This window comes from Symphalangus syndactylus, chromosome 11 (genome assembly GCF_028878055.3).
Source record: "Symphalangus syndactylus isolate Jambi chromosome 11, NHGRI_mSymSyn1-v2.1_pri, whole genome shotgun sequence".
Lineage (NCBI taxonomy): Eukaryota > Metazoa > Chordata > Mammalia > Primates > Hylobatidae > Symphalangus > Symphalangus syndactylus.
The window spans coordinates 12,529,131-12,817,488 of record NC_072433.2 but is presented as its reverse complement, the minus strand read 5'-3'; the positions used below and the strand labels follow the sequence as shown (position 1 = coordinate 12,817,488).

Below are 288,358 nucleotides of genomic sequence, written 5' to 3'. Positions count from 1 at the left end.
AAGGTCCTTGATTCTTAATCACGATGTTTTAATCATCATTCTTGTGAGATGGCATTTAGTAATCCCTGAATCTGGTTTATTTCTTTTCAACTTCCTAATTATTTTTTAGGACAGAGAACAGGAGCTCTCTAGATAGGAGAAACCAGATCTCTCTGGCCAAAACTGGTCTGGGAGAATAAGACTGTGCCTGGGTAGTTTCTGATGTCTAACTCTTACTTTCCATTTTAGATACTGAAGATAGCTTATTTCTGTTTTCTTTTACTTCCTTATTCTTTTCCTTAATCTCTTTTTCCTCTACTGTACTTTTTATTTAGCAAACTTTTGGATGAATAGCAATTTTTTTCCCCTCTGCATCCTTAAAAGGTTTGGTTTCTGGTTTGTTAATTTCCTTTTTTATTTTTTACTAGGTTGAGGAAATTCCCCTTTATTCTTAGTTTGCTGAGAGTCTTTAATCATAAAGGGATGTTAGGTTTGGTCAAATGCTTTTTCTGCATCTATTAATATAATCATATGATTTTTCTTCTTTAGCCTGCTAATGTGATGAATTGCCTTTATTGATTTTTCATCCTTTTGTATTCTTTAGGTGCAATATCCTCACTCTTCTTTATAAATTTATAACTTTTTTCTTTGTCAATTTTTTTTTCCTGAAGGGGATGAAAGAGACTTCTTACATTTTAGTGGCTTGCTGTCTTGTTGAATTATGAGTTTTCCTATCTCCTCATTCTTTCCTTTTTCTCCTTCACCAGTTTAAGATTATGTGTTGTTTTTTCATCTCACAGTGCCTTTCTTGGCCATATTTATATAACACATTATAAAGTTTATGTTTACTCTTAAAATTCATTCATTTAATTTATTTTGAAAAACACTGAGGACCTACTACGTGTCAGGCACAAAACAAACACTCATTCATCGTTTAGTGTGAGGCTCTACATGAGCTTAACATGTCTTGCTCAGAACCTAAATTTAAATTTGTGACTTTTATGTCAGCAATTGAGAAAGCGCTTTTGCCCTCGGTTACTTAAATAATAAAATGATCCCTATAGAGTTAAGAGCTCCTTTTTATGACCCCCTTTTTCCTAGCCCCGTCCCATAGCTTATTTACCAATTTATCAAGCATGGATTTCAGAACTGTGTTTTAATTATATTTAAAGGGAATGGGTGTGGAGATTGAAGGAAAAAAAGACCTGGTGATGAGATGCTTTCTCTCTAAGAGTCAAGATTAAAAACCTCCTAATTGGTCTTCATGCCTTCTGTTTCTTTTCACACCAGTCAGAGAGATTCCCCTAAAGCACAGTATTGATTTTTTTTTTAACAATTCAATGGTTTTTAGTATGTTCACAGAGTTGTGCAATCATCACCACAATCAATTTTAGAACATTTTCATCATGCGTACTCTTTAACCATGACCTCCCAATCTCCCCATTTCCCCACCCAGCCCTAGGCAACCACACATCTGCTTTTTGTCTCTCTAGATTTCCCTTTTCTGAACATTTCAGATAAATGGAATTATGTGCTATGTGGTCTTTTGTTACTGGCTTCTTTCCATTACCAAATGTTTTCAAGGGCCATCCATGATATAGCTTGTGTCTGTACTTCATTGTTTTTATGGCTAAATAAAATTTCGTTCTATGATCACCCCACATTTTGTGTACCCATTAATCAGTTGATGAATATTTGGCTTTTTCTACCTTTTGACTATTATGAATACTGCTGCTACGACCATTCATTTGCTAGTTTTTGTGTGGACATATCTTTTCATGTGTTTATCGGGTAGCTACTTTGTTGATAAACTTTGTTGATATACTTGAGTGTATACCTAGGAGTGGAATTGCCAGGTCATGTGGTAACTCTAACGTTTAACTTTTTGAGGAACTGTCAGACTGTTTTCCAAAATGGCTGCACCATTTTATATTCCTACCAGCAGTGCAGAAGGGCTCCAATTTTTCACATTCTTGGCAACATTTGTTATTGTCTGTCCTTTCTATTATAGCGAAACTAGTGGATGTAAAGTGGTATCTCTTATGGTTTTGATTTACATTTCCCTGGTGACTGTTGGTGTTGAGCATATTTTCATGCGCTATTGGTCATCTGTTTATCTTCTTTGGAGGTATACCTATTTAGATTCCATGCCCATTTTTAAATTGGGTAATTTGTATTTTGCTATTGACTAGAATATTATGTATTCTAGATAAAAGTCCCTTATTAGATATATGATTTGCAAATATTTTTTCTCATTCTGTTGTTTGTCCTTTCACTTTCTTGCTGGTGTCCTTTGAAGCATAGAAGTTTTTAATTCTGAGGATATCCAATTTATCTATTTTTTTCTTTGATTGCTTGTGCTTTGTTGTTATATCTAAGAAATCACTGCCAAATAAAGATCAGGAAGACTTACGCCTACATTTTCTTCTAAGAGTTTATAGTTTTAGCTCTTCCACTGAAATCTTTGCTCCATTTAAAGTTAGTTTTTGTATATGGTATAAGATAGTGGTCAAACTTCATACTTCTGAATGTGGATATCCAGTTGTCCCAGCACCATTTGTTGAAAATATTATTCTTTCCTCTATTGAATTGTTTTGGCAACGCTGTCAAAAAGCAATTTACTCTAAATGCGTGGGTTTATTTCTGGATTCTTAATTTTATTTCATTGATCTGTAGGTCTATCCTTATGCCAATACCATACTGTCTTGATTACTTGTAGCTTTATAGTAGGTTTTGAAATTGGGAAATATGAACCCTCCAACTTTGATCTTCTTTTTCTTTTTTTTAGAGACAGGTCTCACTCTGTCACCCAGAACAGAGTGCAGTGTCATGATCATGGCTCACCAAAGCCTCAAACTCCCGGGCTCAAGTGACCCTCCTGCCTCACCCTCCCTAGCAGCTGGAACTACAGATGCATGGCACTTCACCTGGATAATTTTTTAAACATTTTTTAGAGATGGGGGTTTTACTATATTGCTGAGGCTAGTCTCCAACTCCTGTCCCCAATCAATCCTCCTACCTCAGCCTCCCCAAGTGCAGGGGTTACAGTGTTCTTCTTTTTGAAAATTGTTTTGGCTATTCTGGGTCCTTTGAATTTCCATGTGAATTTTAGAATCAGCTTGTCAATTTCTACAAAGAAGCCAGCTGGGATTTTGATAGGGATTGCATGGAATTCACAGGTCAATTTAGTGAGTATTGACATTATAACAATATTAAGTCTTCTGATCCATGAACATGGAATGTGTTCCCATTTATTTAGATCTTTTTAACTTCTTTCAATGATTTGTGTAGTTTCTAGGTAAAAGTTTTGCACTTCTTTTGTTAAATTTATTCCTAAAAATTTTATTCTTTTTGATGCTATTGTAAGTAGGATCTCATTCTTAACTTCATATTTGGATTGTTCAGTGAAAGTGTATAGAAATACAATTGATTTTGCATATTAATCTTGTATTCAGCAACCCTTGCTGAACTCATTTATTCATTCTAATGGTTTTTTTGTACATGAGATCATGTCATCTCCAAATAGTGATAGCTTTCTTTCTTCCTTTCCAACTGATATTTCTTTTATTTCTTTCTTTTGCCTAATTGCTCTGGCTAGAACCCCCATACAATGTTGAATAGAGCTACTTAGAATGGACATCCTTCTCTTTGTTTTTTTTTTTTTTTTGAGACAGAGTCTCGCTGTGTCGCCCAGGTTGGAGCGCAGTGGCCTAATCTCGGCTCACTGCAAGCTCCGCCTCCCGGGTTCACGCCATTCTCCGGCCTCAGCCTCCCGAGTAGCTGGGACTACAGGCGCCTGCCACTACGCCCGGCTAATTTTTTTTTATTTTTAGTAGAAACGAGGTTTCACCATAGTCTCTATCTCCTGACCTCGTGATCCGCCCACCTCGGCCTCCCAAAGTGCTGGGATTACAGGCGTGAGCCACCACACCCGGCCTTTCTCTTTGTTTTTTAAGGACTAGAGTCTTTTTCTGTTGCCCAGGATGGAGTGCAGGAGTGTGATTATAGCTCACTACATCCTCAAACTCTTGGGTTCAATTGATCCTCTTGCCAGAGTCTCCCGAATAGCTAGGACTACAGGTGTGTGTGACCATACCCAGCTACTTTTAATTTTTTATAGAAAGGAGTCTCGCTATGTTGCCCAGGGGGATCTGAAACTCCTGGCTTTAAGCAATCCTTCCATCTCAGCCTCCCAAGGTTCTGGGATTACAGGTGTGATCCACTGTGCCCAGTCCTCCCTTTGTTCTTGATCTTGGGTGAAATCACTCAGTCTTTCACTATTAAGTGTGATAGTAGCTAAGGGTTTTTCTAGATGGTTTTTCAGGTTCAAGAAGTCCACTATTCCTAATTTGTTGAACTTTTTTTTAAATCATAAAAGACAGCTGGGTTCTTTTGTTTGTTTTTTTGTTTTGTTTTGTTTGTTTCTTTGTTGTTGTCATTGTTTTTTGAGATAGAGTCTCACTCTGTCGCCCAGACTGGAGTGCAGTGGAACAGTCTTGGCTCATTGCAACCTCTGCCTCCCAGATTCAAGCAATTCTCCTGCCTCAGCCTTCTGAGTAGCTGGGACTACTCAGCTAAAAAATTTAGCCACCATGCCTGGCTAATTTTTTTGTATTTTTAGTAGAGATGGGGTTTCACCATTTTAGCCAGGATGGTTTTGATCTCCTGACCTCATGATCTGCCTGCCTCAGCCTCCCAAAGTGCTGTGATTACAGGTGTGAGCCACCAAGCCCAGCCAAGAGTTGGTTTTTTCAAATGCTCTTTCGGCATCTATTGAGATGATTATGTGGTTATTTTTTATTCTATTGATATGATAACATTATTTCATTTTTTAATGTTAAACCAACCTTGCATTCCTGGAATTAAGTCCTAGTTGGTCATGGAGTATAATCCTTTTATAGGTTGCTGGATATGGTTTGCTAATTCTCTGTTGATGATTTTCATCTCTATATTCATAAGAAATACTGGTTTATAATTTCTTTTGAAGAATTCTTGTGTAATTGGTGTTAATTCTTCTGTAAGTGTTTGGTAAAATTCACCCAGTGAAGCCAGCAATGACTTTTTCATCTTCCTCTGTGAAACCCTTCAATGGTTACCAATCACCTAATGAATTCAATATAACATCCTATCATATGCATTCTCAGTAGTATGTCCTACTATTCCCAACTAATCTCCCACCTGCCACTTGTCCACAGCCTCTATCTCAACTCTTGCCTTGACCTATACTTCTCATACCCTTGTGTGTTTCACTAGGCAGACTGCTACTCCCCTCTTAAAGACATCTCAAGTCTACTTACACCTTGACACCATTTCTTGACTGTCTTGTTGAATTAGTTTAGATTTTCTTACAATATTCTGACCAGCTTCCCCTAATAACCATTTTTAAATCTCTCTATTGATCTTCACAGCATAGGATTTATAGAAAAGCCTTTATCATAGGCTTTGGGAACAAATTAATTGTAAAAAGCACCTTAATGGGAAAACGCCCATTCTAGTTAAATTGGGACCTGTCAGTTACTTTGCTAATGACATGTAACTATTAAACACTATATGGAATCCACTGTGAAGAGTATTTCTCTGTGAGTTCTTTTTCCAATGTCAGAATAATTAAAAAGAATTTTTGCTCGAGGAACTCATTATGAATGACTTCTCTGTGTTTCACCATATTTCTGAGGAAAAATTGTCTTAAAAATTGGATTCAGGACTGAGGGAGGTTCTGCATGCCTTTTTGCTGACTTTCCAAGTCTCAATGATCTTCACAGTAGAGAACATCAAAGATGCTAATGGCAGGGTCACAATAGTGGTTGTTTTCTAAAAACGATTCCTTCTTCCAATATTTAAAATAAAATTTTTAAATATTTTAAGGCTGACATTTAATTTTCTGTGAAGAAACTGTATTACCTTAGTAAACATAGCATTTAAAATATATAACATTGCTTTTCAAATATATATGAAGATTACATTTTCTTCATAGAGTTTTGAAATGTTTATGAAGAAATGAGAATTATATAGAACATGCTCAAAACCCTTTTATGCATTAGAATTTGTAACAAAGTGACTGCTATACTAACATATCTAATGGACATCTGTTTCCTAATTTTCATTAAGGTAAAATTTTTATTTTAGTGAGGGATGAATCAAGAAGAAAACTCTTTAAGACAATTATCAAGAAACACATTTCATAGATCTATGCTATTATGCAAATGTTGTGACTGGAGCCCATTACTTCAGCTGACTTTAACAATATTGCCAGTTTTATCTCAACATTAGCTAGGGAGGTATGTTAGTACTGCTTCTATTATTATTATCAATAAAAAATAGTAATAACTGCATTCATTTATTGTCACTGTGCATTAGGAATGATGCCAGGCACTTACACCTAGCTTACAACAAGCCAGCAAAGAAATTTGCTAGCATACTTACTATATGTTAGCAAGGATTAGGTTCAACTGCAAGTAATAGAAACCTAAAATAATAATGTCTTTAAAAATAATGAATTGTATTATCTTACATCAAAGTCCAGAGGTAGGCCTTCTAGGCCTGGCTTTATAGTTCTGCTCCACAAAGTCCTTAGGGACTGAAGCTCTTTCTCTCTTATAAATGCTCACTAGCTGCACTGCCAACAGCAAAGAAAGGGATAAGAGGAAGAGGGCAAAGGAAACGCACTGCTTTGCTTAGGAAGGTTTCTACTACATGATATTTCATTTAGAGTCCATTGGCCAGAAGGCAGTCATATAAACACGTGTAGGTGGGTGGCCATGTGCCAACTACAACTTTGAGGATCTAAAACGGAGAAAAGAATGATTAACCCATTTACGTTACTTGCCCAAAGTCACCTGCTTGATAAAAGAGAGAGGATTCAAAACTATATCTGTCTAGGTCTATCTTTGAGGGCAGAGCAAAGGGAATGGGAATAGTAATAATTTATTTTATAAACTTAGCACGTTGTCTTAAATATTGTTCCAGTTAGTTATTGCCATGAAATAAACCAAGCCCAATTTAAACAATAAACATTTATTTAGCTCAGCAAATCATTCCTGTGAATCTGGGCCAATCTTGGCAGATTTCTGCTTGGAGATTGGCAAGGGGTTGACTGGCCTAGGGCCTTGGCTGGGACAACTTGTCATTCCTCCACATGGTCTCTTGTCCTTCTTCAGGCCAGCCTGGGTTTGTTTTTATCACATCATCCATTTGAGAGAGGTCCACGAGAGAGAACAGGAGCATGAAAGGCTTCTTGAGGCATAGATTCATAAGTGGCTCAATGTCATTTCCACTGCACTACATTAGTCAAAATAAAAAACAAGACCAAACCAGATTCAAGGGCTGGGGAAATAGACTCCATTGCTTGACAAATTACAGTGTTACATTGCAAAGATCATGGGTACGGGGAGACCACCAATTGGGGCTATGAATGTAATCAATTTACCATAATACTAATAAAAGTTGTTGATTAGAATTGAAAATAGTAAGGATCATCTTCAACAAAAAAACCTGAATGTATTGTTTTTATTTAGTTGTGTTTTTCTTTTAAATTTTTTATTTTTCAAGACTGGGCCTTGCTCTGTTGCCCAGGCTGGAGTGCAGCTGCATGATCAAGGCTCACTGCAGGCTCAACTTCTGGGGCTCAGGCAATCCTCTTGTCTCAGTCTCCCAAGAAGCTGAGACCACAGGCACTTGCCACCATACCCAGCTAATTTTTTAAAAAATTTATTTATAGACATGGGGTCTCCCTGTGTTTCTCAGGCAGGACTCTTAACTCCTGGATTCTAGGAATCCTCCTGTCTTGGCCTCCCAAAGTGCTGGGATTACAAGCATGAGCCACCACACGCAGCCAAGTTTTTCTTCTTAGAGGAGCTCAAGTTCTACAATAGTTCTTCTCAGCCATCATGGACACATTCAGGAAATGAAACATAAACAGAGGTCCTTTGGTCTTGGAAGATTTTTTCTGCTAGATTGAATCTGTATTAAGACTAGGAAGGGATGGATATAGGGCCAGAGGAGTCTGTGGGTGAAGATTTTTATTGTCCTGAGAAACTGTAATTTGTCTGAGATTGCATTTTTCTTTGTGTTAAATCTTGATTTAAAATGTGTGGGGGCTGGGCGTGGTGGCTCATGCCTGTAATCCCAGCATTTTGGGAGGCTGAGGCAAGTGAATCACTTGAAGGCAGGAGTTTAAGACAATCCTGGCCAACATGGTGAAACCCTGTCTCTACTAAGACTACAAAAATTAGCCTGGCATGTTGGCATGTTCCTGTGGTCTCAACTACTCAAGAGGCTGAGGCATGAGAATCACTTGAACCTGGGAAGTGGAGGGTACAGTGAGCCAAGATTATGCCACTGCACTCCAGCCTGGGTGACAGAGTGAGACCCTGTCTGAAAAAAAAAAAGTATGTGGGTATTCTCAGGTTCTTAAGAGAAAAATAATGAAAAGAGAATAAGTTTTATTTTCTTCATTGTTTGGGCTAGTTTGTTCATTCACTAAACAAAAATGCATTGAGTCCGTGTCATGTGCTAAGTACCATGCTGGTCACTGAGATATAATAATAAGCAAAAATAGACATAGTTCTTATCCTTAAGGAGTTTACCACTGTGGGTTGGAGAAATGAGACATTAATTAAATACTCCCACAAATAAATGCTCCATGATGGCAAAATGCAAAAAGTGATGTAAAGGTATATGATGATATGAGACTTAGACTCTCCAAAACAAAGAGCTGGTCTGGTCTATGGCATCAAAGAAGGGTTTCTTAAAGAAAAAATCTTCAAGCTAAACTCTGAAGGATAAGTCAGAATTAAGGGGGTAGTGGTAGAGAATAGGGTTCCAAGCAAAGAAACAGTATCTGTAAAGGCACTTATGAAAGACTGCAAGGAAGCCACTTAGGACTGAAACACAGAGAGTGAGAGGAAGTGGTTTAGAGATGAGATCGGAGGGCTGGTGACTGTCAGATTACATGGGGGTGCTAGGCCATAGAAGAAACTTTTGTCATTATCCTCAAAAAACAACAGCCATAGCAAGTGACAGGAGCAGGTCTGTGAGTTTAAAAGATCCCTTTGGGGTTAGGCCCGAGATTGAATAACTAGAGACCAGTTAGGAGTCTACTGCAGTGTCCAGATAAAACTTGATAGCTTAGATGAGAGTGGTGATGAGGGAGAGGATGAAAAGCAGAACTATTCAGGAGATTTTTATGGTAAAATCAATAGGCCTCTGTAACATGTCAGTTACAGGAAGTAAAGAAAAGGAAGATGTAGTATGTTGAATCTCTTCACCCCTCCCTGCTTTCATATCACTGTCAAGGTCTTACTGTGGGTAGACTTTGGGCTTGACAATGTTGCCTGCTTCAGCCAATGACATAAATAGAAGTGTCGGTATGCCATTCCAAGCTTAGGATTTAAGAGACCTTGTGTGTTTGCACTTGTGCTCTTGAACCTCAGAAGCCATCATGAAAGTAACATTCCCAGACTGGCCTGCTAGTCCAAGAAGGATAAGTGACATGGGGCATAGAGTCACCCCTGAGACCTACAGTGAGCAGCAGACCCACTCTGGCTGCTGCAGTCTACAATAGAGTTGCCCAACTGAGCCCAGCCTGGATCTGCCAAATTCTAACTAACTTCTGCATACATGAGTGATTGTAAATGAATGTGGTTTTGTTGTTGTTGTTGTTTAGGGACAGTGTCTCACTCAGTTGCCCAGGCTGGAGGGCAGTGGCATAATCACAGCTCACTGCAGCCTCAACCTCTCAGGCTCAAGACATCCTCCCACCTCAGCCTTATGAGTAACTAGGACTACAGTTGCATGCCACCATGCCTGACTAATTTTTGTATTTTTTGTAGAGACAGGGTTTTGCTGTGTTGCCCAGGCTGGTCTTGAACTCCTGGGCTCAAGTGAGTCACCTGCCTTGGCCTTTCAAAGTGTCAGGATTACAGGTGTGAGCCACTGTGCCTGGCCGAATATAGTTTTAAATATCAGAATTTGGAGTTGTTTGTTACTCAGCAATAACTGACACCCAGATACGTAACCACTCAACAGGTTCATCCTGCCCACTGCCCAGATAGAGCTGATTCATCAAGACAAAGAAATTGCAATAGAGAAGCAGTTTAATATACATAGAGCCAGCTAAATAGTCAGACTAATAATAACAAATGGGTTGATTTTATTACTCAAATCAGATTCCCTGAAAATTTGGAGGCTAGAGTTTTTTCAAGATAGTTAGGTGGGCTAGGGCCTCGGGAATGGGTGCTGCTGATTGGTCAGGGATGCAATCACAGGGATTTAGAAAATGGTTCTTATGTGCTGAGTCCACTTCTGGGTGGGGGCTACAGGACTGGGTGAGTCTTAAGTCTTGGGTCTCAGTGGAGTCATCCAACCATCAGAAATGCAGAAGTCTGAAAAGACAGCTCAAACTTGATAGCTTAGATGAGAGTGGTGATGAGGGAGAGGCTCTATAATAGCGACATTATTCACAGGAGTAATAGGGGAAGTTACAAATCTTGTGATCTCCAGTACAATGGCTGGTAATTGTTTAAACCTACCTCTTAGCAGAATTCAGGCCCTTCTCTTAATCCTAAATTTGTGGCCTTTTATTAGTTTCATAATAATTATTATAAAAGGGCTATTATTATTTAAACTATAAACTAAATTTCTCCCATAGTTAGTTTGGCCCATGCCCAAAGATCTCTTTCCCTGTCATCATTTTCTCACTGTTGTGATTTATTTGTTTTTTTAGAGGCAGTCTTGCTCTGTTGCCCAGGCAGAATTGCAGTGGCATGACCTCAGCTCATTGCAGCCTCAACCTTCCAGGCTTAAGCAATCCTCCCATGTCAACCTCCCAAGTAGCTGGGCCTACGGGCACATGCCACCATGCCTGGCTAATTTTTAAAAAAAATTTTTGTAGTGACGGGATCTCACTCTGTTGCCCAGATTGGTCTCAAACTCCTGGGCTCAAACCACCCTCCCATTTTCGTCTCCCAAAGTGCTGGGATTACAGGCATGAGCCACTGTGCCTGGCTTCACTGTTATAATTTTTTGCAAAAGTGGGCACAGGGGCTCATGCCTGTAATCCGAGCACTTTGAGAGACCGAGATGGGAGGATCACATGAGCCTAGTCGTTTGAGACCAGCCTGAGCAACAGAGTGAGACCCTGTCTCTACAAAAAATATAAAAGACTAGCCAGGCGCAGTGTGCGAGCCTGTAGTCCCAGCTACTTGGGAGGCTGAGGTGGGAGGATCACCTGAGCCCAGGAGGTCGAGGCTGCAGTGAGCTGTGATCAAGCCACTGTACACCAGCCTGTGTGACAGAGTGAGACCCCATCTCAAAAATAATTTTTATATCAGTAACTATTGGAAAGTTTAAGTGTCGAGCCAAAAGAGCCACGATGAAGTTCTGATTTATTAAATTCCATTTGTGAAGTGTGTGTGTGTGTGTGTGTGTGTGTGTGTATGTGTATGAGAGAGAAACAGAGGGAGATTGAGACACACAGGAGGAGAGATGCAGAGAGCTGGTTGTGGTGGCTCATTCTTATAGCCCAACTGCTGGCTAGTTTGGTTTTCATTTAAAAGTTCTTCGACAGACATTTGACTGTTGCCCCTTTAGAATACAGTCTTTTATAATTTCCTCCATTTCCCCTACATGACTTCTGTCCATCTTTGGAGAAGCAAAATTATTCCTAATGGGTTTCTGATTTGTTCTTTGGAGCCCCACTTTTTAGTAAGCACACAAAAAGCTATTCATCCACATTGCTACCTTATACTAAACGTTCTTTGTTAACTTAAATTCTACAGGCTGGGCAGCATAAACATTCAAGAAAAAAAAATTAATTGTGCCACCAGCTCTAAGCATCTGGCACCAAATATTTCTTTAAGGTTTGTTTAAACAAGAAATGTTTTAAAAGAGAGACATTTTTCACGGTGATGATGGCCTTGACTACCGAGGGCACATATCTGAGCCCTGGTCTTTGCAGGGAGCCTGAAGGAGCCTGTCAGTGAAGCTTTCCTCCAGGGAAAAGCCAACAGAAAGGTTTCTTCACTTTGGAAGTTCTGCGTCTTTGAATTTTTCTAAGGATAGTTTCAACCTTTTCAAACTTAATGCATGTCAGTACTTGAGGAGAAGGTCAGAGAAAAGCAGCAGAAAGTGAAAATAATTTGCTTTAAGTACGCAGGCAGTGCTTCTGTGAAATCATGCTATTCAGAGACTTTCAATCAAGTGGATCCTAATTTTCTAGTTGCTTAAGTTATACTTTGAGATTCCCTAAAACAACTTCAGTATTGAGAATTGCTCTGGGCAGAGTTGGGGCCTGGGCATTATTTTCTCTGTGCACCCCCTGATTTTGACCAGTCTTTTTTTTTTTTTGTTTGTTTGTTTAGAAACAGGGGTCTCACTATGTTGTCCAGGCTGGTCTTGAACTCCTGGCCTCAAGCAATCCTCCCACCTCAGCCTCCCAAGTGCCGAGATTACAGGTGTATGCTACCATGTCCTGCTAATTTTTTTTTTTTTTGGAAGTTTCCTTTAACAGACTTTTATTCCATAAAATATATAACTGTAATTTGCTCGCTTATTATTTAGGAAACAATATATTTATTTACATCAGAGAAAATTCTATGCTTTCTTTGCTTTAAAACGGCTTCATTAAGTTATTTAATCTGCACAGTTGGATATGTTTTAACATATGTATACACCTGAGAAGCCATCTCCACAATTAACATAAATAATGTATCCATCACTCCCCAAAGTTTTCTGCTGCCCCAGTGGTAATCCCTCCCTCTTTTTTTAAAAAAAAATTTTTTTTTTATTATTATACTTTAGGTTTTAGGGTACATGTGCACAATGTGCAGGTTTGTTACGTATGTATCCATGTGCCATGTTGTTTTGCTGCACCCATTAACTTGTCGTTTAGCATTAGGTATATCTCCTAATGCTGTCCCTCCCTAATTTTTTTTTTTTTTTATTATTTTTTGTAGAGACAGGGTCTCACTATGTTGCCAGGGCTGGTCTTGAACTCCTGGGCTCAAGCAATCCTTCTGCCTCAGCTTCCCAGAGTGCTAGGATCACAGGCACCAGCCACTGCACCTGACCCATTTTCCCCATCTTGATTCCCCATTCTCTGCTTCTTCCCCTCCTGCTCAGACCTCTAGTTCATTCATACCTTGCTGCCAATCATTGCTCAGGTATTAATTCAATCTTGGAATTTAATATTATACTTCATATTTTGTACTGAAGCACAGAATTTTTTTTTTTTTGAGACAGAGTCTCACTGTGCTGACCAGGCTGGAGTGCAGTGGTGCGATCTCAGCTCACTGCATCCTCTGCCTCTCAGGTTCAAGTGATTCTCCTGCCTCAGCCTACCAGTAGCTGGGATTACAGGCACCTGTCACCACACTCCGCTAATTTTTATATTTTTAGTAGTGACCGGTTTTTGCCACGTTGGCCAGGCTGGTCCCGAACTCCAGAGCTCAGGTGATCCGCTCGCCTCTGCCTCCCAAAGTGCTGGGATTACAGGCATGAGCGCCTGTGCTGGCCATGAAGCAAGATAAACTTACAGGATGTTTAGAGCTAATAGGGTCATTCATTCATTCATGTATTCTTCACATACTTATGCTTTGAGCCAAGCATTTCCCCAGGCTCCCAAGTAGCTTCCGTTCCAGCAGAGAAGCCATGATAACCCAATCAAATAAATTCTGTGATGGAAGTGTAAGCAGAGTTTAGCAGCAGCACAGGCAGGGAATGTGTCCATCTGTATGGGCAGAGATGGTGAAGGCTTCCCAAAGCTGGCAGTGGGACGGCCATATTCAGAAATGAAGCCTAGGAATAATGTTTCCATCAGAGCAAGCAACGCCTGCAAAGACAGGGAGAAGCTGGGGCACGATTAATGGCCAAGTATTGCTGTAGGGTGCATTGTGAGCAGGGAAGCTCCTGCCCATGGCCCTGTCATGCTGGGACAACAAGGACCTTGAATACCATGCAAGGGAATTTCGATTTTAAACTGGAGTCAACGGAAAGAACATTGAAGATTTTTAAGCAGATCTTTTATGTTAGAAAGGTCACTCTGGTGGGTGGGGCATGGTGGCTCACACCTGTAATCCCAGCACTTTGGGAGGCCGAGGCAGGTGGATCACCTGAGGTCAGGAGTTCAAGACCAGCCTGGCCAACATGGTGACACTCCATCTCTACTAAAAAATACAAAATTAGCCAGGCGTGGTGGTGCATGCCTGTAATCCCAGCTACTCAGGAGGCTGAGGCAGGAGAATTGCTTGAAGCTGGAGGCAGAGGTTGCAGTGAGCCAAGATTCTGCCAATGCACTCCAGCCTGGGCGACAGAGCGATACTCCATCTTAAAATAAAAAAAAAAATAAAAAAAGATCATTGTGAAAATAAGGGGTGTGGATGGAATGGGAGGAGGAATCAGTGAGGTTCAAATCAGGGACATCTAGAGAGAGGCTGATACAATCAATAGTTCAGGCCACTGACGATGAAGGCCTGAGCTGGGGCAGTGGCTCTGGGCGTAAACAGGAGGAATGTTTAGAGCTGAAAGACTAACTGGAGCCAGGCACGGTGGCTCACGCCTGTAATCCCAGCACTTTGGGAGGCCGAAGTGGGCGGATCACTTGAGCTCAGGAGTTTGAGGCCAGCCTGGGCAACATGGTGAAACCCAGTCTCTACAAAAAATACAAAAATTAGCTGGGCATGGTGAAACACACCTGTAGTTCCAGCTACTTGGGAGGCTGAGATTGGAGAATCACTTGAGCACAGGAGATGGAGGTCACAGTGAGTTAAGATACTACAGCTGCACTCCAGCCTAGGCAATAGAGCTAGAACTTGTCTTTTAAAGAAAAAAAAAAAAAAAACTAACTGGGTGGAGAGAGGAAAGACTAAAAGACGAATCCAGGTTTCTTGGGCTTCGCTGATGGGATACGTGGTTGCAGCAATCACCTGTAGGACATCTGGATATTAACAGCGCCATTAAGGGCTGAGTTCACTTTTGTGCTCCTTGGGTCTGGACTGAAGACAGAGTAGTCCACGAGAAGGTCAAGGATAGAGTCATGGGGTGCCCCACATCGTAAGGGCATCATAAGAGGTTATTTTCTAGAATAGATTCCAGGTCCCACCTGAGATGATTCAGAAGGCCTCGGTGAAACCTAAGAATCCATGGTTATTGTTATTGTTTTTTTTATTTATATATTTATTTATTTGAGACAGAGTCTCACTCTGTCACCCAGGTTGAATGCAGTAGTGCAATCTCGACTCATTGCAACCTTTGACTCCTGGGCTCAGGTGATCCTCCCATCTCAGCCTCCCGAGTAGCTGGGACCACAGGTGCAGGCCACTACACTCAGCTGATTTTTCTATTTTCAGGAGAGACGGGGTTTTACCACGTTGCCCAAGCTGTTGACGAACTCCCGGGCTCAAGCGGTTCATCCACCTCTGCCTCCCAAAGTGCTGGGATTATAGGCCTGAGCCACCACACCTGGCTGGGAATCCATGTTTTAAAAAAATCTCTTCAGGGGCTCTGAGCAGCAACCGGAGCTGGGAGTCACAGGTCAGTCCCACCCTCTTCCATGACAGAGCTAGACCTGATTTCCTGCAGGGTGGAGAGACTTTCCAAAGGTCACAGAGCTCCCTAGAAGCTGAGTGAAGCTCAGACTCCTAGGCCACTGTCGTTTCTTCTCTGTGGGGCTCATTTCTCCACCAGATTCCTTGGTCTTATTTAGATTTTAAAGCCACTGATAAGGGTCTGCACTTCCCTCTTGTGTTTGTAACATGTGATCCGTTCTAATGCAAATTTGGCTGAGCAGTGGATTTGGTAGACTGAAAGAGATGTCCCTCACAAGCTCATGACACTGGTTTCTTAACAATTCTATATCGTACAGTGCCCTTAGTAAAGAGGAAATGTGTTCGCAGTGGCTCAGTCCTCATCATTCTGCCTAGCAGCTTTTGGCAGAATCTGGTCTTTGAACTAACATCTTCGTGTATAATCTGGACCATGGAATAGAAAAATGCCCGTACTTTTGTAAGAGATGCTGGGTGGGAGAAAAATTGGCTTAGAATCTATAAGTCTTCTTTGAGAATTTATGGTTGAATTTATGATGATGCAGAAATAAAAGGCAAGATCACTGTGTTTAGGAAAATGGATTAGGAAAATGGAATCTCATTGCTTCTGGGAGACAACTAGTGAATGCCAAGATTTCTCTCCAGTTCTTTCCTTGGGAGCAAACATCCCCTCGGAATTAGTCACATCCATGTGACTTGCTTTAGCTAACAAAATGTTGGCATAACAATGGGTATCGCTTTAAAAAATTTTTTTAGCTTTGTTTGTTGTTAACTTTAGCAACCCTATTAACTGAGCAATGGGTATCACTTCTACTTGTATTAAATATGTAAAAAACTTCTCCATTTTCCGTGAACCCTGAAGCCTTCTGCTGATTTCACACAGTGGTAGAACTTTTGTCAACCTGGGCCACCTGGACGCTGATGATCAGAACCCCTCCACCAATTGGTGTGGGAAATGTAGTGTGAATATGAAAAATAATCTGACTGGGCATGGTGGGTCACATCTGTAATCCCAGCACTTTGGGAGGCCAAGTGGGGAGGATTGCTTCAGTCCAGGATTTCAAGGCCAGCCTTGGAAACAAAGCAAGCCCCATCTCCAAAATACATATATAATTAAAAAATTAGCTGGGTGTGGTGGTGCACATATGTAGTCCCAGCTACTTGGAACGCTGAGGTGGGAGGATGGCTTGAACCCAGGAGGTGGAGGCTGCAATGAGTCGAGATTGCACCACTGCACTGCAGCCTGGGCAACAGTGAGACCCCTTCTCGAAAACAAAACAAAACAAAAAACGACCCCAGACTATTGTTCTAAGCCACTGAGATTTGCTGATTTGTTTACTGCAGCATATTTTAGCTTAATCTGACTAATGCACTGGTCAATAAGAAATACACATGCGAAACATAACACTAACCCTGAAATATCATAAAACTGGAAGATCTCAGGGGGCTAGAGTCATCAGAGAAGGCAATCCTAGTCAACTGGAATAATGGGACATAAACTGGATGGGGTTCAGTAGAGAAAAATTCAGGGTTATGCACTTGGAGTTGAAAAGTGAACATGTTGAAAGGCAAGGTGCCAACTACTCAAAGGCAGTTGGCTGGAAAATTGAAAGTATAGCTTTAGTGGACAGCCAGTTGACCGGGAAGAATTGTCACAATCCTGCAGCTCTGTTGATTGAAAAAAATGCAAGCAGAGAACTGTAGCAAATGAAAAGCATGTCTGTATCATGAGGTAATTGTTACATTGCTCTCAGTACTGTCCAGAGCTGTAACAGAGAGCTGGGGCTGGCTCCTGGCTCCATAGTTCAAAGGGAATTGAGAGAATGTGGAGAGTTCAGAGCTAAAGCAGAATAGTCATCCTGTGACCAGCAAACAAGGGCTAAAGGACCCAAGATTATTTAGCCTAGAGAGGAGATGCATCAGAGGTGAATTAAGAAGTGCCAGCATTGGACTTAAACTTCAGAAGAGTCATTGCGTGGAGGATGATGACTGTTTTTTCCCTCTGTTGCCAAGGACACAAAAAGAATGGGCTCATTAAAGTTAAACAAAAGGAAGAATTTCCTGATGCCTAGGGTTGTTTGACACCAAGATAGGGTTGGAGATTTTTCTTTGGAGGACTTTGCAAAATCAATGTTCTTTTGAATGCAGTAGATTGTCTGGCTCTTTCCTGAAGTAAAGGGAGGGAAGGCTAGCAGTCTCCTTTCTACCGTGACCAAGATGGCAGTGGATGATGTTCACTGTGGGACACACTCAATGTGCATGCTAAACTAATGTTTTGCACAACTCCCAGCATCCTACAGGCAGCTGTGTTCCTTTCCTTCTTCTCAAGAAAATATATTAGGAAACAAGAGCTACTTGTTGGTGATCAGGATAACCTCAACTCCTCTTTTTTAAAAAGGTAAATGTTCTGTAAATGTCAGTCTTTTAACTATTGCTTGTAAAAATAACTATATAACTTGTGATATAATCATTCAACATTTTTTTTTTTTTTTTTGAGATGGAGTCTCACTCTGTTGCCCAGGCTGGAGTGCAGTGGCACAATCTCAGCTCACTGCAACCTCTGCCTCCCGTGTTCAAGCAGTTCTCCTGCCTCAACCTCCTGAGTAGCCAGGATTACAGACGTGCACCACCATGCCCGACTAATTTTTGCATTTTTAGTAGAGACAGGGTTTCACCATGTTGCCCAGGCTGGTCTTGAACTCCTGACCTCAGGTGATCCTCCTACCTCGGCCTCCCAAAGTGCTGGGATTATAGGTGTAAGCCACTACACCCCGCCCCATTCAACATTTCTTTAACAAATAATTCTTGAGTGAGGGGTGTGTGTGTTTGTGTTGGGAGATGTGTAAGGCTGAACCAATTCCGAGTAATGAATGCTGTTATATGGGAAACGTGGCATGCCCTGAGACCCAGGAGAAGGGCTGATAAGCCTGTACCTAGAAGGCATGTGCCAGCTGAGATGCATAGGGTGAGTGGGAGAAAGTCGGCCAACAGGAGACAGAGCAGGAAGGCAGGTGGAGCTATGTGTGTGAGGCTTGGAGGCTGGAGGCATATGGAGAAATCAAGAAGTGGAAAGATCTCTGAATATAGATGCTGTCATCAGGGCAGAGTGGGAGTGGGTGACAGTAGGAGCCAGGGCTGCTATGTGGGAGGCAGAATACTTGGGGTCACATCGGTCATGTTAGGCTTGGATTTCATCCCAGGAGCATAGTGAGGCCATGGAAGTGTTGATGCAGGGGAAGGACCCTCTCAGGTTTATGTTTCAGAAAGATCATTCTGGCTGCATGTGGAAAATTTATTAGAGAGGCTTTGAAATTAATCTGGCCTAGGTTTAAATCTATGGTCCATGTTATTAGTTTTAAGATTTTCAAAAAATTACTTAATCTCACGCAATCTGTTTCCTCATCTGTAAAATAGGGATAATCATTAGTATGCCTTATCTGGCATGGTAGCTGTGAGAATAAGTATAAATATTGCATGTAAAGGGCCTGCAGAGTGTCTAATCCCCTGGTATGGGTGCCCAACAAACACTAGCTCCCTTCTCTGCCAATTTATAGTAAATCTGCTAGTGAGAAATGCACTTGCCACAGTACAGAATCAAATATTTTGTTTTTTCTTTTTCTTTTTTGAGATGGAGTCTCGCTCTGTTGCTAGGCTGGAGTGCAGTGGCACAATCTCGGCTCACTGCAACCTCCGCCTCCCAGGTTCAAGCGATTCTCGTGCCTCAGCGTCCCGAGTAGCTGGGACTACAGGTGTGCATACTTTGTTTTTTCAATCCACAGTGATGATTACATGGGTAGTTTCTACAGTCCTCTTAAAACTGTAGAGACCAGACTAGATTTTCCTTCAGTCCTTTAATCATCTTTGTGGTTTTTTGCAGAACCTTCTCCAATTTTTCAAAATTCCACTTCAATTGTGGAGAATTGTGGACCACAGCTAGATTGGTCACTGTAGAGAACTCATTATAATTAGCTCAACACTGTGCAGTTGCTTGGGCGGCTGACTCGGCCACGAAAACCCAGTCGGCCAGTCCCCGTCGACACATAGGTTGTGTTCCAGGAGTTCATTAGTAAGTTGGTTGTTTGGAACACAGAAAGGCTTTCCCCATAGAAACAGAATTATAGATGGTGGCTTGTTTCCCAGGCCAGTGCACAAAAATCTATTTAATGCACATGCAGCTGAACCAGGGCCAGTCCCTTAAGTCTTGGACTTGCCTGATCCCCAGTGGAGCCCCCAGTCTCATGGAGCCCTGAGAACCTCTGAGCCTCAAGCATCCAACCACAAGCCCTCTGAGAGAGGTGAGAATTGGGCTGACAATTTTAGAGTGAGAATCATTTGCAGCATGATTATGAAAAACACTTCTTTGGAGGACTTAACCTGCAATTGTGCTTACTATTATATAAGAAAGCAATCAAGTGACCCTATGATAAATACACCGACTATGTACTGGATATTGTACCTAAATCTACCTAAATTATCTTTAATTTTCACAGTACTCCTGTAAGAAAATGACTCTCTTTCTCAGTACTCCCATTTTGCCTGTGTCTTAAGGAGACTGTGGCCCAAGGTCAGGCAGATAGAAGGTGGCAGAACTGATGTTGGAGATCTGGCCTTCTGTCTCGCAAAGCTGAGACCTTTTCACTGCACAACACTGCCTCCCAGTGGACTGTGCTAAACACTGAACCTCGCATGGCTGAACCAACCACGTATACTCTGCGGGTGCACTTAACAAGTTCTTCATTCATACATCCAACAAAGAATCTTTGAGTGCTTCCAATGAGCGAGGCCTTGGGAACACAAAATCACATTAGACGTGGTGTTCTCACAGAGTGGTTGGGAAAAGGAATAAGTAAATCAACGATTGAAATCTATGAGATGAGAATGTGATTAAATTTTAAAAGAGAAAAGAGATAACATAGAAACCCAGCAGAGGGAGGTATTGGTCAGACAGACGAGGGTGGTGGTGGACCAGAAAGTCCCTGCGCTCCCCTAGCTTTCACCTCCTGTCCTCAGACTATACCATCCACCGTCTACCACACCTACTGATACGGTCATCAGTGAAGCTGAGCCCCTCACATCTCCTTTATTTTAGCTTTTAGCTTGCGGTAAGTCTCTCCGAAACCGTCTGGCTTGTTCCTGGTGATTTTAATATCCACGCTGATGACTGCTTCGGTACCCAGGCCTCTCAGCACCTTTAACTCCCCTTGTCATCTCCCCACCTCAGTCACTTACCTCAGTGGTCATTCTCTAGACCTGGTCACTGCCAAGAACTGCAACTCCTCTGCAATCTCAGTTTATCACCCCGTCCGCGGCACACGAAGGTGAGAGCGGCTGGAGGCTGCTAAACGCCCAGGAGGATGGGGCAGGTCCTCGGTGAAACCCCACCTTCCAGCCAAAAACACTGGACTACTGGTCCCAGACGACACCCGCGACTCAGGCTGAGAACTTCTGTTCCTTTTTGCCCCCGCCTTTCCTGATTAATTATTTCTAAATAATGCGTTTTAACCGATCAAGCGTTGCCTTTTCCAATACTACCTGTGACTTGCCCCTCCCCTGTTCTAAGCCCACAAAAAGCTCGTCACCCAGCCACGAGGGGAGGAGAAAACCATCCGACTAAGGGGTGGGCGACCACCCCCCAGAGTCCCCTCTCTGCTAATTGCTGTTACCTTGCTCAGTAAAATACTTCTCCGCCCTCTTCACCCTCCAATGTCCAACGTATCCTCATTCTTCTCAGGTGTGATACAAGAGCTTGGGAACCGCCGACCGCGGGTACAAGAGCTTGGGAACCACCGACCGCGGGTACAAGAGCTTGGGAACCACCGAATGCGGGTAGAAGCTGTAACACAGGTGAGCTGGGGCAAGCCAGCCTGGCTGAGCAGGGCGCGGGTGGGGCATCGCCGTCCGGAGGTCCCGGCTTGCAAAGTGACCGAGAAGAAAAATCCTGCGTCACAAGTTACAGTTGCGCTCGGTAGCTGTGGCTCATGCCTGTAATCCCAGCACTGTGGGAGGCTGAGGTGGGCAGATCTTGAGGTCAGCAGTTCGAGACCAGCCTGGCCAACATGATGAAACCCCAACTCTACTAAAAATAGAAAAATCAGCCGGGCGTGGTGGTGGGTGCCTGTAATCCCAGCTGCTTGGGAGGCTGAGGCAAGAGAATTGCTTGAACCTGAGAGGTGGAGGTTGCAGTGAGCTGAGATAGCACCACTGCACTCCAGTCTGGGTAACAGAGCAAGACTCCATCTGGGGGAAAAAAAAAAGTTCCAGTTGCTAGCATCTTCTGCATTTGTATTGCCAATCCTTCTAATTCTAGCCATTCTGGTGAGATTGTAGTTGTAATAACATTGAAATGTTGGTACGCATTTCTCTGATAAGGAAATAAAGTACTTTTATATACATTTATTAGACATTGGAATATCATTTTCGTGAAGTGTCTTGTTCATTTGCTCTGGGGTTGTCTGTCTTTATTGATTAATACAAGTTCTTTATATGATAAATATATTGCAAATAATTTCCTTTATTCTGTCACTTGCCCTCTTATTCTCGTCATTTTGATGAAAAGAAGTTTGCAATTTTGATGAAATCCAATTTATCAATCTTTTCCTCTGTGGTTAACATTGTTGTTAAAATCTCACATTTATTTAAGAAATATATTTTAAAATATATTTTAAGAAAATATATTTAAATATAAATTTGTATGTTACAATATATGTTTTATATTTTATATAAATATATTACATTTTAAAATATATTTCTATATATATTTAAGAAATCTTTTCCTACTTTGAGGTTATGAGGATAGTCAAAATTATCTTCTCGGTTTATTTTGTGGACTTTCACATTTATATCTATAAATATTTTGGAATCTGTTTTTCTTTCTGGTGTGAGGTACTAATCAAGTTTGTTAATTTTTTTTGTATTTGGAAATTGCCCCAGCTCTATTTATTGAAGAGATCATCCTTTTCCCATTTCTCTGTGTGTCACCTTTGTCATAAATCAAGAGTCCTTTATTGTCTGTTTCTGTGCTCGATTTTATAAAATTTATTGTTATAAGAATTTGTCCATTCCATCCAAATGTTCAAATGCATTGGCATAAAATAGTCCATAATATCCTTCTCTTGTCTTTTCAATGTCTGAATGATCTGTAGTGATGTTCTCTTTCTCATTCTTAACACTGGTAATCTGTGCCTCTTCTCTCTTTCAAAAATTATTCTCACTAGGGAGATACAAGTATTTTCAGAGAACCAGTTTTTGGCTTTTTCCATCTTTTTACTTTGTGTTTTTGTATTTTTATGTTGTAAACACAGAAAATTGAGCATGGGCTTATGTGCGTGTATCTATCTTTACCTAATAATGTAGCATCAAATTATACAGAGAAAAAATATGCTTGTCTATCCAGTCTGACAATCTTTGCCTTTAATTATAGCATTTTGCCCATTTACATTTCATTAATTAGTGATATTTGGGGGTGTAAATATACCTTCTTATTAAATGCACTGTCTTTTTTCTGCCTGCTCCATGTTATATTCCTTTCTTGCCCTTTTTCGGATTGATAAGATTTTTTACTATTTCATTTCCCCCTGTCCATTAGCTTGGAAATTGTATGCCTTTTAATTATTCTTTAGGTGGTACCCTAGGTCTCTAGGTAATTACCCTAATGAGTATAGCCTGCCTTTTTGACGTTACAAAGTCTAATAAGAATTGGTGTCTTTGCCTCTTTCCAGGGAGTGCAAGCACCTTAGAATATTTCTATTAATCTTCACCTAACCTTTATGCCATTGTTGTCAGCTATTTTCTCCCTGTATTTTAAATACCAACGTTACTATCTTTGTTTGCACAAATACAGAAGATGCTAGCAACTGGAACTTTTTTTTTTTTTTCCCCAGATGGAGTCTTGCTCTGTTACCCAGACTGGAGTGCAGTGGTGCTATCTCAGCTCACTGCAACCTCCACCTCCCAGGTTCAAACAATTTTTAAAATGCCTTTGTTTCACCTTTATTCTTGAAGGATATTTTTGCTGGATATGAAATTCTAGGTTGAGGGCCGGGCGCGGTGGCTCACGCTTGTAATCCCAGCACTTTGGCAGGCCGAGGCAGGCGGATCACCAGGTCAGGAGATCGAGACCACGGTGAAACCCCGTCTCTACTAAAAATCCAAAAAATTAACCGGGCATGGTGGCGGGCGCCTGTAGTCCCAGCTACTCGGAGAGGCTGAGGCAGGAGAATGGCGTGAACCCGGGAGGCGTGAGCCCAGATCGCGCCACTGCACTCCAGCCTGGGGGACAGAGCGAGACTCCATCTCAAAAAAAAAAAAAAAAAAAAATTCTAGGTTGAAATGGTTAGTTTGTTGATTGGTGTTTTTAGAATCTTAAAGATGTTATTCCAGTATATTTTGACTTCCATGACTTCTGCTAGAAATCAACTGTCAGTTTAATGTAGCTCCTTTGAATTTAAATTGTCTTTCTGGGGGGTTTATTTTAAGACAATCTCTCCTTTCTTCTAAGTTTTATTTATCTTGTTTTTCACTGTGATGTGCCTAAACATAGATCTCATTCTGTCTTTCTTCTTTCCTCCCTCCCTCCCTCCCTTCCTTCCTTCTTTTCTTTTTTTCTATTCTGTTTGGAACTTTTAGAGGTCCTTAAATGTGTAATTCATGTGTATTAAATGATTTCTAACGAAATTATCTATAGAAATATTGTTTGTCTCTCTTCACCCTATTCTCTCCTTTTGAGACTCTACACTTAAGCTAGTCCTTACTGAATTCTCTATGTCTCTTACCTTCTCATCTGTGTTTTCCATCTTCTTGTCTCTTTGTACCTCATTCCAGAAATTTCTTGTAGTCTATCTTCCAGGACACTAATTTCTCTTCAGTTGTTTTAATCTGCTGTTAAACTCAATCCATTGACTCCTTAATTTCAGTTATTGAGTTTTTCAGTTCTAAATTCCGTTTTTTAAAATCTCTGCCAAAATTCTCAACCTTTTATCTCTCTGAAGAGAGTACACATGGTTAAAGTCCGTGTCTAGAAACTCTAATATTTAAAGACCTCATGTGTCTGTCTATATTTTTCTTTTTCCTTTTTTTTTTTTGAGACAGAGTCTCACTCTGTCACTCAGGTTGGAGTGCAGTGGCATGATCTCACTGCAACCTCCACCTCCCAGGTTCAAGCAATTCCTGTGCCTCAGCCTTCTGAGTAGCTGAAATTACAGGTGTGTGCCACCACGCCTGGCTAATTTCTGTTTTTTTAGTAGAGATGGGGTTTCACCATGTTGGCCAGGCTGTTCTTGAACTCTTGACCTCAAGCCATCCACCCACCATGGCCTCCCAAAGTGCTGGGATTACAGGCGTGAGCTGCTGCACCTGGAGATGTTTGCATTTTCCTTTGTCTGTGCTGTGTTGTATTCCTATTGTCTTACCTCCTCATGTACATGGCTATTTTCTAATATGTGCCATACATACTTGCAAAATTGTTTTAGAAATAATTGAGAGAACTTGGGTAACAATTTCTTCCTTCTGAGAGGATTTACATTTGTAGTGCCTGGGGTCACATGCACCAAACCGAGGAGCTAAGATGATTAGAAATTAAACTGTAGTTCCCACCTATGCCCCACGTATTTCAGTTTATTAATTCTCCTTGAGTTCAGGTACAATGGCTCACACTTGTAATCCTAGCACTAAAGGAGGCTGAGGTGGGAGGATCACTTGAGGATAGGAGTTCAAGTCTGCAGTGAGCTGCAGTGAGCTATGGTTGTGCCACTGAACTCCAGCCTCAACAACAGAGCAAGACTCTGTCTCTCTCTAAAAAAAAAAAAAAATCCTTAGAAGAAGCTCTTTAGAATCTCAACCCAAAGTGAGAGGCTTTACTGGAGTTCCCTTTAGTGCACCTTCAATTCCTTTCCCTGTTTTCTCTGCCCCAAGAGACTGTGAAAGCACAGATCAGCCTCCTAGTCCCTCAACAGCCCCTTTGGAATGACCAACACTATCCTGGTTTACCTCCCTGGGCCACTGTACTTCCCTGGATCGTGGCCCAATAATTCTTCACTTTCTTGTTAGCTGTCCTCTACCTTAGAGCAGAGGATCATTATATTTTGTTTAGTTTGTCTGGTTGCCTTCAGGAGAGTGTTTATCTGAGACACTTAGTCTGCATTATCCTCTCTTACCGGAAGTAGAAGTCTCTGATATGTTTAGTTGCTGGTTGTCTCTTTCCTCATTACTCCTAGTTTTCTAATTTTTTAAAAAATAGTCTTCATTATTTATACTTCAAGATAAATGTTCAGTTACTTTATCAATTTAAAAATTTTAATTAGCAATGTGACTAGACTTATATGAAATCCAGAAATTAACTTGGGACAAACTGATCATTTTACAGCTTTTACATTCAGAAGCATGATGCATCTCACGATGTATTCACATTTTTTAAACAATCCTATTAACTGAATATTCACATTTTTAATGTCCTCATATAATTTTATAATTCCTTTGTATTGTTCCTGCACATTTTTAAGTATGTATGGTTCTATTTTTATTGTTTTACTATTATAAATGGGATCTTTTCTCCATTTTACTTTTAACAGTTTAATAGTGATTTAAAGGAAAATTATTAATGTTTACATCTTACTTATTTAAATAGTGACTTTATTAGTTTATCTTCTCTTCTTGATCATAAAAGCATTTAAGGCCAGAAGTTCACCTCTAAGTATAGCTTTATGGAATTTTATTTTTAGGATAAGAAAGGATTACTTTTTTTTCCAAATGTGAATTTTTATTAGTGTTTAATACAGTTTGGATTTGTGTCCCCGCCCAAGTCTCATGTCGAATTGTAATCACTAATGTTGGAGGATTGGATCATGGGGGCAGACTTCTCCCTTGCTGTTCTCATGATAGTGAGTGAGTTGTCATGAGGTCTGGTTATTTAAAAGTGTGTAGCACTTCCCCCTTCACTCTAGTCCTCCTTCTCTGACCATGTAAGATGTGCCTGCTTCCCCTTAGCCTTCTGCCATGATTGTAAGTTTCCTGAGGCCTCCCTAGCCATGCTTCCTGTGCAGCTTATGGAACTGTGAGTCAATTAAACCTCTTTTCTTTATAAATTACCCAGTCTTAGGTAGTTCTTTATAGCAATGTGAGAGATGACAGAAACAGAAAATTGGTATAGGGAAGTGGGGCATTGCTATAAAGATACCTGAAAATGTGGAAGCAGCTTTGGAACTGGGTAATGGACAGAGGTTGAAAAGGTTTGGAGAGCTCAGAAGAATATAGGAAAATAAGGGAAAATTTGGAACTTCTTAGAGACTTGTTACATTGTTGTGACCAAAATGCTGGTAGTGATATAGACAGTGAAGTCCAGCCTGAGGAGGTCTCAGATGGAGATGAGAAACTTATTGAGAACTGGAACCAAGCTCACTTTTGTTATGTGTGAACAAAGAGATAATCTGAAACTGAAACTTATATTTAAAAAGGAAGTGGAGCATAACAGTTTGGAAAATTTGCAGCCTGACCACGTGGTAACAAAACAAAAACCCATTTTCTGGGGAGGAATTCAAGCTGCCTGCAGAAATTTGCATACGTAAAGAAGAGTGGAATGTTAGTAGCCAAGACATTGGGGAAAATGCCTTGAAGACACTTCAGAAAACTTCATGGCATCTCCTTTCATCACAGACCTAGAAGCCTAGGAGGGAAGAATGGTTTTGTAGGCCAGGCCCAGGGCCCTGCTGCCCTGCGCAACCTGAGGACACTGCTCCCTGTGTCCCAGCTGCTCCTGCTCCAGCTCCAGCTGTGGCTAACAGGGCTCCAGGTATGTCTCAGGCAGCTGCTCCAGAGGGTACAAGCCATAAGCCTTGGTGGCTTCCATGTGATGTTAAGCCTGAGGGTGTGCAGAGTGCAGGAGTTGAGGCTTGGGAGCCTCCACCTAGATTTCAGAGGATGTATGGAGATACATGGATATCCAGGCAGAAGTCTGCTGCAGAAGCAGAGCCCTCATGGAGACCCTCTACTAGGGCAGTTCAGAGGGGAAATGTGGGGTTGGAGCCCCCACACAGAGTCCCCACTGAGGCACTGCCTAGTGGAGCTGTGAGAAGGGGGAAACCATCCTCCAGACCCCAGAATGGTAGATCCACCGACAGCTTGCACCATGCACTAGGAAAAGCTGCAGGCACTCAATGCCAGCCCATGAAAGCAGGCAAGGGGACTGTACATTGCAGAGACACAGGGATGGAGAAGCTCAAGGTCTTGGGAGCTCACTCCTTGCATCAGTGTTGCCTGGGTATGAGACATGGAGTCAAAGGAGATTATTTTGGAGCTTTAAGATTTAATGATTGCCGTGCTGGGTTTTGGACTTGCATGGGGCCTGTAGTCTCTTTGTTTAGGCTGATTTCTCCATTTTGGAGTGGTCATATTTAGCCAGTGCCTGTATCCCCACTATATCTTGGAAGTAACTAACTGGTTTTGATTTTACGGGCTCATGGGTGGAAGAAGCATACCTTATCTCAGATGATACATTTCAGTTAATGCTGAGATGAGTTAAGTCTTGGGGAACTGTTGGGAAGGGATGATTGTATTTTGAAAAAATGTGAGAAGGACATGAAATTTGGGAGGTCCCAGGGGTGAAATAATATGTTTTGGATATGCGTCCTCAGCCAAATCTCTTGTTGAATTGTAATACCCAGTGTTGGAGGAGGGGCCTGGTGGGAGGTGATTGGATCATGGGGGCAGACTTTTCCCTTGCTGTTCTTGTGATAGTGAATGAATTCTCATGAAGTCTGGTTGTTTAAAAGTGTGTAGCACTTCCCCCTTCACTCTAGTCCCCCTTCTCTGGCCATGTAAGATGTGCCTGCTTTTCCTTGGCCTTCTGCCATGATTGTAAGTTTCCTGAGGCCTCCCCAGCCATGCTTCCTGTAGAGCCTATGGAACTGCGAGTCAAATAAACCTTTTTCTTTTTTAAATAAATTACCCACCCTCCAGTAGTGCTGTATAGCAATGTGAGAATGAAAACAGGCTAGAACAGTTGTTGTAAATTAAATGTGTTTTATGAATTTTTAATTTTATTCTCTTTAATCAGATAATGTGGCCTTTTCAATTACTGCTGTTTTGATTTATTTCTTTTAGATTTTCTTTGCTCTAATAACTGATTATTTTTCAAAAAGATGTTCTTTGGACACATGTAAAGAAAGTATATGGTTCAAATTTCCTTACCTTCCTTATTTTTGTCTAGTTGATTTTGTACAGAGCTTGTGAAGGGGCTGTTACTATGTTACATGTCAATTGCATTTCTACAAATCCTTATTTTTATCTCCAAAGTTATTGCTTTATATATCTTTGGTACTGTATCATTTGATGAATAAATGCTTAATACTATTATAAATTCTCTATTGATTATATCTATTAGAAATATAAATAATTTGTACCTCATTGTATAAAGCAAATTATTGGAAAAGTAAACAAAATAATATAAGAAAAACACTTGGGGCTGGGTGTGGTGGCTCATGCCTATAATGCCAGCACTTTGGGAGGCTGAGGTGGGCAGAATACTTGAGCCCAGGAGTTCGAGACCAGTCTGTGCAATGTGGTGAAGCCCCATCTCTACAAAAAATACAAAATTTATCCAGGCATGGTCATGCACACCTGTTGTCTCTGCTACTTGGGAAGCTGAGGTAGGAGGATCACCTGCGCCCAGGAGGTCAAGGTTGCAGTAAGCCATGATTTTGCCACTGCACTCCAGCCTGAGTGACAAAGTGAGACTCTGTCTCAAAAAATAAAAAAGCCAATATATTTTCTAATTCTTTTAGTTTTTTTCATTTTGTGCAAGTTGTGTTCTCTTGTACACAGAAAGTCACTGAATGTTGTTTTTAAAATGTATTTTTATTAAAAAAATATACATCCAGGAAAGTACAGACATAAGTGTACAGCTGAATGATTTTTCACAAAGTGAACAAAGCTGTGAGCCAGCATTCGAATCAAGAATATCCTGGAAACTCTTCTCTTACTTCCTTCTAGTCACTAGCCTTTACAAGGGTAGCCACTTGTAAGAGCACAGATTAATTTTAAGTGATTTCTAATTTTAGATGAATGGATTCATTCTTGTACCTTGGTGTCTATGTTCTTTCATGCAACATTATTTTTGGGAGATTCATCCACATAGGTGGATGTCGCTGTAGTTTGCTCATTCTTATTGCTGAATAATATTCTACTTATTATTGATGCTCTTTTGGGTATTGTCTGATTTGGGGCTATCTCAAATGGGGCTGCCATGAACACTCATTGCGTGCATTTTGGCTAGCTTATATATGCATTTTTGTTCGGAACATACCTTGGGATGGAATTGCTAGGTCACAGAATATGCATATTTTTAGTTTTAGAAGACACTGTTAAACAACTTTACGAAGTGATTGTACCAATTTGCATTCCCACAAATCTTGCCTTTTAATAAGAGTTTTAAACTGTCATAATTGTTTTGAACACTGTCATGTGATTTTGTGGTTTTGTTTTGGTTTCTTTGCTGTTTTTAAAATTCAGTTCTCTTTTCAGTATAAACAGAACTTTGTTTTCACTTGCCTTTTGCAATAATTTGGAGGGTAGAAAATCTGGTTTTAGTTTTACTAATGGTTACTGTAAAGTAATTTGCAACCATTTTCATAAGTCTGTTTAATTATCAAAATCACAGTAAAAACAATTACTTTAACTAACTTTTCATGAAAGGCAAAGATTGCAGTACTTTTACTTTTGCACCCTTCCCTGATTCCTGTCTTCATAAAATTAATGTTGTGTTATAAATCCATCACTCAAAATTTAGCCTATCAGAGAGGGGGTAACATGTAGGTTTTGATACTGACTCATACTAAATTGATTAAATGGGATGATGCAATTGACTTTAAATGTTATTGTAAGAAAAGCTAAATGAAATATTGGTTGTGATTACTATGAGGATCTTGTTCATTGCATTACCAAGTCCTCCCAATAAGACATTGTTCGCAGATCTCAGAATTAGAAATCATGCTTTTCATGAGCATGTGGTTTGTTTTTATCTCATGAGCATGGATCATTTCCCCTTTTATCACATTAACTCCTAGGAAATTTACAATATATTTTTTCTATGTTGTTAATATCTTTGAAAACAGTTTTAGGCTGGGCGTAGTGGCTCACGCCTGTAATCCCAGCACTTTGGGAGGCCAAAGCAGGCAGATCACGAGGTCAGGAGATCGAGACCATCCTGGCTAACACGGAGATACCCCATCTCTACTAAAAATACAAAAAATTAGCTGGGTGTGGTGGTGTGCACCTGTAGTCCCAGCTACTCAGGAGGCTGAGGCAGGAGAATGGCAATGGCATGAACCCGGGAGGCAGAGCTTGCAGTGAGGCAAGATGGTGCCACTGCACTCTTGCCTGTGTGGCAGAGCGAGACTCTATCTCAAAAAAAAAAAAAAAAAAGAAAAAGAAAAAAAAAAAACAGTCTTAAACCTTTTTGGAAAATAAGATAAAGTATGAATCCATGTGATAAGGCAAAAATGTCTTCCATACCAATAGAGGTTATCTCCTGGGAAAAAAGAGAAATAGACTAGGAAGAGTAAACAGTGAAAATAAAACACATTAAGTGTATATTTAAAAGAAAGAAAATAAAGAACAACATAGTTAGGAGGCAAGATAGATCTTCCTAAGACACACATAAGACCTGGGAACTATAAAGAAATGATTGACAGATCTGACTCACAAATTTAAAACCTTTTCCTCAACAGAAGAAAAATGTACGGAACATATTTTGTACGAAGCACAAAAACCAGCAACAGACTGGGAGACATTATTTATTACAAATATTATAGACAAAAATGAATAACTCTAAAATATAACTAGCTCTAACAAATTAATAAGAAAAATACAATAAAAATGAGCAAGGGATATAAATGAACAATTCACTAAGAAGAAATTCAAGGGACCTTGTCTTAGTGCAGTTTGCTATAACAAATTATCGTAGACTTGGAAGCTTAAACAACATTTATTTCTCACAGTTCTAGAGACTGGGAAGTCCAAGATTGAGGACCCAGCAAATCTGGTGTCTGGTGCAGGTCTACTGCTTGGTTTGCAGATGGCACCTTCTCATTACATCCTTAGATGGTGGAGAGCAGAGAAAGAAATAGCAAGCTCGTTTGTGTCTTTTTATAAGGTCACTAATCCCATTCATGAGAGCTCCACCCTCATTACCTAATTATCTTCCAAAGTCCCCACTTCCAAATACCATCACATTGGGGTTTAGGATTTCAGTATATGAATTGGTGGTGGAAGTGGGAGGTGGGAGGAATACAAAATTCAGTTCGTAACAGATCTATAAACATATATTACTTAAGCTAGTAATTTAATAAATGCAAATGAAAGAGTTAAATTTTTCATCTGTTGGCATACATTCAAAAGATACATATGTCTGACTGATGCAGGTGAGGGAGAAAAGGGCAAGTATTGGTTATTAAAATAATACAGCAATTTGGAAAGATAAATACGTACTATATGAACCAGCAGTCCCATTTCTTGGGCTCTCTTCAAATATGTAAAAATGTATGAATATATACATGTATAGACACATATACCTATTGCAGCATTATTTGTAAGAATACAAATAATAGAAATGATTTAAATGATGATTTTGGTGGAATATCCATTAATGGAAAACCAAGCATCTAATAAGAAAAAATGGTATCTCTATACTGACCTGAAAAGATGTCCACAATTTATTATTAAGTGAAAAAAGCAAGTTGTAGATATGATCCAAGTTTTGGTAACAACCCCAACCCCCTGCGCACACTCCCACCCCCCCCAGCAAAAAAAATCTGTGTATAGTATGGATGTGTCTCTACAAGCAGATAATAGCTTTGGGAAGGAAACAGAATGGGGAACAGTGGTTTTCCCTGTGAGGGGGACTGGAGGGGCACAGTGGGAATGTTCTCTTTTCATTCCTTTATCATTCCATATCATTTCTTTGTCAAATGTGAGCATCTGGTCAGTCAGCTGTTACTTTCTTCGATGTGTTTTTCAGTAACCCTCAACACTCACTGGCCTCACAATCATTAAAGTAGAGAGAGGATTACTTTTTAGTGTTGGCAACCTCTTCCATTCTGGATCTGCTTCCGAATCTCCAACTGTGAGTGAGGTGGAGCACAAGTCCTTGGCCAGGAAGACGTTAGAGAGCTGTGGCCTTTTCCTAGAAAGAAGACAGATGTTTGCTCCTGAAATTAAGGGCAAGGTTTAATGCTAGGGTGCAATCTAGACCAATCATGGTCTATATTGTTGGGCAGCCTTCATTCTCCACTTCTTGCTGCAAATGGTCAGATAGCTAAGAGGGAGGGGTTGTTCTGGGAGGCGAATTAAGAAAGTTTCCGAAAGACTTGGGAAAGCATCATGTATCTCGCCTAGACATTCACTGCACCCTCACATACACCTATTAATGAGAAGCGTGATATTGTGCAAGCAACTGGGCCCCACCTTAGCAGAAATTAGAGTTAGGTGTTCATTTTTTTCTAGCTTTCTTTCTCTTGGTCTTTCTATCACTTTCTGTTTCTTGGTTAAAAAAAAATCATAATCCTTTCTCTGATTACTAAGAGAAAATCCTATATAACCTATGTCATTCCACAACAGGTAATTAAGTTCAGATTTCAAGATGAATTGTTGAATCAAATTCTGTGCACTAATGAAGGAAGTATTCTACAAGCTTCTGCTGATAGCAAGTATACTATAATTGTGCTACAAAACACATTTCTCAGAAAACCAAACAAAGGCAATAGGAAGGAATAGGCAAAGTTCATTTCTTCTTCATTTTTTTTTTCCCTATTGCCCAGTTCTCAGTTTTCATAAGGCCGTTTGAGAAAGGGCACAATTCTGGAGATTTGTGCTCTGCTTATTTGGACTCTCTTTTATGGTTCCCTTTCCTCACTTTACCTTTTCTATTATGGCTTGTGTTCACTCATGATACGAACAGTAATGTTGCCAACCAGCATTGCGAGAGCGTCACCGAATATGTGAGTTATCCTTTCTGGAACAAGTTATAACAAGATTCTAAAACACAACTGTAATTCTCAAAGGATTTAGTTAGTGCAGGTTCAGCCATACCAGGTGAGATACTTTGGATATTTGTCCCCTCCAAATCTCATGTTGAAATTTGATCCCCAGTGTTGAGGAGGGGCCTGGAGGGAGGTGTTTGGGTCATAGGGGAAGAATCCCTCATGAAAGCCTTGGTGCCTTTCTCGTGGGACTGAGTGGGTTCTCACTCTTAGTCTCCAAAAGGGCTGGTTGTTAAAAAGAACGTGGCACCTCCTTGTTTTTCTCTCTCGCCCCCTCTCATGCCATGTGACACACCGGCTCCCCTTGCCTTCTGACAGGAGTAAAAGCTTCCGGAGGCCCTCACCAGAAGCTGAGCATATTCCAGCACCATGCTTCCTGTACAGCCTGCAGAAAATTTTAAATTTTCTTTAAAAATTGCCCCATCTCAGGTGTTTTTTTATGGCAACACAAAACAGACTAATACACCTGGGAAGACTGAGATGCTGCATTTGAAGGGTTCTGGGTCTTTCTCCAAGGAACTGTTGGACTCCACTTGCTAAGTTTGTAGGGATACTAACAGCGGCAATGGGGTAACATTGCTAAAAATGGGACCCTAAATTCAGAACCTAACCTAACAAACCCTCAATAGAACAAGTTTCCTTCTTTTCTCTATGAGAAGGGAAGTGAGTTTGGCTAAGCAAAGATCAGGGTGGGATGGGTGGAGGCAGGAGAGAAGGAGACAAAGGGATGATGAGTGGATGGAATGAAATTTCTATGCCCTCAGAACTGCCAGGTCTCCGTGAAATGGAGCTGTGTCTGCAGTGGTGGTTGCAGTTTGCTCCCACAGTTTGTGCTTTTCTCTCTTCTACTCTCTCTCCCTTGGCCTGGTCATCCCCCTCTTTTTCCCTCCAGATTCATAGCTGGGGAGAAGGGCTTGCTCATGAAATATTGTGGCTGAGTTTTGCTGCTACAAGAAAGAACACATTTAGTTTCCAACTGAGCCTTTCTGGATATTTTTCAAGAAATTCAAGGAAAAAAGGAAAGAAAGAAAAGAGAATGTAAAAGAACAAGTGCTTCAGGTCTTAGTTTCTTAATTCCCCATAAAGAAATCTAGTCAGCTGAGGCTTCCTCAAGTGGCTGAGTAGCTTGGATTTTGCCTGAGCTAATTACGTATTGACATGTATGTGCCAAGATCTATGGGTGGGCGTAATACCAGAACACGGGAGATTCAAATTAACTATATTTTGTATTATTTTTCTGTGCTTTTTAATATCTAAAAGTTTAAATCAAATTCATGGATCCTTGAACAAAAGAGTAAACCAGCAAGGAAAATAAATGTACTTTCTAAAGTGCAAAATAAAAAGGAACATGCTGTTTGCTTTACATCATTTTATTAATTTGAGTTAGTTAACATTTACTGAAAACCCACTGGGTACAGGATGTAATAGACATGTAGAAAAATAAGAAAAGATACAGGAAGTATTTTTTTCTGACTGCAAAAATCCAACTAATTTAGTCTAAGGAAGACACCAACTAAAGACATGAGAACAGCTGAGAATACAAATAATGGAAACATGACAATGCCCACTAAGGACACTAAGGACACGTTAGTTTCTATTTATTTATTTATTTATTTATTTATTTATTTATGAGATAGAGTCTCGCTCTATCACCCAGGCTGGAGTGCAGTGGCGTGATCTCGGCTCACTGCAAACTCCGCCTCCTGGGTTCACGCCATTCTCCTGCCTCAGCCTCCCAAGTAGTTGGGACTACAGGCGTCTGCCACTACGCCCGGCTAATTTTTTGTATTTTTAGTAGAGACGGAGTTTCACCATGTTAGCCAGGATGGTCTCGATCTTCTGACCTCGGGACATGTTAGTTTCAATCACCTGTGAGTGTGGAAGGGCGGGCTCACTGAGTGTGCCCTCAGACCTTGGGAAGCCTGTTTGTTGCAATGAAGCATTCTACCTGGGGATGCTGTGGCACCTCTGGAAAAATCAGGCCAACAGCAGACCTCCCATCTCTTAGTCACTGTAGGAATATCCAAGCAGGTCAATGTGGTGACTTTGGAGGGTTGGTTCCTTACCAAAAAATACCTGCTTTTATTTTATTTTATTTTATTTTTGAAACAGGGTCTCACTCTGTTGCCAGGCTGGAGTGCAGTGGCATAATCACAGCTCATGGCAGCCTGGACCTCCCAGGCTCAAGTGATCCTGCTGCCTCAGCCTCTTGAGTAGCTGGGACTACAGGGGTGTCCCACTATGCCTGGCTAATTTTTAAATTTTTCTGTAAGATGAGGTCTCGCTATGTGCCCAGGCTTGTCTTAAACTCCTGGGCTCAAGCAATCCTCCTGCCCTGGCCTCCCAAAATGCTGGGATTACAGGTGTGAGCCACTGCACCCGCCCCTGATTTTATTTAATCAGAGATGGCCATTTGGGGATTTATGCCACATGATTTGTATCTACATAAGCTCAGGATTCTTGATCTGCCTGAAAGTTAGAAGAAGCAGGCATGGCACATGGCTATGAAGACATCATAGGTAGCACTCAGGCCGTCTGTTTGGCCAGCTTACCACTTTGTGGATTTCATGTGACAGCAAGTCTCCACTCTGGAACAAGGGTTTGTTGCCTGACTTTCCAGGGGAGTGTACTCGACTTTCCACAGCCTACTTTTCTGTGCTTCCTGCTCACAGAAATTGAGAGCACTGCTCAGGAATCTGCTCAAGAACTCTGTGTCTCTGGCCAGGCACAGCGGCTCGCGCCTGTAATCCCAGCACTTTGGGAGACCGAGATGGGCTGATCACTTGAGCTCATGAGTTCAAAACCATCCAGGGCAACGTGGCAAAACCTCGTCTCTACCGAAAAAAAAAATTAGCCGGGTGGGGTGGCATGTTCCTGTAGTCCCAGCTACTTGGGAGGCTGAGGTGGGAGGTTGGCTGGAGCCCAGGAAGCGAGGTTGCAGTGCCACTGCACTTCAGCCTGGGCGACAGAGACAGAGAACTCTGTGTTTTGCACGAGCAACGCTGCTGGGTGGCGCCAAGCTCCCTTCTGTCTTGTTGCGAGTATTCCTAGGCTCCTCAGGAAACTGTCGGGTTTACCCACTGTGTTTGTGAGTGATGTGCCTTCAAAGCCCACTTATGGCTCAGAACAGTGCATCCCAGACCACCTGTGGGGAGGGACTATTTTGTCTTCAATCTATCATGGATCAATATTTTTAAAAATACAATAAAATAACTAAAAAATGAAATAAAAAGTAATGGCATATAAATCACAAGCTCAATTCTTTTTACTAGATTCAAGAGACAAAAACTTACTCTGTCCAATTGCCATAAAAGTTGTAATTGCTTATTTTGTTCTGTACTTATCTCATTGCACAATTTCTACAGTTCGTAGAATGGAGCAGGAACTGGTCCCCTGACTATAGTTTAAGCACTGGCCTAAAAGATGATGAGCTTTGCATTAGTTTCAAAGTGGAAGCCCATCACCCAGATTGTTGGAAGTTTGAGGAGCAGAAACCCTTTCATTGATTCCATGTCGTCATTTGTTCTGACTCAAGTCAGAGCTAGAAAATTTGCAGTCAGTATTTGTCCCTGGAAGCCAGTTGCCATTCCTTTTTGCCTCCCAGCTGAGTTACAAGTTCCTCCTGCCCACTCCTATAGAACTATTTATGTATCCTCTTATCTCTTTTGCCAAGCTTCAAGGTCTCACTCAATACTGCTCAATACACGTGGGGAGGAGGAATGAAGGAACACTAGTTACATGTGCTGAAAAATAAGCAGACGCTTTACCCACTAGACTTATAAGTATTGCTGGGAATGTCTGAAGGAATTTTGGTTTCAACATTGTCTTCCCAGGAGAAAGACCTGCTGAAAAAATAAGAGAGAGGAAAAGATAAATATACTTGTATTAGTTTGTTTTCACACTGCTGATAAAGACATACCTGAGATTGGGTAATTTGTAAAGAAAAAGAGGTTTAATGGACTCACAATTCCACGTGGCTGGGGAGGCCTCACTATCATGGCAGAAGGCGAGGAGAAGCAATGGCACATCTTACATGGCAGCAGGTAAGAGGTGTGTGCAGGGAAACTGCCCTTTATAAAACCATCAGATCTCATGAGACTTATTCACCACCATGAGAACAGTATGGGGGAAACTTCACCCATGATTCAGTTTTCTCCCACTTCGTCCCTCCCACAACATGTGGGAACTATGGGAGCTACAATTCAAGATGAGATTTGGGTTGGGATTCAGCCAAACCATATCAATACTTTTTCACTAGATCCAGCACAGTAAAGGCCTGTAGGGCATGCTCATGATGGAAAGAAACTGTGAGATGAGGAGGATCTGGAGATGCCCTTCCATCAGGGAAAGGGTGCCAACTAGAGTCCCAGGCCTGGCTCTGAGCTTTGTCTTGCAGATCTGGTCTGCCTGCTTACCCTGCCTAATCACACTTTTATCATGGGTGGATGCCTCCCTTCTTCACCTGTCCAAGTTCTGCCTACCCAGGCCTTCTCTGTTTACATGCCACTTTCCCAGAGTGGCCTGCCGTCCCGTTCATCCTGCTCTCTCTTAAGCACTCTGCCTTTTCCTGCGATGGCACTTATAAGTTGTCATAATATTTTTATGCATAGCCACTTTTCTTTTATGCCATAGTTTAAGCTTCGTGAGAGCAGGGATTGTGCCTGTCTTATTCATTCCTATATATTCCATGCCCTGGCACAGTGTCTGGAATAAAGGCATTACATAGCTGTATTGGTGACAGTACTTGCCGTCATCTTTTGTTTTGCTTTTTTCTTCTTCCAATTCTTGCTTGTAACTTTTGTATTGAGTGAATTGGGTTTGACAGTGTGGGATCAAAGCCACTTTAGTTTCATTGTCCCTCCCAACCTACTCTATGGGCTACATCTTTTCCTTCCTGAGGATATAATCTCAGGCAGGTCCTATAGCTTGCAAGGACAGTTGTAGGCCATAAAAAGTCACTTTCAATGGCAAGAACTGACTTACATTAGTAACTAAGGCATGGCCAGTGAAATGATCAAAACTCCTGGGTCGGGGGCACAGGCTGTGGCAGTCTCCAGATGCAGCAGCTGCTGCACTCTGCATGGGTCCGCCCTGCCAGGCAGTAGGAGGGAAGGGTACCCTCTCTGGGGTCCTCTTTTCTCAGGTGCCCTGCTGCGGGCATTCCCAAGCTGTAGGCCTTTGTGAGCTCATCTGGCCATTGGGGATTCATCACCCCCTCTCCTGTGCGGCAGATTTGCATGAAACTCTGTCCTCAAAACTCATGCCTGCAGCGATGCCTGAAAGGTCCTGGCTCAGCTCCCAGTGAGGAGGAAGCAGTCCCTCCCCATCCCAGTGAGGGAAGTGCTGGGCATGTCCCAGTACCCCAGCGACCCTCCCCACACTTTTCCCATCCAGGTCTTCTACAGGCCAGAGTTGGTGTTTGTCAGTGCCAGGAAAACACTCGCAGTCTCTTCCCATGTGCTCGGAGGAGTCCAGCATCTGCTGCCCAAGGGGGACCAGACCAGACAAAGATCCACCCCAACCCCCAATCCTCTTGACCTTAGGTGCGTGAGAAAAATGCGTGAAAGTGAGGCAGAGGGAACCCCTTGGTGACACCTGTTGCTCTTTTTTACTGAGGGCACCCATGGCTTTCTAGGAAACAGATTTGATGAACTTTTCTTAGGCGTTGTATTTTTTCTTCTTTGCAACTTTTGGCACTGCCAACCATTCATTCCCTGAAGTCCTCTTGCTTAGGTTCTGTGACTTCTATCTTTTTTTTTTTAATGATTTGAGATGGAGTCTCACTCTTGTTGCCCAGGCTGGAGTGCAGTGGCGTGGTCCCAGCTCACTGCAACCTCCACCTCCCGGGTTCAAGCGTTTCTCCTGCCTCAGCCTCCTAAGTAGCTGAGATTACAGGCACCTGCCACCACACCTGGCTAATTTTTGTAGTTTTTTTAGTGGAGACGGGGTTTCGCCATGTGGGCCAGGCTGGTCTCAAACTCCTGACCTCAGGTGATCCTCCCGCCTTGGCCTCCCAAAGTGCTAAGATTACAGGTGTGAGCCACCACACCCAGCCACTTCTATCATTTCTTCACTGTCCTCACCCCCATCTCTTCCCACTCCTCTGTCAGGCCCCTCAAAGCCCTGTCTTCTAACTGCTCCTTATGTCAGCATCCTAACTTGTGGGCTCAGTCTCTTTCACTCCGTAATTAATAATTTCTTTCATGCATTGACTGATTCACTCATTTGTTCATCATCTCGCTGTGTACATGAAGCCCTGAAGCAAATTCTTTGAATTCAAACCTCAGCTTCGAGGTCATTTCCTAACGGGAGCCTTCTCTCAGCTCCAGAGTCTAGCTCAGTTTAGCCTTATCCCTGCGGCCACTGATACTCGGCGATCCTGGGACTTATCACCACCCTGGAACTTTCCCCACTGTTGTGGTTATTTTCTGAGACTCCCATACTAGACTCTGAGCCCTGGGAGACAGAGACTCTGTCCTAGCAATTTTTGTAGCCCCATAATACCCAGAAACATAGTCTATTGGTATTTATTGGATAAATTAAAATACTTTGGCCAGGCACGGTGGCTCACGCCTGTAATCCCAGCACTTTGGGAGGCTGAGCTAGGAGGATCTCTTGAGGCCAGGAGTTCAAGACCAGCCTGGGCAACATAGTAAGACTCTGGCTCTACAAAAGAAAAAAGAAAAAGAAAATGAAATACTTTGTAAGCTATTTTACTGAGCATGATTAATATTCTATAATTATATATAACCTTATCTCTAAATTGCAAAACTGCTTGGAAGAAAAAACACCGAAGATCAAATAACTGCTCCTCTCCTAAGGACAGGCTTGCATGGATGGAGAGGAGGGTCCCTTTCCTTTGTGCATCTTCTTTTTTTTTTCTTTTGAGATGGAGTCTCGCTTTGTCGCCCAGGCAGGAGTGCAGTGGCACGATCTCAGCTCACTGCAACTTCCACCTCCCAGGTTCAAGACAGTCTCCTGTCTCCCGAGTAGCTGGGATTACGGATGCCCACCACGATGCATGGCTAAATTTGCATTTTTTTAGTAGAGACAGGGTTTCGCCATGTTGGCCAGGCTGGTCTCAAATTCCTGATCTCAGGTTATCCATCTTGGGATTACAGGCGTGAGCCACCATGTTCGGCCTCTTTGTGCATCTTCTTTTTTTTTTTGAGATGGAGTCTCACTTTGTCACCCAGGCTGGAGTGCAGTGGCACAATCTCGGCTCACTGCAAGTTCCACCACCCAGGATCAAGTGATTCTCCTGTCTCAGCCTCCCAGGTAGCTGGGATTACAGTCACCCACTACCATGCCTGGCTAATTTTTGTATTTTTAGTAGAGATAGGGTTTCACCATGTTGGCCAGACTGGTCTTGAACTTCTGACCTCAGGTGATCTGCCCACTTCGGCCTCCCAAAGTGCTGGGATTACAGGAGTGAGCCACCAGGCCTGGCTTTTTTTTTTTTTTTTTTTTTTTTGAGACAGAGTCTTGCTCTGTTGCCCAAGCTGGAGTGCAGTGGCACAATCTTGGCTCACTGCAACTTCTGCCTCCCGGGTTCAAGCAATTCTCCTGTCTCAGCCTCCCGAGTAGCTGGGATTACAGGTGCCCACTACCACACCTGGCTAATTTTTGTATTTTTAGTAGAGACAGGGTTTCACCATGTTGGCCAGGCTGTTCTTGAACTCCGGACCTAGTGATCCACCTGCTGTGGCCTCCCAAAGTGCTGAGATTACAGGTGTGAGCCACAACGCCTGGCCTTTGTACATCTTCTAAGCAGCCTTGTCCTTGTTTTGCCAGACTGTGTGGTAGGACACAGTGAAGAACAGAGGCTCCACCACAGACGTGTGCAAAACTTGGCTTTGCCACTTACTAAGTCACTTGACCCCTCTGAGATTCAATTTCTATAAAACAGTGTTAATAGAATGATCCCCAACTATTCAAGGTATCCTTGTGGAGTTTATAAATGATGGGGGTAAAGCACATAAAATACCAACTGGGACTTATCCATCGATAAATATTAGCAGTTCATACTGAATTTCATGCAATCTAAGAATTCATCAGTGTCTTAGTCAACTTTGTGAAGCTATAACAGAATACCACAGGCTGGATAATTTATAATAGACAGAAATGTATTGGCTTATGGTTCTGGAAGCTGTAAAGCCCAAAATTGAAGGTCCAGCATCTGGCAGGGGCATTCTTGCTGTATAACTCCATGGCGTAAAGGCAAAGAGAGGGAGAGAGAGAGAGAGACAAAGAGAGAGAGGGAGAGAAAAATAGAGGTGTTCAACGTGTCTATTTATTATTTATTTATTTATATATTTATTTATTTATTTATTTATTTATTTTGAGACAGGGTCTCACTCTGTCACCCAGGCTGGAGTGCAGTGGCACAACCATGGCTCACTGAAGCCTCAACTTCCTGGGCTCAAGTCATCCTCCTGCCTCAGCCTCCTGAGTAGCTGGGACCACAAGCATGTGCCACCATGCCCTACTAATGTTTTTAATCTGTTGTAGAGATGGGGTTTCACCATGTTGCCCAGGCTAGTCTTGAACTCTGGGGCTCAAGCAGTCCTCCCACCTTGGCCTCCCAAAGTGCTGGGATTACAGGCATGAGCCACCATGCCTGACCTAACTTGTCCTTTCATCAGAAACCCACTCCCATATTAACATTAATGTATTTATATGGGCAGAGTCTTCATGGCCTAATCACCTCTTAAAGATCCCATCTCTTAATACTACTACAAAGGAAATTAAATTCCTACATGAGTTTAGGAAGAGACAAACATTTAAACCCTAACAATCAGGTTAAAAAAAAAAGTCTTTATGCTGTAGGCCACTAAGAGAAATTTGCTACTGAAAGACCCATTTTTATTTCAGAAATGCTAAAGTATGAAGAGAGCACATTAAGAAAAAAGAAAATACAGTATCCTTGTAGCGATGGTCTGAATGTTTGTATCACCATGCCCCCCAAATATATATGTTGAAATCCTACCCCCACAAGGTGATGATGGTGTTAGGAGTGGGACCTTTGAGAGGTGATTAGGTCATGAAGGCTCTGATCTCATGATTGGGATTAGTGTTTTTATGAGAGGTCCAGAGAGCTGCCTTGTCCTTTCTGCCATGTCCTTGCTGTCACAGCAAGAAAGCACCATTTATAGCCAGGCGTAGTGATGTGTGCCTGTAGGTCCAGCTCCTCAGGAGGCTGAGGTGGGAGGATCGCTTGAACCCGGGAGGTGGAGGTTGCAGTAAGCCTTGATCACACCACTGCACCCCTGCCTGGGGACAGAGTGAGATCCTGCCTCAAAATAAATAAATAAGATTGTGGAGGATAAAGACTTGGCTGTGGGAGGCTATTGTGGGGACTCTGAGGTAGGAGAGGTCCTGTGCTATATATAATACTAGGATGTATGAAAGGCAAGCATCCTTTCCCCATTTCGTTCATTTCAGAAGCAAGGTGCTGAACCCTGCTGCATGCAGGGGAAGATGAAGAGACACTGTAATTAATGTGAACCATCCTCTCAGGAACAGACATTTGCAGAACTAAAGGGGAGTCAGAGCATTTCTGGGTAGGAACTCATTAAAACTAAGCTTCTCTGAAATGAGAATCACTAAGTACAAAACATCCTATGCAACTGATAACTTGTTTTTTTAGGCAATTAAAAATATCAAGAAGAAATTAATTTCTAATACTTTTATTAATCCAATACTTTTAAGATCAAACTTTCATATAAATAAGCAAAGTTCTGGACCCACTTTTAACTTGTTCCCCCACTTTGGCCATTCCATCAGAGCAAACCATAGCAGCGTGCAGGTCTCCACTTTGGAACTGGAAATTGTGATATGTAAGAACACAGTTTTAGATGGAAGGGCAAATCCTGCATAAGGATCAGCTGACATAAAGATCAGCTGAAGTAACCAACTGAAAAAAAAAATCACAGGGCAAAAGTGTTTCTTTTAGTAGAGAAATTGGGACATTAGGCAAAAAAAAAAAAAAAAAAAAAGGAACAAATAAGGGCAGCTGGGTTGATGAGTATAGCGAATACAGCTGCTTTTACCTTTGGAGACTAAAGTGCTGACGTGGATGGAGCGTAAGTGGAAAATTAGGCTGGTGATTGCAGTAGCCCCTACTGAGTATTTACTCCACAGCAATATATAATGGGATATGATTGGCATTGCCTATTAAGAGATGCTGGACTGTAATCATAATGTTGATACTCATCAAAATACAGTAAAACAAGGACGGCAGTGATTACTTAAACCTGAAGTTACATTCTACAAGATGGCATTGCTTTTTAAAGTTCTTTATTCTGGCCTGGTGCAGGGGCTCAAATCTGTTATCCCAGCACTTTGGGAGGCAGAGGCAGGAGGATCACTTGAGTCCAGAAGTTCGAGACTAGCCTGGGCAACATAGGGACATCTACAAATTATTTGTATCTCTACAAATAGTTAAAAAATCAGCCAGGTGTGGTGGTGTGCACCTGTGGTCACAGCTACTTGGGAGGCTAAGGCAAGAGGATCACCTAAGCCCAGGAGGTTGAGACTGCAGTAAGCTGTGATCACACCACTGCACTCCAGCCTGGGAAACAGAGCGAGACCTGGTTTCACAACAAACAAACAAACAAACAAAAATTCCTTATTCTGTTTGATCCTTCATAAAAACAAAAAAAAAACCCACCACCACAGGTCATGCAAAATTAAGTTGCTATATAATAGCAGAAAAAGGTGAGCTTACTGTATAAAGGCCAATATTTAGAGATGTTTCGTAAATTGCAATGAAAATCACTGCAGAATATTATCTCTTCAGAAAGAGATTTCTTTTTGCTAACAATTATCTGCCCTTCTCCATCTCATTCCTTCGAACCAGTGTTTCTGCATTGAGACAGAGTTGACTCACCATATCAACAAATAAATGACTTCTAGGTTTCAACTAGGGCTTTCTGTTCCCAGAGAATGAGTGATGATTCTGCAGTTATGGAATTTCTCTTTGAAGATGAAATTGAACCCAGCCTCACATCTCTTTTGAATTTTTCAAAGCTTCCTACATGTATTAGGGTGTAGGAAAGCCACTGATACAGTTTCGGTATATGTCCCTTCCAAATCTTATGTTGAAATGTGATCTCCAATGTTGAAGATGGGGCCTACTGGGAGGTGTTTGAGTCATGGGGGTGGATCCCTTGTGAATGACTTTGTGCCCTTCCCAAAGTAATGAGTTCGTGTCAGATGTGGTTGTTACAGAGACTGGAAGTTTCCTCCTTTTTCTCTTGTTCCCCTTCTCACCATGTGACACATCTGCTTCCCCTTCACCTTCAACCAGGAGTAAAAGCTTCCTGAGGCCTTAGGAGAAGCTGAGCAAATGATGATGCTGTGCTTCTTGTAGAGCCTGCAGAACCATTAGCCAAATAAACCTGTTATCTTTATAAATTACCCAGCCCCAGGTGTTCCTTTATAGCAATGCAAAACAAATGGATACAACCACCAATCATTGTAACATATTCCTGGTAGTCTTCAAGGCCTTAATTCTACAGAATTGAATTTACTTTTTAAAAACCATACTTAATTTTTCATTTACTTAGTATATACAGTATAGATATTTTCCCTTCAGACCTAAGTGACAAATAACCTGTGTCACATTGTTTGTATGTTGTCATTCCTTTGAAATGGAAAAGGGCCACTATAGGTGATCCTGAGGTCACTAGTGACTTAGATGAAGTTGATTAAATTGCATTGATAATTAAATTATAGGCCAGGTGCTGTGACTCACACCTGTAATTCAGCACTTTGGGAGGCTGAGGCAGGTGGATTGCTTGAGCACAGGAGTTTGAGACCAGCCTGGGCAACGTGGTGAAACCCCATCTTTATAAAAAATACAAAAATTAGCTGGGCGTGGTGGTGTGCACCTGTAGTCCCAGCTACTCTGGAGGCCGACGTGAAAGGGTTGCTTGAGCCCAGGGGTGGAGGTTGCAGTGTGCTGAGATGGCGCCACTGCACTACAGCCTGAGCGACAGAGCTAGGTAAATTATAATTGTTCTCATAAGTAACTTTACTGTGTTTTCTTTCTTTTTTTTTTTTGAAATGGAGTTTCGTTCTTGTTGCCCAGGCTGGAGTGTAATGGCACAATCTCAGCTCACCACAACCTCTCCTCCCGGATTCAAGTGATTCTCCTGCCTCAGCCTCCTGAGTAGCTGGGATTATAGGCATGCACTACCATGCCCAGCTGATATTGTATTTTTGGTAGATACAGGGTTTCTCCATGTTGGTCAGGCTGGTCTCAAACTCCTGACCCCAGGTGATCCACCTGCCTTGGCCTCCCAAAGTGCTGAGATTACAGGCGTGAGCCACCACGCCCGGCCGTATTTTCTTATATTTGATATAAGAAGAAAAAAGGATTAGTTCAGAAGACAATCAGCAAGGACACAACAGAGTATGGACCTTAGTCTTCAGATTTCACTCTGTTTCACACATGACCCACACTTACATGTAGATGCCCCATGTACTGTCACATCCAGGCCTTCCAGCCCACTTGGAGAAATGTGAATTCTAGGACATTTTATGATATCAGTTCAAACTTCATGATAAACATTGTGTTGTAACGTTCTCATTTACCCAATGAAGTTTGATTCTTTACACTGGAAGGTTAGGCAACTCCAAGCAGCCAAAAATTCTCTAGAAGTTATTATACATCAGCTAAATGGAAATATGGCCTCATAAACCATAGATATCTGACTTTAAAAAGTCATTCCTTAGAAACCATACCTACAACTTGCTTTTATAATTATTATATAACAGGTATAAATGATTCAGTACAGACTTGGATGTTTGATTTATGAATGTTTGTGTTGGTGAAGCATGCCTGCACAGTCATCCAATGATTCAGTGTAACTTTGCTGGCTGTAATGTTGGCTTGAACATTTCATGCAACTTTATTGGCCCATCTGCTCCAGAGTAGAGTCATGGAACACTGTGCTTGCATTGCATGGCATGAATGCTGAACGGTGTTGTGAAACTTCAACATAAAACAGAAAAGTGGTAACAGCAGTGACAATTACTGCTGTGTTTGTCACAACCTTATGAGCTAGCAACTAGCATTTAATAAACATCAGGCATAGGGCTATGCATAGTTCATGTACATATCTTGTGGAATAGGTGTTATTACCACAGAAAACTGTGGTACAGACATTTAATCACACAGAGCTGGTCAGTGGAGGAGTCACAATTTGAACTCTGTTAGCCAGTCTTACCACTGTGTAACTATTCATAATAACTGAAATCAATAAGGCTATTTATCACTTGAGTTGATTGAAGTTCGGATCTTCAAAATATGACTGTTTTCTTCAGTAAACTTAAATTAGGTCAAAGTTAAGTTACTAATAGTCACAAAAGAGACTATAACATGGAACTAAGCTTCTTAAATTTTTTATTTGCTTGTTTTCAGGATACCCAAAATGTTTGATTTCAGCCTTGAACAACTACATTAATAATCTTTTCACTAAAGGTAATTAATCTAGATTAATTGAATAAATCAGCTTGAATTAAAGCTCATCAATGTGCAACATTTAGATACCTAGTACAATTTTTTTATAAAGCAAATCATGCTTAGATAAACACAGACCTGATTTGTCTTTGTAAATACTGGGTTCTCTGCTATTGGCACAATATGAAACTGAGCCGTGGAGGTGTGTTGCCTGCTGTAAATGGCTAATAGTTTTTAAAAGTGTTCAGTAACCAGATTAACAAAGCACTGTTATTATGAGTTTGTCCTTTTGCCTCTCATTTTATTCTAGTGGATTGGGCTGTGCAATGAGGGCTTTTCTAAAGCACCTAGAAGTTACAACCACATTCACTCTCCCCAGACCCTGGGTTTCTAATCTTAATTATTCCTCCCAACACTTGCTGATATCTATGTTGAAATTTTCTTTCTTTTTTTTTTTTTTTTTTTTGAGACGGAGTCTGGCTCTGTCGCCCAGGCTGGAGTGCAGTGGCGCAATCTCGGCTCACTGCAAGCTCCGCCTCCCTGGTTCACACCATTCCTCTGCCTCAGCCTCTCCAAGTAGCTGGACTTCAAACCTGTCTTGTGTTGAGGTTTTATAATAAATAATGCTTAACTGAATCACCTTCAACATCTAGGATGATCTTTTGGGGAAAACATCTGTTTCAGCATGATCCCCTAAGATTTTCTCCAGGGTTACTTTTAGAGCCACTTGTTTAAAGATTCAAACACGTGATCAGTGTCACTATTCATATTTGTTAAAAAGAACTTTTATTATTGTTCATATTTAGACAAATAGCAGAACCAATTTTCAATAAAAACATTTGTCAACACCATGGAGACACAGGATGTCACTGAACGATTTTGCTAAACATATCTATGCAAAAAATTTCTCTTTCCTATTTCCTCACCAACACAAGCTTGGCTTCAGGATTAGTTTTGAACTCAAGGACTTTGCAAGATTGCTTAAGTATAGAAGATTGTCATTAATACCTTTGCTTCAGAATAGTCCACCTAGACCACTCACAGTCATATTCTAAAATGCAAGCATCTTGGTAATGATAAAGCAAAAATCATTAGTAGAAATACAAAATGAAAATAGAAAAGGATTCAAAGCATATGACTACAGAAAATGATCAAACCATGAAGGAAGACAGCATGAGAGGAAGAAAGAAATGAAGTATTTCCAAAACAACTAACAAAATGGCAGGAGCACGTATTTACCTATCAGTAAGTACCATGAATATAAATTTAAATTCTCCAATAAAAAGACACAGTGACTGAATGGATAAAACAAAATAGAAAAACAAAAACAAAACAAGACCCAACTATAACCTACCTACAAGACACTAACTTTTAAGGAAACAAATAGACTGAAAGTGATGGAATGGGAAGAGATAGTTCATGCAAAGGAAACCCAGTGAGAGTAGGGATACTTTTGTTTTCCAAAAAAAACAAAGAGGAGAAATTAAAAAAAAATTTTTTTTGGACAGGGTCTCATTGTTGCCTAGATTGGACTGCAGTGGCAGATTATGACTCACTGCAGCCTGAAACTTTTGGGTTCAAGCAATCCTGCCATCTCAGCCTCAATCAGCCTCCCAAGTAGCTGGGACTTCAGGTGCATGCCACCATGCCTGGCTAAGATTTTACTGTTTTAGAGACTGGGGTCTTGCTATGTTTCCCAGGCTGGTCTCCATTCCTTGGCCTCAAGTGATCCTTCAGCCTTGGCCTCTCTAAGTGCTGGGATTACAGGCATAAGCCACTGCATGCAGCTGAGGAAGGCTATTTCAAAATAGACCTTAACTCAAAAACTATAAAAATAGACAAGGACATTATCCAATGATAAAAGGTCAATTCATGAAGAGGATATAACAATTGTAGATATATAAGCACCCAACATTAGAGCACCTAAACATATGACACAAATACTAAGGGACCTGAAAGGAGAGTAGATCACAATATAATAATAATAGGGGACTTCCATACCTCATTTCACAATGGATAGATCATCCAGATGGAAAGTTAATAAGGAAATACTGGACTTGAACAACACTTTGGACCAAATAGATCTAACAGACATATGCAGAACATTCCATATAACAGCAACAGATATACATTCTTCTCAAGTACATGAAACATTCTTCAAGATAAATTGTATTAGGGCACAAATCAAACCTTAGCAAATTTTGAAAGACTGAAATTATATCAAGTATTTTTTCTAACCATAATGGTATGAAACTAGAAATCAATGCCAGGAGTAATTTCAGAAAATTCACAAATGCGTGGAAATTAAATAACATGCTCCAAAATAATCATTAAGTCAATGAAGAAATTAAAATAGAAATTTATCTTCTTAATCCAGTCTATCGTTGTTGGACATTTGGATTGATTCCAACTCTTTGCTATTGTGAATTGTGCTGCAATAAACATACGTGTGCATGTGTCTTTATAGCAGCATGATTTATAGTCCTTTGGGTATATACCCAGTAGTGGGATGGCTGGGTCAAATGGTATTTCTAGTTCTAGCTCCCTGAGGAATCGCCACACTGACTTCCACAATGGTTGAACTAGTTTACAGTCCCACCAACAGTGTAAAAGTGTTCCTATTTCTCCACATCCTCTCCAGCACCTGTTGTTTCCTGATTTTTTAATGATGGCCATTCTAACTGGTGTGAGATGGTATCTCACTGTGGTTTTGATTTGCATTTCTCTGATGGCCAGTGATGATGAGCATTTCTTCATGTGTTTTTTGGCTGCATAAATGTCTTCTTTTGAGAAGTGTCTGTTCATGTCCTTTGCCCACTTTTTGATGGGGTTGTTTGTTTTTTTCTTGTAAATTTGTTTGAGTTCATTGTAGATTCTGGATATTAGCCCTTTGTCAGATGAGTAGGTTGCAAAAATTTTCTCCCATTCTGTAGGGAAAATGTGGCACATATACACCATGGAATACTATGCAGCCTTAAAAAATGATGAGTTCATGTCCTTTGTAGGGACATGGATGAAATTGGAAAACATCATTCTCAGTAAACTATTGCAAGGACAAAAAACCAAACACCGCATGTTCTCACTCATAGGTGGGAATTGAACAATGAGAACTCATGGACACAGGAAGGGGAACATCACACTCCGGGGACTGTTGTGGGGTTGGGGGAGCGGGGAGGGATAGCACTGGGAGATATGCCTAGTGCTAACTGACGAGTTAATGGGTGCAGGAAATCAACATGGCACATGGATGCATGTGTGGCAAACCTGCACATTGTGCGCATGTACCCTAAAACCTAAAGTATAATAATAAAAAAAAAATAAAAGAGAAATTAAAAAAAAATCTTGATCTTGAGACAATCAAAAATGGAAACAACATACAGAAACTTCTGTGATACAGCAAAAGCAGGTCTAAGAGTAAAGTTTACAGCAATAAATGCCTACATCAAAAAAGAAGATGGCTGTACACAGTGACTCATGCCTATAATCCCAGCACTTTGAGATGTTGAGGCGGGAGGATCACTTGGGCCTGGGAGTTTAAGATCAGCCTGGGCGACATAGGGAGACCCCATCTCTATAAAAATTTTTAAAAAGTTAGCTGAGTATGATGGCAAACACCTGTGGTCCCGGCTACTCAGGAGGTTGAGGTGGGAGATTCACTTGAGCCCAGGAGGTAGAGGCTGCAGTGAGCCATGATTGTACCACTGTACTTCAGCCTGGGTGACAGAGCAAGACCCTGTCTCCTAACAACAACAACAAATGCAAACAACCTAACATTACACCTGAATGAACTACCTAGAACAGGAAAAAACTGAGCCCAAAGTTAGCAGAAGGAGTGAAATAATAAAGAACAGAAATAAATAAAACAGATACTAAAAAATACAAAAGATCAATGAAGCAGAGGTGGTTTATTGAAAGGATAAAATTCACAAACCTTTAGGTAGACTAAGAGAAAAGAGAGAATACCCAAATAAATAATATCAGAAATGAAAGAGGAGACATTACAACTGATACCACAGAAATAAAAGATCATAGGAGACTACTGTGAACAATTAGATACCAATAAGTTAGGTAACTTAAAAGAAATGGATAAATTACTAGACATGTGCATCCTAAAAAGACTAAATCATATAGAAATAGAAAATGTGGACAGACCAACAATCAGTATGGAGAATGAATCAGTAACAAAAAGTCTCCTACAAAGAAAAGGCCAGGACCTTATGCCTTCACTGCTAAATTCTACAAAACATTTGAAGGACTAATACTAACTCTTGTCAAAGTTTTCCAAAAACAACAAAGAGGAGAAATTAAAAAAAAATTTTTTTTGGACAGGGTCTCATTGTTGCCTAGGTTGGACTGCAGTGGCAGATTATGACTCACTGCAGCCTGAAACTTTTGGGTTCAAGCAATCCTGCCACCTCAGCCTCAATCAGCCTCCCAAGTAGCTGGGACTTCAGGTGCATGCCACCATGCCTGGCTACGTTTTTACTGTTTTAGAGACTGGGTCTTGCTATGTTTCCCAGGCTGGTCTCCATTCCTTGGCCTCAAGTGATCCTTCAGCCTTGGCCTCCCTAAGTGCTGGGATTACAGGCATAAGCCACTGCATGCAGCTGAGGAAGGCTATTTCAAAAACATTTTTATGAGGCCAGAATTAACCTGATACCAAAGCCAGACAAGCACATTACAAGAGGGAATATTTCAAAACTAGCTTTATGAGGCCAGAATTACTTTGATACCAAAGCCAGACAAAGCACATTACAAAAAAAAAAAAAAAAAAAAAAAGAAAAGAAAATTGCAGGCCAATATCCTTGATGAACACAGAGGCAATAGCCCTCAACAAAATACTCGCAAACCAAATTCAACAACACATTAAAAAGATCATTATCATGATCATGTGGAATTTATCTCTGGCATGAAAGCATGGTTCAAGGTATGCTAATCAATAAATGTGATGCATCATATTAACAGAATGAAGAGCAAAAACCATACCATCACCTCATTACACACAGAAAAAGCATTTGCCAAAACTCAACATCTTTTCATAATAAAAACTGTCACCAAATTAGGTATAGAAGGAATGTGCCTCAACACAGTAAAGGCCATATATGAGGAGCCTACAGCTAATATTATACTCAATGGTGAAAAAATCAAAAGTTTCTCCTCTAAGATCTGGAACAAGACAAGAATGCCCATTCTCACCACTTCTATTCAATGTCGTATTGGAAGTCCTTGCCAGAGCAATTAGGCAAGAGAAAGAAAGAAATGGCATCCAAATAGGAAAGAAAGAAGTAAAATTGTCATTGTTTGTTGGCAACATGATCTTCAACAAACTATCCAAAAACGAAATCAACAGAATAATCTTTCGATAGCTACAAAAAATAAAACACATTTAGGACTAAATTTAATCAAGAAAGTGAAAAACCTGTACACTAAATGTTATAAAACACTAATGGAAAAATATTGAAGACAAATAAATGGAAAGATTTCCCATATTCATGGATTAGAATATGGTTTTTTTTTTTTTTTTTTTTGAGATGGAGTCTCACTCTGTTGCCCAGGCTAGAGTGCAGTGGGGCGATCTCACCTCACTGCAAGCTCTGCCTCCCGGGTTCACGCCATTCTCCTGCCTCAGCCTCCCAAGTAGCTGGGACTACAGGTGCCCGCCGCCACGTCCAGCTAATTTTTTGTATTTTTAGTAGAGATGGGGTTTCACCGTGTTAGCCAGGATGGTCTTGATCTCCTGACCTCATGATCTGCCTGCCTTGGCCTCCCAATGTGCTGGAATTACAGGCGTGAGCCACTGCGCCTGGCCAGATTAGAATATTGTTAAAATGTCCATACTGCCTGAAGCAATCTGCAGATTCAATGCAATCCCTATCAAACTTCCAATGTTGTCTTTCTTAGAAACATAAAAAACGATCCTCAAATACAAATGGAAACACAAAACACCCTGAATAACCAGGGCAGTTATGAGCAGAAAGAACAAAGCTGGAGGCATCACACTACCTGATTTCAAACTAGTATTTCCAACTATACTAAAAAGTGATGTACAGTCTGAGGAAGATGGCAGATGGGAGACAGAGCTAATGTGCAGCTACCACTTAAATGAACAGAACAGTGTGTGGCGACTCACGCCGTGAAGTTTTGCTCCAAGAACCACCCCTAAAATGTACAGGAAAACCAAAAGAAATCATAGATCCTTTGAAAGAAGTGGCACACCACTGCAAATTCCACGAGAGAGGCAAAAAACTGTGAGTTTCCAAAGCATGAGAGGGAGAAAACCTGCCTCTGGACAAACATCCCCCACTGGGGAATCTGAAAATCCAGATCATGGGAGAAGAATTTCACCTTATCCAGAGCTGATTTAGGGAGCCACGTGAAATGTAAAAGTAGAAGCAGCAGTGTGAAGAGTCTTGTAGGCACTCCCAGTCTCCAGCCAGAGCCCAGGGAAGCCATCCCTGACTATATCTCACAGGGACCGTCAGGGAAGGCAGCCAGTGGAATTACAGAGGGGTCACAGGGTCAAAGAAGCTTCCAACTGAAATTTGTAATAATTTTGACTGGACATGAATTTTCTTGAGCAGAATCCAAGGAGTGAATGGGAACTGCTACAGATACGAGTGAAGGAGCTGCCTCTGATTTTGGGGCAGATGGGGCAAGACCTGAAAGCTGCACTTCCTTTATCAGCAGGGAAGTTTACAGCATGGGACGAGGTCTGACAGGGGTAATGTGGGAGCGAGACTGGCCTAGCCAACTGCCTGGGAGTTAGGTGGGGCCTTTTGCTACCTGCTATCCCCAACTTTCTTGGTGAGCTATATGGCACAGCAGAGGCAGCCATAATCTCCTCTGGAATGTAACCCCATTGGCCTGAGAACTACTACCCATCCCCAACAGTGGCCATGGGAAGCCCCTCCCAAGGACAGTCTGAGCTCAGACTCACCTATCCTTGCCCCCATCTGATGGTATTTCTCTACCTGCCCTGGTAGCCAAACACAAAAGATATAAAGTCTTGGGAGCTTTTTATGGCCCCGCACATCACCTGAGAAACCAGAATACTTACCCTGGCCAACTTAAGGCAAGATTATATCTCCCTACTACTACTGAAGCTGGTGCTCCCTAGAAAATGCCATCTACTGGCTGGAGGCCAACAAACTCAGGCCATTACAGCAACTCATGACAGAATAACCCTCCTCCCAGGGAGCAGGGAGAAAACAACAGCTAATTGTACTGCCTGCAACATCCTGGCTAACCAGGTGTCCTGAGTCTGTCCATGTGACAACTTCACTGCTAGCATAACCAGCATTTGAGAAAGCCAGCATACTAAACATATCTACAACCAAAGACTCTCAGAGCCTACTTCACTCCCCTGCCACCTCCATCAGAGCAAGTGCTGGTATTCACAGCTGAAAGACCCAAAGATGGATCATATCACAGGACTCTTTGCAGACATTCTCCAGCACCGGCCTGGAGCCTGGTAGCCCTGCTGGGTGGCTAGACCCAGAAAAGCAATAACAATTACTGCAGTCAGGCTCTCAGGGAGCCCCATTCCTAGGGGATGGGGGAGAGCATCACATCATGGGGATAACCCTATTGGACAAAATAATCTGAAGTAGGCCTTGAGTTCCAGAGCTTTCCACTAAAATAGTCTACCCAAGTGAGAAGGAACCAGAAAAGTAATTCTGGTAATATGAAAAAACAGGGTTCTATAACATCCCCAGAAGATCACACTAGCTCATCAGCAATGGATCCAAACCAGGAAGAAATCTCAGAATTGCCAGATAAAGAATTCAGAAGATTGATTATTAAGCTACTCAAGGTAATACCAGAGAAAACTGAAAACTAAAAGAAATATAAAAAACAATACAGGATATGGATGAAAAAGTCTCCAGAGAAATAGATTTCATAAAGAAAATACAATCACAGCTTCAGGAAATGAAAGCCACATTTCATTATATGAGAAATATAAAATGCACTGGAAAGTTTCAACAATAGACTAGAACAAGTAGAAGAAAGAATTTCAGAGCTTGAAGACAAGGCTTTCAAATTAACCCAGTCAGACAAAGAAAAAGAAAAAAGAATTTTAAAAAAATGAATCAAGCCTCCAAGATATTTGGGATTATGTTAAATGGCCAAACCTAAGAATAATTGGTGTTCCTGAGGAAGAAGAGAAATCTAAAAGTTTGGAAAGCTTATTTGAGGCAATAATTGTGGAAAACTTTCCTGATCTTGCTAGAGATCTAGACATCCAAATACCAGAAGTTCAAAGAACACCTGAGAAGTTCATCACAAAAGTTCGTCACCTAGGCACATAGTCATCAGGTTATCTAAAGCCAAGACAAAGTCAATTCAACAAGAAGAACTAACTATCCTAAATATATATGCACGCAACACAGGACCACCCAGATTCATAAAGCAAGTCCTCAGTGACCTACAAAGAGACTTAAACTCCCACACAATAATAATGGGAGATTTTAACACCCCACTGTCAACATTAGACAGATCAACGAGACAGAGAGTTAACAAGGATACCCAGGAATTGAACTCAGCTCTGCACCAAGCGGACCTAATAGACATCTACAGAACTCTCCACCCCAAATCAACAGAATATACATTTTTTTCAGCACCACACCACACCTATTCCAAAATTGACCACATAGTTGGAAGTAAAGCTCTCCTCAGCAAATGTAAAAGAACAGAAATTATAACAAACTGTCTCTCAGACCACAGTGCAATCAAACTAGAACTCAGGATTAAGAAACTCACTCAAAACCGCTCAACTACATGGAAACTGAACAACCTGCTCCTGAATGACTACTGGGTACATAACGAAACGAAGACAGAAATAAAGATGTTCTTTGAAACCAACGAGAACAAAGACACAACATACCAGAATCTCTGGGACACATTCAAAGCAGTGTGTAGAGGGAAATTTATAGCACTAAATGCCCACTAGAGAAAGCAGGAAAGATCCAAAATTGACACCCTAACATCACAATTAAAAGAACTAGAAAAGCAAGAGCAAACACATTCAAAAGCTAGCAGAAGGCAAGAAATAACTAAAATCAGAGCAGAACTGAAGGAAATAGAGACACAAAAAACCCTTCAAAAAATTAATGAATCCAGGAGCTGGTTTTTTGAAAAGATCAACAAAATTGATAGACCACTAGCAAGACTAATAAAGAAGAGAAGAGAGAAGAATCAAATAGATGCAATAAAAAATGAAAAAGGGGATATCACCACCGATCCCACAGAAATACAATCTACCATCAGAGAATACTACAAACACCTCTGCGCAAATGAACTAGAAAATCTAGAAGAAATGGATAAATTCCTCGACAAATACACCCTCCCAAGACTAAACCAGGAAGAAGTTGAATCTCTGAATAGACCAATAACAGGTTCTGAAATTGTGGCAATAATCAATAGCTTACCAACCAAAAAGAGTCCAGGACCTGATGGATTCACAGCCGAATTCTACCAGAGGTACAAGGAGGAACTGGTACCATTCCTTCTGAAACTATTCCAATTGATAGAAAAAGAGGGAATCCTCCCTAACATATTTTATGAGGCCAGCATTGTCCTGATACCAAAGCCTGGCAGAGACACAACCAAAAAAGAGAATTTTGGACCAATATCCTTGATGAACATTGATGCAAAAATCCTCAATAAAATACTGGCAAACTGAATCCAGCAGCACATCAAAAAGCTTATCCACCATAATCAAGTGGGCTTCATCCCTGGGATGCAAGGCTGGTTCAACATACGCAAATCAATAAATGTAATCCAGCATATAAACAGAACCAAAGACAAAAACCACGATTATCTCAATAGATGCAGAAAAGGCCTTTGACAAAATTCAAAAACCTTCATGCTAAAAACTCTCAATAAATTAGGTATTGATGGGACGTATCTCAAAATAATAAGAGCTATCTATGACAAACCCACAGCCAATATCATACTGAATGGGCAAAAACTGGAAGCATTCCATTTTAAAACTGGCACAAGACAGGGATGCCCTCTCTCACCGCTCCTATTCAACATAGTGCTGGAAGTTCCGGCCAGGGCAATCAGGCAAGAGAAGGAAATAAAGGGTATTCAATTAGGAAAAGAGGAAGTCAAATTGTCCCTGTTTGCAAATGACATGATTGTATATTTAGAAAACCCCATTGTCTCAGCCCAAAATCTCCTTAAGCTGATAAGCAACTTCAGCAAAGTCTCAGGATACAGAATCAATGTACAAAAATCCAAGCATTCTTGTACACCAATCACAGACAAACAGACAGCCAAATCATGAGTGAACTCCCATTCACAATTGCTTCAAAGAGAATCCAATACCTAGGAATCCAACTTACAAGGGATGTGAAGGACCTCTTCAAGGAGAACTACAAACCACTGCTCAATGAAATAAAAGAGGATACAAACAAATGGAAGAACATTCCATGCTCATGGGTTGGAAGAATCAATATCGTGAAAATGGCCATACTGCCCAAGGTAATTTATCGATTCAATGTCATCCCCATCAAGCTACCAATGACTTTCTTCACAGAATTGGAAAAAACTACTTTAAAGTTCATATAGAACCAAAAAAGAGCCCGCATCGCCAAGTCAATCCTAAGCCAAAAGAACAAAGCTGGAGGCATCACGCTACCTGACTTCAAACTATACTACAAGGCTACAGTAACCAAAACAGCATGGTACTGGTACCACAACAGAGACATAGATCAATGGATCAGAACAGAGCCCTCAGAAATAATGCCGCATATCTACAACTATCTGATCTTTGACAAACCTGACAAAAACAAGCAATGGGAAAAGGATTCCCTATTTAATAAATGGTGCTGGGAAAACTGGCTAGCCATATGTAGAAAGCTGAAACTGGATCCCTTCCTTACACCTTATACAAAAATTAATTCAAGATGGATTAAAGACTGACATGTTAGACCTAAAACCATAAAAACCCTAGAAGAAAACCTAGGCAATACCATTCAGGACATAGGCATGGGCAAGGACTTCATGTCTAAAACACCAAAAGCAATGGCAACAAAAGCCAAAATTGACAAATGGGATCTCATTAAACTAAAGATCTTCTGCACAGCAAAAGAAACAACCATCAGAGTGAACAGGCAACCTACAAAATGGGAGAAAATTTTCGCAACTTACTCATCTGACAAAGGGCTAATATCCAGAATCTACAATGAACTCAAACAAATTTACAAGAAAAAAACAACCCCATCAAAAAGTGGGCGAAGGACATGAACAAACACTTCTCAAAAGAAGACATTTATGCAGCCAAAAAACACATGAAAAAATGCTCATCATCACTGGCCACCAGAGAAATACAAATCAAAACCACAATGAGATACCATCTCACACCAGTTAGAATGGCCATCATTAAAAAGTCAGGAAACAGGTGCTGGAGAGGATGTGGAGAAATAGGAACACTTTTACACTGTTGGTGGGACTGTAAACTAGTTCAACCATTGTGGAAGTCAGTGTGGTGATTCTTCAGGGATCTAGAACTAGAAATACCATTTGACCCAGCCATTCCATTACTGGGTATGTACCCAAAGGACTATAAATCATGCTGCTATAAAGACACATGCACACGTATGTTTATTGCAGCACTATTCACAATAGCAAAGAGTTGGAAGCAACCCAAATGTCCAACGATAGACTGGATTAAGAAAATGTGGCACATATACACCATGGAATACTATGCAGCCATAAAAAATGATGAGTTCATGTCCTTTGTAGGGACATGGATGAAACTGGACACCATCATTCTCAGTAAACTATCACAAGGACAAAAAACCAAACACCGCATGTTCTCACTCATAGGTGGGAATTAAACAATGAGAACACATGGACACAGGAAGGGGAACATCACACTCCGGGGACTGTTGTGGGGTGGGGGGAGGGGGGAGAGACAGCATTAGGAGATACACCTAATGCTAAATGACGAGTTAATGGGTGCAGCACACCAACATGGCACATGGATACATATGTAACAAACCTGCACATTGTGCACATGTACCCTAAAACTTAAAGTATAATAAAAAAAATGTAAATTAGTACAGCCATTAAGGAAAACTGAAGTTCTTCAAAAAACTAAAAATAGAATAATTACCATAGGATCCAGCAATCCCACTTCTGGGAATTCAACCCGAAGATTTGAAATCAGTGTGTCGAAGTGATGTTTGTAGCCCTGTGTTCACTGTAGCACTATATTTACAATAGCCAAGTTATGGAATCAACCTAATGTCTATCAGCAGATGAATGGCTAAAGAAAATGTGGAAAATGGGGTATATATACACAATGGAATACTATTCAGCCTTTAAAAAAGACATTCTGTCATTTGTGACGACGTGGATGAAACTGAAGAACATTATGCTAAGTGAAGTAAATCAGACACAGACAAATATGGCACATACTTATATATGGAATCTAAAACAAACTTACAGAATCAGAGTGTAGAATGATGGTTACAAAGGTTCGGGGCTGAGAGGAATGGGGGGATGATGGTCAAAGGGTGTAAAATATGGCAGAAGAAATTTTAGTTCTACTGCACAGCATGATAAATATAGTTAATAATAGCATTATACATTTCAAAACTAAATTTACATGTTCTCATCACAAAAAATGTTAAGTATTTGAGGTGATGGATGTTAACTAGCTTATTTATTCCATATTATACTCATAAATCATAACACCATTTTGTACCCCCACATACAATTATAAATTGTCAATTTACAGTTAAAAAAAAATGCAGGAGGCATTTTGTGGAGGGAAAGACTAAACCCCAGAGTAGCAAAGCAACTTTCATGGTCTCCCAGGGTTTCAGACAGAACCATAAGCCTTGTCCAGGTGTGGGTCCCTACAGGATTCCCATCATGCTTTGAAGCTCGACTTGAGTCCAGGTGATAATGACAGGCTCTGCAGGATCTGGAAGCCAGTACAGACTTTCCTCAGCACATTTGAGAGCAGGATGTAGGGCTCATAATTTATAATCATACTTGTGTGTATATGTAAGCCCTTGGTAACTACATGTCAAGGGTTTTTTTTTTCTTTCTTTGCCTAAACCCAGTGTATGCTGTAGAAAACAAAGTGCTATAGTAATTCGATGAACAGAAAATTCTACAGGCAAATAAGGTGGGAAACACTGCATATTATATCCAACATTCTTGGTGCACCAGGAAACACGTTTGCATATTAAGGACTGAATGGTCCCATAATAAAGAGACACCTTTAGGTTAGTTTAACCCAGTGATTCCCAGATTTATTTGGTTATGACCATCTATCCCCCCAGTAGTCCTCACCAATATTCTGTGGAACAAACCTGTTTATTTGCAGAACACAATTTTGAAAAGGGTTATTCTGAATGTCTATGAAGTGTTTTAAATATGGTACATTTTAATGAGGTTATATACCAAAATAGCCTAAACACCAACAATGACAGAAACATCCAGGATGCAACTTGTGAAAGTAAAAATTTTTATTTTGATTGATTGATTTCTCAATGTATAGTTCAGTATAATGCCAGTTTTTAATGGCCAAAATTTGGTTCCACTGAAAATCCATAATGCTACAGAGAGCTACTACTTTTTCCAGGAAGTAGGTAAACAGCTGGAAAGAAAAAGGACAATTTCCTAGCAGCATGGCAACTTAAACTGCAGATCTAATAGGTCTGCAACTTTTATACTAAAAATGGCACAAACAGCTGGTGACACAAGTGAGAAATGGGGAACAAGATGTGAACACTGAAAAGAACAATATATATACTGTAAATACAATGAATAAACCAAATATAGCTATAAGGATCTTAAAGGATGATTATAGAAAAGGGAACCAAATATTTTCCTCAAATGCTTTTTAGAGCCTTTCTGTAGAGATACAAATATATATATATATATTTATCCAAAAATATGTTTTATACAGATAAACGTTTCTCAATTAAAGATGGGACCAAAGCTATAGGTATAACATAAAGCACATTGTCTTTTGTAAGACTATTCATCCACCTGAATTTTCAATTTCTTTAAAGTTAGTGCATTAAATGTTTCCCAAATATAATTACCTGACAGTCTTTTTATAGATATAAATCAAGTATGCATTGTTTTAAAAGGGTTTGCAGGTTAAACTTTTCTAAGATGCTGTGCATATTAAACTTATTATGAGCCCCATTAAGAATCATTATTAATAAACATATCAAAAAGGGCTATATAAGTCAGATTTTCCTGTTCATAGTAAATATTTTCTTATTTCCAGTTTACAAGTATTGAAAATGCACAAGAAAGATTTTACTTCACAAGTACTTTTAAGAATATACTTTGATTTAATATGTATGTCAATAAAACTCCACGTTGTAACATTATGTTTTTGTTTTTAAAATAGGGATGTAATACTAATAACCACTACCTATAAAATAAAGCACACAATTGTTCTGGTGATGTTACAAATCTTTTTTTCCAGGTGTAAAGGCTACAAAAATTCCAAAAAATTAGAGCACACTGAAAACATATTAAAGTTTGACATCCAACTTTATAGTATTTCCATTTTACCCTGAAAGATAACTTAAAAAATATGGCCTTCTTAAGAACAGGCCACTCTGCTATTATAAAAAATTGGTGACAACAAGAAATTGTATCACTGATATGTGGAATTTTTGTAAGTAGTTTTCTCTCCAAATCATTAGAAAAATGTTCAAAAATAAAAACAAAATAAAATATGGTGGTGGTCCCTAAACTATTTTGAAGGCAGGTAGCTTAGTCTAAGCTAAAATATTTTTTTCACTCATAGCAATAATCCTCCCCTCAAATGTCCTTTAAAAAATGCATGAAACCGTACAATAGCAAAAATCAAAGAGCACAGACTGTATTTTCAAGAACAGAAAAATCTCTAATGCTGAAAGATATAGTAGAAAGCAGATTTCTTTGGGGACATTAATCAATTAGTTTATAATTCATTATGAAGATTTCTCTTTTCTATTCCGGGGAGAGTCTGCTACATTTGAAGTTAATGTTCCATTCACACCATTTTCTGCAAAAAGAAAAGAATCCATGTTACTCTCTTTTATAAATAAATGCAAGTTATAATCTTTATATGTAAAGATACCTTCAGAAAAGAAAATGTAAAATCCAATATACACTCAGGTGAAATTTATTTACCAGTATTTAACCAATCACAAAACCTGGTAACATTTTTAACACAATGAACTGAAAGTAGCAAATTAAAAGAAAACTATTAAAAGCAGAAAAAAGTGACAGGATAGAAAACTATAAAGTTACAAGAATTTAAAAATAGTATTCAAGAGAAATACCTTCTGTAGAAATAAAGAAACTTTTCACATTTGACAGCAAAGTCCTTGGGGATATTTGTTTACAATATACTAAAGTTGGTGTTTAGGATAATTCCTATGTGGAGGCGTGTATTATGGCCTTCTTTTTATTTATTTATGTTACTGTTGTTTTTTGAGACAGGGTCTCACTCTGTCATCAAGGCTGTGCAGTGGCACGGTCATGGCTCAATGCAGTCTTGATCTCCCGGGGACCAGTGATGCTCCCGGGGACCTCAGCCTCCCAAATAGCTGGGACTACAGGCATGTGCCACCACATCTGGCTAATGTAATGGCCTTCTTCAAGCTATGATGGAGTAACAAATGTGTGACTGACTCTCTCCAAAAATATAAAAGTTGCATACAGAAATGGATGTTTGAAGCGGGGGTAATGGCTTGCACCTATAATCACAGCACAAGTGGAATCCCAGCACAGATAATTCGCACATATTGAAACCTGTGAAATACAGACTGAGCATGGTGGCTCATGCCTGTAATCCCAGCACTTTGCGAGGTTGAGGTGGGTGGATCACCTGAGGTCAGGAGTTCAAGACCAGCCTGGCCAATGTGGTGAAACGCCATCTCTACTAAAAATACAAAAATTAGCTGGTAGTGGTGGTGGGTGCCTGTAATCCTGGCTACTTGGGAGGCAGGAGAATCACAGGAGAATCACATGAGCCCAGGAGGCGAAGGTTGCAGTGAGCCGAGATCGCGCCACTGCAGTCCAGCGTGGGCGACAGAGGTAGATTCCATCTAAAAAAAAACAACCACACAAAAAAAACCCAAAACAAAAAAAACAAACCTTGTGAAATACAGTTAAAGCAGTGTTGAAAGGAAAAGTTTACCCGTAACTGAATGTAATTCACAAGAGATACAAATCAATGCTCCAAAGATCCATCTCAAGAAGGTAAATCACAAACAAAACCGCAAATTAAACCCAATGAAAAGGAAAGAAGAATAGAAATCAATGATCCAGAAAAGAGACAACTAGGAAAATCAACACAAAAAGACAAATGTTGGTTTTGACTGATGGAAGGAAAGATAAAAGGCTTACATTAGTAACACACGAAATGAAAAACAGGAGTCACTCCTCATTTACAGGCGTTAACAGGATAACGAAAATCATATGAATAATTTTATGCCAATGTATTTGCAAATTTATATGAACTAGAAAAATTCCTTGAAAAACACTATTTACCAAAAGAGAAACGACTAAGAAACAGAAAATGTGAACAATAGTATTATCTTTTTTTTTCTTCTGAGACAGGGTCTCACTCTGTTATCCCGACTGGAGTCCAGCGACATGATCTCCACTCACTGCAACCTCCACTTCTCAGTGATGGCAGCAGCAGTCCGTATGGAGTGGCTACTGCCATGACATTGGCTGTAGTGTGGGAGGTGCAGCCAGGGCTGCATGCTCCACATAGCTAGCAGGAGCCCCATCCCTTTCAGAGTTGGAGTGGTGGGAGCCCCGCACTCCTGGGCACAGCGGCAGCCGCCCAGCCGTAGCTCTTGGGGGTCCGGGAAGCCCCACTACCTCTGCAGGCTTGGAAGTGCCTGCTCCCGCTGCCTGGCCACTCTGCTGCTCCTGGAGTCTGCTAGTTTTGGAGTGAAGGTGAGACTGACCCTGGGATTAGAGCAGCGCTGATATGCCTGCTCAGGGAGCCCCTGGATCTGGGCTTCTCTCTCTTTCTTGTCATCCGCAACGTGGCGAGCAGCGGGGCATGTTTCAGCCTTGTTTGTGCTATAGCCCTTTTAGTCCCGCCATTCAGCAGGTCCAAAGTTCCCAAGGCAGCTCCCTGCTCCCTTGGCCCTGTCAGGACTTTGGGTGCTGATGAGCATGAGAGGGAGGCCGAGGGGGGGCTGAGGGTAGCTTGGCGTGGGCCTGTAGGCACCCCTTGGCATGACCAGCCTAGGCACCATGGATGGCAGGTTGATGGCAGCAGGAGGCAGACGGGTTCCTGGGCAGAAAGGGGTGGGCCCCTGGTGAAGCCCCTGTCTTCAAACCAGGGACGGCCTGAAACCTGGGGGCCAGGCCACCAGTTCCATGGACTGGAGTGAGAACTTATAGTGCCTTTTCTGGGCCCGCCCATGGACGAATCAGCGTGCACTTCCTCCCGCCTGAAGCTCATAAAAATCCTGGACTCAGCCAGACTTGGGCAGACGATGAGACTGTGGATAGGAGCTAACCACTCTAGGTCTCTTGTCTGCTGAGGGCTGCACAGATAACGAGATGACCTGCCTGAGGAAAGGAGCTAACCACTTCAGGTCTCCTGAGAACTGTCCTGCCTCTCAATGAACCTCCTCTCTGCCTTGCCCACCCTCCAGTTGTCTGCATACCTCATTCTTCCTGGATGCAGGACAAGAACTTGGGACCCGCTGAATGGTGGGACTGAAAGGGCTATAGCACAAACAAGGTTGAAATATGCCCCCCTGCTCACCACGTTGTGGATGACAGGAAAGAGAGAAGAGCTGTGGTCCTTTGGGAAGCCCAGATCTAGGCGCTCCCTGAGCCAGGGCTGTGACACCCTCTTTGGGGTTCGGTGGTTCTGGCCATCTCCAAGCTCTGGAGATGCCACCACATTCCCCTTGTCCGGCCATGGGTGCCTGCAGCAGAAGCCGCATGCAGTACATCTGGTCCAGCTGCAGCCTCACACAGAGCCAGCACCTGTGCTGGTGCCTAGAGCTGCCTGCCGTGCGGCAGCAGCCTGTGTGTCTGGCTGTGCGCAGTGGCTAGACCTTGCGTGTGCTTGCCCACACACCCCCTGCTGCTCCACATCTGGCTCATGCTTGACAGGTGTGGGATCTGGGCCAGTAGCTTAAGCCAGGCACAGCCTGTCAGGCCAAGTGGGTGGAATGAGCCCAGCGGGTGCAAGCAATACTCAGGCAGAAGGCACTGCCAGCCACAAAGGTTTCCAGCTGGTGAAGTGACACCCCAAGGGTGACATCGGGATCATGGGATCCTCCCACCTCAGCCTCCCAAGTACTGGGACTACAGGCATGCACCACCATGCCTGGCTCATTTTTGTATTTTTTGTAAAGACGGAGTTTCGTCATGTTGCCCAGGCTGGTCTTGAACTCCTGGGCTCAAGTGATCCACCCATTTCAGCCTCCCAAAGTGCTGGGTGCCCAGCCAATTGGTTGAGACTGGTGGGCAGATCACTTGGGTACAGGAGTTCAAGACTATCCTGGGTGACATGGTGAAATCCCATCTCTACAAAAAACAAAAAAAGTAGTGGCATGGTGACATGGGCTTATAGCCCCAGCTACTCAGGAGGCTGAGGTGGGAGGATTGCCTGAGCCCACAAGGTTGAGGCTGCAGTGAGCCAAGATCGTGCCACTGCACTCCGGACTGGGCAACAGACCGAGACCCTGTTTCGAAATAAAAGAAGACTCTAGGTCAGAGGGCTTAGTTGGTGAACACTTCCAAACACTTAAATAAGAAATAATGCTGATATTACACAAAGGACAAATCTGCCCAACACTTTCTTTAAAGCCAGCACAACCTTGAGGTCAAAATCTGACATATTACAAAAAAGGGCTAATACAGGCTGATCTATTATTACATGAACAAAGATGCAAAAATCCTAATGAAATATTGAAAAAGGGAATTCAGTGAAAGTGATGTACAATGGTCTCCCCTTATTTGCAGTGTTGCTTTCCACGGTTTCAGTTACCCACAGTCAACCATGGTCTGAAAATAGGTGAGTACTGTATAATATTTTGAGAGAGAAAAATACCACATTCAATTAACTTTTGCCACAATATGCTGTTATATGTGACTAATTTATAAATAAAACTTTATCATAGCTATATTAGGAGAAAACATAGTATATACAGTCATGCATCACTTAACAGGCTATGTTTTAAGAAAGTGTTAGGCGATTTCGTCATTGTGTGAACATCATAGAATGTACTTCCACAAATCTAGATGGTAGAGCCTACCACACACCCAGGCTATATGGTATAGCCTATTGCTCCTAGGCTAAAAATCTGCACGGCATGTTAGTGTTTGGAATACTGTAGGCAACTGTAATACAGTGGTAACTATGTATCTAAACATATCTAAACATAGAAATGGTATTGGAGAAATACAGCATTATCTTATAGGACCAGTGTCATAAATGAGTCATGTATGCACATATGTTGTACAGCTGTTGACTGAAATGTCATTATTTAGCACGTAACTATATAGTTTGAAACTACCCCTGGTTTCAGGCATCCATTGGGGGTTTTGGAATGTATTCCCCCAGGGAGACTACTATATTATCACCAACTTGGATGCATCTTAGAAATGCAAAATTATTTTAACATTGATAGTCAATGTAGTCAATGCAATTCACAACATTAATAAAGAAAAACTCTATGACTAAATGTTGCAGAAAAAGCATTTCTTAACATTTCACAAGTCATGGACAAAAACTCTTAGTAAATGATGTATAGAAGAGAACTGAATAAAGGGCATCTACAAACCATTCTTAATAATGAAATACCAAAAGGTCTCCCTCTTATATGAGGAACAAGAGTATTCATTTCTTATATTCAATATTATGGTATAGTCCTAGCTAGTGTAATACAGGAAGAAAATGAAAAGGTATAATATGTATAGATGATATAACTATATTTTAGTGTAAACTTTAGAATAAGTGAATTAGGAAGATTTTTTTCAGTACATGGATAGTATCTTAAAGAAAACAAATGGCATTACTACGTAACAAACAGTTAAAATTGTTTTTTAAAAAGAGCACGTACATTAGCTTAAAAAAGAAAATATCTGAGAATAAATTTAATGAAAAATGTATGAGATCCCTATACAGAAACCTATAAAATATCTCCTTCAACAACTCTTCCATTGCTTCTTGGCATTTTGGCTAAGACCAAGTGAAGAACTCTTCCAAAAAACAGAAAAGGAAACAACACTCCTAGTTCATTCTGTGAAGCCAGTATTATCTTGATACTAAAACCGGACAACGATGTTGCAGGAAAAATATACACCAATTATCCTTTATGAACACAGACACAAAAAACCTCAACAAAATGCGTGCATACCAAATCCATCAAGAGATAAAAAGGATCATACACCATAACCAGGTGAAATTTATCCCAGGAATGTAACGTTGGTTTAACATCTGAAAATCAATCTAATCTATAATACCAACAGAAAAAAAAAATAACAAAACCCCACAAGGTTATCTCAAATAGATGCAGGAAAAAAAGCAATTGACAAAATCTAACAACCTTCCATGATAAAAACAAACTAGGAATCAAAGGGGAACTTCCTCAAACTGATAAAGGTCATTTATGAAAAACCCATAGCTAACACCATACTTAATGGTAAAAGACTGGATGGATACCTACCCCTAAGATCAAAAACAAGACAAGGATGTCTGCTCTCACCATTTCTATTCAACACTTGCTGTGGAGGTTCTGGGCAGGGCAATTTGGCAAGAAAATGCAATAGAAAGCATCCAGATTGCCCACCAAAGACAAAAAACAAAAAACAAAAAACCTATTTGAATAAATAAATTCAGCAAGGTTGCAGGAGACAAGATCAATATACAAAAGTGAATTGTATTTCATATACACTGGCAATGAAGAATCTGAAAATGGAATTAAGAAGATGGTTCTATTTTACAACAGCATCAAAAAGAATAAAATAGGATTAAATTTAACAAACTGCAAGATGTATACACTGATAAATATAATTGAAAGATATTAAAGATCTAAATAAGCAGACATTCATGTTCATACTCTGCAAAGCAACCTACAAATTGAAGGTAATCCATACCAAAACCCCAGCTGGCTTTTTTGCAGAAACTGACAAGCTCATTATAGAATTCATATTAAAATGGCTGGGCAAGGCGGCATGTGCCTGTAGTCCCAGCTACCTGGGAGGTTGAGATGGGAGAATCCCTTGAGCCTACAAGTTGAAGTCTAGCCTGGGCAACATAGCAAGATCCCGTCACTTAAATAAAAACTCATATGGAAATGTAAGAAACTCAGAATAACCAAAACATAAAAAAGAACAACAACATTGGGGACTCACATTACCTGCTTTCAAAACTTACTACAAAGCTACAGTAATCAAGATAGTGTGGTTCTGGCATAAGAATTGACATACATCAATAAATGCAATAGAATTCATGATTCAGAAATAAACTTTTCTTAAAAATGATTTTTGAAAAGGGTATCAAGACAGTTCATAGTGAAGGAGTCTTTTTAACAAATGGCACAGGGACAACTGAATATCAAGATGCTAAACTGAGTGTAAAATAGTATAACCACTTCAAAGAACAGTTTGGCAGTTCCCTCAAAATGTTAAACATAGTTACTGCATGACTCGTAAATCCCACTCCTATGTATGTACCCTAGAGAATGAAAACACATGTTCGAACCAAAATTTGCACCTAAATGTTCACAGCATCACTATTCATAATAGCCAAAAAGTAAAAGGCACTCAATATCCATCAAATGATGAATGGATAAACAAAATATGGTATATATCCATACAATAAGTTTCCATAAAATGGAATATTATTTGGCTATAAAAACAAATGAAATCTTTATATATGCTATGACATGGATGAACCTCAAAACATTATCCATTTGCAAAAGACCACATATCACATGGTTCTGTTTACATGAAATGTCCAGAAAAGGCCAATCCTTAGAGACAGAAAATAGATTAGAGGGTGCCAGAGCAGAATGAAGGTGGAAATGTGAAGTGATGCTAATGGGCATGGGGTTTCTTTTTGCAGTGATAAAAATATTCTGGAATTAGATAGTGGTTTGCACAATTTTGTGAACATACATTAAAAATGACTGAAATGTATACTTTAAAGGGTAAACTTTATGTGAATTACATCCCATTAAAGCTATTAAAAATATTACTTGGAGAAATTAAAGACAACCTAAATAAACAGAGGTATATATCATGTTAATGGGATGAAATAGTCAATTATCCCTAAATCGATCTACAGATTTGATGTTATTTCAACTTAATATCCCAGCAATTTTTGTGGAAATCGACCAGGTTGTACAATTTTTTTTTTTCTTTCTAAAGAGGCATATGTTGCTCAGGCTGGAGTGTAGTAGCTCTTCATAGGCATGATCATTGTGCACTGCAACCTTGAACTCCTGGATTCAAGTGATCCTCCTGCCTCAGCCTCCTGAATAGCTAGACTACAGGCACCCCCCACTGCACCCAGATAAAGTTGTACTAAAATGTATTAAGAAAATGCAAAGGGCCAAGACTTGCTGGGAAAAACTTGAAAAAAAAAAAAAACAACAAAAAGCAGGGCTGGAGGATGTAAATTATCAGCTATTAATACTTACAAAGGAGTAAACCAGAGTGGACATATTCTAAAAACTTCCTGTGTTACAGTTCTAGGCATAATACCACATACACACCGAAAAAATTAACTGTAATATCAATGCATTTTCAATTTTTGCAAAAACCATAAGGAAAGAAGAGGTTAAATGAAGGCTTTAAAGACAAAGAATCAAGCAATCAGAAGTTATAAAAAAAAAAAAGCTATTCCACTTGGGACAAATGGGCAGATGGGAAGAGGTTGTGAAGAGCTTTTTAAAATGTGAATAAGACGCTTGAAAACAAACTACCATCCTCTAGTTTAGTTATTCACTAAACCTGCCCATAAAGTTTGGTCTCAAGTAGCTCGAGTTAACCAAGCATGGAAAACTTGTTTTTTTTTTTTTTGAGACGGAGTCTGGCTCTGTCGCCCAGGCTGGAGTGCAGTGGCGCGATCTAGGCTCACTGCAAGCTCCGCCTCCCGGGTTCACGCCATTCTCCTGCCTCAGCCTCTCCGAGTAGCTGGGACTACAGGCGCCCGCCACCACGCCTGGCTAATTTTTTTGTATTTTTAGTAGAGATGGGGTTTCACCGTGGTCTCGATCTCCTGACCTCGTGATCCACCCGCCTCGGCCTCCCAAAGTGCTGGGATTACAAGCGTGAGCCACCGCGCCCGGCCGGAAAACTTGTTAAAGAGAAATTTGGTGGACAGCTTCTGAGAGGAGTAACTGAGTTTCCTCACCCAAGGGATCACCCAATTGTGGAATGCAGTAAGATTACTTTGCCTTTAATTTTGTTGATAAGCAGAATAGTATTTTCTTTATAAGACCTTAAAACTAATAAATAAGATCCCACAACAAATTTTTTAAAAGTTTTCTACTTCCATGAGTTTTTCATTGCTTACTGAATACAAACCTGTTCCTTTTTTAGAAGATCTGCCTTTAGTTACTGTTGGTTTCTTCTTCACAGCTGGTGCCTGAAAAGCAGAATGTTCCCTCCACCTCCGAAGCTGAAAGTTAATGAACTTCCACATCATGAATGCTTGAGTAATGCAAATGGAAGCCAGAACAGCGATTCTAAGAAATATTAAGAAATAAAAAGTTAGTGTATAAAAAACAATGCCACTGAATACATTCTATCTTCTTTCATAGTATTTAGTAGTAATTCCCACTCAGTTGAGAAAATTGTATTAATAATCATTGCATTAATAATTTATCCTAAAAGTTAAATGCTTTAGTACTTCACTTTAGATATGTAAAATAGCAACAGGTATGAAATAAAATCAAATAAGTATTTTCCCCAACCTCATATTCATCCTTTTATAGATGATTCAATGTAGAGAAACTGATTATATTATCTAGCTGTATAAAGTGAAAAAAATGTTAAATTGATTGTACCTAACAGCCAACACATTGAAGTTTCCAGTACTGAAATCCAGCTTCTGATTCTCTGCTCTTGCAAGGCCAAAACCAACAGTCAGTACTGAAAGAATTAAAGTCAGAAGTCTTCCCAAAACAAAAAGAACTGCCCACAGAGAAAATCTGCAAGAAAAAGGCCGTAAGTCAAATTCCTGAAATCTCAAAAACAAGATTCTATTAGAAATTAGATTCCCAAGTTGGGCGTGGTGGCAGATGCCTGTAATCCCAGCTACTTGGGAGGCTGAGGCAGGAGAATTGCTTGAAACCAGAAGGTGGAGGTCACAGTGAGCAGAGATCGCGCCACTGCCCTCCAGCCTGGGCAACAAGAGCGAAACTCCATCTCAAAAAAATAAATAAATAAATAAAAAAGAAACTAGATTCCTATTAAGTAAAGGCATATTAAAATAGCATTTCTTATTCTGCAAAAAAGAATTTTGTGTCAAATATCTGTGAAAGCCTATATACCACACTCAGAGATATATAACACATATTAGCCTATTTAAATTTCTAAAAAAATCCAGTAAATAAATGTTTAATTTTCTGTTTAGCTTATCTCTTTTCTTGTATAAGAACTATTAATGTTCCTCAGAACTACTAGTATTCAGAATAATTTTGGAAAATGCTGGACAAAACAAACCAAAAAAGCTGTGTTATAAAGAACAGGATGCCCAATTCTCATTTAAGAGTCCCAGTTTTACTTTTTTTAAGACAACTTTGCACTCTTTACAAGTTATACCTCTCCAATTCTGTTTTCAGTTCAATTTCACCATCAACATATTTTAGTTATCTATAAGGCTAATTATCTATTGTTTCATTTTCTTCTGAGAGTTCACTTCTCTCACTCCTCCAAAAGAAAAACCATGCAATAAACAAAGTAGAAGTTATAACAGAAAAGTAAACCCAAGAAGCCTTCAAAATTGCAAGATACAATACAGTATCTCTCTAGCTGAGAAAGCCTCCATTTTAGAGAGTAAAATACAAAGTCTGAATTGCTAAATAATTTCGTTTTATTTAAAGTGGCTACTAATCGCTTAAAAAGTTAATATAATGGCCAAAAGCATGGATCTTGGCAATGTTAGGCACTGACTTTAAATACCTACTACACGAGAAATAGAATGACTAAACAACTTACCCTTTCTGATACTTTTCATTGCTAAAATAAAACAGGCGGGAAATGTGGAAAAGAAATTCAACAAAATAATGTAGCACCAGAAGAACAAGTCCTAGATGATTCAAGCTGTTAAAAGAGCAAATTAAAAATGGGAATATTAATTATCAATTAAGACAGGTCAGCATACTATCTACCCAGCCTACTTACACACCCATGAAATATCCCAACTCACTTCAAAAGGTAAGCTCCAGCAATGTGGAAGAGGTAAAGACCAATGTAGACAAGCTGACGAGGAATATCTTCCTGCAAAAAAATACATTATAGATTAAAACATGCTAAAACATTTCCTTTCCTTTTTTTAAGAGGTGGGGTCTTGCTATGTTGCCCAGGCTGGTCTCAAACCCTTGGACTCAAGAGATCCCTCAACCTTGGCCTTCCAAAGGGTTAGGATTTCAGGCGTGACCCACTGTGTTTGGCTCATTACTGTTCTTTAAGAGTAAGTGAAAAATGTAGAAGTAGGAGATCTGAAAGCTATTCTGCCCCCACCCCACCCCAATCTCTCATACTCAATAAGGTATATAGCATTAGCAAGTCACTTAACCTCTGCTGGCTTCAGTTATTTCATCCATAAAATGTGAATACTTAGATTTGCTTCAATCAGATAAACTCAAAATCGCTTTTAGAGCTAAGATCTATGGCTCTTTTTTCTAATGAACATGTATTAAATGACACAATATTAATCATGGTTACATACTGACAATTTGATGTTCCTCTAATATTAAAATTGTTATGTTTATAGTAGTAGAGACACTTTTATTTACCTAAAATAGCATTCACATTTTCAGCTCATGCTTTAGTCCCTTGTCAGTCATTACAAGTTTAACATTTTTTATTCTCATTTATACTATTCCTTAATTGTGTATTGTTTTTCCTCAATTACTTTGCAAGCCCAAGTACCTAGATTTTATTTTTACTTCTTTTTTTCTCCCACAGTTATCTAGTTGAGCTGGTTATCTCAGCAACAGTATTTTTAGAAAACACAAGTCAAGACCCACTAGTGGGGCCAGGTGTGATGGTTCATGCCCGTAATCCCAGCACTCTGGGAGGCTGAGGTGGGAGGATCATCTGAGGCCAGGAGTTTGAGATCAACCTGGGCAACACAGCAAGACCCCGTCTCTACAAAAACTACAATTAGCTAGGCGTGGTGGTATGCAACTGTAGTCCCAGCTACTCAGGAGGCAAGACACGGGAGGAGCATCACTTGAACACAAGAGTTCGGGGCTACAGTAAGCTATGATCATGCCACTGTACTTCAGCTTGGGTGACAGAGCAAGACTCTGTCTCTTAAAAAAAGACCTACTAGTGGATCATAAAATCAATTTAGGGGTCACATCAGCATCTTTTAAAACATGAAATAAAACAGAAAATGTGGCCAGGCACCATGACTCACACTTGTCATCCCAGCACTTTGGGAGGCTGAGACAGGAGGATTGCTTGAAGCCAGGAGTTTGAGTCTAGCCTGGGCAACATAGAGAGACCCCATCTCTACAAAAACATGTTTTAAAAATTAGCCAGGCATGGTGGCATGTGCCTGTAGTCCTAGCTATTTGGGGAGCTGAGGCAGAAAGATTGCTTGAGCCCAGGAGTTCAAGGATGCAGTGAGCTAGGATTGTGACTGCACTCCAGCCTGGGCAGCGGAGCGAGACTCTGTCTCAAAAAGAAAAGAAAAAGAAAATGCTAGAGTATATAGCACATTGTATTATGAAAATTCTATTCCACATTTTACACACACACACACACACACACAATGAATTATGATGTAAAAAGTTTTTCATCTTTGGTTGCAGTAAAAATGTTTACAAAACACTGACAGTGATAAGCTCAACAGGCCAGCCTACTGACTGATAAAACGCCTATACCTCATTTCTAATTTCCTTTGTTGTAGCAGTTTTCTTCATATGTATATTTACAAGGATTATATTAGTCTAGTTAGTACTATTCATGTTCTACAGCTACTAATTAGAACAATGGAAATGGTGGGTTGCTGCTGGCAGGCTGAACTGTGTTCCTTTGCAGCCTCACTAAACTTATCTCTTGCATTTAGCACAGTTGAGTGCAGGTCCATTGGTCCTCCATTTCTCTGTTTCAGTACAGAGAGCTACTTCACCAAATATTTTGAGGAGTAGAGATTTTTTGAAGTCTAGTTTTGAAATGGAAAACCCTTCTCTAGTAAGAATGGCACAAAGATCAAGTGTTAGGTAGAACATAAGACAGTCTGAATATTACTATTTACAGTACTGTATTTTGGGACTCTTAGGAAAACTGATACCAAGTTTACAGTCATTCTTCCAACGGATGAGAGAAGTATCTCTGAAAATAGACAGTCTTAAGATCCTCTCTACATAATTTGTAAATTTCCAATGAAATATTTCAGCTTACAAAAGGAAGGAGAAAGGGTGTTGAGATAACATGCAACCACAAGGGAACCTCTCCTCTCCCATTACAATAATCTCAGAAAAGCTCACTTGTAGTATTATCAATGCAATCTGATGTACAATGCATGTAGAAGTGCCACTATATATATGTCAGTGTTTCCCAGTGTGGTGTGTACATTGGTACTGAACAAAATAACTGCAGACAGTACACAATGAAATACTTTAACTAAAATTTTAAATAAAGTGGTGGATCATGCCTGTAATAACAGCCCTTTGGGAGGCTGATGCAGGTGGATTTCTTGAGACCAGGAGTTCGAAACCAGCCTTGGCAACATGGCGAAACCCCATCTCTAAGAAAACACAAAAAATTAGCCAAGCATAGTGGTGCATGCCTGTACTTCCAGCCACTTGGGAGGCTGAAGTAGTAGGATTGCTTAAGTCTGGCAGGTTGAGGCTGCAGCTGCAGTGAGCCGTGATTGTGGCCACTGCACTCCAGCGTGGGTGATAGAGCAAGACCTTGTCTCAAAACAAAACAAAACAAAAACCCAAAATATTTTGTTATTTAATATACCTTAATAATTAATGTCAAAAGTATGAATTAGTAGTATGTGAATATGGTAAAGCAGGAAGGTGGCACATAAATGACTAGGTATAAAAAATATTGCCATATTCTTTCATATGTGTTACTCAATGCTCCAAATTTCAGAGGAGAAAACAGACCAAGAAAACCCTGAAAACTTATGAGGGAAGTGTTTTAGTTTTTAACTGCTGATTGAACTCATTTCGTTGTATAAAAACTTGGGTAAGGCAATGTAAAAAAAAACTAATTTGCTGGAAAAACTATAATGTAATGTTCACTACTTAAGAGGATTTTTTTTTTTTTAATTTAAAAGAAATCCAAGCAAGTTTTTAAAATTCGCAGTGGTCAATTAGCAGAGAACCTAAGCTGCCTACTCTTTTCTTCTCTGATAAGACTGAAAATACTATTATAAATTACAAACAAACTACATTTCAAAAAGCCATTCCATTTCTGATCTTTTGTCTTTAAATTTCAGCCCAATTAGGTGGAGTGCAGTTGTGCTTGACATTAGCTAAGGAAAAATCCATAGAGTTTCTTTCCTAAGTTCAGATTCGACTTTGTATCTTAGCCCCATACCTCCTTTTTAAAAAAGAGAAACATGGTCTCACTATGCTACTCAGGCTGCAGTGCAGTGGCTATTCACAGGTGCAATTACGGTGCACTGTAGCCTCCAACTCTAGGGCTCAAGTGATCCTGCTATCTCAGCCTCCTAACTGGGACCACAGGCACGCACCACTGTGCCCAGTAGCCATACCTTTCGGATAGTCAACCAAGTCAATAATAATAGAGGGTAAAATGCCATCACTAGGTTCTATCTTCACAACCATCAAATGCCTATGCAAAAGTTTTAAAAATAGTATCTACTGCTTTCAAAAAGATAGGATTATCAAGAAACCCTTTTCTAAGTAATGGTCCATTCAGCTTTGCACAAATTGACTAGTGTCTCTAAAGCAGTGTTTGTACACTCAAAGCTTACCACAGAAAAAGTAAATTAGTAAGAGAATGGGTAAATACTTGTGTCACTTACTAGCTGAGGGGTCTTAGGCAAGCTAATTAATCTTTCTGTATAATGGGGATAACAACAACAATAATACCAAAAAAAAAAAAAAAATACAGAGATGAGTAGAATACCACAAGGGGTGGTAGCAACTGTGGCTAACTTAACAAACACCCTAGATGTTTGTTAAAACACCCAAATGATTACAAAAAATACATGGAAGTAGGGGTAGTGTACCATGAGTTTTATTTTATTTTTTAGAGATGAGTCTCATTACATAGCCCAGGCTGGTCTCAAACTCCTGGAATCAAGCCATCCCCTTGCCTCAGCCTCCCCAGTAGCCAGGACTACAGGTGTGTTGCCACCATGCCTGGCTTACCATGATTTTTAAAATGATAAATTTTATCTAGAAAATGGCTACTTTTTAGGATCCCTGTGGTAGGCCAGCCTCCCTCAATGTTCTCCATTTCCTCTGGGGTTACAGCCCCGATGGCATGGTGTTCACATGTCTGAGGCCGACAACAAAGCCTTGCCTCGCACCAGCACAATGGTCTCTGGATGTACACATTTACATGGGTTGTGGGGGAAGGGAGAGAACAGAGAAGGCTGGGTGAAATCATAACAAATTCTAAAATCGTAAATAACTTCAAGTGCCATTTTCAGTTGTTATTCCAACATCTTTTTATTAAAAAATATAACATACTTCAACAAATGTATTTTTATAAAAAACACATTTCTTGACTACACTATACTGAAAAATAAACAAAGCTGAATATCACATATATGCCCCAAATATAAGGCAAAGATTTCCCCCCAAACCCCAGATGGTACATCTTATAATTAAATCTTTACAAAGCTCTGCATTATAGAGCTCTGTATTAATTATCTTGAACAAATAAATGTTTGCGTAAGACACATACACCCCAAAACTTCAATCAATGTCATTTTTAAAGGTTTATAAGGTCTAATGAAGGAACCAGTGAGACAGACGTAAAGATGACGTCATGATGTGGAAAAAATGTTATCAGATTAAAAAAAGTGCTTCTAGTGATGATGAATGACAGATACTAACATCAAAGTTGCATACGAAAAGTGTAATGTAACTTTCATGAAGTAGGAAGGGGGAAAATACTATTTTTAATACTTTATATGATATGGAATTATAGGTATGTATAATTATATGTATGTATAATTAAACTAAAATTGAATATTAGGAATAAAACATTTGGCTATTTCATGACTTCCCTAAAAGCTCATATATTCAAGCTGTCTAAGAAATATTTTGAATCTTCTCATGGGCAAAATGGAGAACTGTTTATATACACAGTAGATGTAATTTAAGTTTTCTCCTTGAAAGAAACTAAGTTATTTGTGACTAACACACCTCTTGAACTGCTACTAACAGCGCTCCTTTCTTTCCTATTTGTCTGTACGACTGGTTCAAAACAATCACTCTACTAGTTCCTTCCAGTAAAGAGTTCCAAAAATAGTTTTCAGAGAGTAAATTTTAAGAAACTGTTTAACACATATGCAGCTGCTACTTTCAAATTATGTTAATTACTTGAAACAGTTACTTTCAACTGTCACATGCAGGTGTTAAAAATAGTTTCAGTTAAGTTCTAAGTTATGCAAATTATTTCATAAAAATTAGATTGCATTTCTGGAGAAGTGCCATCTGGCAGGAACTGATAAGAAACGAGCTTCAGGAACTAAAATGAACAATTACTTGGAAATGTCCCTTCTTACTTACCATAGACAGTGAAGAAGATATAGACATGGATTAATAATGAAATCCAGAGGTATTTGTTCATGAGTATACAAACACCTTAAGAAGGCTTTAAATATCTGAGCCATGCTACTAAGACATCAAGAAACTATGATACTCTCAGTAGTGCTGTCCAATAGAACTTTCTGCAGTCATGGAAATGCTCCATATCTCCTCTGTTCAAAATGGTACATACTAGCCACAGTAGCTAATAAGCACTTGAAATGTGGCTACTGGGGCCAAAAAGGTCAATTTCGTTTTTGTTTTTGTTTTTTTAAGTTCATGTAGATGTGACTAGTAGTTAGCATTTTGGACAGTACAGCTCCACAATATCTATGATTCACATTAGGAGCTTACTAAACATGGAAGGGCTACTGGAATCTGGGCCTAACAATTTTATCTGAAGACAGTTCTAAGTCAAGGGTTTAAAAATAAAAGGTCTTCATCCTATTCCTTACAATCAATATAGCTGGAGAAACAATCTACTTTATAAAAGAAATCAGCATAAAAAGAACTTAAGTGCCAAAGCATATGGCCTTTAATTTGGTGCTGTTTTCTAATCCCAGCAGACAACATGAATGACGACAGATACACAGAATACAGACACAAAACAGTAGCAAATCAAGTGCCTAGTCCATGAATTATTTGTAGCACACATAAAAATAGTGTTTTATGGCTTCTGAGTAGGCAAAGATAAACTAATCACCAGACTGGCTGTCACACTTTTACTCCAGAAGGTTTCTCAAAGGGGATTTAAAAAAAAAAAAAAGAAATTTTAAATGCAGAAAAATGTAAACATATACACAACAGACAGAAAAGATTCTGACATACCCATAACTCAATCATTATTAATAAATGATTGAACTTGTTTCATCTATATCCCTCTTCACTTTCCTTCACCTGGTATTATTTTGAAGTAAAATCCCACACAGGATTTCATATATGAGAATTAAAAAAAAAAAAAACCTTCCAGAAAAAAGAGAAATGAAAGTACTTGATTAATTTATCTGAGGGAAGAGGTGTTCCAGGAAAAAGAAGTGATGTGCTGGGATTACGAAACTAGAGTCTATCAGTGTGCATGAGGCGTAAGGAGGAAGCAGAGGAAGGGTCCCCGGGAAAAGATGGTGGCGATGGGAGGAACTCTCAGGGCACAGTTGAGCAGCATTACTCTAGTTTAAAGTAATAGGGAGCCAATACAGCTTTCAGAGGAGAGAGGGTAAAGAAAATGACTTTTGTGATAGCATGGAAGCCTGCCTTCAGAAGCACTGAGGGTAAAAGTAGGAAGGAGGATTTTGCAGTGCTCCAGCAGTTTACTTATTTGTTCAAATAAAACAAACAAATATCCTTTCTACACACTAAAAAGGGAATGCTCTACCCATTTCAAGAGAGGCTTTGCTGGTGAATATTTATTTTACTTTTTTTTCCAATACTGAATTTTGCTTTAGGACTTACACACAGAACTGTTAGCTGTAATGTGACTGATCCTTTTTGGCTCACTTGTGAAATAATTTGCTAAGAATATCAGTAAGATAAAACAAATATTACATTCAAAAATTTGTTTAAATTTTAATTTACATTACCACTAATATAATTTTAAGACAAGCCATTAACATATCAAATGTAAAAAATGGTAAGCTAAAATACTGACTGAAGGTTTTTTTTTTTTTTTCAACAAATGCTTAAGGATTTTAGGCTTTGTGGAAAGGGGGTTGGTGGGACAATGATGGGGTAAGAGTTGAGGTAAGAAGAATGGAGGAAGGGCAAACGTAAGAAAATACTTAATTTTATTAAAATTTTTCAAAAAAAAAAAAGAAAAAAAACAAGACATTTTTAACACTACAAAATCCCAGCTTACTTTTTTGGTTTTCTGGAAGTAGAGTTCAGGAAAAGCATGAAGCCAGTAAGCCAGCTGTGATATGTAGAAAAACTTCATTTGAAATCTGTACAACACAAGAAAATGAAGAGTATCTTTTAAAGTATAATTTTTTTAAAAAACAGTAAACAAATACTGGAAATCAGTATATACTAAGTAACTACCTTTGCGTTATCATTCCATACAGTATCTGTGCACCTTTAAAACAACTCTTCAACAACCGCTTTCCCCCTCTCCCTGTGACAGTCCCACCATTGGACAAGACCCCTGGATTAAACAGCAGGCAAAGATATTATCTGCAGAAAGCTATTGACAAGTAAGCCAGTTGGGAGGAGTCAGAGCCGCTATTAGTTCATTAATACTGACTAGTATGTCATGTTAGCTACTGAAAACATAACCCACACGTCTATACAGTTTCATCAAGACAAAAAGTGGAAAAAGACTGACACAAAAGCAAAGGCTCATAGATTAATAATCACCTGAAACTGGAATAATCCCAATTTCAAATATCCTCTGTTTATTTTTTTTTTTCTTAGGCAAATATGGTAACTGTACCTGGTTGGAACATGGAGAAAGCCCCAAATAAATGGAGGCAGAACTAGGATTAAAGAGAGTCAGAATAAGGCACACAAGGGCTCTCCAGGAGCTGTATCATAATCAGTCTAGAACCAATACTCTCCTCTTGACATTATATCCCTCTAGCCCTTCTGCTTCCTCTTTATTCTCCCTTCTCCTTCTCCTCCAGAAGTCTAAAATAGAAAACACAAAGCCAACCTAATTTCTTGGTGGTGGGGGTGGAGAGAATACGGTCCCACATAAATACAATATTTACAAAGTTCGTTGAACTTTGTAAACTAATAAAACTTTAGAAATCAGAGTATGATTCAGTAGAGTGGGTATTACTGCTGGACTTAAAATACCCACAGTCAGGTTATTCCCTTTCCTTCATATCTTCTCCCTTCTCCAATTCTCACATCACAATGTATTTACTAAATACTGTCTAGGTCACAAGCACCCGCAATGTACCCGGCACAATGAAGGATATAAAATAGTTTTTACTGCTACCAAGGCACATATAGTCTTAGTGGGTATGGGCACAATACAAGACTTACAAAAATGAGACAATTATAGAACAATCAAAACAATATATAGACACTACATCAAATATCTACCAAAATGACAAATTTGGGGATACAAAAGACCAATACAGGCTAAAGTAGTAAGGAAAATTAATATAGAAAAGTTGTACTAAAGCTGAGCTCGAATAATGAATTATTCAGACGTCTTTGCAACCACTGAGCACTTTAACCTGGCAGCCCTGTACAGACTAGAGAAATAAAAAAGAAATAATCCCTAACCTCAAGAAGCTTATAATAGGAGAAAAAAAGGAAGATGTGAAAAGAGACAGGCAGTGGGGACAAAGAAAAGGAGCAAAAATATAGAGAAGATGGAGTCATAAAAAGGAGAAAGGATGAGTGAAAAGAAGGGAAAAGAAGCGAGTACCAAATTAAGATTATGTTAAAATCAGTTGTCTCACGCTTACAAAGATGTTGAAAAGATTAGAATAGAAACATTAAAAAAAGGTACACAGTGTTTTTTTTTTACGGCAGTGGGACTGTCAAAGACATATTTTCATCTATTTTATGCATTGCCTAAGGTCCTAAAGAGAATAACAAGAATGAATTCTGATTAATAGTGACATGACCATGGTCCTTAACAAAGAAAGGGCTGCTAAAAATGACTTACGTCATCAGGTTATGGGGATAAGCCCTCCATAAGATAGTTGGGTCTGAGATGTAGTTTTCCTAAGAAAGAAGATATAAAAATTAACTTGTGAGCATAATGCAAACTTCTTGGAAAATAAGACATTACTTTCATTTCTCAAACATTTACAGGTCCCCATATCAGGTTGCAAAGAGCCCACTAACGTCAAACTCCTTAGTTGTTTTAGTTATTTTCAATCTAATTTGAGTTGGTTACTTGAGCAAAATGAAAATCAAAGATATGAGATATGGAATCAGGTAAGAAATAATTCCTGGCCCTAAAAAATCTTTCAATCCCACAGAATAAAAATACACGTACACAAACAAACATAAAACCAACAATAAGAGGCACAACAGTGACCAAGAGAGAAGAATTTTGTCTTAGGTAATCAGAAGATTTCAGGAAAAGTTTGTAGCATCTGACAGGAGACAAAGGATCAGGGCGCTACCGAGTTTTATGGAATTACGTCAGTAAAATACCGCCCCAATTTTTTTCTTAGATAATCAGATCTACTCAGTGAGAATTATTGCATATGTAAGAAAAAAAAAAGATTAAAAAATAAATCTAAAGTGACTTTTGTAAGAGTATTTTCCCACAGAAGTATAACTTTTATGTTTTTTAAAAAAAATTTGTAATAGTTTTTAAACTAAAATTTACATATTACCTATAAAGTATTATTAAAGCAGCAGAGTAAAATGGAATGAGCAACGGAATAAGAAGCTGAGTTTTAGTCTACTTCCAACATGAAGTGCTTTACCCTGGAAAACTCACTGTTATTCATCTCTAATATAGTGATTAGAAAGAATTATGTGTCTGACAAACTCAAAAGTATGTAAACTATGGAACACCATATAAATTTAAGGGATTGTTATCACTAATATTAAAGCAAATACTGCCTTTCTTTTTCTCATTAGTTAGAGTGATACAACTAAAGGTTTTGATTGCCGTAACTGAAAAGTTATACAACATTTAAGAAGCTTGGAAAACACTGGGGCTGTTTTTAAAGGAGGAAATGACTGTGAACATTACAACTCATGTAACCTAGCACGAGTATCACTCACATCTTACGCTTTTTGCTGATACAGAGGTATCTGTAAACCACTATAAGATATAAAAGTAAGGCCGGGCTTGGTGGCTCAAGCCTGTAATCCCAGCACTTTGGGAGGCCGAGGCGGGTGGATCACGAGGTCAGGAGTTCGAGACCATCCTGGCCAACATGGTGAAACCTTGTCTCTACTAAAAATACAAAAATTAGCTGGGCGTGGTGGCGTGCGTCTGTAGTCCCAGCTATTTGGGAAGCTGAGGCAGGAGAATCACTTGAACCCGGGAGGTGGAGGCTGCAGTGAGCCGAGATCACGCCACTGCACTCCAGCCTGGCAACAGAGCGACTCTGTCTCAAAAAAAAAATAAAAATAAAAATAAAAGTAACACTCAGAGTGATTAAAAATGAATAAGCCTTTCTGAAACAGTAAACATAGTTTAGAATTTTTGCTGTACAAAAAAATACCTAAAACAGATTTATCACTGAAACTCTTAACTTATACTATTTCATTAGCAGAGTTACTAATCTTAGATAAGGAAGGAGAACAACAACCTAAGAGGACATACTTACAGAGATGAGAATGAATGTGCCCCAAACACAGGCAAAAAGGTAGAACGCACTAAGCTGACCAGATTCATTAAACTTGCTGTGTTTCGTTTTGGAGAAGTGCATTCGCCTGTTAATTTTCTAAAAATAAAAACAGCCATTAGTAATTAAGAATAAATTATAAATTATATTTAATATATGACTATCAGATTATGAAGAGCTAGTACTTTATAAATATAGATTTCTAAGGCTGCATACTTACATCCAACATATACTCTTGAATTACGGCATGAATAATTATCGCCACTAGCATGTAGAAGAAAACCGTAGCCAAATCTTTGATACCATAGCAATAAAGGGATGCTGATTCCGTAGCTTGTTCTTCTGAAGACCAAAAAGGACATAAATACACAAAAATATACACAAGGTTATAAAAACAGCATTAAGTACAACATAGTTATGGAAACAAAGAAGAATAACCTAATAAAAAAGTTCTATATGAACATCATAAATAACATGGTCTTGGACATCTTGAGTCTTAGAGGCGCAATGAAAATCAAGACTATCTAGAAATCTAAAGCTTTAGAAATTACTTACAAAGACTTGACACATGTTAGTCCCAGCCACCAAAGACCAAAAAACAGGGAAGAGGAGGCCACACTCAATAAACTGGTATTATCCCAGGGGTATAAATTAGGTTGATAAAGCTATACTTAGCCTATTGACCTATTTTTTTCAAAGGGCTTTTGAAACTTTCTACTTCTACTTTCTAACTACACACTAAATTATGATTCTGATGGAAAAGCTGATTTGACCTGTATTTGATTTAATTTTCATCTATAAGCAGCAGAGATAAAGGCAACTACTAAAGTTGTTTTTAATCCTTGCAATTGCTATAATTTTTCAAAACAAATCTTTATCAAATACTTGTGAATTGCTGACACTTATTCTCAAACTTTATGTTTATGGGGAACATATACACAAAAGAGCTTTATTCTTCTCTGGCATATTCAAATTTCAAAACAGTATTGTAGTTTTGAGTAACCTGATAACTAAATCACTAAATTAAATATTTACAAAACTATACATAACTGAACAAAAACCCAACTCAGAGGCTAGGCGCAGTGGCTCACCCCTATAATCCCAACACTTAGGGAGGCAAGAATTGCTTGGGGCCCAAATTCAAGACTGATCTAGGTAGTATAGTGAGACTCCATCTCTACAGTAAATTGAAAAATTAGCTGGGCGTGGTGGTGTGCCCTTGTAGTCCCAGCTACTTGGGAGGCTGACCCGGGAGGATCATTTGAGCCCAGAAGCTGGAGGCTGCAGTCAGCTATGATCATGCCACAGCACTCCTGCCTGGACAACACATTTGGCAAGACCCTGTCGTCTCTTAAAAACACACATATAAATAACAGCAACAACAACAAAAAACCCCAACTAAATGTGGTATACTACATTATCTTACATTCTAAATAAAAAGCTGTGCAGGTTTACTGCCTCAACCAAAAAATACCCCATCCCTCACCCATGCTAATTAATTATATCACTGTATTAAATTACAATCAACTTCCAAGAAACACCTAATTTTTACATAGATTAAGAAATACCATTTTTGAACTAAAACCTAATAGTGTGGATGCTATTACCGGATAATTGCTAGAGCTCACTAACACATTTTCTGGAATGAAAATAATTGTTAAAAGTAGAGCACCAGAAAAAGTGTAAATAATCTTAGAAGGATTGCTATTACAGGCCCAAAATAGAACTTACGGAAAAACCACATCTGCCGTTGTGCTTTTAGAAGTCTTGAATGAACAATGACATTTAAACAATTTAAAAATATCTTTTCTTATAATTTTCTTAGGAAAAAATCAGAAGGCAGAGAAAGCAAAACTATTTTATGGAATTTCAGGTCCATTCGCAAAAATACATAGTAAACAGAAAACATATATAGGGTAAAGTCAATCAAAAACATCAGATCTTGTATCACAAAATCATCAAAATAACATTCAGTCACATCATGGATGAGATCTCTGATGATTAATTAATGCAGGACCTAGCATTCATGAAAATTTCCAAATTCGTTCAACTGAACTTCTATTTACGTAGAAAATTCTTAGCGTAAATTACCTACCTGTTGCGGGGAGAGTGACATTGTACTGAAGAGTAACAAAAATGATAGAAGCTTTTGCCGTTATCTACAAAGAAGGAAAAACAAAGATCAAGTCAATTTGTGACCCTCTCCCAAATAACAGATCGGGGCAAAAACATTATAAAATCTGTCCCTAAATCGAAGCACCAAGGACCTCCCTGTTCCTGTGGAATCCTGACAGACACAATGGAAATTACTGATTGCCAAGGAGCTAATGTAACTCACCAGAGTACTCTTCTGTGGTTTAGGTAAGATTGTGTAATTCATCCTTAACTTTAAGATTTCAAAAGACCTTTTCTGCAGTTCCAGAAAACAGTTATTTGACAAATAATGATTCTCTACCCTAGCCCTATACAATGAATAAAAAGTTCCTATTAAGACAAATTTTAAGTGTAAATTAATAAAATAAAGAGAAGCACAGTTAGCATGAGAAAAGCAGATCAAATACAGGGTCTGTGGTGTGGGTGTGTTAGTATCCCACACACCTAGCCGACTTAAGTGGTCAATAATTGTTTAACTGACCTGACTACTGGTAAAAGTAAACTGGCCAGAGCAGAAAAATGGAATGCTTACCCAATCTTGACAGGCGCCAGGCAAAGTGCTAGGCAAAAAAGGACGAGATGAAGATGGATAAAATAATCCCTAATGACAAGGAGCTCTGTGGAGTGAAGGGTGCAGGTAAATAAACTGTTATAATACTGTAGAATAAGTGCCAACAGCTTGCACTGTGGGTACTTGGGATAAACAATGAGCTTTGTTGGTTTTTTTTCTGGGGTAGAATGAAATGAAGGAGCTGTGTTTTGCTGGAAAATAGGTGTTCCCTAGGTTCACAAAGGGGGATGAAGAGGACAGTACAGATAGAAGAAACAGAGCATGGCAAGATCAAGTAGCAGTGAACACAAGGCCAGGCATAGGACGCACATCAGGAAGTGTTAGAAAAGACTAGAAACATTATTGAGTGCTAGAAAGGACCCTGTTTTTTCAGCTAAGTAGTTTAGATTTCATTTTTGCACAACTGGAGAATTTTGAGGATGGGAAATTTCATGTATGCCTTTTAGAAGGATTGCTGTCTGTGACCTGCTAAGTGGTATCCCAGGCCCCTTCAGATCCATTCTCCACATTGCAACTAGAATGATTTTCTGATCATGTTACCACATCCCCCTCCCTACCTGCTAAAAATCCTTCACTAGATTCCCATCTTTCTAGGAGAATGTGACCATAGGACTCTATGGTCTGACTCCTCTCTCTGCCTCTGCAGCACCTTCTACCACAGGGTCTCTGCACATGCTGTTCTATCTAAAATACGGTTGGAAAATATTTCCCATCAGATCTCAGTTGCATTACACCTTTTCAGGGAAGTCTCCCTGTCTTCCTAGAGTAGGTCATTTCCTTTGTTAGATTATCTCAGAGAACTGTGTTCCTTTCCTTCAAAAGCATACTCTGGTTGATTATATTAATAATTTCTGTCTCGCCCATTAGAAAGTAAGCTCCATTAGAACTGGGACCATGCCTGTTTCCACTCATCACTATACTTCAGAGCCCAGCATGAGGCCTGGTACATATTAGGTAATTAATCAATATTGCTGAATAAATATCAGTTAAAGTACAAACCGGAGTGAGCATGCAGCCAAGAATGAAACTTCTGCAAGAGACCACATGAAAGATAATGAGACCTGAACTAAGACAGTGACTGTGGGATAGAGGAGGCACTCATAAGGCAAAATAAGGTCTGGTAAGCTAGAAGAAAAGAGTACAAGGTTATTTATTGATGCTTACAGCTGAGATTTCTGGGAGATGTGCAGTAAGGCAGCTAAAACCTAAGTCTAGAACTCAGTAGGGGGAACCTAGCTTAAATAAAGATTTGGGAGTCTCTTTCTACAGATAATGGCTGAAGCTGTGAAAATACATAAATCATATATGGAGAGTGCACCGTATTTGTAGAGAAGTAGGACAACATCAGACCCATGGAGAGAACAGGGAAAAAAGCAAAACTTCAAGTCACTGAAACTAAGAAAAAATGGTTAGAGAGACAGAAAAAGACATAAAGAGAGCTTGCAGTCCCAAAAGCCAAAGGGGAAACATTTCTAAAAGGTGTGGTTAATAAAGTCAGAGTTTCAAAGGAGATGTGGGAGGAAAGAGAACAATAGACTGGACAATTTAAGAAGTCATCAGTGGTCACAGCTTAAGTGATTCCAACTAGGTAGTGAGAGCAGGAGCTGCATCCCAGTGGATTGAAGAACACAGAGGCACAAAGTGGTATCCAGTAGATGCCAGGTCAAATTTTATGTTGTTTTTAGGAGAGACTGAGCTTGTGTGGGGGCAACAGTGAAGGTAACAGGGAAAAGGGAGAAGTTAAACACACAGGATAGAAAGAGAATAACGGATGGAGGCATATGGCAGGGAACAAAATTGTAAGGACTGAGTATTGCACTCTTGAACTACTTTTCCTCTTAGATGGGAAGAAGGCAGTAATGGATGGGACACATAACTTCAAAAGACAGGAAAATGAGGAAATCCGTGCTTGATAAATTTTTATTTTCCCTGTGTGAGAAAAAGCAATGTCACATATTAAGCATAATGGGGACGTGAATGATGACTATTTATATAGTTCCCATAGGGAAAGGAGATGGCCAGGGAAAGTAAAAAGATACCGGATGCGAATGTCTGAGGTTAGAAACCTTTGATTTGCAATATTATCTACCAGCATGAGTATGACTTTCTCCGGGAATTGAGAGGCATGGAAAAGGCCAATAGTGGAATAAAGACTGCAGGAAGAAAGGCAACACAGTGAGGGGACTAATACACTGGAGAAAGGGAAAGGGGGCCATGGCACCGCAAAAACCTGGACTAGGTAGAGAACTGACTTATGAGGACTAGAATGAGGGAGGTGAACAAAACGTAGGTTGTAGCTAAACTCTGTTATCCTGGAATTCAGGAAGTGGAAGAAGTCAGGCTTGCATGACAAACTGCAGGATACGGCCAGTAAACTGAGTGGCTGACCTGGGTTAGATATGAAGGTCTCTTGAGTAGAAAAGGGTACTAAGGCTACTCTATTAAAATTTGGGTCATTAACAAGGACTCAGAGCAGAACGATGACATAAGTCTCCAGGGCAACACTATTTTCATGTGATTATTTTTAGTAAAGGTGAGTGGTCACTACATTTCATTTAGTTTTGCTATCTTTGTTTAGATTTTTTAAATATATACATATAGTCTAAACAATATATATGTATATATACACACACACATACTCTGTTTTAAACACAAACACTCCACATCCCTGTTTCCAGTTTGTACTATGAAGTCACCACTGTCACACCTAAGAACACTTTGTTAAACAGTCCTTTACAGGCCAGGTGTGATGGCTCACGCCTGTAATCCCAGCACTTTGGGAGGCCGAGGTGGCTGGCTTACCTGAGGTCAGGAGTTCAAGACCAGCCTGGCCACCATGGTGAAACCTCATCTCTATTAAAAATACAAAAATTAGCTGGGCATCGTGGCGGGTGCCTGTAATCCCAGCTACTCAGGAGGCTGAGGCAGGAGAATTGCTTGAACCCAGGAGGCAGAGGGTACAGCGAGCCGAGATCACGCCATTGCACTCTAGCCTGGGTGATAGAGCGAGGCTCCGTCTCAGAAAGAGTCCTTTACAAACAACGAATGAGATTCTTCAAAGATAAATTTAGCATCAAATTCTAAAAGCAGCAAAAATTAGATTATCCTTTTAGCCAGGCTTCCAAATACAATTAAAATTTGACCTCCAGCTGGTTTAGCATGTGACATTAAGTAGAAGAAGAGGAAAATGTAAACTACACACTCCAAAAAGTTTCAAGTTTAAGCCCGCAGTCATGCTCCTAGCCATTTCCAGGCCTCCTAAGCCTCACACCCTGCTGCATTGCTGCAGTTAAACTCACACCACAATTAATTAGTAGTAAGATAAGTTAGTTTAGAATATAAATAGGCTACAGAAATATATAATGCACTCAAAAGTAAAAATACCTGAGTTTATGACAGTTTGAACATTTATAGTGCTGCTCTCCATTTACAAAAGTGGAAAAATGAAAAAAAAAAAGACTTATTCAGATGCATCTTAAATAGGTTACCAGAAACTGTAATGAATTACCTAATTCTATGCTGTACACAATGTCATCAATACAATAACATTTCTTTAATTCAGTGTCACTAGTTGGGGCTTGGTATCTTTCTTGTTATATAGACATGTTAACGACTTTGCACTTGTTTTAGAGGAAGATGTGAACAGTCACTACATGCACTGGATCCTTGAAAAGTAAAGACAATTCTGAATATCAAATTCCACTTCCAGTGGGGCTCAGTGGCACGTGCCTGTAGTCCCAGCCACTCAGGTGGCGAGAGGGGAGGATCACTTGAGCCCAGGAGGTCAAGTTCCAGCCAAGGCAACATAGCGAGACCCTGTCTCAAAAAAAAAAAGAGAGACCCCTTTGTAGTTCACGCTTATATGTTTCACGCTTGTATGTGAGATGGGTCTCTCCTTCAAACTTTGTTATGACCTGAACACCTTACCTGTCATAAAAAGTAAGAAAAAAAGGAAAGAAAAAGCAAAAAAAAAAAAAAAAAAAACCCAAACCTTGAAAACTGTTTCAAGATTGTTGAAATTGTAAATGTCCCCAAAATCTGTATGGCATAAGGAACTTGCAGATTTTGAATATCTTTCCTTTTGAATATATTCCCTTTTGAATATCTTTCCTTTATACACTCCTTAAAAGAAATACTTCTCTTGTGAACCCCTAATTCTTCACCCCTCCTCCACATCCTCACTTTCAGAAAGCTTCCCAAGCATCCCTACCATTTTTTGACCATTCAATTTTTCCTAACTCAAATATGAAGCCATTCATTGTATACTATGATTTGAATTATGTGGACAGATACTTACTGTAATAAAACTATGATTCCAAAATTTACAAGCAATTTTTGATTAACGTGAAGTTCCCTGGAAATTAAACTCTTACATTACTGCCAAACAGACTACTCTGTTAGCCTTTTCAGTATGTATAATCTCTTTAGATGCTAACTAAAGAGATTCCAGGCCCTTCTCTCACATAAAAATGCTTTCTATTTCCCAATTTTGGTGAGTTTTTAAAGAATAATAATAGCTACCACTTATTGCACGCCTCTTGCAAGCCAAGTATTGAACTAGGCATAATACATATTGGTTAATTTAATTGTCAGAGTAACCCAATAAGCCCCATTTTACAGATGAGGAAACTTCAGTTCTGAGCTGCCCTAGGTCACCCAGTTAGCAAGCTGCAGAGCCCTAACTTGAACATGAATCCCTTCAGCTCCAGAATCCACGTTTGTACAGTGTATCTGCATTGCTTCTTCATTTTGGCTAGTAATACAGTCTTTCTTTCTTTCTGAATTTCTTTGTCGATGTCACCATAAATCCTGTGACATTTCCTCAATGTATCTGCACAACAGGCTTAACAGTTCTGCAAAAAAATCAATTTCTCGATTATTCTAGCACAAGTACTGTAATTCTATAATTATGTTAACTTTGAGATTCAGCAGCAATTGTTTTAAAAGTCGAATAGCAAAACTAACCTAGTCTACACATTCCTATATCTAGATAACATGCTTTGAAATCCTAACACCTTAACATATGGTAAGAAAAAGGAAGAACTCGTACAAACTTCACTTTTGTGTATCACTTTAACGCTCACTTTTGAATTGACTTTAAAAACCTCTATTTCGTATTTTTGTCTATTTAGATTTTCAAATTTTATAAATTTATACAAAGGTGAAAATGCACTGTTAAAAAAAATCACTAACATGTGAGGCAAGGTATAGGTGGTGGACTTCCCTAGAAACACAGTAAGAGAATGTAAAATAGTTTATATAAAATCAAAGTTATACTATGTATCAGAATTTCTGATTTATATTTTATTTCATTCAAAGCACTGCAAATATACCTTGCAGGTCACAGTACCCCTAAAATATGTTTTTAAAGTCAGGAATTCTTACCATGTGGAGATGGTTTATGACAAGTTACAGAAAATTGAATATACTACATATATTAAAGTATTACTTTAAGATCAAAGCAGAAAGTATATGCAAGTATCAAATTCAGAAAGTGAATACAAATGTTTAACATTGGGTCTTTTTTTGAGACAGGGTCTTCTTGCTCTGTCCTTCAAGCTGGAGTGCAGTGGTGAAACCTTGGCTCACCGCAGCCTCCACCTCCTGGGCTCAAGTAATTATCCCACCTCAGCCTCCCAGCTGCGACCACAGGTGCGTGCTATCTATCACTCCTCGCTAATTTTTAAAAAATCATTTGTAGAGACAGGGTCTCCCTATGTTGCCTGGGCTGGTCTCGAACTCCTAGGGCTCCAGTGATTCTCCCGCCTTGGCCTCCCAAAGTGTTGGGATGTTTACAGGCGTGAGCCAGCGCACCAGGCCTAGCACTGTATTTACCTTCACACCGTATTATCTGATCTTTGCAAAAAATGGCTGTGAGGAGAATACTACAGGTGATATTATTTCCTTATAGCAGAAAAATTGAGGCTCAGACTTGGGTCACCCAGTAGGTAGGTGGCACAGCCCAGACTTAAAGCTTGAGAATGTTAGTTTCCTTCTACCTACCCTTTAACTATACCTGCTACCTCCTTACCAGTAGTTTCAAACATGCATGACATAATCAGGAGTAAATAATATCTGTATCTAGATCCAGAAAAGCCCATTTGATAGAGGCGAAAATAAGGTTAAAATATTATTTAATTTTAAAATAAAAAAAAAACAAATAGGCTCCATTAAAAAAATGTATTCACCTTCTGGTCACTGGTAATATCATTCCATTAGGTTTTCTCAAGGATTCTTAACGTCGCTCATATTTTTTTAAGCACTCCTATGTCCCAGGCACTATCCTAGACTCTGGAAATACAGACTCGTAAAAATACTACAAAATCTCTACTCTCACTTGTTACGTGCAGGAGAGAGGAGACAAAACAAGGCAGGAGCAAAATAATTTGTATATTTACTGAGACATAAGGGCTCCAGAGAAAAATTAAAAAGGGAAAAAAGCAAAGGAATGAGCGTGTGTATTGGGGAGCGAGGGGAAAAACGTAGGATGTTACTCGTTCACCTTGCAAAGTTTATCATCCACATTCAACAGCTGTTAAATAAGTCATCAAAATACTAGATATGTGGGAAGAGAATTTACACACTCCTGACATTCCCATCCTCTCCTACTTCAAGAAACAAAATTACTCGATTCCTTGGCACCGCTGTTCAGAACCTAGATTTATCCATCAGACCTTGTTTCTTTAAAGCATCAGGGCAAAAAGTTCGTTAACTGGTAATAATATCAGTTTAAAAGACAAAAATTAAAACAATCTGGCGCGCCTCCACTGTGCCGGTGCCCGGCGGCCACCGCCCTTCCAGTCGAAAGCAGATGCCCGACTCCGGTTTCTCGCTCACCCCAATCTCGGAGCTCCCCGGGGCCCCCCTGTCACTCGGGGCCTGTGGCCTCCAGGCCCGCACTCCTCAGACCCGGGGGCCGGGCCTCCGCCTTCTCCGGCCCTCGCGGGGCTGCCGCTCACCGCGGCCGAGGCTGGCAGTACCCCCAAGTCCGCCCACCCGCCCCGAGCCAGCTCGGCAGCTCAGGGGCCGCCCCCACCCGCCGGCCCCTCGCCGGCTGCCACGTAACCCTTCGCGGGAACCAGGAACTGCGCCGCGCAGCCGGCGGGAGGGGGCGGCGGCGGGTCAGGAAGGGGGCGACGCGGCGGTCCCCACCCCACTGCGGGCCGCGATGAGGCCCACCGGGACTTTGCATCCCCGGGCCAGCCGCCGGGGAGCTGCCGCCGGCGTTGGGCAGGGCATGGCAGGCCTGCACCTCAGGGACTGGGGGTCCGCACCTACCCCGGGCCCGAGCCCCCAGCGGTCCTGGGCGGAGAAGCCGGTGCTGGCATCTGGAGCCCGGGCCCGGACGGGGTGGCGGGGCAGGGGGTGGCGGGGCAGGCGGTTGAGACTCGGGGCGGGCTCACCTCAAACATGAGCCCCAGCAGGAAGACCATCGCCACACAGGAGACGATGTCCGCGTGATTCTGCAGGACGAATTCGTGGCTCAGTACCGGGGGACTCTTGGTGCTTTTCTTGCGAATCGCCATGGTGGGGCCTCCGCCCGCGCCTGCAGGTGCTCCGCCCCGGTTCCGCTCTTCCCAGCTGCTCACCGACTCACCGCCGCCGCCGCCTCCCCCTGGCTGCTCCTCACGGCCCCGCTGCAGCCGCTCGCTGGGGCTTCACTTCCCATCCCACAGCCAGTACGCAGCCGCCAGGCCGCCCGGGGAAAAAAAAAAAAAAAAAAACACCAGCCAGCCCGCAGCGGGGGCGAGCATGCGCACCACGGAGACGACGCTCCCTCGTGCCGCGGCCGCCTTCGCGAGCCCACAGCGCCCCCTGCGGACCGGAGGCCGCTGGCCCGCGGCCGGGCGAGTGTGCAGGAATGTGAGCGGTGCTTCCCTGCTTCGCGCCGGGCTTGGGTTTGGGAGTCGTTTGAGGGGCGAGCTTCCTGCGCCTGCTCAGCAGCCTGAGACCGCGGCCGGGTGCCCTCCCGCCCTCCTGGCCATCCAGGGATTGGGTGTCAGTGGCCTGCTGCACACTGTCACTTCTACAAGTGACTGCCACCGTCAGGATAATCTAAAACTACGAATACTACTTGACTCCACAAGGGTACGGTGTATTCTCCAGTTTAAGCATCTGCCTTAAAAATTACCTCAGAGTTAAGCACTCCTGGGGACTTATTTCTACTCTTTGTAAGTTTGGACTAACTTTAAAAAAAAAAAAAAAAGAGCTGACCCTATTCTGGTCTGCCTGTCCGTTCCCACCCTCATCCCCGTCCCCATCCCCAGCCCTATCCCCCACTGGCCTCAGACTGAAGACGAAGGGATCAGTCTGGGTTTACTGGCTTCACATATAGTTAAATTAACAACATGTTTTAGTAATCTAAGGGAGACAGTAAAAAAGTTAAAAAGGATCGTGGATTAAGACACGTCCTCCTCCTATCGTTTTGCCCAAACCTGGAGTCCTTTGTATTCTTTTTCCTGAAGAATTGCTCTCCTGTTTACTCATGAGCCAAATGTAGAAACCAAAGTCATGCTAGATGGAGCCCTTTCAGCGCCCTTCCACATGCAGTCATCACCAACCCGAGGCAGGCCTCTCACCCCGCTTCCCCACTACCACAGTCCGAGGGTACTTGCCTCTTGCCTACAATATTACAACTCTGGTGTAACCACTTAGTGGTTTAAGAATGTGGGTTGTTAAATCAGAAGTCTGCCACTTATTACTTGTATGATCATGGACAAGTTACTTAATCTCTATGGGACCCGATTTCCTCATTTTTAAAAATGTATTCATTTATGTACTTACTGAGGGTTGACTATGTCCTGGGCACTGGGGATACAGAAGTGAAATACAAATTAAATTATTCCTAGGGACTTATCATTCTACTGTGGGAGAGAATCTTTAAACAAGATTTCAAAAGTGAAACAGATGTTAAATTGAGTTGAGTATCCAGGAGAAAAATAAAACAAGGGGAATAGGAAAGTGTGAGGCACTTACACTTGCCTGAAGACCTGCAGGAGGTGAGGGAGCAAGCCCTGTGCATATCATCTATAAAGTGGGGATAACTATTGCTCATTTTAGTAATTAAATGAGATGATTAAAGGAAACTGCTCAGCGGGGAATTAGGGCTTTATAAATTTAGTCAGTGATTATTCTTTTCCTTCTTCTGGGCAATCACTAGTTTCATTTCCCTTCAGATCACCTTTCAACGTTTATACTAGAATGATGCTTCTACTGGCAGAAAGTTTTTCAGCGGGTTCCCTTTCCCTTCATGGAAAGCTAGCATGATGAAATAGCCCTTTCTGATTTGGTCCCTGCCTACCCCAGCAGACTGGAGCCCCGCATCTGCAGGTCATAATCTCTGTAGCAGCATTATTGACTACACACACTATACAGTTGCCTCTCCGTATCTGTGGGTGCCACATAACTGTGGATTCAACCAACCTGGAGTAAAAAATATTCAAGAAAAAAACTGCCTTTGTACTGAACATCTACAGACTTCCCCCCCCACGATTATTGCCTAAACAATATAGTACGGCCAACTATTTATTTAGCAGTTATGTTGTGTTAGATATTATAAATAATCTAGAAATGATTGGAGGTCTGTAGGAGGATTTAGGATATTCTTTACCAGAATATTGCATCATCTTATATAAGGCACCTGAGCATAGGTGGATTTTGGTATCCGCGAGGGTCCTGGAACCAATCCCCTGTGAAGACTGAGGGACGACTGTACATACCATGGCATGCTCTCTTCCCATGCTCTCCCCTGCCTTTGTGTGTGCTGCTGTCTCTGTCTGGAATGTTTTCACCTGTCCTCTCATAGACACAGCACGCTCCTGCTGTTCCTTCATGTCTCATTTACATATGACCTCTTCGAAAGCTTCACTGAATTCTGTGACCTAAGCAGTTTATCTTTTATGATTCAATTGCATTTTTGAAATAGTTTTATTGCAGTATAATTTATGTCATATAGTTCAGCTATTTGAGATATTCAATCCTGTGGTTTTTAGTATATTTACAAAGTTGTGTAACAATCACCATAATGTAACTTTAGAACATTCTTGTAATCTCTAAAAGAAATCTGATACACATTACCAGTAACTCTCCATTTCCCCTCATAGTCTTGGCAGCCCTTGGCAACAACTGATCTATTTTCTGCCTCTCTATATTTGCTTATTGTGGACATTTCTTTTTGTTCTTTCTTTGTTTCTTTTCTTTCTTTTTTTGAGATGGGGTCTTGCTCTGTTGCCTAGGCTGGTGTACAGTGGTGTGATCATAGCTCACTGCAACCTTGGACTCCTGGCCTCAAGAAATTCTCCCACCTCCCAAAGTGCTGGGATTACAGACGTGAGCCACCATGGCCAGCTTGGACATTACATGTAAATAGAATCATGATCTTTTGTGACTGACTTCTTTCACTGAAGATAATGTTTCCAAGGTTCATCCATGTTGTAACATGTATCAGTACTTCATTCCTTTTTATGGCCAAATAATATTCCATTGTATGGATATAGCGCATCTTATTCATCAGTTGAACGTTTGTGTACAAGTTTTTGTTTGAACTCAATTCCTTTGGGTATATACCTAGCAGTGGAATCGCTGATCATAAGGCAACTTTATGTTTGACCTTTTGAGGAACTCTCACACTAATTTCCAAAGTGAATGGCACCATTTCCCATCCTATTAGCGATGTGTAGAGGTTCCAATTTCTTCCCATCCTTGCCAATACTTTTATTTTCTGTCTTTTAATCTTATCTATCCTAGTGGGTATGAAGTAGTATCTCATTGTGATTTTGCTTTGCATTTCCGTGAGCACTAATGATGTTGACTACTAGCCTTATCAGGTGCTCAGAAGCCATTTGTATATCTTTTTTTGTAGAAATGTCTATTCAAATCCTTTGTCATTTCTAAGTTGGATTAATTTTTTTAAGTTTATTGAGTTGTAAGTGTTTAAAAATATCTATTCTATATGTCTATGTTGTTCTGTAATTTATTTTAAAAAATAAAAAATAGATTCTAGATCTTAGCAGATACATGATTTGAAAATATTTTCTTTCAGTCTTTTACTTTCTTGATGGTTTTCTTTGAAGCACAGAAGTTTTTAATTCAGTGAAGTCCAACTTATCTGTTTTCTCTTTAATCACTTGCTATTGTTGTCCTATATAAGAAATCAGTGCCTAACCCAAGATTCCAAAGATTTACTCCTGTGTTTTCTTCTAAGAGTTTTATAGTTTTAGCTCTTACACTTGGGTCTATGAGGACTCACTTGTATTTTGTACATAATTTCATTTTAGCAATAATCATACTATCTTCTATTGTTTGCAAGTCTGTCTTCCCACTAGACTGGTACTCCTCAGGAACTGGGAGTCATTTCATTTTTCCAGCTCCTACTACCTGGTGCTATACTGTCAAATATTTAGTGGTCAATATTTATTGAGGGAATGAAAAGAAAAAATACCTCACATAAATGAGAATAAAACCTTAAGATAGTTTAACCAAGAAACAAATATAAAAATGATATATGGCTCTACAAAGTTACTCATTTTAAATATATTTAAAGAAGACTTGCAATGCACCAAGCAAGTCCTGAGTTGTAGGATATAATTATTAACAAGACAGATTTAGTCTTTGTTCTTGAAACTCATACCTGGAATAGAAGACAGACAATAAACAATGACCAATGTGATGGATATTTACAAAGAGACAGTGCAAGGTGCAGTAGAAGTGTTCTAGGTCATTTGGAAATGAATTGCTCTACTAATGTCAGTTTTTAAACTGAAATTGGTCCTTTCAAACCTGAAATCTGGTGATTTTTCACTCCTTTGTGAGAAGACACATTGGTCTTCTTTCAGCTGCTGAAACCTATCATACTCTGGCCAGCCATAGGACTTGAGATGACCATTGGGTTTTTTTTTGTTGTTGTTGTTTGTTTGTTTGTTTTTGAGATGGAATCTCGCTCTGTTGCCCAGGCTGGAGTGCAGTGGCACGACCTCAGCTCACTGCAACCTCTGCCTCCCGGGTTCAAGTGATTCTCCTGCCTCAGCCTCCTGAGTAGCTGGGATTACAGGCATGTGACACCAGGCCTGGCTAATTTTTGTATTTTTAGTAGAGACGGGGTTTCACCATGTTGGTCAGGCTGGTCTCGAACTCCTGACCTCGTGATCCACTCACCTCAGCCTCCCAAAGTGCTGGGATTACAGGCATGAGCCATTGTGCCCAGCGACCACTGGGTTTGGTAAGATGGAGGTTGTGTGGTTATGTTAGTTTGGGTTGTCCAGGAAATAGATGCCAAGACAGAGTTAGAAGCATAAGAGACTTATTGGCAATAACATTTGTGAAAATTAAAGGGGAGGGGAGTTAACAGGGAAAGCCTTCAGACTGTAATGTAGATCTGATCCTTGTGAAAGGAAGGAAGAAGGATCAGGCAGGAAGAGCCGCAGACTGAGGTGCAACTGAGAAAGTTTTGGCCAGCCTTGTGTGTAGAGCTCCAGCACAGAGACTTCCCATTGAGGATTTACACACTGGATGGAGATGATGAGTTCTTGGACCACGACAGTGCCCTGTCATGCACTGTGGGCTCCTACTCTGCACTCTTGCCATCTTCCGCAGAAGGTCCTCGCTTCTGTCAGGAGACCTTCTCTCCACAAATCTCTCTTGGGTTTTGGTAATTATCCTTCTTGCTCCTTCAGGGACCCTATTGTTTATAGCCTTGGGGTACTGCACTATCATTTGTCGTTTCCTTACCTGAACCCACACGCTTGAAGAGAGTGCCTTTATACAAATTTCCCCAAATCACCCAATTTAAACATGCCATTTGCTTCTGCTAGGACCCTGACTCTTATGGAGTCACTAGTGACCTTTAAGACAGTATTTTCTTTGGAAATGGTAGCAACAAATGGCTGACTGGAGTGGGTTCAAGAGAGAATGGGAAATGGCAAGATGGAGGCATGAGTATAAGCAACTCATTTGAGGGGATTTCCCTGCAAGGGAAGGCAGAGTAATGGGCACGTGGTGAAGAGAGGTGTAGGGAAGGGTTTTGCTTTTCTTTTTGGATGAGCTATATTATGATGTATTTACATGCAGATGAGAATGATCTATAAGAAAGATTTATTCTACAGGAGTTGCTTGCAGAAGCAAAGTCCTTGAGCAGCTCAGAGTTGATGGCATGTAGTGTACAGCTGACCTCAGTGACAAGATAGGGTGCCCACAGCAACCAGATAGAGGGCAGAATTTAGGGGTAGGCTGATAATGGCAAGATGAAGTTGTCTGCTTCTGATTGCTTCTACTTTCTCGGTAAAATAGGAAACGAAATCAGGAGTGGAGATAGTGTGATGGCATTTGAGAAGAGAATGGAGGAAAACTGTGGAGGGTGAGTAGATTAAAGGGACGTAATCAGACAGCAGGGCCCACTTGATATTTGGGGCCATACATTTAAAGTGAGACTAGTAAGCAGAGCCACATAATTTTCTCCAGGCTATCTCCCTGTTTGGATACAGGTATGGAGAAGGCAGAGTTGGGCTTTGCCAGGCCAGTATGACAAAGGATGTGGAGGATGTGCAAGGGTGCGGGCAGGGGTGATGAAGTGAAGGCCATGAGGTGGTGGTCATGCTTGTTATACCATCACCCTCTGCCCTGAGAGTCCACCCTTTTCTGCTGTGAAAGGCAAGTGTCTGCAGACTGCAGTACTGGGGCTCCCTCACCCTTGACTTCCCACTGGAATGGGACTGGAAGTCTGTGGAAGACACTAGCCAAAAATCAGAGGGTTTGGGGACTTCTTTATACTCCCATCATCCCTCCTTGCCTTACTGTGGTTCCAACAGTGACTATGTTTGTTCTCCTGTGGCCACTGCCTGTGTCAGGTAGCTTTTCTGTTACTGTTTCAGCTCTAAGTGGGCTCCAGGGACCTCATTCTCTCCCCCGCCGCTTCAGGCTGTTGGTTGTAATAGCTTCCCATGCTCTTACTCCCCAGATACTTCACCATCCCTTGTTGGTTCATTCAACCGGCTACTCCTCTGTGAATAAGCCCTTCATTATACTCTCTCCAGCTAAATTCTTTTGAATGGCCCATCTTTTCCTTGCCAGTTCTCTGACAGAGACAGAGGACACAGAAATGGTGCTAGGGCCTCTGAATTGGAGGCACCTATGTGGCTGAATTGTTGTGGAGGGTAACTGGCTGAGGAGGAAGTGGTGAGAGAGTGGGATGCTGGAAATGATTTCAGAGGTTGTGCAGTCACTGGCAATGAGATGCACAGGGTAGAAAGGTGGGAGTGGGTAGCTGAGGTGAATGGAGGAGGAGAGCTTTGAGAGTGAGAAGTCAAGGCAGTAGGAGGCTAAGGGGCTCAGCACATGGATGCTAAATCACCAAGAATGACGGAAGGAGAAGAACGGAAAGGGAGCCAGTGAGGGAGCTGGGCTCTAACATCTGCTGCAAATGAGGAAGAGCCTGAGAGGCTGGCAGATGATTGCCACAGGAGGGTAGTGGGTGGTGTAGTTTCAGGGCATGGACTTCCAGAAAAGCTGGGGTTTTTGAGCAAGGGAGGAGAATTTTCTGTCAGCAGGGATGAGGACCATGAAAGACACCTACTCCACCCCTAGGCTCTGTGGTATGTGGTGCGTGGGAGGGAAGAAACAGCCACCTCTTGAGAAGGCTCTAGGGAAGCAGGTTTCAGTTTTCAGTTAGAGTTGCCTCCAAGTTTCTGAGCGAGAAGGTGAAGAAAACATTTAGAAAGAGGCAGAGGGTGTTGGGGATTTGGTAGATGGCACACCTGGAGCTTTGGGGGATACACTGGAAGAGTTTGGGGACTGGGAAGGGGCTTTTGGCTTAAGCAAAATAAAGGGATGAATATAGCTTTGTGGGTTGGAGATTGTGGTGATGATGGACAACAATGGAGGTTTGACTCTGGAAGTGACTAAGGTGGAAAGAGTTTTGAAGCATTATAGAATGATCCTGAGGTCTTTTAGGGGAATGTGGAGGTTTAATAATAATTTTAGCTTCTGTTTTAGGATTGGCCTCTTAAGTTTATAGTGAAAGGTGGCTGCCATTAAATTCTCCAAGGGTAGGTCATGGTGGTGGGGAAAGTGGTCCTACCAAGACACATGGGCTCTGGAGGCCTCCCTCAGCAGATTTTTTGTTTTGTTTTGTTTTAGAGACAGGGACCAGGCTGGTCTCAAAATCCTGGCCTCAAGCAATCCTCTTGCCTCGGCATCCCAAAGTGCTGGGATTATAGGGGTGAGCTACCCCACCAGGGACCCCTCAAGCAGATTGATTGCTTGTGTGTGTTCAGCTCTGGAGGCCACATTCCAAGTAAGTAAGACTTTGGCAAACATAGCATGGATCCTGAAATTCTCAGGATTCTTTTAATGACTGTAGGACAGAAGTCAGCTTATTTGGGATTAGGTCTATCCAGGAAAATTTGTGGTACAAGGTTGCTGTAATTATGAGAAATATAAAATAACAGAAATATGATCTTTGCCCTCAATGAGATTGTGTTTAGCTGGCCTTACAAGACATGTATAAGAATGAAAAACCTGTTCTGAGATGATGTGAAAGTAGGTACAAGAAATTACCTAATAGAAATAAGTTAGAACTAAAATGGGACTGTTTGATTTCAACCTCTCCTTGGGGACAAATTGATGAAAAGTAAGAAACGAATGTTTGTTACATGCTTATTAAATTCCAGGCATTTTGCTTTTACATATATCATTTGGTCTTCACATAAATCTTATAAAATAGGTGTTATTGTCTTTATTTAAAGACAGAGAAGCTGAGGCTCAGAGATGTTAAGTAATTTGCCCAAGGTCATAGGTCTAGGTATCTGTGTGCCTGCCAAATGCATTCTTTTTAATGTTTTTTGAGACAGGCCTCGCTATGTTGTCTAGGCTGGCCTTAAACCCTTGGGCTCAAGAGAACCTCCCAAGTAGCTGGAACTACAAGTGTGCACCACTGTGCAGCAAACAAACCCATTCTTGTCTCACATAAACAGTCCTGCAGGGTCTGTACTTGCCAGAAAGACTGTGACTCTTCAGAGAGCAGTAATTCTCAATCTTATCTCATTCCTGATCTATTCAAGAGACTAGTTGCTGCCTACGTAGAAACACAAAGCCCATGAAAAAGACCCCAACAGATCATTTTTCTGTTTACATGCTATTGTTATATCATTAACAGTGAGTTTAAAAATATAAACTTGTACTTATCTGGTGAGAAGGAAATTGTATTTTCATGAGGAAGCAAAACCACTTCATTAATATTTGGAAATTGTATGATTTCCTTGAGTATACACTTTGCTGCTGTGGAAACGAGAAAACAAATTTATAATACAGTGTTGCTACTAGTATGTAAGACTGGCAGGAGATGGCATGTCACATTTAGAGGTAGATCTGGCAATTTGGGGAGAGCTGGTTGGTAATGGCTATGAAGATTCTGTGACCCATCTGACCACTATCTAGGTGTCTCTCTAGGGGTAGAATGTAATCCTGTGACCTATAGAAGCTTAAGGAGCCTAAGCACAAAGTGGACTTTCTCACCCTATTTAACCAAGCACATCAGGGCCTGAGTAATACTTCTCTGATGAAAGAGAGCCCAGTTTCAGTAAGTGGTGAATGCAAAGTGAAAAATGGAAACAGGAAGTAGAGAGAATATTTTCAAGAAGTTTAACTTTGAAGGGGAGAAGAGAGCAGGTTGTGTAAATAAAGAAGAATAAGGGAGTCAAGGTAGGTTTTGCTTTTGTTTTTTGAGTGATGTCACAGTTGAGCGTGTTTATTAATAGACGGTAAGGAGGGAGAGATGAAGAGGCTGAAGACGGGGGAAGAGGTGGGCAAAATGATGGACAGAGGTTTCTAAAGTTTGGAATCCACTAGAACTTTACATAGGAAGGGACACTTCTTTTTACACCAAAAGGATGGAGGGAGGAGGAAAGGCTAGTAGAGACAGGGCAGTCACAGAATGACAGTGGATGTTCTTCCATGTGGATGGTGAACTCAGGAAGGGCACTGCAAGGAGAACTGTGAGCCAAGTTTATATTTTGAATTGTTAAAAATAAAAACTACAGGCAAAATACATTTAACAGAGTTTACTTGAACATTAAAGGATTCACGAAGTAGGCAGTACTCAAAACCAGAAGAGGTTCACAGAATTGTGTTTCAGCTGTGTGAGCAGCAGGCTTTTATAGGCTGAACAAGCAAAGAAATTACTTGGCCAGGCACAGTGGCTCACACCTGTAATCTCAGCACTCTGGGAGGCTGAGGTGGGCAGATCACCTGAGGTCAGGAGTTCAAGACCAGCCTGGCCAACATGGTGAAACCCCATCTCTATTAAAAATACAAAAATTAGCTGGGCGTGGTGGAGCACACCTGTAATCCCAGCTACTCAGGAGGCTGAGGCAGGAGAATCTCCTGAACCCAGGAGGCAGACGTTGAAGCTAACCGAGATTGTGTCACAGCACTCCAGCCTGGGTGACAGAGTGAGACTCTGTCTAAAAAAAAAAAAAAAAAGAAAAGGAATTACTTGATTGGGTCCAGCTAAACATTTCCCTTATTTGGGTACAATCTGATGGAAGTCTTTAGAGGTAAGTTGGTGGTTTGTGATTGGTTAAGCTTAAGTGTCCTTTTACTGTTTCTATTGAATTGGGTTTTAGTTTGTTTGTGTAGGAGCCTAAGGTGCTCATTGGCCTTATGGCTGCCCAATTACTTTTTTTTAAATTTTATTTATTTATTTTTGAGACAGAGTCTCGCTCTGTTGCCCAGGCTGGAGTGCAATGGTATGATCTCGGCTTACTGCAACCTCCGCCTCCTGGGTTCAAGCGATTCTCCTGCCTCAGTCACCCAAGTGGTTGGAATTACAGGTGCCCGCCACCGTGCCCAGCTAATTTTTGTATTTTTAGTAGAGACAGGGTTTTGCCATGTTGGTCAGGCTGGTCTCGAACTCCTGACCTCAGGTGATCCACACACCTCGGTCTCCTAAAGTGCTGGAATCACAGGTGTGAGCCAGCGCACCCAGCCAATTACTTATTTAAACAGAATGAATGAGTGGGGAGTAGCAGTAATAAGGGCCCAAGGAAATCTGTCAGCAGGAACAGGGATTTTTCAGGCATAGGGGGCACTGAATGGTTTAGAGAGGGAGAAGGCTATTAGCCCCACCTCAAGACATACAAAGTTTGACAGAGGAAAGATGTTCATTTAAGAGGGCTGAAGGGGATTGGTGTTTTGAGGGGAGAGCCTGGTATATAGTTAAAGCAACTGGTGAGAGGGAATGTTTGGTGCAGTGGCAGAAGTTGTAGGAAGTTTATTTATAATGGAATGAATTATATTAGTTATAACTCTTTTCGTTGCAAGTGACTGAAATGGGAATATAGTGAACCGAAAGTTAAGAGAGTCAAAAGAAAAGCTTCAGGAACCAGGGTGTATTGTGGATCTTAGGAAACAGAACCAGGCACTTGACTTCATTAGATTCTCTCTCTACCTTTTTCTCTCCTTTATTTTTCTTCTGTCTTCTGTTTCAGCTTGGCTTCACTTTTTCCTATTGTAAATGTAAAATTTATTTACATGGCAGAGAACATGGTCACTTGCCGGTTCTATCAGAACAATTCCAAGGAAAGACCTAAAGTAGGCTGGTTTAGGTTGCATGATCATTTCTGGTTCAATTATTGTGGCCCATCTTGGCCACATGCTTTTCCTTGTGGGTAGGGTGAGTTTAGTACCAGAAGGTGTGGAGGAACAAGTACTAGACAAGTAGAACCACCATGGGTGTCCTAGAGAACGTGGTATAAAGGATCTGGAGGTACAGGAACAGTGGGAGGTGGTTGGATCAGGGAGAAAAATCCAACTGTAATGTGCATGTTAGTGAATGAGAAGAATGGATGGAGTGACTTGTATTTGAGGCAATGGCCAAGGACTGTGGGGATATCTAGTAGGGTGATTTCTAAAATAATCTCAGCAATCACAGATAGGGGAAGGACTTCAGTTTGAATTTGTTGTACTTTCAAGAGGGTTCTAGTTCTTAGGAACAGACAGGAAAATGGTGACAGGTAATTGGTTCCTGGGAGGCTGGCATGTTCTGGAGACAGCAGCAGTTTCTGGGGATGCTTCACAAGGTTATTATGCACTGACATCTGCCATGGACCACCAAATAGAACATTTTCACCTGATCAGAATTAAACATTGACAACATCATTTTGTACAAAATGCCTTCCCCAAATTAGAAGGACTTATGCCTCAGGGAATTTGTGACTGATGGAACTGAATAGATATCTTGTAGCCATCAAAAACTGGCATGTGGCTCAGTGCCTAGTAGAACCCAGGTCTTGGGGTGATGGCCAAGGATTCTTTGGAGCTCCTTCCTTGCTTGCATCAGCCCATGTGTTCCAAGACAAAGCTTATGGCACAAATTAAAACTACAACGTATACAATTATTTGCAGTTCCCAAAGCACTTTTGATATACATTACTAATTTTAACTTTATGTAAACCGAGAATATAATGTTATCTCTGTTTCAAATGAGGAGATGGAGGCTCAGAAAAATAACTTACGGTTTTACAACTAAGTTTTAACTCCCAGGATGATGAATATGAATTTTAGCTTATAAAATTATGGTCAGATTATACTAAAGACTAAATATGATACTTTGTGGCAATTAATTGGTATAAGTCAAAGTGAAATAATCATAAGGGAATATGTGAATGTACTGTTAACAACATTAAAATAAAATTAATATTTATTGGATGCCAAGCACTATGCCTAACACTACAAACTACTCATTTAATAGTGACAACAACTCATTGAGTCAGACCCTATTACCATTCCTTTTCTACAGATGAAGACTGATTAGACAAATATTACTAAACTGTTAATACCACCACTATGATAAATGGAAACAGGAATAGGCTGCATACAGGGAAATCAACTAATAGTAGTTGATTTTAATTAGGAAATGAGCGCTAGGCTAGGGAAAGAAGAGAAAGGAATAAATCCTTGAGTCTGTCTAAGACAAATGATAGGTTTTCTCCCTGTGAAGCAAACCACTTTTATTTCTTAGGCCATTTATCCCTCCTTCTGAGTATCACTTATACCAATCAGCATTTTCTTTGGTTCTCGATCTGCCTTCAAACTACATCCTCAAATTGTAGCATAAATATTTCCCAGTTAAGTGAAGTGCAGCTAAAAAGAAACAAGGGTGACAAAGGACTAATTCAGCTTGGGACATGGGAGAATGGTAATGCCATTTACCCACATGGTGTGTAGGGAAAGGGAGGTAATCAGGAAGTTGTTCAGTAAGCTGAAAAGTTTGGTTTTGGATGCGCTGGGTTTCTTCACATGCATGTCTGATCTTTGGGAGACAGCCAAATAAAGGATCCCTACAGACAGCAAAAGATTCAGGCCTGGGGCTTTGGTGAGTGATTCAAGCTAATCACACATTTGGAAATTATTCAGCATGGTGGTAATGTTAACAACACCAAAATGGATTAGCTTGTTGAGGTGGTGAATAAAAAGAAAGAACAATGCATTTAGTCTTGGGGGTGTCCATATGAAAGAGGCTTAAGGGGAATCAGGAATTATGTATATGTCATTTTAATAGCAAATTTCAGAGTCTTTTTCAAATGATAAGTTTCCCATAGTCTCCACAAAACTGAATGAGGAAATTTTTAAAAGTCCATAATATTCTTTTACTCTATAATCCTAGTAACTGATTTATTTTAGGCTTAAATGCTATTTCAAGGAATGTGCTGGTCTAAGAGACAGTACTATTAGGTTATTTCCTCCCATTTTGAAATGTATTAAAAACGTACTAAATGAGCCAAGTAATATAATAGGGAAAGAAATAGAGAATAATTACATTAAATAACTGAATTCCAAGAATAATAGCTTCCAGGAAGCCAAGGCAAAAAGTGATCATGGCGAATTAACTAGATATTATCCCATGTAGAGTTTTGGAAACATGGCTAATTATCAGTATCACAAGGGCTGTCCCTCACCAGGAGAGTCCAGTGAATGGTCTTACAGCTGAGAAGCTGTGTTGTTTTAATTTAAAAGTTCCCCAGGAAATTCTGAGAACTAATGAAATTTGACAAGCACTACTCTAATAAAGGAAACATAGAAGTTCACAGGAGAGACAAACTTTTTTTCTAGCTCTGAAATCAGAAAGAGATTTTGTTCCATTGACATTGAAGAACATTCGATAATAAAACAGTGTCCTCAATGGAATTTAAAAAAAAACAGGTAAGATTTTATCTGTCTTTTTTTTTATTTTTAATAGAGACAAGGTCTTGGTGTCACCTGGGCTGGAGTTCAGGGATGCTAATTTTGGCTCACTGTAACAAACTCCTAGGCTGAAGTGATCCTCCTGCCTCAGCCTCCCAAGTAGCTAGGACTACAGGTGTGCACCACCATGCCCAGCTAATTGTGCCTGGCTAATTTTTAGCTTTTTTATAGAGACCAGTATCGCAATATTGTCCAAGCTAGTCTTGAATTCCTGGCCTCAAGCCAACCTCCTGCCTTTTGCCTCCTAAAGGTCTGGGATTGCAGGTGTGTACCACCACACTCGGACTTATATGTCTGTGTCTTTATACTGACTTTTGACAAAATAAAAGCCACCAACATAATATTAAATTACAATTCTGTTGCTGTAGTAAAAGAATCATCTGGGTCAGTTGAAAAAAACTATACTCCTTTGGGGCCCAGAAATTTGCATTTGTAATAAGCCACCAGTTGATAGTGATACAAATGGTCCAGGAACGCATTTTTACACTGAGAGAATGGATGGTTAACAACAGTCCTTAGCATTTTAGGTTTAGATATCAAATGTTAAGGTGTACCATTTGTAATAGACATTTTCACCATTTTTGAAAACTGAAGCAGGGTTAATCTACTTCTATAAGCTGGGAAGACTTCTGTGGTATAAAACCAGAACACTTCTAGTGAAACTTTTCTTCAACACTCAGGAAAATATTAAAAGCATGGGTTGCTTTATATGCCACTAGAGTAGATATTAATCTCACTCTAAAAAGAAGAAATTCATACTCAATGGATTAAAACCTTTTAAAATCATGGGATAAAACATGGGAAAACGAATTTACTAGTCTTTTGGTAGAGATGCACTTTACTCAAAACATTAAAGAGCCAAAGACATCACTGTGTTAATACAACCATATATAATATAAGGTCATATATATGGTCCTGACTTGCTGCAACCCAACATATTTGGAAACATCTGATTTGTAGCAACACGATTTTCAAGATTGGTCTTTATTTTCAAACACATCAGGAAAAGATATTCTTAAGGGGAGTGCTTCTTTGTGGTCATAGTCATCTCATACGTCTTAAAAACACTAGTAAAAATAAGTAGAGGAATCTGCCATATAAATGTTGCATTCCTACAGATTTAGTAGTAACTTGACCACACACAGAGAAAATGTGGTGTTGGCTGAAGACTAAGGGATAGAGGCAGGGTCCTTTTTCTCTTTACTAGTTATCGAATCTAGTTACTAGTTACTGAATCCTAAATTCAAGTCAACTCTCAGTGAGAGAGACTTGAACTATCATAGATTTTTAATACTCTAATATATTGTGACTAAAAAACAAAGGTAGGATCTACCATAGACATATAAATAGCACCCTGCTGGATTCAGGTACTTTGGATCTAGTTCTTTTTAGATGGTTTTCATACTGCAGTATAGGTCATAGAAGTCTGACTCCAGTTCACCTTAATTCTCTAGGTCCTTTAGTCTAGATACTAAGTGCAGGATTTCTTTTTAGGAAAAACTTTGTGCTTCAGAATAGTATCCATGAAATAATATGAATTTGAAAATTCCTATTTTTAAACCTAAGTGAGCAATAAATAAGCATGTACCTTTCATTGTTTCCAATTCCTGATAGCTTTTGCAGGATAAAAATTCTAGGACAGAAATGCTTATTCCACTGAACTAAAAAGTTGGAACCCATCCATTGCATACTATCAGTATTTTGACATTAAAAATTTAAATTTTTACCAAACTAATAAATAGACCTAATTTAAATATTAAATAGTAACAGCAGGAAAAACATTTCTCCATTCTCTCTCCTCCCAGTCCCACACTTCCCAAAGGCAACAACTAAACTCTTTTAGACTTTTTTTTCTAGCATTAACTAATAAAACACTTCTACTACTTCTTGATTTGCCAATTTTAGGCTTTATTGACTTTCTATTATCATAGGTGATGATTTAGTATTCTTAACCTCCCACTTCCTATCTCCTGTTATCCTATATCACCATTTTTTGGTCAGTGTTTACACTATTTCCTAAGAAAAAATGCAGAGGCAGAAAATATTTCATGATTATTTCCTTCCTTGCACTACTTTAGATTTCTGGAATAAACAATTGTCTCACATTTTCTACCTGCATAGTTTTCTATGAACTCATTATTTCAATTGTTCAACTAGAGCTGTTGTATGACCACCAGCAATTTTTTTTTTACCCCCAGTGCTCAAATATATCAGATAATATATTGGTTCAATTTTTCCCCCTGGAGATTTCTCTCTCTGAAGTTCCCCCTTCTTCCCGCTCCAATCTGGAGAAGGCTCTGGGCACACCTTTGTCTTATAACTTCTTCTTGGTGTTTTTCTGTGGTGGATTTACTATTTCAATTTTGTGCTTTCCTTTTTTCCCATTTTTCTAGAGTATTATCATCCTGCAGTTCTCTAAAGAGAGTTGCATGGCAGATACACTTTTTGAGTCCTTACATTCACACATGATTAATTGGTTGGCTATACATTTCTAGGATGCAAATAATTTCTCCCTCAGATTTTTAAAATTCATTAATTATTTGAGATGGGGTCTTGCTATGTTGGCCAGGCTGGTCTCAAACTCCTGGCCTCAAGCAATCCTCCCATCTTGGCCTCCCAAAGTGCTGGGATTATAGGTGTGAGCCACTGCACCCAGCCTTCCCTCAGATTTTTGAAGGCTTTCTGTCCTAATACCCATTGAGCACTGAAAACATCAGTGCCATTTTGATTTGTGTTCCCTTCTAAGTGATTACAAATCCCTAATCCTACCACCACACCTACAACCTGCAATCTCTTAAGAGCTTCTCCTTATTTCTGATGTTCTGAAATTTCACAATGGTATGTCTTGGTTTGGATTGTTTTATCTTTGTTACATTGTTGGTTATTAAGTAGACTCTTTCAATTTAGACTCATCTTGCAGGTCTGGGAAAATTTCTTATATTTCTTCTTTGATAATTTCTGCCTATTTTCAGTTCTTTTTTTGGGGGGACTCATTACATTAATATTGTACTTCCAGCTTGCCTCCTAAATTCTTCTATCTTTTCTATTTTCCATTTTTGTTTTTTGTTGTTCTATTTCTAAAAAATTTCTCAACTTTGTTTTTCAAACTTCCATGTATTTTGGTTACATATGTTTTTATTTTCCAAAGCTTTTTCATAGAGCTATTTTTCTTTTCCTTTTTTTTTTTTCCCTTTGAGACAAAGTTTCACTCTGTTGCCCAGGCAGGAGTGCAGTGGCATGATCACAGCTCACTGTAGCCTCAACCTTCCAGGCTCAAGGGATCCTCCCATCTTAGCCCCCGCAGTAGCTGGGATTACAGGAGCACCATCATGCCCATCTAATTTTTTTTTTTAATTTTAGTAGAGAGGAGGTCTCACTATGTTGCCCAGGCTTCTTGTGAACTTCTGAGCTCAAGTGATCCTCCTGCCTGACCCTCCCAAAGTGCTGGAATTACAGGTGTCAGCTACCATGCCTAGCCTCTTTTACTATTATTTGAATATATACCTCTATATACTTATTATTTTTTATTGGGCCTGGGAAAGGAGTAGCAATAATAATAAGCATTATTTCAAAGAATAATGCTTAATGTTTTAAAAAACTGTACATAATGTTAATGGCTTTTAATGTGGATTGTTAGGGATTCAGAATGTTTAAAATTTAGCATTATGAGTGATTTCTCCGGATAAAACTGGTAACAAGCACTTTGTTGATAATTTAATTTTATATCACCCAATAATGGACAAAATAAGCATAAGCAGCACATAAAATAGAGTCCTCATTTACTACTGTTGACCTTCCTTTTTCAGACACCTCTCTTGGCTGATAAACACTACTCCCCCAGTGATTGTCCTGTGCTTGATTCAATCTTTCTAATCTTCTTTGGCAGCTTCTTTTACTATATATGGTAGTCCTCCCTTAACTGTTGGGGATACATTCCAAGATCCCCAGTGGATACCTGAAACTGCATACCAAATAGCATCAAACCTATATATACATTGCTGTTTTTTCCCTATACATAGATACATACATACCTGTGATAAAGTTTAATTTATAAATTAGGCAGAGTAAGAGATTAACAATAATAAAGTAGAACAATTAAAACAGTATCCTGTAATAAAAGTTATGTGAATGTGGTCTTTCTCTCTCAAGATATCTTATTGTTCTGTACTTAGCTATTTTCAGACCCAGTTGACTGTGGGTAACTGAAATTGCAGAAAGTGAAACTGCAGATAACGGGGGACTACTGTATCCACCCCAAGGTTGTCTACACACACTCACCCATTGCTTCAATTGCAACCACAGTGCTGATGACTTCCCAATGTCTATCTCTAACCCAGACCTCTATCATAAACTCCTCACCGTAGACTAGTTCTCACTAGTTCCCAGTGGTCATCTACTTCCCCATTAGATTCTATGAGACAGCTCAGGCCTTTAATTTTCATTAAAATGTTTTATTATTTATACTTTAAATAGGCAATACATTCAAATAATTCAATTCCAAAAGATATAAACGGGTATACTGTAAAATTTCCAGTCCTAGCCTCCATCCCTTAGCCACTTAAAAGTTCTTCTCCTGGGAGGGAACCAATGTTATTGGTCTTTTAATATTTTTGATATCTTTCTGGAGATATATTCTGCATACACAAATAAGTCCACTTATATGTGCCCCCTCCCCCACTAGTCACTTTAATTCCAAATTTGTTTTAAAAGGCACCAATGCGGGTGGAACCAAGACTTTCACAACCAATATTTCTTTTTTTTTTTTTTACTATTATACTTTAAGGTCTAGGGTCCACATGCACAACATGCAGGTTTGATACATAGGTATACATGCACCATGTTGGTTTGCTGCACCCATCAACTGGTCATTTACATTAGGTATATGTCTTAATGCTGTCCCTCCCCCAGCCTCCCACCCTACAACAGGCCCTGGTATGTGATGTTCCCTGCCCTGTGTCCAATTGTTCAGTTGAACAATTCCCACCTATGAGTGAGAACACGTGGGGCTTGGTTTTCTGTCCTTGTGATAGTTTGCTGAGAATGATGGTTTCCAGCTTCATCCATGTCCCTGCAAAGGACATGAACTCATCCTTTTTTATGACTGCATAGTATTCCATGGTGTATATGTGCCACATTTTCTTAATCCAGTCTATCATTGATGGACATTTGGGTTGGTTCCAAGTCTTTGCTATTGTGAATAGTACTGCAATAAACATATGTGTGCATATGTCTTTATAGTAGAATGATTTTAATCCTTTTGGTATATACCCAGTAATGGGATTGCCGGGTCAAATGGTAATTCTAATTCTAGATCCTTGAGGGATCGCCACACTGTCTCCCACAATGGTTGAACTAATTTACACTCCCACCAACAGTGTAAAAGCATTCCTATTTCCCCACATCCTCTCCAGCATCTGTTGTTTCCTGATTTTTTAATGATTGCCATTCTAACTGGCATGAGATGGTATCTCATTGTGGTTTTGATTTGCATTTCTCTGATGACCAGTGATGATGAGCATTTTTTCATTTGTCTGTTGGCTGATTAGATGTCTTCTTTGGAGAGGTGTCTGTTCATATCCTTTGCCCACTTTTTGATGGGGTTGTTTTTTTCTTGTAAATTTGTTTGAGTTATTTGTAGATTCTGGATATTAGCCCTTTGTCAGATGGGTAGATTGCAAAGATTTTCTCCCATTCTGTAGGTTGTCTGGGCACTCTGATGGTAGTTTCTTTTGCTGTGCAGAAGCTCTTTAATTAGATCCCACTTGTCTGTTTTGGCTTTTGTTGCCATTGCTTTTGGTGTTTTAGTCATGAAGTCCTTGCCCATGCCTATGTCCTGAATGGTATTGCCTAGGTTTTCTTCTGAGGTTTTTATGGTTTTAGGTCTAACATTTATGTCTTTAATCCATCTTGAATTAATTTTTGTATAAGGTGTAAGGAAGGGATCCAGTTTCAGCTTTCTACAGATGGCTAGCCAGTTTTCCCAGCACCATTTATTAAATAGGGAATCCTTTCATCATTTCTTGTTTTTGTCAGGTTTGTCAAAGAACAGATGGTTGTAGATATGTGGTGTTATTTCTGAGGCCTCTGTTCTGTTCCATTGGTCTATATATCTGTTTTGGTACCAGTACCATGCTGTTTTGGTTATTGTAGCCTTGTGGTATAGTTCAAAGTCAGGTAGTGTGATGCCTCCAGCTTTGTTCTTTTTGCTTAGGATTGTCTTGGCAATCCGGGCTCTTTTTTTGTTCCATATGAACTTTAGTTTTTTCCAATTCTGTGAAGAAAGTCATTGGTAGCTTGATGGGGATGGCACTGAATCTATAAATTACCTTGGGCAGTATGGCCAATTGCACTATATTGATTCTTCCTATCCATGAGCATGGAATGTTCTTCCATTTGTTCATGTTCTCTTTTATTTTGTTGAGCAGTGGTTTGTGGTTCTCCTTGAAGAGGTCTTTCACATCCCTTGTAAGTTGGATTCCTAGGTATTTTATTCTCTTTGTAGCAATTGTGAATGGGAGTTCACTCATGATTTGGCTCTCTGTTCATCTGTTACTCATGTATAGGAATGCTTGTGTTTTTTGCATATTAATTTTGTATCCTGAAACTTTGCTGAAGTTGCTTATCAACTTAAGGAAATTCTGGGCTGAGACGATGGGGTTTTCTAAATATACAATCATGTCATGTCATCTGCAAACAGGGACAATTTGACTTCCTCTTTTCCTAGTTGAATACCCTTTATTTCTTTCTCTTGCCTGATTGCCCTGGCCAGAACTTCCAATACTACATTGAATAGGAGTGGTGAGAGAGGGCATCCTTGTCTTGTGCCGGTTTTCAAAGAGAATGCTTCCAGTTTTTGCTCATTCAGTATGATATTGGCTGTGGGTTTGTCATAAATAGCTCTTATTATTTTGACATATGTTCCATCAATACCTAGATTATTGGGAGTTTTTAGCATGAAGCGCTGTTGAATTTTATCGAAGGCCTTTTCTGCATCTATTGAGACAATCATGTGGTTTTCGTCATTGGTTCTGTTTATGTGATGGATTATGTTTATTGATTTGTGTATGTCGAACCAGCCTTCCATCCCAGGGATGAAGCTGACCTGATCGTGGTGGATAAGCTTTTTGATGTGCTGCTGGATTCAGTTTGCCAGTATCTTATTAAGGATTTTCACATCGATGTTCATCAGGGATATTGGTATAAAATTCTATTTTTTTATTGTGTCTCTGCCAGGCTTTGGTATCAGGATGATGCTGGCCTTATAAAACGAGTTAGGGAGGATTCCCTCTTTTTCTATTGATTGGAATAGTTTCAGGAATGGTACCAGCTCCTCTTTGTACCTCTGCTGGAATTTGGCTGTGAATCCATCTGGTCCTGGACTTTTTTTGGTTGGTAAGCTATTAATTATTGCCTCAATTTCAGAGCCTGTTATTGGTCTATTCAGAGATTCAACTTCTTCCTGGTTTTGTCTTGAGAAAGTGTATGTGTCCAGGAATTTATCCATTTCTTCTAGATTTTCTAGTTTATTTGTGCAGAGGTGTTTATAGTATTCTCTGATGGTAGTTTGTATTTCTGTGGGATCGGTGGTGATATCCCCTTTATCACTTTCTTGCATCTATTTGATTCTTCTCTCTTTTTTCTTTATTAGTTTTGCTAGCGGTCTATCAATTTTGTTGATCTTTTAAAAAAACCAGCTCCTGGATTCATTGATTTTTTGAAGGTTTTTTTGTGTCACTATCTCTTTCAGTTCTGCTCTGATCTTAGTTATTTCTTGCCTTCTGCTAGCTTTTGAATGTGTTTGCTCTTGCTTCTCTAGTTCTTTTAATTGTGATGTTAGGGTGTCAATTTTAGATCTTTCCTGCTTTCTCTTGTGGGCATTTAGTGCTATAAATTTCCCTCTACACACTGCTTTAAATGTGTCCCAGAGATTCCAGTGCGTTGTGTCTTTGTTCTCATTGGTTTCAAAGAACATCTTTATTTTTGTCTTCATTTCGTTATTTACCCAGTAGTCATTCAGGAGCAAGTTGTTCAGTTTCCATGTGGTTGAGTGGTTTTGAGTGAGTTTCTTAATCTTGAGTTCTAATTTGATTGCACTGTCATCTGAGAGACAGTTTGTTGTGATATCTGTTCTTTTACATTTGCTGAGGACTGCTTTACTTCCAATTATGTGGTCAATTTTGGAATAAGTGTGATGTGCTAAGAAGAATGTATATTCTGTTGATTTGGGGTGGAGAGTTTTGTAGATGTCTATTAGGTCTGCTTGGTGCAGAGCTGAGTTTAATTCCTGGATATCCTTGTTAATTTTCTAATTGATCTAATATTGACAGTGGGGTGTTAAAATCTCCCATTATTATTGTGTGGGAGTCTAAGTCTCTTTGTAGGTCTCTAAGAACTTGTTTTATGAATCTGGGTGCTCCTGTATTGGGTGCATATATATTTAGGATAGTTAGTTCTTCTTGTTGAATTGATCCCTTTACCATTATGTAATGGCCTTGTCTCTTGGGGAAGTTCTCCTTGATAATATCCTGAAGAGTGTTTTCCAACTTGGTTCCATTCTCCCCATCACTTTCAGGTACACCAATGAAACGTAGATTTGGTCTTTTCACAGTCCTTTATTTCTTGGAGGCTTTGTTAATTTCTTTTTACTCTTTTTTCTCTAACCTTGTCTTCTCGCTTTATTTCATTAATTTGATCTTCAATCACTGATACCCTTTCTTCCATTTGATCGAATTGGCTATTGAAGCTTGTGCATGTGTCACGATGTTCTCTTGCCATGGTTTTCAGCTCCATCAGGTCATTTAAGGTCTTCTCTACACTGTTTATTCTAGTTAGCCATTCGTCTAACCTTTTTTCATGGTTTATAACTTCCTTGCAATGGGTTTGAACGTGTTCATTTAGCTCAGAGAAGTTTATTACCGACCTTCTGAAGCCTACTTCTGTCAACTCATCATTCTCCGCCCAGCTTTGTTCCATTGCTGGCGAGGAGCTGTGATCCTTTGGAGGGGAAGAGGCGCTCTGATTTTTTTTTTTTTTTTTTTTTTGAGACGGAGTCTCGCTCTGTCGCCCAGGCTTGAGTGCAGTGGCGCAATCTCGGCTCACTGCAAGCTCCGCCTCCCAGGTTCACGCCATTCTTCTGCCTCAGCCTCTCCGAGTAGCTGGGAATACAGGTGCCTGCCACCACGCCAGGCTAATTTTTTGTATTTTTAGTAGAGACGGGGTTTCACTGTGGTCTCGATCTCCTGACCTCGTGATCCGCCCGCCTCGGCCTCCCAAAGTGCTGGGATTACAAGCGTGAGCCACCGCGCCCGGCCGAGGCGCTCTGATTTTTAGAATTTTCAGCTTTTCTGCTCTGGTTTCTCCCCATCTTTGTGGTTTTATCTACCTTTGGTCTTTGATGTTGGTGACCTGCAGATGGGGTTTTGGTGTAGATGTCTTTTTTGTTGATGTTGATGCTATTCCTTTCTGTTTTTTAGTTTTCCCTCTAACAGGTCCCTCAGCTGTAGGTCTGTTGGAGTTTGCTGGAGGTCCACTCCAGACCCCGTTTGCCTGGGTATCAGCAGTGGAGGCTGCATAACAGCAAATATTGCAGAACAGTAAATATTGCTGCCTGATCCTTCCCTCTGGAAGCTTCGTCCCAGAAGGGCACCTGCCTATATGAGGTGTCTGTCGGCCCCTACTGGGATGTGTCTCCCAGTTAGGCTACACGGGGGTCCGGGATCCACTTGAGGAGGCAGTCTGTCCATTCTCAGAGCTCACACGCCGTGTTGGGAGAACCACTGCTCTCTTCAGAGCTGTCAGAGCTGCAGACGTTTAAGTCTGCAGAAGTTGTCTGTTGCCTTTTATTCAGCTAAGCCCTGCCCATAGAGGTGGAGTCTAGAGGCAGTAGGCCTTGCTGAGCTGTGGTGGGCTCTGCATAGTTCGAGCTTCCTGGCCACTTTGTTTACCTACTCAAGCCTCAGCAATGGTGGATGCCCCTCCCCCAGCCAGGCTGCTGCCTTGCAGTTCGATCTCAGACTGCTGTGCAAGCAGTGAGCAAGGCTCTGTGGGCGTGGGACCCACCAAGCCAGGCACAGGAGAGAATCTCCTTGTCTGGCAGTTGCTAAGACCTTGGGAAAATTGCTGTGTTTGGGTGGGAGTGTCCCATTTTTCCAGGTACAGTCTGTCACAGCTTCCTTTGGCTAGGAAAGGGAAATCCTCTGACCCCTTGCACTTCCCGGGTGAGGCGACACCCTGCCCTGCTTCAGCTTGCCCTCCGTGGGTGGCACCCACTGTTCAACCAGTCCCAATGAGATGAAACCAGGTACCTCAGTTGGAAATGCAGAAATCACCTGTCTTCTGTGTCGATCACACTGGGAGCTGCAGACCGGAGCTGTTCCTATTCGGCCATCTTGGGACAGATCCCCCAGTATTTCAAATACTGAACAGATATCCCCTAACAAAACATAAGTATTGGCTGGGTGTGGTGGCTCGTGCCTATAATCCTAGTACTTTGGGAGGCCGACACTGGTGGATAGCTTGGGTCTAGGAGTTCCAGACCAGCCTGGGCAACATGGCAAACCCCATCTCTGTTTTTTAAAATAAAAATTAAAGCAAAAGTATCCTTCCAAGCACCCCCAAAAATAGAATAGGAGGGAAAGACTAATAATAATGAGAGTTTTCCTTCTCCAACATTCCCTGAAAATTGATGGCAGGTCTCATTTTGATGTGTTGTGTTTATAAGCACAGACTTTGGAGGGGGCACTGATAAACAGCACTGGCAGAAATATGACTATCTGCCCTTGATTCTTTTCACATGTTCTCCAGGATTCTACCTTCTCTGCTACCAGCCACTTCACTAACTTTTTCTGGAGAGATGACTTCAAAATACTCAAAGTCACAAGAGAAATACACAGAAACAATTAATGTTGCACAGTGTTGACCCAGTCATTCTGTAAATTGCTGCAGAAAAATTGGATGTATTTATTATATATTTTACACAAATTGGAAAGAAAGCAAAGTTATTTAGTAAGGTAACTATATTCGTCCAGAATCTTGCTGTGACAGTCTTCTTCTGGGAACAGACTTTGCTTACTCCAGCCACTGGGGTAGCTGGGCTAAATACAGTACCTAATGTTTCCTTGACCACAGGGACTGGTCTAAGGAATGGGTAATGAGCCAGTATAAATCACTGAATTCTTCCCCTAGGATTTTTCATCTCGAAGCTAGACAAACCAGCTTTTTCTGCTGGTTATACAGTGGTGAGAATATGAGCCTAGAGGCCAGGAATGGTGGCTCATGACTGTAATCCCAGCACTTTGGGAGACTGAAGCAGGAGGATTGCTTGAGCTCAGTTCAAGACCAGCCTGGGCAACATGGCAAGACTTTATCTTTACAAAAAAAAAATAAATAAAAATTAGCCAGGCATGGTAGCCTGCATCTGTGGTCCCAGCTACTGGGGAAGTTAAGGCAGGAGGATCACTCAAGCCTGGGAGGTGGAGGTTGCAGTGAGCCGTGTTTGTGGGACTGCACTCCAGCCTGGGTGATACAGCAAGATCCTGTCTCCAAAAAAAAAAAAACAAGTAACATGAGCCCAGAGCTCCCATAACCATGTCCATGACCTTCATCATGTGAAGAACCCAGTTGACTGTGAGGTCTCTTACCTGCAAAGATAAATAGAGGTGAGAGGTTTGGGGTTGTATTGATGGGATGTAAACATCTGTTCTTGTTCACAGGCCTGGCTCTGCTCTACCCTTATTCTTCTCAGGTTGGTAACATGTGCCAACCAACTTCCCCTTTTGCTTAAGCTTGTAGAAATAAGTTTCTGTTACCTGTAACAAAATATATCTTATCTGCTTAGCTCCAGTTCCATATATCTGAGTGACTACTAGATATCTCCCTTTGGATGTTTCCTGGTACTTCAAACTTGTATCTGTAATAAAATGCATCTTTCTTCTCTTCTGTACTCTACCTATCCTATTTCCTCTATTCTCTCAATCTGGTTACCAACATCTACCCAGCTGCCCAAGCCAGAAATCTATAGCTCTTCTAGACTTCTTTCTACCTGATCCCCCATCTCTCAATATCTAATAGGTTTCTAAGTGCTATTCCTCTTCTTAAATATTTATCCTATCTCTTATCCCCTATTCTAGTATCCTTGATACCTCTTCTGTTTTCCTTCCCCCACTATACTGAAAAGACCAAATCTCAGAATGCTTACGCTCCCCACTGCCTCTGTTCAATGGGGTCCCTGTCCCCTTCTGATAAAACTTCTGGTCCCAGATGATTGGTCCAGAGCAGTCAGCATAAAGCCTGGTCAGTAACATATAAGAAAGTGTGGCAAGAAAATTCTCTCAAACAGAGAACAAACACACCAATCAGATTGTTTCCTATGAGGAGATCAGTACCTGAGACACGAAGAGGGCTACTCAGTTGCCAAACAGAGGCTGAAGATATGCAGAGAGAAGGCAGAGGTGACAACAAGCAGGCTTTGGAAACTTGAATAAACAGAAAATGAGTCAGCCAAAACTTCCGGGTGTTCTGAACGGAAGGTAAAGTGATTGTCTGAAGGAATGGAAATGAATAGAGGAATGAAATCACCATGATAGAAAAGGGCCAACTCTTGCTGTGAGGATACAACAAAATAACACTAGAATTGCCCCAGAACCTGAACTGCTTTCCAATTCCTAAAGTATATATACTGCAATCTGTATGAAGCACGGCTGGATGACAATACGTTGCTTCTTGTGTGAATTCTGGGTTCCCATGAGATTCTTGTTATCCCTATGGCCTCAACACACAACACCATAAATTCTAGTTGTATAAATTAGTTCCCCAACCAAATGATGCTCTGCCATATCTGTTTATGTGCATACGATTTCCTCCAATTGGAACAATTCCTCTCATCTCCCATACAAATACCCCTAACTTTGTCTGCCTACCATGTACTCACCTTTTAAGACTGAGCTCAGGGTCCTCCAAGCAGCTTTCTATAACTCAGCCAGGTTAGCTCCTCTTCCTTTACTCTAGCACATTGTAATTGTATGTCTTCATAACTAAAATATGACCTTCTTTTGTTTACCTTTGTATCCCCAGGGCCTGGCCCAGTACCCAGGACAAAGCAGACATTTACTGAATGCCATCGTTTTGGTTAAAGCTCTCAGTTGCTAGACTCTTTGAATAAACAATAAATGTACTAGCCTTCCATTATCACCCCTCTTCCAATATATCTAATTGCAGCCTGCAGTATCTGAAGTGGGCCACGGTACTATAAAAAGACAATGATTCTATTGCTTTTACGTAAGATTTCCTCAGCTCAGAATGCCCTTCTCACCCGTTCCTCAACTTCCTCCAAGAATAGAAGTAGGAAGCCCAGAATTGACTGCACTAGTTCAGGCAAGAGAGGAACATGGCCTGGACTAAGGAGTATTGGTGAGGTAAGAGGTAGTGATACATTCTGGAGGTGGAATAGGCATTAGGTACTTGGTGAAGATTTGGTTATAAGAGGGGGAAGAGAGGCATATCAAAAATGAATCCTGGAGTTTGAGACCAGCCTGGCCAACACGGTGAAACTAAAAACATAGTTCTAATAAGAACAGTTCAGTTTCTACTAAAAATACAAAAATTAGCTGGGGCTATAATCCTAGCAATTCAGGAGGCTGAGGCAGGAGAATCGCTTGAATCCAGGAGGCAGAGGTTGCAGTGAGCTGAAATCGCACCACCACACTCTAGCCTGGACAACACAGTGAGATTCTGTAGTAAAAAAAAAAAAAGAATAAATCCTTTGGCCTCAGCCTTGGCTGCACTGTCGGCTTCCCTGGTTTTGAGGCTTTTGGACTTGGACTGAGCCAGGCTACCGGCTTCTCTTTTTCCCCAGCTTGCAGATAGCCTATTGTGGGATTTTGTCTTGTAACTGTGTAAGCCAATTCTCCCTAATAAACTCCCTTTTATATATACATTTATATTATTGGTTCTGCCCCTCTGGAGAACCCTAACACAGTATCATTCAGTGACATTAAGTACATTGACAGTGTTTTGCAATCACCATTACCACCTATCCCCAGAACTCTTTTCATCTACCCAAACTGCAAAACTTCTTACATGAAACACTATTTTCCCATTTCCCCTTCCTCCTAGTCCCTGGTATCCACCATTCTTCTTTCTGTCTGTATGAATTTGACTACTCTATGCACCTCCTATAAGTACTATTGTATAGTATTTATTCTTTTGTGACAGGCTAATATCACTTAGCATAATGTCTTCAAGGTTCATCTATGTTGTAGCCCATGTCAGAATTTCCCTCCTTTTTAAGAAATAATATTCCGCTGTATGTGTATACCACATTTTATTTATCCAGTCATCCTTCAATGGACATTTAGGTTGCTTCCATCTTTTGGCTATTGTGAATAAAGTTGCTGTGAACATGGATGTACAAATGTCTGTTCAAGTCCCTGCTTTTAATTTTTTGGGTATATAGTCAGAAGATAAATTGCCGATCATGTGGTAATTCTGAAGGTTTTTTTGAGGAAGTATCATACTGTTTTCCATAGTGGCTACAATATTGTATGTTCCTATCAGCAATGCACGAGGGTTCTAATTCCTCCACATTCTTGCCAACACTTGTTATTGTCTGTTTTTTTTTTTTTAATTTTAATAACAGCTATCCTAATGGGCCTGAAGTGGTATCTCAGGGTTTTAACATTTATCTAATGATGAGTGATGATGAATATCTTTTCATGTGCTTATGGGCCACCTGTATATTTTTTTTGGAGAAATGTCTATTCAAGTTCTTTGTCTATTTTTCAATCAGGTTGCTTTTGTTTTTGAGTTTATAGTTATTTTGTAATAAGAACCAGTTCTAGGAATACGAGTCTAGGTCTTCAAAGCATGAGAGTAAGTGTATTAGGATGGCATGAAAATGCTAGGGACCTTGGGAAAAGAGGCAGAAAGAGGTGAAGGTGCCAAAGAAAATTTAAAAAATTTTAAGTCTGGCTGGGTGTGGTAGCTCATGCCTATCATCCCAGCACTCTGGGAGGCTGAGACAGGGGGACTGCTTGAGCCCAGGAGTTCAAGACCAGCCTAGGCAACATAGTGAGATTCTGTCTGTATAAAAAATAAAAACATTAGCCAGGTGTGGAGCTATGTGCCTGTAGTCCCAGCTATTCAGGAGGCTGAGGTGGCAGGATTGCTTGAACCTGGGAGGTAAAGACTGCAGTGAGCTGAGATTGTGCAATTGCATTCCAGCCTGGGTGACAGAGAGAGAGAGACTGTCTCAAAAGCAAACAAATAAAACAAAAAAAAATTTTTAAGTCTCACTCTTTGGGGAAGAGTAAACAAAATACACTCAGGATTCTGGGCTTATTTTAGTATTGTAGTTTGAGAACTGTATAAGTTAAGCAAGCATTGGACTACCTTGTGAACCTAACCACTATATAAGAACACTACTTATATAAAAATATAAAAAATGCCCTGTCTTATAAACCTTTAATTTAAATGTAAACTTTTGGTATCTAATTCATGTATAAGCTGATGACTATTTACATACTAAGATTTAAACTTGGAAAGTATGTTGGTTGCATTAATGAATTACAGAATAATTATCATATAATACTTTAAATTGGGAATTTAATATTTTTCAATCACCAGAAATTCATTTGCATGAATCATTTGTGGTATACCAGAATAAGAAAATACACATGATACAGAGTTATGGAACCAATGGATAGTCATGATATAGGTGATAGAAACATCAAGACAAAGCAATTATATACAGATAGAGACAAGGGTTGAGGAAAGAGTAAAGGTGCATAGAAATCTGTGCTGTTAAATAAAGTAGCTATAGAAAACAGTATTACTGATCACTAGTAATAGATAACTAACAACCAAAAATATCAACTTTAAATTAGATAAATTTTATTATTTTTAAAGTAACCATTTTATTTATCTATTGAAAACTGATAAACTACTAGATTATGAATTTTTGGTAAAACGTTAGAAGACCGAGGTTAGAGAAATAACCTATCATATGGTTGTATAGTGTAATTTACATATTTTAGCATAAATATAACATTATTTTGAAGTATATCTAATTTTTAATGTTTTATACTTTTATATTCCCTATAAAATAACCTATAGTTAAGAAAACATACCATTCTCTCAAAGCAAAATAAAACAAAGCTTTCTTTAATCTGAAACTAAAGATGAGCTTTCCATTTCTTGTCAGGATCCGTGTTGCTAACTGTAGAAAGAAAATCAGAGAGTAAAAATTTAACAATAGATAAGTAAATGCACTGGATTTTAAGTTACCTTGTGGCTAGAAAAAGCACTCATTCTTAAAATAATTTTGTTGCTCAGTATAAAGTTGGGTATTTTCGGTACATGTAAAAACATTGCTAAGGCTTCTACATCAAATTCAAGCTTAGAATTCTGGATTTTAAGGATTACATTTCTATAAAGATTATTAGTTTGACAAACTAACACTAGAAAATAATTACATAATTACTGCTTTGACATCTCTGAGTTTACTACCTTTACCACTGTTTAAAATCTTTAGCTGTTCCCAAACCTACCACATGTAAAATTCTTCGTGGTTTTTGGGTCTGGGAGAAGAGAAGTTATCTTCCTACTACATGTCTTTGCCATTCTGGTGGGTAAGGATTGGAATGCCAACTGAGATTCTAATTCCCATGGGAGCTTTTGGTTCCAACTTGTGGTCAACTGGCCCTGTGCTAATGACCTTCCTAGCACCTGTCTCACCAACTTAAAGTGATATTCATGGGAGAACTCTGATGGGTATTATTTTTCCTCGAAGGAAACTAAGGCATCTGTAAAAATATTTTAAATGCTGGTAATAGAAGAAAATTTGGAAGCATACTCACATATTTTTCCCTCTTTTTCTAGTTTTTTCAAATGAAGTAAGAGATTACGTTTAGCCATTTCATGTAAATTCTCAGGAGTATTCTAAAAGAAAAATGAAGGTGAAAAAAATTCCTTTTTTTTTCTTAAAAAGAACAGTTAATTTTTTTGAAAGCTTTGAAGAAAAGCAAAATGTAACAAAAGTTTATCTTAAACACATTTTTTTTTTTTTGAGACAGAGTCTCGCTCTGTCACCAGGTTAGAATGCAGTGGTGCATCTCGGCTCACTGCAACCTCCGCCTCCCGGGTTCAAGCAATTCTCCTGCCTCAGCCTCCCGAGTGGCTGGGACTACAGGTGAGTGCCACCACGCCCAGCTAATTTTTGTACTTTTAGTAGAGACGGGGTTTCACCATGTTGGCCAGAATGGTCTCGATCTCTTGACCTTGTGATCCGCCCGCCTCGGCCTCCCAAAGTGCTGGGATTACAGGCGTGAGCCACTGTGCCCGGCCTATCTTAAACACGTTTTTAACTTGTTTAACATTGTTAACAATTTCACTTTGTATACATCTTGTTTTATATTCTATATATACTCCTATAGATAGAATAGGTTGTAAGCGCCATAAAGACAGTAGCAGTATCTTTTTTTTTTTTTTTTTTTGAGACAGAGTTTCACTCTTGTCACCTAGGCTGGAGTGCAATGGCACAATCTCGGCTCACTGCAACCTCCACCTCCCAGGTTCAAACTATTCTCGTGCGTCAGCCTCCCGAGTAGCTAGGATTACAGGCGTGTGCCACCATGCCTTGCTAATTTTTGTATTTTTAGTAGAGATGGGGTTTCACCATGTTGGCCAGATTGGTTTCGAACTCCTGACCTCGGGTGATCTGCCCGCCTCAGCCTCCCAAAGTGCTGGGATTACAGGCATGAGCCACCATGCCCGGCCCAGCAGCAGTATCTGTTTTGTTCATTGCTGAATATTCAGTGTTTAGCACAATACATAGCAGAAACACATTAATATTTTATGAATGAATAAATGTAAAAATTATTCTTAGAAAGTTTTCATGATGCCACAGACAGTTGGCCCTATAATTTAGTTATTAGGTTACAGGGTAATATCTTTGTATATTTTAATTTAAATTTAATTTTTTAAAAAAAGTTTTTGGGCCAGGCACAGTGACTCACACCTGTAATCCCAGCACTTTGGGAGGCTGAGGCGGGTGGATCACCTGAGGTCAGGAGTTCGAGACCAGTCTGACCAACATTGAGAAACACCATCTCTACTAAAAACACAAAATTAGCTGGGTATGGTGGCACATGCCTGTAATTCCAGCTACTTGGGAGGCTGAGGCAGGAGAATCACATGAACCCAGGAGGCAGAAGTTGTGGTGAGCCAAGATGGCGCCATTGCACTCCAGCCTGGGCAACAAGAGCAAAACTCCATCTCAGAAAAAAAAGTTTTTGAGATACAGTCTTGCACTGTCACCTAGGCTGGTGTGCAATGGTGCGATGTTGGCTCACTGCAGCCTTGACTTCCCAGGCTCACGTGATCCTCCCATCTCAACCACCCGAGCAGCTGGGATCACAGGCATGTTCCACGACGTCTGGCTCATTTAAAAAAATTTTTGTAGAGATGAGGTCTCACTATGTTGCCCAAGCTTGTCTCGAACTCCTAGGCTGAAGCAAACCTCCCACTTAGCCTCCCAAAATACTGGGATTACAGGGGTGAGCCACCATGCCTGGCCACAAAAGCTTACATTTTTAACCTCTAAGCTATGCTACCTACACGGCAGACATCTAATAAACATTTGCTGAAAAACTGAATTATACTGATTGCTATATAGTGCTGTCAATACAGTGATATTCTCAGAGGCCAGTGAGGTGTAAGGCTCTTTCCCAACATACTATTTTACTCATGTTCTTTGATTTTTTTTTTCTTTTTCTCCATTGTTTGGCATTGCTACTACTTCTCACTGCTTTGCTACTACTTCTCACTGCTTTGCTACTGCTTCTCACTGTTAACATCCCAATATTTGTGTCTAGCAGGTCACCCCTCCTCTCTTGGTGTAGGCTAGGACACGAGATAATCAAGATGGCTAGAATAATGCAAAAATTATTACAAAATGTAATCATCAGGCTGTTGGTAGTTTCTCCTACATAGTTAGGCAGTTTCTCCTACATAGTTAAGTATATAAAGTTCAATGATGGCTCGAAATGGCTATTTTTGTTCTCTAAGGCCAGTTTTTGTTTAATTTTAGCACTGCAGAAAGTTTAGGCTGCTGGTCTCAAATCTAGAAAAGTGGCATAACTTCTGATCTGGGATATAAGTTTATCATTTCTATAGTCTACTAAATAGATAATTCTAATAAATTTGTGGCTACAAATAAGAAAACTGAAAATTACCTTGTAAATAATTTTTACAAGCTCCATTACTGTAAATGATTTCTCAAAGTTCTCACGAAATAATGTAAGAATTTGCTGCTCTCGAATATTTCTGTGAGAAATGTATTGTTGAATTTTAGCTTCAGCATTATGAATTACTGGGCCATGTCCTGAATTAAAATAATTGTAAGAGTTACTTCAGCCAGACAAAAAAATACTAAGTACAACAGAAGCTAACTCACTCTATTTAAAAATAATTCATATATCGAAAAAGCATACTAAATGTCAAATATGAACTATTTGGAAAGCTATACAGGTGAAAGAGATTTAAAAATTATATACAATGCCCCCCAATTAGAAAATTATAGCAAATACAATCTATAGAAAATATTGTGTACATTAAAAATATGGAATAAAAATTTAACAATAAAACACAGCAATAAAAATAGCAACTACAATAACAATAGGTAATGTTTATGTAGTGGTATGTGCTAGGCACTGCCCTAAATGCTTAACATACAAGAATCCCATGAAGTAAGTACAATTATTACACCTTTCTTATGGCAGAAACTGAGACATACGGAGGATAAATAATCCATCCACGGTTATATAGCTAAGAAGGGGTGGAGTTAGGATTCTGACAGGATCTCTTAACCACTCTGTGCTCTTGAACATTAGGCTAAGCTTATAAAATACTGCAAAAGGACAATGTAAAAAGCAGTTTCATGTACATGTCCAAGCTCTATTAAAAATTCACAAGACCCACAGTAAAACTTTAAGAATCCTATGTATAGGCTTATGTATGTCAGAAATTTTGACAACCCAGATTAAGTTATACTATAATTTGCTTCCCCTTTAAGACAGTACACATTAATATTATATAAGTCTGCAAGAATGATGTTCTTAAATATTTGAGAACAAAATATCCAGAAGCAGGCTAACCTATTATGGGATCTGGTTAGACACAGACCTATCAATTATTCACTGTGTGGCTAATAAATGAGGAAGTATTTGAATCTCTCTAAGCTGTTTCTTCTGCTGTGTGGTGAGGAAACCACTACCTACTTTACAGGGTTTTGGTGAGGATGACAACTGTAAAGGCCCCTGCACAAAACCTGATGGCTAGAAGACTTTAATATATGGTAGCTATGGCTACAGAGCATAATTTACATATAAACAACTGCTGTGCTAGTAAGCCAGTTCACTGGATTCACTAAAGCACTCTAGAATCTTTACTAGGTAGCCTCTCATTAGCTTAGCTTGAATGTGAATTCACTGAACGTCTGCCCTCTGCCCTCTTCGCTTTAAAAATAGCCGTCCTTAGCAAAAACAAAGCAAAACAAACAAACCCCCCCAAAGCTATCAGCCCGCAATCCTTTAATGTCATCATATTAATCTAAATGCCCAGCTCTACTGTATGTTTTCTATTCCCCCAGCAGTAGGAACTCATCGCAGAGTGTAAATGTGTTGAAGATACTGGATGGACGGATCTTTCAGTGGCTTGGCTAGGAGCAAGTTAGAAGAACTTAGAAAATTAAGTGACCTAGTCCCTTTTTCCTTTTGGGCCTTTTTGTTGGGTCCTGTGTCTTTCTTAGCCTTTTTTTTTTTTTTTTTTTTTGAGAAGGAGTCTCACTCTGTTGCGTGATCTCTGCTCACGGCAACCTCTGCCTCCCAGGTTCAAGTGATTTTCCTGCCTCAGTCTCTTGAGAAGCTGGGATTACAGGTGCCCATCAAGACGCTTGGCTAATTTTTGTATTTTTAGTAGGGATGGGGTTTCGCCATGTTGGCCAGGCTGGTCTTGAACTCCTGACCTCAGGTGATCTGCCTGCCTTGGCCTCCCAAAATGCTGGGATTACAGGCGTGAGCCACTGCACCTGGCCATTTCTTAGCTCTTAAGATGAAGGAGAGATTGATATTGTAGAACAGTCTAGTGAGATCTCTGACACTAACATGTTTCTTTTTCTGGAGAATGGAAATAAAGATACCATTTTATAGTTGATACAGAAGCTACTGGTATTTCAATATTGTAAATTAAAGAAACTAAAGCTCAGAGGTCAAACATTACCCAAAGTTATACAGCTAAAATGTGGTCCAAATACAAATCAAGTTAACAAAAATAACGGTGGCTTATGGAATGAAAATATTTTCCCATTTCAATGTAAGTATATTTCTTTTTAACAGTTCTATTAATAACTATATGTTGAAAAACAACCCTCACATCTTTATCAAAAGTTATTAATATGGCTCTTGGCCTTCTCTTTAACTGCACAGCTAGACAGGACTTAGGGGTGTATTTTCTTTTTTTTTTTTTTTGAGACAGAGTTTCGCTCTGTTGCCCAGGCTGGAGTGCAATGGCGGATCTTGGCTCATTGCAACCTCCACCTCCCAGGTTCAAGCAACTCTCCTGCCTCAGCCTCCCGAGTAGCTGGGATTATAGGTACCCGCCACCACGCCTGGGTAATTTTTGTATTATTAGTAGAGACAGGGTTTCACCATGTTGGCCAGGCTGGTCTCGAACTCCTGACCTCAGGTGATCTGCCCACCTAGGCCTCTCAAAGAGGGGTATATTTTAAAGAAGTAGTTTGTATGTTTTTTTTTCCCCCAGACAGAGTCTTGCTTCTGTCGCCCAGGCTGGCATGCAGTGGTGCGATCTCAGCTGACTGCAGCTTCCACCTCCCAGGTTCAAGCGACTCTCCTGTCTCAGCCTCCCAAGTAGCTGGGATTATAGGCGTGCGCCGCCACACTCAGCTAATTTTTTTATTTTTAGTAGAGATGCGGTTTCACCATGTTGGCCAGGCTGGTCTTGAACTTCTGACCTCATGATCTGCCCGCCTTGGCATTCCAAAGTGCGGGGATTACAGGTGTGAGCCACTGAGCCTGGCCTTATATGTTATCTCTTCAAGGTCAAATACATACAGAGACAAGCCAAATGAACCTTCCTCATTTGACACAAATGGTTTGCTAGGTTTGAAAAACTACCCACTTTGGCATGCCTGTAAACCCAGCGCTTTGGGAGGTTGAGGTGGGAGGACTGCTTGAGGTCAGGAGTTTGAGAACAGCCTGGAAAACATAGCAAGACCTTGTCTCTATTTAAAAATATAAAAAAATTAAAAAATTACCCACCTGGATATATAATATCAGCTTTGATTTTCAGTAACTCTTTTAAAGAGTTCATATAGTCATAGAGGTCTTCAAATACCGTTGTTCCTTCCCCTAGGATGCAATCTCCAGAAAAGATAGCATTTTCCTCTTCTAAGAGTAGAGCCATATGATCGTCAGTGTGGCCAGGTGTATATAGAACTCTGGTTGAAAGAAGAAATAAGGAATAATAACAATTATGAACTCAAGCTTAGAAGAAATTTTGAGAAGTAAATTATTCTCTATCCTTATCTTTAGACACAAATAAACAGATGAGTTAAAAAGCTTTTTTTTTCTTGAACCCACTGAAAATTATCATTAGAAAATTATCTCCTTTAACTAAACCAAGATTCTCACTCTGAAGTAAAATTTAATACTTTTCCCACCCTTTTTCTTTTCTTTTTTTAAGACAGGGTCTCACTCTGTTGCCCAGGCTGCAGTGCAGAGGCAGGATCACAGGTCACTGTAGGCTCAATCTTCCGGGCTCAAGTGACCCTCCCACCTCAGCCTCCTGAGTAGCTGGAACCACAGGTGTGGGCCACCAAGCCTGGCTAGTTTATTTTTATTTTTATTTTTTGTAGAGACAGGATCTCACAATATTGACCGGGCTGGTCTTGAACTCTTAGACTCAAGCAATCCTACCACCTCGGCCTCCCAAAGTGCTGGGATTACAGGTATGAGCCACCTCGTCCGGCCTCCTACCATTTTTCTTATCTTATAAATAATAAGCACTGATTATAACAAATTTGGAAAATAGAAAAGGAAAGTGTTTAAAAGAAATGAACATCAACAATCATTTCTATTCCTCAGAGGGAGTGCTTTTATTATTACAGAATATATATTTTTTGATTTTCTATGCATATTTATATTTTAAAAACAAAACTGTGATATTGTTTTAATACCTGATTTTTGAATTCTTATTATATTGTACTTTCCTACATCATTATATGTTTACATCATTTTATACACACACACACACACACACACACACACGTTTATTTATTTTTGAGATAGGTCAAGGTCTTCCTATGTTTTCCAAGCTGTTCTCACCCAGGCTGAAGTGTGGTGGCGTGATCCTGGCTCACTGCAGCCTCGACCTCCTGGGCTCAAGCAATTCTCCCACTTCAGCCTCCCGAGTAGTTGGGAGCACAGGTATGTGCCACCACGCTTGGCTAATTTATTTTTATTTTTTGTAAAGACAAGATCTCTTTATGTTGCCTAGGCTGACATCAGTATATACTTTTCAAAGACAAGTATTTAAGTGCTTAGCATAGTAGATGGCACAAAGTTGCATGCTTAATAAATGGTAAAAAATTTATTTTAGTAGTTATTATCTAAAAGCTTAAAAGAAACTTTCTTAACAGGCAGAAGGTGGTCAGAAAAAGACTCTTTTTTTTTTTTTAAATTATACTTTCAGTTTTAGGGTACATGTGCACAACGTGCAGGTTAGTTACATGTATACACATGCCATGTTGGTGTGCTGCACCCAGTAACTCGTCAAATATTTAACATTAGGTATATCTCCAAATGGTATCCCTCCCCCCCCCGCCCACCCCACAATAGGCCCCGGTGTGTGATGTTCCCCTTCCTGTGTCCATGTGTTCTCATTGTTCAATTCCCATCTATGAGTGAGAACATGCGGTGTTTGGTTTTTTGTCCTTGTGATAGTTTGCTGAGAATGATGGTTTCCAGCTTCATCCATGTCCCTACAAAGGACATGAACTCATCATTTTTTTATGGCTGCATAGTATTCCATGGTGTATATATGCCACGTTTTCTTAATCCAGTCTATCATTGTTGGACGTTTGGGTTGGTTCCACGTCTTTGCTATTGTGAATAGTGCTGCGATAAACATACGTGTGTATGTGTCTTTACAGCAGCACGATTTATAATCCTTTGGGTATATACCCAGTAATGAGATTGCTGGGTCAAATGGTATTTCTAGTTCTAGATCCCTGAGGAATCGCCACACTGACTTCCACAATGGTTGAACTAGTTTATAGTCCCACCAACAGTGTAAAAGTGTTCCTATTTCTCCACATCCTCTCCAGCACCTGTTGTTTCCTGACTTTTTAATGATCGCCATTCTAACTGGTGTGAGATGGAATCTCATTGTGGTTAAGAGCTTCTGCACAGCAAAAGAAACTACCATTAGAGTGAACAGGCAACCTACAGAATCGGAGAAAATTTTTGCAATCTACTCATCTGACAAAGGGCTAACAAATTTACTAAAAAAAAAAAACAACCCCATCAAAAAGTGGGTGAAGGATATGAACAGACACTCTCAAAAGAAGACATTTATGCAGCCAAAAGACACATGAAAAAATGCTCATCATCACTGGCCATCAGAGAAATGCAAATCAGAAAAAGACTCTTTAATCTGTTTTTTTCTCTCTAATTAAAAATTTTAAGACAGAGCCGTGTTTTATAAATTTTACCCTATATAAGAAATTTAACATGCTTTTATTTCCTTTTTCCTTTCCTCCAATTTTCAGTTTTTGTTGACAAAACTGATTATAATACTTTTAAAGTATGACAGGTATTTTATTTCAAAAATTCTTATTTACATTTATATTGTTTTGTAACTATGCCAACAATAAACCAGTTAAAAAGCTGAGTTCAAATAATCTGTTCTGCAAAGCACCCCCTGACTTCTCAGCAATATGCAGACTTAATTCTCTGTACTGGTCACCGTTGCCTCTATATTCTTCTTCTACTTTGAATTATATGTTATTCTGTAGGCTTCACGTAGTTTTGTTGACTATTCTACCTCACAAGGTTATGAGTTCCAGAAGGGCAGGACTCTCATCTCATTTTCATTTTTATACACTCAGTACTTGGCACTTAGTAGTAGTTAATTTCAGTAATAGATTGCTTTCCATGTACCAGGCAGTGTCTTCAGGGATTTACACATATTACACATTTAATCCTTACACTACTTTGGGTTGGGCATTATTAACCTCTCCATTTTACATAATCACAGCAAATAGCAATAAATGTCTGAAGGAATATGGTTTAAATTATATTTTATTTCGTTTAAGAGGATAATTACCTGCTATTCTAGTCAGTATTGAGTTTTTATGTGCTTGGAATATATATATCCCTATCTATATATATAATTTTTTTTTTTTGAGACAGGGTCTCGCTCTGTCGCCAAGACTGGAGGGCAGTGGTGCAATCTTGGCTCACTGCAACCTCGGCCTCCCAGGTTCAAGAAATTGTCCTGCCTCAGCCTCCCGAGTAGCTGGGACTACAGGTGCCCACCACCACGCCTGGCTAATTTTTGTATTTTTAGTAGAGATGGGGTTTCACCATGTTGGCCAGGGTGGTCTCAAACTCCTGACCTCAAGTGATCTGCCCGCCTTGGCCTCCCAAAGTGCTGGGATTACAGGCGGGAGCCACTGTACCAGCCATGCTTGGAATATACTTAATAAATCTTCCCAATAATGGAATATTTTGTGGGAATAGGGTAAATGTGATGACATATAGATGAGTGGTAAGTGACTTATCAGACAGGAGAAAATCGAAGCTAAATAAGCAGCAGGGAAAGCTGAGAACCAATCAGATTTGCACTGCAGAATTCCTCAAAGTCTAAGGATTTAGGAAATCTGGAAGTGGAGGGTGAAGTGGAAGGAAGGTGGCTGAAATAAGAAGTCTGTTGAAAGTCTTTTTAACAAACATTCAGATCCTCAGAGTCTCTTCCCACTCTGAGTTGAGAAGTGCCCCAATCTCACTAAGGGAAACGCTGGAGGTTTGATCTTTGAAGAGGGTAAAACAGAGGCATAGATGGAGGAAGTGACAATATACTAAAAAAAAGGAAGATGACAAGAATATATGTAGATTCCTATGCCTTCTTTCCACATTCAGCTTCTATAATTCTAGCAGCCAGGCCTTTATGCTACATGAAGATTAGAAGAGTCTTTTTCTAAGTTATTTCACCAGCTCAGGAAGAAAGACTCTATGATACCAATGTTGGAAAGTTCCCAACTGAAGAGCTCATCCAGATTATCCTACAGTGAGGCCTAAAGCCTACGGAAGACTCCCCCTCACATTCTCAGAGCTCCCAAACAGCTCTGTAGTTTCCATCAGAACGCAATTAGTAAACATCAGAAGATAATCAGGATTACTAGGCATCTAAGGAAAGTTATGTTGAAGACAGTGAATAAAAATGAACAAGCAAACAAAGGAGGTTATGAAGAAAATTTCCAAAACAACCAAACCCCACAGAATATAATATCCTCAGCAAAAAAAGAAGAAATTGCAACTATGAAACAAGAATAGGTTAGTATAAAAGGAACATTTTGGGAACAAAAAGAGTTTCTGAAAATTACAAATCTGAGAACAGAAATAAAAACATGTAGTAAGATGAGGCGATAAAGTTAATAAAAATCTCCCAGAAAGTATAGTAAAAAGGAAAAAAAGATGAAAAATGAGAGAGAAAAAAATAAAGTTAGAGTAGTATAGGAGTTCTAACAAAATAATAGGAATTTTAGTAAATGAAACAGCACAAAAGAGATGAGAGAAAATAAGCACCTCAAGAAAAATTTTTGGAACTGAAGGACACGTTTCCAGACTGAAAAGGCCTATCATGGATTCATAAAGACTCGCTTTGACTAAAACTATAGTCAACTCCTCTGAGTTTTTTCTGATGATGGGACTCAGAACACACTACTGCCAAAATATGGCACCTTTGCATGCTGAGGTAGGATCCTTTGATGAGGCAGTGGTTCCTTTGATGAAGGAATCACTGTGAAATTTCAGGATACAGTGGAAAAGAAGGAAAAAAGCAAAAGCCAGGGACCAAAGAAGTTCAGCAATCAGAAGGGCTTTAGATTTTCCTATTGCAATATTGAAACCAGAAGGAAATGAAACCTTGCAGAGAATACTGAGAATGAAAAATACTTTCAACTTAGAATCTCTACTCATAAATACCTTAAATAAAGTTAGATGAAAAAAGGATACTTTTAGACATCTAAGGTCTCAAAAATTCACCATTTCTCAGGAAGCTACTGGAGATGGGTTCCCCTAAAACAGAGGGGGTTTTAAGAAAGTTATGGGGCACTGGAGAAAGGAGATCCAACACTGGAGAGAGGCAAAGGGAAGCCCCAGGTGAGAGTGCAGGGAATTCTGAGATGACACCAGCACCAGGCCTGGAGGAAAACAAGTCGACAGCAGCAAGTTATTAGCTGGAAGGCTTAAAGGGTAGGTTCTTTCAGAAGATTAAATTGAGAGAGTCCATGATGCATTTAAACACCCTAAGGGAAGATTTATATACTCAGAGTTAAATTAGTGATAAATACATAGAAAACTATCCAAAATAACAAAGCAAAAACAATGACTAACTGCAGGAAAGCAGAAAAAAATGAGGATAGTTTACTACACGGTTCAGCCGTAAATAGTGTCTACAGTCATAACAACATCAACACCGAATGCTGATCTAACCAGCATTATGACATTGAGAGGTTAGAGGACAGGAATGGTGCTCACAAGTGGGAGAAGAGGAAAACCCAATTCTAATTTTTTCATAGTGGAAAGTTAATATCTCAAATTGAAAAATAAGATGTAGGAAAGAATCAAATAGTCCTCTAAGATTTGTAACTGTTACTGCCCCACTGTTTAATTTTTCTCCCTAGATGCAACCACTTTCACCTCTTAGCTAATCATTTGTGTCATTTGTCTGTTTGTTCCTGTACAACAAAACTATACCATTAAAGGTAATTATGTGTGTCTCTCTTCCTCGAGATCTTGATGAGCCTAGCCATGATATGTAAATGTTTTCAAGTTTGGATTTTAGATTCTAGAAGCCACAGTAATAAGTAAACCTTTTGAAAAATGTTTTTAAAAATTTTATTATTATTTTTAAGAGATGAGGGCTTACCCTGTCACCTAGTCTGGAGTGCAGTGGAGTGATCATGGCTCACTGCAGCCTTGAACTCCTGGCATCAAGGGATCCTCCCACCTTGGTCTCCCAAAGAGCTGGGATTACAGGTGTGAGCCACCATGCCCAGCCTAAGTAAACCTGTCTTTTTACAAGATAATCTGATTATAATTTAATTTAGAATACAAAACTCATTTAGGCCAACCTTATATTAAAAAATAATCTATAAAAAGTAGTATACAGAAATAAGCATAAAGTTATTTGTGTTAAGCTTAACTCACAGGACCACATTATTAATAAGCAACAGTGAAGCTCTAGTAAAAAGATGTGTGACTGTCATTAGAAACTAAAGGTTCAGTATTTTCACAGGATAATTCTACCAAACATTTAAAGGTCAGATTATTTCACTACTATGTACTTAAACTCTCCTGGAGCATAGAAAAAGGCCAGGTGTGGTAGCTCATGCCTGTAATCCCAGCACTTCGGGAGGCCTAGGCCAGAGGTCAGGAGTTCGAGATCAGCCTGGCCAACATGGCGAAACCCCGTCTCTACTAAAAATACAAAAATTAGCTGGGCGTGGTGGCGGATGCCTGTGATCTCAGCTACTCAGGAGGCTAAGGCAGGAGAATTGCTTGAACCCAGGAGGCGAAGGTTGCAGTGAGCCAACATTGTGCCACTGCACTCCAGCCTCGGCGACAAAGTGAGACTCTGTCTCAAAAAAAAAAAAAAAAGAAAAAGAAAAAGAAAAAAAAAAGAAACAGATAAAGCCCCAAACTGACAAAGGTACAAAAAGAAAAATACTACCCAATTTTATTACTATTCTAAAAATAATAACCAAAATATTAACAAAGAGAATCCAAAAGTACATTGAAAGATCATGACCAAATAAGGTTTATTAAAAAATGCAAGAATGCTCCAATATTTTAAGATCCCTGAAAATCATAGTAAAGATATGGAGGAAACTAATAAGTTCATCTCCCTAGACAGTGAAAAGATATTTGATAAAATTCAACTCTTAAATAAAAGTATTTAAGAGAACTGAAATGACTATAACTTAGGGAAGTTTCTCCTTTGCCATAAATATAAAGATCAACCAAATCCTTAATATTAAATATTGAAACTCTAAAGACTTAAAAAAGTCTAATAATATAATAGATATAAGGTATAAGACATGAGATACTAATAGAAGCAATTATTTTTGAAAGGCCAATGTCTGACATTAAGAACTATTATGCTTTTATAGTTTCCAAGTATATATTTCATATATTGCAAACAATTACTATATTATAGTTGATCCAATGGCAAGGTATTAAAGAGCTGTTAGAAATCATCTCTTTTGTCTGGTTAAACTTGCTGCAAGCTGTTAATAGAAGTATTCAGTGTTATATGAAAATGATTCCAAGGGGTGTATTTGCAGCCAACTATATAAATATGTGTCTGTGTGTGGCGATGTGTCATATCTTGTGGACAATCTTATGAATACATAGAATGAATTAACAAACAGAACCCCAATCTACTCACTTGGAGAACCACTCTTCATCTGAAAACTGTCTTGCTTGCAATGCCTCCTTCATTATCAGCCCTCCCTGACCCCCTACCACATCAGAACTCAGTAATTGTTTTCTGTGATATAAACACAGAAAATAGTCTGTTTTTCTGTGATATAAACACAGAAAACAAGTAGCAGGGTTTCTTAAATTGGGGAATCAGTAATCTCAATTCTCCAGTCACCTGGGTGGCTGCTGTAATTTTCATAAAAGTGTTAAAATTCACTTCACACAGGCAGGAGAAAAGGAAATGACATCAGAGGTGCTTTGCTAAAGATCACAGGAACTGCAGCTGTGGCCTTCCTATTTAGCAGGTAGAAAATTTATCTAGTTCTGTTACTTCTGTGATAGAGTGGACTTTGTAAGGATGACTCTCTTAGAGAATTCAAGACAGTGATCAAAAACTGTCAGATTGACTTTTCTTCAAGAAATTTAACTTAGCTTGCTAGTTTACATCCAGAATCAAATTCTTACCGAAAAACCTTTCTAGTTTTCTACTTTTTACTGCAAGCATTCTTGGTGGATATTATCTCTGTCCCTACTGCATTTTATTTTATTTTTTTCAAAGTTGGCAAGTAGGCAAGATCAACTGGCCAATGAACACATGAGGACCGAGGCGGATTTTAACCTTCTATTTATGGAACTTTCGCTGAACAAAATTCTTAAGTACTGGTATTTATATAGAGTTGAGCTCTGTCAAATGTCTTTTCACTAGCTAGCTTAACAAAGGTTTTGCTTAAAATATTACATGTTAATATTGAAAACAATTGGGCTTTTCTGACTTCGTAAAAGTGGAAATTGAAAACCACAGTCATCAGGAAATTAAAAACCACAGTCATCAGGAAATTAAATGTTTTATCCAGGCTTTAGCATAATGAGAATTTATATTTTGAGAAAAGATTATTTACTACTAGTCATTTTTAAAATGTGTCTGTTTTTGATTCTGTCAGTTTTCCCCTTAAATCTTTACCAGACTCCCATCAGAGCACAGTAAAACAAAAATTAAATAGAATTCATATATTTGAAATCCTTGGCATCAATTCACTCCAGGAATGCAAGACAGTACTCAACTGAAGGGGAAGCAGGCACAAGGGAGATTTCTGGGACACTGATACTGTTCTGTTTCTTCATCTGAATGCTGCTTATGGGCCTTGTTCAATCTGTGAAAATTCATTACTTTGTACATTTATGCTATGTGATCTTTCCTGTTTATATATTATACTTTGATAACAAGTTTAAAAAAAAATGTCCTGTTCCACCTGGATGGCAGTTAACATCCAACAGCTGCATATCTTTAATCTGGTAAATTAGGTATAGCTCTAATGAATACCCATGATTCTATGATAACTGTGATAAACCAGTACTGTGATTCCCAAATCTTCGAGACAGAAGATTCAATAAACCATCTCTACCCCTTTCATTAACTTGGTCTAGGGCTGGTGTGCTATGGAGGAAATTTCAGTATTGTCAAGAATACTTTTTGAGCAAGTAGTAATATAACATTTGTTTTCCTTTGGTGTCATGGGTGAATTATGTAACATGCTATTATATTTTCTTTTTTTTTGGAGATAGAGTCTTGCTGTCACCAGGCTGGAGTGTAGTGGCACTATCCCAGTTCACTGCAACCTCTGCCCTCACAGGCTCAAACAATCCTCTCACCTCAGCCTCACACAATCCTCTCACCTCAGCCTCACAATAGCTGGTACCATATGCGCACACCACCATGCCTGGCTATTTTTTTTGTATTTTTGGTAGAGACGGGGTTTCGCCATGTTACCCAGGCTAGTCTCAAACCACCTGCCTTGGCCTCCCAAAGTACTGGGATTACAGGTGTGAGCCACCACACCTGGCTATATTTTCAACAAGAGCATTATAAGGAAACTGCCCAGAAACTAGCAGGTTTCTAAACTACATTTTGAAAATCACAGCACAGTAGAAAAAAAGGGGCACCAGTTTAAAAGAGGACATGGACATCTACTACTTCATTTTCTCTTACTCATCTGTTCATCTATTTGCCTCTTTAAAGATATTAACTATATGTAAGATAAATATTCAGTGCCTTCTGTGTGCTAGAGGTGAGGACGTGAGGATGAATCTGGTATCTGCCTGTATCAGAGAATGGCTATCTAGTTACTAAACCTATTTCCTCTATTTTGCTGGGCATACAGTTAAAGTATATTTCCCAGACACCCTATAGTTAGGGGTGGCTTATGACTGAATTGACAGCCAATGCAACAGAAGACTTGGTCCATGAAAACCTCCCATGAAATATCCCTTCCATGCTCTTTTCTGCCTGCTGGATTGATCGAGCTGATCATGCAACCTTGAAAAAAAAAGCCTTGAGGAGGGTAGAATCACAAGATGGAAGGAGCATACATCGTTACCTGCAGAGGGCCACTGGCTAACTGGGAACCTTTTCGGGACTGTATGGGACCAAGAAATAAATTTATTTCCTATTTGAGCCATTAAACATTTCTGAGTTGTTTTGCTATGGCAACTGGTATTAACTAATATTGTGAACTTAAGGAGCTGACTGCTTTTTAAGGAGACATTTACCCCCCTCCACAAAACCACAATACAACTTAGTAGGTGCTATTATAGAATAAAATTTATACAAAAGCTGGAGAAGAGCAGTTAATTTTGCCCAGAAAGCATTCTTGATATAAGTAACATGTGAACTGGGCTTTGAAGAATAAATAGATAAGAATTTACCGGGGAGACAAGTAGTGGAATGGGGTGATATAAACAAAGACATAAACAGGCATAATATGCCCAGGAGTATTTGTATATGGCTGTTTTTGTGAGGGGAGTGGGAACTAAGACCAGAAAAGTGGCCTGGAGTCAGACTGTGGTATGGTAAAGAGAATAAACATTATCTTGTATACAGCGAGAGTTATTAAAATTTCAAGTAGCACAATGTAGGATGGTAGGCTAAAGGGGAGAGCTGGAGACAGTAAGATAAAGGAGGAAGTACTGGTAGTGGATGTGAAGAAGGGATACCACTGACAAATACATGTGTGTGTGTTTGTGTGTGTGTATTTACCTATTTTTTTTTTTAGAGATGGGTTTCTCCTTTGTTGCCCAGGCTGGAGTGCAGTGGCTATTTACAGGCTCGATCCCAGTACTGATCAGCATGGGAGTTCTGACCTGCTGTTTCTGATCTGGGCCAGTTCACCTCTCCTTAGGCAACCTGGTGGTCCCCAGCTCCTCAGGTCTGAGAGGTCACCATATTGACGCTGAACTTAACATGGACATGTGATTGGCATAGTACACTACAGCCAAGAACTCCTGGACTTAAGTGATCCTCCTGCCTCAGCCTCCTGTGGGGCTGAGACTACAGGTGTGTGCCACTGTGCTCAGCTGACAAATATATTTTTTCTATAAGTTATTGGGGTACAGGTGGTATCTGGTTACATAAGTCCTTTAGTGGTGATCTGTGAGATTTTGGTGCACTCATCACCCAAGCAATATACACTGTACCCTATTTGTAGTCTTTTATCCCTCACCTCCCTCCCGCCCTTCCCCCCAAGTCCCCAAACTCCATTGTATTGTTCTTATGCCTTTGCGTCCTCATAGCTTAGCTTCCACATATCAGTGAGAACAAACAATGTTTGGTTTTCCATTCCTGAGTTACTTCACTTAGAATAATAGTCTCCAATCTCATCCAGGTCACTACAAATGCTGTTAATTAATTCCATTTTTTTTTTTTTTTTTTTTTTGAGAGGGAGTTTCACTCTTGTTGCCCAGGCTGGAGTGCAGTGGCACAATTTAGGCTCATTGCGACCCCTGCCTCCTGGATTCAAGCAATTCTCCTACCTCAGCCTCCCAAGTAGCTGGGATTACAGGCATGCACCACCATGCCCGGCTAATTTTTGTATTTTTTTTAGTAGAGACAGGGTTTCATCATGTTGGCCAGGCTGGTCTCAAACTCCTGACCTCAGGTGATCCACCTGCCTTGGCCTCCCAAAGTGCTGGGATTACAGGTGTGAGCCACCATGTCTGGCCCATAATTCATTCCTCTTTATGGCTGAGTAGTATTCCATCATATATATATACCACAGTTTCTTTATCCACTTGTTGATGGATGGGCATTTGAGCTGGTTCCATGATTTTACAATTGCAAACTGTGCTGCTATGAACATGTGTATGCAAGTATCTTTTTTGTATGACTTTTCCTCTGGGTAGATACCCAGTAGCGGGATTGCTGGATCAAATGGTAGTTCTACTTTTAGTTCTTTAAGGAATCTCCACACTGTTTTCCATAGTGGTTGTACTAATTTACATTCCCACCAGCAGTGTAGAAAGTGTTCCCTGTTCACCACATCCACACCAACATTTACTGTTTTTTGATTTTTTGATTATGGCCATTCTTGCAGGAGTAAGGTGGTATTGCATTGTGGTTTTGATTTGTATTTCCCTGATCATTAGTGATGTTGAGTATTTTTTCATGTTTGTTGGCCATTTGTATATCTTCTTTTGAGAACTGTCTATTCATGTCCTTAGCCTACTTTTTGATGGGCTTGTTTTTTTCTTACTGATTTGTGTTCATTGTAGATTCTGGATATTAGTCCTTTGTCAGATGTACAGATTATGAAGGTGGGTTGTCTGTTTACTCTGCTGTTTGTTCCTTTTGCCATGCAAAAGCTCTTTGGTTTAATTAAGTCCCAACTGTTTATCTTTGTTTTTAATACATTTGCTTTCGGGTTCTTGGTGATGAAATCTTGCCTAAGCCAACGTCTAGATGGGTTTTTCCAATGTTATCTTCTGTAATTTTTATAGTTTCAGGTCTTAGATTTAAGTCCTTAATCCATCTTGAGTTGATTTTTGTATAAGGTGAGAGATGAGGATCCAGTTTCATTTTCTATATGTGGCTAGCCAGTTATCCCCCAGCCATTTATTGAAAAGGGTGTCCTTTCCCAACTTCATGGTTTTGTTTGCTTTGTCAAAGATCAGTTGGCTGTAAGTATTTAGGTTTATTTCTGGGTTCTCTATTCTGTTCCATTGGTGTATGTGACTATTTTATATTGGTACCATGCTGTTTTGGTGACTATGGCCTTACAGTATAGTTTGAAATCAGGTAGTGTGATGCCTCCAGATTTGTTCTTTTTGCTTAGTCTTGCTTTGGCTATGCGGGCTCTTTTTTGGTTCCATGTGAATTTTAGAATTGTTTTTTCTAATTCTGTGAAGAATGATGGTGGTATTTTGATGGGGATTGTGTTGAATTTGTAGATTGCTTTTGGAAGTATGGTCATTTTCACAATACTGATCCTACCCAAACATGAGCTTGGGATGTGTTTCCATTTGTTTGTGTCAGCTGACAAATATTTTTGATGTAAAAACTAACCTGATTAGTGTGGTGGTCCAGGGGAGGGGGATGGTAAAGGTGAAGAGCAGTGCAAGGTAATCCTGAAGCCTCTGTCTGAGAAGAATGAGTAAAGTCTTACATACTGAGAAAAGTGGATGTTCTGAGATCAGAAAACAGGTGCAGATTGTGGGGGAGAGAGGAGTTCAGTTTTAAAATAACTGAGTTTGAAATATCATTTTGAAACGCTCAGATATGTCATGAGGTATGATTGGTCAGGCCTAAAACTTATTTAATTTAGGTATGGGTCATCTTTTGGAAGTGAACATATGGGAAAGCCCTGAATTGAATTGATAGGTAGATCCTAAGCCTCCTTAGGAGACAACGCTTATTTTTTAAAGTGTAAATTTTATTTTTTAAAACAATGGTAATTATATGATTCAAATAAACAATTTAATAAAGAGTGAAGTCTTTCTTTCCTCATTTCTCAAGCAACTCATTTTCTCCTCCCAGAGTAAGCAATGTTATTGGATTTCTTCTGTATCCTTCCAGATGTACTCTTTACACATACCAGCACATATGCATAGATCTTCTTTCTTTCTTTATTTTTTTTTGAGACAGGGTTTCACTCAGTTGCACAGGCTAGAGTGCAGTGGTACAATCTTGACTCACTGCAGCCTCCGCCTCCCAGGTTCAAGCAATCATCTCATCTCGGCCTCCTGAATAGCGAGGATTATAGGCATGTGCCACCATGCTCAGCTAATTAAATTTTTTTTGGGTAGAGACAAGGTCTCACTATGTTGCCCAGGCTGGTCTTGAACTCCTGGGCTGAAATGATCTTCCCATCTCAGCCTCCCAAAGTGCTGGGATCCTTCCATCCTTTTTTATAACACACATACACAGACTCTTCACCTTCCCTGGCTAAGGGATATTTACTTACCTTAGAGTTGCTCCCTCAGTCTTAATCATATCTCCATCTTTCAGATAAACATATTGTTGCTCTCCATTTCCTATAATTTCTTCTCTCTGAGGATTCCGTGGGAGTTTTTTAATGCAATAGGTAGTGTCTAGTCATAAAACATACAAAATATATTAATTCAGACTTTATAATTAAGCCTTTTAAGAGGTCAACTTTCATAGAGCTAACACTTGTGAATGACTGCATAAAATATTAACATTAAGAGACAACAGAAAATGGGATGAATTACAGCAGGTTATCTCTGGGATGTAACTATTTCATATCTTTCAACCAAACAGCTCTTCATTCTTTCATGCCCCTCTAGGTCTACATGAAAGCCTCTATTTTTCGAGTCACTCCTAGTTTATACAAAAAATGTAAAAGTAGCTAGCTTTGGCATCCTGACAAGTGTTGAAGAGGCAGTAATACAGAACCTGGAAACTTTTCTCTATCCAGGTGCCTAACATGTAGCAAAGGGGTCATGACAGTAATTAATAACAAAAGGATGAACATTAATTAATAACGAAAGCATGAGGTCCTTGCTATGAGTACTGAAATGAAGCCCCAAACCAGTGGCTAAGATATTAAACCTTTAAAATAAGCTTAATCTATACCACCCCTCACTGACACAAAGAAAATAAATTAATTAACCAATTAACAATTGAGTGCCAATTAACTAACCAGTATACTAGGTATACTGAATACAACCACTGTGATATCAAAGTTCTTAAAAGCTGTCCTGATTGGGAAACTAAAACTTACAAACATGTAACAAAGAACTATACTTGGTACCATTTAATAAATATTAAATGGACAATTCGGCTAATAAAGGCAGCAGGAGTTCAGAGAAAGGAGAGTTAGGAAAGGACTTATAAATATGATAGAACTTGAGGTGTGACTTACAGAATGAGCAGGATGGGTAAAGGTACAGAGAAGGACTTGTAGGTTAGGGGAACAGCATTAGAAAAGGCATTAAGTCCAGGCGCGGTGGCTCACGCCTGTAATCCCAGCACTTTGGGAGGCCAAGGCGGGTGGATCACGAGGTCAGGAGTTTGAGACCAGTCTGGCCGACATAGTGAAACCCCATCTCTACTAAACATACAAAAAAATTAGCCAGGTGTGGTGGTGTGCGCCTATCATCCCAGATACTAGGGGGGCTGAGGCAGAGGCAGGAGAATCGAATGAGCCCGGGAGGCAGAGGTTGCAGTGAGCCAAGATCGCGCCATTGCATTCTAGGCTGAGCGACAGTGCAAGACTCTGTCTCAAAAAAAAAAAAAAAGCATTAAAATGAGAATGAGGATGACATGTGTGACGACATAATGCTACCAACTTTCTACTGCAAAATACTGGCTGAGAAGAGTGGAGATAAAGTTGGATAGGTAAGATGAGCTCAGATCAGAAAGGGTCTCAAACTGCCTTTTACAAAATAGAAGAATTTAAACTTTACCATGTGTAATCACTGCACACTCTTTAGTAAGATAATGAAATAGTGTTAACTGATGATCAATATGGTGGCTGTGGGTAGGGAGACCAAAAGATCAGAGAGCCCAGGAGAGGAATGACTGCAATTTCCCAGCTGGAAGGTAATGAATATTAGGGTTAAGATTGTAGGACTGGAAATATGAAGGGAGAAAGAGATATTTCAAAGAAAAATGGACAAGGCATAGAAATTTGCTAGTTTGAGGATAAAGGAGACAGAAACATCGAAATAAAAAGAAACAACAAATACCACCTCCCCTTCCAACCCCAAACTCTATTATTTTGTATCTTAGAGGCCGAAGAAAAACAATGATATGCTTTTCTGGGAATTGACATTATATAACAAGATTGAGATATTGAGGTTTTTTTGTTTGTTTTGTTTATAAGTGTATAATTTTATCTTTCAGTAAAGAAATGGAGGCGTTACATTTCTGCTTATGAGACCTTTAGTAGACAATTAAAAAAATCACAATTATATCAAAATTACAAAATAAATGTCATACTATAACTTTGTATCTGTTTTCAAAATTATGTGCAAATATAAATGAAAACACATATCCTATTTGAGTGGTTGTTGGAGACTGGGGATGGGGGAAATCACTGGAAAGCAGCATGAGGGGACCTCTTTTTGGAATTGAGGAAGTGTTCTGTATCTTGACTGGAATGGTCACATAGGTACTGATGTTTGTTAAAACTCACTAAACTGTTCACTTAAAATGGGCACATTTTATGTATGTAAATTAAAGCTCAATAAAATTGATTTATGAAGGAAAAAAGTGGGCCATAAACATTTTAATTTTTCAAACTGAAAAATCTGAAGAGTTGGCTGAGGTGACAAAGCTAATTAAGAAACCACAGAGTAGTGTTTTTTTTTTTTTCTTTTTTTTTCCCGCAAACAGGGTTTCACTTTGTAGCTCAGGCTGGTCTTGAACCGCTGGGCTCAAACTATCGTCCTGCCTCAGTCTTCTGAGTGGTTGGGATTATAAGCACACACCACCATCTCTGGCATAAAATAGTTTTTTAATTCACAAGATTTAATAGGTAGATTAAAAGAAGAGGTAAGACAAAATTAAAAGAGGTAAGACAAGAGAAGGAAAAGTCAGACTGAGAGATCATAAGTTCCCGTGGTACACAGTCCCCTTAGATTGGAAGAAAGGAGCTAAGAGGGTAAGGAAGCTTAGTTGCCAGTTTTTTATAACTGGCAGCCTGGTGATATTGGGTGTGGTAGCTGAGATGTCCCAATTGTAGTCACAAGGCCTAAAAAAGCAGATCTTTACAAATGTTTAAAAATACTAGCACAATGTCAATGAGCATGAATGTTCTTGACCTCCTTACTGTGCCCTGGATGTGCCAACCACACTCTCATTCCAGCATCCTTGCTCTTGCAATGCTGTTTGCCTGCAGGCCCTCCTGCCAGGAGCTTGCTCCTTCTCTCTGTCCACTCTGGATATAACAGCCCTTGCCCTTCTCCACTTTACTCTCTCTTCTCTTTCTCTTCTTGTACCTTTATTTTCCTGCATAGCACCCATGATTATCTGATCTATTTTTTTCTCTTTTTTTTTTCACTCTGGTGCCCACGCTGGAGTGCAGTGGCACAATATTGGCTTACTGCAGCCTCAGCTTCCCTGGCTCAAGCAATCTGCCCACCTTAGCCTCCCGAGTAGCTGGGACTGCAGGTGCACGCCACCATACCCGGGAAATTTTTGTACTTTTTTTGTAGAGACAGGGTCTTGCTATGTTGCCCAAGCTGGTCTTGAACTCCTGAGCTCAAGCAGTCAACCCACCTTAACCTCCCGAAGTGCTGGGATTACAGGCATGAGCCACTGCACCCAGCCTGATCTATTATTTATTTACCTACTGGAATGAAAGCTCCATGAGAACAGTCTGTTTTGTTCACTGCTATACCCCTTGTGCCAAGAACACTGTCTGACATATAACAGTAACGGGAATATTTGTTTAATGAATGAATGAATGAATCTAGGTATATGATAGTGGGATGAGGAAATAAAGAGATAGAAAATGTCAGTACTGTATAGGTTTCAGGGACAATGAATTATCAATACAATGATATCTTGCCTGAATTTCAGCATATCTTAGTAACTGCCTTAAAGTTACAGAAGGCCTGAGATAATCTGTTAGGATGTGAACAATAAGAGCACCTACCTCACAGTATCCACATACATGGTTTAGTGCAGTGCCTGGCACAGAGAAATGCTCAACAGTCGTTAGTTATGATTAAGTCTGAATAGTAACTCACACACTGAAGTAAAATTGAGGAATTGAAACAGAAATCAGGGTTTCCATTCCTCCTTTGTTAAAACTAGGCACAGTATTCAACAGTCTCATCCATTTCTAAAAGTACCACTTAAAACTGAGGTATTTAGTAAATGGTTTATAGACTACTTAGCTCTGTAATTGAAATAAATTATTCTCCAAACACGGCTTTCCTCAATGAGCTTAATGAATGTTTTCTGTTTACCATTACTGATGCTTTTACAAATATCTCCTATGCCTCCAGAATGATCTTGGTGCCAGTGAGTCACTACAATTTCCTGGATTGCTGTGTTAAATTCAGTTAGAGCCTGCTTTAAACAGCTGATATATTCTGGAATTGCTGGTTCTCCAGTGTCAATGAGGATTCTCCTGAAAATTAAATGGAAGATAATCACACAATTGGAATGCTGAGTTGACATTAGCATTATTTTGCACACAGATAATTTACATTAAAGAAACTGCAAAAATTATTTTACTTTTAACATGCTCAAAAACCAGCTACGTCACTTCAGCTTAACTACAGTAATCTCACCCTAAGAAAGTTTTCTGAAAAAAATTAGAGCTAAATATAAGTTTGAACAAGGAATAATAGCGGTCATCTTGAACATTTACATAGCAATTAAACATGGTACCATTCCAAGGACCTTACATATTTTAACAATTACATTCCTCGTAACAACTGTTTAAGGTAGATATTTTATTGTTATATTTAGAAGTAACTTGCCCAGGTTACTCTACAGATAAATGGCAGAAATAGCTTTCAAACCCAGGTATTCTGATGCCAGAATATGTGCTCTTATCTATCTGCCTTTGAGATCTCATATCTCAGTATATTTCAAAAGTTTTATAGATACGAAAGATTTTGATGCAATGGCACCCCTAAAGAAACTAGTCTTTGGCACTAGATATAGAACTTATCACTGAAGTTTTACATTAGCACCCTGACACATGAAAATGAAGGCTTTAGTGAAGCACGGGAAAAACGTCTGAGCTATTTTCTTTCTTTACTTAGACAACCCCATTAGCTGTATTTGTTGCTTGTGCTTCTGAATCTTCCTTATATTTTGTTTGCCCTTCCTCATGATTTTATGAGGTGGCCTTTCTCTATGAAGTTTTGCTCTACTAAAGACATCGGGGTGACATGTTCCTCAAGATCCAGTTTTTTTTTTTTTTTTTGAGACAGGGTCTTGCTCTGTCACTCAGGCTGGAGTGCAGTGCTGCGATCTCCGCTCATTACAGCCTTGACCTCCTGGGCACAAGCGATTCTCCCACATCCACTTCCTGAGTGGCTGGGACTACAGGTACGTGCCACCACGCCCGGCTCATTTTTGTATTTTTTGTAGAGATGGTGTTTCGTCATATTGCCCAGGCTGGTCTCTTAACTCCTCGGGTCAAGCGATCCTCCCACCTCAGCCTCTCAAAGTGCTGGGATTACAGGCGTTGAGCCATCATGCCCAGCTCAAGATCCAATTCACAAACTTCTTCACTCATGCTGTTTCACAGTAACACCTCACTAATTCAGGCTGGCTGACAGATTAGCCTTGATGAAAAGTCTGAGTTATTCATTAATTGATCAATAACTGTTTATGGATTACCTAATACGTGCTACAACTTTGTTTCTTGCAGTAAGCAGGACAAAACCACCCTGCTTACATTCAACTGTTGGTGAGAAGGGGAACTGCATATGACTGGAAAACAATAAAAGTAACATACCATAGAAAGCATTTTGCAAAGCATTAAAATTAAACAGTGAGTAACTGGATGGTTATTTTTTATTGGTTGGTTTGTTTCCCTAATCCTACTCCCTGAGACCCAGAACCAACAAAAACAAACTGGCCTCTCATCAGGAAGGAGGGCAATGGCCTCATAGCCCATTGGCTTCTGTCTGCACCCTATGTTCTGTAGCACAGTAGATGTCCTTCAGAAACACAGTGTTGAACTGTCCTGTCCAGAGTCAGGAGACCAGATGGTTACACCGGACCAAGGGGGCATTTATTATAGGGTTCTGTTGGTAGTGGAAATGTAAGGAAGAGATGGCTTAAAGAACATTTAGAAGGTACAATCAACCAACCAACAGGATATTTGTTAAACAATGAGATGTGGAAGGAGGGAAACAGTCGATTCTGAGGTTTCTAGGTGGGAGGATTGGTGTGCCATTAATCAAGAAGGTAAACCCTGGAGGGAGCAAATTTGAGATGAGTTTTGACTCAGATCAGAGTGAATTCTGATGCTATTCCTAGCCATCTTACCTTGCTTTTTTTCCATAGCAATTATTACCATGTAATATATTTACATATTTATTTGTTTATTGCCTATTTCCACACCCAACACCACCCTACAAGTTTGAGTCCCTTCAGGGCAGAAAGCTTGTCTGTTTGGTTCAAGGAATTTATGGATTTATTTCTATATCTATAATACATTGTACTGTACTTGGCATTGTGCATATTTAGTTATGCTAAATTAAAAATACACAAAACTGTAATACTATGATACCTCCAATAATACTCTCTAGCCCACCCATCCTAGATTTTGGCTGCCTCCATGCATTTGGGGTTATTTACCACAAATTCTCACTGCCCCTAAAGTAGAGTCACTGGGACTATTTTTGTGGGTCTTCTGGTCCTCACAAAAAGAATCTTTCCATGCTTCAGGTAAGGCTCAAATTTTTTCAATCCATCAAGGCCCCACCACTTTTAAAATTATTTCTTAATCCTTGCCTTCCCGTCCTCCCAAGAAACTCTGTTTTGAACTATCTCTGAATCTAAAAATGAATATAAATTTCTGTAATTTAAAGACCAGATCACATCACACTGATCAAAAGTCATGACAAAATTAACAGGGTTGATACATGAATTTGATAAAATCTAGTAGCAAAGAAAACAGATCTTTTAGAATGCCTGTGCTGGTTGTCTGCAGGTGAAAGTGTGAGTGACCATACGACTGTGGTACTGGAGAACATGTTTCTGGGGCTCCAGATTTAGGTCTCTTAATGGTCCTGTCTTGGTTTAACAAAATTGGAATTGATAAAAGAAGGGCTCTCAAAAGAAAGAAAACAGAAAAAAGTTCTGGAATTAATATAATCTATTCAGAACAATGGAGGGGTGTCTAGATACTATAAAATCTAAAACATGAGTTTGCACCAAGCTTTGAGGGAAAAAAAAAGTCACATTGATAACATATGACATTGACATAGCAATTTAAACCATTTGGAGCTTTCATATTTACTATTTCTTTTGATCCTCATATCAACTCTAGGGAGGTATTATTACTTTATTAATTATTTATTTTATAGAAAACTAATCTTCAGAAAGGCTAAGTGATTTGCTCCAGGTCATATAACCAGCAAGAGGCAGCGCTGGGAAGCACTAGATGTTCAGATACAAGGTCCAGTGACTTCTCCATTCAAAACACTGCCTCTCTAGCAGAAGGGGATTCCTTAGGTTAAGTGCTTAGAATCATTATGTGGCAAAAATAAAACTTCAGCTATACATTTGAAAAAACTGTTATCAGTTTCTCCCTTAGCAAACAGTTACTCTATCCATGATGTCTGTAAATAGTTATAATAGATAATTGGATAGTATCATCTCTACTTGAAAAAACTGTTATCAGTTTCTCCCTTAGCAAACAGTTACTCTATCCATGATGTCTGTAAATAGTTACAATAGATGATTGGATAGTATCATCTCTACATGGGCTAGTTGACTTTGTTCTTCTTGGCCACAGACAATAATATCCCCATCTCAGGAGGTCATTTTGCAAATGCAAATTATGCTAATGAAGGGCTCAAGAGAAGAGTATAGATGAATCTGTATAGGTCTATGAACGATTTACTCACTAGAGCAAAGTGCCTGGCACATAGTAGGCACACAATAACTATTTGCTACATGAATGGAGAAAAAAATTTTCAACTGATGGAAATTAGTAGAATCAAATTCCTTGTTATAGGTATTTCATGTCAATATTAAGATAGCTATTAACTGGTCTCTATTTGCTGTCACTCTTACAAAATCATTAGATATTTTCTGAACACCTACTATGAGCACAGTGTTGTCTAGATGTTATGAGGAAAGCAGAAGTGATAAAAATAATGGCTAACATGGTATGTTTTCCATGTGCTAGAACTTAAGTGCTTTTCATATGTTTTTTCACTTAACTTTCACTGAGTCCTCATAAAATCCAATGAGGTAGGTACTATACAACCTTCATTGGGTTGTATCAGGAATCTGAAGCTTAGAACTGTCTTGTCCAAAGTCATGTGGCTAGTAAATGGCACCAGGATTCTAATCAAGGTAACCAGAGTCCAGAGTTTTAATTCTATTCCACTTGACTACCTTTTTCTATTATCAGCCACACTGTCCGCCCACAAAGTATGTACAATTTTGATAGGAAAGGTTAAAATTGCAGTTTTTAGAGGTTCTTGAGCAGAGGAGGAAAGTAAAAACACAGCCAAATGGCTGTCATTTGTTGATTCAAATGCTTATTAAGTACCTATGTATTAAGCATCACAGTTAGGTCTAGTAGTGTTTTAGTGAAATTCATTTGGCATCCATGGGCTAATCAGATGAGGAAGGAAGACCAGCTAAAACTGTAGTTATCCAGCAGTTCTGGAGTCATAATAGTGAAAATTAAGAGAAAATGTACAGAATGCTCATTCATTCAGCCAGTATTTACTGTTCTGCCTGTACTGTGTACAAGGCTCTGTGCTAGGTGCTGGGGATATAGCCATGAATACGCTTTCACTGAACTGATGTTATAGTGGGGTATGAAGGTGTAGAAAGACACTAAGCTTCTTGCATAGAAAAATCATTTCATTATCATTGAGATAAGGACCATGAAAAGTATGGAGTGCCCCTAATACAGTCTGATGGGTCAGGGAAGACTTCCATGAGGAAATGGTATTTAAATTGTGCTCTAAAGGATGAATGAGATTAGCTGGGTAAAGGGAAGAATGAGTGGAAGAAAGAGGAAAGCATGCGTGAAGGCCCTGAGACAGAGAATCACAAACCTCATCTGAGACACTATAAGGCATGCATGGCTGGAATGGGAGAGGTTTGAGAGGAGCCTGATAAGACTGATGGAGGCCAGAATACACAAGGCCTTCCAGTTTTAATTCCTAAAATACCACTCAGGCTACATAGGGAAGATTGGACTGAAGAGAGACAGAAGTAGTTGTACAGAAGCCAATTAGGAGGCTATTACAGTAGCCTAAGCAAGAGTTGTGCTGGCTTGGACTGAGTGATAGCAGGGGACATGAATAGATCTTCATAATGGCTTGGATATGCAGTAGCAAGCAAATAAATGTCAGGAAGGGTATTTAGGCATTTCCTTTGATGGTTCTGTTTACCAAGGTATGAACAACTGGAGGAGGACCTGGCAGTTTTCTGGGAAAGGTTATGAGTTCAGTATGGAAAACACTGAATTCCAGGCGGCAGTGAGTCATGCAAATAATTTAAAAGTTGGCTACTTGAGTCTGAAGATCAAGTTTGGAATTTGAACTTGAGCTATATATTTGGTAGTTAATAATAAACAGATAATAAAGGCAAAGCCAAATAAGTAGATGAGATCACCTAGGTAGAGAATACAGTAGAAGAACATGAGAGATGGTTCTATACTGAATAACTAAAATAATTAAAGATTTGGTAAGGAAGGTGACTCTATCAAGGTGAAAGAGAAAGAGCAGCTCGAGAGGTAACAGGAAACCTGAAGGACACGGTGTTGGCAAATTAAGGAGAGAGTGGTCAATGGTGTCAAAGCACTGAAGTTCAAGGAAGACGAGAACAGAAAAATACCATTGGGGTTAGTGACACAAAAGCCGCTTGTGATCTTAGAACTGTTTCGTGAAGCAGAACAGGTGGATACCAATCTCAGAACATCTGACAAGGGGCCAAATTAATAATAATTTCTAGCCACCTTTTACTTTACACCTTTTACTTTATACAGTAGCATCATCTACACTTATTTCTAGCTCAACTATACGGACTCTCTAGTTCAACTATATGGAGAAATAATTTACATAGTGCAAGTAATTCCACTGGCCATTCCACTCCATTAATTTACGTGAGCAACAGTGTTAAGTAATTTAAGATGGGAGACTATAAATCTGCTTTTCCCTCAGTTAGTCTTTAAGTCTCTCTTAGCACTAGTACTTTGCTATGTTGAGCGTGATTCTAGTGTTTAAAGATACAGTATGTATTTTTCATACAACATAGCCCCTAAACACAAGCCAATTTCTTCATCTGGTTTTCAAACAGAATCAGCCATCTGTTTCAACAATGGAAAAAAGTCAGGTTGTGCTGAACTTACTGAGACAATACACTGATCTCCAACATGGTGTTCTTCTAAGAGATTTTCCAGGGTAATTCTGATAATATGCATCTTTTGTCCGAGGTATTGACTAGTTTAAGATGACACACTGAAGAGAGACCGCCTATGGATTTACTTGGTTGAGGGACTTCCAGCTAAGACAGACTGTACCCTAGAGATCTGGCATTTTTCCTGCTTAATTCTCTATCCTCCTAGATTCTGATGGCAGCCTAAACCTTTGGTTAACTACCTGACCCTGCCTTGTTTACTCTGAACTTAATCTTTTACCTGCCCATTTTGCAGGTCTGCTGCTTCTAAAATTCTTATTTATTGGAAAAATGCCAAACAGTAGACACTTCCAAGGAAAACTCAATTAACTGTACTTACTAAATAGTTTTTAGTAATCAATTATATTTTTAAAATTATTTATGTCTTGACTGCACAATTAAATTCTATGCTCAAGAGAAACTACATTATCTGGGTTCATCCAGTAAAGACTACAAAAGTTGCTAAATGCCTAAGACTTACTATGCAGTAAACCAAATCTCCCATTCCTGCATAATTCCACTAAAACAGAATGCAGCTAAACAAGAGCAAAAATATCTTCTTAGAAATACAGGTGTGTTACTGTGTCTGCAAATTAAACTCAAACAAGGTCACACACAATTGTAACAAAAAACTTCCCCAAATTAGTTACGTCAGCTCCTCTTACGATCCCACAGGCTACAGAGAACCAATTTGGGAGCCAAGAGAATCCTGCCCTCTGCTGCTGAGTTGAGGAAATCGCCTCAACATAATTAATCGCTTTTGAGAAAGGAAGTTACACTCTGGGCAAAACACCAGTGAAAGTCAAGTGAACAAAGTAAACGTTTTCTTGGACTCTCGACATCCGAATTTTCTCAACAGTTTAAACATGCACACCCTGGCATTCAAACATCAAGCACAGTAAATCGGGTTTCAAAACAGAAGTTTTTTTTTTTTTTTTTTTCATTTCTCCCTAAATTAGAGAGCTATCACCCGGCGTGGTCGTATTTTAGCTAGCTTCGAGATCCGAGTGTCTGCGTGCAGTCCCGGCGGGGCTGCTAGGCGCGGGGCTGCCCAGTTAGGAACAGGGCGCGGCGCTCTCCACTGCCCGCGCAGCCGCGATCAGTCAAAGCCCGGACTCCGGGGCCGGCTGCGAACGTTGGGGAGGTTGGAGAGGGACGTTTACCTGGGGCCGGTCCCCACTAGGTAGGTGTTGGTGCCCTGGAGGGTCATGGGACCCGGGTTACAGCCCAACACACGCACGACTCGATTGGACAGCCGCTCGACGCGCTGCAGTACAGCAGCCATTCCCGCCTCAGCCGCCCGCCGGCTTGTCGCCTATCTGGATACTCCAGCGCGGAACAAGCCAACAGGCCGGGGCCAGCGAATAGCGTCCACGTGACGCCGCGCTAGCCGGGAGGGAGGGGATTGGCCAGCGGCTGGTCCAGGTGTCATGTGACACCGCGGGCGAGCCGGGGCGGAGCCAGAGGTCACGTGACGCCGCGCGGGCCGCGCGGGCAGTGGTGGGAAGGCTGGCGCGAGGCGTGAGGTGGCGTGAAGCGAAGCCGGAATCTGGCTCTGTCACGGGAGCTGGTGGCTCACGGGTTTGTGTCCTAGACAGGCGAGTGGATCCAAGTGGGCGAGAGACATTTTAATCTGGAAGAGTCTTGTGATTGGGGAGACAGGTTTGGTAACCGTTCGTTATTCAGTAATAAATCCCAGGAAGGATTGCCAGATTTTTAGGCAGTGGCTCTGTGTGTGTGTGTGTGTGTGTGTGTGTGTGTGTAGTAGTAGTAGCCTGTTCATCTCTTTTTTTTTTTTTTTTTTGAGACGGAGTCTCGCTCTGTCGCCCAGGCTGGAGTGTAGTGGCGCAATCTCAGCTCACTGCAAGCTCCGCCCCCCGGGTTCACGCCATTCTCCTGCCTCAGCCTCCCGAGTAGCTGGGACTACAGGCGCCCGCCACCATGCCCGGCTAATTTTTTGTATTTTTAGTAGAGACGGGGTTTCACCGTGTTAGTCGGGATGGTCTCGATCACCTGACCTCGTGATCCTCCCGCCTCAGCCTCCCAAAGTGCTGGGATTACAGGCGTGAGCCACCACGCCGGGCCAGCCTGTTCATCTTTTATAATAAATAGTGGTAAGACGTATTTACTTAGTACTTCCTACTATTCCTAAGTGCTTTCTACAAACATCCCACTTAACTCCCTTAATGCTCAAAACATTATTAAGAGGTGGACACTATTTTTGTTACAAATGAAAAACGGGGATTGGGCGGCTGCCCAGATGACAGAGTCTGCGTGTGCAGCCTTGCTCCTACCTGCCTCGCACTAACACTTGCCCCCCTCTGTGAGATTCAAGGAGCATGCCTCTGCCTCCCAGTGTTACCTCCTGCCCAGAGAGCTAGGCTGGTCTTGTGGGGCCGTTTTATGCCCAAGATGGAAGGGACTCATTTTCTCTGTAACAAGTCAGTTTCTAATCAGCCAAGTAATAACTATCCAGTGTTAACTACAGCTTCCCATAAAAAAAGTTGAGTTATAAATTACTTAAAATACACAGATCCTGTAGACAGTTCCATCGAGTTATGACAATTGTATGTAATCACTGCCCCAAAGAGATATAGAACATATCCACTGTAGCAGCCCACTCTTTTTTTTAAAAAAAGGTGAGAAATTGACACATACAGTGCTTGGTGGCTTTTTTTTCCCAGATATTTCTGATGAAGAAAACGATCTGCTCTTACCTATTTTATGAATCAGCAGCATAGTGTATCAGAGTGGCTAATGACATCTGCCTTGTGTGTGAGAAATGTCTTTGCCTTGTTTCACACAGTTGTACTTTTACTGGAAAAATATTCAAAAATCATCGCTGAAATAATCATGTAAGTTATCCCCTGTTGCAATGGGAAGTTAAGTAGTATACCCTTCAGAAAAAAAAATACTTGAAGTAACCAAATCTCCTACATCAGGCATTTCAATCTGTCAACATGTATTTATCATAGCCATAAATTAATGGCTATTCAGGCAGGAAGCTATACACATCTTCCCTTTTTAAGAACTCTGCTGGAAAGTCAGTGAACCCTGGAGAAGAGGATGGAACAGTAATTTCTGGACCATAGTGTTCCTCCTAAGAATCTGGGCACTCCCCTTCTTTTATCCTTTAGCTTAATTAATTTCCTTACTTAACTTACTTATTTACTTACATGGTCTGGCTTTCACCCAGGCTGCAGTGCAGTGGCACTATCATAGCTCACTGTAACCTTGAACTCTTGAACTCAAGCGATTCAGGTGATCCTCCTGCTTTGGTCTTCCAAAGTGCTAGGATTACAGGCTTGAGCCACCATGCCTGGCTGAGATAAACTTTTTAGCTCCCACATATGAATGAGAATATGTGATATTTGTCTTTCTATGCAGGGATTGTTTCACTTAGCGTAATCTCTAGTTCCATCCATGTTGCTGCAAATGACATGATTTCATTATTTTTTTATGGCCAAATAGTATTTTATTGTGTGTACATATCACATTTTCTTTATCCATTTGTTTGTTGATGGACTTTTAGGTTGATTTCATATCTTTCCTACTGTGAATAATATTGTGATAAACATGCAGGTGCAGTTGTCCCTTTGATATACAAATAGTAGTGGGATTGCTAGATCATATGGTAGTTCTATGTGTGTGTGTGTGTGTGTTTGTATTTTATAAATCTCTGTACTGTTTTCCATAGCGGTTGTACTAATTTACATTCCCACCAACTGTGTATGAGAGTTCTTTTTTCTCTACATCCTCTCCAGCATCTGTTATTGTCTTTTTAATAACAGCTATTCTAACTGGGGTAAGATGATATCTCATTATGGTTTTGATTTGCATTTCCCTGATGATTAGTGATGTTGAGCATTTTTTCATATGTTTGTTGGCCATTTGTATATCTTCTTTTGAGAATCGTCTATTCATGTTCTTTACCCTCTTTTTGATGGGATTATTTGTGTTTTCTCTTATTGAGTTTGAGTTCCTTGTATGTTCTGGATATTAGTCCCTTGTCAGATGAATAGTTTGCAGATATTTTCTTCTGTTCAGCAGATGTCTCTGCACCCTGTTGATTGTTTCTTTTGCTGTGCAGAAGCTTTTTCATTTAATATAGTCAAATTTGTCTTTTTATTTTAGTTGTATGTGCTTTTGAAGTCTTAGCCACAAAATCTTTGCCTAAACCAATGTCCTTATGTATTTTACCTATATTTTCTTCTAGTAGTTTTATAGTTAATGTCTTATGTTTAATCCTTCTTGAGTTGGCTTTTGTATATGATGAGAGACAAGGTCCAGTTTCATTAGCTTTTTTTAAAAATTAAACTTTCACTTGCACTTTCCTTCTGGATTCCATTTAATCAATTGCCAAGCTCCTCATTTGGCAGATGAAGAAATAGGCCAAATGATTTAAAAGTAAGGCAACTTGCATAGGGTCATACAAGGAGATACTAGAAAAAGAGTACAAATAGAGGGTAGATAGTGACTATGTTTTAGTTGAGATAAAATTGAGGTAATTGTGGTATATCCAGGTAAAGAAACCTATAGGCAGTTAGATATATTTTTTGGTCAGGTGTGGTGGCTCATGCCTGTAATCCCAGCACTTTGGGAGACTAGCCTGACCAACATGGCGAAACCCTGTCTCTACTGAAAATACAAAAATTAGGTGGGCATGGTGGTGGGTACCTATAATCCCAGCTACTTGGGAGGCCGAGGCAGGAGAATCAGTTGAACCCAGGAGGCGGAGGTTGCAGTGAGCTGAGATCGCAGCACTGCACTCCAGCCTGAGCGACAGAGTGAGACTCCGTGTCAAAAAAAAAAAAAAGATACAAAATTAAGTCTTTGTGAATATGTTTAGAAATGTGACTTGAAGTTTAAGTTCCTCTCCAAGAAATCAGATCAAATATTTTTTACGTTCTGTTCAGTTACATTTACAATAGTTTATTATCTACTTACAACATGCAAAGTAATGTTGTAGACATATGTTAAAAATGCTTTCTAGAGGGTCATAACCATGAAGGAGATACTTTTAAAGTATATGTGGGTTCAGGTATGGTGGCATGAGCCTGTAATCCTAGCACTGTTGGGAGGTTGAGTCTGGAGGAGTGCTTGAGCCCAGGAGTTCGAGGTTATAGTGAGCTATGATTGTGCCACTGCACTCCAGCCTGAGTGATGGAGCAAGACCTTGTCTCTTAAAAAAAAGCGTATGTGGATAAATACTAGAAGAGAAGTACAGCTGAAGTGATAAGATTGCAAGGAGAAAGGGGAGAAACATATTGGGATGATCTGGGAAAGCCTAAAGATGGTGGGTTTTGAGCTGATTCTTAAAGGACTGACAGAATTTCATCAGATAGATGGCAGTTATTCTAGACAGCAGTAAATAACCTTGAGCAAAGGCTTGGAAATGGAAGAAAAGTAGTGCTCGTTTTGGGAATACAGACCAACAATCATATGCTCTTGGGGCATAAGATTTGAGAAGGTATAAGGTTGAAAAGTAGGTAGGGCTAAGTTTATGATACTTTGTTAGAGTACTTCAAATTTAAGAACCTCCTTTTCAAACATGACATGTTATCCGTTTGGATATGTCGTGTGACAAATTGTATTTTCTTGACTTATTTGACAAATATAGTGAAAGCTTGGAACCTAGTCAGCCTATGAAAGGACCTATGCTATTTCTTCCTCTCAATGAGATAGTTATAAAAGGGTGTACTGTATTCACAATGACACAGACTCTTATCACTAGGTTAGAAAATGCCACGTGACTAACAGGTGATTTCAGTTTCATTTTAGTATTTGATCTTAAAGGTTTACACATTCTTTAATAATACTTGTTTTTAGTGAAGAAGTAGTGAAATATTCACAAGATGAAGATTTTTCCAGAAGGGACTTTGAGTCAGAGATGGCTTTTTATATTTGACAAGTAAGTCTATATTTTATATGTGTTATATTTGGTTGACAAGGGAAAGTTTCCTAGTTTTAATTTCTTTAAATGCCTGCTTTATCTAAGATAGTTGTACAGGGGGCAAAAGTTACGTATTTTGGCTTGCAGCCAGGTAGCGACATAGCTAGGTTGATATTTGGAATTGGATTGAAACCGTTTGTGTTAAACCATTCTTGCATTGCTGTAAAGAAATACTTGAGACTAGGTAATTTATAAGAAAAGAGGGCCAGACGCAGTTGCCCATACTTGTAATCCCAGCACCTTGGGAGGCCAAGGTGGGTGGGTCACTTGAGGTCAGGAGTTCGAAATCAGCCTGCCCAATATGGTGAAACCCTGTCTCTACTAAAAATAAAAGAATTAGCTGGGTTTGGTGGTGTGTGCCTGTAGTCCCAGCTACTTGGGGAGGCTGAGGCAGGAGAATCACTTGAACCCACCATCTTTGATATTAGCACTTGGCTCCCTTTTAGTTATGCAAATATCTTTAGCAAGTGGTTGCTGTACAGGCTGCTTAAAGTCCTCTTCTGAAGAAGCTTTTTCTTTCTCTCTCACCTGGCCAGGCTGCACATTTTTCAAGCTTTTATGCTCTGCTTCCTGTTTAAATATAAATTCAAATTTTCAGTCATTTTCTTGCTTCCACATCTGGGCATAGGTAGTTAGAAGCAGCCAGTCTGTGTCTTGAATGCTTTGCTACTTAGAAATTTATTTTGCCAGGTACCCCAAATCATCACTCTGAAGTTCAAACTTCCATAGATCTCTAGGGCACAAATACAATCCAGCCAAGCTTTTTGCTGAGGCATTGGGTGATCTTTGCTCCACTTCTGAATAAGTTACTCATTTCTATCTGAGACATCAGCGGCCTGGACCTCACTGTCCATATCATTATCGGCATTTGGGTCACAGCCTTTAAGAAGCTCCAAACTTTCCGTCATCTTCCCTTCTTCTCTGAGTCTTACAAACTCTTCTAGCCTCTGCCTGTTACTCAGTTCTAACACTGTTTTCATGTTTTCAGGTATCTTTGTAGCAAAACTTTACTACTGGTGCCAATTTTCTGTGTTAGGCCATTCTTGCATTGCTATAAAGAAATACCTGAGACTGGGTAATTTATAAGAAAATAAGTTTAATTGGCTCATGGTTCTTCAGGCTGTACAGGAAGCAAAATGCCAGAATCTGCTTTTGGGGAGGCCTCAGGAAGCTTACAATCATGGCAGAAGGTGAAGAGGGAGCAGGTGTCTCACATGGAGAGAGCAGGAGCAAAAAAGAGAGTAGTGGGGGAGATGCAATGCTTTACAACAACCAGATCTCACTCACTGTCGTAAGGACAGCACCAAACCGTGAGAGATCCACCCCTATGACCCGAAACCTCCAAACAGGCCCCCTCCAACATGGGGGATTACAGTTCAACATGAGATTTGGTAGGGACATATATTCAGACTATATCATTGTCCTATTAAGCCAGTAAGTGTAAGAAGTCCCCTATGAAGCCAAACTTTGTAGGTGGCATTATTTTACCTAAGGTGGTACTGGAATAGTGATCAACCATAGAGATAGAGATGAACTATTCTTAATACAAGTTATACAACTACGTGGTTATTGAAAGACCTGCAGCCTCTCTTTATCAGATCTGCCATATGTATTAGCTTGCTATGTAGGTTTCCTTCTAGTTGGTGTTATGTTCTGCCTGACTAAATTAGGAATGTGGATATTACCATATTAGATTAATCTATTGCATCTAATGTTCTGCCAGTAACAGTTTCTGTTTCTTGGAAATTATTCTTTCCATCTTGTGAAAGTTGACTCAAAACTGCTAGTGTTGGCCAGGTATGGTACCTGTGCTGATAGTCCCAGCTCCTCAGGAGGCTAAGGTGGGAGGATCACTTGAGCACAGTAATTCAAGACCAGCCTGGGTAATAGAGAGAGACCCTGTCTCTTAAACAAACAAACAAACAAACAAACAACCCAAACCTGCTACTACTATTTTTATTACTCTTGCCAGGTAAAGGAAGCTCTCTTTATGGGTAGAGAGATTAAGAAATGCACATGTGGAATACTGAAGTATTATAGTCTGTAATTTTAAGGAAATTATCTACATTTAAAATCATTTAAAGCAAAATTTTAGCTTAACTATTGTGTTTTAGTCAAGTTTTATTCTTTTGAACATGTTCTCAGACTATAAAGTTTTCCTGAGAAAAAGCAGTGGAAAATAAGTTAAAGATTAAAAAAAAATTAAAAAAATCTTTTTTTGTTTTGTTTTGTGACAGGGTCTCACTTTGTTGCCCGGGCTGGAGTGCAGTGATGCCATGTCAGTTCACTGCAACCCCCACTTCCTGGGCTTAAATGATCCTTCCACCTCAGCCTCCCAAGTAGCTGATGCTACAGGAGCACACTACCATGCCTGGCTAATTTTTGTATTTTTTTTTGTAGAGGCGGGGTTTCACTGTGTTGCCCAGGCTGGTCTTGAACTCCTGGACTCAAGTGATCCGCCTGGCTTAGCCTTCCAAAGTGCTGAGATTACAGGCGTGAGCTACTGCACCTGGCCAAGATTTTTGTTTAGAAAGGTTTAGATCACATCATTTGCAATTCTAACTATATTCCTCTCTCCCTTTAATTTCACTACAGAAAAGAATAATATACAATAATAATAATAATGTGTATTCTATCTCAAATCTGTAGACTGCTGTGCCTAAGAGTTATACTCACACAGCTATAAATGTTTTCTGTTTTCTCTTCAGATACTGTGTAAGTATATTGTGGGTAGGACCTAAGCATTGGAGGCAAACAGATTTTACTCATTAGAGAAAACTCACCTAAATACCCAACACCTCTATCAAAATGGAGTCAATAATACTGTTTTCACAGGGATTTGTGAGGATTAAATGAAATAATTTATGCCAAAAAACTTCACTTTTAGTAAACACCTAGCAGTAGTAGCTACTATTACTACCATCTATTCTTCTCCTATATAAGCATTTTTTTTCTTAGTAAAGCTTAAGAAATTATATTTTTAAGAATGATATTAGAACAGGATTTATATACACATTAAACATATCCAATAGAACCATGCTAAGGAATTTCTGACAATATTTTTTGAAACTTTTGTTTTTGAAGGATTCAAATTCTAGTGCATTAGACTTTTGAACTAGCTGTTCCTTCAAGCTGGAAAGCTTTTCCATCTCATATTCACATGGCCAATTTCACTACTCAAATGCCACCTTCTTAGTGAGCCCTGCCCTGACCAATCTAATTAATGTTGCAGCCCATGATATGCCCATCTCTACTGTAATTGCTGATCTTCCTTACTATGCATTATTTTTTCCATAGCACTTACCACCTTCTAATGTATTTGATTTATTAATTATTTTTTATTGTTAATTGACTATATTTTGAATTTCATGTTTAAAAATGATACATAATGTACATATTTTTGAGGTGCATGTGATAATTTAATACATTCATATAATTTATAAAGATCAAATCATTGTAATTGAGATACCCCTTGATTATCTTTCTGTGCTAGGATATAAGTTCCACAGGGGCAGGAATATTTGTCTCTCATCACTTGATACATCCAGGAAAGCCTAAAATAGCACATGGTAGGTTCTAAGTAAATATTTAATTAGTTCAATTGAGCAGAACCTCCCGATTAATCTCATCCTCCTAAACCCCATGTGTATGTTGGCTTGAGGTCTTTCATGTTAACATAAGAAACCTACTGCAGGGAAATTCATGGCCCGCTAGATTTTAAAAACTCAGTTTTTAAACTGTTTTTTTCTGTCCTGTTGGCCACAACATTCTTGACAGGAGAAGCAGTGATCATAACTGTTGCTTTATTCCATGAGAAGAATGAAATACCTTTTAATATTATTCTGAAGACTTTTTAGCAAAATACTTATAAGTGATAAAATGATAAGAACACAGTAAGTATTAGTTTGTGTGGGTGTTTTTAGTAAACATTCACCTTGGTGTGTTTAAAGTAATAAATATTTTTTATAGAAACATAGTGTGTTAACTGGTCTGGCTGCCATAGCAGAATACCACAGACTTGTTAGCTTAAACAATAGAAATTTATTTTTTGACAGTTCTGGACACTGGGAGTCCAAGATCAATGTGCCAGCAGGGTTGGTTTCTGGTGAGGTTCTCTCTCCTTGGGTTACAGATGGCTGACTTCTTGTGTCGTCACATGGCCTTTTTTCTGGTGTTGCTTCCTCTTCTTGTAAGAACACCAGTCCTATTGCATCAGGGCTCCAGAGCTCATTTATCCCTCCTTACCTTTAAGATCATACCATAGTACTTTTTCACTTAACATTATATGAAGTCAAGTCAGACATTGCAAACTCATATGCTTACAGAGGCCAGGCAAGCAGTTAGCAAGGTAATAATGATAACTAACATTTACTGGGCCCTAACTGTGTGCCAAGTACTTTTCTAGGGGTTTGGTTTATATGTATTACATGTATTATCTTTCTTGACCTTCACAACAACCCTATAAGGTATATACCATTATTCTCTCCACATTTTAGATGAATAAAATAAAGTGTAAGGCTGAAAAGAACACATTTAAGGACACACAGCTAGTAGGTAGCTGCATTACCATTGAGACCCAGCTGTTGAAATGCCTGAAATGGGCCAGATGACTACTGTGATGAACAGGAGAGAGCATGCCCCATCTAAAGGGGCAGCCACTGCTCATGAAGGACTAATCTAGTATAGAAGATCTTTCCGTTTTTTGATAGCAGTCAAACATTTGCGTTTTTTGTGAAATGTTGGCAATTAGGAAAACAAACCAAAAAACCACCATTGAGTCAGACAAATCTTGTATACAGATTGTGTTCATTCAGACTATGTTTATAAAATAGTAATAATAATAGTAGAATCTACATTTTAAGTGATAGAAGAATTAAATTGGGGCGTTTTATATACAACATTTTGCTCAGTGCTTGGCACATAGTGGTAAGTAAATGTTAGCTTTCATTAGTAGCATAAACATTTTCTCCAGTCATCGAGATTCTGCATGAGTATCATTTACTATTTTTATTTTAAAAAATTATATACCTAACAACATCAGTACAGGTCTGTTGTAAAAAAAAAAAACTCAAAAAATATAGCAGTATAGAGAGAAAACAACTGAAGTTGCATTTGCTTCCTACTGTCAACCCCCTTCCTCTCTCCATGTATAATTAAAAACCATAAATGGTATACAGTATTTATCTTTCTGGGATTTGCTTTTTTCACTTAAAGCACCCTGAAGATCTTCTGAAGTGAGTTCATACAAAGCTGCTTTAATCTTTTTAAAGGCTGCATGGTGTATTGTTTAGTATGTATGTACCATAATCTATTGAACTAGGCCTCTCAATTGTCATTTAGGTAGTTTTCAATATTTCACTCTTATAAAAAAGGCTCTGCAAAGGTTATCTTTTTGTACATTTTTGAATATTTCCCTAGGATAGAACCCTAGATGGAATTGCTGGGCCAAAAGCATATTAAGAATTTTTACAACTATTGCACCTTTGTTACATATATTTTAGTAGTTTTGTAATATTCCATTTTATGAATCTACCTTTATTTACTTTACCATTTCCTTATGTTGAAATATTTAGGTTGTTTCCAGTTTGCCACTATAAATAGTCATGTGATAAATTTCTTTGTGGGTAGGTCATATTTTTAAAAGATAAATAGTCTGAGAGGAAGTTATCAGCTATCAGGTATATTTCTGAGACTTTCCCAAAGCTATTATAACAAACGTATTTAGTGGCAATATATTATTTTTAGAAAAAGTAGAGCTTTGATAGAATCATTGCCAAGGGTTTTTAATATTATACTTAAGATATTTTGGAACTTAAATATCTGTTTTATTTTAGGTCTTGTCATCTGTAATGAAGATCATTGTGAAACAGAAGATTGATTAAAGCCTTGTAACATTGGACCTAGATTAGAGATTTAGAAAAGAAAGTCAAAATTAGTCACTTTGGTGTTAGTGTCTCCATTTCATAATATTTATTCTTCCTTCTAAATAGATTTAGGGAGTAGAAATTAAAGTTCAATGCTGTACCAAAGGATATACTAATATTTGTTCAGCTTTTTTTCCCTTTTTTGTGAGGGAGAAAAAAGTAGATAACGAAAAGCTATAGTCATTCATGATGAAATATACTAAACAGAATTTTATGATGTCAGTTCTTGGCATTATAATCTATGTAACTGATTTAATTGTGGACATATGGGTATCTGTCAGATTTTTCCATGAAGGACAGTATGTTTTTAGTGTTTTAGCATTAAGCTTTATGCTTTTTGGAACACTTGTGGCTCAGTGTTTTAGTTATTCTTGGTTCAAGGCTGATTTAAAGAAAGCAGGCCAAGAAAGTCAGCATTGTTTTCTTCTACTTCATTGCTTGCAAGGAGGAGTTTTTACAAGGTGAGCATACATGTTTAATCATTACCACTGTTTTTCTTTTTCCAAACAGAAGCTACCGTTTTGTATCTGGGTAGTCAAATGTACAAAGATCCCTTGTTTGCATGAAGCACAAAGGTTACTTGCTCCTCACCATTGTGCTAATATAAGTCATTGCCATACTGTCAGAATTTTCCAGGTTCATTAATAAAAATGTTTAAATTTATCTAATTAGGTTACTTTTTCTGATATGAACTCAGTTTTCACAAGAAGGAAAAAGACATTTCTATGTCTTACAGAACTTTTATCTTCTGTGTATATTCTAAGTCTGATTGTGTAAATATGGCATTTCACTTGTAACTGAGAGAGTACTCACTTTTTTGATACTTATTGATTTAACTAAATGAAATTTTTGCTGCAATAATGCAGTAGCTATGTGGTTAGCTAGGTACAGAGTCATAGAACTAAAGCAACCTTAAGAATCATGTTGTTACAGGTAGAGAAACTAGACTCTAAATAGGCCCTCAGAATTCCGTGATTCTTTGTATATTTAATTTTTTATGACCTCTCTATTATTACTTCAAGTGATTCTACTTTTGATTCTGTCCTGTTAAAAAGCAACAAATTCATGATCCTTAGTTGAATGTATTAAAAAAATTCCAGGCTTTTCCTATATTAATTAATGGGAATAATGCCATTGTATTTATGTGGAGACTTATAGTTTTCAAAGTATTTTCACATATTTTGCCTTTTTGAAGCTATAGTTACTATGTTTTTAATATGTAAAAGAAACAGAATGTGCAGTGAGAAGTTTACAGGTTTTAGGAAAAGCTGGAAAGAAAGTGCTTTAGTTGTTGGTATTAGAAGTCAATTTTCAAACTGCACATTCTCAATAAGACGAAAATGTTTAAAGAAATACAGTAAAAGTGCTGATGAACAAATACATATGTAATAGGTAAGATTAAATGAGTACTCTGTATGAACAATATCGAGAATTGTGTAGTTGTAATACTGAAGAAAGAGAAAAGTTGCTTTTGCAAGGAATTTAGAAATATGGTAAATTCTCTGTTAATTGCCATTCTAATGGAAAATTTGCACATCTATAGAACTATTTTCATCAGTATTCAAATGAGGACCTTAAGGTACATTGTGTTATAAATTATAAATTGTATTATAAAAGAAAGGCCAAATTGCCTTGATTTTCAGTGTCTCTTGATACACCTAGTAATTTTTGATTGAATATTACACATTGTATACAAAAGATGATAGAAGTTCCAAATACTACTGTTTTGCTTTTTCTCTGGTAGGCATTTAGACTAAGGTTCAGTCTGCTTTTGGTTTGTAGTCTCTAGGGAACTGAGAGTATAGTGTGGTCATCTCACCTCCACAAGTCCTGAACACTAATTTTTATCTTGGCACCACAAGACTACCAGAAAGCCTGTTTTGCTTTTTCAAGACTTTCTGCTTAGCTTTTAGCCTCTATGGTGTAGTTTCAAAATTTGGCACATATGTTGTTGGAAAAATTGATTGAGTTGAGGTCCCTCAGTCAATAGACCTCTAAAACCTAGCTTAAACATCTTGAAGATCTTCTGAAGTGAGTTCATAGAAAGCTGCTTTACTCTTTTTAAAGGCTGCATGGTGTATCCTTTAGTATGGATGTACTATAATTTTGTTGAACTAGGCCTCTCTTCTTGCCTAACAACAGACCTTTGCTTGGGCAGAATCCAGGTTTTCAACCTCTTGTTCTGAGTAATAGAATCAGCAAATATTTCCAAGCAACAAGCATTTGTAGGTATATCAGCCCAGTTTGTAGCTTCTCTAGTTGCTTTGGCAGGAGCATTGGTCTGTTCCAATATGCTGGATCCTACCTAGAAGTATAGTGCATAATGTGTGGTCTTAAATTGTTCCAAGTATAAAGTAAAAACCTTTGCTGTTAACATTGATAATTTAAAGACCTCAAAACAATAGAATTCGATTTGCTATGCTCCCAACTAATATGTTTATATTGTTGTCATTTTAATGCCTGTTTTTAATCCCACTAGATGATATTATTATATATTTTTCTACTTTATGTAGTTAAATTCTACTAAATTTTGTTTATGTTTACCCATATATTTACTACTCTCTTTATTTTTTATTTCTTCTTGAATCTCAGGACTTCTACCTAGAATTACTTTTCTTTTCTTTTTTTTTATTTTTTTTGACACAGGGCCTTGCTCTGTCACCCAGGCTGGCCTGCAGTGGCGCCTTCCTGGCTCATTGCAGCCTCCGTCTCTTGGGTTCAAGAGATTCTCCTGCATCAGCTTCCTGAGTAGCTGGGATTACAGGCATGCGCCATGACACTTGGTTAATTTTTGTATTTTTAGTAGAAATGGGGTTTAGTCATGTTGGCCAGGCTGGTCTCGAACTCCTGACCTCAAGTGAGCCACCCACGTCGGCCTCCCAAAATGTTGGGATTATAGGTGTGAGCCACCATGTTCGGCCCTAGAATTACTTCTGCCTTCTTGAGGTCCACCTTTTAGAATTTCATCTATTGAGGGGCTGTTGGTGACATCACCTCTCAATTTTTGGTTGTTTGAAAATGTCTTTATTTCATTATCTTTCTTGAGAGATATTTTAGTGGCTATAGAATTCTAGATGAGTAGTTGTTTTCTCTCTGCATATTATATTTGATTGTTTTTTGGTTTCTATTGTTGCTCTGGAGGAGTTAGATTTTAGTCTCATTGCTGCTCTTTTGAAAGTGTTTTGTCTTTTCCTCCTCTGGCTGCTCTTAAGATTTTTCTCTTTATCTGTGGGTTTCTACAGTTTAATTATATGTTTAGATGTAGATTTTATTTCTCTTGCTTAGGATTTATTGGTCCTCTTGATTCTGTGGATTATTATCTTCTATTAATTCTACATAATTGTCAGCCATTAACTTTTTTAATATTTTCTTTACTGTGTTTTGTGTTTCTTTCCCTTCTGGGATGCCAATCAAATGTAAATTACACCTTCTCACTGTGTTTAACATAACTATTAAATGTTAGATTTTAAAAATTTTTATTTTTGAACTGTATTTATGATATTTATGAACTTGTTTTTGAATGTATTTGTGATACATTCTGTGGAATGTTATAATCCAAATTCCTCCCTCTCATTCCTTATATCATTGCTATCATTCATTTCACTTATACTAAGTATACATAACCATATAAATATACACACATAAGCATACATAATCAAATATATTGTCATATTATTTTGAACTGTTATCTGGATCAATTAATTAAGATCAATTAAATATAAGAATTATATTTAAATAATTTAAATAAAATTAGATCAATTAAAAATAAGAAAAATAAGTTTTTGTTTATCTTCAATTATTCCTTTTTCAGTGCTTTTCCTTTCTTTATATATTTTAATAGATCCAAGTTTTTGACCTGTAACATTTTTCTTTTCTTTGAAGAATCTATTTTAATGTTTCTTGCAAGGCAAGTCTACTGGCAGCAAGTTTCCCCAGTGTTTGTGGAAATCTTTATTCTCCTTCACTTTTGAAGCATAATTTCACAGGGTGCAGAATTCAGAGTGGTGTTTTCTTTCTTTCTTCTTCTTTTTTTCCTCTCAACACTTTAAACTTTTCACTCCGTTCTTTTTTTTTTTTTTTTTTTGAGACAGAATCTCACTCTGTTGCTCAGGCTGGAGTGCTGCAGTGCTGTGGTCACAGGTAACTGCAACCTCTAACTCCCTGGGCTCAGGTGATCTTCCCACTTCAGCCCCACAAGTAGCTGGGACTACAGGTGTGTGCCCCCACACCGGGCTAGCTAATTTATATATATATTTTTGGTAGAGACAGAGTTCTTTTTTCTTTTTTTTGAGACGGAGTCTCACTCTGTCGCCCAGGCTGGAGTGCAGTGGCGCAATCTCGGCTCACTGCAAGCTCCGCCTCCCGGGTTCACGCCATTCTTCTGCCTCAGCCTCTCCGAGTAGCTGGGACTACAGGCGCCCGCCACCACGCCCGGCTAATTTTTTGTATTTTTTAGTAGAGATGGGGTTTCACCGTGGTCTCGATCTCCTGATCTCGTGATCCGCCCGCCTCGGCCTCCCAAAGTGCTGGGATTACAAGCGTGAGCCACCGCGCCGATGGATTCTTGCTCTTTTGCCCCGGCTGGAGTGCAATGGCCTGATCTTGGCTCACTGCAACCTCCTCCTCCCAGGTTCAAACAATTCTCCTTCCTTAGCCTCCTGAGTAGCTGGGACTACAGGCATGTGCCACCACGCCTGGCTAATTTTTGTATTTTTCGTAGAGACAGGGTTTTACCATGTTGCCCAGGCTGGTTTTGAACTCTTAGGCTCAAGTGATCCATCTCCTTCGGCCTCTCAAATCCATTCTCTTCTTGCTTGAATGGTTTCTGAGGAGAAAGTGAATGTAATTTTTACCTTTACTCCTTTAGGTGTTTTTTCCTCTTTGGCTTCTTTTAAATTTTTTTTTCAGTTTTAATTATTATGGGTACATAATAGGTGTATATATTTATGGAGTACGTGTAATGTTTTGATACAGACATACATAATGTGTGATAATCACATAAGGGTAATTGGAATATTTATCACCTCAAGTATTTATTTTTTCTTTGTGTTAGGAACGTTCCAATTTCATTCTTAGTTATTTAAAAATACACAGTAAATTATCGTTGACTTTAATCACTCTGTTATGTTATCAAATGCTAGAGCCTATTCATTATAACTACATTTATGTACCCATTAACCATCCCCACTTCTGCCTGACTCCCTGTTACCCTTCCCAGACTCTGGTAACTATTATTCTACTCTCTATCTCCATGAGTTTGTTTCAATTTTTAGCTCCAATGTATGAGTGAGAACATGTGAAATTTGTCTTTCTGTGCCTGGCCTGGCTTTTTTCACTTAACATAATGTTCTTCAGTTTCATCCACATTGTTGCAAATGAAAATGACAGGATTTCTTTCTTTCCTCCCTCTCTCTCTCTCTTTCTTTCTTTTCTTTTCTTTCTTTCCTTTCTCTCTCTCTCTCTTTCTCTCTCTCTCTTTCTCTTTCTCTCTTTCTCTTTCTCTCTCTTCTTTCTAAATAGAGACAGGATCATCATAGCTCATTATAACCTCGAACTCCTGGGCTCAGGTGATCTTCCTGAGCCACCTGAGTTGCTAGCATTACAGGCATGTGCCATCAGGTCTGGCTAATTTTTTATTTTTTTGTGCAGATGGGGGTCTCAGTATGTTGCCCAGGCTGGTCTCGAACTCCTGGCCTCAAGTGATCCTCCTGTCTTGGCCTCCCAAAGTGCTGGGATTACAAGCATGAGCCACTGTGCCCAGTCGAGTTCAAAATATTTTTTAGCTTCCTTGTGATTTTGTCTTTTACTAAAGGGTTAGACTATTAAATCTTTTTTCAAATATTTGGGTCTTTTGTAGTTATTTTAATGTTGATTTTTAATTAATTCTTTTGCGTTCAGATAACATACTCTTATGATTTCAATCTTTTGAAATTTATTCAGACTTGTTTTATTGTCTAACATGGTCCATCTTTATGAATGTTTCATGTACACTTGAAACATACATGTTTCTGCAGTTGTTCTGGTATTCTGTAAGTGAAATTTAATGAGTGTAGTTGATAGTGCCATTCAGATATTGTACAGTTTTACTGATTTTATGCTTAGTTGCTTTAAGTGTCGGGGAAACTGGGTAGCCATTTAGAAGAAAACAAAATATGTAAGTTTTAATTGGCGATAATAGTTTTCACACAAAGGTCAGTCTTAGGCTATGCCCTACCATGGCACATGATCTAGAAAAGAGGTCTCTTCTGTGGAGATGAAATCTTCATTCTGTGGAAGTGGTGGTCAAATCTTCAGGAGTATATTAGTAGAAACATAGAGGTAGACCCTGGGAGAAATGTGAAATATTGTGTGTGTCTTTGGCATGTCACAGTTTTTGATGTGACAAAATATGGGTTCTAATTCTTCCAAGCCAGGAGAAAGTTTGAAAGGATATTCTGCAAGAGTTCTCCCCGTCACCCATCCAAACCACAAGGGCAATAAACGAGTTTTTCTCTGTATAGCATATGAATACACAGACCACATTTTTTTTTTTTTGAGATGGAGTCTTGCTCTGTCGCCCAGGCTGGAGTGCAGTGGTGCGATCTCTGCTCACTGCAAGCTCCACCTCCCAAGTTCACACCATTCTCCTGCCTCAGCCTCCTGAGTAGCTGGGACTACAGGTGCCCGCCACCACACCCGGCTAATTTTTTGTATTTTTAGTAGAGATGGGTTTCACCATGTTAGCCAGGATGGTCTTGATCTCCTGACCTCGTGAGCCGCCCGCCTTGGCCTCCCAAAGTGCTGGGATTACAGGTGTGAGCCACCGTGCCTGTCCTTTTTTTTTTTTTGAAATTGATTGGAAAAAAAAGGGAAGCAATAGCCAGTATGTGCAGCATGAAAACAGTAAAAACTTCGTTAATTTATAAAGTTGGGATACTTTAAGATAGCATGTTATACTTCTAGGTAGGGTACCAGATAGCAGGATAAATTTCTAATGAATCAAATATTTAATGTAAAATACTATAAAAGGAAACACCGGAGAATTCCTTTATAACTGAAATGGGGAAAGCCTTTGTAACCATGACTCAAAATCCAGAAGCTATAACAATTGTAGATTTGACTATAAAAATGTATGCTAATAAACAAAAGCAAAAATCCCAACGCACACAACAAAAGCATAACAAAGAAAAACAATATTAACAGGGAAAAAGAATTGTAAACTTATAACAGAAAAAGGGCTAGTCCTCTGATATTTAAAGAGCTTCTGGAAATCAAAAAGTAAAAGACCATCTACCCAATAGAAAAATGGGAAGAGAATAAGGATAGTTCATAGAAAAGGAAATACAAATAGGCCTTAAGTTGTATAAAAGATGCTAAGCCTCGTTCATGAAAAATTCCAATTAAAACTACATTGAGATATTATTCCTCATTTACTAGATTGACAAAAATCTGAATGACTATATACTCTCTTGGTAAAGTGTGGGAAAACATACTTTCATACCTTGTTCATCAGAGTATGGATTGCTATAATTTCTGTGGAAAGTAGCTTGACCATATTGCAAATATATATATATGTATTTTATATATATATGTATTATATATGTATTTTATATGTATTATATATGTATTATATATGTATTTTATATATGTATTATATATGTATTTTATATATATGTATTATATATATGTATTATATATATGTATTTTATATACATGTGTATTTTATATATATAATATGTATATTAGCCCCAGAGCTTCCTCTTCTATAAATTTATCATACTTGCATACATGTAAAGTGACATATGCACACAATTTTTAATTGTAGCGTTGTTTGTAATAGAAAAATATTGAAAACAATTTTAGTGTCTTTTGATGGAGTTTGTAATACACTGTGCAATGGCATAGTACATAACTATCATAAAGCATGATAAAGTACTTTATATACTGAAATGAAAAGATATCCAGGACTTATTTTGGGTGAAAAGACAAGGTACAGACAGGAGGTATAGTATGCCACAATTTGTGTAACAAAAGATGGTGAAAACTAATATGTATTTATGTTTGCTTGTATCTGCATGAAGAAACTCTAGATGGGTACACATGAAACTAATAACTGAATTCCTGTGGTCATGGGGGAGGGTAAAAGCTGGATAGTGGGTTATAGGAGTAGGATAGAGTTTTCTCACTTATAACTTTCTAATTTTTTGAATTATTTAAATATTTTGCCTATTTAAAAGAGAAGAAGAAGAAAATTGAATTAGGTTGGGCATTAGTGGAAGATGCCAGATAGATAAACAAACACTTTACTCTTTTTTTGTTTTTCTTTCTTTGTTTTTAAGAATTTTTGTTTTAGGTTCAGGGGTACATGTGAAGGTTTGTTACATAGATAAACACGTGTCGTGGGGGTTTGTTATTACATATTATTATATCACTCAGGTATTAAGCTCAGTACCAAATAGTTATCTTTTCTGTTTCTCTGCCTCCTTCCACCCTCCCCCTCAAGTAGATGCCTGTCAGTGTCTGTTGTTTCCTTCTTTGTGTTCATAAGTTCTTACACTTTAGCTCCCACTTTTTTTTTATTTTTTTGGAGATAGAGTCTCACTCTGTCGCCAGGCTGGAGTGCAGTGGTGCGATCTTGGATCACTGCAACCTCCGCCTCCCAGGTTGGAGCAATTCTTTCTCCTGCCTCAGTCTCCCGAGTGGCTGGGACTACAGGCACACGCTGCTATGCCCAGCTAGTTTTTTTTTTTTTTTGTATTTAGTAGAGATGGGGGTGGGAGTCTCACCATGTTGCCCAGGCTGGCTTCGAACCCCTGAGCTCAGGCAGTCAGCCCACCTCGGCCTCCCAAAGTGTTGGGATTACAGGCATGAGCCACCGTACCTGGCCAGCTCCCACTTGTAAATGAGAACATGCAGTATTTGGTTTTCTATTCTTACGTTAGTTTGCTAAGGATGATAGCCTCCAGCTCCTTCCGTGTTCTGGCAAAAGACATGATCTTGTTTTTTTTATGGCTGCATAATATTCCATGGTGTATATATACCACATTTTCTTTATCCAGTCTGTCATTGATTGGTATTTAGGTGATCCTGTGTCTTTGCTATTGTTAACAGTGCTGCAATGAACACTTGTGTGTATGTGTCTTTATGGCAGAATGCTCTGGGTATATACCTAGTAATGGAATTGCTGGATCCAATAGTAGTTCTTTTAACTCTTTGAGGAATTGTCATACAGTTCCTCAATGGTTGAACTAATTTACACTCCCACCAACAGTGTATAAGGGTTCCTTTTTCTCCACAACCTCACCAGCATCTGTTATTTTTTGACTTTTTAGTAATAGCCATTCTGACTGGCGTGAGATGGTATTTCATTGTGGTTTTCATTTGCATTTCTCTAATGATCGGTGGTATTGAGCTTTTGCCATAAGCTTGTTTGCCACATGTATGTCTTCTTTTGAGAAGGGTCTGTCCATGTCCTTTGCCCACTTTTTAATGTGGTTGCTTGTTTTTCTCTTGTAAAGTTGTTTAAGTTCCTTATAGATACTGGGTATTAGACCTTTGTCACATGCACAGTTTGCAAATTCTTTCTCCCATTTTGTAGGTTGTTTGTTTACTCTGTTGATAGTTTCTTTTGCTGTACAGAAGCTTTTAAATTTAGTTAGATCCCATTTGTCAATTTTTGCTTTTGTTGCAGTTGCTTTTGGTGTCTTCATCATGAAATCTTTGCCTGTTCCTAGATCCAGGATCGTATTGCCTAGGTTGTCTTTCTGAGCATTTTACAGCTTTGGGTTTTACATTTAAGTCTTTAATCTGTATTCAGTTGATTTTTGTATATGGTGTAAGGAAGAGGTCCAACTTCAATCTTCTGTATATGGCTAGTCAGTTATCCTAGCACTATTTATTGAATAGGGATTTTTTTTTCCCATTGCTTGTTTTTGTCAGCTTTGTCAACGATCAGATAGTCAAAGATATGTGGCCATTTTTTGGGCTCAAAAAATGGTTGTTCTGTTCCCTTGGTCTGTGTGTCTGTTTTTGTACCAATACCATATTGTTTTGGTCACTATAGCCCTGTAGTATAGTTTGGAGTCGAATAACATGATGCCTCCAGCTTTCTTCTTTTTGCTTAGGATTGCCTTATTTGGGCTCTTTTTTGGTTCCATATAAATTTTAAATAATTTTTTCTAGTTTTGTGAGGAATGTCATTGGTAGTTTAACAGGTATAGCATTGGGCATTATAGCCATTTTAATGATATTGATTCTTCCTATTTATGATGATGGGATGTTTTTTCATTTGCTTCTGTCTTCTTTGATTTCTTTGAGCAGTGTTTTGTCATTCTCACTGTAGAGATTTTTTTACATCCCTGGTTAGCTGTATTCCTAGGTGTTTTATTTTTTATTTTTTTGGTGGCAACTGTGAATGGGTTTGCCTTTCTTATTTGGCTCTCAGTTTGGTTGTTGTTGGTGCACAGGAATGCTAGTGAGTTTTGTACATTGATTTTATATCCTGCAACTTTGCTGAAGTTGTTTATCAGCTGAAGGAGCTTTTGGGCCAAGACACTGGGGTTTTCTAGATATAGAATCATGTCATCTGCAAACAGAGATAGTTTGACTCCCTCTCTTACTATTTGGATGCCCTTTATTTTTTTTTCTCCTGACTCATGGCTCTGGCTAGGACTTCCAATACTATGTTGAATAGAAGTGGAGAGAGAGGGCATCCTTGTCTTGCACCAGTTTTCAAGGGGAATGCTTCCAGCTTTTGCCCATTTGGTATGATGTTGGCTGTGCATTTCTCATAGATGGCTCTTATTATTATTATTCTTATTTTTTGAGACAGTTTTGCTCTTGTTGCCCAGGCTGGAGTGCAATGGTGCGATCTTGGCTTACTGCAACCTCCACCTCCCAGGTTCTAGCAATTCTCCTGCTTCAGCCTCCCGAGTAGCTTGGATACAGGTGCCCACCACCACATCTGGCTAATTTTTTGTATTTTCAGTAGAGACGGGGTTTCACCATGTTGGCCAGGGTGGTCTCAAACTCCCGACCTCGGGTGATCTGCCCGCCATAGCCTCCCAAAGTGCTTGGATTACGAGCGTGAGCCACCATGCCTGGCCATGGCTCTTATTATTTTGAGGTATGTTTCTTCAATACCTAGGTTATTGAGAGTTTTTAACATGAAAGAATGTTCAGTTTTATCAAAAGCCATTTCCACATCTGTTGAGATGATTGTGTGGTTTTTGTCTTTAGTTCTGTTTATGTGATGAATCACATTTATTGGTTTTCATATGTTGAATCAACCTTGCATCCCAGGGGTGAAACCTACTTGATCATGGTAGATTAGCTTTTTGATGACACTCAGGATTTGAGTTACTAGGGTTCTTGTATTGGCTCTTTCTCATCTCTGCATGTGGGTATTTCTTTAACTGCAGTGCAGATTGAGTATAGTCAATCGACTTCTTTTCTGGATGTTTTCACTTGGTTGAGGCTTTGTGTAGGGTCTTTATTTGAAGCTGACTTCTTGTCTCTGGTTTCAGTGGGGGTATATTAGTGAGATATTTTTGGTGTTGAAGCTTTGGGGGTATGATCCAGCAGATGACATTTAGGCTTATCAGTCAGTTGGTAGACTTTTGCTTGGTTGTGTGGCTTCCCTATGTTTCCTCACAGTTGCAGCTGTGTTCCCTGTCAGTGCTCCGAAAATGTAAGTTCCTCTCTCCCTTGAGTGCTGGCTGTAGTTCACAACTTGTCACTCCTGGGCTGCCCACTGCAGCTCTGGGACAGTCTTAGTGTTTATTTGCCTTCTCCAGGTTAGAGGCAGCAGAGGAAAAGATCATAGTAGTGGTTGTGGCCAAGGGTCATTTGCTTGACTCCTGGGGGATCCACCCTAGAGAGATGCAGGTCAGCAACTGCTCAGTGCAGTTAGCCCAAGATGGAGGGTTTGTGCTGTGGGTCCAAGCCAGGGGTTTTCTGTCTGGTGACAAGCTATGTAGGGTATGGGGGACTTGTGGGAAATTGGTTGGTCTCTTCTCCTTAGGTTGACTGCAGCTCATTGGAGGTGTGGATAAGGCACTTGGAATCTTTGCTCCTTTGTTAGTCTGAAGGTGGCAAGGCATGTCCCACTGCAGAGGCAGTGGCAAAGAGGCTTTCAGTTGCCCCCAGTTACTGAGTTGGTACTGGCTCGGTAGCTCTGGCAGGGGGTGGTTGGAGGCCCAGGGCTGGAGGACCTGCCCAGTGAGGAGATATGGGAATGGGTACCCATGTAACAGTCTGGGCACTTTTCTGTAGGGCTGCTGTGGTATGCTTGGAGCCCGGTCCAGTCCTAGTCACCTCAGATTTTCCAGAACCTGGAGGTGTTACCAGTGAAGGCTGTGAAACAGCAAAGCTGTTGCCAGCTTAAAGGCACCTGTGGGAAGTGGCTGGAGACCGTGGTTGCGAGGTCTCATCCAGCGAGCAGGAACAGGATTGGCCACTTAAAACAGTCTGGCCACATTTTAGTAGAGCAGCTGTGCTGTGTCCACTTCAGCCCCTGGTTGCCTCAGACACCCTGAAGCCCAAAGACTGGAATGGCTAAGTTGCCCAAACAACAAAGATGGTGGCCTGCCCCTCTGTCTAGGGGGAATTCAGATCTGTGTCAGCTGGAAAGCTTTGTTGGGGGTGGCTGGAGGCCCTGGTTGGGAGGTCCTGCCCAGTGAAAAAGAATGGGATCAGGTACCTGCTTAAAGCAGCAGTCTGGCCATGTTTTGATAGAGCGGCTGTGCTGTGCTGTGGGAATCCCTTCTGCCTTGGGTGGACTCAAGACTCTTCAAAGCCTGAAGGCTAGAATGGCTAAGGTGCCTGAATAGCAAAGATGGCAGCCCGCCCCTCCTCCCAGGAGTGCCTTCTTAGGGAGGTGCAATGCTGCTATTGGTAGCTGGCTAGAATTCCAAGTAAGTGGGTCTTAACTTGTGAGGTGCTGTGGAAATGGGGCCTGTGGGCTGTTGCTGTTCAGCCCCGTAGATTCAGCCTCTTTTCTAGGGGTATGTACAGGAGTCTAACATCCTACTTTGCTGTAGCTGCAGCTACTTTTGCTGGAAAGCCCTAGTATCTAAGCCTCCAGGGTCTCCATGCATGCCTGAGTGGCTGCTCTGCTGAGACTCTACATAGCTCTGTCTGTCAGACTGAAGACCGAAGGCCCTGGTGGAGTGGGTTCACAAGATCTGACCTGAGGGTTGCAAAGATCTGTGGGAGAAGCGTGATTTCCCTGGGTTTCTCTTTGACTCACCACTTCACTAGGTTGGGGAGAATCCACTGGCTCTGTGTTGTTCCCAGGTGGCCGTTGTCCTGCTTTGTTTTTCTTTGTTCTCTGTAGGTCAGGTTGTTTCCTGGATTAATTCCAATGTGAGTGCCTGGATGTTTCATTCGAAGATGTTGTATTTACTTGCCCCTTCTGTTTCTCTCCTAGAGCCAGGCACACTAACTGCTTCTAGTCAGCCATCTTGGCCACTTCACATCCCCACCCTTTTCCTTTCTCTTTGTATATTTTTATTTCAGGAAGTGGCAGAATACTGAGATAGATAGTGAGAAATGAGTAAAAATTAGAACAGTTCATAGAAATGGGCCAAGTTATCCAAAGGTTTGTCCAGGCTAAGTATTGCAAAACCTGAGATTTGCTGAATTGTGGATTTGTTTCCCTAAGGAATAGAAAAATTGAATTTGTGTTGGTAGATGAAAGACAAGGAATCTCAATATGAATTATTTATTAGGTATGTGTGCCTCTTGCTACTATGTATGCCATTACTGTTCAGGGGTCTGTGGAGTAGTATGTTTCATTTTCCAGAATATAAATTAAATGACAGTTTTGCATTTCTATTTGATGTGTGATTTGTGATAAAAACCTCTCTCTGCCAAAGGAGAGTTTTCTTTTGATGGATATATGAAAGGCATTTTAATTATTTAAAATGTGGAAATGGCTTTTGCTCTTTTTAGTACATATAAAAAGTTTATATAAAAATGAATATAATGGGAGTTGAATCTCCCTCCTTCCACAGATTCTTAGGCCTTTGTATGGAGTTAAATGGGCATTAAATAGTTGAACTCTCCTTCTTACCTATTTTTCAATTTAAAACTCCTTAGAGAGAGGTCGTGTAGTCATGTTCAAATTTATTAGGGTTCAATATTTATAAAACTTTAGGATAAATTTTACCTCAGTCTCCAAATCTTTGGGGATTTAAAAAATATGTTGGTTATTGATTTCTCACTTATTTTATTATAATAACATACTTCATAGGATTACAGTCTTTTTACATTTATTAAGACTTGTTTTTATAGCCCAGCATGTAGTCTAACTTGGTAAATATTCCATGTGCATTTGAAAAGAATTTCTAATTTTCAATTATTGAATGTAATGTTCTATAAATGTCAATTAGGTCAATTAGGCAGATAATGTTAAATTATCAATATCCTTACTGATATTTTTAAGGTCTCCTTTTCCTTTCAATTACTGAGGGGTGATAAAATCCTCAACTGAGAATGCGGATTTATCTTTTTCTCACTTTACTTTGACAATTTTTGCTTTGTGTACCTTAAAGATCCTTTAGGTGCATACAGATTTTAAAATATTATGTATTCATGATGAATTTATTCTTATATTATTATGACATGTTGATCCTCTTTATCTCTGGTAGTATTCCTTGATTTGAAGTCTATTTTGTCTGGGATAGTAATATAGCCATATGAAGTTTTTATTTGGTGATTTCCTTTCAAACTATCTGAGTCTTTATGTTTAAAGAGAGTCTCTTCCAAAACACATGAATTTGTATCTTGCTTTTTAAAAATCCTGTTTGATAATCTCTTTTAATTGGACTGTTTAATCCATTTACATTTAGTGTAATTATTGATATGGTTGTTTTCTGGCTTTTGTTGTTTCTGGTGAGAAGTCAGCCAACATTCTCATTGTTTCCCTATGAAGAATATGTCTTTTTTCTCTGTCTATTTTTCAGGCTTTCTTTTTACATTTGATTTTCAGCAATTTGAGTAAGATGTGCCTATGTATGGTGTTTGGGTATTTATTTTGCTTGGGTTCATTGAGCTTTTTGAGTCTGTATGTTACTGGTTTTGATCAAACATAACAAATGTTTTGGGTTAATATTTTGCCAAGTTTTTTTTTTTTTGCCCCTCTCTCTTCTAGGACTTCAATTTTACCTGTTATTGTTGTTTCGTTCATTGTTTTTTCTCTGAAATTTTTCCCCTTTGTGCTTTAGTTTCGGTGATTTCTCTTGACCCTTAGTCTCAGTCTAGCGAGGTCTTAAGTCTCTTGAGTGTTAGTCTAGTGAGGTGGCTATAAAACAAAATACAGGTTTTAAACAACAAAAATTTATTTCTCAGTTCTGGTGGCTGGGAAATCCAAGAGCAAGGTGCTGGAAGATTTGGTGTCATAGATGGTGCCTTCTTGTGGTGTTCTCACATGGTGGATGGGCAGGACAACTCTCTAGGGCCTCTTTTATAAGTGCACTAATGCCATTCATTTTATCGTCTTCCAAAGGTTCTCCACCTCAAATACCATCACATTGGGGATTAGGTTTCAACATATGAATTTTGAGGTAACACAGACATTTAATCTGTTGCACTTATCTTCATGTTCACCAATCCTACTTTTGTTGCTCTTTTCTGCCTTGTTTTCTTTTATATTTTGTCTGGAATTTGTATTTGTAATCAGTAGAGGAGTCAGCCTGATATGATGTAATTCATCATTACTGGAAGCTGGTGGCTTTTTATTTCAAATAAAAGAAGATATAGGGATAAAAATATGGGAATACACTATGTTAAGAAAGCCCTCTCTGTTTTTCCTTTTTTTGGCCTATTCATCATTTGTTTCATAAAAGTGCAACAGGCTGGGCATGGTGGCTCATGCCTGTAATCCCAGCACTTTGGGAGGCCGAGGTGGGTGGATCACGAGGTCAGGAGATCGAGACCATCCTGGCTAACACAGTGAAACCCCACCTCTACTAAAAATACAAAAAATTAGCTGGGCATGGTGGCAGGCACCTGTAGTCCCAGCTACTTGGGAGGCTGAGGCAGGAGAATGGTGTGAACCCGGAAGGTGGAGCTTGCAGTGAGCAGAGATTGTGCCACTGCACTCCAGCCTGGGCGACAAAGGGAGACTCCATCTCAAAAAAAAAAAATAAATAAAAATAAATAAATAAAAAAGTGAAACTGTGTCCTATTGATTAAAAATTATATTCCTATTCCTTTTTCCATGAAATTACCCTTGGATAAGCAGAACTTTGTATATATTTGCCATTAATTGTTTCAGAATTAGAAAATATTTCTACCTAAAACACTGGAAATTAAAATGTGTACATTTATAGGCAGCACTATCTGTTTTTTTTTTTGTTTTTGTTTTTTATTATACTTTAGGTTTTAGGGTACATGTGCACAATGTGCAGGTTTGTTACATATGTATCCACGTGCCATGTTGATTTCCTGCACCCATTAACTCGTCATTTAGCATTAGGTATATCTCCTAATGCTGTCCCTCCCCCCTTCCCCCACCCCACAACAGTCCCCGGAGTGTGATGTTCCCCTTCCTGTGTCCATGAGTTCTCATTGTTCAATTCCCACCTATGAGTGAGAACATGCGGTGTTTGGTTTTTTGTCCTTGCGATAGTTTACTGAGAATGATGTTTTCCAATTTCATCCATGTCCCTACAAAGGACACGAACTCATCATTCTTTATGGCTGCATAGTATTCCATGGTGTATATGTACCACATTTTCTTAATCCAGTCTATTGTTGTTGGACATTTGGGTTGGTTCCAAGTCTTTGCTATTGTGAATAGTGCTGCAATAAACATACGTGTGCATGTGTCTTTATAGCAGCATGATTTATAGTCCTTTGGGTATATACCCAGTAATGGGATGGCTGGGTCAAATGGTATTTCTAGTTCTAGATCCCTGAGGAATCGCCACACTGACTTCCACAATGGTTGAACTAGTTTACAGTCCCACCAACAGTGTCAAAGTGTTCCTATTTCTCCACATCCTCTCCAGCACCTGTTGTTTCCTGATTTTTTAATGATGGCCATTCTAACTGGTGTGAGATGGTATCTCACTGTGGTTTTGATTTGCATTTCTCTGATGGCCAGTGATGATGAGCATTTCTTCATGTGTTTTTTGGCTGCATAAATGTCTTCTTTTGAGAAGTGTCTGTTCATGTCCTTTGCCCACTTTTTGATGGGATTCTTTGTTTTTTTCTTGTAAATTTGTTTGAGTTCATTGTAGATTCTGGATATTAGCCCTTTGTCAGATGAGTAGGTTGCAAAAATTTTCTCCCATTCTGTAGGTTGCCTGTTCACTCTGATGGTAGTTTCTTTTGCTGTGCAGAAGCTCTTTAGTTTAATGAGATCCCATTTGTCAATTTTGGCTTTTGTTGCCATTGCTTTTGGTGTTTTAGACATGAAGTCCTTGCCCACGCCTATGGCCTGAATGGTATTGCCTAGGTTTTCTTGTAGGATTTTAATGGTTTTAGGTCTAACATTTAAGTCTTTAATCCATCTTGAATTAATTTTTGTATAAGGTGTAAGGAAGGGATCCAGTTTCAGCTTTCTACATATGGCTAGCCAGTTTTCCCAGCACCATTTATTAAATAGGGAATCCTTTCCCCATTTCTTGTTTTTGTCAGGTTTGTCAAAGATCAGATAGTTGTAGATGTGCGGCATCATTTCTGAGGGCTCTGTTCTGTTCCATTGATCTATGTCTCTGTTGTGGTACCAGTACCATGCTGTTTTGGTTACTGTAGCCTTGTAGTATAGTTTGAAGTCAGGTAGGGTGATGCCTCCAGCTTTGTTCTTTTGGCTTAGGATTGACTTGGCGATGCGGGCTCTTTTTTGGTTCCATATGAACTTTAAAGTAGTTTTTTCCAATTCTGTGAAGAAAGTCATTGGTAGCTTGAAGGGGATGGCATTGAATCTATAAATTACCTTGGGCAGTATGGCCATTTTCACGATATTGATTCTTCCAACCCATGAGCATGGAATGTTCTTCGATTTGTTTGTATCCTCTTTTATTTCATTGAGCAGTGGTTTGTAGTTCTCCTTGAAGAGGTCCTTCATATCCCTTGTAAGTTGGATTCCTAGGTATTTTATTCTCTTTGAAGCAATTGTGAATGGGAGTTCACTCATGATTTGGCTCTCTGTTTGTCTGTTATTGGTGTACAAGAATGCTTGTGATTTTTGTACATTGATTTTGTATCCTGAGACTTTGCTGAAGTTGCTAATCAGCTTAAGGAGATTTTGGGCTGAGACAATGGGGTTTTCTAGATATACAATCATGTCATCTGCAAACAGGGACAATTTGACTTCCTCTTTTCCTAACTGAATACCCTTTATTTCCTTCTCCTGCCTGATTGCTCTGGCCAGAACTTCCAACACTATGTTGAATAGGAGTGGTGAGAGAGGGCATCCCTGTCTTGTGCCAGTTTTCAAAGGGAATGCTTCCAGTTTTTGCCCATTCAGTATGATATTGGCTGTGGGTTTGTTGTAGATAGCTCTTATTATTTTGAGATACGTCCCATCAATACCTAATTTATTGAGAGTTTTTAGCTTGAAGGGTTGTTGAATTTTGTCAAAGGCCTTTTCTGCATCTATTGAGATAATCATGTGGTTTTTGTCTTTGGTTCTGTTTATATGCTGGATTACATTTATTGATTTGCGTATGTTGAACCAGCCTTGCATCCCAGGGATGAAGCCCACTTGATCATGGTGGATAAGCTTTTTGATGTGCTGCTGGATTCGGTTTGCCAGTATTTTATTGAGGATTTTTGCATCAATGTTCATCAAGGATATTGGTCTGAAATTCTCTTTTTTGGTTATGTCTCTGCCAGGCTTTGGTATCAGGACGATGCTGGCTTCATAAAATGTGTTAGGGAGGATTCCCTCTTTTTCTATCGATTGAAATAGTTTGAGAAGGAATGGTACCAGTTCCTCCTTGTACTTCTGGTAGAATTCAGCTGTGAATCCATCAGGTCCTGGACTCTTTTTGGTTGGTAAGCTATTGATTATTGCCACAATTTCAGAACCTGTTATTAGTCTATTCAGAGATTCAACTTCTTCCTGATTTAGTCTTGGGAGGGTGTATGTGTCGAGGAATTTATCCATTTCTTCTAGATTTTCTAGTTTATTTGCATAGAGGTGTTTGTAGTATTCTCTGACGGTAGATTGTATTTCTGTGGGATCGGTGGTGATATCCCCTTTTTCATTTTTTATTGCGTCTATTTGATTGTTCTCTCTTTTCTTCTTTATTAGTCTTGCTAGTGGTCTATCAATTTTGTTGATCTTTTCAAAAACCAGCTCCTGGATTCATTAATTTTTTGAAGGGTTTTTTGTGTCTCTATTTCCTTCAGTTCTGCTCTGATTTTAGTTATTTCTAGCCTTCTGCTAGCTTTTGAATGTGTTTGCTCTTGCTTTTCTAGTTCTTTTAATTGTGATGTTAGGGTGTCAATTTTGGATCTTTCCTGCTTTCTCTTTTGGGCATTTAGTGCTATAAATTTCCCTCTACACACTGCTTTGAACGTGTCCCAGAGATTCTGGTGTGTTGTGTCTTTGTTCTCGTTGTTTCAAAGAACATCTTTATTTCTGCCTTCATTTCATTATGTACCCAATAGTCATTCAGGAGCAGGTTGTTCAGTTTCCATGTAGTTGAGCGGTTTTGAGTGAGTTTCTTAATCCTGAGTTCTAGTTTGATTGCACTGTGGTCTGAGAGACAGTTTGTTATAATTTCTGTTCTTTTACATTTGCTGAGGAGAGCTTTACTTCCAACTATGTGGTCAATTTTGGAATAGGTGTGGTGTGGTGCTGAAAAAAATGTATATTCTGTTGATTTAGGGTGGAGAGTTCTGTAGATATCTATTAGGTCCACTTTATGTAGAGCTGAGTTCAATTCCTGGATATCCTTGTTAACTTTCTGTCTCGTTGATCTGTCTAATATTGACAGTGGGGTGTTAAAATCTCCCATTATTATTGTGTGGGAGTTTAAGTCCCTTTGTAGGTCACTCAGGACTTGCTTTATGAATCTGGGTGCTCCTGTGTTGGGTGCATATATATTTAGGATAGTTAGCTCTTCTTTTTGAATTGATCCCTTTACCATTATGTAATGGCCTTCTTTGTCTCTTTTGATCTTTGTTGGTTTAAAGTCTATTTTATCAGAGACTAGGATTGCAACCCCTGCCTTTTTTTGTTTTCCAGTTGCTTGATAGATCTTCCTCCATCCCTTTGAGTCTATGTGTGTCTCCGCACGTGAGATGGGTTTCCTGAATACAGCACACTGATGGGTCCTGACTCCTTATCCAGTTTGCCAGTCTATGTCTTTTAATTGGAGCATTTAGCCCATTTACATTTAACGTTAATATTGTTATGTGTGAATCTGATCCTGTCATTATGATGTTAGTTGATTATTTTGCTCGTTAGTTGCTGCAGTTTCTTCCTAGCCTTGATGGTCTTTACAATTTGGCATGTTTTTGCAGTGGCTGGTACCGGTTGTTCCTTTCCACGTTTAGTACTTCCTTCAGGAGCTCTTTTAGGGCAGGCCTGGTGGTGACAAAATCACTCAGCGTTTGCTTGTCTGTAAAGTATTTTATTTCTCCTTCACTGATGAAGCTTAGTTTGGCTGGATATGAAATTCTGGGCCGAAAATTCTTTTCTTTAAGAATGTTGAATATTGGCCCCTACTCTCTTCTGGCTTGTAGAGTTTCTGCTGAGAGATCAGCTGTTAGTCTGATGGGCTTCCCTTTGTGGGTAACCTGACCTTTCTCTCTGGCTGCCCTTAACATTTTTTCCTTCATTTCAACTTTGGTGAATCTGACAATTATGTGTCTTGGAGTTGCTCTTCTCGAGGAGTATCTTTGTGGCGTTCTCTGTATTTCCTGAATCTGAATGTTGGCCTGCCTTGCTAGATTGGGGAAGTTCTCCTGGATAATATCTTGCAGAGTGTTTTCCAACTTGTTTCCATTCTCCCCATCATTTTCAGGTACACCAATCAGATGTAGGTTTGGTCTTTTCACATAGTCCCAAATTTCTTGGAGGCTTTGTTCATTTCTTTTTATTCTTTTTTCTCTAAACTTCCCTTCTCTCTTCATTTCATTCATTTCATCTTCCATCAGCTATACCCTTTCTTCCAGTTGATCGCATCTGCTACTGAGCTTCTGCAATCTTCGCGTAGTTCTCGAAACTTGGCTTTCAGCTCCATCATCTCCTTTAAGCCCTTCTCTCCATTGGTTATTCTAGTTATCCAGTCTTCTAATTTTTTTTCGAAGTTTTTAACTTCTTTGCTATTGTTTTGAATTTCCTCTCGTAGCTCAGAGTAGTTTGATCGTCTGAAGCCTTCTTCTCTCAACTCGTCAAAGTCATCCTCCATCCAGCTTTGTTCTGTTGCTGGTGAGGAACTGCGTTCCTTTGGAGGAGGAGAGGTGCTCTGCTTTTTAGAGTTTCCAATTTTTCTGCTCTGTTTTTTCCCCATCTTTGTGGTTTTATCTACTTTTTGTCTTTGATGATGGTGATGTACAGATGGGTTTTTGGTGTGGATGTCCTTTCTGTTTCTTAGTTTACCTTCTACCAGACAGCACCCTCAGCTGCAGGTCTGTTGGAGTTTACTAGAGGTCCACTCCAGACCCTGTTTGGCTGGGTGTCGGCAGTGGTGGCTGCAGAACAGTGGATTTTCATGAGACCACAAATTCAGCTGTCTGATAGTTCCTCTGGAAGTTTTGTCTCAGAGGAGTACCTGGCCGAATGAGGTGTCAGTCTGTCCCTACTGGGGGGGTGCCTCCCAGTTAGGCTGCTCAGGGGTGAGGGACCCACTTTAGGAGGCAGTCTGTCCGTTCTCAGATCTCCAGCTGTGTGCTGGGAGAACCACTACTCTCTTCAAAGCTGTCAGTCAGACAGGGACATTTAAGTCTGTGGAGGTTCCTGCTGAGTTTTTGTTTGTCTGTGCCCTGCCCTCAGAAGTGGAGCCTGCAGAGGCAGGCAGGCCTCCTTGAGCTGTGGTGGGCTCCACCCAGTTCGAGCTTCCTGGCTGCTTTGTGTACCTAAGCAAGCCTGGGTAATGGCGGGCGCCCCTCCCCCAGCCTCACTGCCGCCTTGCAGCTTGATCTCAGACTGCTGTGCTAGCAATCAGTGAGACTCCGTGGGCATAGGACCCTCCGAGCCAGGTGCGGGACACAATCTCCTAGTGTGCCATTTTCCAGGCCTCAAGCAGAAATGCAGAAATCACCCGTCTTCTGTGTCGCTCGGGCTGGGAGCTGGAGACCGGAGCTGTTCCTTTTCGGCCATCTTGGCTCCACCTCTATCTGTTTTGTTTTTAATGGACACTTAACATGTGTCAGGTTAAGCATTTTACATATATTAACTCATTTAATTCTCACATCAACCCAGTGAGGGAGGTATGATGATTGGCCCTATTTTCCTGATGAGGAAACCGAAGCACAGAGAGATTAAACCAGGAAGTAGTGGAGCCAGAATTTGAACTACGGCATTCTGGCATTATTAGAGTCTGCATTCTTAACTACTTTGCTCTGCTACCTCTCGCAATTTCTGCTGCGTGTAATAATTATGCTCTGGGTATGTTTATACTTGTGAATTTCTCAAGTTTTTCAATAGTATCTACCCTATTGGATTATAAATCACTTCAAGAACAGGAATCACATACTCTCTACTATGTCAGATACTCAGAAAAGGCTAAAACACAACTTTTCTTAGAAATCTTGCTTACAAATCCTGGCAGTATTAATCATTTTTTTTCTTCTGTACTTACAGCTCAGCATTTGCCTTTCTAATGAATGACTATTTTTTTTCTTCCTTATACTGCAGCTAGTAGTTTATAGGCTTGGCCCTCCCATTGGGTTGTGAGGTCATTGTGGGTAGAGACCATGCCTTCATCATGGAATGTTATTCCAGAACTGTGATGGTAAAAATATCCTCCTTTTTGCCAGACAAAGAATCTTTGCACATCCATATATTTATCTTATTTACAATGGGAATACTTTATATTTGTGTTTTACTTTCAGCTTTCCAAAGTCCTTTCATATCTACCATCTATTTATCTTTATGGAAAAAAATGTCATGAGCTTTCATTTATTACTTCAGTAAATATTTCTTGAGCACCTATTATGTGCCGATACTGTTCTAGTTGTTTAGGTTATAGCAATGAACAAAACAAAGTCTGTCCTTTCATGTAGATTACACTCTTGTGAGAAGGTAAAGATAATAAAGCAAAATAAATAATGTGCTAGGTGGTGATAAGTACTTCGAAGAAAAATAATATGGGGTAAAGAGATAGAATGTGGTAGAGGGTACTACTTTAGGTGGTATGATCTGGAAGGCAACTATAAGTAAGTAATATTTGAGTAGAGACCTGAATGAAGTTAAGGAGCAAACTGAAAATATATGGAGTTTAGGAGAGTTCCAGACAGAGGAATTAACAAAGACACAGGCCCTTAAGTTGAGAAAAACAGCAAGGAGGCCATACTGGAAGTGGGAGAGAAATGAGATGGAAAGGTAGTTGTGGTGGTAGCATGTGTGGGAGGTAGATCATGGAGGGCCTTGTAACATATGGTAAGGACTTTGGATTTCATTCTAAGTTTGATGGAAATCATTGGAACATTTTCTACCCCAATGAGGAGTGACATCTGAATTATGTTTAAAAAGTTTAATCTGAATGCTGTGTAGGGAATGGCTTATATGGGGAGCAAGAGTAGAATCAGAGAGACCAATTATGAGGCTGTTGAAAGAATCCAGGCCAGAGAGTTGGCTGCTTAAACAAGGGTGGTAGTAGTGGAAGTGGTAAGAAGTGTTTAGATTCTGGATATATTTGAAGTTAGAACCAAGCGCCAAGCGAACTCGCTGAGGAATTTTTATAGTGCGTGAAAAAAGAGGAGTTGGAATTATTCCCACATTTTTGGTCTGAGCAATATGGTGAATGTTATTGCCATTTACTGAAATGGGAAATGTTGGCAGAAGGAACAGGTTGAAACAGGGCATATATCACTGCCTTTATTTTATATGTAAGGAAACCGAGACATAGATAAAGACTTTTGATAAGCTTTGGGGGTAGAATTCTGGTTGCCTTGCTGCTAGCCTCAGATTTCTTCTAAATAAATGTTTCAATTTTTTTTGTTATCGATTTTATCTACGGGATGATAACTTGTGTTCACTTTAAAATTCTTTCAAAAGAAGAGCCTGAGCAGGGATATTTCAAGAGTCTTTGAAGTTTTATATATTTTCTGGGATGGTAATGGTCAAAGAGCCTAGCACCTTGTAGGTATTGAGTAATTGTTTTCTAGATTACATTTAAGGAAGATTCAATCTCATCTTCAACTTTGATATTCTCATAAGGGAAATTATCTGTGTTGTAGTTCAGATCAATTGCATGAATGGAAAATTGCAGTTTATCTTTCAGAGAGTAGTGGTTAAGACTGGAAATAATAAGATCTGGGTTTGGACCCCGTGTCTACCCCTTACTATCTGTGTAACTTTCAGCACATCACTCTATCTTTCTCAGCTTTAGTTTTTCCATCTGTCAAATGGAATAATGTCTACTTTTCTCATGTAATTATTGTAAAGATGAAATGAGATTATGTATACTTAATAGAACTAGCACACAACTGGCACATCAAATATATAATAAAGGTTTACAGGGTCTGAATCTCAATAAAGCCACTATGAGATGTTCCCAAAAAATCTGTAGTAGAGAGAGTTTGTGGAAAAATTGTGTACTTAAAACACATATTCCTTTTTCCAAATTATTATGTGTATTAACAGACATGTTATAAAGAATATAAAACTAAAGAGAAATGTTTGTGTTTACTTTATAGGTATTGGTTTGCCTTGAAAAGGGGTTACCACGCAGCTTTTAAATATGACAGCAATACTAGTAACTTCACGGAAGAACAAATTGATCTACATAAAGAAGTTATAGATAGAGTGACTGATTTGAGCATGCTCAGACTATTTGAGACCTACCTGGAAGGCTGCCCACAACTTATTCTTCAACTCTACATTCTTCTGGAGCATGGACAAGCGAATTTCAGTCAGTGTAAGTTTTTCTTAACTCCTTGTGTTAAATGGATGCCACTGAGACCTTATGTCAACTATATAAATCTTTTACTGACTTTAGAAATTTTTAATACTTTAAAAAATATTTATTCTTTTGAAATATCAAAAAGTATATAGATGTATACTGTATTCATCTACCCAGAAAGAAAACTACTATTGTTAGTTATTTGATGATTCCTTCAGAGAAGTTTTTAAAAGAGAATGTCCTTTTTTTTCTTTTTTCTTTAACACAGATGGTAACACAAAATAAAAACTGTCTTTGTTTTTTGTGCCTCATAGTATATCTTGGAGATCTGTTCATATTAGTATAGAAAAATTTCCCATATTCATTTTTATTATCTGCATAATATTGCAAATTATGAATGTACCATAATTTATTTAACAAGCTCCCTATTTATGTTAATTTAGGTTGTTTCTTATATTTAACCATTGAAAAAATGCTGCAATGAGTAATCTTATGCATAAATCACTTGCATGTAAAAAGTATATCCATTGGGTAAATTCCCAGAAGTGGAATTACTGGGTAAAAGTGTAAATGCTAAAAAACTAATGAATGTTTTGCAAGTTGGCCAACGTGTTTGCTGTTTTACAGTAGATTTGTTCGTTAAGGTAAAAATGTTCATTTTTTAAAGAAAAGTTTATTTCCGTCTTCCTTTTTGAAAAATCCTTTTATAGGTAATTAACTTGAGATGTTAAAAAATGATTTATTTGCTAAATAGTAGTCCCAAATTGCATTAATGACTAGGGTTCCATTTAGTTTCGGATTTATTTCGGGGGTAAGATTGTTATCTTCCCTGGAGTTCTTGCTGTCCTAGACTCACATGTGATATCAGTTAAACAGTGTCTCTATTCCCATTTTCCTGTAAACCTCTAGAACATGGTCCCTTCTAATATTTTACCTTTACTTTGATTGTTAGTAAGACACAAAATGATTGTGTGTATGAGATCTCTATTGTGTATGTGATCTCTTTTTTGTGATGCAAATAATTCATGGATCGGGTTCTATATGATACAGAACCCTTAACAGTTCTGTATTATATAGTTCTGAAGCTAGAGGTACAAAATTTAGATCTTACAGCCTGTATTAATGGAGATCTCATGATGATTCCAAGGGATACATAGCATCTGGACTACCTATGAGATCCAGTGATAGCTATCTTTATATTCAGTCTTCATCTATATAGTTTGTTCTTGAAGTAGGAAATTGAGGTAAGTTATTTAAAAACAGCATAAAATGAGATATAATTCAATTGTCTAACAATAGAGGAATTGGTAAATAAATTATTGTAGGTTGTTAGTATGGAACATTATGTAGCCACTAGAGTGTTTACAAAGAACTTTTAATGACATAAGAAAGCAATTATAACGTAGAATGTAGGCAAAACACAGTTTATAGAATTTTCTGTCAGCACATTTTTAAGGTTACAAAGAGATTATTATATAGAAAAATATCTGGAATAAAATATGCAAAATGTTAAGTGTGTCTGCTTCTGGGTGGAGGAATTATGAATGATTGTTTTCATTTAAAAAATACTTTTCTGGATTTCCAAATTTTCTATAGTAACTATGTACAAAATTATGTTATACGAGTTCTGAAATTAAATCAGTAACAAAAAACCTACCAACCAGAAAAAAACCTTAGACGGGATGGATTCATCGCTGAATACTATCAGATGTATAAAAAAGAGCTGGTATCAATTCTACTGAAACTATTCCAAAGAATTGAGGCAGGAATCTTCCCTAATTTATTCTCTGAGGTCAGCATCATTTTGATGACAAAACCTGGCAGTGACACAAGAAAAAAAGAAAACTCCAGGCCAATATCTTTCATGAACATAGACAGAAAAATCCTCAACAAAATACTATCAAATGAAATCCAGCAGCACATCAAAAGGCTGATCTAACATGATCAAGTAGGCTTTATTCCTAGGATGCAAGGTTTATTCAACATACATAAATCAGTAAATGTGATTCATAAATACAACTACAAATAAAAACCACATGATCATCTCAATAGACCCAGAAAAGGCTTTTGATAAAATTCAACATCCCTTTATGTTACAAACCCTCAACAAACTAGGCATCAAAGGATGCCTGGGAATATACCTAAAATAATGGAGCCGTCTATGACAAAGCCACAGTCAACATCATACTGAGAATGGGCAAAAGCTGGAAGCATTCCTTTTGAGAACTGGAACAAGACAAGGATACCCATTCTCACCACTCCTGCTCCACATAGTGCTAGAATTACTAGCCAGAACAATTGGGTAAGTGAAAGAAATAAAAGGCATTCGAATAGGAAGAGATGAAGTAAAACTATCCCTGGTTGCAAACAATATGATTCTATACCTAGAACACCCCCGTGGTCTCTACCCAAAGGCTTCTAGAACTGATAAACAACTTCAGTAAAATTGGTATACAAGATCAATGTACAAAACAGTAGCATTTTTATACAACAGCCATGTCCAAGCTGAGAGCCAAATCAAGAATGCAATCCCATTTACAAAAGCCACAAAAACGAATAAAATAGCAAGGAATATAGCCAACCAGGGAGTTGAAAGATCTGTACAATAATTACAAAACACTTTTAAAAGAAGTCAGTGGTGACACAAACAAATGGAAAAACATTCGATGCTCATGGACAGGAAGAATCACTATTGTTAAAATGGCCATGCTGTCCAAAGCAATGTATAGATTCAGTGCTGTTCCTATCAAATTATCATTTTATACAGAATGAAAAAAAGATTCTAAAATTCATATGAAGCCAAAAGACCCCAAATAGCCAAAGCAATCCTACGCAAGAAGAAAAAAGCTGGAGGCATCACACTACCTGACTTCAAACTATACTACATGGCTACAGTAACCAAAACAGCATGATAGTGGTATAAAAACAGACACGTAGACCAATAGAACAGGTTAGAAAGCTCAGAAATAAAGCCTCATACCTACAACCATCTGATCTTCGACAGAGTCGACAATAACAAGCAACAGGGAAAAGACTGTCTATTCAATAAATGGTACTGGTATAACAGGCTAGCCATGTTTAGAAGATTGAAACTGGACTCCTTCCTTTTACCATATACAAAAATCAACTCAAGATGGATTAAAGACTTAAACATAAAATGTAAAATTATAAAAACTCTAGAAGAAAATCTAGGAAATACCATTCTGGACATAGGCCTTGGCAAAGATCTCATGACAAAGACTACAAAAATAATTGCAGGCTGGGTGCGGTGGCTCACGCCTGTAATCACAGCACTTTGGGAGGCTAAGGCAGGTAGATCACTTGAGATCAGGAGTTCAAGATCAGCCTGGCCAACATGGTGAAACCCCATCTCTAGTAAACATACAGAACAGTTAGCTGGGCGTGGTGGCATGTGCCTGTAATCCTAGCTACTCAGGAGGCTGAGGCAGGAGAATCGCTTGAACCCAGGAAGGCGGAGATTGCAGTGAACCAAGATTGCACCACTGTACTCCAACCTGGGTGACAGAGCGAGACTCCATCTCAAACAACAACAACAGCAAAAATAAACAAACAAAAAACAAAAGCAATTGCAACAAAAAAAAGTTGACAGGTGTGACTTAATTAAACTAAAGAGTTTCTGCACAGCAAAAGAAACTATCAGCAGAGTAAACAAATAACCTACAGAATGGGAGAAAATATTTGCAAACTGTGCATCCAGCAGAAGTCAAAATCTAGAATCTATAAGGAACTTAAACAAATCAAGCAAAGAACAAACAACCCCATTAAAAAATGGACAAAGGACGTGAACAGACATTTCTCAGAAGACATACCTGCAGACAACAAGCATATGAAAAGCTCTATTTCGCTAATAATTAGAGAATGCAAATCAAAACCACAATGAGATACCCTTGCACATCAATCAGAATGACTGTTACTAAAAAGTCAAAAAATAGTGGATGTACGTGAGGTTGCAGAGAAAAGGGGACTGTTTTACAAACTGTTGGTGGGATTGTAAATTAGTTCAGCCATTGTGGAAAGCAGTTTAGAGATTTCTTAAAGAGCTTAAAATAGAATTACCATTCAACACAGCAATCCCATTACTGGGTATATATGCAAAGTAATATAATTGTTATACCATAGAGACACATGCATGCAGATGTTCATTGCAGCACTTTTCACAATAGCAAGGACATGGAATCAACCTAGATGTCAATCAATTGTGAATTGGATAAAGAAAATGTGGTACATATATACCATGGAATACTACACAGCCATAAAAAAGAATGAAATCATGTCCTTTGCGGCAACACGGATGCAGATAGAGGCCATTCTCCTAAGTGAATTAATGCAGGAACAGAAAACCAAATACCACAATGTTCTCACTTACAAGAGGGAGCTAAACATTGAGTACACATAAATACAAAGAGGGGAACAATAGATACCAGGGCTTACTTGAGGATGCAGGGTGGGAAGAGGGTGAGGATATAAAAACTATGTATTGGGTACTAGGCTCACCACCTGGGTGAGGAAATTATTTGTTTACCTAACCCCAGTGATACACAATTTACCCATGTAAAAAACCTGCACACATACCTCTTGAAACTTAAAAGTTGGAAGAAAAGAAATCAGGTTGTATATAGTAGTACTTGAGAAGACCAAACATATTCTTTTATTTCTGCTCCTTCTGAAATCATGCTTTTATTTCTGTTCCTTCTGAAATCACGGTAAAAGAGTAAAAACAATATAAGCACATAAGGACAGAGAGTGCAGAGTAGAATAGCAGATTAGAAATATCAATAAATGTTTAGACGATGGAAAGCAGATGGAAAACCTAGGTTATTTAAATCAACCCTTCCACTGAGAGGCTGAATTACTCAACTCTTCCCCTGAAAATATCTAAAAATATTGGATAAAATATCTTAAAAAATCTTCCTAAAACATAACATATCTGATAAAACAGGCCAAAATATGTGTGACAGTGGGAAAGCAGCGTAGTTAAGTAGGACTCTGAAGGCAATTATACTCTGAGGGTTTTACTGAACCTTATAAACAATTTCAAGTTTGATGACTTTTCAGGGCACGGAAGACAAAACTCAGGGTCCTCACAACCTTGGTGAGGAACCTCTCTCTCTTAGTAAATTATAATCCATAAAACTGGGACTCCAAAAGGTACCCTTCTCAGGGTAAGAGTAAAGTTACCTACCTGACTCCTGACTTCAAAGAGTTTGCAAGTAATAGTGTGTTGATGCTGAGTAGAGGAGAGGAAAATGTCCTTGAGAAGGTGTACATTTTTGCAACCAAAATTTACAACTGTTGGCTAGTCCAAAAAACAAACAAAATAACTCGCCCTGCAAAACAAAGAAACAAAAACTGTAACAAAAGACAAGCCATGAATATAGTTTAGAGTGATTCTAGACTGATAGTATCCCTACGTGTCTGGCAGAAATAAGAATAAATCTTTCCTGGAAGAATTCACCTTCTCTTAGGCCTCAAATAATTTTTACAAAAGTTTTCAATGGAAAACAAAAGTTTGACAGTAGTTTATAGCACCAAAACAACTAAGATATCATGAATAAGAACTAGAGGAAATAGGAAAAAAAATCAGTGAGACTTGAACTTTTGGAAATTACCAGATGCAAAGTATAAAACAAGTATATATACTATTATGTTTAAAGAACTAAATGATGAACTTGAAAATATGGAACAGAAAACTATTAAAAATGAGTTTGTATTTGAAAAAGAAATAAGCTAGAACTTATTGAAATAGAGAATTCAGGAATTGAAAGGAACAACTTCGCAGATTAGACAGAATTAAATAGGCAATGAATGAGTTACTGCTAGGTCAGAAGAAATTATCTAGATTGTAGTTTAGAGAGACAAAGAGATAGAAAATATGAAAGAGATATTAAGAGACATGAGAGATAGGGTGAGAACATCTAATATACATCTGAACAGAGTCCCCAAAGGAGAGAAGAGAAAGAATGGAGTGGAAGCAATATTTGAAAAGTTAATCACTCAAAAAATTTCAGAACTGATGAGAGACACCTACCCACAGATTCAAGAAGCCCATCATCTTACAAGCGTACTCAGCAGAAAGAAATTCATACCATAGCATGTCACCACCAGAGGAAATTCTAAAGAGAGTATACTTCAGACAAAACAGAAATGTTCTGAGGCACAAGAAGAAATAAAGAGCAAAGGAAGTAGTAAGTATATTGGTGATTCTAAATGAATAAATGAATATTGAATATTCTGAATGAATATTGGCATTTTGTTTTATAACAAAATGCTATGGGGTTAAGAAAAAGAATGAAAATACAGCACAATGATAACATGTAAATCAGATGGAGAATAAGTGGAGTTAAAAACTATATAGTATAGGAGAAAGGTAAAGTGAAGTTGGATGTGGGGTTTTTAAGGTGTAAAGCAAAAACATTTAGAGAGACCCTATTTAAGAAAAATAACAATATTATGAAAAAAATTAGGTATTGTGTGTGTTTGCTTGGGTGGCCATACAAAGTACTACAGACTGAGTAGCTTAAACAGTAGAACTTTATTTTCTCACAGTTCTAGAGACTAGATGTCCAAGATCAAGGTGCCAATAGGGCTGGTTTCTGGTGAAGCCTCTCTTCCTGGGTTGCAGACAGCTGTTTCCTTGCTGCATACTTATGTGGCCTTTCCTCTGTGCACACATAATGGTGGGTGGGGATGAGTAAGGAGGAGGGAGAGAAGGAGGAGGGAGAGGAAGAGGAGGGGAGAGAGATTTCTAATGTTTCTCTTTTTACAGTGACGCTAGTCCTAATGGATTAGGGCCTCCATTATACACTTATTTATTTAACTTTACCTCCTGATAGGCTTTATCTCAAAATATAGTCACATTGGGAGTTAGGGCTTCAATGTATGAATTTTGGGGATATGCAATATAATCCATAAAAGATACTAATGTAAATATTTATTTGAAACAAGAAAATAAATTATAGCAAATTACAGATATAAGAAAGCTAACACCTACAAATTTCACAAAAGAAAGAAAAATAATATATTTTTATTATTTTAATACTCTTTTCTCTAAATTTGTGGCTTTGTACTCTGGCTCTAGATTTGAAGATTTTATAATATAATTTTCATAGAATAGAAAAAATACTTCAATCTTTTCTCTAGCATAGTTGATTGAAATTTGGTTTTTATTTAAATTTTAAAAAGTTTTTGTTAACATCATAACTTATTGGTAAAATATGTATTTTTCAATTATTGTCAAATTTTGGAAAACCTCTATCAATTTCTTTAATAATGTGCCATAGGATTTTTTCGTATTTGAAGATTTTTTTTTAGATAAACTGACTAATTTTAACTAGTGTTTGAATTGACATCACCAATTTATTGTTGATGTCTTATTTAGTGAACATGGGAGTTCTCTATTTTCTTCACGGATGTCAGTACTTAATGCCAAATCAGAAATAAATTAATGAAAATCTCTGAATTAATAAGTAAAGAATAAGAATAATGTGATTGGACAAGGTCATTTTAGACTGAGGAAAGGCATAACAAAGGCATAGTTTGACAATGGCACAAAATTTAGTTTGAATAGAGTGTAATGTACAGGTTAGGGCAGGAATATTATAGAAAAAATATGATAGAAGCAGGTAGAAAAGTGGGAAATTGGCAAAAATGTCAAATAATAGTGTCAACTAGAAGAGAATAGACTATGGTACCCTCACATTGGGAATAAAAGGCCTGTTGACGTCTGAAACAATTTAGTGAAATGTTAAGATCGGGTAAACTGCCTTGGAATCCTAGCTCTACCACTTACTAATCTTACTTGTTGAAGCAAATCATGTAAACGTGTCTCCTATGCTTAAACTAAATGTAATCTCAACTTAGTTTCCCTTAGCCACATCCCCAAAATGCCCACAGCCACTTGAACATACTAGGGGAATATGTGAGAGAAAGTAAGCAAGAATAGAAAGAGACAGGGAATTTAATCAACTGCAATTAAAATGTCTTATTTTTGCAAATTTTATAAAAATATGTGACAAGGTGAAGAGATAGGGCTTTGCTAGGCTTGGAAGGAGACTGGGCAAGTGAGAGTCCCTGAAATTTAAGCTTCACTATCTTATTGATATATTCATCTTTGAGGTAACAATATTGATTAGCCTTAAACTTTGATATGCTTAATATTCATGTTATGATTTCTAGAGAAATCATCAAAGAATATCATTAAAGGATATGGGTTATTAGATTGAAAAAGTGAATAAAAGTAGCTTACATCAAGCACATCATTATATCATTTCAGAGAAGCAAAGAAAGATGATTCTAGAAGATTTGAGAGAAAAAAAGTAATGTACTAAAGATAGAAAAACTGAATGGCATGAAATTTTTAAACGTAACAGTGAAATTAAAACATAATAGAACAGCAAGTTTAAGGTTTCAATGGAAAGCTTTTTTTTTTGATTTTGAATTCTATTTCTAGCAAAACTGTGTATCAAGTATGAGGGTAGAATTAGGATGTTTTGAGATATACAAGGTCTCAAAAAATTGTGCTTCTGAGAATTTTTTTTCAGGAAGGCCTGGCAAAAGTTTAATCAAAACATGAGAGTAAACCAAGAAAGATGATAGGAGAACCAGGACACAGGAAAGCAATATAGAAGAGAGATGAAGGGAAGTTGTGGGAAGACTGGAAGCAAGACTTAAGAGCAACTGGCTTAGAGTGGGAGAATGGTGTTCTAAAAAACCAGAAAAAAATGAACTAGTAGATGTATATAGAGGAGTTTTATTAATTAATTTGAAGATTTTGCCAAGAAATAATTAGAGGGTTATGAAAACTAACCAAGTGAGGAAACAAGGCAATTGTCAACTCCAGGAATAATGAAACATTTTAAAAGAAAGGAAATATAGAGTGTTTTTTTTTGAAAAGTAAGCAATAAAAACACTGCACTTATGTAGTTATAATAAGGTGTATTAGTCCATTCTCATGCTGCTATCAAGAACTGCCTGAGACTGGGTAATTTATAAAGAAAAGAGGTTTAATTGACTCACAGTTCTGCAGGGCTGCGGCAGGGGCCTCAGGAAACTTACTAACATGGCAGAAGGGGAAGCAAACACATCCTTCTTCACATGGTGACAGGAAGAAGAATGAGAGCCGAATGAAGGGGGAAGCCCCTTATAAAACCATCAGATCTTGTGAGAACATACTATCACGAGAACAGCATGGGGGAAACTACCCCTATGATTCAGTTACCTCTACTGTGTCCCTTCTATGACACGTGGGGCTTATAGGGTTACAATTCAAGATGAAATTTGGGTGGGGACACAAAGCCAAACCATATCATTCCTCTCCTGGCCCCTCCCAAATCTCATGTCCTCACATTTCAAAACACAATCATGCCCTTTCCAGCAGTCCCTCAAAATGTTAGCTCATCCCAGCTTTAACCTAAAAGTCCAAGTCTGAAATCTCATCTGAGATGAGGCAAGTCCCTTCCACCTATGATCCTGTAAAATCAACAGCAAGTTACTTACTTCCTAGATACAATGTGGGTACAGGCATTGAGTAAATACACCCATTCCAAATGGGAGAATTTGGGCCAAAACAAAGGGGCAACAGGCCCCATGCAAGTCTGAAATGCAGTGGGGCAGTCAAATCTTCAAGCTCTGAAATGATCCCCTTTGACTTCATGTCTCACATTCAGGTAATGCTGATGCAAGAGGTGGACTCCTATGGCCTTGGGCACCTCTGCCCCTGTGGCTTTGCAGGGTACAGCCCCACTCCAGGCTGCTTTCCTGGCCTGGCATTGAGTGTCTGTGGCTTTTCCAGGTGCACTGTGCAAGCTGTCAGTGGAGATGCCATTCTGAGGTCTGGAGGATGGTGGCTGTCTTCTCACAGCTCCACTAGGCAGTGCCTCAGTGGGGACTCTTTGTGTGGGCTCCAACCCCACATTTCCCTTCTGCACTGCCCTAGCAGAGGTTCTCAATTAGTGATCCACCCCTGCAGCAAAATTCTGCCTGGAAACCCAGGCATTTCCATACATCCTGTAAAATCTAGGTGGAGGTTCCCAAATCTCACTTCTTGACTTCTGTGCTTCTGCAGGCCCAGTACCACTTGTAAGGTACCAAGGCCCGGGACTTGCACCCTCTGAAGCAATGGCCTAAGCTTTACATTGGCCCCTTTTAGCCATAGCTAGAGCTGAAACAACTGGGATGCAGGGAACCATGTCCTGAGGCTGCACAGAGCAGGGGGATCCTGGGTCCAGCCTACAAAACCATTTTTTCATCTTAGGTCTCCAAGTCTGTGATAGGGGCTGCACTAAAGGTCTCTGGAATGCCCTGGAGACATTTTTCCCATTGTCTTGGTGATTAACATTCGACTGCCTATTACTTTTGCAAATTCTGCTGTAGGCTTGAATGTCTGCTCAGAAAATGGATTTTTCTTTTTTTACAGCATTGTCAGGTTGCAAATTTTCCAAACTTTTATGCTCTGTCACCTCTTGAATGCTTTGCTGCTTAGAAATTTCTTCCACCAGATACCCTAAATCATCTCTCTCAAGTTCAAAGTCCCACAGATCTCTAGGACAGGGGCAAAATGCTGCCAGTCTCTTTGCATAGCAAGAGTAACCTTTATTCCAGTTCCCTCCAAATTCCTCATCTCCATCTGAGACCACCTCATCCTGGACTTTATTGTTCATATCACTATCAGCATTTTGGTCAAAGGCATTCAACAAGTCTCTAGGAAGTTCCAAACTTTCCCACATCTTCTAGTTTTCTGAGCCCTTCAATTCTCCAGGAAGTTCCAAAGTATCCCACATTTTCCTATCTCTTCTGAGCCCTCCAAACCATTCCAACCTCAGCCTGTTACCCAGTTCCAAAGTCGCTTCCACATTTTTGGGTATTTTTGTTTATTTATTTTATTAATCTATTTATTTACTTTTATTATTTATTTTTGTTTTACTTTAAGTTCTGGGGTACATGTGCAGAACGTGCAGGTTTGTTACATAGGTATACGTGTGCCATGTTGGTTTGCTGCATGTATTATCCCGTCATCTAGGTTTTAAGCCCCGCATGCATTAGCTGTTTGTCCTAATGCTCTTGTCCCCTTGCCCCCGATGCCCCAATAGGCCCCAGTGTGTGATGATCCCCTCCCTGTGTCCATGTGTTCTCATTGTTCAACTCCCACTTATGAGTGAGAACATGCGGTGTTTGGATTTCTCTTCCTGTGTTAGTTTGCTGAGAATGATGGTTTCCAGCTTCATCCATGTCCCTGCAAAGGACATGAACTCATTCTTTTTTATGGCTGCATAGTATTCCATGGCATATATGGGCCACATTTTCTTTATCCAGTCTATCATTGATGAGCATTTGGGTTGTTTCCAAGTGTTTGCTATAGGAAATAGTGCTGCAATAAACATACGTGTGCATGTCTTTATAGTAGAATGATTTATAATCATTTGGGTATATACCCAGTAACAGGATTGCTGGGTCAAATGATATTTCTAGTTCTAGATCCTTGAGGAATCACCACACTGTCCACAATGGTTGAACTAATTTACACTCCCACCAGCAGTGTAAAAGCATTCAATTTCTCCAGATCCTCTCCAGCATCTGTTGTTTCTTGACTTTTTGTCACCATTCTAATTGGTGTGAGTTGGTATCTCATTATGGTTTTGATTTGCATTTCTCTAATGACCAGTTATGATGAGTTTTTTTTCATATGTTTGTTGGCCACATAAATGTCTTGTTTTGAGAAGTGTCTGTTCATACCCTTCACTGACTTTTTGATGGGATTTTTTTTCTTGTGAATTTAAGTTTCTTGTAGATTCTGGATATTGTCAGATGGATAGATTGCAAAAAATTTCTCTCATTCTGTAGGTTGCCTGTTCACTCTGATGATAGTTTCTTTTGCTGTGCAGAGCCTCTTTAGTTTAATTAGATCCCATTTGTCAATTTTGGCTTTTGTAGCAATTGCTTTTGGTGTTTTAGTCATGAAGACTTTGCCCATGCCTATGTCCTGAATGGTATTGCCTAGGTTTTCTTCTAGGGTTTTTATGGTTTTAGGTTTTAGGTTTAAGTCTTTAATCCATCTTGAGTTAATTTTTGTATAAGGTGTAAGGAAGGGATCCAGTTTCAGTTTTCTGCATAAGGCTAGCCAGTTTCCCAACACCGTTTATTAAATAGGGAATCCTTTCCTCTTTGCTTGTTTTTGTCAAAGATCAGATGATTGTAGACCTGTGGTGTTATTTCTGAGGCCTCTGTTATGATCCATTGTTCTATATATCTGTTTTGGTACCAGTCATGTTGTTTTGGTTACTGTAGCCTTGTAGTATAGTTTGAAGCCAGGTAGCATGATGTCTCCAGCTTTGTTCTTTTTGTTTAGGATTGTCTTGGCTATATGGGCTTTTTTTTTATTCCATATGAAATTTCAAATAGTTTTTTCTAATTCTGTGAAGAAAGTCAGTGGTAGCTTGATGGGAATAACATTGAATCTATAAATTACTTTGGGCAGTATGGCCATTTTCGCGATACTGAATCTTCCTGTCCATGAGCATGGAATGTTTTTTCCATTTGTTTGTGTCCTCTTTTATTTCTTTGAACAGTGGTTTGTAGTTCTTTTTGAAGAGGTCCTTTGCATGCCTTATAAATTGTATTCCTAGGTATTTTATTCTCTTTGTAGCAATTGTGAATGGTAGTTCACTCATGATTGGGCTCTCAGTTTGTCTATTATTGGTGTATTGGAATGCTTGTGATTTTTGCACATTGATTTTGTATCTTGAGACTTTGCTGAAGTTGCTTATCAGCTTAACGAGTTTTTGGGCTGAGACAAGGGGTTTTCTAAATATACAATCATGTCACCTGCAAACAGAGACAATTTGACTTCCCGTCTTCCCATTTGAATACCCTTTATTTCTTTCTCTTGCCTGATTGCTCTGGCCAGAACTTCCAATACTATGTTGAATAGGAGTGATGAGAGAGGGCATCCTTGTCTTGTGCTGGTTTTCAAAGGGAATGCTTCCAGCTTTTGCCCATTCAGTATGATATTGGCTATGGATATGCCATAAATAGCTCTTACTATTTTGAGATATGTTTCATCAATACCTAGTTTATTGAGTGTTTTTAGCATGAAGGGGTGTTGAATTGTATTGAAGGCCTTTTCTGCATCTATTGAGATAATCATGTGGTTTTGTCATTGGTTGTATTTAGGTGACTAATTATGTTTATTGATTTGTGTATGTTGAACCAGCTGTTCATCCCAGGGATGAAGCTGACTTGATCATGGTAGATAAGCTTTTTGATGTGCTGCTGGATACAGTTGGCCAGTATTTTATTGAGGATTTCTGCATTGATGTTCATCAGGGATATTGGCCTGAAATTTTCTTTTCTTTTTGTTGTGTCTCTGCCATGTTTTGGTGACAGGATGATTCTGGCCTATAAAATGAGTCAGGGAGGAGTCCCTCTTTTTCTATTGTTTGGAATAGTTCCTCAAGGAATGGTACCAGCTCCTCTTTGTACCTCTGGTAGAATTCAACTGTGAATCCCCCTGGTCCTGGGCTTTGTTTGATTGGTAAGCTCTTAACTACTGCCTCAATTTTAAAACTTGTTATTGTTCTATTCAGGGATTTGACTTCTTCCTAGTTTAGTCTTGGGAGGGTGTGTGTGTCCAGGAATTTTTCCATTTCTTCAAGATTTTCTAGTTTATTTGCACAGAGGTGTTTATAGTATTCTCTGAGGGAAGTTTGTATTTCTGTGTGATCAGTGGTGATATCCCCTTTATCATTTTTTATTGTGTCTATTTGATTCTTCTCTCTTTTCTTCTTTATTAGTCTTGCTAGCGGTCTATCTATTTTGTTAATCTTTTCAAAAAGCCACCTTCTGGATTCATTGATTTTTTTTTGAAGGGTTTTTCGTTTCTCTATCTCCTTCAGTTCTGCTCTGAGCTTAGTTATTTCTTGTCTTCTGCTAGCTTTTGAATTTGTTTGCTCTTGCTTCTCTAGTTCTTTTAATTGTGATGTTAAGGTGTTGATTTTAGATTTTTCTCGGTTTCTGATGTGAGCATTTAGTGCTATACATTTCCCTCCAAACACTGCTTTAGCTGTGTCCCAGAGATTCTGGTATGTTGTGTCTTTGTTCTCATTGGTTTCAAATAACTTATTTATTTCTGTCTTTATTTTGTTATTTACCCAGTAGTCATTCAGGAGCAGATTGTTCAGTTTCCATGTAGTTTTGCAGTTTTGAGTGAGTTTCTTAATCCTGAGTTCTAATTTGATTGCACTGTGGTCTGAGAGACTGTTCATTATGATTTCCATTCTTTTGCATTTCCTGAGGAGGGTTTTGCTTCCAATTATGTGGTCGATTTTAGAATAAGTGCTGTGTGGTGCTGAGAAGAATGTATATTTTGTTGATTTGGGGTGGAGAGTTTTGTAGATGTCTATTAGGTCCTCTTGGTCCAGAGCTGAGTTCAAGTACTGAATATCCTTGTTAATTTTCTGTCTCATTGATCTAATATTGACAGTGGGGTGTAAAGTCTCCCACTATTATTGTGTGGAAGTCTAAGTGTCTTTGTACATCTCTGAGAACTTGCTTTATGAATATGGATGCTCCTGAATTGGGTGCATATATATTTAGGATAGCTAGGTCTTCTTGTTGCATTGATCCCTTTACCAATATATAATGCCATTCTTTGTCTTTTTTGATATTTATTGGTTTAAAGTCTGTTTTATCAGAGACTAGCATTGCAACCCGATTTTTTTTTTTTTTTGCTCTCCATTTGCTTGGTAAATATTCCTCCATCCCTTTATTTTGAGCCTATGTGTGTACATGAGGCTAGGTCTCCTGAATATGGCACATCGATAGGTCTTGACTTTTTATCCAACTTGCCAGTTGTGTCTTTTAATTGGAGCATTTAGCCCATTTACATTTAAGGTTAATACTGTTATGTGTGAATTTGATCCTGTCATCATGATGCTAGCTGGTTATTTTGCACATTAGTTGATGCAGTTTCTTCATAGTGTCATAGGTCTTTATATTTTCGTGTGTTTTTGCAGTGGCTAGTACCAGTTTTTCCTTTCCATATTTAGTGCTTCCTTCAGGAGCTCTTGTAAGGTATGCCTGGTGGTGACAAAATCCCTCAGCATTTGCTTGTCTGTAAAGAATTTTATTTCTCCTTTACTTATGAAACTTAGTTTGGCTGGGTATGAAATTCTGAGTTGAAAATTCTTTTATTTAAAATGTTGAATATTGGCTCCCACTGTGTTCTGGCTTGTAGGGTTTCTGCAGAGAGATCTGTTGTTAGTCTGATGGGCTTCTCTTTGTAGATGACCTAGCTTTTCTCTCTGGCTGCCCTTAACATTTTTTCCTTCATTTTAACCTTGGAGAATCTGATGGTTATGTGTCTTGTGGTTGCTCTTCTCGAGGATATCTTAGTGGTGTACTCTGTATTTCCCGAATTTGAATGTTGGCCTGTCTTGCTGGGTTGGGGAAGTTCTCCTGGATAATATCCTGAAATTTTTTTTTTACTTTGCTTCCATTCTCTTCATCATTTTGAGATACACCAATGAATCGTAGGTTTGGTCTTTTCACAGAGTCCCATATTTCTTGGAGGCTTTGTTCATTCCTTTTCATTCTGTTTTCTCTAATCTTGTCTTCATGTCTTATTTCATTAAGTTGATCTTCAAACTCTGATATTCTTCCTTCTGCTTGATTGATTTGGCTATTGATACTTGTGTATGCTGTATGAAGTTCTTGTGCTGTGTTTTTCAGCTCCATCAGTTCATTTATGTTCTTCTCTAAACTGATTATTCTAGTTAGCAGTTCCTGTAACCTGTTATCAAGGTTCTTAGCTTCCTTGCATTGCATTAAAACATGCTCCTTTAGCTCAGAGGAGTTTGTTGTTACCCACCTTCTGAAGCCTACTTCTGTCAATTCGTCAAACTCATTCTCATTCTCTATCTTGTTTTGTGCCCTTGCTGGAGAGGAGCCTTGATCCTTTGTAAGAGAAGAGATATTTTGGCTTTTGGAATTTGCAGCATTTTTGTGCTGGTTATTCCTCATCTTTGTGGATTTATCTACCTTTGCTCTTTGATGCTGATGACTTCTGGATGTGGTTTTTGGGTGGGTGTCCTTTTTGTTGATGTTGATGTTATTGCTTTCTGTTTGTTAGTTTTTCTTTTAACAGTCAGGCCCCTCTTCTTCAGATCTGCTGGAGTTTTCTGAAGGTCCAGTCCAGACCCTGTTTTCTTGGGTATCACCAGCAGAGGCTGCAGAACAGCAAAGATTGCTGCCTGCTCCTTCCTCCAGAACCTTCGTCCCAGAGAGGCACCAGCCTTATGTCAGCTGGAGCTCTACTGTATGAGGTGTCTGTCAACCCCTGATGGGACGTGCCTCCCAGTCAGGAGGCACAGGGGTCAGGGACCCACTTGAGGAGGCAGTCTGTCCCTTATCAGAGCTTAAACGTTGTGCTGGGAGATCCACTGCTCTCTTCAGAGCCAGCAGGTGGGAACGTTTTTAAGTCTGCTGAAACTGCACCCACAACCGCCCCTTCGCCCAGGTGTTCTGTCCCAGGGAGATGGAGATGGTAATTTTATCCGTAAGCCCCTGACTGGGGCTGCTGCCTTTTCTTCAGAGATGCCCTGTCCAGTGAGAAGGAATCTAGAGAGGCACTCTGGCCACAGCCATTTTGCCGTGCAGTGGTGAGTTCTGCCCAATCTGAACTTCTGGGCTTCCTCAACACTGTCAGGGAAAACCGCCTACTGAAGCCTCAGTAATGGCACACACCGCCCCCCTGCACCAAGCTTGATCATCCAGGTCGACTTCAGACTGCTATGCTGGCAGCGAGAATTTCAAGCCAGTGGTTCTTAGCTTGCTGGGCTTCCTGGGTGTAGGACCCACTGAATGAGACCACTTGGCTCCCTGGCTTCAGTTCCCTTTCCAGGGGAGTGAACAGTTCTGTCTTGCTGGTGTTCCAAGTGCCACTGGGGTAGGAAAAAAAAAAAAGTCCTTCAGCTAGCTTGGTGTCTGCCCAAACAGCTGCCCAGTTTTGTGCTTGAAACCCAGGGCCCTGGTGGTGTAGGCACATGAAGATTCTCCTGGTCTACGGGTTGCAAAAACCGTGGGAAAAGCATAGTATCTGGGCCTGATAGCACAGTCCCTCGTGGCTTCCCTTGGCTAGGGGAGGGAGGTCCCTGGCCCCTTGCACTTCGTGGGTGAGGTGACAACCCACCCTGCTTCTGCTCGTTCTCCATGGTCTGCACCCATTGTCTAACCAGTCCCAATGAGATGAACTGGTCCCTCAGTTGGAAATGCAGAAATCATCCACCTTCTGCATTGGTCTTGCTGGGAGCTGCAGACCGGAGCTTTTCATATTTGGCCATCTTAGTCTGGGTTCTCTTTTTTTGGGTATCTCTATAGCAACACCCCACTTCTATTACCAATTTACTGTATTAGTATGTTCTCATGCTGCTATAAAGAGCTGGCTGAGATTGGGTAATTTATAAAGAAGTTTAATTGACTCACAGTTCTGCAATGCTGGTAGGGGCCTCAAGAAATTTACAATCATGGCAGACGGGGAAGCAAACACATCCTTTACGTGGCAGCAGGAAGAAGAATGAGAGCAAAGTGAAGGCAGAGGCCCTTTATGAAACCATCAGATCTCATGAGAACTTACTCACTATCATGAGAATAGCATGGGGGAAACTTCCCCTGTGATTCAATTACCTCCCTCCGGGTCCCTCCCATGACATATGGGAATTATGGGATTACAATTCAAGGTGAGATTTGGGTGGGGACACAATGCCAAACCATATCATAAGGCAAACACCAAATATTTATTTACCACAAATTGTGATGTTGCTCTTTTGGGTGGATGGGGGAGGGAAAGGAAAATGGAATAAGTGTGTATATATATGTGTGTATGTGTTAACATTTTCTCTTTCCAAATAGGAAATCAATAAACAGTTTACAAAATAAATTCAGCACAATATATATTTTATTTATAAATATGACAATAGAGGTCAGGAGAAAAGCTAGAAGAGTTGATAGTGATTTCTTCTGGGGATTACAATTGAGGGGTGAGGAGATGTAGAGCAAGGTACTGCTATTTTTCTTATATACGCTGTAGAACTTTTTGACTTTTAAAAACGATGTACAAGAGGACTTAAAAAAGTTCATGGGGCCGGGTGTGGTGGCTCACGGCTGTAATCCCAGCACTTTGGGAGGCTGAGGCGGGTAGATCACTTGAGGTCAGGAGTTCAAGACCAGCCTGGCCAACATTGTGAAACCCTATCTCTACTAAAAATACAAAAATTAGCTGGGCATGGTAGTGGGCGCCTGTAATACCAGCTACGCAGGAGGCTGAGGCAGGAAAGTCAATTAAACCCAGGAGGCGGAGGTTGCAGTTAGCCTAGATTGTATCACTGTACTCCAGCCTGGGTGACACAGTGAGAGTCCATCTCAACAACAACAAAACAACAACAAAAACAACAACAAAAAGTTCATGGAAAATGCATATTATGAAAGAAACTACGAATGGATTTTACATTTTCTTTCTACCCAGATAAACTCAATCTAACTTGTTACAATGTGTCTGAGCAGAATCCAATTTGAGGCACTAAGAAGGACAAGGTAGCAGTTTGAAAAGTGCCCCATCACAGCAATACGAATTCTGTTAATATTAAAATTGAAGCAAGAACACACATCAAATTTATGGTTGAGCTTGGTTGGAAGAATGGTGAAATCATTGATACTTTATAAATACATTATGGGGACAATGCCCCAAAGAAATCAGCAGCTTACAAATAGATAACTCATTTTAAGAATGGATGAAACAATGTTGAATACCTTAGTGGCAGATCATCCACGTCAATTCATGAAGAAAAAATTAATTTTTTTCGTGCCTGAATTGCAGAGGACTGACAGTTAACAGCAGAAACATTTATAGCCCACACTATAGAGCTCTTACTTGGTTCAGCACACAGAGTTCTGAATGAAAAATTACAGTCGAGCAAACTTTTCACTCAATGGGTGCCCAAACTGTTGCACCCAGATTAGCTGCAGGTAAGAATAGAGCATTCAATGAAAATTTTAAACAAATGGTATTAAGATCCTGAAGCATTTCTTTGAAGAACTGTAACAGGAGATGAAACATGGCTTTACCAGTATGATTCTGAGTACAAATTACAATCAAAGCAATGGCTACTAAGAGGTGGAAGTGGTCCAGTCAAAGCAAGAGTGGATTGGTCAAGAGCAAATTACCAAAGAGTTTTTTGGGATGCTCAAGACATTTAGCTAGTTGACTTTCTGGAGGGCCAAAGAACAATAACATTTGCTTATGGTGAGTATTTTGAGAATGTTGGCTATAGCTTTAGCAGAAAAAAGCCCAAGGAAGCTTCACCAGAGAGTCCATCTCCATCATGGCAATGCTCCTGCTCCTCCTCTCATCAAACAAAGGCAATTTTGTGAGAGTTTTGATGGGAAATCATTAGACATCCACCTTACAGTCCTGATTTGGATTTTTCTGACTTCTTTTTGTTTCCTTAAAAAATCTGTTAAAAGGCACCCATTTTTCTTAAGTTAATAATGTAAAAAAAGACTGCATTGACATGGTTAAATTTCCAGGACCCTCGATTCTTTAGGGATGGACTATATGGCTGGTATTGTGGTTTATAGAAATGTCTTGATCTTGATGGAGCTTATGTTAAAAAATAAAGTTTATATTTTTTGTTTTTATCTTTTAGTTCCATTTTCCATGAACTTTTGGAAGTCCCCTTGTATATGTGTTAATTTGATAAAAATTAAAACATTATAAAAAAGATATCATGGGGCAAATTAGGGGAAAATTATATTTTAACTAAAATATTTTTGAATTAAAGAAGATTTTTTTTTTTCAGGACCTCTGAGTTTTATTATTACTTAAGTCAGTCTCCCCCAGCATTTGGGGATCAGAGTTTTTTTGTTTGTTTGTTTTGAGACAGAGTCTCGCTCTGTCACCCAGGCTGGAGTGCAGTGGCACGATCTTGGCTCACTGCAACCTCCGCCCCCCGAATTCAATCGATTATTCTTCCTCAGCCTCCTGAGTGGCTGGGACTACTGGCACACATCACCACACCTGGCTAATTTTTATATTTTTAGTCGAGATGGGGTTTCACCATATTGGCCAGGCTGGTCTTGAACTCCTCACCTCATGATCCGCCCGCCTTGGCCTCCCAAAGTGCTGGGATTACAGGCATGAGCCTCCGCGCCTGGCCTGGGGATCAGGGTTTTTAAGAACAACTTAGTGGGTAGGGGAAGCCCATGAGCTGGGAGTGCTGATTGGTCAGGTCAGTGATGAAATCATAGGGAGTAGAAACTGTCTTCTTGTGCTGAATCGGTTGTTGGGTCGGGGCTACAGGATCAGATGAGTCAGTTTATCGATCTGGGTAGTGCCACCTGATCCATTAAGTGCAGGTCTGCAAAATATCTCAAGCACTGATCTTAGGAGCAGTTCAGGTAGGGTCAGAATCTTGTAGCCTTCAGCTGCATGACTCCTAAACTATAATTTCTAATCTCATGGCTAATTTGTTAGTCTTACAAAGGCACTCTAGTCTCCAGGCAAGAAAGAGGCTTATTTTGGGAAAGGCCTGTTATCTTTTTTTAAACTAGAAACTAGAAACTATTCCTCCCAAAGTTAGATCAACCTATGCCCAGGAATGAACAAGGAGAGCTTGGAGGTTAGAAGCAAGATGGAGTTGGTTAGGTCAGGTCTCTCACTGTCTAAGGTGTAATTTTGCAATGGTGGTTTCAATCCCTGTCTTTAGGTTTTATAACTCTTGATCTTAAGGTGTTGGCTAATGAAGGTGGAAAAAGGGTGAAGACTTCTCTAACTTCTTCCTGCTGATCAGGGGCATAGTGGGGGTAGGTGTTGACCCCAAGGTGAGAGGAGTGGAACCACTTTGCAACTGTCTGATCATACTCACACAGGGCAGGCTGGGCTTCCAAGGCTTGCATGTTAAAGGTGTTAGTATTGTCATCTATAGTTTTAGTACAGCATTTAAGGGAATAGCATACCATAAGGTAAATGATGACTCTAGGATAAGGAGTGCAGTTCCCAGTTTTAAAAGTAAAAATCTGAGAGCATTAGTTTGGGAGCTTGTAGCCCACAAAGAATTTAGGATTTTGTCCAAACTGCAGAAAAAAACTCAAGAACAGCTAACAACAGGTGTACTATAGTTTTTTCTTTTGAAGCATAATTTTTCTCTCTCCAGTCTGCATTTTTATTAAAAACAAATCATGATAGAACTAATTTGTTTACAAAATGAGCTTTAGTCTTATTGTAATTGGCCTGATTATTGCATACAGTACAGCAAGATTATTTTTTCACGTAGGCTTTTTAAAATTGGCTTTGGTGAACTCTGTTCCATAAGGAATCTCGGATAAGATTTTTTGAAGCTGAGCCCAGCCATGGGCTTGTACCTCCAATACCTATGAGTTGGGAAAATTCCTCTCCTCTTGAGGTCCCAGGATAACTTGGGGCTCCTAGGCCTGTTAGAAAGTGACATTCTTTACTTACCACAGGTCAGGAACCTTGTACAGGGACTGTGTAGACAGGGTATGAGGCCAGATTTCCCAAGGGGCTGTTATTGGCTCTATAAGTCAACCTCGATTATTTAAAGAAAGTACGCCATTCCAGTCAAAGCCTTGGTAAAATAACCAGTTTCTCCAATTGTGTCCTGTTACAAAAGAAAACAGATTCTTATTGCACTTATGCAAATAACTGTACTGCCATAAGTTGAGAATACTCACAAATAGATTCCAAAGTAGAGAAACAAACATACTCCAAATTTTGTTCATAGGAATGTATTTTACTAGATTGTTAAAAGCTACAAATAGCTCAAAAGAAAAGTTTTCTTGGCTCTGGAAAACTAAAAGGATCAGCAATGTTTTATGCAAAAAAGTGAGAAAAAGATTACTGTGGACAGACACCCCATCATGGGGCTGCCAAACCATTTGGGAGAAAGAAGGAGGCATTGGCAATGCCTAGGATACTCACCAAACCAGACACCTGTAATGGAGTTACAGCTACAGACACTCTGCCATGGAGCTACAGATACCCTGTGAGGGGGCTCCAGTTACGGGATGTCTCACCAGGACTATTTCTGTATTACAGTTAAATCCATGCACATTGGGTGGGCAGCACCCTGCCAAGAGTAGCAGAGTCAGCCCCCAGTCCAAGAGAACTAGGCAGCCACTTGGGCTGGCCTCTGGATCCATTGCCAGAGTGGGGCTACTGAACCATGGGCTGGTAGTCACAAGGGCATTCCTGGACGAGCTCCCAGATTTGTAACCACCCAGTGGGTTCACCTTGCCGCTGCATGGACAGAATCAATTTATCATGATGGGAATTACAATAGAGAAAGAGTAATTTATGCAGAGCCTTCTGTGCAGGAGACTGGAGTTTTATTATTACTGAAATCAGTCTCCAATAGAGTTTGACTAATGAGGTACAGTGGTGTATGCTAAAACCAAGAGAGCACGCAAATGTATTTATAAAGGTCCTGTCCTCATTAACTTCATCAATAGATAAATTTTTGTAAGTCTGCCTTTCAATAATATTATATAGAAAGTGGTAGGCCAGGTGCAGTGGCTCACCCCTGTAATCCCAGCACTTTGGGAGGCTGAGCTGGGTAGATCAGTTGAGGTCAGGAGTTTGAGACCAGCCTGGCCAACATGGTGAAACCCCGTCTGTACTAAAAATACAGAAATTAGCTTGGTGTGGTGGCGTGGGCCTGTAGCCCAGCTACTCAGGAGGCTGAGGCAGGTGAATTGCTTGAACCCAGGAAGTGGAGGTCAACATTGCACCACTGCACTCCAGCCTTGGTGACAGAGTGAGACTCCATCTCAAAGAGAAGGAAAGAAAGACAGTGGTAATTAACTTACTTTTCTGTTATTTGCTGAGAAAAAATGGGGTATAGATGTCAATCCTACAGAGAATTGTAAGTTTTAGAACATACTCATTCACTTGTTGCAATATCTTCAGGATACGGGAAGTTGGGCTTGTTTAATATCTCATATTAAATTTTCTGTTTAACCCTCTGTCTCTCTCTCGACCCCTCCTCCTCTCCTTCCCTTACCCCTGCTTGAAGCTATTATCTGTTAGTGAATTGGGTGTATGCCTAAAATCACAGTCAAAACATCTAAAAAACTAGGATTATAACTGTAGTCTCTTAACTCACAAGAGTATGCTTTTTTCAGTATATCAGTTGCTCAATAAAATTTGTCCCATGAATTTTTAAAAAATCATAATAAAACAGTCTAATATAGTGGATAAATCTATCCGCTTTGGAATCAGGTTCAAATCTCAGTTCTGTAACTTACTAGCTTTGCAACTTGGGTCAAGCAGTGTATCTCTCCAAGCCTCAGTTCCCTCATATGTAATAATATGACATATTAATATCTACTTCAAAAGATTAGATGAGAAGAGTAAAGTACATGACGTGTTTGTGGGTGTGTGTATATAGATATAGCATGCATGGGATATAGTAATTTAATATTTCTATTATTCCTGTAACAATATCTTTTTTATTTTTTTGTTTTGTAGATGCGGCCATCATGGTCTCTTGCTGTGCTATTTCTTGGTCAACTGTTGATTATCAAGTAGCTTTAAGAAAATCCTTGCCTGACAAAAAGCTTCTTAATGGATTATGTCCCAAAGTCACATATCTCTTTTACAAGTTGTTTACATTATTATCGTGGATGCTGAGTGTTGTACTTCTACTATTCTTAAATGTTAAGATTGCTTTATTTCTGTTGTTATTTCTTTGGTTGTTAGGTATAACATGGGCATTTAAAAAGAACACCCAGTTTTGTACTTCTATAAGTATGGAATTCTTATATAGGATTGTTGTTGGATTCATTCTTATCTTTACATTTTTTAATATTAAGGGACAGAATACCAAATGTCCAATGTCTTGTTATTATATTGCTAGGGTACTGGGCACTTTGGGGATATTGACTGTATTCTGGGTTTGCCCCCTCATTATTTTTAATCCAGACTATTTTATACCTATCAGTATAACTATAGTTCTTACTCTTCTTCTTGGAATTCTTTTTCTTATTGTTTATTATGGGACTTTTCACCCAAACAGAAGTGCAGAAACAAAATGTGATGAAATTGATGGAAAACCAGTTCTAAGAGAAAGTAGAATGAGATATTTCCTAATGGAATAAGCTATTCATTTATGATATATATTTTCTTATATTTTGTTTCATTGGTTAGTAAAGAAAATGTGTGTTATGTAGGTGTGTTGTCTCTTATTTTTGCCACCTTTAATTTGAAATTAGTTCTGTGAAATAGGAGATACATAATAGTATTTTATTTTATTATTTTATTTTATTTTTATTTTTTATTTTTTTCAGTTAATCTTTTTTTTTTTTATTATACTTTAGGGTTTTAGGGTACATGTGCACAATGTGCAGGTTTGTTACATATGTATCCATGTGCCATGTTGATTTCCTGCACCCATTAACTCGTCATTTAGCATTAGGTGTATCTCCTAATGCTGTCCCACCCCCCTCCCCCCACCCCACAACAGTCCCTGGAGTGTGATGTTCCCCTTCCTGTGTCCATGAGTTCTCATAGTTCAATTCCCACCTATGAGTGAGAACATGCGGTGTTTGGTTTTTTGTCCTTGCGATAGTTTACTGAGAATGATGTTTTCCAGTTTCATCCATGTCCCTACAAAGGACACGAACTCATCATTTTTTATGGCTGCATAGTATTCCATGGTGTATATGTGCCACATTTTCTTAATCCAGTCTATCGTTGTTGGACATTTGGGTTGGTTCCAACTCTTTGCTATTGTGAATAGTGCCGCAATAAACATACGTGTGTATGTGTCTTTATAGCAGCATGACTTATAGTCCTTTGGGTATATACCCAGTAATGGGATGGCTGGTTCAAATGGTATTTCTAGTTCTAGATCCCTGAGGAATCGCCACACTGACTTCCACAATGGTTGAACTAGTTTACAGTCCCACCAACAGTGTAAAAGTGTTCCTATTTCTCCACATCCTCTCCAGCACCTGTTGTTTCCTGATTTTTTAATGATGGCCATTCTAACTGGTGTGAGATGGTATCTCACTGTGGTTTTGATTTGCATTTCTCTGATGGCCAGTGATGATGAGCATTTCTTCATGTGTTTTTTGGCTGCATAAATGTCTTCTTTTGAGAAGTGTCTGTTCATATCCTCTGCCCACTTTTTGATGGGGTTGTTTGTTTTTTTCTTGTAAATTTGTTTGAGTTCATTGTAGATTCTGGATATTAGCCCTTTGTCAGATGAGTAGGTTGCAAAAATTTTCTCCCATTGTGTAGGTTGCCTGTTCACTCTGATGATAGTTTCTTTTGCTGTGCAGAAGCTCTTTAGTTTAATGAGATCCCATTTGTCGATTTTGGCTTTTGTTGCCATTGCTTTTGGTGTTTTAGACATGAAGTCCTTGCCCACGCCTATGTCCTGAATGGTATTGCCTAGGTTTTCTTGTAGGATTTTAATGGTTTTAGGTCTAACATATAAGTCTTTAATCCATCTTGAATTAATTTTTGTATAAAGTGTAAGGAAGGGATCCAGTTTCAGCTTTCTACATATGGCTAGCTAGTTTTCCCAGCACCATTTATTAAATAGAGAATCCTTTCCCCATTTCTTGTTTTTGTCAGGTTTGTGAAAGATCAGACAGTTGTAGCTATGCGGCATCATTTCTGAGGGCTCTGTTCTGTTCCATTGATCTATGTCTCTGTTGTGGTACCAGTACCATGCTGTTTTGGTTACTGTAGCCTTGTAGTATAGTTTAAAGTCAGGTAGCGTGATGCCTCCAGCTTTGTTCTTTTGGCTTAGGATTGACTTGGCGATGTGGGCTCTTTTTTGGTTCCATATGAACTTTAAAGTAGTTTTTTCCAATTCTGTGAAGAAAGTCATTGGTAGCTTGATGGGGATGGCATTGAATCTATAAATTACCTTGGGCAGTATGGCCATTTTCACGATATTGATTCTTCCAACCCATGAGCATGGAATGTTCTTCCATTTGTTTGTATCCTCTTTTATTTCATTGAGCAGTGGTTTGTAGTTCTCCTTGAAGAGGTCCTTCACATCCCTTGTAAGTTGGGTTCCTAGGTATTTGATTCTCTTTGAAGCAATTGTGAATGGGAGTTCACTCATGATTTGGCTCTCTGTTTGTCTGTTATTGGTGTACAAGAATGCTTGTGATTTTTGTACATTAATTTTGTATCCTGAGACTTTGCTGAAGTTGCTAATCAGCTTAAGGAGATTTTTGGGCTGAGACAATGGGGTTTTCTAGATATACAATCATGTCATCTGCAAACAGGGACAATTTGACTTCCTCTTTTCCTAACTGAATACCCTTTATTTCCTTCTCCTGCCTGATTGCTCTGGCCAGAACTTCCAACACTATGTTGAATAGGAGTGGTGAGAGAGGGCATCCCTGTCTTGTGCCAGTTTTCAGAGGGAATGCTTCCAGTTTTTGCCCATTCAGTATGATATTGGCTGTGGGTTTGTTGTAGATAGCTCTTATTATTTTGAGATACGTCCCATCAATACCTAATTTATTGAGAGTTTTTAGCATGAAGGGTTGTTGAATTTTGTCAAAGGCCTTTTCTGCATCTATTGAGATAATCATGTGGTTTTTGTCTTTGGTTCTGTTTATATGCTGGATTACATTTATTGATTTGCATATGTTGAACCAGCCTTGCATCCCAGGGATGAAGCCCACTTGATCATGGTGGATAAGCTTTTTGATGTGCTGCTGGATTCGGTTTGCCAGTATTTTATTGAGGATTTTTGCATCAATGTTCATCAAGGATATTGGTCTGAAATTCTCTTTTTTGGTTATGTCTCTGCCAGGTTTTGGTATCAGGACGATGCTGGCTTCATAAAATGTGTTAGGGAGGATTCCGTCTTTTTCTATCGATTGGAATAGTTTCAGAAGGAATAGTACCAGTTCCTCCTTGTACTTCTGGTAGAATTCAGCTGTGAATCCATCAGGTCCTGGACTCTTTTTGGTTGGTAAGCTATTGATTATTGCCACAATTTCAGAACCTGTTATTGGTCTATTCAGAGATTCAACTTCTTCCTGGTTTAGTCTTGGGAGGGTGTATTTGTCGAGGAATTTATCCATTTCTTCTAGATTTTCTAGTTTATTTGCAGAGAGGTGTTTGTAGTATTCTCTGATGGTAGATTGTATTTCTGTGGGATCGGTGGTGATATCCCCTTTTTCGTTTTTTATTGCATCTATTTGATTCTTCTCTCTTCTTTATTAGTCTTGCTAGCAGTCCATCAATTTTGTTGATCTTTTCAAAAAACCAGCTCCTGGATTGATTAATTTTTTGAAGGGTTTTTTGTGTCTCTATTTCCTTCAGTTCTGCTCTGATTTTAGTTATTTCTAGCCTTCTGCTAGCTTTTGAATGTGTTTGCTCTTGCCTTTCTAGTTCTTTTAATTGTGATGTTAGGGTGTCAATTTTGGATCTTTCCTGCTTTCTCTAGTGGGCATTTAGTGCTATAAATTTCCCTCTACACACTGCTTTGAATGTGTCCCAGAGATTCTGGTATGTTGTGTCTTTGTTCTCGTTGGTTTCAAAGAACATCTTTATTTCTGCCTTCATTTCATTATGTACCCAATAGTCATTCAGGAGCAGGTTGTTCAGTTTCCATGTAGTTGAGCGGTTTTGAGTGAGTTTCTTAATCCTGAGTTCTAGTTTGATTGCACTGTGGTCTGAGAGACAGTTTGTTATAATTTCTGTTCTTTTACATTTGCTGAGGAGAGCTTTACTTCCAACTATGTGGTCAATTTTGGAATAGGTGTGGTGTGGTGCTGAAAAAAATGTATATTCTGTTGACTTGGGGTGGAGAGTTCTGTAGATGTCTATTAGGTCCACTTTATGTAGAGCTGAGTTCAATTCTTGGATATCCTTGTTAACTTTCTGTCTCGTTGATCTGTCTAATGCTGACAGTGGGGTGTTAAAATCTCCCATTATTATTGTGTGGGAGTTTAAGTCCCTTTGTAGGTCACTGAGGACTTGCTTTATGAATCTGGGTGCTCCTGTGTTGTGTGCATATATATTTAGGATAGTTAGCTCTTCTTGTTGAATTGATCCCTTTACCATTATGTAATGGCCTTCTTTGTCTCTTTTGATCTTTGTTGGTTTAAAGTCTATTTTATCAGAGACTAGAATTGCAACCCCTGTCTTTTTTTGTTTTCCAGTTGCTTGATAGATCTTCCTCCATCCCTTTATTTTGTGTCTATGTGTGTCTCTGCACGTGAAATGGGTTTCCTGAATACAGCACACTGATTGATCCTGACTCCTTATCCAGTTTGCCAGCCTGTGTCTTTTGATTGGAGCATTTAGCCCATTTACATTTAACGTTAATATTGTTACGTGTGAATCTGATCCTGTCATTATGATGTTAGTTGGTTATTTTGCTCTTTAGTTGCTATAGTTTCTTCTTAGCCTTGATGGTCTTTACAATTTGGCATGTTTTTGCAGTGGCTGGTACCGGTTGTTCCTTTCCATGTTTAGTGCTTCCTTCAGGAGTTCTTTTAGGGCAGGCCTGGTGGTGACAAAATCACTCAGCGTTTGCTTGTCTGTAAAGTGTTTTATTTCTCCTTCACTTATGAAGCTTAGTTTGGCGGGATAGGAAATTCTGGGTTGAAAATTCTTTTCTTTAAGAATGTTGAATATCGGCCCCCACTCTCTTCTGGCTTGTAGAGTTTCTGCTGAGAGATCAGCTGTTAGTCTGATGGGCTTCCCTTTGTGGGTAACCCGACCTTTCTCTCTGGCTGCCCTTAACAGTTTTTCCTTCATTTCAACTTTGGTGAATCTGACAATTATGTGTCTTGGAGTTGCCCTTCTCGAGGAGTATCTTTGTGGCGTTCTCTGTATTTCCTGAATCGGAATGCTGGCCTGCTTTGCTAGATTGGGGAAGTTCTCCTGGATAATATCTTGCAGAGTGTTTTCCAACTTGGTTCCATTCTCCCCGTCATTTTCAGGTACACCAATCAGACGTAGGTTTGGTCTTTTCACATAGTCCCAAATTTCTTGGAGGCTTTGTTCATTTCTTTTTATTCTTTTTTCTCTAAACTTCCCTTCTCTCTCCATTTCATGCATTTCATCTTCCATCAGCGATACCCTTTCTTCCAGTTGATCGCATCTGCTACTCAGGCTTCTGCAATCTTCGTGTAGTTCTCGAAACTTGGCTTTCAGCTCCATCAGCTCCTTTAAGCCCTTCTCTCCATTGGTTATTCTAGTTATCCATTCTTCTAATTTTTTTTCAAAGTTTTTAACTTCTTTGCTATTGTTTTGAATTTCCTCTCGTAGCTCAGAGTAGTTTGATCGTCTGAAGCCTTCTTCTCTCAACTCATCAAAGTCATCCTTCATCCAGCTTTGTTCCTTTGCTGGTGAGGAACTGCGTTCCTTTGGAGGAGGAGAGGTGCTCTGTTTTTTAGAGTTTCCAGTTTTTTTGTTCTGTTTTTTCCCTATCTTTGTGGTTTTATCTACTTTTTGTCTTTGATGATGATGATGTACAGATGGGTTTTTGGTGTGGATGTCCTTTCTGTTTGTTAGTTTTCCTTCTACCAGACAGGATCCTCAGCTGCAGGTCTGTTGGGGTTTACTAGAGGTCCACTCCAGACCCTGTTTGGCTGGGTGTCAGCAGCGGTGGCTGCAGAACAGCGGATTTTCATGAGACCACAAATTCAGCTGTCTGATAGTTCCTCTGAAAGTTTTGTCTCAAAGGAGTACCCAGTTGAATGAGGTGTCAGTCTGTCCCTACTGGGGGGGTGCCTCCCAGTTAGGCTGCTCAGGGGTGAGGGACCCACTTTAGGAGGCAGTCTGTCCGTTCTCAGATCTCCAGCTGCGTGCTGGGAGAACCACTACTCTCTTCAAAGCTGTCAGTCAGACAGGGACATTTAAGTCTGTGGAGGTTCCTGCTGAGTTTTTGTTTGTCTGTGCCCTGCCCCCAGAGGTGGAGCCTACAGAGGCAGGCAGGCCTCCTTGAGCTGTGATGGGCTCCACCCAGTTCGAGCTTCCTGGCTGCTTTGTTTACCTAAGCAAGCCTGGGCAATGGCGGGCACCCCTCCCCCAACCTCGCTGCTGCCTTGCAGCTTGATCTCAGACTGCTGTGCTAGCAATCAGCGAGACTCCGTGGGCATAGGACCCTCCGAGCCAGGTGCGGGACACAATCTCCTAGTGTGCCGTTTTCCAGGCCCGTTGGAAAAGCGCAGTATTAGGATGGGACTGACCCGATATTCCAGGTGCCGTCTGTTTCCCCTTTCTTTGACTAGGAAAGGGAACTCCCTGACCCCTTGCGCTTCCCCAGTGAGGCAATGCCTCGCCCTGCTTTGGCTTGAGCGCAGTGTGCTTCACCGACTGTCCTGCACCCACTGTTGGGCACTCCCTAGTGAGATGAAACCGGTACCTCAAGCAGAAATGCAGAAATCACCCGTCTTCTGTGTAGCTGGGGCTGGGAGCTGGAGACCGGAGCTGTTCCTATTCGGCCCAATAGTATTTTATTTTTAAAATTAATTTGTCATTTGGTTTTGAAGATCTTGGGTACTCAGATACCTTTCTACTGCCTGTTAGAGCTGCCATCTTGAGCCTGAAATATAAGAAATGGTCTGGTTTTCATAATGAGAAGGCTGGAATTGAGCTTCCCTCCCATTTTCCTTCCTTGTTCCTGAACTAATACTACTGTACCTGTTATGGAGGACTGCAAAGGGAAGAGAAAAGCAGAACACTTTATTATTTTTTCCTTTATTGTCTTCAGTGCATATATTTGCAGTTGGGGACAGGTTGAGTAGAGGAAAAGGGAAGGAAGGGAAAGAAGAAAACAAATTTTTAGCATCTGCTGTGCTTTCATCCATGAAATCTCTAATTCAGTAAGTACAAAAGAGAATTGGTGTGCATTTAAGAGGTCTGACATTTCATTATTTACTTATTTCCTAGCTTTTCTGAATTAATGCACTCTTAACATATATTTATATTAATCCTATTTGTGCTAGAATAGTTGTATCTAAATCATATTTTAAAATTATGTTTATTTTTAAAAAATTATGGTAAAAACATATAAAATTTACCATCTTAATCACTTTGTACAGTTCACCAGTGTTAACTGTATTCACCTTATGCAACAGATCTCAAGGACTTTTTCATCTTGTAAAACTAAGATTCTCTATTTATTGAACAAATCCCCATTTCCTCCTTCCCCAAGTCTCTCGCAACCACAATTATAATTTTTTGTTTCTATGAGTTTGATTACTTTAGATACCTTGTTGCTATGGTTTGAATGTGCCCCCCAAATTTCGTGTGTTTGAAACTTAGTCTCCAAATTTGTATGTTGATGGCATTTGGAGGTGGTAGGGACTTTGGGCAGTATTTAAGATTAGATTAGATAAGGTTATCAGGGTGGGTTCCCCATGATGGGACTAGTGGTTTTATAAGAAGAAGAAGAGAGACCTGAGCTAGCACACTCTTGCCGTCACTATTTGATGCCCTCTGCCATGTTTGTGGGGTGAAGGTGAGAAAAGAAGTTAAGCTGCTTGGCAGCACTTGAGTCAGAATCTTTGAGTAATACAGAGCCAAAAGACTTTGAATCATAAAGTGAAAGTGTTCTTCGTTTGTTTCTGAAGATTTAAATGTCTATGTGTTATTATTTCCCTTCAGCCTAGATAATTTATTATAGTTTTTTGCTATAGTTTAGGTTTGTTAGTGATGAATTCTTTTTTTATCTTTTTAAATCTGAACATATCTTTATTTATCTTTCATTCTTGTATGATATTTTTGTTGGATATAGAGTTCTGAGTTGACAGGTTTTTTCCTTCTTTTAAGTGCTTTAAAGACGTCACTCCACTATTGTCTGGTCTCCATTGTTTCTGATGAAAAGTTAGTGATCATTTACATCATTATTCCCCTGTGTGTAATTTGTTGTTTTTCTCTAGCTATTCTTGAGATTTTTACCTTTAGCTGTTGGTTTGCAATTGTGACTACTGTGTTCATGTGTATAGTATTTTTTTTCTAGTTTTTTCTTTGTATTTCTCCTACATAGGGTTCTCCAAGTTTCTTGAACCTGTAAATTTTTGTCTTCTATTATATTTAGGAAGTTTATGGCCATTATTATTCTCATACTTTTTCTGCCTCTTTATCTTGGACTCCACTTCCACATGTGTTAGACCTATTGATATTCTCCCACATATTCCTGAGGCTCTGTTCATTTTTTTCCAGTTTGTTTCTCTGTTCTTTAGATTGGATTTTTCTTCAGGTTGACATTCCCCCTATCTTCAATCTACTGTTAAGTTGATATAATGAATTTTTAACATTTTTCAGATACTGTGTTTTTATGTTCTTGAAATTTCCTTGGGTACTTTTTATGATTTCTATTTCTTTGCTAAAATTTTACGTATTTTTGTTTATCATAAGCATATTTTTCTTTATATCCTTGATGATATTTAAAATAGCTGCTTTAAAATCTGCCCACTAATTCTAATACCTGGGTCATTTTGGGATTAGTCTCCATTGATTGCCTTTTCTCTGGAGTATGGGTTACATTTTCACTTTTGCTCATATGGCTACTAATTTTGAATTGTGTCCTGGATGGTATGAATGATACATTTTAGATCCTCTTGATTATTTTTGTTCTTCAGAGGAACATTTTTTTTTTCTTTTGAGCAGGCAGTAACTTGAACTTTAAACTCTGAATTCTAAACAATCTTTATTTAACTTTCAGTGAGCTGCATAGAGTCTTCCCCTTATATGCATAGTTCAAGGTCAGCCTAAAATTTGGGCAGAATTAATATATGAAGTGAGACTTCCTTTCTGTTGGTTCTGTTTTTCTCCTAGATTTTCCACCTCATTTTTCAGCAGTTGTGGTCACCACATACTCTGTTCTCTGGGCCTTAAAACCACTAAAACTGTAGGTTTTTAAATTTGGATTTTGTGTAGTTGGTGTGCTTAGTGGGGTCTGCTCTCACTCAGTGCCATTCCTTCTTCCAGATGTCGACCTCTCTCCAGTGTCTGCTTGCTTTTTTTTGCTGTCAAGTGCTTTGAGGTAATTGTCAGTATTTTGTCCAGAGTTCATAGTGGTTATTTGTGAGATGATTTGTGCAGTAAGAGATATACCCACCTTCTTATTAATCTATAACATTTTCAGTAATCTTTCTGTAATGTTTGCCAATCTTTCTGCCAGCACTTTGGGAGGCTGAGGCAGGTGCATTACCTGACATCAGGAGTTAAAGACCACTCTGGTCAACATGGTGAAACCCCATCTCTACTAAAAATACAAAAATTAGCTAGATGTGTTAGCAGGCGCCTCTAATCCCAGTTACTTTGGAGGCTGAGGAAAGAGAATCACTCAAACTCGGGAGGCAGAAGCTGCAGCGAGCCGAGATCATGCCATTGCACTCCAGCCTGGGCGACAGAGCATGACTTCGCCTCAAAAAAAAAAATCTTTCTGTAGTATTTACTTAGACAAGATGTGTAAAGCTTTTTAAGTTTAACATTTAGTCCTTTCTCATCCCTACTTATGACCTTGATAAAAACTGCAATATAGATATTATTATCATCACTACCCTTTAACTGGGAGAACCAAGGTTCATAGAGTTTAAGTAATTTGCCAAAGTCCACACAGATCAAATCTCAGGCTTTTTCACCTCAAACCCAGTTTATTTTTTGTGAAACCATGCTATCTTTATCTGATGAATAAGTTATCTACAGCTATGCTAAGTTATGCATGATTTAAAAATTATTATTTTTGTGATAGAGTCTTGCTCTGTCACCCAGGCTGGAGTGCAGTGGTGCGATCGTGGCTCACCACAGCCTCCACCTCCTGGGTTTGCATGATTCTTGTGCCTCAGCCACCCAGGTAGCTGGGACTACAGGTGTGCACCACCATGCCTGGCTAATTTTTGTATTTTTAGTAGAGACGGGGTTTCACCAGTTAGCCATGGTTTTGCCATGTTGGCCAGGCTGGTCTTAAACTCTTGGCCTCAAGTGATCTGCCTGCCTCGGCTGCCCAAAGTGCTGGGATTACAGGCATGAGTTACCATGCCAGCCTAAATGATTTATTTGCCTATGACATAGTTTTTTAAAAAGTCTAGCCTAAATATTTTTCAGCTTTAGCTCAAGGTGGAGCTGGAATTGTGTCACTGTTAGCTTGAATAATCCAATTAACAATGTATGTAATGGGAAAAAGGGTAGGAAATAATATATTATACAAATACTAAGGAGCTTGAATGCTAAGTGTCCCACACAAACATAGATTGAGGATTCATTCCATCCAACAAACATTTTCTTATTGGTTTTATAGCCAAGAAATAAATGGGAAGATCCTGGTCAGATGTTTTGGCTAAATAGTAAGCTTTTAAAATGAACTTTTAGTATAGAATGAACTTAATTAATTTTATCCTCTTATGTTCTATATGGTTCAGTCATGGCTTTATAACACTTTTAAATTTCTGCAACTAAATTTTGAGCTTTTTCTAGATTATTATGTGCATATAAAAGTCCTTTTGAAATTTAAAAAAGAAAAATGATTATGAGCAATAGTTTCATAAAAGAGCACTCATATGCTCCTACATACATTCACATCTTCAAATATGAATACTCTCCTCATAGACTAGTGGTTCTCCATCTTTAGTGTGCATCAGAATCACCTGGAGTGCTTATTGAAACACATCGCTGGCCCCTATCCCGAGTTTCTTTTTAGTAGGCATTAGGTAGGGCTTGAGATTTGCATGTTTAAAAAAGTTCCCGGATGTTGCTGATGCTGCTGTTCTCCCCTCCCTTCTTTGAGAATCCCGGTTGACTTTTCAAGGCTATCAGTTAATAACTAGTTTCAAAACAGCCACTAGAGGGCAATGGAACCACAGAGAAATTGGACGTGCTGCTTGATTTGTTCCCTGGTTTATGGGATCAACTATGTATTGCTACAAGCCAGGAGAACACCAAAGCCAAACATTAATTTCTTGCACAATATCTTGATGCTCATTTCCAGTTGTAAATCTTGTCCTTGTGATTGTGGGGGTCAGAGATATATAATGCATCTCTAACTCTGGCTGATGCCCCACTTAATGATTACAATAAATTCAAAGTTGGACTTTTCTAGGTGAGCATTGGCACATATAGATAGTAGTCTTTGGGGTTAACATGAACATTTTTGGTTTCCCAAAGAGGCTATATTTTGATATTAGATCTAGTTTGTTACAGAGATGATTATGTAGTTAAATGGTATCCTTCATTTTAAGATTTGTGCCTTTTATTTTGTGAAAGTGGGACTTAAGTACTTTTTAAAAAGGTTAAACAGTATATAATAAATATATAATATATGTTACATACAGTAAAATAAACAGCATATAGTATATAATTATATTCCATAAAGAATATGATTATACATTCATATCTTCAAATATGAATACCATGCTTCTCATAGACTAGTGGTTCTCATCCCTTAGTGTGCATAAGAATCACCTGAAGTGCTTATTGAAGCAGAATAAAGAATATAGAATATAAAGAATATAATTATATATAATATAAAATATAATTATATATAAAACAAAGTAAACGATATTGTAAATATATGATATATACAAATATATAATGTATAAAATATATGAAATATAATTGTATATTATAATTATATTCTTCATGGAGTATAAAGATCACAGAGTATAGGGAATTTGCAGTTTCTTTCTTTTAGATATATTGCTTTGATGGTAGGAAAGGACTAGAGGAAAATGAAAACGTAGTTTGAAGGAATGTTATATTTTCTTTTTGCCTAGACTGGTACAGAACTTGAAAATTTCTTTGCTGCTGTTGCTGCACTTTAAAAATTCTGTCTTGATAGTGCTATGGTTTGAATGTTTGTCTTCTCCAAAACTCATGCTTAAACTTAATCCCCAGTGTGGCAGTATTGATAGGTGGGGCCTTTTTTTTTTTTTTCAGATTCAGGAGTATATGTGCAGATTTGTTACATTGGTATATTGTGTGATGCTGAGGTTTTAGCGTCTATTGATCCCATTGTCTAAGTAGTAAACATAGTACATGATGGGTAAATTTTCAACCCTTGCCCTCCTCCCTGTCTTCTCCCTTTTGGAATCCCCAGTGTTTATTGTTCCCATCTCTGTGTCCATGTGTACCCATTGTTTAGCTCCCACTTATAAGTGAGAACATGCGGTTTTCTGTTTCTGTGTTAATTTGTTTACGATAATGGCCTCCAGCTATCCATGGTTCTGCAGAGGACATGATTTTGTTCTTATTTATGGCTGTATAGTATTCTGTGGTATATATTTACCACATTTTCTTTATTCAGTCCACCATTGATAAACACCTGGGTTGATGCCATGTCTTTGTTATTGTGAATAGTGCTGAGATAAACATGAGTGCAGGTGACTTTTTGGTAGAATGGTTTATTTTCCTTTGGATATATACCCAGTAATGGTATTGCTGGGTTGAATGGTAATTCTATTTTTAGTTCTTTGAGAAATCTCCAAACTGCTTTCCACAGAGGATTGGGTCATGAATGCATTGCCTCATGAATGAATTTATCCATTCATAGATTAGTGGATTAATAGGTTAATACATTAATGGATTATCATGGGAGTGGTACTGGTGGCTTTTTAAGAAGTAGAAGAGAGACCTGAGCTAGCATAGTCAGCCCCCTTGCTATGGGATGCCCTGTGTGGCCTTGAGACTCTGCAGAGAGTTCCCACCATCAAGAAGGGTCTCACCAGATGTGGTCCCTTGACCTTGGACTTCCCAGCCTCCTCAACTGTAAGAAATACATTTGTTTCTTTATAAATTACCCAGTTTCAGGTATTCTGTTACAATCAACAGAAAACAGATTAAAATAGGTGGAGTCTTAGATACCTTTCTGAGTAGTATTAATTCTTGGCTTGAGGCAACAATTACTTTTAATTGCAATGTAGAAATTTTTATTTGAAGTCCAAAGACTGGACTTTGATTCCTAGACTTGACATTATTTTTTGGATGACATTGATGAGTCATTTAAGACCCAGTTGCTGCATATGTAAAATAAGAATTACATATTTAATAATAATAATGTCTTCATGGACTATTGTGAAAAATCAGTGAGATACTCTATGTAATGTTGTTTTGTAGACTGTTACTATCCCCTGAAATTTTCTGTTTTTGATATTCTTTCACCAAGACAGTATTTTTTGAACTTGATTTTGATGTTGTTATTATATCTTTGTAAAATTACTTCCACATGTATGAGATAGCAATAATCATACAAAAAAATTTAGAATTATATTAATGACAGTGGCAGCTCATCTGGAATGGCCACTGTGAAGAAGTGGGTTGCAGCGTGGGAGGTGTGGCTGGGGCTGCCCTGTTCTGTAGAGCCAGCAGGAGCAGGAGCAGGTGGGAGCCCTGCCCCCTACCAAGTCAGTGGGAGACCTGTCCTCCTGGGCGCAGCTGTAGCTGTCCAGCTGCAGCTCTAGACCTGGGCATCCCTGCACTTGCAGGGGCCCAGGAATCCCCCTTCCCCCTACAGGCTTGGAAGTGCCTGCTCCTGCTTTCTAGTCTCTCCCTGCTCCTGGCACCTTCTCTGGTGTGGAGCAAAGTTGTAGCCAAGCCTGGGTGCTGTTGTGACCTTGCTGGGTGTGTGTGCACTCAGAGAGGCACTAACATGCCAACCCCCTGCAACCTTGGCTTCCTCTAGACTTTGGGTGCTGACAAGCGTGGGAGGGAGGCTGGTGGGGGCTGAGGGTGGCTCTGTGCAGGTCTGCAGGTGCCCCTTGGCACGAGGAGCCTGGGCATTGTGGACGGCATGTTGATGGTGGCAGGAGGCAGACAGGTTCCTGGTGGAAAAGGGCAGGTTCCCAGTGAAGCCCCACCTTCTAGCCTGGAGGCCAGGCTGTCAGTTCTGGGTAGAATCCACTGCCCAGATGAGAACTTATGGTGCTTTTTCCAGGCTTGCCCATGGCTGCCCATGGACCAGTCAGCATGCACTTCCTCCATTCTGAGCCCACAAAAACCCTGGACTCAGCCAGACTCACACAGGCATTGGGACTGCAAGCTCTGGAGAGGAGCTACCTACTTCAGGTCTCCTCAACTCTTCAGGATGACCTGCCTGCATAAAGGAGCTACCCACCATAGGTCTCCTCTCTGCTGAGAACTGTACACTTACCTGGACAACCTGCCTGTGGAAAGGAGCTACCCACCATGGGTCTCCTCTCTGCTGAGAGCTGGACATTCATCGGGATGACCTGCCTACAGAAAGTAGCTACCCAAAGGAGTGACCCACTTCAGTTTTCCTGAGAGTTGTTCTGTTGCTCAATGAAGATCTTCTCTGCATTGCTCACCCTCCAGTTGTTTGTGTACCTCACTCTTCCTGGATGTGGGACAAGAGCTTGGGGCCTGCTGAGTGGTGGGACTGAAAGAGCTGTAATATAAACGGGGCTGAAACATGCTCCATGCCTGCCACATTGTGGGTGACGAGAAGGAGAGAAGAGCTGTGGCCCTTCTGGGAGTCCAGACCTCAGGGCTCCCCAAGCTAGCGCTGTGACACACTGTAACACTGTCTTTGGAGTTCTGTGGTTACTTGTGCCTCCAAGCTTTCAGGTGCCACCAAATTCCCTTTGTTTAGATGTTGGTGCCTGCTGCAGAAGCCACTTGTGGTACATTTGGTCCAGCCACAGCCTCACATGGAGCCAGCATCTGTGCCAGTGCCTGGAGCTGCCCCCCTGCTGCAGCTGGCATGCCTGGCTGTGCACAGTGGCTGGACCCATGCTTGCTCACTCACACACCTCTCACCACTCCGTGCCTGGCTCACCCTTGGTAGGCATGGCATTCAGGCCAGTAGTGCGAGTTGAGCGCAGCCTGCCAGGCCATTTGGGTGGAATGAACCCAGCAGGTGCAAGCAAACCCCAAGCAGAGGCATCACTGGCCACAGATGTTTCTGGCTGTTGACAGACCAGCCACCCTAGGGTATCACTGTGACTATATGACAAATAGGTTTAATCCTTTTGCATATAACATCTTAGTTTTTCATTAGACTATTGTGTGTTTTGTTTATTCCTGATATTTAGAAAATATAATCTACTGAGACTGTTAAATACAAGTAGTGATTAGATCAGGAATAAGGCTTAAATTGCAAATTATTTTCTGGGATTTGGAAGTATGTATAAATGCGTGTGTGTGTGTGGTGTGTGTATGCATGAATGCACTTATGTGCGTGGTAGGATTTCATCAAATATTTATTGATAAATATTATTTCTCTTATTTTTTTCTGGACTATAGAGCCCCTTTAGCTATGGTTGCTTTAAGGTTAAACAATGGTTTTATTTATAGTTTTGTTTTGTGTCTGGTAGTGTGTCTTTCTAACTAGAATATGAGGTCATATAGATTAGGGATTGCATTTCTGTGTTGCTCTGTGAACTTTGCATAGAATTTCTAGGGGTTTCTATTAGCAGCAGAATACTGTTACTTCTTCTGAGCTCCTACAGAAGTGAATGGAGTATATTTTTTTCCCTAGGAAAATCATCTGATTCCACTTTGGGAGCAATAAATCAATCCATCAGCATGTGCTTTGGAGGGCTATGTATTCAGTAATGTTCTGGGATAAGTCTTAATAAATATCTGTTAAATAACTGATTGGTTACCACTCCAGAGGAGTGATTTAGGTTTTCTTGGTATCTGTAGATGTACAGCTTTTTAAAAAATTGCAGGTAAAATAACTTGTTTTCATTCTCCAAGGATATGAAGATTGCCATTGGAGTCTGCTCTTCCTTTTAGAAAACAGCTTTCTTGATATATAATTCATACAGTTCAACTGTTTAAAGTATAAAATTCAATGGTTTTTAGCCTAGTCATTAAAATAGACTAAAACCATTAAACTTTTCTAATCTTTAACTATCACCACAATTAACTTTAGAACATTTTCATCACCTACAAAAATAAACTCTTACTTTTATCCTTTCTGTGATGGTTAATTTTATGTGTCAATTTGACTGGGCCATGTTGCCCAGGTAAGTGGTCAAAAATGTTGTACTGGATATTTCTGTGTAGATGTTTTTGGATGAGATTAATATTTAAGCGAATGGACTTGGAGCAAAACGTATTGCCCTCCGTAGTGTGGTTGGGCCTCATCTACTCAGATGAACGCGTGAATAGAACAGATGACTTATCTGCCTCAAGCAAGAGAGAATTCTGGCCTTCAGACTTGAACTGCAGTGTTGGCTCATGCTATGTATAGCTTGCTGGCCAACCCTGCTGATTTTGGGCTTGCCAGCCTCCGTAATTGTGATAGTTATTATTATTTATGAGACGGAGTCTCACTCTGTCACCCAGGCTGGAGTGCAGCGGCGCGATTCGGCTCACTGCAACCTCCGCCTCCCGGGGGTTTAAGGGATTCTCCTGCCTCAGCCTCCCAAGTGGCTGGGATTACAGGCACCTGCCACCATGGCTGGCTAATTTTTGTATTTTTAATAGAGATGAGGTTTCACCATGTTGGCCAGGCTGTCTTGACCTCCTGACCTCAAGTGATCTACCCGACTCAGCCTCCCAAATTTCTGGGATTACAGGTATGAGCCACTGTGCCCAGCCTGTGATAGTTAATTTTAGCTGTCAACTTGACTGGGTAGAGGGATACCCAGATACCTGGTAAAGCATTATTTCTGGGTGTGGTTGTGAGGCTACTTCTTGAAGAGATTGACATTTGAATCAGTGGACTAAGTAAGGAAGATGTACCCTCACCCAATATGGGTAGGTACCATACGATCATTTGAGGGCCTGGATGGAACAAAAAGGCAGAGGAAAGGTGATTTGCCATTTCTTCTGGAGCGGAGACATCTATTTTTCCTGCCCTTGGACACCAGAACTTCAAGTTCTCTGGCCTTTGGACTCTGAGAGTTGTAACAAAACCTCCACACCTGCTCTGTCACCCCATATTCTGAGGTCTTTGGGCTCGAAGTAAAAGTTGTACCATCAGTTTCCCTTGTTCTCACACCTTTGAACTTGGACTGAGCTATGCCACCAGCTTCCTTGGTTTTCCAGTTTGCAGACATAATATTGTGGGACTTCTCAGCTTCCATAATCACATGAACCAATTCCCATAATAAAGCCTGTCTCATATGTCTCTCTTTATATCCTATTGGTTCTGTTTCTTTGGAGAACCCTGACTAATAAATTGTGTAAGCCAATTCCTTGAAGCAAATCTCTCTATATATTCATCCAATTGATTTTTTTGTCTTTGGAGAACCATGATTAATACAACTCTCGCTCCTCCACCCCATTTTCCCTCTCACTGATTCTGGTCCTAAGCAACCACAATCTGCCTTCTGTTTATAGATTTCCCTATTCTGGACTTTCATATGAATGGAATCATATAGGATGTGGTCTTTTGTGACTGGCTTCTTTGAAACATAACATTTAAAAATTTTGATGAAGTCTGTTTTAATCTGTTTTCTGTTGTTGTACCTGAATACCCAAGTCTTGGTAACTTGTAAAGGAAAGAGGTTTATTTATCTTATGATTTTAGAGGCTGGGTGGTTCAAGATTGAGTGGCCACATCTGGTTGGCTTCTGGTGAGGGCCTCATGATGCATCATAACATGGCAGATAAGTGGAAGGGGAAGTGGGCATGTGCAGAGACCGAACACGTGCGGCAGCCTCACTTTACAATCCACTCTCATGGTAACTAATCCAGTCCTGTGAGAGTGAGAATTTACCCCTAAAAGGCATTAATCCCCCTTAATGACCTAATCACCTCTTAAAGGCACAAGCTCCCAACATAGCTACAATGAGGACCATGCCTCCACATGAGTTTTGGTGGGGACAAACCATAGCAAAGTCCAATTTATCAGTTTTTTTCTTGTGCTGCTCAAGATTTTGGTTTCATATTCAAAAAGGTCATAAAGATTTTCTCCTATGTTTTCTTCTAAGACTTTTATAATATATGCATTATATTTACATTTACATCTTTGATCTATTTGGAGTTGATTTGAGTGTGAGATAAGTGTTTATTCTTTATTCCTTTGCCTATGCCTTTCCAGTTACCCCAGTACCATTTGTCGAAAAGACTATTCTTTATTCATTGACTAGTCTTGGCACCCTTATTGAAAATCAGTTGACCTTAGATATATGGATTTATTTCTGGCTTCTCAATTCTGTTTGACTACTCTATATATCTATTCTTTTGTCAGTACTACACTGTTTTGATTACTGTTGCTTCATAGTAAGTTTTGAAATTGGGAAGTGTGATTCCTCAGTTTATTATTCATTTTCAGCATTATTTTAAATGTCCAGAGTCCCTTGCAATTTCATATGAATTTTAGAATCAGCTTGTCACTTTCTACATAGAAATTAGCTAGGATTCTAATAGGGCTTGCATTGAATCTATGGATCATTTTGGGGAATATTGCCATTTAAGCAGTGTTGGATATTTTGGTCCATGAACATGAGATGTTTTTTCCATTTATTTAGATGTTTTGTTTCTTTCAACAATGTTTTTATAGATTTCAGAGTATAAGTTTTGTACTTCTGTTAAATTTATTCCTAAGTGTTCTATTCTTTTTGATGCTATTGTGAATAGAATTGTTTTCTTAATTTCATTTTTGGATTGCTCATTGCAAATGTATAGACATACTATTGATTTTTGTATATGAATCTTGAAGTCTTGCTGAACTTATTCACTAGCTCCAATAGTTTTTTGGGCTACTTTAAGATTTCTACTTGTAAGATCCTGTCATCTGCAAATAGAGATCATTTGCCTCCTCTTCCAATTGGATACCTTTTATTTATTTTCCTTGTTTAATGCCATGGCTAGAACCTCAGTACAATGTCGAATAGAAGTGGCGAGGGTGGATATCCCTGTCTTGTGGCTTATCTTAAGGGGAAGCATCCAGTCTTGTACCACTAAATATGATGTTAACTGTGGATATTTATAGATGCTCTTTATTAGGTTGAGGAAATTTCTTCCTATTCCTATTTATTGAATGTTTTTATCATGAAAGGGTAACGGATTTTTTTTCAAATTCTTTTTCTGTGTCTATTGAGATTATCATGTGATTTTTGTTTTCTAGCTTACTTACATGACCTATTACATTATTTGAGTTTTGGATGTTTAACTTTGAATTCTTGGTGAAATCTCATTTGGTTATGAATTTTCTCATTTCTCCTCTCCTTCTGATACTCCCTTTATGTGCATGTTCGTGCATTTAATGGTGTCCCATATTTCTGTGAGGGTCTGTTTATTTTTTCCTCATCATTTTTTTTGTCTCTGTTCCTTTGCTTGCATAATCTCTGTCAATTTATCTTCCACTTTGCAAGTTCTTTTTTCTTTCGGTTCAAACATCCTGTTGAGACCTTCTAGCAAATAAATTATTTCAGTTATTACACTTTTCAACTCCAGAATTTTGATTTGGTTCCTTTTTAAAAAATTTCTATTTATTGCTATTCTCTATTTGGTATAATATTGTCAATATATCTTTCTTCTTTAATCATGTATGTATGTATGTATTTATTTATGACAGAGTCTTGCTCTGTCACCCAGGCTGGCGTGTGGTGCCGTGATCTTGGCTCACTGCAACCTCTGCCTCTGGGTTCAAGTGATTCTCCTGCCTTAGCCTCCCCAAGTAGCTGGGACTATAGGTGCATGCCACCACGCCTGGCTAATTTTTGTATTTTTAGTAGAGACAGGATTTCGCCATGTTGGCCAGGCTGGTCTCGAACTCCTTACCTCAGGTGATCCCCACCTCAACCTCCCAAAGTGCTGGGATTACAGGCGTGAGCCACTGTGCCCGGCTGCTTTCCTTTATTTCTATAATGGCTACTTTCAACTATTTTTCTGTTAAATCTGACATCTGGTTGTTTTGACAGGAAATTTATGTTGTCTACTCTCCCACTTCCCAGAGAATGGATCTTACTTTCCTGCTTCTTTGCTTGCCTCATAATTTTTTGTTGGTAACTATTTTTGATAATATAGCTACTCTGGGCACTACCCTGGGACTGGTTATTGTTATTTTCTTATTTGTTTAGTGATTGGCTGGATTATTATAGTAAAGTCTCTCCCCTGTTTTCTCTGCCATATGACCCCCACCCCTACGTTGTTAAGCCTCTGATGTTGTTCCTTAGGGAGGCACAGCTTTGAGTATGCCCACAGTTAGCTTGGGATGACGGCAGCACCAGTAAGTCTCTCTCTCACTCTTTCCCTGATGACACTTAGCTGTTAAACTCCAATAATTGCCAGACTATTGGTCTATTGTTTGTAATAACACCTGGAATATAAATTTCTCAATACACTAGTCCCATCAAATTGTGGTTCTTTGGACAGAAAAGTTCCTGAGGTCAATGTATAATATTTGTTTTGATGTTGACAGGGCTCATTCTGTCCCCCTTATTCCCCAGTTCTTTCTTGCAAACTAGCTGTCTTTATAGTTTAGGCACCCATTTAATAATAACTTTTTAAAAAATATGGGATTACCCAGATAATGTGGAATCAGAGATGCTCTGGAAGACCCAGGTCCCAGTTCAGTTCTTTCTAAACATTGTCCTGTGATACAATGGCAACATTTTTGTCATTCACAAATAACACCTGTATTTAGACATTGCTCTTTTAAGTCAGTCTTGATGACATAATTTCTTTTATTTAAGATTAAAGTAGTTCAATAGCATTTTAAATTGTCACTCACTGTCTGTTTATATTATCGTCAACAGTGAAGCAGCAGGCATGGGCAGTGAAGTTACAGAGTAATAGCAAAGCTCTCCTTATATGGCCTTACCATACTGGCCCTTTACATGGAGCTGCCCGGTTGGTTTAGAGGCAGTCTCTAATTTGCTGGCCTGTGTTACTTGTGACCGTTTAGGATGAATTATGCAGAGGTCTACCTATTGTTCTGACAGGGAGGGATCCTTCAAGAAAATTTTCCACTCTAAGATATATTATGCAAATGACTATTTTAATTAAAAGCCTTGTTCCCTTTCTTTTTCATGGCTGGTAGTGCCTGGACTATACAGGGACTTTTTTTTTTTTTTTTCAATGCCCTTTTCTTTTTTTCCTTGTTTTACTTACATTAAATACATCGGTAAATCAGCAGTCACATTCTGTTACCACGGTTGTTATGTTGGGAGAGGAAGAAGGGCAAATGCTTTCTTAGAAGCAAAACAAAAACAAAAAACCACAACAGCACCCCTTAAAAAAACTGACCAGAAGAAAAAAATGAGCTGGGAAATAAAAACAAAACAAAACAAAAAAAACCTAAGATCCCCAAGCCCAACAGAGCTCAAAGGAAGGCAGAAGAGGTGGTAGGAAATAGAGGAAAGGCAGCCTATAGGCCCAGAAGCTAAGGCCAAATCCTGTTCCTATGGGGGTGGGGGAGGGAGAAGCCTGGGGAAGTGGTTTCCCAGCCCCAAGACAATGAAACATCTTCACTCCTGCTCCAAGGGGAAAAGCTGCACAGAGAAAGAACTTCATTTCTAGGAGACTTTGGAAAGCCATCCTAGTTCTTCCACTTGTAAAAAGGATGCACTGGGTGCTTTGGGGGGCCAGTGGCTTCTGGGAAAGGAAGGGGGAAATGTGTGTGTTTCAGGGCCATGGGAACTAAGGCTGCCCCTGGAAAAGGAAGGGAATTGAGGCCTAAGTGGAAGAACCTAAGCTGGGTCCTTCAGAATCTCAGCTTCATAGATTTCTCAGCTGTTCTGGGATAGAAGGCAGTCTGCAAGCCAAAAGGGCAGGAAGGTTCCAATCCTAGGTCACTGTGATCTTCCCTTTCTTTCTTTCTTTCTTTCCCAAAACTCCGGGCTGGAACAAGGAACTTAAAGTTCTCTTTTGCCTTGATGGCTTCTCAGAGACATCTTAAAACACCTGATGAGGGATATGAAGGGAGACTAGAGATTTAGAAAGGACCAAGGTCCTCTGATAATATGAGCCAGTTGTAAATGTCGGTCATTCCCTGTCCACAGGAATAGGTGGTATGATATGAGGGCACCACAGGAGGCCTCTGTGGTACTAGCCCCTATTGGTACATGGATTAAACCACTGGTTGCATGATGGGGAGGGATGGGGGGATTAAGGATGGAGGGACTAAATTCAAGATATTAACAAAGGAGCAAAGAAACAGGGCCTGATGGGAGGCAGAGGATAGAACAGACTGTACAGTGGGAATAAAGATCATACCTATTTAAAAGGAAGTAGAAAAGACATGGTAGTGGATATCAAATTGAGTGTGAAACCTGGGAAAGGATAGAAAACTCCTCCCTTTTGCCTGACCTCCTTTTTACCCCCCTACCTTGGCCTGTGCTATCCTGAGACACTCCCCAATTGCTCAGTTAATTCTCCAGGAAAGGCGAACCTATACTCAACAGCTAGCTTGGCAAGAATATAGGTTAAGAATTAGAGTTGGAGGAAGCTAACAGTGGAGATAGGACTTGAGTAGCTGCCACTGGTAGTTTTATCTATAACCTCTCCTCAAACCTCGTATTAACCTCAGATTTCATTGAATTAAAAAGAAGGTAGGAGGGCAAGTAAATCAATCAAAACTTCCATCAAACAAGTACCCCAACTGAACTACCATCAATTAAAGTGCAAACTGCAGGGGTATACGGTGGCTGGGGCTGAGGCCATCTAAAGGCCAGAGGGGGAAAAATACATATGTACAAATCAGAGGATTGGTACTAGAAACTGTCCCTCCTCCAATCAGATCACAGCAGAGCCAAAGATGCAGGCAACCAGTGAAGATTCTTTGGAAGACTCTGGGGTCCAGTCCCCACGATAGGGGAAACACTACCTAAGAGGCTGCGTGAGGGGAAACCGGGCCTTTGAAGAGTTACAGAGCCACAGATGACACTGCACCTCCACCTCCGCCCAGTTGGCTTACAAGGCACCTCCTGCCTGGTGCCTGAGAGCTTGCCTCCCCATTCTCACCTCTACCTAGGAACACCCTCCACAAGGCCAACTCATGGATACCGCAATGTTTTCAAATATGAGAAACTCCAACCAAATAAAAACAAAAAGGAAATGTTTCCTTACTCCCTCCTGCTCTGAGCTTTATTCTCCCCCAGGGCCCTTAATGTAAATGAACTGGAAACCTCCTTCCTCAGCTCCTGGGTTCACCACTTTCTGCATCCTGGAGAGGAGAAAAGAGGCTCAAGAACAGGGATTGACCAAAAGCAGAAGGGGAAGGGACAGGAGTCAGAAGTGTTTTCTGAAAAAATGGGGAGGAACACTAAGGAGGAGGAGAAAAGATAAGTAAGTCGCTGTCTTATACCTATAATACAAAGTGAAGAAAGTTTGTTTTGGAAGGTAAGTCCTGGGGGGAGTTGACCCCCAAGCCCCAGAGTAGGGGGTAGGAGGCCAGTGGCAACAGCTGCCTGGTGTTGGTTGCTGAAGTGTTAAAAAGTGCCATGATGGAGCTGTCAGGAGGCAGCCCTTGGGAGCCACGGCTCAGTGTGCTGTTACCGTAGGGGTTGTGTGCTGAGGGGTAGGGATGGAGGTTTTTTTTTAGCTCTTGTGCTAGCTCCATACTTGTTTGCTGCTGGCCACCCCCTCAGTTGCTACAACACTGGCTCTTGTTCTGTGGGACTGTTCATGGAGATCCACACCCCGGCTTCGGCCTGCTGCACCTCCCAGATTCTGGGGTTCACTCTTTGGCAACTTCTTAGCTATTGCCAGAAAGAAATCATTCACGTTCATAGCCGTTTTGGCTGCAGTCTCCATGAACAATAAGCTGTTGTCATCTGCATATGCCTGGGCCTCTTCATACTCCACCATACGCTTGTTGGCCAGGTCAGCTTTGTTCCCTGCCAGGGCAATAACGATGCTAGGACTGGCCTGTCGCTGTAGTTCCTTCACCCATGTCTTTGCTCGGGCAAAGGTTTCCTGATTAGTAATGTCGTAAGCCACGATTGCAGCTTGGGCACCCCTGTAGTACATGGGGGCTAAGCTCCTGCCCAGCTGTGTCCCAGATCTCAAACTTGACTGTTGTGACATCTAGACAAACGGACTGGGTGAGGAAGGCCGCTCCAGTGGTGCTCTCCTGGTACTCATGGAACTGCCCTTTGACAAAACGTAGTACCAGGCTTGACTTTCCCACTGCAGATTCTCCCAGCAGGACCAATTTGAACTGGCAAATTTTGCTGGCCTGGGGTTGCCCATTGGGCCTAGCTGTGCTTCTGCTAGTCATGGCCAGATTATCAGAGTTGGAAAGGGTGGAGGGAGGGGGATGCTGTAAAAGGGGGAGGGGGAAGGGGAGGGGATTTCCAGGCTTCAACACTCCTGGGGCTCCGTCTCCCCTGTCGGCCCCAAGCCTGTGTCTATACAGGGACTTTCAAAAGTCTTCAGAGTAAAAAGTCTTTCCAGTTTTTCGTCAAAAATGGGTTTGGTGTTTTGCCAGAATTTTCTTGCCAAATGTTTTCTATTTGGTAGAAAAGAATGCAAGCTTTTAATCATGGAATTTTTTAAAACAGCTCAGGCCCATGCAATATGCAACTGGATGTGCATTGGGCCAGGTACATTAGGTATTATTAATAGGACTCACTTTTCAGGAAATAATAGTTATTTTAAAAAGGGGGTGGAGAGAAAGGAAGGGAAGAAAAGGAAGAAAAAAGAGGAATAATTTTTCTAAGGATATAGTTTAGTTACTGCATGCAGATGATTTTCCTCCTTTTTATTGTGAGATGGGTTTGGAAATAATCTGTCTGACAGATCATGCATCATGTTTGACCTTGTCATTTTAATACAACAGTAAATAGAAAACAAATGTTTTTTTTCTTTGATGGTATGGTTATGACATCTTGCAGAAGTATTTTCAGTAGGTTAAATTAAAGATAATAAGCTATTTCTTCTTGTTTTGACTATTGTCATTGTGTAGGAGAGGGACTGCATTCCATGGACTTGTTTTAATTACCCTATTGGTATTTGCCATGACATCTGGTGGCACTGGTGAGCTCACCTGATGGACCACAAAGAACTCTGATTTATGAACCCATAACTGGGGTTCCAATAAACATTTGTCAAAATAATGTATTAGTTCAAACCAAAGCCTTTTTTATTTATTCATATAAAAGAGCACTTAACTTTCAACAAAGAATTGCCTATCATCAAAAACACTCTATAAATGAATCAAATTTATGAAGACATGGTTCTAGAGGGTGACTGCTTAAAGACTACAGCTTATTTTAACCCTTTGGAGGATTTAGTGTTCTAACTTATCTCTTTTGACCATATTCTTTATATTTTTGTTTTCAAATAATGTATATTTTAATATTCACATGTGAAGTTACTTGTTACAGAATGAATCTAATGACCTTTAAAAATATTTATTCAGTTATCAAATTAGCATATCTTCAGCAGTCATCATTCTATAGCTATTTCAAATTGTGTTAGGACAACATATTTTTTTACCCATTATTCAGTTTACTCGTAAGTAAGAATAAAACATACAGTGTTCTCAAACTACTTTGTAAAGTGCTAAGGCTACTGATAAGGGAATTGTAGTCCACCTTTATTTTTAATATTCAGCTATTTTACCTATTTGCTCATTAACTGATTAGCATTGGTTTCTTTTGTGGTTAAATAAGATAGGTAATTTATACAGTATGTACACCTTAGAGTCTTCACACTTGTAGAGTGAGTTATTACACAGCAGTTTGTGAGACATTATTTTAATATTTAGTAGTCACTATGCCTTTTTTATTGGGGTAAAATATATGCAACATAAAACTTACTATTTTAACAATTTTTGAAGGGTTTTGCTGTGTTTCCTAGGCTAGCCTCAAATGATCCTCCTGCCACACAGCCTTCCCCGTAGCTGGGAGTACAGGCAGGTGCCACTAAGCCTGGCCTATTTTAGCCATTTTTATGTGTATAATTCAAGTACATTCACAATTATACAACCATCACCACTATCATTTCCTGAGCTTAAAAAAAATTATTTTAAGTTCAGGGGTACATGTGCAGGATGTGCAGGTTTGTTACATAGGTAAATGTGTGTCATGGGGGCTTGTTGTACAGATTATTTAATCACCCAGGTATTAAGCCCAGTATCCATTGGTTATTTTTCCTGATCCTCTTCTTCCAATCACCCTCTGCCTTCTGGTAGGCCCAGTGTGCATTGTTCCCCCTATGTGTCCATGTGTTCTCATCATTTAGCTCCCACTTACATGTGAGAACATGCAGTATTTGGTTTTCTGTTGCTGTGTTACTTTGCTAAGGATAATGGCCTCTAGCTCTATCCATGTTTCTGCAAAAGACATGATCTTATTCTTTTCTATGGCTGCATAATATTCCACCGTGCTTATGTACCACATTTTCTTTATCCAGTCGACCATTGATGGGCATTTAGGTTGATTCCATGTCTTTGCTATTGTGAATAGTGCTGCAATAAACATACACGTGCATGTGTCTTTATAGTAGAACAATTATGTTAATTTGGGTATATACCCAGTAATGGGATTGCCTGGTTGAATGGTATTTCTGTCTCTAGGTGTTTGAGGAATCACCACACTGTCTTCCAGATGGTTGAACTAATTTACACTCCCACCAACAGTGTAAAAGTGTTCTTTTTTTCACCACAGCCTCACCAGCATGTTTTTTGTTTGACTTTTTAATAAAAGCCACTCTGACTGATATGAGATGGTGTATCATTGTGATTTCGATTTGCATTTCTCTAATGATCAGTGACACTGAGCTTTTTTTCATATGATTGTTGGTCGCATGTGTCTTCTTTTGAGAAGTGTCTGTTCACCCCACCTTTTAATGAGGCTGTTTGTTTTTTTCTTGTAAATTTGTTTAAGTTCCTTATAGATGCTGGATATTAGACCTTTGTCAGATGCAGTTTGCAAACATTTTCTTTCATTCTGTAAGCTGCCTGTTAACTCTGTTGATTTTTTTTTCTGTGCAGAAGCTCTTTAGTTTAATTGGATCTCATTTTTCAATTTTTGCTTTTGTTGCAATTACTTTTGGCATTTTTCTCATGCAATCTTTGCCCATGCCTGTATCCTGAATGGTATTGCCCAGGTTTTCTTCTAGAGTTTTTATAGTTTTGGGTTTTACATGTAAGTCTTTAATCCATCTTGAGTTGGTTTTTGTATATGGTGACAGGAAGGGGTCCAGTTTCAATTTTTTTGCATATGGCTAGCCAGTTCTCCCAGCACCATTTATTAAATAGGGAATCCGCTTGTTTTTGTCAGGTTTGTTGAAGATCAGATAGTTGTAGGTGTGTGGTCTTATTTCTTGGTTCTCTATTCTGTTCCATTGGTCTATGTGTCTGTTCTTGTACCAGTACCATGCTGTTTTGGTTACTGTAGCCCTGTAGTATAGTTTGAAGTTGGGTAGTGTGATGCCTCCAGCTTTGTTATTTTTGATTAGGATTGCCTTGGGTATTTGGGCTTTTTTTTGGTTCCATATGAATTTTAAATTAGTTTTCTCTAGATTTGAACATTTTTAATCATCCCAAACAAAAACTATATAATCATTAAACAGTAACTGTCCATTCCCTATTTTTCCAGCCCCTCGTAACTTCTGTTCCAGGAGTCACCAACCCCTGGGCAACGGACTGCCAGTTCGTGGCATATTAGCAACTGGGCTGCACAGTACAATGTGAGCAGAGGGCAAGTGAGCATTACCACCTGAGCTCCACCTTCTGTCCCATAAGCCACAGCATTAGATTCTCATAGGAGCATGAACTGTATTGTGAACAGATCCAGGTTGTGTGCTCCTTATGAGAATCTAACTAATGCCAGATGATCTAAGGTGGAACAATTTTATCCTGAAACCATGCCCTCACCTCACCTGCATCCATGGAATTTATTAAAAATGTCATTCTTTCTGTTCAGTAATGCAGTCATCTTAAGTTGTGGTATTTTTTGAAAACAATAATACATAAAGAGGTTCATTTCAGCTGTTCATGTCAACAAATATTTAAAGAGAACTAATTGTGTTCTAGGTGCAGTGCTAGCCACTGATGTCATAAAGATAAATAAGATATCCCTAAATTTTAAGGGACCCTTGTAGTTCCCAAATCTTAATAATTCAGCCACTAGTAATGGTTTCAAGTCTGCTGTAAAACTCAATGAGCTTTATTTATTTGTGTTACAAAGCAGAAATAGGTTTTTCATACTTTTGTTATTCCTCCAACAAAATATATAGAGACACTATTGAAATCATGAATTGTATGTGGTGGATTTTTTGGTAAAGGAAGGTTGATCTAATAGTCTTGTGACCAGATCCTGAATAATTTTGTGACTAGAGGATATAAAAAAGGATTTAATTGTATAGTAATTACTACCATCTATATGATCTAAACAAAAAGGAATCTCAGGCTGTAGTCTATGAGAAAGGGATGAAAAGAGGGAAAACTGTGGGCTATAAAATGGATTAAGGGGTCTTTGATAGTATAGTCTGCCTAGAATTTGAGTCAGAGCTCAATACATCTGTGGGTAGAATGTGATTCACTCTACTTCAGAAGCATGATGGTTAATTTTGAAAAACATCCTGAGGCAGTGGCCTTGCTTACTTAGTCCCGTGTTTGTGGACTCTTTTGGCCTTTGTAGAATAGAGCAGGGATCATCCAGCTAACTTCTTTCAGATAACTCTAAGGTGTCTGTGAGCTGATGTTCTGCTGCTTTTTAGCATTCCTAGAGATCTGGGTGTGAGATAAGAATCTCCCTGTGGACTTCAGCTGAAATAGAATTTGAGAATTCATGGTTGGCTGCTTTGGCCTTTGGCAGTTCTCATTAATGTAATTCTTCTATTTATAATACATCATTTCCATAAACAATGTATATATTCAGTTTATAGGTGTTTGAACTTCTTGGCTTAAAAGGAAATTTCAAATTAAAAAGCAGATCTAAAATTAATTTCTGAAAAAAATATTTTTTTCCCTTTCATATTATAGTAGATATAAGGGCAGTGAATTGTGTCCATCCCCTATTTGAAGCAGAAATGCAAACAGTGGTGTTGCTCCTCTTCAAGTTATTATTCAAGTGTACTGGTGGAGGGGAACTTATACCCTGGCCTTGTTGCTGGTCCTTGGGTGTACAATTACTGATAACTGTTGAGCTGGATTAGAAGACTGTATTCCTAGGCAATATATTGGCATCTGCCTCTGGAGTCTGCAAATGATATAATTCCTGACAGAACTTTAGATTCAGATTTTTCAGGCCCTGGTAGTCCAACCTGTGTGACATGGATTTACCTTGACTCCCACTGATGCTGCATCTGTCTCAAGTTTTTAGCCACATACTGCAGATAGTTTTGAGTCTATAGCCTTATTGATGAGCTCTCCTTGCTTCCCATTATGAGATAACCTATGTCATGACTGCTGTCGTGGGATCTTCTCATTCTTTTCTTAGGGATATGTGGAAAACTTTAGGTTTACTCCACCAAATGAGAGATAATAATGACAATTAGGCCTTTTTCTGCTCGACTTTCCTTCTCTGCCCTCTTTACTGTGCTGGAACTATACCATATTAGTACAGGTTTGCCTTGCACAGCAGTTTTGCTCGAGTCCCAAAGGGCCAAAAACCTCTTTTACTCTCAACATTCCTTTCATCTTATCTAAAAGTTTATCCTCTCTGGAACTTCAGCTTGGAGAGGGTAGGTCAGAAAATGTACTTGTTTCTTTCGCTGCTTTCTCTCTCTCTGTTTTCCTTCTCTTCCCAAAGTTCACTGGCAAAGAAAAGAATAAGCTTTCACATTTCTTTCTGTCTTATTTGGACTTCTTCTATATATACATCTTCTATATGAAAGTCTATGATTAAGATGACCAGATCTGCCTCTTCATTTGTTAAAGAGGGGGATAAAAAGTTTAGAAAAAAATTTTTTTTATTTTACTTTAAATTCTGGGGTACATGTGCAGAATGTGTAGGTCTGTTACATAGGTATACATGTGCCTTGGTGGTTTGCTACACCCATCAACCTGTCATCTACATTACGTATTTCTCCCAATGCTATCCCTCCCCTTGCCTCCCACCCCCTGACAGGCCTTGGTGTGTGATGTTCCTCTCTGTGTGTCCATGTGTTCTTGTTGTTTAACTCCCACTTATGAGTGAGAACATGCAGTGTTTGGTTTTCTGTTCCTGTGTTAGTTTGCTGAGAATGGTAGTTTCCAGCTTCATCCATGTCCCTGCAAAAGACATGAACTCATTCTTTTTCTATGGCTGAATAGTATTCCATGGTATATAAATGCCACATTTTCTTTATCCAGTCTATCATTGTTTGGCATGTGGGTTGGTTCCAAGTCTTTGCTATTGTGAATAGTGCTGCAATAAACATACATGTGCATGTGACTTTATAGTAGAATGATTTATAATCCTTTGGGAATATACCCAGTAATGGGATTGCTGGGTCAAATGATATTTCTGGTTCTAGATCCTTGAAGAATCACCACATTGTGTTCCACAATGGTCGAACTAATTTACACTCTCACCAACAGTGTAAAAGCGTACCTATTTCTTCACATCCTCTTCAGCATCTGCTGTTTCCTGAATTTTTAATGATTGCTATTCTAACTGGCGTGAGATGGTATCTCATTGTGGTTTTGATTTTCATTTCTCTAATGACCAGTGATGATGAGCTTTTTATCATGTTTGTTGGCTGCAAAAATGTCTTCTTTTGAGAAGTGTCTGTTCATATCTTTGTCCACTTTTTAATGGGGTTGTTTTTTTTTCTTGTAAATTTAAGTTCCTCATAAATTCTAGATATTATCCCTTTGTTGGATGGATAGATTGCAAAAATTTTCTCCCATTCTGTAGGTTGCCTGTTTACTATGATGGTGTTCACTTTCCTATTCTGTAGGTTGCCTGCTCTCTCTGCTTTCTTTTGCTGTGCAGAAGCTCTTTATCTTAATTAGATCCCATTTGTCAATTTTGGCTTTTGTTGCAATTGCTTTTGATGTTTTAGTCATGAAGTCGTTGCCTATGCCTATGTCCTGAATGGTACTGCTTAGGTTTTCTTCTAGGGTTTTTATGGTTTTAAGTCTTACATTTAAGTCTTGAATCCATCTTGAGTTAATCTTTGTATAAGGTGTAAGGAAGGGGTCCAGTTTCAGTTTTCTGCATATGGCTAGCCAGTTTCCCAGCACCTTTTATTAAATAGGGAATTCTTTCCCCCATTGCTTGTTTTTGTCAGGTTTGTTAAACATCAGATGGTTGTAGATGTGTGGTGTTATTTCTGAGGCCTCTGTTCTGTTCCATTGTTCTATATATCTGTTTCAGTACCAGTCTTCTTGTTTTGGTTACTATAGCCTTGTAGTATAGTTTGAGTCAAGTAGTGTGATGCCTCCAGATTTGTTCTTTTTGCTTAGGATTGTCTTGGCTAATATGGGCTCTTTTTTGGTTCCATATGAGACTCAAAGTAGTTTTCTCTAATTCTGTGAAGAAAGTCAGTGGTAGCTTGATGGGAATAGCATTGAATCTATATATTACTTTGGGCAGTATGGCCATTTTCATGGTATTGATTCTTTCTACCCATGAATATGGAATGTTTTTCCACTTGTTTGTGTCCTCTCTTATTTCCTTGAGCAGTGGTTTGTAGTTCTCCTTGAAGAGGTCCTTTACATCCCTTGTAAGTTTTATTTCTAGGCATTTTATTCTCTTGGTAGCAACTGTGAATGGGAGTTCATTCATGATTTGACTCTATTATTGTGTATAGGAGCACTTGTAATTTTTGCATATTGATTTTGTATCCTGAGACTGCTGAAGTTGCTTATTAGCTTAAGGAGTTTTGGGACTGAGATGATGGGGTTTTCTAAATATACCATCATATAATCTGCAAACGTCTTCCTATTTGAATACGCTTTATTTCTTTCTCTTGCCTGATTGCCCTGGCCAGAACTTCTAATACTGTGTATAATTGGAGTGGTGAGAGAGCGCATCCTTGTCTTGTGCCAGCATTCAAAGGGAATGCTTCCAGCTTTTGCCCATTCAGTATGATATTGGCTGTGGGTTTGTCATAAATGGCTCTTATTATTTTGAGATATGTTCCATCAATACCTAGTTTAATGAGTGTTTTTAGCATGAAGGGGTGTTGAAGTTTATTGAAGGCCTTTTCTACATCAATTGAGATAATCATATGGTTTTTGTCATTGGTTCTGTTTATGTGACAAATTATGTTTATTGATTTGTGTATGTTGAACCAACCTCGCATTCCAGGGATGAAACCAACTTGATTGTGGTTGATAAGCTTTTTGATATGCTGCTGGATTCGGTTTGCCACTAGTTTATTGAGGATTTTTCGCATCAATGTTCATCAGGGATATTGTCCTGAAATCTTCTTTTTTTCGTTGTGTCTTTGCCAGGTTTTGGTATCAGGATGATGCTGGCCTCTTAAAATGAGTTAGGGAGGAGTCCCTCTTTTTCTGTTTGGAATAGTTTCAGAAGGAATTGGTACCAGCTCCTCTTTGTACCTCTGGTAGAATTCAGCTGTGAATCCATCTGGACCTGGGCTTTTTTCAGTTGCTAGGCTATTAATTATTGTCTCAATTTCAGAACTTGTTATTGGTTTATTATGGATTTGACTTCTTCCTGGCTTAGTGTTGGGAGGGTGGATGTGTATAGGAATTTATCCATTTCTTCTAGATTTTCTAATTTATTTGTGTAGAGGTGTTTATAGTATTCTCTGATGGTAGTTTGTATTTCTGTGAGATCAGTGGTGATACCCCCTTTATCATTTTTATTCTGTCTATTTGATTCTTCTCTCATTTCTTTTTTTTTTTTTTTTTTTTGAGATGGAGTCTCACTCTGTCATCCAGGCTGGAGTGCAGTGGCATGATCTTGGTTCTGCAAGCTCTGCCTCCTGGGTTCACGCCATTCTCCTGCCTCAGCCTCCCAAGAAGCTGGGACTAGAGGTGCCCACCACTATGACTGGCTAATTTTTGTTTTTGTAATTTTAGTAGAGATGGGGTTTCACTGTGTTAGTCAGGATGGTCTTGATCTCCTGACCTCGTTTTCTGCCTGCCTCAGCCTCCCAAAGTGCTGGGATTACAGGCATGAGCCACTGTACTCGGCCTGATTCTTCTGTCTTTTCTTTTTTATTATTCAGGCTAGTGGCCTATTTTGTTAATCTTTTCAAAAATCCAGCTCCTGGATTCATTAATTTTTTGAAGGGTTTTTCATGTCTCAGTTCTGCTCTGATCTTAGTTATTTCTTGTCTTCTGCTAGCTTTTGCATTTGTTTGCTCTTGCTTCTCTAGTTCTTTAATTGCAATATTAGGGTGTTGATTTTAGATCTTTCCTGCTTTCTGATGTGAGCATTTAGTGCTATAAATTTCCCACTAAACACTGCTTTGGCTGTGTCCTAGAGATTCTGGTACATTGTGTCTTTGTTCTCATTGGTTTCAAAGAACTTATTTATTTTTACCTTAGTTTTGTTATTTACCTAGTAGTCATTCAGGAGTAGGTTGTTCAGTTTCTGTGTAGTTACGTGGTTTTGAGTGAGTTTCTTAATCCTGAGTTCTAATTTGATTGCACTGTGGTCTGAGAGACTGTTATGATTTCCATTTTTTTACATTTGCTGAGAAGTGTTTTACTTCCAATTATGTGGTCAATTTTAGAATAAGTGCTACGTGGTGGTGAGAAGAACGTATATTCTGTTGATTTGGGGTGGAGAGTTCTGTAGATGTCTATTAGGTCCTCTTGGTCCAGAGCTGAGTTCAAGGCCTGAGTATCCTTGTTAATTTTCTGTCTCATTGATCTGTCTAATATTGAAAGTGGGGTGTAAAGTCTCCCACTATTATTGTGTGGGAGTCTAACTCTATTATTGTCTAGTACATCTCTAAAAACTTCCTTTTGAATCTGGGTACTTCTATATTGGGCACATATATAATTAGGATGGTTAGGTCTTCTTGTTGCATTGATCCCTTTACCATTAAGTAATGCCCTTCTTTGTCTTTTTTGATATTTGTTGGTTTAAACTCTGTTTTATCAGAGACAGGATTGGAACCCCTGCTTTTTTTTTAAATTTACATTTGCTTGGTAAATATTCTTCCATCCCTTTATTTTGAGCCTATATGTGTCTTTGCACATGAGATGGGTCTCCTGAATACAGCACACTGATTGGTCTTGACTCTTTATCCATTTTGCCAGTCTGTGTCTTTTAATTGGGGCATTTAGCCCATTCACATTTAAGGTTAATATTGTTATGTGTGAATTTGATTCTGTCCTCATGATGCTAACTGGTTATTTTGCACATTAGTTGATGCAGTTTCTTCATAGTGTCGTTGGTCTGTATATTTTGGTATGTTTTTGTAGTTGCTGGTACCTGTTTTTTCTTTCCGTATTAGTGCTTCCTTTAGGAGCTCTTGTAAGGCAGGCCTGGTAGTGACAAAATCCCTTAGCATTTGCTTGACTGTAAAGGATTTTATTTTTTCTTCGCTTCTGAAGATTATTTTGGCTGGAAATGAAATTCTGGGTTGAAAAATCTTTTTTTTTTTTTAAGAATGTTGAATATTGGCCCCCACTGTCTTCTGGCTTGTAGGGTTTCTGCAGAGAAATCTGCTGTTAGTCTGATGGGCTTCCCTTTGTGGGTAATCTGACCTTCCTCTCTGGCTCCCCTTAACATTTTTTTGTTTCAACCTTGGTGAATCTGACAATTATGTGTCTTGCGGTTGCTCTTCTTGAGGAGTATCTTAATGATGTTCTCTGTATTTCCTGAATTTGAATGTTGGCCTGCTTTGTTAGGTTGTTGAAGTTCTTCTGGATAATATCCTGAAGTGTGTTTTCCAACTTGGTCCCATTCTCCCCATCAGTTTCAGGTACACCAATCAATTTTACGTTTGGTTTTTTCACGTAGTCCCATATTTCTTGGAGGCTTCATTCGTTCCTTTTCATTCTTTTTTCTCTAATCTTGTCTTCATCCTTTATTTCATTAATTTGATTTTCAGTCTCTGATATCCTTTCTTCCACTTGATCGATTTGACTCTTGATACTTGTGTATGCTTCACAAAGTTCTCATGCTGTGTTTTTCAGCTTCATCAGGTCATTTATGTTCTTCTCTAAACTGATTATTCTAGTTAGCAATTCCTGTAACCTTTTATCAAGGTTCTTAGCTTCCTTGCATTGGGTTAGAACATGCTTCTTTAGCTTGGAAGAGTTTGGTATTACCCACCTTCTGAAGCCTACTTCTGTCAATTCGTCAAACTCATTCTCCATCCAGTTGTGTTCCCTTGCTGGCTAGGAATTGTGATCCTTTGGAGAGGATGCATTCTGGTTTTTGGAATTTTCAGCCTTTTGGTGCTGTTTTTTCCTCATCATCATGGATTTATCTACTGTTGCTCTTTAATGCAGAGGACCTTTGGATTGAGTTTTTGCGTGTGTGTCCTTTTTGTTGATGTTGATGTTAATTGCTTTCTGTTTGCTAGTTTTCCTCCCAACAATCAGTCCCCTCTTCTGCATTTCTGCTGGGGTTTGCTGGAGGTCCACTCCAGACCCTTTTTCCTGGGCATCACCAGTGGAGGCTGCAGAACAGCAAAGATTGCTGCCTGCTCCTTCCTCTGGAATCTTCATCCCAGAGGAGCACCTGCCAGATGCCAGTCGGAGCTCTCCTGTATGAGGTGTCTGTCGACCCCTGCTTGGAGGTCTCTTTCAGTCAGGAGGCAGTCTGTCTGTAGCAGAGCTTGAGCGCTGTGCTGGGAGATATGCTGCTCTCTTCAGAGCCGGCAGACAGGAAGATTTAAGTCTGCTGAAGCTGCACCCACAGCCACGTCTTCCCCTAGGTGCTCTGTCCCAGGGAGATGGGACTTTTATCTGTAAGCCCCTGACTGGGGCTGCCGTCTTCCTTTCAGAGAGGCCCTGCCCAGAGAGGAGGAATCTAGAGAGGCAGTCTGGCTACAGGAGCTTTGCTGCACTGAGGTGGGCTCTGCCCAGTCTGACCTTCCCAGTGGCTTTGTTTACACTGTGAGGGGAAAACTGCCTACTCAAGCCTCAGTAATGGTGGACTGGTGGACACCCCTCCCCCCACCAACCTGGAGTATCCCAGGTGGACTTCAGACTGCGTGCTGGCAGTGAGAATTTCCAGCCTGTGATCTTAACTTGTTGGGCTCCGTGTGGGTGGGACCTATTTAGCAACACCACTTGGCTCCCTGGCCTCAGCCGCCTTTCAGGGTAGTGAATGCTTCTTGTCTTGCTGGGGTTCCAGGCACCACTGGGGTACAGAAATATAACTCCTGTAGCTAGCTCAGTGTCTGCTCAAATGACAGCCCAGTTTTGTGCTTGAAACCCAGGGCCCTGGTGATGTAGGCATCTGAGGGAATCTCCTGTTCTGTGGGTTGCAAAAACAATGGGAAGAGCGTAGTATCTGGGCTGGATAGCACCGTCCCTCATGGCATAGTCCCTCGAGACTTCCCTTGGCTAGGGGACGGAGTTACCCGACCCCTTGTGCTTCCCTAGTGAGGCAACACCCCACCCTGCTTCAGCTTATCCTCTGTGAGCTACACCCACTGCTTAACCAGTCCCAGTGAGATGAACCTGGTACCTCAGTTGGAAATGCAGAAATCACCTGCCTTCTGCATTGGTCTCACTGGGAGCTGCAGACTGGAGCTGTTCCTATTCAGCCATCTAGAAAGTTATTTTTACAAAGCGTGACTTTCAAGACTATTTTTTATCCTTATTGACTTGAAATTTTTATTTCGTGGTCCAAGTGATTACTAAATTTTTTTCTCTTTATATTAATGGGGCAACAACACTGATCTATTCACCTCACTTTCCAAGGAAGATGGATACCTTAGTATGTCTGTAAGGAATGTAAAAGAGACAAGCCTGTTAATATACTTCAAAAAATATTATGCTTTTTTCCCCAGGGATCAAGTGACTGTTTTAGTCATTCTGGCTTGCATATGACATTAATTGAAGTTTGGGTTGGTCCAGGTCAAAAGAAAATGTGGCCTGTGTTCTTTGGTAGGGTGGTAATAGCTGAAATGTTCCTTAACTCTGTCCACTAATGATATCTTGTAGCTTGACCTCTTGAGAACCCATTCTCACTTGTCAAGCTGTTTCTTGAGGTTTGGGTGAAGCAGATGATCCAATCCTGTTGTAGCATGAATCTTTTAGAGTATGGCAATAAGAGAATTGTAGATATTGACAAAATTTCTGGAAGGATTACTTTTGAAAAATTAATTAAAATTGGTTTATTAAAAATCCCAAGAAAATTTTCTACGTGTGATTTAGATAAACAAAATAAAACATAGAGAAGAAAAATGTTTTTCTTGCCATGTGTAATGCACTTTTGAATACTTTTATAGTTAAATTTTATTAGAGATGGTCCATCCAAGTACCAGACTTGCATTATACCTGATAAATTAATACCATTAACATCTTGAGAAACTATTATCTTTGCATAATTAAAATGCATTTTCTTTACTAGAATATAAGCAACTTGAGATCAGGATTGTATGTTATTCACTGCTGTGTCAGGAGTCTAGCATGATAACTGGAACACTGTAAATGTTTAACACATGTTTGCCGTCTGTCTGAATATTTGCTGATCTCTGAACAGAAGATTTGTGAAAGAGAACACACAGGAAATGATGTACCTGTCTTTTTAGTGATGTCTGTTTGGGACAATATTCCATGACAAAGGAGCCTAAAGATTTGAATTTCCATTTGTGTTGACCCTACAGTGATTTTGAACAGCCGGATTTAATAATAGACAGGAGCAGTTGAGGGAGAAGTAGATTTCTTGGCAATCCAATCTAGTTTAAAACACCATGAAATGCCTTGGTTATTATATCTTTCACTAGCTAACAAGCCAGGAATCTTATAACATTTGTGACATTGACAGGAGTTTAGAAATGAATACTGTGTAAGGTTTCATTTTGATGCATTGTAGTTCTCTTTATTGTGATATCTTGTGCTCATACCATCATTGTGAAATACGATGGCAACTTTTAAAAATTATTACATTTATGTAGAAATGTTAAAAAAATTAAAAGACCTTTTGAAAAGATGAACAGAAAAATTAGTTTCTTGATTTCTAATTCATGTGTTGCAAGTCTTTGCTTTTTAGGACTTGCCAAATGTTTGTCTTTCCAATTTTCTAGTTAGGTATAAATAAAGGGGAGTGTTTGGTATAAAAGTTTATAGAGTTTTAATGGCAAGGATAAAGCATTGTTGGTTTCAGTCGAAAAGTGTTTTGAACATTATCTTTAAAATGCTATGTCCATTGCCTTGTTGGGAAATCAATAGGTCATGAAAATATTAAATTAAAAGTTTATACATGTAATGTAGATGTATATTGGTGATAAACATATTATATAATCGTACTGTAGCACAAGTCTTGTCACTTTGTAAAAGGCTCCAATATTATGATTACTGAGTGTTCAGGAAAGCCAGTGCATCCTTTCAGTGGTTATAAAAAGATCTGGCAGATATGGCGAGGTAAGCAGTTTACAAGTATCTTTGAGGGATTTTTAGTTCAGGTTGCCCAACCAAAACAGGATTATTATTTGGCATGTTTACAGATATGGATATGCAGGGAAGCAGGCCTATGGCTTAATTAAGTCAGAGAATATGCATTAACAAATTGGTTCTGTCAAAGATGGATTATGCCTGTAAGAAGTTAACTTAAATACAATTTACTGGCCATGGTCATAGAGCATAGAGCAACACAACTTTTTTACTTCCCTTCAGGCTGTCTTTTCTCTTGGCACAGCTTTTAACAAGCTCCACATGCAAAATTGGATGATCTTGGTTGTTGTAAAGTGGCCTCAACATGTACATTTTGGGAAAGGGGAGAAACACTTGGATTAATTTTTGTGTGTTAATCTTTTATGATGTGTGTGGATCAGACTTTGGGAAGGAAACTGATAGCTTCATGGTGAAATGTTGGCATACCATTTCTAACTTCCATTTGCCAGTTAAAAGGGGGAAGTGTTCAGGGTCAAAAACACTGATTTATTTGCTTCCTATGAAGGCAATGAATCAACAAAATGATTGTGTCATTGTAATATTTGGAATCAAAGTCCAGGGTGAATTAGGACCATTTAACTTGTTCTTAAGCCAGTTGGTTGGAATGGACTCTTCATTTCTTTGTAATCTTTGTTGGGTTTAGTAAGGAGGCATGGATTGGCTGTTAGAATAGGGTCATCTTCATGTAAATTGAAAGTATGGAGATTTAAAATCTAGAGCAATGTTCACTGGAAACAGTTTCACAGCAATCTGTTGGGATCATTTTATAATACTTTTCAATTTTTCTTTGTACAAGTCACCTTTAACAGAACATCCATCTCTTCCTTGAGGTCATACCTCTAATTTCATGCATGATGGACGTTCTCAACTGATGATTTGCCAGATTTCACTTTTTTTTTTTTTTTTTTTTTTACTGTTAGTACCAATAAGACCTTACATTTCTGAGAGAAACATCATATGAACTATGTAATCAATGCATTTATTACTGAAGGGGTTAAAATATGCTTCAGAATAAAGAATGCCCAAATCTCATGACATTACACAATAAATACTTAATTCTCACCCATGCTACGTGTCCAGAAATTATTGGCAGTATCTGTCATATACACTTAGGGATACAGGTTGACAGAGATTCTACTTCAACCGATACTTTCATGATTGCATAGAAAAGGGAAAACAGTAAATTATGCACTATCTCTTAAAGCTTCCACCCTGAAGTGATATAATTCATTCAAATTTAATTTAATGTTTAAAAAATTTAATATTTTTCAGAGATGGGGTCTTGTTGTGTTGCTTAGGCTGGTCATGGACTCCTGGGCTCAAGCAATCCTCCCATCCACTCACCTCAGCCTCTAGAGACACTGGAATTACAGGGACTAGCCACTGCACCTCGCTTCATTCGTGTTTTATTGGCCAAACCAAGTCAATATTTGCCTACTCTTCAGTCTTAAAGATTTTCTCCTTTGTTTTCTTCTGGAAGCTCTATAAATTCAACATTTAGATCTATAGGCCATTTGGGGTGTTTTTTTTGTGTGTGTAGTATGAGATAAGTGTTTAGTTTCACTTTTTCCCATATGGATTTCGAGTTGTTCCAGCATAGTTTGTTGAAAAGACTGTCCTCTCCCCATTGAATTATTGGTATCTTTGTAAAAAATAAATTGACCCTATATGCAATGGTCTATTACTGGGCTATCTATTTTATTTGTCTATCCTTAGGCTAATGCACACTGTTCTGAAAAATATAACTATAAATATTCAAATAAATATTGCAAGCCCTGCAACTTTGTTCTTTTTCAAAATTGTTTTTACTGTTATATGTCTCTTTTATTTCCATATAAATATTATAATCAAGTTTCTACCTTTTAGAAAAAACCTGATAGAATTTCGATTAGGACTGTATTGAATCTTTGGATCAATTTTATTGAGTTTCCCAATATCTTTCATCTACACCAGTCTTTAATTGTTCTCAGCCATGTTTTATAATTTTCAGTGTATTTTATTAAATTTATCCCTAAATATCTCATTTTTATGTTATTGTAAATAGTATTATTTTCTAAATCTCATCTTCTAATTGTTTATGCTGGGATATATCAACATAACTGAGTCTTGCATATTGATTTTGTATCCTGCAAATTTGCTAAGTTTGGTTCTCAATTCTAGTCAGTTTTTGGGTAAATTTTTTAGTATTTTTTATGTACAGTCATGTCTTGCAAATTAAGATAATTTTGGCTCTTTTTTCCAAGTAGTATGACTTTTATTTCTTTTCTTGCATGGTTTCTTGAGTACAACCTCAAACACAATGTGAAACAGAAGTTACAGCAGACATCTTTGCCTTGTCTTCACTACTAGTGAAATAGTGTAATATCATACTATTAAGCATGATGTTAGTTGTACATGTTTAGTAGATGCTGTTTCTCAGGTTTTCTTCTAGTCCCAGTTTTCTGAGATTTTAAAATTATGAATGAGTTGTGAATTTTGTCAAATGCTTTCTCTGCATTTATTGAGATGCTCTGATATCTTTTTAATTTGGTTAGTATGGTGGATTATATTATTTTCAAATATTGTACCAACCTTGTATTCTTGAGAAAACCACACTTGGACATGATGTATTATACCTTTTATGTATTAATGGATTTAATTGGCTTGCACTTTTATTAAAGATTTTTGCCTCTGTGTACATGGGGAATATTGGTCATTTTTTTTTTTTTTTTTTTGAGACAAGGTCTAAGTCTTGCCCTGTTGCCCAGACTACAGTGGCACAATCATGGCTCACTGCAGCCTCGACTTTTTGGGCTCAAGTGATCCTCTCACCTTAGCCTCCTGAGTAGCTGGGACCACAAGTGTGTGCCACTATGTTAGGTTAAGTTTTAAAATTTTTGTGGAGATGGAGTCTGGCCATCTTGCCCTGGCTGATCTCAAACTCCTGTACTCAAGCAATCCTCCCATGTCAGCCTCCCAAATTGCTGGGATTACAGGCATGAGCCACTGACCCTAACCTGGTCTTTTCTTTTCTTGTAATGTTTTTGCCTCATATTGGTATTGAGAAAGCTCTTTTTCACAAAATCAGTTGAGAAATGGTTTCTCTTCCTCTATTTTCTAAAAGAGTTCTTTTTAAAACTCTTTGAAAGTGAAGTCATCCGAGTTTTGAATTTTATTTATAGGAAGGGCTTAATTCTAATACAGTTTCTTTAATTGACAAGGGAGTTATTCAGATTTTCTACTCTTCTAGAATCAGTTTTGGTAACTCATTCTTTCAAGGAATATGTCTGTTTCAACTAAGAAATCAACATTTTTTCACTTAAAAATTTAAATAATCGTACCTTTTTTTAAGTGTCTATGGGATCTTAGTGATATTTCTTCTGTTTTTTGGTATAAGCCATTTTCTCTTCTGAAAGAATTAAAGCTAATCTTTCATGAGCAGTCTGGTCGATTCTTATTTCTAATACAGATGCTATCAGGGTCTTAGATGTGATAAACTCCCTGGGGTTTCTATAAGACTCTGAATGCTGTCTGGAGTTAAATGCCTGTTCTCCTCTGAGCTCCTGCAACTCCCTCCAGATCAGTGAGTGGCAGACACTTGGCTGCAGGGAAAAGCCAGGTTCTCCTTGTAGGCTGGAGGAATGGAGATAGGACAGCCTCTGTACCACCTGTTCTCTCTCTTCATGGCTGTCCCTCCTTAGTCCTCAGATCTCAGCATAAATGTCACCTCGTCAGAAGGGCCTTCTCCTGCCACCTTAAAGTAAGAAGTCCTTATAATTTTACTGATGCCTTTGATTATTGGGAGCTGCCTGAGGTCAGGAATTGTCCATCTGGCCTGCCATTACATTCTTCTTATCAACACAGTACCTTGCATTTAACAGGTTCTCTCTCTCTCTCTCTCTATATATATATATATATATATATATAGTGTGTGTATATATATGTATACATGTATACATGGCACATGTATACCTATGTAACAAACCCGCACAATATACGTATATTTATTATACTTTAAGTTCTGAGGTACATAGGTAGAATGTGCGGGTTTGTTACATAGGTATACATGTGCCATGTTGGTTTGCTGCACCCATCAACTTGTCATTTACATTAGGTATCTCTGCTAATGCTATCCCTCCCCCAGCCCCCCAGCCCCCCACCCTCTGACAGGCCCCCTTGTGTGATGTTCCCCTCCCTGTGTCCATGTGTTCTCATTGTTCAACTCCCATTTATGAGTGAGAACACGCGGTGTTTGGTTTTCTGTCCTTGTGATAGTTTGCTGAGAATGATGGTTTCCAGCTTCATCCATGTCCCTGCAAAAGACATGAACTCATCCTTTTTTATGGCTGCATAGTATTCCATCGTGTATATGTGTCACATTTTCTTTATCCAGTCTATTATTGATGGACATTTGGGTTGGTTCCAAGACTTTGCTATTGTGAATAGTGCCGCAATAAACATACGTGTGCATGTGTCTTTATAGTAGCATGATTTATAATCCTTTGGGTATATACCCAGTAATGGGATTGCTGGGTCAATTGGTGTTTTTAGTTCTAGATCCCTGAGGAATCACCACACTGTCTTCCACAATGGTTGAACTAATTTACACTCCCACCAACAGTGTTAAAGCATTCCTATTTCTCCACCTCCTCTCCAGCATCTGTCATTTCCTGACTTTTTAATGATCGCTATTCTAACTGGCATTAGGTGGTATCTCATTGTGGTTTTGATTTGCATTTCTCTAATGACCAGTGATGATGAGCATTTTTTTCATATGTCTCTTGGTTGCATAAATATCTTCTTTTGAGAAGTGTCTGTTCATATCCTTTGCCCAATTTTTGATGAGGATTTTTTTCTTGTAAATTTGTTGAAATTCTTTGTAGATTCTGGATAATAGCCCTTTGTCAGATGGATAGATGGCAAACATGGTCTTCCATTTTGTAGGTTGCCTGTTCACTCTGATGATAGTTTCTTTTGCTGTGCAGAAGCTCTTTAGTTAAATTAGATCCCATTTGTCTATTTTGGCTTTTGTTGCCCTTGCTTTTGGTGTTTTAGTCATGAAGTCCTGGCCCATGCCTATGTCCTGAATGGTATTGCCTAGGTTTCCTTCTAAGGTTTTTATGGTTTTAGGTCTTACATTTAAGTCTTTTATCTATCTTGAGTTAATTTTTGTATAAGGTGTAAGGAAGGGATCCAGTTTCAGCTTTCTACATATGGCTACCCAGTTTTCCGTTTATAAATAGGGAATCCTTTCCCCATTGCTTGGTTTTTGTCAGGTTTGTCAAAGATCAGATGGTTGTAGATGTGTGGTGTTATTTCTGAGGCCTCTGCTCTGTTCCATCGGTCTATATATCTGTTCTGGTACCAGTACCATGCTGTTTTGGTTACTGTAGCCTTGTAGTATAGTTTGAAGTCAGGTAGCGTGATGCCTCCAGCTTTGTTCTTTTTGCTTAGGATTGTCTTGTCTATGTGGGCTCTTTTTTGGTTCCAGATGAACTTTAAAATAGTTTTTTTCCAATTCTGTGAAGAAAGTCAGTGGTAGCTTGATGGCAATAGCATTGAATCTACAAATTACTTTGGGCAGTATGACCATTTTCACGATATTGGGTCTTCCTATCCATGAGCATGTAATGTTCTTCCATTTGTTTGTGTCCTCTTTTATTTTGCTGAGCAGTGGTTTGTAGTTCTCCTTGAAGAGGTCCTTCACATCCCTTGTAAGGTGGATTCCTAGGTATTTCATTCTGTTTGTAGTAATTGTGAATGGGAGCTCACTCATGATTTGGATCTCTGTTTGTCTGTTACTGGTGTATAGGAATGCTTGTGATTTTTGCACATTGATTTTATATCCTGAGACTTTGCTGAAGTTGCTTATCAGCTTAAGGTGATTTTGGGCCGAGACGATGGGGTTTTCTAAATATACAGTCATGTCATCTGCAAACAGAGACAATTTGACTTCCTTTTTTCCTAATTGAATACCCTTTATTTCTTTCTCTTGCCTGACTGCCCTGGCCAGAACTTCCAATACTTTGTTGAATAGGAGTGGTGAGAGAAGGTGTCCTTGTCTTGCACTGGTTTTCAAAGGGAATGCTTCCTGTTTTTGCCCATTCAGTATGATATTGGCTGTGGGTTTTTCATAAACAGCTCTTATTATTTTGAGATATGTTCCATCAATACCTAGTTTACTGAGAGTTTTTAGCATGAATGACTTGAATTTTGTCGAAGGCCTTTTCTTATCTATTTCTTAATAGATAATCATGTGGTTTTTTGTCGTTGGTTCTGTTTATGTGATGGATTATGTTTATTGCTTTGTGTATGTTGAACCAGCCTTGCATATCAGGGATGAAGCCAACTTGATCGTGGTGGATAAGCTTTTTGATATGATGCTGGATTCGGTTTGCCAGTATTTTATTGAAGATTTTCACATCAATGTTCATCAGGGATATTGGCCTAACATTCTCTTTTTTTGTTGTTGTGTCTCTGCCAGGCTTTGGTGTCAGGATGATGCTGGCCTCATAAAATGAGGTAGGGAGGATTCCCTCTTTTTCTATTGATTGGAATGGTTTCAGAAAGAATGATAACAGCTCCTCTTTGTACCTCTGGCAGAATTCGGCTGTGAATCCGTCTGGACCTGGGCTTTTTTTGGTTGGTAGGCTATTAATTATTGCCTCAATTTCAGAACCTGTTGTTGGTCTATTCAGAGATTTGACTTCTTCCTGGCTTAGTCGTGGGAGGGTGTATGTGTCCAGGAATTTATCCATTTCTTCTGGATTTTCTGATTTATTTGCATAGAGGTGTTTATAGTATTCTCTGATGGTAGTTTGTATTTCTGTAGGATTGGTGGTGATATCTCCTTAATCATTTTTATTGTGTCTATTTGATTCTTCTCTCTTTTCTTCTTTATTAGTCTTGCTAGCAGTGTATCTGTTTTGTTGATCTTTTCAAAAAACCAGTTCTTGGATTCATTGATTTTTTTGAAGTTTTTGTTGTGTCTCTATCTCCTTCAGTTCTGCTCTGATCTTAGTTATTTCTTGTCTTCTGCTAGCTTTTGAATTTGCTTGCTCTTGCTTCTCTAGTTCTTTTAATTGTGAGGTTAGGGTGTGGATTTTAGATTTTTCCTACTTTCTCTTGTGGGCATTTAGTGTTATAGAGAGATTTCTTCTTTTAATCTCAATATTAGTAATTGTCTTTCTCTCTTTTTTATCTAGAGGTTTTCCAATTTTATTGTACTTTTTCATGAACTGGCTTATATTTAATTGATTTTTCTCTTCTATTTTATTGTTTTTCACTTAAATCTTTATTATTTCTTACTTTGGGTTTAATTTGCCCTTCTTTTCCTAGCTCCTTAAGCTGGATGTTTAGATAATTTATTTTTGAACATTTATTCTTTTCTAATATAACCATTTAAAGCTATAAATTTTTTTCTAAACATTGTTTTAGGTGGTCCCACAAATTTTGGCATGTTGTGTTCTCATTATTCTTTAGTTCAAAATATTTTCTAAGTTCTTTGTGATTTTTTTGACTTATGTACTATATAGAAACATAATTTTCAATCTTCACATATTTTGGAAGTTTTCCAGCTACAAGCCAGGAAAGCCAAGGATTTCCAGAAACCCCCAGAAGCTTGAAGAGGCAAGGAAGAATTCTTGCCTAGAACCTTCAGAGGAAGCATGACTGCCGACAGCATGATTTTGGGCTTCTAGCCTCCAGAACTATGAGAGACTAAGTTTCTGTTGTTTAGAGCCATCTGATTTTTGGTAATTTATTATGGAACTCCCAGAAAACTAATATACTTGGTGGTATTATAATTCTGTGTTTGTCTTTTTAAGGAACTGTCAAATTAATTCACTGGTGCCTGCATCATATTACAATCCCACCAGCAATGAGGTTTCTCCTCCTCACCAACAATTGGTTTCAACACCAATAATTCTCTTCCTTTTTTTTTCTTTTTTTTTAAAGACAGTCAAATTTAGCAGTGGAGAGTTGTATACCAACTTCAGTGATGCTGATGTTAATAAGTTCTGATAACCCACCGTCATCAGGCCAGTGATTCTCTTCCTTACTATCCTCGGGCCAGCGATTCTCTTCCTTTCTTTACCTCACCAATAATTCTTTTCATTTTCTTTTTAAAAAAATTATAACCATCCTAGTGGGTATAAAGTGGTATTGCATTGCAGTTTTGATTTGCATTTCTTTAGCAACTAGCAATATTCAGCATCTTTTCATGTGCTTATTTGCCACTTGTGTATCTCTTTTGGAAAAATATCTATTAAAATCTGTTATTCATTTTAAATTGGGTTATTTGTCCCTTTATTGTTGAATTGTAAGGATTCTTTAAACATTCTGGTTACTAGACCCTCATCAACTATATGATTTGCAATACTTTCTCTGATTTTGTGGATTGTCGTTTTACTTTCTTTTTTCCTTTTATTTTTAGTTGACATGTAATAATTGTATATATTTATGGATACAGGGTGATATTCTGATACATGCATGCAATGTGTGATGGTCAAATCACGATAATCAGCATATCCATTACCTCAAACATTTATTATTTTTCTATGAGTGAGACCCCATCTCCAAAAAAAAAGAGTTCCCTTTTCTTTCAATCCTTGCTAGCATTTGTTATTTTTTGTCTTTTTGATAATAGCCATTCTAACTGGGGTGAGATGAGATCTCATTGTGATTTTGATGTGCATTTCCCTGATAATTACTGATGTTGAGCATTTTAAAAATATACCTATTGGCACTTTGTATGTCTTCTTTTGAGAGTTGTCTATTCAGCTCATTTACCCAAAGAGTATACTCTTGATAGACATTTAGAACAACCTTTCTCAAAAAGTGTGTTCTGAAAAAATAAAAGAAAGATTAGTTCCATAAAATATTTATGTGGATTACTGGGGGAAAATTGTTCATTGAATTACTTATAGCACTTGTGTTCTATGGTTTACACTATGGATTTAGGAAAACAAAGAAAAGCCCTTGGTATGTGGTTAGAACTTTACAAGACACACTTACATACACAAGTATGATTGTAAATTATAAGCTCTAGACCTCTGCTCCCAAATGTCCTGAGTAAAGTCTTTCTTTACTGGCTTCCAAGTCCTGCAGAGGCTGTCACTATCACCTGGACTTAGGTTGAACTTCGAAGTCTGATGGAAACATGTAGGAATGTGAAGCAGCACAGCTGCTATCTTAGACTCTTTGAAAGACTTTAAATTAGTTGCTTTGCTATTCTCTGGTTTAGTCTTTCCCTCTGCAGTATGCTTTCTTGTGTGCATTTTATTTTTATTTTTTATTGTAAATGGACAATTTATAATCGTATAAATTTATGGGATAAAAAGTGATATTATGTTTTATGAATATGATGTTAAATAATTAAATAGAGCTAGTTAACATATCCATCACTTCAAATACTTAGCATATTTGTGATGAGAATATTTGAAATGTACCCTTAGTTTAGAAATGTACATTACTCTAAAACTGTATGCACTATGCAGCATACAGTTGTAAAAAGAAATTCCTTCTGTCTGAGAATTTTTACCCTTTGACCATAATCTTCTTATTCCTTCTGCTTGAGATTTTGTACCTTTTGATCATAATCTTCCCATCTCTCCCAACCCCTAACCTCTGTAACCACCATTCTACTCTTTGCTTCTATAAGTTCGATTGTTTTAGATTTCACATATAAATGAGTACATGCAGGATTTGTCTTTCTTTGCCTGTCTTATTTCACTTAGGATAATGTTCTCCAATTCCATCCATGTTTTCAGAAATGACATAATTTTCTTCTTTTTAAAAGACTGAATAGTATCCCACTGAGTATGTAGACCACATTTTATTTATTTGTTCATCTGTTGATGGACATTTTACTTGATTCTATAACTTGGCTATTGTAAATAGTGCTGCAATAAATGTAGGACTGCCAACACCTCTTCAACCAACTGATTTGACATTGGGTAAATACTCAGAAGTGGGATTGCTGGATCATGGTAAATCTATTTTTAGTTTTTTGAGAAACCATACAGTTTTCCTTAATAGCTGTCCTAATTTACATTCCTAGCAATAGTAGAATGTTGAATCACCAAGGGTTCCCTTTTCGTCACATTCTTGCCAACACTTATCTTTCATCATTTTTATAACAGTCATTCTGACAGGTGTGAAATGCTACCTTCTTGTGGTTTTACCTTGCATTTCCCTAATGGTTAGCAATATTGAGCATTTAAAAAATATGTCTGTTGGCCATTTGTATGTCTCTTTTTTTTTTTCTTTTTAAGACAGAGTCTCACTCTGTCGCCCAGGCTGGAGTGCAGTGGCACGATCTTGGCTCACTGCAAGCTCCGCCTCCTGGGTTCACGCCATTCTCCTGCCTCAGCCTCCCAAGTAGCTGGGACTACAGGCACCCGCCACCCCACCCGGCTAATTTTTTGTATTTTTAGTAGCGATGGGTTTCACCGTGTTAGCCAGAATGGTCTCGATCTCCTGACCTCGTGGTCTGCCCACCTCGGCCCAAAGTGTGTATGTCTTCTTTTGAGAAAGTCTATTTAGGCCCCATGCCCATTTTTTAACTGAGTTTTTTGTTTTTTGGCTACTGAGTTGTTTGAGCTCCTTGTATATTTTGGATATTAACCAATTATTGGATATATGGATTGCAAATATTGTAGATTTTCTCTGCACACTGTTAATTGTTTGCTGTGCAGAAGCTTTTTAGTTTGATGTAATCCAATTTCACTATTTTTGCTTTACTTGGCTGTGCATTTGAGGTCAAATACATTGATCATTTCTCAGATCAGTGTTTTATAGTTTTTCTCCTATGTTTTCTTCTAGTAATTTTACACTTTCTAGTCTTATATGTAAGTCTTTAATCCATTTTGAGTTGATTTTTATATATGATTTGAGATAATTGTTCAATTTAGTCTGCATGTGGATATTCAATTTTCCCAACACCATTTATTGAAGAGACTGTCTTTTATGTGTGTCCTTAGGACCTGTGTGGGAGATCAATTGACCATATATGCATGAGTTTATTTCTGGGATCTCTATTCTGTTCTGCTGTTCTATATGTCTACTTTAATGCCAGTACTATGCTGTTTTGATTACTATGGCTTTGTAGTGGATTTTGAAGTCAGGTAGTGTGATGCCTCCAGCTTTGTTCCTTTTGCTCAAGATTGCTTTGCCTAGTCAGTGTCTTTTGTGGTTCTATACAGATTTTAGGATTATTTTTTCCATTTCTACGTAAAAATGACCCTGGAATTTTATAGGGATTGCATAGACTCTAGATCGCTTTGTGTAATATGGACATTTTCACAGTATTAGTTCTTTCAATCCATGAATGTGGAATATCTTTTAATTTATTAGTGTCTTCTTTGATGTCTTTCATGAACTTTTTATAGTTTTTAGTGCACAGATTTTTTTACCTCTTTGGTTAAATTTATTCCTTTGTTTGTACCTATTGTAAGTGGGATTATTCTCTTTAATTCTTTCTGGTTAGTTTGTTGTTAGTGTGTAGAAATGCTACTGATTTTTGTGTGCTGATTTCGTACCTTGCAACTTTACTGTATTTATTAGTTCTGGCAGTTTTTTTTTTTTTTTGGTGGAGTATGTAGGGTTTTCTATATATAAGATCATGGCATCAACACACAGTGACAGCTTTACTTCTCTCTTTTCTATTTGGATGCCTTTTATTTCTTTCTCTTGCTTAATTTCCCTGGCAAGGACTTGCAATACTATGTTGAACAGAAGTGGTAAGAATAATGACAAACCCTGCAAATACAAAATAAAACCCAAATCACTGGTCACAGATTAATGCCCCTCTCTTACAGAACACTCCTATTTTTACTTCAACAAATGCAAATTTTCCTCTTGTTTGCCCTACGCCCCTTTTGGTATACCTAGAGGTTGATTTCCTTTTTCATCGATGGTACTATTTCTTAGTGTTTTAAATTGGAACATATCTTGCCTCATGAAGCTTTAAATTATTATTTTAGGTTTCTCCCCATGAAGCGCTCTCGTCTGACATTTGTTTGGAATCGTGCCACTGCCGGTCTGCATCAGATGTACTGTCCTTTCCAATACGATTTTCTGTTGCACCTTGTAGTGGATTCTGCGTATCATCTTTCCCACCTAAAAATGTCCGAATGCTTACACAAATAAATTTTATAACACGCAAAAAAAAAAAAAAGAAAAAAAGAAGTGGTAAGAATAGGCATCCTTGTCTTATTCTAGATCTTGGAGGAAATGCTTTCAATTTTTCGTCGTTGAGTATGTTAGCTGTAGGGTTCTCATATATGACTTCATTGTGTTGGGATGAATTTCTTCTATACCTAATTTGGTGAGTTTTTTTTTAAATCGTGAAAGGATGTTGAATTTAATCGAATGCTTTTTCTACACCTACCAGGTGATCCTATGATTTTTCTTCTTCATTCTGTTAATGTGATGTATCACATTTATTGATAATGCTGGCCTCATAAAGAGTTTGGAAGTGTTCCTTCTTTTTTGATTTTTTTGGAAGACTTAGAGAAGGGTTGGTATTAGTTCTTTAAATGTTTTGTAGAATTCAGCAGTGAAGTCATCAGGTCCTAGGCTTTTCTTTGATGGGAGACTTTTTATTACTGATTGTATCTCCTTACTAATTATTGGTCTCTTCAGATTTTCTATTTCTTCATTATTCACTTTTGGTAGATTTTATGTGTCTAGGAATTTATCCATTTCTTCTAGGTTATCCAATTTATTCATGTATAATTGTTCATAGTAGTCTCCTATGATCCTTTTTATTTCTGTGGTATCAGTTGTAACGTCTCCTCTTTCATTTCTGATTTTACTTATTTGGATCTTCTATTTTTAACCAGTCTAACTGAAAGCTTGCCAATTTTGTTTATCTTTTTAAAAAATCAACTCATTTTCATTAACAATTAATTAAACAATTAAATTGTTTTTCTAGTCTCCATTTTATTTATTTATCCTCTGATCTTTATTATCTCTTTCCTTCTGCTTGCTTTGGGTTTAGTTTCTTCTTCTTTTTTTATAGCTCTTTGAGGTAGAATGTTAGGTTGTTTATTTGAGATCTTTTTTCTTTTATAACGTAGGAATTTATTAGTATAAATTTTCCTCTTAGAACTGCTTATGCTGTATCCCGTAAGTTTTGGTATGTTGTATTTACTTTTTTTTGCTCTCTCTCTCTCTATATATGTGTGTGTGTGTGTGTGTGTGTGTGTATGTATATATATATGTATGTATATATACTTACATACAACATACCAAAATTTATATTTATCTATCTTTATATATTTTCTGTGTCATTTGTCTCCCAGGCTGGGCTGTAGCGGCAATGATTATATCTCACTACAACTTTGAACTACTGGGCTCAAGGAGTCCTTCCACCTCAGCCTCCAAAAGTGCTGGGATTACAGGTGTGAGCCACCATACCTGGACTTCCAAGATAGTTTTAAATTTCCCTTTTAATTTCTTCAGTGACCCATTGGTTGTTCAGGACCATGTTGTTTAATTTCCATGTATTTGTTAATTTTCTGAAATTTTCTTGGTATTGATTTCTATTTTTATAACATTGTGGTTGAAAAAACTACTTGATATAATTTCAGTCTTCTTAAATTTGCTGAGGCTTGTTTTGTGCTCTAACATGTGATCTATCCTGGAGAATATTTTGTGTGCACTTCAAAACAATGTGTATTCTGCTGCTGTTGGATGGAATATTCTATGTATGTCTCTTAGATCCATTTAGTCTAAAATATTGTTCAAGTTTAATGTTTCCTTATTAATTTTCTATCTGGATGATCTACTTATTGTTTTAAGTGGGGTCCTGAAATCTCCTATAATTATTGAATTGTGATTTACTTCTCCCTTCAGACCCTTTAATATTTGTTTTATATACTTAGGTGCTCTGATGTTGGGTACATATATACCTACAGTTATTATATTTTCTTGATAAATTGACCCATTTATTATTACATAATGTCCTTTTTTTGCTTCTTTTTACAGTTTTTGACAAAGTCTGTTTTATTGGATGTAAGTATAGCTAACACTACTCTTTTGGTTTCCACTTGCCTGGAATGTCTTCTTACATTTCTTCACTTTCAGTTTATTTGTGTGTGCCATTATTCTTTTGTATGCAGCATATAGTTGGGTCTTGTTTTTTCAGTCCATTCAGTCACTCTGTGTCTTTTTATGGGAGAATTTAATCCATTGACATTCAGGGAAATTATCATTAGTTAAGGACCTACTACTGCCATTTTGTTAGTTACTTTCTGGTTGTTTTGGATATACATTTGTTCTTTCTTCCTGTCTTACTGACTTCCTTCATGGTTGATGGTTTTTCTGTAGTAGTATGCTTTGAATCTTTTCTATTTTTGTTTTGTGTTTCTATTAAGTATTTTTGCTTTGTGGTTACCAAAAATGTGTTTTCGAATATGGCTGTGAGGAGCTCAGGTAGACTCTTGGAACGAGATATTAACTACATTCTTCCAAAATTAGGCAATCTTGCAAAGTCTTTAAGTTTAGAACTAATCCTGGAGCAAAGCTTGTGTAGTTAAGAGAATGGAAGAGAGAAATTTATTATTGCACAGATATGATTAGCAAAATTGTTCAATAACATCCTGTATCTCTATGTTGTAGCCAGATGCTTTCACTGAAAACAAATTCTGCTGCTTGTTTACGTACAGTCAAGAGTTTTTTTAAAGAAGTAAGAATAATGATACTGATCACCTGTTTGAATTTTTAAATATGTTTCTCTAAAAGTAACCCTGGAGAAAATTTTAGGGGATAATGGTGAAACAGTTGTTTTTCTCAAAAGGCCACCCTAGTGGGTGACTCAGTTAAGAATTATTTGCTATAAATCTTCAATGCAAAATAGGCTTGGAAATATCATCATGGACAATGGCAAATGTTGGGAGAAGAAATTAAGTCTAGAAACCCAGGACCTGAGGAGAGTGAATGGGGTTGCAGTGTTTAGGTGCTTTAGCATAGCCCTGAGTACACAGTGCATTCCACCAGAATAAAATGAGAAGCAAGAAGATAAACTTATGTAACAGTGCTTTGTTAATCTGGTTACTGAGCATATTTAAAACCCTACAGAAGAGAATACACCTCCATGGATGTGGTCCATTTTATGCAGATAGCAGAAAATACAGTCTTTACACAGACAAACCAAGTCTGTGTTTATTTAAGTATAATTTGCTTTACAGAATGTTGCACTAGGTATCTACATGATACATTTTGACCAGCATTATTCAATACTATTTGGAGAAAGTCTAAGGCAATTTTTCTAGATTAATGATTTTTAGTGAAAGGATTATTAATGTATTTGGTCAAGGCTGAAATAAAACATTTTGGGTGTCTTGAAAATAAGCAAATAAAAAAATATTAAGAGGAATAGGTCCATGACATAGTCTCATTCGTGACTATTGGTAACTTAACTTTGACCTTATTTAAGTTAACTGAAGAAAAAAATCTAATATTTTGAATATCCAAACTTCAACCAATTCAATGATAAATAACCTAATTAATTTCAGTTATCATTAATAGTTACACAGTGGTAAGACCAGCTGACCAGAGTTCAAACCTTGACTCCTCCACTGATCAGTTCTGTGTGATTATGTCTGTTGCACTGTTTCCTGTAGTAAATAATAGCACCAACCCTACAACGTAGTTCTGAGAATGGGGTTAGTGTACGTGAATTGTGCATAGCTCCATGTCTGATGTTATTAAATGTTAGTTGTTAGCTCATAAGGTTGTAACAAACACAGAAATAATTGTCAGTTGTTGCAACTTTTTCTGTTTTCTGTTGATGTTTTACAACATTGTGGAGCATTCTTGCTATGCAATACAAGTATGCCATACAAGTATGGTTGCTACCGTTGGGCAGGTGGGCCAGCAAAGTTGTATGAAATGTTCAAGCCAACATTACATTGAATAATTTTTACACTGAATCATTGAAAGACTTTGCAGGCAAGCTTAACCAGCGCAGATGTCCATAAATTAAATATCTAAGTCTCTACTCAATTATTTACACTTATGTAATATGGTAATTATAAAAGCAATAGCATTTATAGTTTCAAACAGTGATTAAAAAGTTAGATATCTATGATTTATGAAGCCATACTTCAATTTAGCTTATGTACGTAACTTCTAGAAAGTATAGCTTTTTGGAGTTGCCTAACCTGCTATTGGGAAGAATTAAACTCCATCAGGTAAATGCAAATGTTACAAGATAATGTTTAACAAAAGTTTGACCTGATCTGTAAAATGTCCTAAAAATTACATTTCTGCAAGTGGGTTGGAAGGCCTGGATGTCAGAGTGTGTTGGGGCTATACATGTAAGTGTGGGTCATATGTGAAACAGACTAAAATCTGAAAATTTTAGGTCCATATCCTGTTGTATGCTTGCTGATTGACTACTGGATTAATCCTTGTTTCATCTATCAAATATGAGAAAATATAGTGAAGTTCCTTATGAGGACCATTATAATTTAGTTTTAGTTTTTCAAAAATGCTATTTAATCAAACTAATTTATGTCACCAGTGATCTCATGACTAACTAGAATGGTCCTTTTCTATTTCTTGCCAATTTCATTTACAACAAACAACAAAACACAGTTTAGGTGTAACTTAGGTCTGAAGGGAAAATATCTATACTGTGTATAGTAAGTATAAGAAAAACAAAAAATTAAGTGTAATTTTTAAAAGGTTAATTCAATTCTATAGAGTTAAGGCCCAGGAGACTACGAAGAATATGTTAGAAATGTTAGAATGATTGTGGTTTACCTAAATCTTCATACATACAGGAAGCTTTGAAAAATTCAAAAGAAAATATGCAAGGCTGGATTCAACTTCATCTACAAAGAGAACTTTGATAACTGCACAATCATCAATCATTCTCAGAGAACAGAAAGCTCCAGTTCAAGCCTGTAAGTCATTTCTTTGTTGATATTATGGTATGGTGGTCAGCTCTGTCTCAATGCAGACACAGTGGTACAAAAGAATGAAGTAGAGATGAGGAGGTAACTATTAGCAAAAGGAAATCTCTTTCTGAGTAAGACAAATACTCTGCAGTGATTTTCATTGAAATTTACACTTTTCTAAATATTAGTCATTATATAGAAATCTCAGACTCATGTCATCTTTCTACTCTATGGTATCTTAATTTTTCATGACCTATAGTTTTTTTTTTGTTAATGAATGCTAAAACAGAATAAATAATTTAAAAAGCAAAGTCATCTTATGGAATGTAGGTTCAGGTTTAAGTAATTACTGTTCTTGTTTTACTGCATTTTGATGAGCACCAACATTCTAATTATAGTCCAGCATCTCGTTTGGCAGGCAATGCCAATGCCAATCATACTCCATTATATATTGCTATGGAGTAACCATTAGCAACAAGTGCATTCACCACCCCAATTTTTGACTAATGCTCCATCCACATGAGCGCTCTAATCTCCAGAGATAAGAACAGCTATACTCACTGTGCTCATTGTCCCAGTCACCTTTGACAATTGTTTCTTTTTTTGGCCACATGTCACAGATTATCTACTAAAGGATTCACCTTAGCCCTGTGATTAAAAAGAATTGATTACTTCGGCTGTTTCTTGTGCAAGATCTTTACTTTCATCTAAAATAGTGCTCTTATATTTCACACTGAGTTTCACAATTCCAAAGAGGAGACCTGTACACTACTGTGATTTGATGTGATAGAATGCCAAAGTGAGGGAACAAGTTGAAAGTAGGTCCAAAACTTCACTAATGTATGTGACAGTGTGCCTTTAAAAGTATTGAATATATAAAAGTATTAGAAGTTAGTTTCTTTTTCATATTTTTAATTGTCTAAAAAACAAGTTATCAGTTGCATGAGATATTTTGTACTTAGTCATTCTCATTTCAGAGAAGCTTAGTTTTAATGAGTTCCTACCTTGAAATGCTCTGACTCCCCTTTAGTTCTGTAAATGTCTGTTCATAAGAGGATGGTTCACATTAATTACAGTGTCTCTTCATCTTCCTTTGCGTGAAGCAGGGTTCCAATGTCCAGCACCTTGCATCTGAAATGAAAGAAATGGGGAGAGGATGTCTGCCTTTTTATATCCTAGTATATATTATATGATAGGACTAACTTCTCCTATCTCAGAGTCCCCAAAATAACCTCTGACAGTCTAGTCTTTATCCTCTGCAATTTTTTTTTTTCCTGTAAGGCATAATTGTCTTAGTACTTTTGGATTCCTATATCAAAATACCATAAATTGGGTGGCTTATTAGCAATGGAAATTTATTGCTCACAGTTCTGGAACTGGAAAATCAAAGATCAAGGTGCTCGCAGATTTGGTATCTGGTGAGGGCCTGCTTCCTTATAAATGGTGCCTTCTTGCTGTGTCCTCACACGGTGGAAAGGGCAAACAGCTCACTCAGGCCTTTGCTGTGAAGGCACTAATCCCATTCATGTGGTTAGAGTCCTCATGACCTAATTACCTCCCAAAGGTCCTACTTCCTAACACCATCACCTTGGGAATTGGGGGAGGATTTAAACATAAATTTCAGGGGGGAGATAAAAACATTCAGGCCATAGCAACAGCAGTAAGGGATTTTATTGATTCTGTAATCTATTCCATGAATACTTCAGCACTTCTAAAATAAGAGTGGGTCTTTTGGCCAGGCATGGTGGCTTTATAATCCCAGCGCTTTGGGAAGCTGAGGTAGGGGGAGGATTGCTTGATCCCAGGAGTTTGAGACCAACCTGAACAACACAGTGAGCCCTCATCTCACTTAAAAAAAAAGAAAAAGAATGGGTCTTTTAATCAATGGCATATTTTTCTTAGCAGTACACAAAGTATGGATTAAAAAATGATTAATATGATTTGAATGTTTATCTTTTTCCAAATCCATGTTCAGATTTAATTGTCATTATAATAATATTAAGAAGTAGGACTTTTAAGAGGTGATTAGGCCACGAGGGCTTTGCCCTTATGAATGGATTAATGTTATTGTGGGAGTGGGTTCCTTCCTTATAAAAGGATGAGTTAAATACTTCTTTCTTGTTCTCTCCATCCCTCTTTCTCTTTCCTCCACCACTCTCTGTTACTCTCTTTGCCCTTTTGCCATGGAGTTACGCAGCAAGAAAGCACTCACCAGATGCTAGCCCCTCAATTTTGTACTTCCCAGCATCCAGAAGTGTAAGCAAATAAATTTCTGTCTATTATGAGTTACTCAGTCTGTGGTGTTCTGTTATAGCTTCACAGAACTGACTAAGACACTGAAGAATTTTTGGATTGTATAAAATTCAGCAAAAATTCCTAAAATTTATTAGGGTTTACTAAGTCTCAGTATTTTAAGTGATTTTCCCCCTTTATTTATAAACTCTACAAGAATTTCTATAGAAACTGAATTTCAGAGGGGCCAAGTGACTTAGTAAGTAAGTAAGCCAGGCTTTGGGCACGTGTTTGTTTGACGGAGTCCCTGTTCTTCCTGTTTGCTACCACACACTTCTCCTCTGTCCAAGCCTGTCCTTAAGAAAGGATCAGTCATTTGATCTTCAGTGTTCTTTCTTCCAAGTGTTTTTGCAATTTAGAGATAAAGGATATCTCTCTAATTTTGGACCACTAATCATGCATAGTACAATAGCTTACAAAATATTTTAATTTATTCAAGTAACAGTAATAGACTCTTTTTCTTTTTCTGGGCATTATGGGGAAACAAAAATTACTAGAATATAGTTCCTGTCTCCAAGGGCTCAGAGTCTAGTGGCGGGATCTCAGACAATAATTACAACAATTGGGAAAGTTTTAGAGCAGGGATAAGTACCAAGATCCTCAGGCATGAGTTGCCTCAAAGTTGAACTGAGCTGGGCTATATCTGTAGTAGTTAAGAGAAGTCTTCCCTGAGGAAACGACCTCGAAGCTGAGTTTTGAGTCACAAGAATTTGCTTCAGAGTGTCACACACTGTGCCAGATGATGAATAAATGAGGAAATCAATCAGTCAACAAAAGAAAGAAATGAACTATGGAGTGAAAAAGACTGAGCCCACAACTCTGGAACACTGACATAAGGAGCAGTTAGTGCAAGACAGGGCTTTAAGGGAGCCTGACAAGGCTATTGTCTAGAAGAGTGGAAAGAGATGGGTGTGGGGGCAGTGAAGAAATGATAGAAGGTTTCTGGGAAGCAAGAAGGCTTCAAGGAGGGAATGGCCAACATTGCCAAAAGTTGCAAAGAAGAAAAATTATAATCCCTGAAACAAGCTTATCAAATTTGTCTCCTTATAAAAGACACCCCAGAAAGTTCTCTCAGCCTTTCTACCATGTGAGAACACAGCGAGAAGAAGGCTATCTATGTACCAGTAAAGAAGCCCTCATCATAGACGGAATCTACTGTCATCGTAGACTGAATCTACTTGATCTTGGACTTTCCAGCTTCAAGAACTATTAGAAATAAATGTTTGCTATTTCAGGCCACCTAATCTTTAGAATTTTTGTTTTAATGTGAATGGACTAAGACAATTACAAAGGCTTACACTTATGTTTTCTTCTAAGACTGTTATAGTGTAAGCTCTTCTGTTTAGATCCTTGAACCATTTTGACTTCAGTGTTGTATATGGTGTGAGGTAGGCATTCAAATTCATTCTTTTGAATATAGATATTAGCCTTCTCTTGCCATTTATTAAAATGAGCATTCTTCTCTCATAGAATGCTTCTGGAACATGCTAGGATTTGGATGTTTGTACCCTCCAAAACTCATGTTGAAACTTAATCCTCAATGTGGAACTATTGAGAGGTGAGGTCATTAAGAAGTGATTGGGTCATGAAGGCTCTGCCCTCATGAATGAATTAATACATTAATCAATGGATTAATGGATTAATGAGTTATTGTGGGAATTGGACTGGTGTATTTATAAAAAGAGGAAGAGAGACCTGAGCTAGCATGCTCAGCCCCTGTGCCATGTAATGCACTTGGCCATCTTGGGGCTCTGCGGAGTACCCCCCACTAGCACAAATACCTTCAGCAGATGTGGCCCCTTGACCTTGGACTTCTCAGCCTCCAAAGAAATGAATCCCTTTTCTTTATAAATTACCCAGTTTCAGGTGTTTGATTATAAGCAACAGAAGATGGACTATGACAGCACCCTCATCTAAAACCAATTGATCATAGATGTATAGGTTTATTTCTGGACTTACAATTATATTCCACTGATATATATTTATCTTTATGTCAGTTCCACACTGTCTTGATTATTGTAGCTTTGTGGTAGAATTTAAAATTGGAAAGTGTGAGTTCTTTAACTTTGTCCCTTTCTTTTTCAAGATTTCTTTGCCTGTTTTGGAACTCCCATAATTTCATAGAATTTTAGGATCAGCTCTCCATTTCTGTCAAAAAGGCAGTTGAAGTTTTGATAGTGAGTGCATTGAATCACTAAGTCAATTTGGGAGTAGCTTAACAATTTAAGTCTTCAAATCCATGAACATGGGATATCTATCCATTTACTAAAATAAAAACAGAGATATTTAATTTCTTTCAATGAAGTTTTGTAATTCTTAGTGTACAGTTTTTGTGCATCTTATGTTAAATGACAACTTGGTGTTTTATTTTTGTTTGATGCCTTTATAAATGAATTTGTCTCCTTAAATTCACTTTTAGGTTGTTCATTGCCAGTATGTTGAAATACTACTTATTTTTGCATACTGGCCTTGTATTCTTCAACCTTGCTGAACTCATTTATTAGTTCTAACAGGTTTTTATTAGTACTTTAGGATTTTTACAGTTAAGATCATGCCATCTACCTATAGAGATAGTTTTATTCTTTCCCTCTCAATCTGGATCCCTTTTATTTCTTTTTCTTGCCTAATTACCTTGGCTAGGATTTCCAGTACAATGTTGAATAGAAGTGGTGAGAATTAGCATCCTTCTCTTACTTCTTAGGCAGAAAGTTTTCAGTCTTTCACCATTAATTTTGATGTTAGCTATAGGTTTTTCATATGACCTTTATTAGGTTGAGAAAGTTCTGTTTTCCTAGTTTGTTGAATGCTTTTATAATGAAGGGTTGATGGATTTTTTTCAAATGATTTTTCTTTGTTGATATGATCATGAGTGTGTGTAGTTTTAAACCTGTCATTCTATTAATATGGTGCATTATATTGGCTGATTTTTGAATGTTGAACCAATCTTTATTCCTGGAATAAGTCCTACTTGATCATGGTGTCTACTCCTTTTTATTTTGTTTGTTTGATTGGCTAGTATTTTGTTAAGGATTTTTGTGTCTATATTCATATGACATATTTACTTGTAGTCTTCTTGTGTGTGTGTGTGTGTGTGGTATATTTGTCTAATTTTGTTATCAGGATAATACTATCCTAACACAATAAACTAGAAAGTTTTTATTCTCTTCTGTTTTCCGGAAGAGTTTGTGAAGAATTAATGTTAATTATTTTTGTTGTTGTTTATTTATTATTATTTTTAATTTAACTTGTAAGTTCAGGGCAGGTTTGCTATATAGATAAACTTGTGTCATGGGGGTTTATTGTACAGATTATTTTGTCATACTGATATTAAGCTTAGTACCCATTAGTTATTTCGCCTGATCCTCTCCCTCCTCCCAACCTCCACCTTCTGATAGGCCCCAGTGTGTGTTATTCTCCTTTATGTGTTTGTAGGTTCTCATTATTTAGCTCCGACTTATAAGTGAGAACATACGGTATTTGGTTTTCTGTTCCTGTGTTAGTTTGATAAGAATAATGGCCTTCAGCTTCTTCCATGTTCCTGCAAAGGATAGGATTTCGTTTATAGCTGCATAGTATTCCATGGTGTATATGTACCACATTTTCTTTATTTAGTCTACCATTGATGGGTATTTAGGTTGATTCCATGTCTTTGCTATTGTGAATCATGCCACATTGAACATATGGACACATATCCACACATGTCTTATGATAGAAAAATTTATATTCCTTTGGGTATATACCCAGTAATGGAATTGCGGATCACATGGTAATTCTGTGTTTAGGTCTTTGAGGAATCACCAAACCGTCTTCCATAATGGTTGAACTAATTTATACTCCCACCAACAGTGTATAAGTGTTCTTTTTTCTCCATAACCTTGCCAGCATCTGTTATTTTTTGACTTTTTAATAATAGTTATTCTGACTGGTGTGAAGTGCTATCTCATTGTGGTTTTGATTTGCATTTCTCTAATGATCACTAATGTTGAGTTTTTTTTCATACGGTTTTTGGCTGCATGTATATTTTCTTTTGAAAAGTGTCTGTTCATGCCCTTTGCCCACTTTTTAATGGGGTTGTTTGTTTTGTTTTTTTGTAAATTTGTTTAAGTTCCTTATAGATGCTGGATGCATAATTTGCATCTGACAAAGGTCTAACTTTCTCCCATTCTGTAGGTTGTCTGTTCACTCAACATTTGGTAGAATTGATCAGTTAAGTCATTTGGTACTAGACCTTTCTTTGTGGAAAGTTTTTTGATTACTCACTCAATTTCTTTTCTTGTTATAGGTCTATTGAGATTTCGATTTTTTTTTTTTTTTTAGTTTTTGTTTCATGTTCAGGAGTACATGTGCAGGTTTTTTTTTGACAGAAAATTGCATGTCACAGGGGTTTGGTATACAGATTATTTTACCACACAGGTAAGAAGCATAGTACAAGAAGTAGTTTTTCAATCCTTACCATCCTCCCTCCCTCCACCCTCTACTAGGCTCTGGTGCCTGTTATTCCCTTCTCTTTGTTCATATGTACCAGATTTTGAATTTTTTCTTGAGTCAATTTTGGTAATGTCTTCCTTTCTGGGCACTTTCCCATATTATCTAAGTTATCTAATTTGTTTCTTTACAACTGTTCATTGTTTTTCCTTATAATCTTTTACATTTGTGTGTGTTCAGCAGTAACATTTCCCTTTTTCTTCATGATTTTAGTAATTTGAGTCTTCTTTCTTTTTGTCAATCTTGCTAAAGGTTGGTTTACTTTGTTTATTTTTTCACAGTACAAACTTTTGGCTTCATTGATTTTCTTTTTTGTTTGTTTTAATTAACTTCAGCTCTGTTTTTTATAATTAGATTATTGACTTGAAATCTCTCTTTTGTAACTCTAATAATGTTACAAAATTTATTGGCTAACTTGACATTTGTAAAATGCTTTTTACTGTAAGGTAAATTTAAAGAAATTTCAATAGAATACCAGCTTCATTTTAAAATTAAATACTGTATGTTACTTAAAAGAAAGAATGTTAGAGACACAGGACATACTGCTAGGCCTAGCACATAGTAACCACTTAATACATATTTGTTGAATGAACACTTAAATTGTTCCTTCTCAACCCTAACATAACATATATTATGCCTTTAGGTTACAGGCTTAAGAAGACAAACATGACAGTGGCAGATATGTGTGTATTGACCCTTCCAGGCTGTACTGGCCTTGTGAACAAAAAAAATTACCCTTCTGAAAGGTAGTTCGAGACAGGATCCTGTGCCCCCAGTTAGCACCTGCAGCATTAAAGCTCCATTTCTTGGGTTCAAATAGTGGTTGTTGGATTTTTAGGAGGTCTCTGTCAAAATGCAAGGTGGGAAAGTTCACACACGAATCCCTTTTCAACTAACACTTCAGTCTTTTGTTTTATCAGTTAATGCTTCAGCAAGAATTTTAAAAAATGAGGTAACAGTCAGAGTGGGGGGTGTGCGCACACACACACACACATGCACATTTTAGGTGGAGAGGTAGTGTGGAGAGTAGAGAGTGTCACCTGGCAGAGAGTACCAGGGGAAGGACAGGGACATGAACAAGAAAAGCAGGAGGATGCCAAGACAATTGTTACCTCCTCCGCACTTTAGCTTAGGTGTGGCCTTTCTTCTAAGTGCCCGCCTCCACTTGGATTTGCATGTGGATTCAACCTTTTGAACTAAATCATCTAATTTTTAAATTTTTATAAAAATATTCCTTCTTCTTCAACTCTTATCAGATATGATCCCAAATCTATATATATAATCTTTAACTTTTAGCAGCCCTTGATCTCATAGCTACAATAACTGCAGATTTTTTTTTTTTTCGGTTTTATTTTAGGTTCAGTGGTACAATGTGCAGGTATGTGAAATAGGTAGATTTTGTGTCACGGACATTTGGTGTACAGATTATTTCATTGGCATAGTACCCAATAGGTAGTATTTCCATCTTCACTCCCCTAACCTCCACCCTCAATGAGGCCCTGGTGTCTGTTGTTCCCTTCTTTGTGTCCATGTGTAGCCAGTGTTTAGCTCTCACTTATAAGTGAGAATATGTGGTATTTGGTTTCGTGTTTCTACATTAGTTTGCTTAGGACAATGGCGTCCGGCTCTATCTATGTTGGTTCAAAGGATATGATTTTGTTCTTTTTCTGTGGCTGCATAGTATTCCATGGTGTGTATGTACCACATTTCTTTATCCAGTCTATTATTGATGAGCATTTAGGTTGATTCCATGTCTTTGCATTGTGAATAGCACCGCAATGAACATATAAGTGCATGTGTCTTTATGGTAGAATGATTTATATTCCTTTGGGTATATACTCAGTAATGGGACTTCTGGGTTTGAATGGTAGTTCTGTTTTATGTTCTTTGAGAAATTGCCACACTGCTTTCCACAATGGCTGAACTATTTACATTACCACCAGCAGTGTATAAGTGTTCCTTTTTTTTCTGCAACCTTGCCTGTTATTTTTTGGCTTTTTAATAATAGCCATTCTGACTGGTGTGAGATAGTATCTCATTGTGGTTTTGGTTTGCATTTCTCTGATGATTAGTGATGTTGAGCATGTTTTCATATGCTTGTTTGTCACGTTTGCCTTCTTTTGAGAAGTGTCTCTTCATGTCCTTGGCCCATTTTTTAATGAGGTTGTTTGGTTTTTGCTTGTTAATTTGTTTAAGTTTTTTCTTTTTTTACATGACTTTCTTGTGTGCTTTTAATTTTTTTTTTATTATTATACTTTAGGTTTTAGGGTACATGTGCACAATGTGCAGGTTTGTTACATATGTATCCATGTGCCATGTTATTTTGCTGCACCCATTAACTCGTCATTTAGCATTAGGTATATCTCCTAATGCTGTCCCTCCCCCCTCCCCCCACCCAACAACAGTCCCCGGAGTGTGATGTTCCCCTTCCTGTGTCCATGAGTTCTCATTGTTCAATTCCTACCTATGAGTGAGAACATGCGGTGTTTGGTTTTTTGTCCTTGCGATAGTTTACTGAGAATAATGTTCTCCAGTTTCATCCATGTCCCTACAAAGGACATGAACTCATCATTTTTTATGGCTGCATAGTATTCCATGGTGTATATGTGCCACATTTTCTTTTTTTTTTTTTTTTCTTGAGACGGAGTCTTGCTCTGTCGCCCAGGCTGTAGTGCAGAGGTGCAATCTCAGCTCACTGCAAGCTCCACCTCCCGGGTTCATGCCATTCTCCTGCCTCAGCCTCTCCGAGTAGCTGGGACTACAGGTGCCCGCCACCACGCCCAGCTAATTTTTTTTTTGTATTTTTTAGTAGAGACGAGGTTTCACCGTGGTCTTGATCTCCTGACCTCGTGATCCGCCCGCCTCGGCCTCCCAAAGTGCTGGGATTACAAGTGTGAGCCACCGCGCCCGGCCTGTATGTGCCACATTTTCTTAATCCAGTCTATCGTTGTTGGACATTTGGGTTGGTTCCAAGTCTTTGCTATTGTGAATAGTGCCAAGTCTTGCTATTGTGAATAGTGCCGCAATAATGGTTTTAGGTCTAACATTTAAGTCTTTAATCCATCTTGAATTAATTTTTGTATAAGGTGTAAGGAAGGGATCCAGTTTCAACTTTCTACATATGGCTAGCCAGTTTTCCCAGCACCATTTATTGAATAGGGAATCCTTTCCCCATTTCTTGTTTTTGTCAGGTTTGTCAAAGATCAGATAGTTGTAGATATGCGGCATCATTTCTGAGGGCTCTGTTCTGTTCCATTGATCTATATCTCTGTTGTGGTACCAGTACCATGCTGTTTTGGTTACTGTAGCCTTGTAGTATAGTTTGAAGTCAGGTAGCGTGATGCCTCCAGCTTTGTTCTTTTGGCTTAGGATTGACTTGGCGATGCGGGCTCTTTTTTGGTTCCATATGAACTTTAAAGTAGTGTTTTCCAATTCTGTGAAGAAAGTCATTGGTAGCTTGATGGGGATGGCATTGAATCTATAAATTACCTTGGGCAGTATGGCCATTTTCACGATATTGATTCTTCCAACCCATGAGCATGGAATGTTCTTCCATTTGTTTGTATTCTCTTTTATTTCATTGAGCAGTGGTTTGTAGTTCTCCTTGAAGAGGTCCTTCATATCCCTTGTAAGTTGGATTCCTAGGTATTTTATTCTCTTTGAAGCCATTGTGAATGGGAGTTCACTCATGATTTGGCTCTCTGTTTGTCTGTGATTGGTGTACAAGAATGCTTGTGATTTTTGCACATTGATTTTGTATCCTGAGACTTTGCTGAAGTTGCTAATCAGCTTAAGGAGATTTTGGGCTGAGACAATGGGGTTTTCTAGATATACAATCATGTCATCTGCAAACAGGGACAATTTGACTTCCCCTTTTCCTAGTTGAATACCCTTTATTTCCTTCTCCTGCCTGATTGCTCTGGCCAGAACTTCCAGCACTATGTTGAATAGGAGTGGTGAGAGAGGGCAGGCCTGTCTTGTGCCAGTTTTCAAAGGGAATGCTTCCAGTTTTTGCCCATTCAGTATGATATTGGCTGTGGGTTTGTTATAGATAGCTCTTATTATTTTGAGATACATCCCATCAATACCTAATTTATTGAGAGTTTTTAACATGAGTTGTTAAATTTTGTCAGAGGCCTTTTCTGCATCTATTGAGATAATCATGTGGTTTTTGTCTTTGGTTCTGTTTATATGCTGGATTACATTTATTGATTTGTGTATGTTGAATGAGCCTTGCATCCCAGGGATGAAGCCCACTTGATCATGGTGTATAAGCTTTTTTTTTTTTTTTTTTGAGACAGAGTCTCACTCTGTCGCCCAGGCTGGAGTGCAGTGGCGCAATCTCGGCTCACTGCAAGCTCTGCCTCCCGGGTTCACGCCATTCTCCTGCCTCAGCCTCTCCGAGTAGCTGGGACTACAGGTGCCCGCCACCACGCCCGGCTAATTTTTTGTATTTTTAGTAGAGACAGGGTTTCACTGTGGTCTCGATCTCCTGACCTCGTGATCCGCCTGCCTCAGCCTCCCAAAGAGCTGGGATTACAAGCGTGAGCCACCGCGCCCGGCCCATGGTGTATAAGCTTTTTGATGTGCTGTTGGATTCGGTTTGCCAGTATTTTATGGAGGATTTTTGCATCAATGTTCATCAAGGATATTGGTCTGAAATTCTCTTTTTTGGTTATGTCTCTGCCAGGCTTTGGTATCAGGATGATGCTGGCTTCATAAAATGTGTTAGGGAGGATTCCCTCTTTTTCTATCAATTGGAATAGTTTCAGAAGGAAGGGCACCAGTTCCTCCTTGTACCTCTGGTAGAATTCGGCTGTGAATCCATCAGGTCCTGGACTCTTTTTGGTTGGTAAGCTATTGATTATTGCCACAATTTCAGAACCTGTTATTGGTCTATTCAGAGATTCAACTTCTTCCTGGTTTAGTATTGGGAGGGTGTATTTTTCGAGGAATTTATCCATTTCTGCTAGATATTCTAGTTTATTTGCATAGAGGTGTTTGTAGTATTCTCTGATGGTAGATTGTATTTCTGTGGGATCAGTGGTGATATCCCCTTTTTCATTTTATATTGCATCTATTTCATTCTTCTCTCTTTTCTTCTTTATTAGTCTTGCTAGCGGTCTATCAATTTTGTTGATCTTTTCAAAAAACCAGCTCCTGGATTCATTAATTTTTTGAAGGGTTTTTTGTGTCTCTATTTCCTTCAGTTCTGCTCTGATTTTAGTTATTTCTAGCCTTCTGCTAGCTTTTGAATGTGTTTGCTCTTGCTTTTCTAGTTCTTTTAATTGTGATGTTAGGGTGTCAATTTTGGATCTTTCCTGCTTTCTCTTGTGGACATTTAGTGCTATAAATTTCCCTCTACACACTGCTTTGAACGTGTCCCAGAGATTCTGGTATGTTGTGTCTTTGTTCTCGTTGGTTTTAAAGAACATCTTTATTTCTGCCTTCATTTCATTATGTACCCAGTAGTCATTCAGGAGCAGGTTGTTCAGTTTCCATGTAGTTGAGCAGTTTTGAGTGAGTTTGTTAATCCTGAGTTCTAGTTTGATTGCACTGTGGTCTGAGAGACAGTTTGTTATAATTTCTGTTCTTTTACATTTGCTGAGGAGAGTTTTACTTCCAACTGTGTGGTCAATTTTGGAATAGGTGTGGTGTGGTGCTGAAAAAAATGTATATTCTGTTGATTTGGGGTGTAGAGTTCTGTAGATGTCTATTAGGTCCGCTTGGTGCAGAGCTGAGTTCAATTCCTGGATATCCTTGTTAACTTTCTGTCTCGTTGATCTGTGTAATGTTGACAGTGGACTGTTAAAATCTCCCATTATTATTGTGTGGGAGTTTAAGTCCCTTTGTAGGTCACTGAGGACTTGCTTTATGAATCTGGGTGCTCCTGTGTTGTGTGCATATATATTTAGGATAGTTAGCTCTTCTTGTTGAATTGATCCCTTTACCATTATGTAATGGCCTTCTTTGTCTCTTTTGATCTTTGTTGGTTTAAAGTCTATTTTATCAGAGACTAGGATTGCAACCCCTGCCTTTTTTTGTTTTCCATTTGCTTGGTAGATCTTCCTCCATCCCTTTATTTTGAGTCTATGTGTGTCTCTGCACATGAGATGGGTTTCCTGAATACAGCACACTGATGGGTCCTGACTCCTTATCCAATTTGCCAGTCTGTGTCTTTTAATCGGAGCATTTAGCCCATTTACATTTAAAGTTAATATTGTTATGTGTGAATCTGATCCTGTCATTATGATGTTAGTTGGTCATTTTGCTCGTTAGTTGATGCAGTTTCTTCCTAGCCTTGATGGTCTTTATAATTTGGCATGTTTTTGGAGTGGCTGGTACCGGTTGTTCCTTTCCATGTTTAGTGCTTCCTTCAGGAGCTCTTTTAGGGCAGGCCTGGTGGTGACAAAATCATTCAGCGTTTGCTTGTCTGTAAAGTATTTTATTTCTCCTTCACTTATGAAGCTTTATTTGGCTGGATATGAAATTCTGGGTTGAAAATTCTTTTCTTTAAGAATGTTGAATATCGGCCCCCACTCTCTTCTGGCTTGTAGAGTTTCTGCTGAGAGATCAGCTGTTAGTCTGATGGGCTTCCCTTTGTGGGTAACCCGACCTTTCTCTCTGGCTGCCCTTAACATTTTTTCCTTCATTTCAACTTTAGTGAATCTGACAATTATGTGTCTTGGAGTTGCTCTTCTCGAGGAGTATCTTTGTGGCGTTCTCTGTATTTCCTGAATCTGAATGTTGGCCTGCCTTGCTAGATTGGGGAAGTTCTCCTGGATAATATCTTGCAGAGTGTTTTCCAACTTGGTTCCATTCTCCCCGTCACTTTCAGGTACACCAATCAGATGTAGATTTGGTCTTTTCACATAGTCCCATATTTCTTGGAGGCTTTGTTCGTTTCTTTTTATTCTTTTTTCTCTAAACTTCCCTTCTCGCTTCATTTCATTCATTTCATCTTCCATCAGCGATACGCTTTCTTCCAGTTGATTGCATTGGCTACCGAGGCTTCTGCAATCTTCGCGTAGTTCTCAATACTTGGCTTTCAGCTCCATCAGCTCCTTTAAGCCCTTCTCTCCATTGGTTATTCTATTTATCCATTCTTCTAATTTTTTTTCAAAGTTTTTAACTTCTTTGCTATTGTTTTGAATTTCCTCCCGTAGCTCGGAGTGGTTTGATCGTCTGAAGCCTTCTTCTCTCAACTCGTCAAAGTCATTCTCCGTCCAGCTTTGTTCCGTTGCCGGTGAGGAACTGCATTCCTTTGATGGAGGACAGGTGCTCTGCTTTTTAGAGTTTCTAGTTTTTCTGCTCTGTTTTTTTCCCATCTTTGTGGTTTTATCTACTTTTGGTCTTTGATGATGGTGATGTACAGATGGGTTTTTGGTGTGGATGTCCTTTCTGTTTGTTAGTTTTCCTTCTACCAGACAGGACCCTCAGCTGCAGGTCTTTTGGAGTTTGCTAGAGGTCCACTCCAGACCCTGTCTGGCTGGGTGTCAGCAGCGGTGGCTGCAGAACAGCGGATTTTCGTGAGACCACAAGTTCAGCTGTCTGATAGTTCCTCTGGAAGTTTTGTCTCAGAGGAGTACCCGGCCAAGTGAGGTGTCAGTCTGTCCCTACTGGGGGGTGCCTCCCAGTTAGGCTGCTCAGGGATGAGGGACCCACTTTAGGAGGCAGTCTGTCCATTCTCAGATCTCCAGCTGCGTGCTGGGAGAACCACCACTGTCTTCAAAGGTGTCAGTCAGACAGGGACATTTAAGTTTCTGTTTAAGTTTTTTGTAGATTCTGGGTATTAGCCATTTGTTGGGTAAACAGTTTGCAAATAGTTTCTCTAATTCTGTAGGTTGTCCATTTACTGTGTTGGCAATTTCTTTTGCTCTGACGAAGCTCCTCAGTTTAATCAGGTCCCATTTGTCAATTTTTGTTTTTGTTGCAATTGCTTTTGAGGTTTTTGTCATGGAATCTTTGCCAGGACCTATGTCTGGAATGCTATTTCCTAGATCATCTTCCAGGGTTTATATAAAATTTTACATTTACATCTACAATCCTTCTTGAGCTAATTTTTGTACGTGTTGTAAGGAAGAGGTCCAACTTCAATCTGCATATGGCTAGCTAGTTATCCTAGTAGCATTTATTGAATAGGGTGTCCTTTTCCCATTGCTTGTATTTGTTGACTTTGTTGAATATAAGATGGTTGTTGAGGTACAGATTTATTTCTGAGTTCTCTATTTCTGTTCCACTGGTCTATGTGTCTGTTTTTATACCAATACCATGCTCTTTTGATTACTGAAGCCTTGTAGTATAGTTCGAAGGCAGGTAATGTAGTGTCTTCAGCTTTGCTATTTTTGCTTATGATTGCCTTGGCTATTCAAGCTTTTTTTTGGTTTCATATGAATTTTAAAATAGGTTTTTCATTTTCTGTGAGGAATGTTATTGGTAATTTGATAGGAATAGCATTGAATCTGTAGGTTGCTTTGGGCAGTGTGGCCATTTTAACAGTATTGATTCTTCCTATCCATGGGCATGGAATGCTTTTTTCATTTGTTTGGGTCAGCTTTGATTTCTCTGAGCAGTGTTTTGTAATTCTTGTTGTAGAGATTTTTCACCTTTTTATTAGCTGCATTCCTAGGCATCTTATTCTTTTTGTGGCTATTGTGAATGAGAATGAGATTGCATTTTTTTTTTTTTTTTTTTTTTTTTTTTTTTTTTTGAGACGGAGTCTCACTCTGTAGCCCAAGCTGGAGTGCTGTGGTGCGATCGTGGCTCACTGCAACCTCCACCACCAGGGCTCAAGTGATTCTCGTGCCTCAGCCTTCTGAGTAGCTGGGACTACTGGTGCGTGCCACCATGCCCAGCTAATTTTTTGTATTTTAGTAGAGACAGGGTTTCACCATGTTGCCCAGGGTGGTCATGAACTCCTGAGCTCAGGAGATCTGCCCGCTTCAGCCTCCCAAAGTGCTGGGATTACAGGCATGAGCCACTGTGCCAGGCCGAGATTGTATTCTTGATTTGTCTCTCAGTTTGGTTGTTGTTGATGTATAGAAATGCTACTGATTTTTGTATACTGATTTTGTATCCTGAGACTTTGCTGGAGTTGTTTATCAGCTTAAGGAGCTTTTGGGATGAGACTATGGGGTTTTCCAGATATAGGATGATGTCATCTGCAAATAGGGATAGTTTGACTTCCTCTCTTTCTATTTGAATGCCTTTTATTTATTTCTGTTTCCTGATTTCTGAGCCCAGAACTTCCAATACTATGTTGAATAGGAGTGGTGAGAGAGGACATCCTTGTCTTGAGCTGGTTTTCAAGGAGAATGTTTCCAGCTTTTGCCCATCCAATATGATGTTGGCTGTGGGTTTGTCATAGATGGCTCTTACTATTTTAAGGTATGTTCCCTCAATACCTAATTTATTGAGAGTTTCTAACATGAAGGAATGTTTAATTTTATCAAAAGCCTTTTCTGCATCTATTGAGATGATCATGTGGTTTCTGTCTTTAGTTCTGTTTATGTGATGAATCACATTTATTGATTTACATATGTTGAACCGACCTTGCATCCCAGGGATAAAGCCTACTTGAGCATCATTAATACACTTTTTGATGTGCTGCTGGATTCAATTTGCTAGTATTTTGTTGAGGAGTTTTGCATCAATGTTCATCAAGGATATTAGCCTAAAGTTTTCTTTTTTTTTGTTTTGTCTCTGCCAGGTTTGGTATCAGTATGATGCTGGCCTCATAAAATGAGTTAGGGAGTAGTTACTTTACCTCAGTTTTTTGGAATATTTTTAGGAGGAAAGGTACCAGCTCTTCTTTATACATCTGGTAGAATTTGGCTGTAAGTCTATCTGCTTTGGGCATTTATTTTTAGACAGAGTGTTGCTCTGTCACCCATGCTGGAGTGCAGTGGGGCGATCTCGGCTTACTGAAACCTTTGCCTCCTGGGCTCAAGCAATTCTCTTGCCTCAGCCTCCCAAGTAGGTGGGATTACAGCCACCTGTCACCACGCCCAGCTAATTTTTGTATTTTTAGTAGAGATGGCATTTCACCATGTTGGCCAGGTTTGTCTGAAACTCCTGACCTCAAGTGATCTGCCCGCCTCAGCCTCCCAAAGTGCTGGGATTACAGGTGTGAGCCACTGTGCCTGGCCAGGTTCTGGGGTTTTTTGGTTGGCAAGCTTTTTATACTGATTTAACTTTGAAACTGATTATCAGTGTGTTCAGGGATTCAATTTCTTCCTGGTTCAGTCTTGGGAGGTCATATGTTTCCAGGAATATATCCATTTCTTCTAGGTTTTCTAGTTTGTGTGTATAGAGGTGTTTATACTAGACTCTGAGGTCTCTGAGGTTTTTTTTTTTTGTATTTCTCTGGTGTTTGTAGTAATATCTTTTTGTCATTTCTGATTTTTTAATTTGACTATTCTATTTTTTAAAAAAATTAGTGTAGCTAGTGGTCTATCAATCTTATTTATGCTCTTTCAAGGAACCAACTCATGGATTCATTGATCTTTCATATGGTTTTTCATGTCTCAGTTTGCTTCCATTCAACTCTTGTCTTTTGCTACCTTTGGAGTTGGTTTTCTCTTGTTTTTCTAGTTCCTCTAGGTGTGGTGCTGGGTTGTTAATTTGAAGTTTTTATAACTTTTTGATGTGGGTTTTTAGGACTATACACTTCCCTCCTAACACTGCTTTAATTGTGTTCTAGAGATTTTGGTATGTTGTATCTTTGTTTTCATTGGTTTCAAATAATTTGTTTCTGCCTTAACTTTATTGCTTGCCCAAAAGTCATTCAGGAGCAGGTTGTTTAATTTCCATGTAATTTTATGATGTTGAGTGATATTCTTAGCATTACTTTCTATTTTCATTGTGCTGTGATCTGAGAGTGTGTTTGGCACGGTTTCTTTTTTTAAAATTTGCTGAGAATTGTGTTATGGCTGATTGTATGGTTGATTTTAGAGTATGTGCCATGTGCAGATGAGAAGAATGTGTATTCTGTTGTCTTTGGATGAAGTGTTCTGGAGATGTCTGTTAGGCCCATTTAGTCATACATCAAGTTCAGATCTCAAATATCTTTGTTAGTTTTCTGCCTCAGTGATCTGTCTAATACTGTCAGTGGGGTGTGGAAGTCTCTCACTATTATTGTGTGGTTATCTGAGTCTATTCATAGGTCTCTAAGAACGTGCTTTATGAATCTGGGTGCTCTTGTGCTGGGTGCATATATATGTACAATAGTTAGATTTTCTTATTGAATTGAACCCTTTCCCATTATGTAATGCTCTTCTTTTTCTTTTTCAATCATTGCTGGTTTAACATCTGTTTTGTCTGAAATTAGAATATCAACTCCTGCTTTTTTTCTGTTTTCTGTTTGTTTGGTAGATTTTTCTCTCTCCCTTTATTTTGAGCCTATAAGTCATTGCATGTGGAGTGGGTCTCCCATTGACAGCATACGGTTGGGTCTTGTTTCTTCATTCAACTTGCCACTCTATGCCTTTTAATTGGGGCATTTAACCCATTTACATTCAAGTTTAATATTTATATGTGTGGGTTTGAACCTGTCATCATGTTATTAGCTGGTTATTATGCAGCCTTGATTGTATTGTTTTATTGTGTCCATGTTCTGAAGTGTGTTTTTGTAGTAGCCAGTAATTGTCTTTTCTTTCCATATTTAGCAGTCCCTCAAGGACCCTTAAGGACACATTGTAAGGCAAGTCTGGTGAAATCAAATTCCCTTAGCATTTGCTTCTCTGAAAAGGATCTTATTTCTCCTTCACTTATGAAATGTTGTTTGGTTGGATGTGAAATTCTTGGTTAGAATTTATTTTATTTAAGAATGCTGACTTAAAGGGTTTCTGCTAAAGGTCTGCTGTTAGCCTGATGGGCTCCCTTTGTAGGCGACCTGCCCCTTCTTCCTAGCTGCCTTTAGCCATTTTTCTTTCATTTCAACTTTGGATAATCTGATGACAATGTGGCTTGGGGGTGGTCTCTTTTATAGTATCTCATAGGAGTTCTCTGCATTTCTTGGGTTTGAATGTTGGCTTCCCTAGTGAAGTTGGGGAAATTTTCATCAATGATATCCTCAAATATGTTTTTCAAGTTGCTTGCTTTCTTTCCCTCTCTTTTAGG

The 288,358-nt window shown here is 39.2% G+C and overlaps 3 protein-coding genes and 2 pseudogenes across 22 annotated transcripts; 2 read left to right on the top strand and 3 right to left on the bottom strand.

Moving 5' to 3' along the window:
* Positions 1 to 60,484: 60,484 nt before the first annotated feature.
* TRAM1 (translocation associated membrane protein 1) lies at positions 60,485 to 93,937 on the bottom strand. Of its 3 annotated transcripts, none has more exons than XM_055298026.2 (11): positions 93,352 to 93,937; positions 85,319 to 85,382; positions 83,444 to 83,565; positions 83,206 to 83,322; positions 81,576 to 81,634; positions 79,812 to 79,896; positions 72,412 to 72,482; positions 72,201 to 72,305; positions 71,048 to 71,191; positions 70,566 to 70,726; positions 60,485 to 62,046 (listed from the first exon to the last, which is right to left on the bottom strand). In XM_055298026.2, exons 1-11 carry the CDS (start codon positions 93,472 to 93,474, stop codon positions 61,973 to 61,975), a joined length of 1,125 nt encoding a protein of 374 aa, XP_055154001.1. In that variant the 5' UTR covers positions 93,475 to 93,937; the 3' UTR covers positions 60,485 to 61,972. The 3 variants fall into 3 exon arrangements, with proteins under 3 accessions (XP_055154001.1, XP_063468696.1, XP_063468697.1); XM_063612626.1 differs by lacking the exon at positions 93,352 to 93,937 and adding an exon at positions 92,786 to 92,920; XM_063612627.1 differs by lacking the exon at positions 93,352 to 93,937 and adding an exon at positions 92,137 to 92,245.
* On the top strand, positions 89,788 to 89,885 carry LOC129457952 (uncharacterized; annotated as a pseudogene).
* Positions 93,938 to 100,333: 6,396 nt separating the features above from the next.
* Positions 100,334 to 214,453, top strand: XKR9 (XK related 9). 16 transcript variants are annotated; one of them, XM_063612628.1, is made up of 6 exons: positions 100,334 to 100,533; positions 101,078 to 101,234; positions 159,146 to 159,227; positions 165,104 to 165,654; positions 189,998 to 190,218; positions 213,758 to 214,453. In XM_063612628.1, exons 4-6 carry the CDS (start codon positions 165,380 to 165,382, stop codon positions 214,384 to 214,386), a joined length of 1,125 nt encoding a protein of 374 aa, XP_063468698.1. In that variant the 5' UTR covers positions 100,334 to 100,533; positions 101,078 to 101,234; positions 159,146 to 159,227; positions 165,104 to 165,379; the 3' UTR covers positions 214,387 to 214,453. The 16 variants fall into 16 exon arrangements, with proteins under 16 accessions (XP_063468698.1, XP_063468702.1, XP_063468705.1 ...); XM_063612632.1 differs by having other exon boundaries at positions 100,334 to 100,638; XM_063612629.1 differs by lacking the exons at positions 100,334 to 100,533; positions 101,078 to 101,234 and adding exons at positions 154,794 to 154,978; positions 156,001 to 156,171.
* On the bottom strand, positions 118,122 to 154,723 carry LACTB2 (lactamase beta 2). Of its 3 annotated transcripts, XR_010114400.1 has the most exons (9): positions 154,480 to 154,698; positions 147,172 to 147,335; positions 143,196 to 143,322; positions 129,514 to 129,692; positions 126,412 to 126,560; positions 124,036 to 124,117; positions 123,307 to 123,395; positions 119,566 to 119,722; positions 118,122 to 118,821 (listed from the first exon to the last, which is right to left on the bottom strand). XR_010114400.1 is itself a non-coding variant. In XM_063612641.1 (8 exons), exons 1-7 carry the CDS (start codon positions 154,599 to 154,601, stop codon positions 123,352 to 123,354), a joined length of 867 nt encoding a protein of 288 aa, XP_063468711.1. In that variant the 5' UTR covers positions 154,602 to 154,723; the 3' UTR covers positions 118,122 to 118,821; positions 123,307 to 123,351. The 3 variants fall into 3 exon arrangements, 2 of the variants coding, with proteins under 2 accessions (XP_063468711.1, XP_055153975.1); XM_063612641.1 differs by lacking the exon at positions 119,566 to 119,722 and having other exon boundaries at positions 154,480 to 154,723; XM_055298000.2 differs by lacking the exons at positions 118,122 to 118,821; positions 119,566 to 119,722 and having other exon boundaries at positions 123,049 to 123,395; positions 154,480 to 154,723.
* A 20,766-nt stretch (positions 214,454 to 235,219) lies between the features above and the next one.
* On the bottom strand, positions 235,220 to 238,459 carry LOC134731808 (ras-related protein Rab-5B-like; annotated as a pseudogene).
* Between the last annotated feature and the right edge of the window lie 49,899 nt (positions 238,460 to 288,358).

What these genes read in the sequence shown, in the direction of transcription:
- TRAM1 (XM_055298026.2), bottom strand. Translation starts at nt 93,474, where the DNA reads ATGGCGATTCGCAAGAAAAGCACCAAGAGTCCCCCGGTACTGAGCCAC. An exon ending in TATCCCCATAACCTGATGAC is followed by an intron (nt 79,897 to 81,575) that starts GTAAGTCATTTT and finishes TGTGTTGTACAG; the next exon opens with ATTTCAAATGAAGTTTTTCT. An exon ending in ATCTTCTAAAAAAGGAACAG is followed by an intron (nt 62,047 to 70,565) that starts GTTTGTATTCAG and finishes TTCTTTTTGCAG; the next exon opens with AAAATGGTGTGAATGGAACA.
- LACTB2 (XM_063612641.1), bottom strand. Translation starts at nt 154,601, where the DNA reads ATGGCTGCTGTACTGCAGCGCGTCGAGCGGCTGTCCAATCGAGTCGTG. An exon ending in TTGTAAAAATTATTTACAAG is followed by an intron (nt 124,118 to 126,411) that starts GTAATTTTCAGT and finishes TTTTTCTTTTAG; the next exon opens with AATACTCCTGAGAATTTACA. An exon ending in AGAAAAAGAGGGAAAAATAT is followed by an intron (nt 123,396 to 124,035) that starts GTGAGTATGCTT and finishes TTCTTTCTACAG; the next exon opens with TTAGCAACACGGATCCTGAC.
- XKR9 (XM_063612635.1), top strand. Translation starts at nt 165,380, where the DNA reads ATGATGAAATATACTAAACAGAATTTTATGATGTCAGTTCTTGGCATT. An exon ending in CAAGGAGGAGTTTTTACAAG is followed by an intron (nt 165,655 to 189,997) that starts GTGAGCATACAT and finishes TTTACTTTATAG; the next exon opens with GTATTGGTTTGCCTTGAAAA. An exon ending in ACAAGCGAATTTCAGTCAGT is followed by an intron (nt 190,219 to 213,757) that starts GTAAGTTTTTCT and finishes TTTGTTTTGTAG; the next exon opens with ATGCGGCCATCATGGTCTCT.